Source organism: Chaetodon trifascialis, chromosome 16 (genome assembly GCF_039877785.1).
Source record: "Chaetodon trifascialis isolate fChaTrf1 chromosome 16, fChaTrf1.hap1, whole genome shotgun sequence".
Lineage (NCBI taxonomy): Eukaryota > Metazoa > Chordata > Actinopteri > Chaetodontiformes > Chaetodontidae > Chaetodon > Chaetodon trifascialis.
Window position 1 is genome coordinate 25102694 of NC_092071.1, and position 249206 is coordinate 25351899.

Consider the following 249206-nt stretch of genomic DNA (forward strand, 5'->3'; position numbering starts at 1 on the left):
CTAGTAACTCGGGGTACATGCACAGGTGACCTGGTGCCCCCCCCACCACCTGAGCTCTCCCCCCTGGACTTCCCCCCGCTCCCAGAACCAGCAGGCCATTTCCCGTGCCCCCCCCACCAACCTCCCCCTCGCCCTACCACACCCTCTCCTACCCCTCTCCCCTCCCACCCTAACCTTAACCCCCCCTTCCTTCCTCCTCCTGAACCTAACCCCTCTCCCTCCCCTCCTTCCCTTGAGCTTCCCCCCTCTCCCCTGAGCCCCAGCCCCCTTCCTCCTCCCCCTAACCTTAACCTCCCCCCTTCTCACTTCCCTAACCCCAACCATCCCCCCCCACTCCCCTAACCCCAACCCTCTCCCCCCTTCCCCTAACTATAACTCCTTCCCCCCTTTTCCTAACCCTAACCCCCTCTCTCCCTCCCCTAACCCTAACCACCCCCCATCCCCAATTTTGTCCCACATATCCCTCCCTCTTTCTCCTCCTCCTCCCCCTTCTCCCCCTCCTCCCTCCCATCCCTCAACCCTTTCAGACCTCTGTACACCACCGGGGGGACTGGGGACTGAGGAACTTGGGACGGCGGCTCAGCCCCCAATCCAACTCCCAAAACGAAACCCCAGACGCCAGGTGAGGGTTGAGATCCACCCGATCCCCCAAACCGAGCTGAGCCGCCTGCGGTCAGGCCGCTCTGTGTCCCGCCCTTGCCCCTCCCCCTCTTCCTCCAGTCCCACCACATCATCCCCTTCATTTCCAGTCCACCCACTAACAGACAGCACCCGAACACACTTCAACAATGTCGCCTTACCATGCAGTAACACTATTTCTATTTCCCCACCCGCAGATACACTATTTCACCAGGAGAGGGAGCCAGAGCTGCTGACTACGGAGCCCTGTGATCCCACACTACACACGGAGGTGGATAAAAAGGCTGTGAAGAGAGTGTTGAATATGAACAGTCATGAACTATCTTCAGCCACAACATCTGAGCCTTCCACCTCCAATTTTCACAGGGCCTCTGCAGCGGTGCCTGGCTCCAAAAACAAACCACAACAACCACACAGACACCAACGCACATTCAGGAAACTGCAAGAATGGTCGCTGGAGGTGCGGAAGGAGACCCTAATCATTGGTGACTCTAATCTCTCCCGCATTCCATCCTTCACAGAGCCAAACATTCAAATAGACAGTTATCCTGGAGCCACTTTTCACCATATTATAGAAATTCTCAAGAAACTCACCCCCCACACACAAGTTAAACAGCTCATTCTTTCAGTCGGCTTGAACAATTGTTCATCGGAACATCAGCCGACAACCACTTACAAGAACCTACAGCAATTATGGAGAACTAGCCACATCACCTTTCCCAACGCCACTATCCACATCCCAATTATTAATTTTTCTGCTAATTTGGAACTGCGCAAAAAAGAATTAATCACTAAAGTTAACAACACCATTACAGCCAAATACAACTTCATACCAGAAATCAACCCTCTGCTTTTCAAAACGGACCCCAAGGACCACATCCATTGGACCCCCCAGACGGCCCAGATGTTGTTCAGGTACTGGTGTCAACAATTAAACTGTTAGCGGGGGAGAAATGTTCATTTGCAACTCCCCATTTCTCAAACATTACTAATCTCTGCTCTCCTCTCTCCATCACCTTAACGCCCGCACAGCTGGAGATATTGGAAAAAGGTCTCACTTTCATCCCCACACCCAATCCACCCACCCGGCCGGACCTCAGGAGGGACCTACACACCTTCCACAGGAGGCTGAAACTAAGAGATCATTTTTGGGGGAGACAAGGACGAGAGCCTGTGCTCTTCACTGGACCGTCCCAGTGGCAGCCACATCCAGACACCATCTCACCGGAAATCATGACATTAATTAATAAAAACAATTCATTACTTACCAAATGGCGCCCCCGTTCACATACACATCCAAACATAACACACGAACAGAGACAAATCATAACAGCATTAGATAATAATACACACATAGTTATAAAACCAGCAGATAAAGGGGGCCAGATTGTTCTACAGGATTTAAATAATTATTTACTGGAAGCACATAGACAGCTTAACAACACAATTTACTATAAACCGCTCACACATCCTCTTCAACCAGAAACACAAACATTAATTTGGAATATCACACAAATACTATACACTAACAAATACATTACAGCAAAACAAAAACAATATTTGGATGGTCCTGATGAGCCCAGGCCTCGCCTCTTCTACCTCCTCCCAAAAATCCACAAGCCTCCTGGGACGTGGACGGTCCCTTCTGTGGTTCCGGTCGGCCGACCAATTGTAAGTGACTGCGGCTCAGAATCCTATAGAATCACAGAATACATAGACCACTTCATCAATCCACTTTCAAAACTTCACCCCAGCTATATCAAGGACACTTACCAATTTGTAAATAGAATCAATAACATGCACGTACCCAGCCACACTCTCCTTTTCACAATAGATATAGATTCACTTTACACTAACATTGAAACCCCACTTGGCCTAGCAGCCATAAAACACATTTTCAATTAACACCCAGACCCAGCCAGACCAGACAGGGAAATTTTACAGTTACTCGAAATCACCCTCACCCGCAACGATTTTCAGTTCAACAATAAACACTATCTCCAGCTGTGCGGCTGCGCAATGGGCCGTAAATACTCATCGGTGTATGCGGACATTTATCTGGCCCGTTGGGAGGAGGAAGCAATTAAAATATCACCCACAAAACCCCTTCTATATCTCCGGTACCTGGACGACATCTTTGGCCTCTGGGGGGGCACAGAGCAAGAGTTTCTTCTTTTTCTCAACACGCTTAATACACACCATCCCAAAATTAAACTTAAACAAAATTTACAGTCTGACACAGTAGAGTTTTTGGACACCAGGGTTTTCTTCTGCAGCTCCAGCGACCAGGAAAAACTACTGGCCACAAAAGTTTTTTTCAAGGACACAGACCGTCACGCTCTCCTCCATAAGTCTAGTTATCATCCCAGGCACACGTACAGAGGTCTGATTAAATCCCAGCTGATCCGCTTCCACAGGATATGCACCTTCCCGGAACACGTGGAGGAGGCCACCAGCATCCTCTTCAGTGCGCTGAGGCCTCGGGGTTACTCGAAGCGCTTCCTCCGTAGCATCAAGGCGGAGGTCGGCGGCATTTTTAGCAGTAACAAAAAAGATCAGAACACCAAAACCTTGCCCTCCAACTCCCTTGTCCCCCTAGTGGTAACCTACTCGGAGAGCACACTTAAACTGATTGGAGCTCTCTGGGGGAATTTTCAGGGAGCGGAGGGCACCTGTGACTCATTGAAGGGATGCCGCATGATCTCCGCCTACCGTAAAAACAAAAATCTAAAAGACATCCTGGTGCATACAAACCTCAATAGAAGCACCAGGCAGGGGGAGGCGCTTCGAGGCTCAGAAATTTCATTTGTCCGTCTCCCACACATTTTTAATCCGTAATCGAAGATTGGTTTTAATTTAATGCAGGCCTTGAAACCTACAACTAGAAATATCATCTACGCTATTAGATGCAAGGCCTGCCAAAAACTATATGTTGGGGAGACGGGCAATCAATTGATTTTACGAATTAAACAACACATTTTTAACATGAACAGTGGGAACGGCACAAGCACTTTATATAACCATTTTAAGCTCCATGGACCCCACAATCTCCAAAGCATGGGCCTGGAGAGCAATCGGAGGTGGTCTACGGCACAGCGACGGGCAGCAGAGAGAAGATGGATCCACCAATTACGCACAATTCAGCCGGCAGGATTGAATGAAAAATTCTGACAATGATCCGTCTTTCTCTGCTCTTTAACTAAATGATAACCTCTTTTTTGTTCCTGTCCCCTTCTCTTCCTTGTTTGTTTCAGGAAATGAAGAGACTTTATGAATGCTGTTTATTATGCATTTTATATTATTTATAAATTTTATTTATATATTTGTTACACAGCTTATAATGTTCTTAATGTTTTATGTTACACATATACTGGATTATTTGAAACTTGGAGCGCTTTTATAACTCACAATTATGTTTCTTAACATTGCACTTATTTTTTAACATTGAGCACTTGTTCTTATAGCACTTTTAACATTTCCTTTATATTTTACATTTTACAACTTAATATTTATGCATGATTTTTTACTTATTCTTAATCTATGTATATATATATGTGCGTGTGTGTTTGTCTATAATTTTTTATAAATGTGTCTTATTATTGCGCCATTTCCTCAAGCAATCCAGTATTTTATGATTTTAGTCACAATGTATTAAATTATTTATATTTATATTCTGCGAACAATCAGCAGTCATTTTAACAGCTTCTTACCTCAACTTCGGGGAATAAGACATCGGGAAGTAAGCCAGGAATCTTGAGAAAAAACATTGTTTTAACACAAGCATACGGTATCCTGACTGCCCTACCTGTGCCGTGGACCACCGATGAAAATTTACATAACAGTCCCACCTTATTTTTATCGTCTTATTTATGTTTCTTACTCTTTTAACTTTTTATTGTTTCTTAAAGGATTTTCTACGGGGAGGACTCTCTTTTAACCCTGCTTGGACTTCATTTTAAACGGCTCTTTTTAACAAGACGTTGCTTCTTCCTTTTCTCCCTTGTGCCAGTGCCCACCGTAACATCCAAATAGGATGTTACGTTTTTATCTTCACCTAACCATAACCTCACCTTAATCTGGCCCTAACCCAAACTCTTTATCATAATCTTATTTTAAACATAATCTCCCCATAATCTGGCCTTAACCATAACCCTACTGGACTTCTAATTTTAAGATTTAAGATTTAAGATGTACTTTATTAATCACAGCACACACATGCTACAGCGGGGAGACTGCACACACGCCATGCTTCGTGAAATTATTTTCTCCACATTTGACCCATCCTAGTAAGTTCTTCCTCCGCGGCAGACCAGGAGCAGTGGGCTGCCAGCCGACAGCGGCGCCCGGGAACCCAGTTCCCTTTTGTCACCATTGGTCAGGTGGTGATCTTCTTGTATGTTTTTAGTGGGGGGTTTTATGGAGGATACCCCATGTGAACACGGCGAGAACATGCAAACTCCGCAAAGAGTTTGCATGTCCTCCTCGTGTTTTAACCCCAAACATGCCTTATTCTAACCTCAACTGTAGTAATTTGACTCCAACCTCAACCCAGAGAAGAATTATCCGCAAAGTGAGATATGAATGGTCTGGACATGAATATAATGTTATTATCTTAGTGTTTTGTCTGCCTGGGGGGGATAGGACTGACCCATACCGGAATGGGCTGAGAAGGAGCGTGCACTCACCTCACCTCACCATCCCCACCATTGAGGGGGTGGAGTTAAAATTGCATGTTACGTGAAAACAGATACGTATACAGGAGAGCCTATAAATTCAGCAAAGTCCTGGAGGGAACTCATTTTCTCTCAGACGATCGGCGAGGCAACATCTCTCCAGCCATTTTAGTCAGCCAGCTCTAGTTTTTTAGTGTGCCAGACCTAAAGAAGACCCATTTAGGGTCGAAATGCCGTTTTTGGCACACTTTCCTTTGTTGTTTATTCAACATTTATTTGATTTAATTTAAAAACAAGTGGATTTTATTTGGTTTAAGGACATTTGGGAAACAATTTTAAAACCTTTTATTGCAATGAAAAAGCAACTTGCTTTATTTCTTTTCCACTTTTGGGAGAGCAATTTAGGCTGAATTACACATAATTTCCTTTTAAAAAGACCTCAGTTCATTTATTCTTTTATTTTTATAAGTTAAAAATATCACTTTTTTCCTCTTTTTGGAAAGCACCCTCAGTTTGTTCTTTTAATATTAAAAAATCAACAACAACATGGATGAGGGTTTGACTCGGCAGGAGGCGTGAGTGTACCCGCCAACCCCAATATGCTTTTTCATGGGACCGGACGTACGGGGGGATCCTATGAGTGGAAGGACAGTGCACCTTCCGTCTCCTTTCGGACAAGGGATTTTATCCCCTACCCAAACCTAACCCCCTACCCCCCCAATCTGGTTAAGCATCATTTGATTTTAAGGGTTTTAATACCCATTTGATCCACACAGCCCCCAACAGCCCGTGCCCCTCGCAGTGCTCTCCCAAGAGTACTGCGCTTTTACCTAAACCTAACCATGCCAGCACCTCGGGGGCCTTTTAACTAATTTATAGCTCCCTTTCTTTTAATTTATACTAACCTTTTATTGATTTCTGTTGCAGCGTGACACTCTGCCACCTCCCAAGCCGAGCACCCACCTCAGCCACTATTTTAACCTTTTAAAATTTTGTAGAGCTTTTTACTTTCTCCTTTTACTTTCCCTATTGTTTACATCACTGTCTCCTTTTAACCTTTCTTTCTTTCTAACAGCCTATTTTTACTTATATTACTATTTTATATTTCATATATAAACAACCCCCCCCTTTTTTTTCTTCAAAGCCATCAGCATTTCCTTCTGGGAAAGCCTCTTCCTCCTTAGGTCATGTGACCAAGCTGGCCCAATCACGAATGCCTTGTGGGTGGCCCACCCCAAACATTTCTTTGAAATGATGAACATGCAAACTTCTCTGTGCAAAGTTTGCATGTTCTTCCCATGCATGCGTGGGTTCTCTCCGGGCACTCCAGCTTCCTCCCACAGACCAAAAACATGCTCATTAGGTTAATTGGTGAATTGTCCTTAGGTGTGAGTGTGAGCGTGAATGGTTGTTTGTCTGTATATGTTACCTTGCGATCGACCGCTGACCGGCTCAGGGTGTACCCCGCCTCTCGCCTGTTGACAGCTGATAGGCTCCAGCCCCCCCCCCCGCAACCGCGAAAAAGGATAGTCGGGAATAGACAATGGATGGATGGTAATCTCCATCTTTGGATTTGTAGAGCCTTTTTAGAAAGCAGCATTTTTTTTCTACCCTCACGGGCCAACTTTTAGCAGACCCCACTCACCATTGAAATAATGCCTTGTATGTACTACTAGACTGCTCTTAACTGTTTTTACTGGCCCCACTGGGGGCCTTGGTGGAAATTTAGGGAGGGGGAGGCCTTGACAAGGCCCTCTCCCTATCCTGTCGACATACAACACACTTTTAGTGTGTTTTCCTGTGTCCCCCTTCATTTATTGTTTCTTATTATTAGGGCCGAGGGGCAATCGCACTGAGGTGCGTTAATATGACTTCGTCTTCATGTTATGGAAAAAACTGTCAATGAGTTACACGCACACACAGATGAATAGATAGATACTTTATTCATCCCAACGGGGAAATTCACAAAAACACATTATTTCCACCCAGACTCGAACCGGCGCTGCTCACATGTTAGACAAACGTCTTAACCGCTAGACCATAAGCACATGAGTGTAAACAATGCAGGTCACAGCCTAAAAATAAGAACCTTATGACATCATACTTTCACGTAGAAACATGATTGAAACATTTTCTGGGTCACAAAGACTTCAGAGTTGCCTGGTGAAATCCGTATTTTGATATCTAGTACGGGTTTTACTCCCGTCATCTCTGTTTTCGAGGGGGCTTTACAGCTCACTTACACACAGCTGTCTATGTGACTGTGGTCAAGCCAGCCGCCTCTCGCGTATCTGTGGTCAAACCAGCCGCTGCTGTATTTCAAGTGCGCATTTACTCTCAAGTTTACGGTGAAAGCAACCGCCACCAATCTTTACTTCCGGATTTCAAAATAAAGCATCTGTCTTTCTCTCTGTGTCTCTGTGTTGTGCAGGCTTCATTGTGTTGAATGTCATATTGAAATGATTTTTTAAAAGTTAAAAAAATACAAAACAAATTATACCATAAGTAGCTAAAGAGGTGTTACTGGATAATGTACTTCATATGTTACTTGCACAAATATTATCAGCTACTGTGACATTGTAGTTTTCTAATAATTTACTCTCCAAATCCCATAAGGATTGCAATAATTTGCATTTTCGTCTACATTTGAAGTGGGATAAAATCAGTTTCTTCCATAAGTAATTCATCAAACCTGGACTGCTTGACGTAGTACCTCTGATAGTACTTCCTCAAATACTATCATGTACTTCTACTGTGCTCCTCCTTGAACTGACACCTTATCATGGTGGAGGAGTTTGAGCACCCGAATGATCCTAGAGGCTATGTTGTCCGGGGCTTAATGCCCCTGGTAGGGTCTCCCAAGGCAAACAGGTTCTAGGTGACGGGTCAGACTAGAGCGGTTCAAAAGCCCCTTATGACAGAGAAAAAACAAAGGAAGCGTATGTCACCCGGATTGGCGTCACCGGGGCCCCACCCTGGAGCCAGGCCTGGGGTTGGGGCTCGCTGGCGAGCGCCTGGTGGCCGGGTCTTTGCCCACGAGACCCGGCCGGGCACAGCCCGATGGAGCGACGTGGGCCCGCCTTCCCGTAGGCCCACCACCCGCAGGAAGGATCAGAAGGGGCCGGTGCTATGTGATATGGGTGGCAGTCGTGGGTGGGGGCCCTGACGACCCAAACCCTGGACAACGACTCTGGCTATGGGGACATGGAATGTCACCTCACTGTGGGGGAAAGAGCCTGAGCTAGTGCGGGAGGTTGAGCGGTACCGGCTAGAGATAGTTGGGCTCACCTCCACGCACACGCTGGGCTCTGGAACCCAACTCCTTGAGAGAGGCTGGACTCTCTTCTACTCTGGAGTTGCCCGTGGTGAGAGGCGGCGAGCTGGTGTGGGCTTGCTTATAGCCCCCCAGCTCAGCCGCCATGTGTTGGAGTTCTCCCCGCTGAGCGAGAGGGTCGCTTCCCTGCGCCTTCGGGTCGGGGATAGGTCTCTCACTGTTGTTTCAGCCTATGGGCCGAACAGCAGTGCAGAGTACTTGGCCGTCTTGGAGTCCCTGGGAGGGGTACTGGAAAGTGCTCCAACCGGGGACTCCATTGTTCTGCTGGGGGACTTCAATGCTCACGTGGGTAGCGACAGTGATACCTGGAGGGGTGTGATTGGGAGGAACGGCCTCCCTGATCTGAACCCAAGTGGTGTTCTGTTATTGGATTTCTGTGCTAGTCACAGTTTGTCCATAACAAACGCCATGTTCAAGCATAAGGGTGTCCATCAGTGCACGTGGCACCAGGACACCCTAGGCCGGAGGTCAATGATCGACTTTGTAATCGTATCATCTGACCTTTGGCGGTATGTGTTGGACACTCGGGTAAAGAGAGGGGCTGACCTGTCAACTGATCACCACCTGGTGGTGAGTTGGATTCGCTGGCAGGGGAGGAAGAGGGACAGACTTGGCAGACCCAAACATACAGTGAGGGTCTGTTGGGAACGTCTGGCGGAACCCGCTGTCAGGGAGGTTTTCAACTCCCACCTCTGGGAGAGCTTCGACCAGATTCCGAGGGAGGTTGGAGACATTGAGTCCGAATGGACCATGTTCTCCACCTCCATTGTTGATGCAGCCGTCCGTAGCTGTGGCCGTAAAGTCAGCGGTGCCTGTCGTGGCAACCCCCGAACCCGGTGGTGGACACCAGAAGTAAGGGATGCCGTCAAGCTGAAGAAGGAGTCCTGTCGGGCCTGGCTGGCTCATAGGACTCCTGAGGCAGCTGATGGGTACCGGCAGGCTAAGCGCGCGGCAGCTCGGGCGGGTGTAGAAGCAAAAACTCGGGTCTGGGAGGAGTTCGGGGAGGCCATGGAGGAGGACTACCGGTCAGCCTCGAGGAAATTCTGGCAAACCATTCGGCGCCTCAGGAAGGGGAAGCAGCTTTCTGTCAACACTGTTTACAGTGGAGATGGGGAGCTGTTGACCTCGACTGGGGATATTGTCGGGTGGTGGAAGGAATACTTCGAGGATCTTCTCAATCCCACTGTCATGTCTTCCATAGAGGAAGCAGAGACTGGGGACTTGGAGGTCGATTCATCCATCACCGGGGCTGAAGTCACTGAGGTAGTTCGCAAGTTCCTCAGTGGCAAAGCACTGGGGGTGGATGAGATCCGTCCTGAGTACCTCAAGTCTCTGGATGTTGTAGGTTTGTCTTGGTTGACACGCCTCTGCAACATCGCATGGCAGATGGGGACAGTGCCTCTGGACTGGCAGACTGGGGTGGTGGTCCCTCTTTTTGAAAAGGGGGACCGGAGGGTGTGTTCCAACTATCGGGGGATCACACTCCTCAGCCTCCCTGGGAAAGTCTATTCCAGGGTACTGGAGAGGAGAATCCGGCCGATAGTCGAACCTCGGATTCAGGAGGAACAATGAGGTTTTCGTCCTGGCCGTGGAACACTGGACCAGCTCTATACCCTCCACAGGGTGCTTGAGGGTTCATGGGAGTTTGCCCAAACAGTCCACATGTGTTTTGTGGACTTGGAGAAGGCATTCAACCGTGTCCCTCGCGTCATTCTGTGGGAGGTGCTCCGGGAGTATGGGGTTGGAGGCCCTCTATTGAGGGCTGTACAGTCCCTGTACAACTGGAGCAGGAGCTTGGTCAGCATTGCCGGCAGTAAGTCGGACCTGTTCCCGGTGCATGTTGGACTCCGGCAGGGCTGCCCTTTGTCACCGGTTCTGTTCATCGTTTTTATGGACAGAATTTCTAGGCACAGCCAGGGGCCGGAAGGGGTTCGGTTCGGGAGCTGCCAGATTTCGTCTCTGCTTTTTGCAGATGATGTTGTCTTGTTGGCTCCCTCGAGCCAGAACCTTCAGCATGCACTGGGGCCGTTCGCAGCCGAGTGTGAAGCAGCTGGGATGAGAGTCAGCACCTCCAAGTCCGAGGCCATGGTTCTCAACCGGAAAAAGGTGGCTTGCTCCCTTCAGGTTGGGGGAGAGTTCCTGCCTCAAGTGGAGGAGTTTAAGTATCTTGGGATCCTGTTCACGAGTGAGGGAAGGATGGAGCGTGAGATTGACATACCAGTCTGTTGTGGTGAAGAAGGAGCTGAGCCGAAAGGCGAAGCTCTCGATTTACCGGTCAATCTACATTCCTACCCTCACCTATGGTCATGAACTTTGGGTCATGATCGAAAGAACAAGGTCCCAGATACAAGCGGCTGAAATGAGTTTCTTCCGCAGGGTGGCGGGGCGCACCCTTTGAGATAGGGTGAGGAGCTCTGTCACCCGGGAGGAGCTCAGAGTAGAGTCGCTGCTCCTCCACATCGAGAGGAGTCAGCTGAGGTGGCTCGGGCATCTTTATCGGATGCCCCCTGGACGCCTCCCTAGGGAGGTGTTCCTGGCATGTCCCACTGGGAGGAGGCCCCGGGGAAGACCCAGGACACGCTGGGGTGACTATGTCACTCGGCTGGCCTGGAAACGCCTCGGGATCCCCCCGGAAGAGCTGGGGGAAGTGTCTGGGGAGAGGGAAGTCTGGGCGTCCCTGCTCAGACTGCTCCCCCCGCGACCCGGCCCTGGATAAGCAGGAAAAAATGGATGGATGGACTTCTACTGTGTACTTTTCCAGTAATTCACTCTCAAAGTCACTTACGGATCGCAATAATTCGCATTTTCCTCTAATTTTGACATGGAATAAAATCACTTTCTTCCATAAGTAGTTCATCAAACCTGTACTGTTGGACTGAGTACTCCCTAGACTACTTGCACAAATAGTATCAAACACTTTTACTGTGTACTTTTCCTGTAATTCACTCTCAAAGTCACTTACTCATTGCAATAATTCGCATTTTCATCTAATTTTGACATTGGATAAAATCACTTTCTTCCATAAGTAGTTCACCAAACCTGCACTGTTGGACTTAGTATTCCCTAGACTACTTGCACAAATAGTATCAAACACTTTTACTGTGTACTTTTCCAGTAATTCACTCTCAAAGTCACTTAATCATCGCAATAATTTGCATTTTCGTCTAATTTTGACGTGGGATAAAATCACTTTCTTCCATAAGTAGTTCACTAAACCTGCACTGTTGGACTTAGTAGTCCCTAGACTACTTGCACAAATAGTATCAAACACTTTTACTGTGTACTTTTCCAGTAATTCACTCTCAAAGTCACTAACTCATCGCAATAATTCGCATTTTCATCTAATTTTGACATTGGATAAAATCACTTTCTTCCATAAGTAGTTCACCAAACCTGCACTGTTGGACTTAGTATTCCCTAGACTACTTGCACAAATAGTATCAAACACTTTTACTGTGTACTTTTCCAGTAATTCACTCTCAAAGTCACTTAATCATCGCAATAATTCGCATTTTCGTCTAATTTTGACGTGGGATAAAATCAGTTTCTTCCATAAGTAGTTCACTAAACCTGCACTGTTGGACTTAGTAGTCCCTAGACTACTTGCACAAATAGTATCAAACACTTTTACTGTGTACTTTTCCAGTAATTCACTCTCAAAGTCACTAACTCATCGCAATAATTTGCATTTTCATCTAATTTTGACTTGGGATAAAATCACTTTCTTCCATAAGTAGTTCATCAAACCTGTACTGTTGGACTTAGTACTCCCTAGACTACTTGCACAAATAGTATCAAACACTTTTACCGTGTACTTTTCCAGTAATTCACTCTCAAAGTCACTTACTCATCGCAATAATTTGCATTTTCGTCTAATTTTGATGTGGGATAAAATCACTTTCTTCCATAAGTAGTTCACCAAACCTGGCCTGTTGGGCTTAGTACTCCCTAGACTACTTGCACAAATAGTATCAAACACTTTTACTGTTTACTTTTCCAGTAATTCACTCTCAAAATCCATTAGACAGACAGTAATAAAACCCATTTTCGTCTAAATTTTAAGTGGGATAAAATCAATTTCTTAAATAAGAAGTTTATCAAACTTCTCCTCCTGGACTTAGCACTTCCCTTACTACTTGTATAAATACTATGAATTTTTCCAGTAATTCACTCTCAAATTCCTTTAAAGATGGCAGTAAGAGCAGTAAGTGAAATAAAATTAATTTATTCTATAAGTAGTCCACCAAGCCTGTAGTGTTGGACTTATTACTTCATCACCTACTTGCACAAATAATATGGAGTACTTTTACTGTGTAGTTTTCCAGTAATTCACCATCAAAGTGCCTTACAGATAGCAATAAGAGCCCTTTTCGTCTACATTTAACAGGTAATAATGAAATGTTTTTGATTTTTCAAATTTTTACTTCTAAATCATAACCTCATTAGCACATGTGCCAGCAGTATTTTTTTTTTTATCATTTACCTATGTATGCTTGGGTTTTGCAGTAACCACACATACATGCATATTTTAAATTTTAAGTATGTATTTCAAACACAGATTCATTATTTACATTTTTTTTTGACAATTATAATCTCTAATATAATAATATTACTAAAATAATAACACAATATAAATATAACATCTATATTTGTAAGTAATTAAATATGAACAAGTTGAACTATTTACATCTACCTACATATTCTAAATTGTTTGCAATGAAAACAACACTATTTACATACCTAAGACAACTCAAAATATACAATTAAACACACTGTTATTAAGCGATTGTAAATATCAACCAAAAGGGGGGTAACATGTGGACATAACAGCAAAAAATAGTATTGTTCAGTCTTTTATCGGTGTGTATGTATGCTAAAACGATATCGGACTCCGTAGTTTTCTCTGGACCCCTGCCAAATCTGACCAGTGATGATATGTTTAGCCGCATGTCATCGTTCAATTGCTGGCTGTCGAGGTGGTGTCCAGCAAACGGTGTGGGCTTCATTGATAATTGGCAGACTTTCTGGGGAAGACCTGGTCTGATTAGGAGAGACGGCATCCATCCCACTTTGGAGGGAGCAGCTCTCATCTCTAGAAATCTGACCGATTTTATTTATGAACCTAACCCCTGACAACTCAGAGTTGAGACCAGGAGGCAGAGCTGCAGTCCTACACGCTTCTCTGTGCCTCCATTAGAGCAGTTACCCACCCAACACTCCATAGAGACTGTGTCTGCCCCCCGACCACGTAAACTAAGTAAACCAAAAGTACAGAGAAGAGGAGTTAAACATAAGAATCTAATTAAAATTAGAACAACCTCTGCAATAGTACAACAAGATAGGAGAATTAAATGTGGACTCCTTAACATCAGATCTCTGTCCTCTAAAGCTGTTCTAGTAAATGAGTTAATATCAGACCATAATGTTGATTTATTTTGTCTGACTGAAACCTGGCTGTGTCCTGAAGAGTATGTGAGCCTAAATGAAGCTACTCCTCCGAGCCATATTAATACCCACATTCCTCGAGGCAGTGGCAGAGGAGGTGGAGTTGCAGCCATTTTTGACTCAAGCCTTTTGATCAACCCTAAACCTAAACTTGACTATAACTCATTTGAAAGCCTTGTTCTCACTCTTTCTCATGAGAAATGGAAAACAGTGCAGCCACTTTTATTTGTTGTAGTATACCGCTCTCCTGGTCCTTACTCCGAATTTATAGCTGAGTTCTCTGAGTTTCTATCAAGTTTAGTTCTTGAAGCAGATAAAGTAATTATTGTAGGTGACTTTAATGTACATGTCGACGTTGATAATGACAGCCTTAGCACTGCGTTTATCTCAGTATTAGACTCAGTTGGCTTCCGTCAGAATGTACATGAACCGACTCACTGTTTTAACCACACCCTCGACCTTGTTCTGACATATGGCATTGAAATCGAAGACTTAATAGTCTCCTCACAGAATCCTCTTTTATCAGACCATCATTTAATAACTTTCGAATTCATATTACCAGACTATCAGCCAGTAGGCAAAAATTCTTATACCAGACTCCTGTCTGATAGTGCTGTAGCTAAATTTAAGGATATGATCCCATCAGTATTTAATTCAATGCCATGTCTCAATACAACAGAGGAGTCTTATGCTAACGTTAGTCCCTCCCAGATTGACTTCCTGGTTGATAGTGCTACAGGATCGTTGCGTATGACACTTGACTCTGTTGCTCCCCTAAAAAAGAAGAAAATTAAACAGAGGAGGTTAGCTCCATGGTATACTCCTCAAACCCGCAAATTAAAGCAAACTTCACGGAAAATAGAAAGGAAATGGTGTTCTACCAATTTGGAAGAATTTCGGTCCGCCTGGCAAGACAGTCTTAAAATATACAGGAAAGCCCTCCGCAGTGCCAGGGCAGCCTATTACTCTGCACTAATAGAGGAAAATAAGAACAATCCCAGGTTTCTCTTCAGCACTGTAGCCAGGCTGACAGAGAGCCATAATTCTGTTGAACCATGTATTCCTTTAGCTCTGAACAGTAATGACTTCATGAGCTTCTTTAATGATAAAATTCTAACTATTAGAGACAGAATTCATCGACTCCTGCCGTTAACAGGTACTGTTTTGTCTTCAAACGCAGAAATCGTAGAAACTGTTACTCAGTCTGTCGCAGTTTTAGACTGTTTCACTCCTGTTGACCTTCACCAACTAATTTCAATAATTTCATCATCAAAATCATCTACCTGTATTTTAGATCCTATCCCGACTAAGGTGTTTAAAGAAGTATTACCTCTAATTGACTCTTCAGTTTTAGACATGATCAATCTCTCTTTATCAACAGGCTACGCACCACAGTCCTTTAAAGTAGCTGTGATAAAACCGCTACTGAAAAGCCTACTCTTGATCCAGGGGTTTTAGCCAACTATAGACCGATATCCAACCTTCCCTTTCTCTCAAAAACTCTTGAGAAAGCAGTTGCCAATCAGCTGTGCGACTTTCTAAACAATAATAGTTTATTCGAGGATTTCCAGTCAGGATTTAGAGTGCATCATAGCACAGAGACAGCACTGGTTAAAGTTACAAATGACCCTCTAATTGCATCTGATAAAGGATTTGTCTCTGTACTAGTCTTACTGGATCTTAGTGCTGCATTTGACACCATTGACCATGGCATCCTATTGCAGACACTGGAACATTTCATTGGCATTAAGGGAACTGCGCTAAGCTGGTTTAAACTTGTCAGATCGCTCTCAGTTTGTACGCGTTAATGACGACTCCTCTGTGCTCACTAAAGTCAGCTATGGAGTTCCACAGGGTTCTGTGCTTGGACCAATTCTATTCACCTTATATATGCTTCCTTTAGGTAAGATTATCAGGAAGCACTCAATAAATTTTCATTGCTATGCAGATGATACCCAGCTATATTTATCAATGAAACCGGAAGAAACCAGTCAGTTAACTAGACTACAAGCATGTCTTCATGACATAAAGACCTGGATGACCTGCAATTTTCTGATGCTAAACTCAGACGAAACTGAAGTTATAGTAGTAGGCCCTAAACATCTTAGAAAGTCACTTTCTGATGACATAGCAGTTATGGATGGCATTGCGCTGGCCTCCAGCACCACTGTAAAGAATCTGGGAGTTATCTTTGACCAAGACATGTCCTTTCACTCCCATGTAAAACAAATTTCAAGGACTGCCTTTTTTCACCTACGTAATATCGCAAAAATCAGGCATATTTTGTCTCAAAATGATGCAGAAAAACTAGTCCATGCATTCGTAACTTCCAGGCTGGATTATTGCAATTCTTTACTATCAGGCTGCCCAAATTCGTTGCTGAATATTCTCCAGTTGCTCCAGAACGCTGCAGCACGTGTTCTGACAAAAACCAGGAAGCGAGATCACATTTCTCCAATACTCGCCACTTTGCACTGGCTCCCTGTAAAGTTTAGAATAGAATTTAAAATTCTCCTCCTTACTTACAAAGCCATAAATGGCCAGGCACCTTCTTATCTTAAAGAGCTCATAGTACCTTATTGCCCTACTCGAACACTGCGTTCCCAGAATGCAGGTCTACTTATGGTTCCTAAAGTCTCAAAAAGCAGAACAGGAGTCAGAGCATTTAGCTATCAAGCTCCTCTCCTGTGGAACCATCTTCCAGTCTTTGTCCGGGAGGCAGACACTGTCTCTACATTTAAGAGTAGGCTTAAAACTTTCCTTTTTGATAAAGCTTATAGTTAGGGCTGGCTCAGGCTTGTCCTGGACCAGCCCCTAGTTATGCTGCTATAGGATTAGACTGTCGGGGGACATCCAAAGATACAGCGAGCTCCTCTGTCCTTCTGTCCCTCTCCATCCGCACGCTCTCATGTCCTACCACGGCGTGTTACTAACTTAGCTCCTTCCCCGGAGTCTCTGTGCTTTGTCGTCTCGCAGGTTCCCATGGACAGTGGCTGAATCTGGATTGTGGATTTCAGCTGCATCTCCTGCCTTGGCCCTGCCTGACATCCACTGCAACTGCTACTGCTGTTATTACATCCACTGTCACTGTTACTGTGACTGCATGTCTGTCTCTCTGTCTCTGTCTCTGTCTCTCTCTCTCTCTCTCTCTGACTGCATTTCTGTCTGTCTGTCTGTCTGTCTGTCTCACTCTCCCTCTCTTGCTCTTCCTCTCTCACCCAACCGGTCGAGGCAGATGGCCGCCCACCCAGAGTCTGGTTCTGCTCGAGGTTTCTGCCTGTTAAAAGGAAGTTTTTCCTCACCACTGTCGCCAAGTGCTTGCTCATGGGGGAATTGTTGGTTTCTTTGTAGATAAAAGAGCTTGGTCTGTACCAGCTCTATATGGAAAGTGTCCTGAGACAACTTCTGTTGTGATTTGGCGCTATACAAATAAAATTGAATTGAATTCATTCACGGACGAGGCACTTGCTGATTGTTGATGAAACAAAAGATATAATTAAAATAGTTATCGGGTAAAACTAAAGAGTATTCACATTATTAAGATATAGCACAAAAGCAGTACTAACTCAGTAATTAACAAACAAACAAAAAAACCAAACAAAATAACTAAATAAATAGAGTGATAATGATTATAGAAATTTTCATTTCACATTCAGTGAGGGGGTCAAGTTGCCCCCACTTGAGTTGGGGGGGCTCTACTCAGTGTCTTTGGTGATCCAGGGACTACAATATACTTATAGTCCAAAAAGAGGATTGAGTAGCTTGTGGTCTGGTTAAAGTGATTAAAGTGGGTGTGTGCTTGAACTCCTGAGGGTGTCAAAAGTTCAAGGTGTCAAAAGTTCAAGTGTTGATAGGAGAGGGTGGGGGGCAGAGCAGGGAGAGAGCTCAGAGAGAGAAGCCCCAGCGTGTGCGTGCTCCCCCATCTTGAATCTATATGAAAATTAAACCTATTTCTGAGCAGATTCAGTGTACAACATCAGAACTCATCATCAACCTATATTTTAGATCCTATCCCGACTAAGCTGTTTAAAGAAGTATTACCTCTAATTGACTCTTCAGTATTAGAAATGATCAATCTGTCTTTATCAACAGGCTACGTACCACAGTCCTTTAAAGTAGCTGTGATAAAACCGCTACTTAAAAAGCCTACTCTTGATCCAGGGGTTTTAGCCAACTATAGACCGATATCCAACCTTCCCTTTCTCTCAAAAACTCTTGAGAAAGCAGTTGCCAATCAGCTGCGCGACTTTCTAAACAATAATAGTTTATTCGAGGATTTCCAGTCAGGATTTAGAGTGCATCATAGCACAGAGACAGCACTGGTTAAAGTTACAAATGACCTTGTAATTGCATCTGATAAAGGATTTGTCTCTGTACTAGTCTTATTGGATCTTAGTGCTGCATTTGACACCATTGACCATGGCATCCTATTGCAGACACTGGAACATTTCATTGGCATTAAGGGAACTGTGCTAAGCTGGTTTAAATCCTACTTGTCAGATCGCTCTCAGTTTGTACGCGTTAATGATGACTCCTCTGTGCTCACTAAAGTCAGCTATGGAGTTCCGCAGGGTTCTGTGCTTGGACCAATTCTATTCACCTTATATATGCTTCCTTTAGGTAAGATTATCAGGAAGCACTCTACTATGCAGATGATACCCAGCTATATTTATCAATGAAGCCGGAAGAAACCAGTCAGTTAACTAGACTACAAGCATGTCTTCATGACATAAAGACCTGGATGACCTGCAATTTTCTGATGCTAAACTCGGACAAAACTGAAGTTATAGTAGTAGGCCCTAAACATCTTAGAAAGTCACTTTCTGATGACATAGCAGCTATGGATGGCATTGCGCTGGCCTCCAGCACCACTGAATCTGGGAGTCATCTTTGACCAAGACATGTCCTTTCACTCCCATGTAAAACAAATTTCAAGGGCTGCCTTTTTTCACCTACGTAATATCGCAAAAATCAGGCATATTTTGTCTCAAAATGATGCAGAAAAACTAGTCCATGCATTCGTAACTTCCAGGCTGGATTATTGCAATTCCTTACTATCAGGCTGCCCAAATTCGTTGCTGAATATTCTCCAGTTGCTCCAGAACGCTGCAGCACGTGTTCTGACAAAAACCAGAACTACTTATGGTCTACTTCTACTTATGGTTCCTAAAGTCTCAAAAAGCAGAACAGGAGTCAGAGCATTTAGCTATCAAGCTCCTCTCCTGTGGAACCATCTTCCAGTCTTTGTCCGCGAGGCAGACACTGTCTCTACATTTAAGAGTAGGCTTAAAACTTTCCTTTTTGATGAAGCTTATAGTTAGGGCTGGCTCAGGCTTGTCCTGGACCAGCCCCTAGTTATGCTGCTGTAGGATTAGACTGTTGGGGGACATCCAAAGATACACCAAGCTCCTCTGTCCTTCTGTCCCTCTCCATCAGCACGCTTTCATGTCCTACCACGGCGTGTTACTAACTTAGCTCCTTCCCCGGAGTCTCTGTGCTTTGTCGTCTTGCAGGTTCCCATGGACAGTGGCTGAATCTGGATTGTGGATTACAGCTGCGTCTCCTGCCTTGGCCCTGCCTGACATCCACTGCAACTGCTACTACTGTTATTACATCCACTGTCACTGTTACTGTGATTGCATGTCTGTCTCTCTGTCTCTCTCTCTCTCTCTGACTGCATTTCTGTCTGTCTGTCTGTCTGTCGGTCTGTCTGTCTCTTGCTCTTCCTCTCTCACCCAACCGGTCGAGGCAGATGGCTGCCCACCCAGAGTCTGGTTCTGCCCGAGGTTTCTGCCTGTTAAAAGGAAGTTTTTCCTCGCCGCTGTCGCCAAGTGCTTGCTCATGGGGGAATTGTTGGTTTCTTTGTAGATAAAGAGCTTGGTCTGTACCAGCTCTATATGGAAAGTGTCCTGAGACAACTTCTGTTGTGATTTGGCGCTATACAAATAAATTGAAATTGAATTGAACTCTCTATCCATATATATTTGCACTGACTGTAATTTGCCTCTTCAATTTATTACCATGTCTTATTTATTCTTCCAGTTTGACTGTACTCCTTTTGTTTATTTTCGTGTGGTTGGCTTATTTTTTTGTATTTCATGCACCAAGGTTTGAGAGAAACGCAATTGCAATTCTTTGTTTGTCCAGTACATGTTGCAGAATTGATAATAAAGCAGACTTTAACTTTGATATTAACACAGGGTGCAGTAGACTCACCTTCCACATCAGTTGCAGTGGGTCCTCCAGAACAGGTAGGGTAATTTCCGATCTTCCCATTGTGATAATGAACTGTGATTGCCACATACTGTAATCTTCTGCTCCTTTGTCAAGAAGTACTAAATCCAGCAGTACATATTTGGTGAACTACTTATGGAAGAAAGTGATTTTATTCCGGAGGCAGGGGAGAGGAGGATGACAGCCAAGCTGTCCTCCATGACAGACAATGACTCCCACCCCCTCCAACACACACTCACTGCACTGAGGAGCTCCATCAGTGACAGGATGCTACATCCAAAGTGTGTGAAGGAGAGGTATCGCAGGTCATTCCTTCCTGCAGCCGTCAGACTGTACAACAGAAACTGCCCCAAGTAATCAGTACAATAATATGTTTACAATCTGTGCAGTAACCTGTGCAATAATGCAATAATGTGCAATAATCAGTGCATAACAATCTGTAAATACTATCTACAATTTCTTAGGATGATGTTATTCTTTTATCCCACTCTTGTATATATACTTGTCTTGAATTTGCATTGCACTTGTTCTAATACTTTATACACTTTATTGATGCTGCTGTATATTGGAATTTCCCCTCGTGGGACTAATAAAGGAATATTGAATTGAATTGAAATCATTGCACTTTTTCTACTGCCAACTGCTCCAGCATACTTTCACCTAGAGACGCCATTCCAACTTTAAGGCTACGTTCGCACCAAACGCCTCAAATCGCGCCTCAAATGAAATCGCGTCGCGCCAGACGCTCCAGTTTTGACACTGGTACAAAAACCCCTTGCGGCGTCATCGCGTGCGCGACAAGCCCGCCCAACAACAACATTTCTTCCGCCATTTCATTCTCTCGTCGACCACGTCCGTACGTCAGCACGTCGATGACGATCTCAACGCTGATAGGCTGTCGCGGCGCGTCTTCACGTGAATCCGCCGCAAAAGTTCAATAATTTCAACTCGAGCGATGAAGCGATGGCGCGATGGGGCGACGCGATGGGAGCGATTTTCTTGGCCAACGCGTCCATCGCGCCGCGCAATCGCGGCCATCGCGTCGCCCGGCAAAATGACGCTTCACATCACGTCTTTGCATTGACTTTGTATGTAATCTTGCAGCGCGATCTTGTTTCATCGCGTTTGGTGGGAACGTAGCCTAAAACGTAGACACAAGTCTTGCCTATTTGTGTATTATTCCATGTTTTGATAGGTCCTATAGTTTTAGATCAATCGCTGATCAATGACCATGATCATTTTGTGAGAAATTTTGAGATTATAATGGGTGTGTATAGCACGGAATGTTGGTGCTAGAGTGGAGGAGACCAACTGCCAGAGTGGAGAGACACCCTGAAAAGTGTCTGAAATTTTTTCTTTCCACACTCCTTCAAACCACAAATTTCACTCTACACGTGTGAAATTTTCCAGAGTTGTAGTGCCGCTTGTGCTGATTTTCATAATGTGCCTGGCGAAACAATAGGACTTACGGTGTTTGACTTCTGAGCGAGGAGAGTACCTCTGACCTGGCCCATAAGGTCCAATACAAATCAAAAACAGGAGAGACAGAAGCCACCCATTTTTTAACTCGCTCTGAAATCCACATTTTTGACCACAGCAAAAAAAGAAAGTGATGAGTGTGTAGAACAAAGCCTTGTAGCTTTGATGGTGAAGAAATTTTGGCAATAGGATTTTTGTTTTTTTGCGTGAGAAGCCAAATTCAGATGTTTCTCAGACCCTCACAGAGCCAAAAGGGCTCGTCACCACGGTGACAGCTAGAGATTATAATGGGTGTGTATTGCATGGAACGTTTGTTTCAGAGTGGGTGATGTCATCGGTCAGAGTGGGAGAGAGCTGAAAAAAACTCCAGATTTTTTCCTTTTTCCACACTCGTCCCAGCCGCAATTTACACTCTACACGCGTGGTTTTTTTTTTCAAGTTTGTAGACAAATTTGTTCTGTCTCTCACAATGTGCTCAAAAAATCAGAGAGACTTACAGAATTTGAATTAGCAGCCTCTAAGTGCGGCCACGTCTGTCTCTGCTCCTCATTGACTCCAATACAAAGATTTTCTGAGAGAAGCAGAACGGACCCCTGTTTTAAACTCGCAAGTGTCTGCAAAATATTGACTGTAGAAACACCAAAATCACACCGAATCATTCAGGAAGTCCTTACCGTGATGACGGCCTGTGTTTTTTTCTGATAGGAGCTACTGTTCTCTCAGTATTAAGCTAAGTGTGAGACCAGTACAGATGCAGAAAATGGCTTTTTCTCCATCTGAATGCATGTGTGTCTGCTGCGCTGAGATTGGGCATGTGTGCATGTGCACCTGTGCCTGAGTGGGTGACATCATTGGTCAGACCACCTCAAGTTGCCGTGGCAACCTCTGAGCCTCAGTACTTCTCTCAGCACTCCTCTCCCACATACACACACATGTAGCTTCAGCTGCAGCTATGCAGCTGATTCGAATGATTAGCTCCTCATCAAGCCACAGCCTAGCCTATTACTGGTGAGTTGTAAATGTTAGTTATGTAATGAGTGATGTTGGCCTGTTAGCCACAGCATTAGCATTTGCCACAATGCTAACATGCTAATGCTAACATGAGGTTCTATGAACTTGTTGGTGCATACAGGTTTGACTTTTGATGTCGGGTTGTTGTGCTAATATGCTAATGGTTAGCATGCTAATGCTAATATGCTAACCTACGTAAATGATTGTAAATGCATTCTAATGGTGTTTGAGATCTTTTCAATGTGTTATTTGACATGCTAATGTAGCTTAGCATTAGCCACTGTTAGCATTGTGACTAATGCTAATATGAGGTCCTATGAACAGGTTTGACTTTGATATGAGGTTGTTGTGCTATTATGGTAATGGTTAATATGCTAATGCTCAAAATTTCCCCAGGGGAAATCGTCTAGTTGAGTTTACTATTCTTACCATTGATTCCAGTGTGAATTTTTGGTTATTTCATTCATTAAAAAAAACATTTGGGCTTAAAGTAACTGATTAAAAGATTATTACACTGCAGCTATTGACAGTTAATTTGCCGCGATTAAAAGACTCAAGACACCTAAAAAACTTAAAGGGTAATAGAAAAGACATTACATGATTACAACTGAATTTTGAAGTAGTTCATGTACAAAGTGAACTTTCCCAACACTGGCTCCTGGTATATAATATCATAATGTTACTAGTATTAGTATTAGTAGTATACAAACAATACAAACTAGTATTGTTTGAAATCTCTGAAGAATCTCATCATAATGTACACACTCCTGCAGTAGCCCCCGTGGCCCTTTCAAAATTTCCCCAGGGGAAATTGTCTAGTTGTAGTATTAATCTATATATTTTGCATTACTTCTTATTAGAATTTATAAAAATTGTGTTTCTCTCACAAGAGGCTTCCCACCGCAGCTGGAGCCCCCACTAATCCCTCTTCTTAATAAAATGTATTTTACAAAAACATGTGGGATGTTGTCATTATTATCATTATTATTTTTTAGCAGAGCAAGTTTTTTTTTTATCTTGGGATTGATTTTTACAAATGGAAGGTTTTAGACAGAAAACAACAGCATGGCCTAAGGAACATAAAAATGCACCACATTTTAACCCATTTTATCTTTCTTATGATTTTTACTGGCTGCACGGTGGCGCAGCAGGTAGTGCACGTGCCTCACAGCAACAAGGTTGCCGATTCGACTCCCGGGTCGGGCCTTTCTGTGTGAAGTTTGCATGTTCTTCCCGTGCATGCATGGGTTTTCTCCGGGCACTCCGGCTTCCTCCCACATTAGGATAATTGGTGACTGTAAAATTGCCCCTAGGTGTGAGTGTGAGTGTGAATGGTTGTGTGTTTGTGCCCTGCGATCGACTGCGATGACCGGTCCAGGGTGGACCTCGCCTGCTGGAGCCTGGGATAGGCTCCAGCATATGCGATATGGGATATGCGGTATAGAAAATGGATGATTTTTATTTTCAGAAATTGTGTATATTTGTTAATATATGTTGTGTTTTTTGGGTGGCCCGGTGGCTCAAGTGGTAACACTGTCGCCTCACAGCTAGAAGGTCCAGGGTCGAATCCCGCTGTGATAGCTGGTAGCGTGTCCTCCACCATGCCTTCGGTGCCTGCTGCTCGAGGAAAAGGGGGCCTTTCTGTGTGGAGTATGCATGTTCTCCCCGTGTTCACCCAGGGTTTCCTCCTTAAATAACCCCCACTAAAAACATGCAAGAAGATCACCACCTGACCAATGGTGACGAAAAAGACGGGTCCCCGGGCATCGCTCCTCATCTGCCGCGGAGGAACAACGAACCAAGATTGGTCAAAAGCAGAGAATTAATTTCACAAAAAGCATGGCGCGTGCATGTAATGTGTGTGATAAATAAAGTACAGTTTCTTCTTTCTTCTTCTTCTTCTTCTTCATTCTTCTTCTTTTACCAGCACTTATTTGAATGCACTTTTTTCTATATTTCTAGCACTTAGGTTTTACTAACCCCTCTTGTTTTATGTCTGCCCTCTTAAATCCAATCCCAGCACAACAATTTTATTTACATCTTAGCATACTGTATAAAGCTTGGTCTTTTTAAGTAATGACAGCCCCAGATGGTATAGCAGAGACCCGGGAAAGATGGGTACTTTGATAAATATACAAGTTCCCACTGCCGGCCTGATTTGAATTTGAATCAATTTTGAATCTAATTTGAAACTGCTAATCAGTGACAACATGTTTAGCAGTATGTTCAATTGCTGGCTGCTGAGGTGGTGTCCAGTAAACGATGTGGGCTTCATAAATAATTGCAGACTCTGGGGAAGAATTGGTCTGACTGGGAGAGATGGCATCCATTTCACTCTAGGATATGCTTCTGAAGTCTGAAAAAAATTAGCTGGGCTTCAAATATTGGACAGAAAACTTACACTATAAACTGGGATCACAGAATTTTAAAGGGGGGCTGTAAACAGGCAGGGAAAGTTTACTGAGACTTTTCTCAGAGCAGTGACCAAAAGGCAAGATGTCTCAAAATGTGACACAACGTTCCTGAAATACCCATTTAAGTTGTTGGCTCAAGTAATTTGCTTGGCTTGTCAGTCTCAGTAGGTTTCTGTTGACTGAACGTAATGTCTACAGAATGGTTAATGTGGGAAAGATAAAGTATATTCTAGCATTTGCCGTGGTGCAGCAACAAAAGCTCTAATGTTGAAAATTCAAAAATAATTTGTGCTACTTCTAGAAAATGCAATCCATCTGACCTGTCCTTCAAACCTTCAGTCAATAAACCTATGTACTGCATTAAATCAGTGTTTACTTCTGTTCTGTTCTGTTAAACATACCGCTAGGATCCACAAGATGGAGACATTTGTAAAGTACTTGATCTTATTTTCTAAGTATTGTAAACCAGTAGTGTAAACCATTCCTCAAATCTGGTTGCATTAGTTTCAGTAAAAACCATTGTAATGTAATTTTATAATGATTCCTCTTTGATGACCATATGTATTTCTCTTTTAAATAAAACTCACTATAGAATCAATTTAGGTTTCATTCCTAATAAGAGCGTTCCCTGCCAAGATTCTAAGTAAATAAATAAATAGTGAAAAATAATAACAGTTCACTGCACCAGCTTCTACCTGCCAGTGGGTAACAAATTTCCTGACAGACAGGAAGCAGCAGGTGAGGCTCGGGACAATCACGTTAAGCACCTGGACCATCAGGGCTGGAGCCCCTAAGTGATGTGTACATTCCCCCCTGCTCTTCTCCCTCTACACCAGTGACTGCACCTCAGGAGATCCATTTGTTAAACTCCTGAAGTTTGCAGATGACACAATGGTTGTCAGCCTCATCCGAGACGGTGATGAGTCTGTATACAGACAGCAGACAGTTGGTCCTCTGGTGCAGAATCTGGAATTGATCACAATCAAACTGTGAAGATGATAGTGGAATTTAGGAGAAGCCCCTCGACACTGCCCCTCATCACTATCCTCAACAACACTGTTTCCAGTGTGGAAACCATTGGGTTTCTGGGATCCACCATCTCCCAGGAACTAAAGGGGACTTCAAACATAGCTTCAATCATCAAGAAAGCACAACAGAGGATGTACTTCCTGTGTTAGCTCCATATGTTCAACCTGCCTCAACAGCTGCTGACCCAGTTCTACACAGGAAAAATCCAGTCTGTTCTATACACATCATCTGGTTTGGGTCTGCCACCAAACAGGGCAAGAATGGACAGCAACAGACTATAAGGACTGCTGAGAAAATCACTGGTGCCAACATGGCCTCCATTCAGGACATACACACCTCCAGACTGAGGAAACAGGACAGGAAGCATCACTGCAGACCCTTCACATCCTGGACACAACCTGTTCCAACTTCTTCCCTCTGTTAGGCGCCAAAACAATCAGACTCAAAAACAGTTTCTTCCCACAAGCTGTCACCCTGATGAACAGTCATATAGTGTCACTAATCCTCTGTCACCAAAATATCCACTGACTGGCCATTTATTATCCATTAATGCATAGTTGCACAGCCAGTGCAGAGTGGCTAATATCAGAGAAATATGATCTCTCTTCCTTGTTTTTGTCAGAACACGTGCTGCAGCATTCTGGAGCAACCTCAGAATATTCAGCATTGAATTTGGGCAGCCTGATAATAAGGAATTGTAATAATGCAGCCTGGAAGTTACGAATGCATGGACTAGTTTTCCTGCATCATTTTGAGACAAAATATGCCTGATTTTTGCAATGATTTGTAGGTGAAAAAAGGCAGTCATTGAAATTTGTTTTACATGGGAGTGAAAGGACATGCCCTGATCAAAGATAACTGCCAGATTCTTTACAGTGGTGCTGGAGGCCAGCGCAATGCCATCCATAACTGCTATGTCATCAGAAAGTGAGTTTTAAAGGTCTTTAGGGCCTAGTGCTGTAACTTCAGTTTTGTCTGAGTTTAGCATCAGAAAATTGGAGGTCATCCAGGTCTTTATTCAATTCAATTCAATTCAATTCAATTCAATTCAATTCAATTCAATTCAATTCAATTCAATTCAATTCAATATTCCTTTATTCGTCCCTCAAGGAGAAATTCCAAATTTCACAGCAGCATCAATAAGTGAATAGAATATTCAAAAAGACAACAAGTGCGTGCAATTAACACAGTATATACAAAGGGGCATAATAGAAAGAGAAAGAGAAACAACCGAAATTTTTCCAAATTTCCGTTCTATTTTCCGTGAAGTTTTCGCTTTAATTTGCAGGTTTGAGGGATATACCATGGAGCTAACCTCCTCTGTTTTATTATCTTCTTTTTTAGAGGGGCAACAGAGTCAAGTGTCATACGCAGTGAAGCTGTAGTACTATCAACCTGGTAGTAAATTGGGAGGGACTAAAGTTAGCATAGGAGTCCTCTGTTGTATTGAGACATGGCATTGAATTAAATGCTGATGGGATCATATCCTTAAATTTAGCTACAGCACTATCAGATGGGAGGTATAAGAATTTTTGCCTACTGGATGGTAGTCTGCTAATATGAATTCAAAAGTTATTAAATGATGGTCCAATAAAAGAAGATTCTGTGAGGAGACTATTAAGTCTTCAATTTTAATGCCATATGTCAGAACATGGTTGAGTGTGTGGTTTAAACAGTGAGTAGGTTCATGTACATTCTGACGGAAGCCAACTGAGTCTAATACTGAGATAAACGCAGTGCTAAGGCTGTTATTATCAGCGTCGACATGTACATTAAAGTCACCTACAATAATTGCTTTATCTGTTTTAAAGACTAAACCTGATAAAAACTCAGAGAACTCAGATAGAAATTTTGGAATAAGGACCAGGAGAGCAGTATACTATAACAAATAAAACTGGCTGCACTGTTTTCCATTTTTCACGTGAAAGAGTAAGAACAAGGCTTTCAGGTGAGTTATAGTTCAGTTTAAGAGGAGGAATCTGATTGTTAATGAGGCTCGGAGGAGTAGCTTCATTTAGGCTAACAACTTCATGACACAGCCATGTTTCAGTCAGACAAAATAAATCATGTTGTGGTGTGAACTCATTTACTAAAACAGCTTTAGAGGACAGAGATCTGATGTTAAGGAGTCCACATTTAATTCTCATTTTTATTTGATTTTTATGTTAGAGTTGCCAATAATCAGAGTTAGTTTCTTAGCGGGTGTGTTGCTGAGTGGGGAGAACCTGTTAGAAACATGAAGTGGTTGGACGTGATCCGTGGGCTTCAGCTCTGGACTATGCTTCCTTCGAGGGAGCTGTCGAGGGACGGCTAACTGGAGCTACACTTGGTCGATCTGCACTGGCTACAGGGACCTGCCTAACTACAGCTAATGGTTTGGTTTCTGTGGTGGAAATTCTTGTGAGCTGAAGGAGGGAGTTCACCAGGAGACTTCAGATGTTATGCAGAGGTATTTATTGCAGGCTTGATGCATCAAGGAGAAGTTGATGAGCAACACAATGTCCACAAGTGAACCAAGGTAGTGCCACACCAAATTCTGAAGATGTCCGTTCTAATGGGGTGTATTAATACCCCCAATGTCACATGTTTTCCCTTCTACTCCTTGAACTATTTCCCTATTATGGATATTCTGTACCCTCCTTCTACATTTCTGGTACTCTATTGGATAGTCAAAACCCAAACAATAGCTCATACCATACTTACGTATGCCCTGACATCCATCCCTCTAACTGAGGACACTTCTGACCTAATTCTCTTAAAATGTCACATCGAGCATTCCTCCTTGAATTGTTCCGGTATCAGTGTGTACAGTTTATCTGTAAGACCTTGGCTACCTCACAAGGAGAGACTTCTACTGTCTGCTAGAATGGCCTCCAAATATTATGTTAATGTGTCTCTGTCTGAGGCCACTGTGTTGTCCACCCCTGAGACTTTTGGGTGCCTAACCGTACAGAAGGCCTGTGATAGAAAATTCCCTCACAGTTTCCATGGTGTGGAGCCGTGTTTCCAATTCACTAAGCCACGCCTTCAACTCACTAAATAAACTACATTTATTACTTGTACCAGTATCACTAAAGGAGGCAGAGGAGTAGCTAAACATCTGACATACCAAGCAGGAGAGAGCTGAAGAGGGACAGAGAAAAGCCATCACTAGCTGCTAGGCTAAACTGGTGTAGCTAGCAGAGCAGACGTGTGTAGACGAGTGAAATTAGCTGTGGCTAAATAGACAGACAGACTGAGTGCTTGAGCAGAACTGTTACTTTACATAGCAAATGATAAGCAGCTGTAACAAAAGACACAGCAAATTACACTCAGATGAGCAAGAGCGACAGACGTACGCTACCACTTTTGATTCATTGGTGTGGGGGGTTTTGGGATTCTTATGTATTCCCTTTTTTGTGTTTCTGGTGTCTCATTATTTCTTTATTTTGTGCAGGTTTGGAGGTGAGGCAGGCTTGTGTGTTCAGAGGCAGGCAGCGCAGTTGATTGACATCCTGCAATTATCTCCACGAATTTTTAAGCTCCAAGTTTCTTGCTTCTGGTTGTCAGATTGTCTTGGTATCCTGAATTCAGCTCATGATCTCTGATCCCTGTGTCATTGTTCCTAGTGAGGTTTGCGCTGCCACACAGCTGCTGCTTATTGACTGTTGTATATCACTATTCCTGCCTGCCCACCTCCTTATTGTTGTGCTATTTCGTTTTTGGGACTGTCTTTGTTTGCTAGGGCTTTTTGTGTTTTGTCGTTTTTGTTCCTCCTGTGCAGAGATTTTGGTTATTCGTTCCTTTGTTACTTAATAAAAAACATTAAATAGCTACCTGTGTTTTTGTCCTCTGTGCCTTAGCATTAGAGTCATTTGGTTAAGTGGTCTTGTTACGGGCGTTAGGTGTTTGATCCCATTTAACCTGTTCATTCATGAGCATCTCCAGTTCAGCAGCGTAGGAACTGTGACGTCATCGGGGAATCCCTTTTGCGGCAGCTCCTGATTCGGAGATGCCTGCTGACCGTCCTGGACCCGTCCCCTCGATGAGTCTACTCAACCAATCCGGTGGTTCCAGCTGGTCTCTCCTTCCTCCATTCATCAGCGCCCTCTCCAATCCAGGCACTAGCGCACATTATAAAAAGTGTGTGCCGTTGCTGCCCAGCATGGCTGTGATTCTCCTTGATCAGTTCGCCTTGTGCCTCTTCAAAAGAGTGTTAAGATTCCTATTGCTCGTAAGTCCTGTGGTTTGTTTTTAGGTCTACCAGTTAGTTCGGTTAATTGCACTGAGGCACTAGGTTGGGGGAGCCGGGCTGTAGTTAGTTTATTCTGTTTTTCACACATCACTGTGTACCACACCACAGGCAACTTTTCTGTTAGCACATTAGGTTTATGGGTGGCTGTTACGGTGTATTTTTCTTGTGGTAGGAAACAGCGTAGATAGGTAAATTTCTTCTTTTGTTTTTCTTTGTATGGTAGTTAGTTTTGGGGAGGATTTGGTTATAGGCATAGCTGGTTTTTGTTTGTTTTATGATATGCCACCACCCACCATCCTCTCCCTCTGTTATTCCTTGCTTGTGGTTTTTGTTGTTGTCATTTTTTTTTTTTTTTGTGGGTTGATTCATTAAACAATAAACGGCATTTCGCTCTTTAACATCACGGCACTGTGTTGCTTCCCTTTATCCATAGTCTTATCCATCAGAGGGACGTAACAGGTCTTCAGACCGAATAATTGGTAATTAAAAAAATCATTTACTCCTAAATTGTCCCTGAAGAAACTGATGAACATATAGCGTACAAAAATTTGGCTGATTGTAGAAAACAACATCTTTATCTATACGTATCCTGCTGCAGCTGCACTGCATTTGGAAATGACACCCCATACCTCAGCCTACTAAACAGTGCCCTGCTTGGTTGTTTCTGCCAGTTTTTTCTATTTGAAGGAAGAAATTTTTAGATCAAGTCCAGGATGTCTTATTCAGTCTTTTTTTTTTTTTGGTCCTCAATGAGCTGTATGTATTTTTTTCTATGCAAGTACATTGAGTGTAATGTTTAAACCAGACTCAACTACTTTTTTCTGATTCTAAAGTAATATCACATTATGTTTATTGTTCATTTCAACAGCTGATGCTCATTTCATTATAAATAATCTGCAGTGGTTGTGTGTGTGTGTGTGTGTGTGTGTGTGTGTGTGTGTGTGTGTGTGTGTGTGTGTACTGTATACATACAGTATAGCAAAGCAGGTTGCGCTTGTAAATGTCATCTCTGCCTAGTAAATGTACTGTGTTCCCAGGTAGTACAAAGCTCATGTAATCATGGTGTGATCATATATGGTTATGGTATGCTTAGGGAAAGAAACAGAGTTGCAGACATGTAGTCACTGCTGACTTGTAAAACTGTATACTATATAGTGAATAATTGTTCAAAGTTGTTCTGTGGATTCTTGAGTCTACAAATTAAATACTATAACCCAGTGGTTAATTAATTGATGCTAACAAATTTATAAAAAGATTAATTACACTTCAGTTTAAAAAAAGTAAAAATTTATTAAAAGGCATTTCATGTAGTTACACTTAAGGTAAGCTACATTTCTTATAGCCACTTAAGAGTGAATGTCTCAAAGTAATTGCAACTGTTACTTAATTGCAACAGCAGTGTTTTTAGTTTTCAAGTTTACTGTTAATTACAAAACAGTTTACCCCTAAATTGTCCTCAAGTGGTTTCAGCGCTATCTACCAACATTGTGCAATCTGATCAGTTATTTGGGAAAATACAATGCAAGCATTACAGCATACTTGGTTGTAAAAATGATCATGGAGCCGTTTCTGTCCTCACTGCTGATTTGCAATGTTTAGTATTCTGCATTAGTGTAGTCCCTATAATTGATAGATGATTTTCTTAATGCAACTTTATCTGCTCAAATATATGAGTTTTGAGAACCACACGAAAGGGGAACATCAGCAAAATGTCTGTCTACAGTACAGACTTTAACAAACATAGCCAAAGTGGCAAATAGAGTTTCAGATATGGAAAAGTTTCATGTCAAATTTAATTAGCTCTATTCCATGTTACAAGATGAATCAGTTGAGTTTAAAGGGTCAGTTCATCCAAATCACAGGGATTCATTTTTCCAACTATGAGCCATGCACATCATTTTAGTTTTATTTGCCGAGACATTAAGCATGTGAATGTGAATGTGTGTACAAATTATTAGAACCTGAGCCTTGTTTTGTTAAATCGCACACTAAATCATCTATAGATCTTTTTATTTTTATAGAAGATATTGGTCCAGTCCAATTTATAAAGAGGAAAAGTATCAAACATTTTTTTTAAAGGACAAGAGAGTTTTTTTGTTGCTTCTTGTCTGATGCCTTTCATATTTACATATACTTTACTTTAAGTATTAAAACAAAGGACAACACAAAGGAATGACTGAAACAAGGCAGGTGGTTTGAATTTTGTCACTTTGTAAACTCAAGTGGCCTCTGTGTCTGCTTGTGGAAAAAAACAAGAAAAAAAGAATACAAATTGAAAAATAGGATTCTTCGATGACACTAAACACAGCTACATTTGAGGTGTGTGTGTGTGTGTGGGGGGGGGGGGGTCAAAATGCAGATGTGAGCTCGATGAACTGCTGACTAATACTTTAAATGTGTTTCTCCCACAGAGGCACACCCAGTGTCTTGTTAGAAAAACAGATTCTGGCTTTGTGATGTTCTCAGTTGGATTACAATGGCTTCAGTGGGTGTGGTACCATTTACAGTAGTCCTTTTGTCTAATTTTTCTCAGGCTTGAGCAAGGACACCCCTCCACCTGAACCTGAGCTGTGTCAAATGCCAACACGTGGACCTCCACATTTTCAACCTCATGGTGAGAGACAGGAGCGATCAGCATATTTAGCAGCAAATGAAAACAAAGGAAATAAATCAATTTCTGTAAAGCCTTGGATCAGGTTAAATGTTTCTCTTAATGCATAGGTGACTTCAGTGGCTGGACCACAAGCACAGAAATCCTACCCTATGATACCAGTGGCATCCCAGCAGGTGCTATGGTCTGTGAAATGCCTCAATACAGGTGCAAATGATGGCATTAGATATTTACCAAACAGCTGGTTCTAAACTGGGATTACCAGTGATCATATACTAGCACCTACAATAGTTTATGTGAAGTGGCACATGTATGGGCAGGGTACAAGTGTAAACCTGTTTATCCAACACACAAAGTTTGTAGTCATCGTGACTCTTGTCTGTTGTCTTGTCCTCAGCTGGTTCCACATGGAGCAGATTGTGGACCTGAAGGCAGAGGGGCTGTGGGAAGAGCTGCTGGATGACTTCCAGCCTGAAATAGTCATCCAAGACCGGTAAGTTAATGAGCATCCTCCTCCTCCATAGCCCTTATAACAAACCACGTGTGATTACTTATCACTGTGTGGTAGACATCATGTTCAGTACATATTTCACAGTCTGTGCATTTTTTTAAGTCTACATATGTGATGCTTTGCTTCATAAAATGTTTTGGACATGGACAGGTGTCTGACGTGTGTTTGTGTAGATATATACAGAAAACTGAACAGAAAGTTTAATTTCATTTTATTCTGATGTCAACCTACCAACCCACTCACCTCTATATTCTACCAGGTCTTGTACTAATCTTCTGTTTTATATATGGACTTATTACTTAGAAAGCCCGCAACCCCGAAAGGGATAGGCGGTATAGATAATGGATGGATGGATATTACTTAGAAAGCATGTTTGTCTTTCACTGATGATTAGATCCAGTCCTATTTTTAATTTGTTTGTGTAAATGTAGGTAAGTAATTTGTAGTCATAGTTCAAAAGCGAGATAGGACAATAGTTTTCCAAGATCTTACTGTTTTTGCCTGTTTTTGGTTTGAGTGTTATGATACCTTGTTTCATACTAGTTACTACTAGTTCATACTATTTATTTGAGTTCATCCTTCAGAAGATGTGTTTCTTTTGCTTTCCTGTCGTGAAACTTTCATCTTTACGCGCCACGTTAAGCCGCCTGATTTTTTTTTTTATCAGTAAAAATTCTATCCATCCATTTTCTATGCCGCTTATCCCTTTCGGGGTCGCGGGGGGGCTGTCAACGGGCAGGAGGCGGGGTACATCCTGGACCGGTCACCAGCCGATCGCAGGGCAACATATATACACAAACAACCATTCACACTCACACCTAGGGGCAATTTAGAGTCACCAATTAACCTAATGAGCATGTTTTTGGTCTGTGGGAGGGAGCACGAGAGTCCTCGAACAAGTCTGCAAGCAAAGTAGATGAGGAAGGTGTCGAGGTTGCTGTCTGCCGTCATGGGATTTTGCTGAAGGGACTGAATATGTTCCGTGGAGAGATATTTGTATATCCCTTATATCTCCAGAAACAGCTTGCTTCACAGAATGTGCAGTTCTTTTGCTCTGATGTGGTATGCAAATACTGGCCATATTTGCAGAGGGTTGTGGACCACTGTCCTGAGTTACAGGACCTGTTGAACGTTGATACGTCCCTTTCTCTCCATCATGCATGCTAAAGCACATTCCTGGATGTGTGAGGTAATGACTGCCAATGGCTTTTAATTTCTCATTATTACTGTTGGTCCTCTTCCAACCCCCTGTCTTCCAGATGGTAACATACAAATTTGTTGCAGTTGCAATGGGGAGGACGAAATCAAGAGGGGGCAGGAACAACGATAGGGGAGGAGGTTGAACAGGTGAACAGCTTCCTCTCTCAAGCAGCTATATGTTCCAAGTACATGTCAAAAGCTGGTAAGTATTTTTTAGATGCATCTGACTAATTTAGGTTTTGGTTTCCTTGCCTAATATGCATTGTGTATTAAGTCCACACGGACATCCTTACCATCCAGGCCAGTGGCTGAAACAAGCGGAAGGCAGAAAATCTTGACTGGACTTTGGCCAAACAATTCATCAAGGTAAAGAACAGACCGATGTTTTTCATGATGCACAGACTTATTTCTTTCAAATTTGGCTCAGCAATTTGTTACTCCAACATTGATTTTGACAGACTGTACAAAGGATTTCCGAGGCATCTGAGGACCTTAAGAAGCTGACTACAGAGTTGTCTATACAGGAAGACACAGTCCAGCAATGGGTGTCGGATGTTCAGCAGTGGACTGCAGGTACTGTGAAAGACTGTCATTTAATGAGCAATTCAAACTGTAATTTTTCTTAGTTTTTGTGAAAGTTCGTTGAAAAAGACTTGGATTGTAATCTGATATTGGTGTGAATTGATTTTATAAATCTCTCCTCACAAGGAACAACCAGTCAAACTGACCTGGAGAAAACCATTAAAGGACTGTACCTGAACATTAAGCAGAGAGAATACCAGCTGTATCGTCAGGCTGGTGAGACAAAAAAATGGCACCACTAGACAGATTTATTTATTTATTTTTTTACCCGACATGAAAAAAGGGATTCAGTACTATGTATGTATGTAAAAAAACATACAGTAAAAATAAGGTTTTTAATAGCCTAGACTTGCTTAAATGGGTGTTCATCAATCTGTAATTGATGAAAACACACCAACGTGTTTTGGGATTGCAAGCATTGTCTCTGGATGACTCCTCCACTGATGATGAGGAAAACTTGGACAGCAGCTCCTCTTCTGATGATGACCTCCCCCAAAAGCCCAAAAGTCACCCCAGCACCCAAAGATGCAGACATTCCAGTGCCCTCTAGCTGCTCTTTTCCATAGCACCAGCTGACTTTGTCCTGCAGTGAGTCAGTGAATGGATGCATGGTTAACACACAGGGACGGCCAAGACTGTAATACTGATGTATGTAAAAAGTAATGTAGAAATTGTACTTTGATTATTGTGCGATATGAAAAATAAATTCCTTGCAATTGAAATTCTGTGGATTTTTTTCTGCACTACACTATTTTAAATTGCTATATAGAATGGGTTTGGCCAATCACATGTTGATGCTGTTGATGTAAATTATGAGTCGTTATTTCAAAATATGTTGAGGTGGTCGCTTCAATTGGGCTTTTCACATAACCTCACCCAAAACATTTAATAGTGCTAGGACCTGTGTTGAAGTCACTTTTTTTTAGATTTGTGTAAAAGACCAAATTAATAATATGATGAATGAGGCAGATGTTTGTGCTGGGAGGCTGAAATTCACAGTGATTGCTGAAAATGATGCCCAGAACACACATGAAGTTTCAAGTTATTTACACAAACTTAAAAGAAAAAACATGTCCAGGGGCCTATACACTTGAATGAGAGCCCAATTAGTGAGACTTGAAACAGATATTGGTGACAGGGCTCTGCTACTAGAACACCTATACCACTTATATGTCCCTTCCATACTTGTCTCCAGAGATATGGCAGTAATGACAATGCACTTCCATTATGAAAATTTGCAGCAGTCTTTTGGGCTTGTGTTTCAGCTCTGTAACTTCTAGGCCGCTTAAAATTCAGAATCAGTCCTCCTACAGACACCGATCATTGGTGTAACTTTTGGTGGCTCTAGCTCAAATGGAAACCAGAAAACCAGGGCCTGACTTTGAGGAGCCACTCATTAGGGTTAGGGTTAGTGGGTTCTCTGGGACAGAGATGGCTGAAATTCACAACAAATATTCCTTTTGGGCCTTGAATTATGTGTGTAAAATGTGGTGTATGTAGCCCAAGTAAAAATATCAGAACCTGGATTTGATCATCAATACTGCTCACAAAGGCTCTAAGAGTGCACAAGTCACAGACCCTGATTTTCCCCAGTTTCACAAGGAGGTACAAATTTTTCCTTTAAACATAGGAAGTCGAAATTTTAATATGTTGTTCTGCCCTCCCTACGGATTACATCTGTGGTGGTTTGACCCCCCTAAGTTCTTTCTGCAGCCCATACAGGGCGTGGCAATGTCCGAACAAAACAATAAATTAAGCATCATAACTTGGTCAAATTTGCTCCAAAAAGATGAGATTTCTGGGATGTATTCATACCTCTGCCAGAAACTAAAATTTAAAATTTTACTTACTGTTTGGGAGGGGCTTATGAAATGATTCCACCAGATTATGATTTTATAATTTTCAGAGGCCTCACAGTTCAAGTTTCAGGTCTGTATCTACTGTAGAGGCCAAATGAGAGCAAAAGAGCAACGAGGTGAAAAGGGCCAACAGGCTTCATGTTGCAGCTAGGCCTCAAACGGTTAAGTGAGCTCTTTGGAGCTCCTTTAAAGGAGTGTCTGACGCCAATCTTGTTCCAAGACTAACAGCATGAACAAGAAAAATGACCCCTCGTCTTCTGGAACATTTTCACACATTTAGGACCCACTTTTGATGTGTTTTTATAGCAACGGTAAATAAACAGGGCACGGCCTCATTGGCCTGCTTTTTCAGCCCATCAAGAGCCTTAATATGTAAGTGAATGTAACTACATGTGCAAGGTTTGAAGTTTGAAGATGTTTGAAATTTACATGTGTTTTTATGTTTTATGCTTTTTTATGTGACAGGGTCTGAATTTGGGGATTGTAGGTCAAACTAAAGTGTATGAGGAAGGGCGCCAAAGATGTGTGTGTGTGTGTGCGTGCGTGCGTGCGTGCGTGCGTGCGTGCGTGCGTGCGTGCGTGCGCGTGCGTGCGTGTGCGTGCGTGTGTGTGTGCGCGCGCGCGCGCGTGTTTTTGTGTGCGCATGTTTGTGTGCGTGTGCGTTACTGGGTGGGGGAGGGGGGCAATGAGGGGGCGGGGTGATGGCCCTCTCAGACTCCCGGAGGCAGAGAGTTCAGAGTTCAGCTGAGGGAGTATCCCTGTTGCGCGATATTGCGTGTATAGGACAAACTTAAAGGTAAGAAATTAGCACACATCAGGTAATGACAAACAATATATAAACTTCCAGATCAACACGGATGTTATTATGTATATTGCCACTGTGTTTGCCATCATTCGTTCCCCTAAAACTTTTGTTTCCGTGTTTCTTACTGTAAATCCCAGGATTCTGATAGTATCTTAGTCGTAACCATAATAATTAGAGATGGCATACTTATCATCAAGAATAAATCTACTCCACCTTAGTCATTGATATAACCTGTACGTGGTTACATTCCAGCTAGCTGTGGGTTGCAAACTGGACCTGACAAGACAGGAAGCGGCGTACACCCTAGACCGGTCGCCAGTCGATCGCAGGGCACATACACACAACTATTCACACTCACACTCACACTTAGGGGCAATTTAGAGTCACCAATCAGCCTAATGAGCATGTTTTTGGTCTGTGGGAGGAAGCCGGAGTGCTCGGAGAGAACCCACGCATGCACAGGAAGAACATGCAAACTTCACACAGAAAGGACTGACCCGGGAATTGAACCTGCGACCTTCTTACTGTGAGGCACGCACACTACCTGCTGCACCACCGTGCAGCCCCAGTTCAATTCAATTCAATTCAATTCAATTCAATTCAATTCAATTCAGTATTATTTTTACAGTGCCAAATGACACAAACCGATCACCAATAATATTTAGTGTGTTTTTTATTTCCTTGTCACTGGTAAAAATTGTGTTTTTTTTTATTCCCAGTTCAAGATGCCACAAGGCTCAACAATGACCCTCTGCATCAACTGCAAAGCAGTGATTGCTGTGGCCACCAAGACCTGCAAGTCTTGCCAGACAGTGCAGCCAAGAAAACAAAGGCTGGCAAAGAAGCTGCAAAAATTTAAAGCTAAGAAAGAGGGCTGGCTGAAAAACAAAAAAAAAAAAAAAAAAAAAAAAACCACCTCGCATGTTATGGATGAGGCATCTGTGTTGGTATGTGTTTCACATCTGTAATTGTATTTCACAAAGTTATGGCTGATTGTATGACAATTTAATTTTTTTTTTTAGCTGGAAAAGTTGCATGCACTGGGATACAGAGCTGTGGTCTTTGTTGCCAAACCAGGCAAAAAGCCTACCACTTGGCATACACAGGTCGTGCATCCCAAGTGGCAGCTGACGGATGAGGCTGCAAAGTGCCTGGATCGTATGAAGGCCTTATATGAGGTGGTGGTCACTGGTAAGCCTGTCTATCTGCAATCATTTATAATTTCAACATATTGCTCTGTCTGTTCTTAATACTCATCAAGAATTCATGAAAGCTTGATGATACAACAATGCATTCATAATTTGACACTTTAACTCTAAATACAATACATTTTAATGAGAAGAAATTGTCATCTGTTTACAGCAAGCACGACCATTTAAATATCTCTAATTACAATGCTAGCATGCAGAACAAAACAACCTTACTCTGATCATTTTGTCTTTTTGTTCCATTGAGGTTGGACGAACCAGCAGCCTTCCACTTCGTCAGCCATCAAGCCCTCCACCAGCACCGCCATCCACCCCTCCACTGCCACTGCCACACACCCCTCGACCTCTGTCATCCAGCCCACCACTGCCATCCACTCCTCCACTGCCACTGCCACAGCCACTGCCATACACCCCTCGACCTCCTTCATCCAGCCCATCACTGCTGTCCCCCCCTTGACCACCTCTGTCATCCTGCCCTCAACTTCCTCAGTCATCCAGCCTCCACTGCAATCCTCCCCTCCTGCCGTCAAACCTTCCAGCAAAAAGAACCAGAGTATGTTGTAGTGACATCTTTAAATAGTGTCTGTATCCAGTTAGCAGTGTAGTTGTTTTCTGTGGGAATGCCAACTTATGACATTATAATATTGTGGTAAAAGATTCTGTTGCTGTACAGGTTGCGATGACAAAATTTTCTCACATAAGGGAATATCATGTCAAAATGACACAGTTTTGGTTTGATATCACACTGCACATACCATCAGCTTCAATGGAATGATCACCTATTAGATTATTTGACATCAGAATTTTTAATAATAATAGCAGTAGTAATATTATAATAACAGCTCTTTACAGACAGTTTTCTTTATTTTCAACAGGTTTTCCTCCAAAGAAAAAAACAGAGCAACAAGGAAGATTCACCTGGAGGTTATTTGGTCATCCTTTATTTACACTCCCCAATTTCAAATAGGACAGTATACATATTTAATGGTTCTTCTACATTGCGATATGACATCAATCAATCAATCAATCAATCAATCAATCAATCAATCAATCAATCAATCAATCAATCAATCAATCAATCAAGCTTTATTTATACATTACCTTTCATAGAGATCAAATGCAGGTCAATGTGCATAACAGTGATATAAAAACAAGAACATAAAATAGTGGCAACACACAGTGATGACAAAGATGGACTTAGAAAAAGAGACTAGCAAACCCAAATAGTTAAAAATAAATGTTAGAACAACAATAAGACTTCATCATCAAAAATAATAAATAGACAAAAACAAGGATCACTTAAGATAGTGATGAAATGAGTAGTTCAATAAAGTATAGAGTTCTTATCACACATTATAAAAAATGTATTTCAAAAAACCCTACATCAAAATGTTGATTAATTCATGTTTAGTATTCATTTAAAAGTATGGATATTTTTTTCCCACTGTTTCAGAGCATAATGGCTAAATGAAGGACCACCGCCAATTTTCTGTTCTGATCGATGAAGTTAAAAGAGAGAAGCTTAGGGGCTGTCCTGGTTTGTAAACTAAATGTATCTCTGAGAGGCAGTCCGGTGCAAGGCTGTGCAGTGCCTTAAAAACTAATATAATAATTGTAATATCAGTAAGATAAATCACAGGCAGCCAGTGTACATATTTTTAATTTGTGTAATGTGTGCCTTTCTAGTCTTCTAGTCTATGTTGGCACCAGTATTTCTGCATTTTTAATCAACTGCAGTTTATTGTATTTTTTGGAAGACCAAAAACGAGAAGATTACAATAATCCAACATGCTTACGATAAAATTTGCATTAATCTCTCTGTGTTGCACAGTGTTGAGCAAAAACTCTTGTCTTGAATGATAATTTTCTTTCTGTGCATCCCTTGCAGTTCTATAAAAAAGTTTAAAAAATGGCAGTGTACACTTTTTGCTCTTTCAGAATGCAGCCATATGGTCGGGGGAAAGGACAAGTATTACCCAGTGAAGCGAGTCGTAAAGACCAAAATGCAGAAGGTTCTCTTTTGTCAATATTTGAAGTAGAAATGTAATGTTAATATATACCTTTACTACGGATGTATTTCGATTGATTGCTTATGGTAGTAAACATTTTTTAAATATGTCTCAGGGGAACCAAATGGAGTTGGTGGAGTGGGAGCCCTGTTCCATGTGGTATGTATAATCCCCCCCCTTTTTTTTATAAAGAAATTGTCAGAGTTTTTATTCTGCATGAAGTTATAAGGTATTTTTTGCTAGTGAGTATGAGGTACAAACTGAAGCCCACTGCGGCTCATTGTCCTCTACCATCATGTTGTCATTGAATCTTATTTACATTTATTGCAGTGGAAAGACGTGGCCTCTACAGTGGGTGGCAAAGGAGAACACCAAGACTGATAACACCTAGACATCTTCACTCATACACACACACACACACACACACACACACACACATTAAAATTGTAAATTACAATTGTAAATTGTTTACAGCAGCCCACACACATAGTTTGTGTGGGCTGCTGTCCTTTTCCTTTTTTTTATTTATTCAATTTATTTATCACCCATTATCATTGTTGTTGTTGTTGGTGTTTTGTTGTTGTTGTTTTTATGTCCATATTTCATAATATTAAGTCATACAATAAAAACATTTGAAAAGGGATGATCGAGATGTTGTTGTAATACAATACATACATGCATATGGACAGATATAGATTGATTTATTGATTGAATGATTGGTTTACCCCAGAAGTTGAACAAAATTGTTGTAGCAGTATGAATACACACATCTGAATAAAAAATAAATAAATAAAATTCATGAAAAGAAAATACAAAACTACCAGTATAATATATAAAGACAAATTAAGTGGAAATTGATTTGTTGAATGAGATCATAGTTGGTGGCCTAATCAAACCTGTTTTAAAAGATGGTAATAATTTGTTTATCTTATTAAACAAAATTACATAAATCACATAGTAAAAGTAAAGTGTAAATTACAAAGATTGGAACATCCTATAATTTGTATTTTGGCTAAAATGCTTTGAGCTATTTCATTAATTTTTAAAAATCAAACAAAAGTATTTAATTCACAGAAACGTATTTGTGGTCAAATGTAGCCTAACCAGTTTTAAGAGCAACTCGGTCAGTGAACGACATCAACTTCCTTCCGGTTCGTCGTTAATAGCGTCCATAGCTAGCAGCGTAGCAGCAACAAAAAACTTATTTTTAATTTTTCAATTAATTAACCTAGTTAATGATATACTGCATGATCTACCACATGGCAGTAGCACTTATATTGGCTAATAGTACTGTATATTAAACAAATGATTATTCATTCGACTTTAAAAACTCAGCATTCTAAACAATCAATCAAACCACAATAGTCTACTAAAATAGGCTATGCCCATGCTCTGACATATTCTGGCAAACGCACAACCAGATAGGAAATTGAATCAATCATGACATGTCCATACCGTATCAGTCTCAGGAGATGATTGGGGTATGGAGAACTGTGACACTGACGCTTGGGTCTTCTGCGTTCTTACATGCCTGCAGTGTTGCTCTCCTGATGTATGTTGTCTGATGTCAGACAGCCCACCATGGGTCACTGAAAACACTCGCCAACATATTTTACAATTTGCGTTGTCGCTTTTGAGGACGTGGTGGAGTATCGGGTCTAGTAGACATTTTTAAAAGGCGCGGGTGTTATGAGTAGCGCCGGTGTGTGGTGTCTGTCTCTAGGCAACAGTGGCAGCAACACACGCAGGCGGGGGGGGGGGGGGGGGGGGGGTTCATCAGACCAGAGAATCTTGTTTCTCATGGTCTGAGGGTCCTTTAGGTGACTTTTGGCAAACTCCAAGCCGACTGTCATGTGCAATGTTGGGGCTAGTTACTCAAAAAAGTAATATATTACATATAACACATTACTCTCAAAAATAGTATTGCCTTACTTTACTTTATCACTCCCCGGAGAAAGTTACTAGTTATATTACTAGTTACATTTTTTTTCTTAATTACTCCATAATTACTCTCCCCCTACTATCGGTATTTTGCCGATTATCTTTCGAAAAGACAGCGATTCAACGGTAGAAAGAGGTAACATTTCTTCTACTACATACGAGGCAACAAGCTTATTTATCTCGGATTTCGATGTTGGTAGTACTTAATGTTCAAATGAAAGTTTTTGCTGCTTGCGGTGCTGCTTGTTCATGTTACTCCTACGAGCTGGATGTGTCCGTGCTGTCGCTCCAGGTGCTTCTTCAAGTTGGAGGTGGAGTTATATTGCAAATGTAATGCAAGTAACTAGCTTGGGAAAACTGTAATAATATTACCATTTTCAGACGAGTAATGCCTTACACTACCAGTTACTAAAAAAAGTAATGTTATTACAGTTACTTTGTGACGCGTTACACCCCACACTGGTCATATGCCTTTTACTGAGTAGAGGCTTCCATCTGACCACTCTACCATGAAGGCCTGATTGGTGGAGTGCTGCAGAGATGGTTGTTCTTCTTGTGAGTTCTCCCATCTCCACAGAGGAATGCTGGAGCTCTGTCAGAGTAACCATCGGGTTCTTGGTCACCTTCCTGACCAAGACCCTTCTCCCCCGATTGCTCAGTTTGGCCAGGCGGCCAGCTCTAGGAAGAGTCCTGGTGGTTCCAAACTTCTTTCATTTACGAATAATGGAGACCACTGTGCTCTTCGGGACCTTCAATGCTAATTTTTTTGAACCCTTCCCCCGGATCTATGCTGTGATACAATTCTGACTCAGAGGTCAACAGACAATTCCTTTGACTTCATGGCTTGTTTTTTGCTCTGACATGCACTGTCAACAGTGGGACCTTATATAAATTGATTAAGACTGTGAGATGCAATTGAAAGCTCTGGATGAAAGTGAACCTAGGGTAAAGATTTTTGTTTTTCAAAATACTATTTCAAAATCAAGATTGAACTTTAACTGTCATATGCATGAGTTAACATGTACACTTTAAGATACATAATTGAAATGTGCAGCAATTCCATTCAACAATTCTGGCAATTCCCAGCCATCTTTCATCCTGTAATAATGTGCAGCAAGCATGCGTGTAAGCAACCATTACAATGCAGAGCTGTTTGGCTGTTTGCAGCATCATAAAACCATAACATTTTTTTTTACTACACAGGACTATTGTTTCCAGTTCAGTAGAAATGGTCAAAAGAAATAATTGGAAAATCACTTACTGACACAGTACTCACGTTGAGTACTCATGTTATAGCGGCTAAGCCTAAAACTTAAAGCCACTGAGGGGCTGCATAGATGGGCTAAACGTAATTGACACGCTAGCTGTGCACCGCTTCGTTGTGTCTTGTGAAATAAAAACATCCGACGTCTTCTTCTATTTTTTATGGATTATTTATTGCTCACCGTTCTGGTCTTCAATGTGTTACATGCAAGAGTCCAACAACTAGTGTCCACCAAAATCCATAAATCCAGCAATCACAAATACACCAACAAACTTCACTCGGCGTGGTGTGCTGGCGTTGCGGTCAAAAAACTATTTGTGCTCCCACCATCTAGCAACACCCGTTACCTGATGAAAGGTTCCTACCTAAATAGGCATGTGACCCAAAACACAAAGTTACACCTAGCGGACAACTTAGTGTCTCACACACACACACACACACACACACACACACACACACACACACACACACACACACACACACACACATCATACTCATCCAAATGTAACAACAATGCCAAAAAAAGCAGCCAAAGTTTAATTTATTTCTTTTTGCACAATTCACTCAAGTGACTGTTTAAACACACATTGGACAGACAGTAAAAAAATAAAAGAAGTCTGTTTGAATGGAATAAACAATAGCTCTCTGTGTATTTCCATCCAAAGTTATATTTTTAATAAAGAGTAAAAGAAAAATAAACAGTACTGATTTCAAATATACAAGTATAAGTTCACTCCAGCAGGGGACTATAATATAGTCCCTTGCTGGAGTGAAAAAATGTATAATATACATGACCTTTTAGTTTAAACCCACATAACCAACATTGCTATCATGAGAGAAAAACAACAAGCAAATAGTTCCTTTTGGCACTGTGTTGTTTCCACACTACATTTTACTTTGCATTGAATGCATACATACCATAAACAAATCCAGACATATAGTTAAGGATCTGTAACATGCATGTAACACCATACCTTATTTCCAGTTGGAATAAATATAAAAGGAGATTTGAACCGTCTTTTTGGCTACAGAAGGAAAGACAGTAATCATAAATGTGACACAGTCTACCTCAGTGAAAATTCCTGTTTGCTTTGATATGTTTTATACCAACAGAATTGTTAAGACCAGTTGTAGGCATGATAAAAATACACTTGGTATAATCTAAAAATCTGCAGTGTAAACATATTTATGGTTGATTTTATCAAGTTTTGAGGACACTCTAACATGCATGACACTCTCCATTGTCATGCTCCACCTTATTTTCACTAAATGTGTGGTAATGTGGGAAGAGGGAAATATTCATTATTTCTGAAGATTTATGGAGAGTACAAATTATTATTTGGATAAGGGGTGAGGGAACCTTGTCTGATGCTAACCTGTGTTTATTCAGTCCGTGTAATCACATTACCAGTTTATGGACAGCTCCAGCAACAAGTTCTTGTTTATGTTTCTGAATACTGATTGGGCTGCCCCACAACAGGAGGATTTTGTTGTTGCTGGGCAGAAATCTGGTATGTCCAAAAGTGTTTTCAGGAAATTAAAAAAAAAAAAGAAATTAAATAATTTTAACAACTGACTGAGTCTATAAAGGCTAATGTTTTGTGTATTTGAGGCCTGAGACATGGGGGAGCAAGAGTACAATGTAGTCGCCCATCTAGCCAATCACCTGAGCACACACCTGAGGCTCATCACTTCCGATACTTAAGACGCTCTCCCACTACCACCTGTTGCCAGATTGTTCTTCACCTTCATGCAAGACTCTTCAGCTATAACCTTCTGACAGATTTCCCGGTATCGACTCCACCTGCCTTTGACCTCACCTGTTCTCCCACCCTTGGGTAACTACCTCAGCCTTTCATCTTGCCTTTCCTGGATCCGATACTCTGTGAGACTGTTTATTGTTTGGCGTACCAGGTAGTGCCGTTTTTGGATCCTGGTTATACCCAATAGAGTACAATCTGGCCAGTTATGGCTTCTTCTTCCAATTGTTTCAAGAGGATTGAGGAGGCTCTGGAGACCATGATGGTGAAACTGGACTAGTGTACTCTCTCCTCTTGGTTCTTGCTAATAGTGCACAATTTTGGATAAGATTAAGTCTTTTTTTCAGAGGACCAGTAAAAATGGTATGGTGGTAAGCTAGTCATCATGAATCATTCATTCAACTATGGAAAGTTTTTCTTTTTTTTTTTTTTTTTAATTTTTATAATTTCTTCTTAGTATGTTTTTAATTAGGGCTGCACGGTGGAGCAGCAGGTAGTGCGCATGAGAAGGTCGCAGGTTCGATTCCCCGGTCGGGCCTTTCTGTGTGAAGTTTACATGTTCTTCCCGTGCATGCGTGGGTTCTCTCCGGGTACTCCGGCTTCCTCCCACAGACCAAAAACATGCTCATTAGGTTGATTGGTGACTCTAAATTGCCCCTAGGTGTGACTGTGAGTGTGAATGGTTGTGTGCTTGTGCCCTGTGATCGGCTGGCCGGTCCAGGGTGTACCCTGCCTCTCGCCCGTTGACAGCCGAGATAGGCTCCGGCCCCCCCGCGACCCCGAAAGGGATAAGCGGCATAGAAAATGGATGGATGGATGGATGTTTTTAATTATTTTAAAATCACTGAAGCCTGGACACTGAATAATGTTCTTCCCTCAGTTTTATGTTTTTTTTTTCATTTCATATATGCCTATTGTTATTTATTATTTGTTGCATCACTGAAGGAGATTAAAAACAAAAGAGCACTCTTTTTATTAACTCAAAACCACATCTCTGTTTAAGCTGCAATAAGATCGAGAAGAGAGCAGACTTAGCCTGAAAATTTTAATCAACAAAAGTTCGACGTCACTCCCCCTCCCTCTCTGCTGCACTCATCCCCTGCCTCCAAGCCCCTCCTCCCTGTGGCTTCTGTGTGGCTGCTGTGACAACCAGTAACGTTAGCCTCAGCATCGGAAACAGGCTAACTCTGCCCAGCCACTACATCGCAGTTGCTAACATACGCGTTGTGGAGTGTTTCTGTAACAATCACCATATTAGCTTTATGGTCATTTATAGCTGTATATGCTGTTGTTGGCAGTGGCGGTATGGGCAGTTTCTCCTTTGTGGGTGGTTGTTGCTCCGCCATAGCTTTCACTAGCCTCCTGACGCTGCTCACAGAGCTGTTTGAGCGGTAGCCAGCAGCATGAGTGGAAGGAAGGGGCAGTTCGCAGTGTGTGTGACAGATGTCAGACACTCCCTCAGACGCTCCTCTGGCTCTGATTGGTTGTTTTGTGTCGGGTGTGGTGGATTCTTGCAAATCGTAGTAGGAGCAGTAGGTGGGACCAATGGAGCCATTTTTTTCCCCACAGATTATGTGTTTCATGTACTCCTGGGCATAGGGACAGTTTTAGCAAATACAGTATGACAAAAAATTACTTTTATACAAGTTACATACTGCAGCTTTAATTCTTTGTGAAGCTTACCTGTGTGGTCAAATTAGTAATTAATATGATGTATTCCCTGGGTAAAATTCCCAGAGTGGTGTTGTTGGGCGCCGCCGAGACAAGAGTTCGAGCTTATACAGCCATTAACTTATCTATGGCTGTATAAGCTGCAGCACGTGTTCTGAAAAAAAACAGGAAGAGAGATCATATTTCTCCAATACTCGCCACTCTGCACTGGCTCCCTGTAAAGTTTAGAATAGAATTTAAAATTCTCCTCCTTACTTACAAAGCCATAAATGGCCAGGCACCTTCTTATCTTAAAGAGCTCATAGTACCTTGGTATTACCCCACTCGAACACTGCGTTCCCAGAATGCAGGTCTACTCATGGTTCCTAAAATCTCAAAAAGCAGAACAGGAGTCAGAGCATTTAGCTATCAAGCTCCTCTCCTGTGGAACCATCTTCCAGTCTTTGTCCGGGAGGCAGACACTGTCTCTACATTTAAGAGTAGGCTTAAAACTTTCCTTTTTGATAAAGCTTATAGTTAGGGCTGGCTCAGGCTTGTCCTGGACCAGCCCCTAGTTATGCTGCTATAGGATTAGACTGTCGGGGGACATCCAAAGATACACCGAGCTCCTCTGTCCTTCTGTCCCTCTCCATCTGCACGCTTTCATGTCCTACCACAGCGTGTTACTAACTTAGCTCCTTCCCCGGAGTCTCTGTGCTTTGTCGTCTCGCAGGTTCCCATGGACAGTGGCTGAATCTGGATTGTGGATTGTAGCTGCGTCTCCTGCTTTGGCCCTGCCTGACATCCACTGCAACTGCTACTACTGTTATTACATCCACTGTCACTGTTACTGTGACTGCATGTCTGTCTGTCTGTCTGTCTGTCTGTCTGTCTGTCTGTCTGTCTGTGTCTCTGTGTGTCTGTCTCACTCCCTCTCTCTTGCTCTCCCTCTCTAACCCAACCGGTCGAGGCAGATGGCTGCCCACCCAGAGCCTGGTTCTGCCTGAGGTTTCTGCCTGTTAAAAGTACCCACTGTCGCCAAGTGCTTGCTCATGAGGGAATTGTTGGGTCTCTGTAAATAAAAGAGCTCGGTCTGTACCAGCTCTGTATGGAAAGTGTCCTGAGACAACTTTTGTTGTGATTTGGCGCTATACAAATAAAATTGAATTGAATTGAATTGAATCAGACCATCCTCCTCCCCTGTTGGCGCAGGGTTTTTCTTTGTGGATAGAAAGGACAAGACCCTGTGCCCCTGCATGGACTTTACTGGACTGAACAACATTACCATAAAAAACAAGTACCCACTACCACTCATAGACTCTGCATTCAGCCCCTTCCACAAGGCTTGCGTCTTCTCCAAGCTGGATCTACGCAACGCCTACCACCTGATCTGGATCCGTGAGGGGGATGAATGGAAAATGGCTTTCAACACACACCTTGGACATTTAGAATAGTTGCTAATGCCTTTTGGGTTAACAAATGCTCCTGCTGTATTTCAGTCCTTTGTTGATGATGTTTTAAGCAACCTGTTAAACAGGGTGGTTTATTTATATCTGGACGATATTCAGATTTTTTCCCGCACCCAGGAGGAACACATCGGCCACGTCAGAGATGTGCTACAGAGACTACTAGAAAACAAACTGTATGTCAAAGCAGAAAGTTGTGAGTTTCACGTGTCAACTGTTAATTTCCTTGGTTACGTGGTGGAAAAGGGGCAGCTCCGGGCTGATCTCTCCAAAATTGAGGCAGTTAAAGGATGGCTCGTGCCTACTAGCCGTAAGCAGCTGCAGAGGTTCCTGGACTTTGCAAATTTCTATAGAAGATTCATTCGGGATTACAGCCACACAGTAGCCCCCTCTCTCGCTTAATTTCCAGCAACATTCCTTTCACTTGGTCACCTGATGCTGAGAAAGCCTTTGTAAAACTAAAAACCATGTTTGTTAACGCTTCTGTCTGAATCCACCCAGATCCTGAGCAGCAGATTGTGTCGGAGGTGGACGCGTCTGATTCAGGAGTCGGGGCTGTTCTCTCCCAGTGTCTGCCTGTGGACCAGAAGCTCCATCTGTGTGCCTTCTTCTCCCGCTGTCTCACCCCAGCGGAACGAAACTACAATGTGGGGAACCGGAAGCTGCTGGCAGTGGTTCTGGCCCTGCAAGAATGGCGGCAGTGGCTGGAGGGAGCCGCTCAAGCCTTCAATGTGTGGACAGACCATAAAAACTTATCTTACCTCCACTCCGCATGAAGGTTGAACTCCCGGCAGGCTCGTTGGGCTCTCTTCCTGGGGCAGTTCAATTTCACCCTCACATATCGCCCGGGCTCCCGGAACCTGAAGCTGGACACCCTCTCCCATCAGTTCCCCCCCGGGGGGCGACACAGGGGTGATCCTCCCTTCCGTGTGTGTGGTGGGGCGGTTCGGTGGCGGGTGGAGCAGGAAGTCTGTGACGCTCTCAAAGACCACCCGGCGCCTGACAGCTGTCCCCCCAGGCAGCTGTTTGCGCTGCCACCCACCAGATCCTCAGTGCTGCTTTGGGGGCATGCCTCCCGGATAGCCTGCCACCTAGGGGTCCATCGGACGCTATCGCTGGTGCAGCAGAGATTCTGGTGGCCATCTATGATGGTGGACGTCCGAGCCTTCGTCTCGTCATGCACTGTGTGTGCCCGCAACAAACCCTCCCACCAAGCCCCGACAGGCTTCCTATGCCCCTTGCCAGTTCCTCTGTGCCCCGGGACCCACATCGCTGTGGACTTTGTCACCAGCCTCCCCCCTTCATAGTTGATCGGTTCTCCAAAGCGGTTCATTTTGTCCCTCTCCCCAAACTGCCCACCGAATTGGAGACTGCTAATTTATTAGTGCAGCATGTTTTCAGGCTTCACGGGATTCCCCAGGATATCGTGTTGGACCAGGGTCCCCAGTTTACGTCACAAGTCAGGAAGGCTTTCTGCCAGGCACTGGGCACCACATCCAGCCTCACCTCAGGCTACCACCCTCAGTCTAAAGGTCAGACTGAGCAGGCGAACCAAGACCTAGAAACCGCCCTACGCTGCGTTGTCTCACACCTCCCTGCCTCTTGGTCCACCCATCTTCCCTGCCTGGAATATGCCCATAATTTACTAATCAGCTCAGCCACGGATATGTCATGTGTTACGACTACAGTCGTAATTTCTGTTAGTTCTTGTGTTTCCTTGTCTGTGTTATGTCAGTCCCTTTATGCAGATTGGAGTGTATCATGGCGAAGACATGATTGGTCAGTGGTTTCCGGTCTTGGCTGGTGGATTGGCTGTTTCCAGAAGTGCCAGCTATAAAAGGATCCAAGATGGCGGCCGGCGGTGGGACAGTAGCAGGCATCCAGCATCTTCCTCTTCTCCCAACCGGCCACACGTTTTCCTAGTAGGGGTGGGCTGCCAGTTTTGTTACCTGATTGTTTTCCCCTGTGTTGTATAGTTAGGGAGGTAAGTTTCATGTCTTTTGGTTCTTTTATTTTGATAGGTAAATTATATCCTCCTCAAGTAAGAGTTGTTTTGTTTGTTGTTTTGGCGTTGGTCCATCCTGAAGCCATTATTGTTTGGAACCTTCTGTTAATCCATTTTCTGTTATAAATAAATATTATAATCACTGGTGAAACGTGCGCTGGATCTGTGGCTACTTGGGACTTGGGGAAGATGGGGGGACTCTTTTCCTGTTGTGCCTGTGCACCCCTAGGCCAGGCGTAACACACGTTTGATGGTAATATCTGGATTCCAACCTCCCTGTTCCCCAGTCAGGAGTCCGATGCTGCAGTGCCCTCTGTGCAAGTCCAGTTCCGCCAGGTCCGGCGTGTGTGGCAGGAGGCGTGGGCCGCCCTGGGGAGGACGGCAGAATGGAACTGGCACTGGCTGATCGACATCGCATTCCCGCACCGAGTCAGCGAGTTTGGCTCTCTCTCCAGACAGAGTCTCGCAAGACGGCGCCCCGGTTCATCAGCCCCCACACCATAGATAAGATAGTAAACCCCAGCGCCGGGAGCACCAGCTCCCCGCCTCTCTCAGGGTGCACCCTGTGCACCACGTCTCCCTCCTCTAGCTCGTGTTCGACAGCCCCCTCCATTCACCAGTGCCGCCACCTCCTCCTCCCCGCCTCATCAACGGACATCCAGCTTACACCGTTAATCGCATCCTGGATGTCCGCAGGCCAGGCCGAGGTTTCCAGTACCTTGTCGACTGTGAGGGATACGGCCCTGAGGACTGCTCCTGGATCTCGCATTCCCTCATACTGGACTCACAACTGCTGCGGCATTTCTACAGGCAGTTTCCAGGTAAACCTGGTGTCCCTTGGGGGGGTGTTCTGCCTATGCTTTCCCTCTCTCACTCTCCCTCTCAGCAGTCTGGAGTGTGGCAGAGGGCTGGGCTGACTTCCTCTGGCTGCACTGCTGAGACACACCTGAGTCGCATCAGCCCTCATCAGCATGCGGCTTCTTAAGCTGGCTTCTCACTCATTTCTGTGCCAGATGATTCCTTTGTCCAGGCTCCTCGTGTCTCGCCACGCTTTGTTCCCTCATCTCTTGCCACGCGTTCGAGCTTATACAGCCATTAACTTATCTAGCCTTTTGTATTCTCTAGAGTCCTTCCCTGTGAAGGTGATTTTCTGTTGCAACTTTTCTCTAGCAGTGTGATTCCCCTTTGAGGTGATTTTTTTGTTGTTACTTCGCTTAGTGCCTTTTTTTGTTTTCCTCTTGTTTTAGTTGGTCTAGTGTTTTTTCCCCTTGTAAGGTTTTACTTGTATTGTTTGTTACTTTTTTTTTTTGTCATTAAATCTCTTTCCTTGTCCCTGCATTCTGGGTCCTTGCCTTTCTTTGTCTCATGGATGTCTCAGGATGAGGTTTGTCCTCTTTTTTGAATGGGAAATGAGGCCCAAGGACAGGATTTATTCTGTCCTGAAGAGAACTAATTTGTGTTGTCGTATGTTGTATGTTTGATCATTACACTGTATATGACAAAAGGCACATGATGTGTCTGATTTAATACATTAAGATGTTAGAATTGAAACATAAAGTGTGATCACTTTAAGAACATGTTTTGAACTCAGTCTACTCTGAGCATTGGAAGGTAAAGGCCATATAAGAGCGGGACCAGCTTGAGTAAAACCATATGTGGTGATGTGTTTGTAGGGGCCCCTTAGATGGGTACCCCGGATAGAGCTGTCAATCCATCAACTTGTATAATTAAAGGCAGCTGAGTGTTCTAAAGACAACAACATATAGGTGCAATAACATCTGTGATTGGTCGAAGTGTGTATCAGATGTCATCTATATATTTAGGGATCAAGGACAGAAGGATGGAGGTCCGACCGATTCGACCCAGGCTCTCCATCAGACTACCAGCGTCTGATCTGATACTAAGCCTGCTAATAAAAGTTCTCTTTAACATAAGCTTGTATCAGCAGAGTTCTTTCCACACCATCATCACACCGTTGCTTGTTTCAATGAGGACCTGAAATAAACTTCACACACTTTACTGATTAATATGTGTTATAGTTTTGATGTAATAAGAGTGTGTTGATCGTTGCTGATTTTCTATACAATGTAAATGATTCAATGAGTGATATAAAAATAATTTAAATAAAATATTATTCATATGCTGACGATACCCAGCTCCTCCTTTCGTTCTCGCCAGATGACCCTACTGTGTCGGCATGGATATTGGTATGCCTTGCCGATATCTTGGCATGGATGGAGTGACACCTTCAGCTTAACCTGTCAATGACTGAGCTCCTTGCCATCCCGGCTGGTCTCTCCATACAACAACAGATCAGTATCCAGCTTGACTCCTGCAAAATCTGCCATATCATCATGATTGATGACCAACTAACTTTGAAAGAGCATGTGACCTCTGTTGCTTGGTGATGCCAATTTGTTCTGTACAACATCAGGAAGATCAGACCCCATCTGTCTGAGCATGCAACACAACTCCTAGTACAAGCATTAGTACAATCATGCCTCGACTACTGTAAATCCTTACTGGCAGGGCTCCCAGCATGCTCATTAAAACCCTTGCAGATGATCCGGAAAGCAGCAACTTGCTTGGTCTTTAACCAGCCCAAACCAGCGCATGTCACTCCGCTGTTCATTTCCCTCCAGTGGCTCCCAGTTGCTGCCTGCATCAAGAATATGGCCTTCAGTACTACAAGTACTGCATTTCGTTGTCTTTGCACACAATGACAAAAAGGTTAAATCAAATCAAAAAAGCTGAATCTTGATGCTTGCCTACAAAATTGCCACCAAAACTGCTCCAGCCTACCAGAACTCCCTCATTCAGGTCTGTGCTCCCTCACGCTCACTACGCTCTGCCCAGGAACGGCACCTGGTGTTGCCAGCTCAAAACGGCCCTGTCTTTAGCTAGACTCTTTTCTTCTGTGGTTCCCTGGTGGTGGAACAAGTAACCAAACTCCATTCGTTCTGCAGAGTCCCTCTCGATCTTTAGGAAAAGGCTAAAGACCAAAGTCTTTACTGAGCACCTTCCTTCTTAAAAACAACAACAACAAAAAAAACAGAGACAAAACAAAAAACTCTCTGTTCTATTACTTCATAGCACTGTCTCGTAACACCTTTGTCCAGTTGGACAAGAAAGTTGCTTTAGGGCACTTACTCTTGTTCTCTCCCGTCTAGAACCTTGCTTGTGATGTATGAAAATCTCATATGTACATCGCTTTGTACAAATCACAACAGAAGCTGTCTCAGGACACTTTCCATATAGAGCTGGTACAGACCAAGCTCTTTTATCTACAAAGAAACCAACAATTACATAGGAACATAGGAAATAGACAATACTTACACATCTCATCATCGCCACATTCCGACAGTTTTTCAGTCTAGATTGAAATGAAAAGAAGGTATAGTGCTGTTGCTTAACGGTGTAGCAATCTTCAAAAATATTAGTGCTCCATGAAACTGTGAATTAAATAACACAAAAAAATGTCACAATGTCTCTGAATTATCTTTGAACCTTTACATGTCAGGTGTGAATAATATTAACATAAAGTGTGCAGTATAAATCCACTCTTAACCCGGACCAACCTGGACTCTTTAGTTATTGTCCTTGGCGACTTTAACAAAGGTAACCTCACCCACGAACTCCCTAAATACAGACAGTTTATTAAATGCCCGACCAGAGAGGAGAATATTCTGGATCACTGTTACACCACAGTCAGGGATGCTTATCACGCCGCCCCCTGTGCTGCACTGGGCCACTCTGACCATGTCATGGTCCACCTGATTCCTGCATACAGGCAGAAACTAAATCTCTGCAAACCTGTAGTGAGGACATCAAGGAAGTGGACCAGTGAGGCTGTGGAGGATCTTCAGGCATGTTTGGACTCTACTGACTGGGATGTGTTCAGGACTGCTACCAACAGTCTGGATGAGTACACAGAGTCTGTGACGTCCTACATCAGCTTCTGTTAGCACTGTTGTGTTCCATCACGCACCAGGGTGAGTTACAACAATGACAAACCCTGGTTCACAGCCAAACTCAGACAGCTAAGGTTGGCAAAGGAAGAGGCCTTCAGGAGTGGGGACAAGGACAGATTCAAAGAGTCAAAGTACAAGTTTAGCAAGGCGGTGAAAGAGGCTAAACGACTGTACTCTGAGAAGCTCCTTTGTGTAAGTCTATGTGTAAAATCATACTTGGCAATAAAGGCTTTTCTGATTCTGATTAAACTATTGAAAGTGGAAAGTTGTGCACATCTACACGTGGGCACATCTATACTATTTTTCATTTGGCACGGAGGAAGCAGAGACAAAGTAAGTCCATGTTGCAGTGTGTGACAAAGGTATTGATGAATATGTGAAGTGCCTACATAAAATCTGACTGTACAACCAAAGCCATTCATTTTATTTATATACTGTAACAATGTAAAATTAAACTACTCTCATGAGTTCAGTCATAAGTGCAAGGTATTTGGATTTGCAGCAGGTGTGAAGTGATGTATGTAGGAAGGTCTGTTGCATTGTTGCATTGCTTAAAACGTAGACATGAGTATTCCCTTTTTTCCTATTACCTTATTAACTACTTTAACCTCTTTAGCTCTATCTGTGAGCATTCTGCTATCTTCTGTAAAAAGAATAAGGAAGCCATGGAATTTCTTCATTGTATCCAGAGTTCATCTGGCTCACTCTTTTGACTTCACCTCAGCCCATTCACTCCCTGGTTTGTGCAATCCTCTCCTTCCAACCAATAAGCATCCAACTGCTGTTTCTGTTTCAGCACTATGTATAGACAATATAACTGGGTCTTTATCAAAATCTAACACTTGGTTGCCAAGTCCTGAGGTTGCCTTGGTCATCTTGTATGTGTGATTACATCTATTCTACACAGTCTGGAAGGCCTTGGTTTGGGCAGGGATCATAACAGGAGTGGCCCCCATGCGGGTCAAATTGCCAGGACTCAGTTTAGGGGCAGGACTGGGCTTGGAGTTTGAGCTTGATACGTAGATTGGTGTTGGATGGAGTTCAGGAGTCTTGGGAACTGTCTGAATGTAGCCAGGTGGAGATTGAGGGAAGTTGGAGACTTGACAGTTTTCCTTGAGGGCTGCCACAGCTGAAACACAAGCTTGTTGGCCTCTAGACCCCATGTTGTGCACCATGGACTGGGTAGAGGAGGTGCCTGAGCGAGAGCTGCCAGAGCGGGATGAAGAGAGGGAGTTGGGCTTCATTAGTTTGGCTTTGGGAGCCTCTGCATCCTCCCTGAAATTAACACATGATTGAATGATTTCAAGAATGCTCTCAACAGATGGAAAGAGCATTTACAAACAGAATGAAATTGAATTTAGCCTGGACAAAATATTAACCCTGCAAAGATAAAGTCAAATTCATTTTGAGGAAAGTGGATGTTAGCTTTTAGTTATATCCCGTAAATGCATGCAAAATCTCAAATTATGTTTGTAACTACATAGCTGGAGACAACAAGGCATTTTTACTTTCAACCCTCTTTCTTGCTCTGTCACTGGCTTCGATTATTGATAGGAAGCAATCCCAACCAGCCTGCATAATTCACCTTGACACTTAAAAACTGCGAACAGTATAGTTGTTTTTGTGTAAAAACAAACAAATAACCAAGTGAAAAGAAAAAAATGTACTATTGTGACAAATAGTGTCAGCACTTCAAGCATTCACACAACTGTTCGAAGTGGATGGCCACCCACCCAGAGCTATATTGTTGTGATTTGGTGCTATGTTGTTGTGATTTGGTGCTATATAAATAAAACTGAATTGAATTCATTTAGGGAGTAATTTTTTAATTCTGATGCAACTTCTGGGGCATTATTTGGATCAGTGGGGAGTCCTACAGTTGAATGCTTCAAATGTACTTTGATGATATTATTGCAAAGTGATGTGGGAGTATAAGACATTAACTTCTGAAGATGGTACTGTATATTTGGTACAGACATTGCTACCTTACTTTATCATGACTTTAACAGTTCAGGTTGGTGTTATGACTGCATTTCTGGTTATGACTGGCAGAGAAAGTTTCTCTCCACTGTATACCTGATTTCATTTGGGGTCTCTTCGTCTTCATACTTTTTCATTCCCTTTTTGTGGAACACCAACCAGATGATGAGTACGATGATGAGGACTCCAAATGACACGCCAACCACTGCCCCTGCTACCACACCGATTCCTCTTAAATCTACTCATAAGAACAGACAAACATACACACACACACACACACACACACACACACACACACACACACACACACACACACACACACACAATGTTACTTAAAGCAGGGAAAAAAAGTATTGAATGTGTCAATATTTTTGTCAGTAAATATAGTTCTAACGGGGCTATTGAAATCATTTATTCACCAGGTGTCAGTAACAACCCAAGTAATCCACAAATACAAAGAAATCAAAACAAATAACTCCATAAATTAAGTTATGTGTCACACAAGAAACATCTCACAATGAGTAAACGCAAAGAGCTCTCGCAAGATCTTGCAAAGCTCCTTGTTGCAAAACATAGTGATGGCATTGGTTACAGACGAATTTCTAAACTTCTTAACATTCCAGTGAGCACTGTTGGGGCCATTATCTGGAAGAGGAAAAAACATCATTTCACCTTAAATGAGGAAAAAAAAAAAAGAGGAGTCCAAAGAATAATGTGAAGAGTTGTCCAAGAGCCAAGGACCACTCGTGGAGAGCTTCAGAATTACTTGGAGTCAGCAGGTATACTTGTCTCAAAGAACACAATAAGTAATGCACTCAACCGCCATGGCCTCTATGCACGCTCACCACACAAGACTCCACTAATGAAGAAGAAACATTGTGAAGCTTGTTTAAAGTTTACTGCACAACATTTGGACGAGCCGATGAAAACATAGTCTGGTCAGATGAGACCAAAATTGAATTTTTTGGATGTCACAGCACATACCATGTTTGGAGGAGAAATGATACTGCCCATCACCCCCAAAACACCATACCAACAGTGAAGTTTGGAGGTGGGAACATCATGGTGTGGGGTTGTTTTTCAGCACATGGTATTGGCAAACTTCATATAATTGAACATAGGATGGACATTTCAGCAAGACAATGATCCCACACAGCCAATGAAACTCATCTGGTTTCATAGAAAGAAAATAAAGCTGCTACAGTGGCCCAGTCAATCCCCCGACTTAAATCTAATTGAAAATCTATGAAAAGAACTCAAGACCAGAATTCATAGAAGAGGCCCCTTCAAGACTTGAAGAGAGTTTGCGTGGAAGAATGGACCGACATCACACCTGAGAAATGTATGTGACTAGTTTCTTCATACAGGAGGTGTCTTGAAGCTGTCATTACCAACAAAGTCTTTTCTACCAAGTATTAAATCATTTTCAGTTTGCTTGTTCAATACTCCTTGCTGTGTCATTCCACTTTATTTCACATAACTTAATTTATGGAGTTACTTGTTTTGATTTCTGGATTACTTGGGCTGTTACTGACATCTGGTGAACAATTCATTTCAATAGCCCCATTAGAAATATGTTTACTGACAAAAATGTTGATGTGTTCAATACTTATTTTCCCCGCTGTATGTGTAGATTCTATCAGTATAGACGTATTTCTATAAGAGATGTCGCTATTGGGTTTATCGCAGTGAATATGTGCTGTCGTGAAGATTTTCTTTCATTGTACAGTTGCCTCTCTGACACATTCATGTACAGTAAATGACACCGTCAGTACATGAGCTCAGCTCCCATATGGCAGTATTTTCTTTGTCTAATGCTGGTGGAGCAGGAGCCTAAGTCTTAAAGGGGTACACCTACACTCATAGAAGGAGCAATACAAATCTTCACCCCTTAAGAGCTTTTGTTATTGAGTTAATGGTAAATTTTCAATACCCACTCTGACATCAAGGTCCACAAGTAGATGCACCAGTTCAGAACGGTGTTAACGTGAAGCATAATTAAACAGGGGGGCACCAGCTGTGTCACCGATAACACCATGTCAGCCCTTGGTGAAAAAAAGTGGGCCTGGTAATAATACGTTCCCTCCACGCAGCCGCTGCAGAAGGGTGGGATGATGGTGACATACTGTAACGGTCCCAATATGGTCCACTAATCCAGTTTTCCCTTTCCCTCAGAGCACCAATCAGGTGAAATCTTCCAGTATGCAAAGCTTTGAAGACACAGGCATTTCAACCCATTCACATGCTCATACACCATATCTTGTATTTCTCACGCAGAGAAATTACCAGGATAGCGCCCATCAAGTTGCGCCACTATTTTTTATAACAGTGCAACAGGTAGAGGAATTAGTGATGTGTCGGTCGTGAACAAAACTGCTGTTCAAAGAGCCAGCTCTTTGAAATGAACGATCGGAGCTGGCTGGGAGCCGAGTGGGAGCCGCTTAGTTTTTTGTGTTTTTTTCACTCAACTTTTTTTCCCTTTCTTTTCAAGCTGTACATGATTCATCAACTACATGATGTGTGGTGGCTTCTGTGTGTCGGAGCAGGAGGGGGAGAGGTGGGGGTTACAGACACAACGCACGCACGCACGCACACACGCACACATACGCCTGCACTAAGAAATGCTGAATTGAATAAATATTTTTATTTGTACGAATTTATGTTGTCATTTATCAGATCAGACCCCCGTCCCCACCCCAACCCTCACCGCTGCCGCCAAAATCTCACTCTGACCTCAGTTCAAAACTTGAGAGCCCTGTGTTCGTCTTTCTTCAATTCGTACAACAATATCAGTTTTGTGTTTAACTAAACCAAGTTTCACACTGAGTAAATAGATTGAGTAAATTGAGACTACATTTTCATTATATTTCAATAAATACACTTTTTGTGACATTTTTGTTTGGTGGTGTGCCTTCTGATTTTTCTAATGTAAAATATGTGCCGTGGCTCCAAAAGGGTTGGGAAACACTGGACTAATCCAAGATGATGGTATTAGAGGCATGTCGTCTGGTATGTATATCAAAGAGTCAGAGCTGCAAGGCATCATCTGCCATCTAGTACTGGAGTAATGGAGCACTGAATGGGAGTTATACAGAAGGACGCAGACAAATTGTACAGACACAGAGAAGCCCAAGATGCTGCTGCACAGATGTCTGCCATTGTCATCTCTCTAAGGAAGGTCGCCCTGCAGAGGCTCCACTCCCTCTGCACTGTAGGCCTGAGTGATAGCATCACACAGCCAGTGAGACGGACAATGTTTTGACATAACCATGCCATATCAATGCCCTCTGAAATGAATGGACATCTGCTGTATCTTTCTGCACTCTGGACACAGTCTGTGAGACACCTCTTTCACCTCATTTCTTTGAGTCAGGGGAAGGACCATGTGAGGGAAATAATTGGGACATTAGGGCTAGTAGGAGTTTGGATAACATCTTTAGAGAGATTTAGGCAATTGTCTCGAAAAGGGGATTTTAGCACATCCAGTCTCACTTGGGACAGCATTGATCTTGTGGTGGAGTTCATTTTCAAACCAAGGTAAAGTAATGACTGGATGGGAAGCAAACAACTCCTTTGCCATTTTATGGTGGAAATCAATCTTTGCAGATCCTCATTGTGAGGATGGCAGCTTTCTCCTGGGAGGGGGCCATAAGGATCAGGTCAAAGTAGAACAAAACCAGCACCATTTGAGACATGTGCAGCAAAATATTTCTCTACATCATAATCTGTTATGCCATAATCTTGGATGAGAGTCATGGCAGTTGTCATAGCCTTCCCAATGTCAGTTGCAAGCTGCTGCGAAAGAGCCCTGGGCATAGTTGCCCATAGCTAAGGACTGCAGCGCTCTGCTGTTCTGAGCTTCAGCAATCTGAGCATTACACTGTGAAAGGTTGGCGAGGTGATCTTGTAAACTTGATCCAGAGAAGTCAGTTGAGAGAGGCTCTGCATGCTGAAGTAGGCTGCAATGGGAAGAAGAATAGCAGCTAGGCTTTGCTCTAGTTGTGGGACTGCCAGCAGGATATAGTTGGTTTGACAGGCAGGACACTAGCGGACAGCTTCAGAGCTCAGCTGAGTCTCTTTGTCTTCACTTCTGTTCTTCACTTGGTGACTGCTTGACACTGAAGAACACTTGGGCCAGAGCTTAGGTCCTAATGGTTTATATACTGTACCTGAGGACCTGAGAGAGGCATCAATTTATACAGCATACATTAATACAGCATACATTACATTTGGCAGGTTGGCTCTGTTCTGGGACCTCCCTGCTCTTCCATGTGCCGACATGGAATGGCCATAAGCAGGAAGGGCAGCAGCAAAGTCCCCCAAAACATCCATACTGGCAAAACGTCTGTTACTTTCACGCATTTGTGTGAAAAGCTTGAAGCAGAAAGAACACCTCTCTGCTCTTCCATAAGGCTACATTCAACAGCCACCATTGCATTTTAATTAACTGAATTTTAATACTACATCTCAAACCTTAATGTGATGATTTCACTATTGGACTACAGGTAGTGTGTGTGTGAAAATCATTTGTGAGATTTGCAATGCTGTGAGAAAAAGTGTGTAGAGTAAGCGGCTTTCTTTTCTGAATCAGAAATTGCCCAATATTATGCCCATTTTGCAAGATGTTAAGTGTTCAGCAAGAGTTTTATACTCACAGTGCATCTTGATCTCCACTGTGCAGGTTGCCTCTCCCACATCATTGCTGGCTGTGCATTTATAGACTCCGGTGCTGTCCTTGGTCAAGTTCCTCAATGTCACAATCTCTGGATGTTTCAAATCTGCACCAACAAAGACAATGAGGACAGTGTGTCCTTGTCCTATGGTTTCACATAGACAAAATTGTACTGAATTAAATGTTTTTACTGTTGAGTTAACAGAAACCACAAAGCAGTTGTGATGGGCTGTTCAATGCATATTATTTTATTAGATTATTGGGGCTATATGTGCATATATGAGTTGTGTTATTTTTTTTATTTTTGCTGTAGCATCTCGTTTGTATTGATTTTTAGATTTTAAATTAAAATGTATTGGTATCAAAGTAAAAAAAAAAAAAGGCTTGGTTTAACTGACAAGCAGACATACATTCCAGTATGTGACTGGGCGTACCTATCTGGGCCAGTGGAGGCAGCTTGCCAGCATACTTGCCCTTGTCCAGTACTCTCTCCCATTTGTAGTGTATGGGATCAGAGCCATCAGTAGACTTGCAGCTCATCTTAACATCACCACCCTCGAACAGTTTGCCCTCCATCCAGCACTGCGGCTTGGATGGCTTCACTGTGGATAGACAAATTGAAAACAAACATAATTATCAGACAGAGACATCTTTACATGTTGTTTCCTGACATGCTTAGTTTACTGACTTGATGCTCTCCACAGGCTAATCTTAGGGAATGAAGCATTAAGATTAAGATTAAGATTAAGATTAAGATTTACTTTTATTAATCACTGCACACATGTTACAGGGAGGAGAGTGCACACACAATTATTCTCTCCGCTTTTGACCCATCTTGGTCCGTCATTCCTCTGCTGCAGACCAGGAGTGGAGGACTGCCAGCCGCCAGCCAACACCAGTGCCCGCGCCGAAATCACAATGATTTCATTAGCAGTCACCTGTGTCACAGTTCAGAATAGCCTGATGGTAATTTGACTGACCCAGCATTTACTGCTGCTGTAAATGTCTGAAACACATCCAATAAATAGGAAACACATTTTATGTAAAGCACAGCAGAAGATGCTGCACTTAATTATTAATGCTTGTTATGATCTGATCATTTAAAGAACCCAAAATGCCACACTGGGGCAGACAGAACAGAAGACCAGAGAAAGTTAAGTTTTTAATCTTCCAAGAATGTGCAAACAGACAAATCTAAACAAATCACAGAACTTGGAAAAACCAGAGGAGTGTCGAATCCAATCCTCATGTGAGATGCAGACCATGCAAGGTATGAACAGAGACAGATGGGGATTAAGCACCTGAGCACAAAGACAAATGAGTCAGGAAAGCAGGGAGCAGACAAGCAAAACAAATATCAAAAACAAGTTAGAATTTCTTTTGAGTTTGTTCATAACCACCACACAGATGAACTGGCGATTTGATGAATAGTGGGTGAGGCACTGGTGCTTATTGGGAGCAGGTGAGTCTTGATTGCATGATTGTGAGCAGCTGTGCTCAGGAGAGGAGGAGGCCAAGCCCAACCTGTCAGCTACACTGTGACAGACAAGGGAGAGACAGAGGGAGAGGGGAAACACCTGACACAAAGGGAAAAAGGACGGGAACTACAGATCCCCACAGTACCCCCTTAATGGGAGCCTCGTGGCGACCCACCAGGTTTCTTTCACCACGTGATTGTCAAGAATCAGGTTGCAGGGTACCCATGACCTGTCTTCAAGACTGTAGCTCTCTGAGTCCACAAGATATTTTAGTCCTCTGTGACAGCAGCATACATCCATGAGACACTGCAGCGTGTAAGCAGGTTGGTTATCAATCAGTCGGGCAGGAGGAGGGGGTCTGGCCACAAGGCAGAACTGACTAGAGGAGACAGGTTTGAGCTGGGAAATATGAAAATCTGGCTGAATTCTCAAAGTGGGGGGAGGTTTCAGTTTTATTGCAGTGGGGTTAATGATGGAATCAACAGTGAATGGGTCAAAGAACCAGGGAGTTTCTTGGAGTCAGTTTTGAGGGGTATATTTTTGGAAGAAAGCTAAACTTTCTGACCTGATTTATATATAGGGGCCTCTGTGCCGTGGTGATCCGTTTATTTTCCTCCTCCTCTGACCGAAGCAATGCAGCATAAGCCTTCCCCCAGATCCCCCAACAATAGCGGAGGTGGAATTGGAAGGATGAGATGGATATCTCCTCCTCCTGGGACGGGAACAGAGACAGTAGGTATGCTCGAGAAGCCTTGAACGGGAAATAAGCCTGTATCAGAACTAGTGAGAGTTACGACCATATTTTACCCATGAGAGATGGGTAGACCAGGAAGTTGGTTTGGTGGTTGTGATGTACCTAAGGGCTGATTCCAGGACCTGATTAGTTTTTTCAGACTGGTAATCAGACTGTGAGTTTGGTGATGGAACCCGAGGACAGACTGACTGATGCTCCCAGTGCCTGGCAAAACTCCATCCAAACTCAGGAGATAAATTGTGGGCCTCTGTCAGAGACTTTATCTAATGGGATACAATGCAGTCTCTTGCAGTCTCAGTCGCTTTAACAGAGGGGAGTTTGGGCAGAGTGACAACGTCAGCGGTCTTGGAGAACCGATCAAGAATACTTAGTATGACTGTGTTACCTTGTGATGGAGGTAGTCCAGTGATGAAAGTGATTAAATCCAATGCGATGTGTGACCAGGGGTGGCCCAGGACAGACAATGGTCTGAGGAGACCGGCATTTGTTTTCCCCTGACTGCAAACTGAGCGACATACTCCTGGATGTCTACCCCCATCCTAGGCCACCAGGTGTGTCACTTGAGTACTCTTAAGGTTCAATTGGCACTGGGGTGGTAGGTGAACTGGGACATGTGGGCCAACTGCAGAATGGACAGAATCAGGCACAAACCCAGGTCCATTACCTGGGTCAGGTTGGAGTCGCTGGGCCTTTCTGACAACAGACTCAATCTCCCACATCACTGCTGCCACCACGCATGAAAAGGGAAGGATAGAATTGGATTTCCAACTGGTCTCATCAACACTGTGCTGTCGAAAGAGGCCATCAGGTTTAATATGTCTGGAACCAGGTCAGTAGATGAGAGCGAAGTTGAATCAGCTGAAGAAAAGGGATCACCATGCCTGGCTGAAGTCGTTTGGCTGACTAGATGTAGGAGAGGTTTTGATGATCAGTCCAGACCACACATGGTTGCTCAGAACCCTCATGCCACTCCTCCAACACCATTTTAACAGCTAGCAGTTTCCTGTCCTCTTGGCAGAGGTCAGTTTCCTGGAGAGGAAAGCACAGGGATGAAGTTTTGATCCGAGCCAGATTGTTGTGATAATACCACCCCTACCCCAGTGTCAGAGGCGTCCACTTCAACCACAATCTGGAGAGCAGCGTCAGGTTGGATGTGAATAATGTGAAAAAACCCTTGCAGCAGCCACCTCCAGAGACCAGGAAAAATGGAGTGGAAGGGGATGTTGGCCAGGTTAAGGGGGCCACCACCAAGCTGTAATCCCAAACAATTCAATTTCAATTCAGTTTTATTTATGTAGCATCAAATCACAACAGAAGTTGTTTCAGGACATTTTGCATATAGAGCTGGTACACACCAAACTCTTTTATCTACAGAGACCCAACAATTCCCTTATGAGTAAGCACTTGGCAATAGTGGCGAGGAAAAACTTCCTTTTAACAGGCAGAAACCTCAGGCAGAACCAGGCTCTGGGTGGGTGGCCATCTGCTTCGACCGATTGGGTGAGAGAGAGAGCGAGAGAGAGAGAGCGAGAGATAGACGGAGAGGTAAGACAAAAATGCAATCACAGTATCAGTGACAGTAGATGATAATAATGGAAGTATGATTAATAGTAGTAGCAGTTGAAGTGGATGTCAGGCTGGTCCAAGGCAAGCCTGAGCCAGCCCTGACTATAAGATTTATCAAAAAGGAAAGTTGTTTTTTTTTTTTTTTTTAATCTTTTATCTATTTGTTTATTTACATAAAATTTACTGAGAACATGAGGTCATCATGGGTATTACAGTTAAAAATCACAATATGTTTTTCCACATATATCACGATATCCTGTCATACTATTCAGTATGTGCATACACAAAACCATTTTTACCAGAGTTCAAAACATTTCTCCAACTCAAGTTTCAAAACAAAAGTAAGTCTCTCCATACAGTAAATATCTTTAATGATCCCATGCCTCCGATCCATTGTTGGAGAATCAACTTGCAACCATTTTCGGGTTATCTCTTTCCTACTGCTTGCTGGAAGTATCTTTAATAAGTATTTATCCTTGTGTTTCTGGAATTTTACCAAGATACAAGGTAACAAAAGAATACCATTATTTTATTTAACTCAGTAGCCACCTCCCTACAGTATAACTGGATTTTCGGACAGGCTCAAAAGACAGGGAAATGATTAGCCATAGAGGTTCTGCATTATCTCCAACAAAAAGCTTGGCTCTGTGTGCCTGTTTGCAATGCTGTTATTTTAGGACTTATAAAAAAATCTTACTACAATCTTCCAGCCGAACTCTCTCAATGATCTTGAGTTTGCAGTGGTCGCTTGTATCTCGCATATTTCCATCCAGGTCTCCTCTGATATTTGTGTTTCTGACTCCCTCTCCCATTTTTGTTTGATATACATTGTAGAGTGACTTTTAGAGGCTTGTATACTTCCATATATTCTTGAGACCAACTTTTTATTGTATGATTGTATTGTATCATAAAATATAGAAATCAAATTATATTCTTTCACCTCTTTAGTTTGTAATTTTTTTATTATAATAGTCTCTGACTTGCAAATATCTATAGAAGCCCTTCTTGTCCAAGCCAAATGTGTCTGAGTCTCGTAGCTCTGAAATTTACTGTTTCAGGTGAGGGAACAGAAAGACGTGATACATCTCTGACCCACTGTTTGAAGCCCCGATCCAATGTAGCAGGTTCAAATTCTGGATCATAGGCAACCCAGTTCAAGACCATAGCCTGTTTTTCTATTTTTAACTTCCTCAAAACCTTGAACCATATCTTAAGAGTGAATAAAATCCATTGATTCAAGCTGTTATAGTGTTTTTCAGCTTGACTTTTATTTCCTATTGTATTGGAGTTTTTATTTGTGTAATTTCCAGGGATTTCCATTTAGATTCATAATTTGGAGCACACCAGTATGCCAAGGGTTTCAATTGTGCAGCGAAGTAGTAATCCTGTAAGCATGGTAATGCTCTTTCTCCCTTCTCTTTTTTTAGGTGCATTGTCTTGATCTGGACCGTAGGTCTTCTACTGTTCCAAATGAACCTTGAAATCCATGCATTCCATTCATTTTGATCATGTCTTTTCTATTACTCATATCTAATCGGAGGAGGATCAATATAGAAATGTCAGATTTGATCTCTTTATTAATGAGGTCATAGTTGTTTTCAAAAGTTTTGACATGTCTTTAAGTTAGGTTTATTCCTGAATATTTTATTGTGAGCCAGTCACATTTAAAATTATATTTCCCTTTTGTATCTGGGTGGGGTGTATAATTAAATGTTATTGTAGAACTTTCCAGCAGTTAAAATCATTGCTGTATGTATATATAGAACGTACCTTAAGTAGTGGGTATATTTTGTGTTTACATTTCATATATGTTAATCAAACCAGGTTACTGTAATGTTGATTACTGTCTTATCTCTCATCTTATTTTGAGGTTTGTTTGATTATGATGTCCTAATCTCTGGTCTGTGTGGGTGGAGCACGCGCAGTTCATCAGAAAGCAGTTGACTAATGCCTTCGTTTCATTTCATTTAATTGATCGTCAGGACCTGCGCCTTGTCTGTAGGTGACTATAAGCTGGCATTGCTAGTGTATCAAAACATGAATAACTGTAAACTTTTGTTGGTTAATTCTGGGTTTTGTTTTTGTGTTTGCATTAAAGGTTTACAACCTAACTTTCAAGCTTGGGAGATATTCTTAGGGAGGATGCAGCAACGCCGCGATGGTCTTTTAATAGCCGTGCCTGCATTTAGCAGTTCCCATGGCTCCACTTACCTCACCATCCAGCTGTCAAAGCTGTGTCGACCTCGGTAAGAAAATCGCTGAGCTGGAGCAGAGGATTTCCACTCTCTACAAAATCCAGGAAGCTGAGAGACACCTGGGGCTTCATTTACAAAGGGTGCGTATGCACAAAAACTTGGTGTACGCTTTTTCACGGCAAAGTTCTGATGTATCAAGAGTGAAATGACCGTGGAGATTTGCGGTGCCTCACGCCAACTTAATGGCTGGCGTACGCACATTTCTACAGCTGTTAATCCTTTGGCGACATTAGAGGTGATGCTGGGATGTGCACATCAGAGACATATGAACATTTAACACTGATGAACAATTAACACACACGTGTCTGCAATTACATGAGTGAATATAAAAACATGCGCAAAGTGGTGCAAAAAATACCATTAAAAACAATGACTGCTTTAGCAGTATTAGAAGATATTGCAATATGACAGACAGAGACAGAGAGGGTTTACTGGCACATGATGACAACTGGCTCATCAGCCGGTTTAGGTGCCCAAGGGCAATCCTCCTGGAACTGTGCACAGAGCTGCGGCCGGCCTTGGAGCGCAACACAGAGAGGAGTCATGCGCTGCCTGTGCCCATACAGGTGCTGAACACAATGGGGTTCCTAGCAACCGGGGCATTCCAGAGGGAGCTGGCCAACCGATCGGGACTGTGCCAGTCAACCCTGAGCCAAGCCAGGCCAGCTGTGTGGGATGGAATTATTCGCATGTCAGGTATAGGTATATCAAATTCCCATACAATGCAGCTGAACAGGTCAACATTAAAGTGTAATTTGCAGTGAGAGCCAGTTTTCCAAATGTAATCGGAGCTATCGACTGCGCACACATTGCTATTAAAGCGCCATCACATGATGAATTTGTATACGTCAACAAGAAACATTTTCATTCATCAATGTACAGATCATATGTGATGCGCAAGTGCAATTAACCAACATTGTGGCGAGGTGGCCTGGTTCAACGCACGATTCATTCAGATACACCGAGCTCCTCTGTCTTTCTCTCCCTCTCCATCTGCACGCTTTCATGTCCTACCACGCCGTGTTACTAACTTAGCTCCTTCCCCGGAGTCTCTGTGCTTTGTCATCTTGCAGGTTCCCATGGACAGTGGCTGAATCTGGATTGTGGATTGCAGCTGCGTCTCCTGCCGTGGCCCTGCCTGACATCCATTGCAACTGCTACTACTGTTATTACATCCACTGTCACTGTTACTGTGACTGCATGTCTGTCTCTCTCTCTCTGTCTGTCCCACTCTCTCTTTCTTGCTCTCCCTCTCTAACCCAACCGGTTGAGGCAGATGGCCGCCCACCCAGAGCCTGGTTCTGCCTGAGGTTTCTGCCTGTTAAAAGGAAGTTTTTCCCCGCCACTGCCAAGTGCTTGCTCATGGGAGAATTGTTGGGTCTCTGCAGATAAAACAGCTCGGCCTGTACCAGCTCTGTATGGAAAGTGTCCTGAGACAACTTCTGTTGTGATGAATTGAATTGAGTAACAGCATGGTTGGGAACAGACTACAAGCTGGCACTGTGCGCGATGGATGGCTTCTTGATGAGTACATTTATTCGTGTAATTGTCCTAATATTAATCCCTGAGATGCGCATTCAGCATGTGCGCCCCCAAATTCTATCCCATCTTCACAGCATCATTACTAGTCAGTGGTTAAAGTTAGGGACTTGCTGTTTCTTGCTGGTTAAACTACAGCTTAAGATCTTTCTAACAAGCCCCTAATTGTCTCTGTGTGCAAATTACTCATGTTAATAACCCTGTGCGTAAAGTGTGAAATGTCTTAATCAGCCTCACCTTTTCCCCAGCGCACTTCTGCACTAATTTGCAACAATAGTGTGTGATCCATGTAAGTAGTGTATAAAATTAATGAATGGAAACTGTAAATCCAGTTTACTTTGTCTGCTTTCAATTGACCCCAGGCGACCATGGCTATCCACTTCAGAGCTGGCTGATGACCCCTCTCACCAACACTCAGACTGACCAAGAGCAGAGGTACAATGACCTCCATTCCCGCACTCGGTCAGTCGTTGAGAGGACAATAGGTCTGCTGAAGGGACGGTGGCGCTGCCTGGACAGGACTGGGGCTATGCTGCTGTACAGTTCCAAGAAGGTGTGCCGCATTGTGATGGCGTGCAGTGTCCTCCACAATGTGGCACACCGGCACGCCATACCACTGCCAGAGCAGCATATCCCCCCCCAGACGAACCAGAAGCTGGACCCATGAATTTGCATCCTACCCAGGAGGCTATTCAGGCCCGGCAACACTTGATTTCAACCATGTAAAAGAGGCAAGGACGCAGAATTCATTTATTCACCAATGCATTTATTGATTCACCAATATTTGTGTGGACGCCTATAAATTGATCTAGGTGATCATTTATGCCGCCTATTGCACTAATGATTTCTTGTTGGGACTCCAGCACAGCACGGGTGAAGACACGGCCAGTGGGGCGGACAGCAGCAGCTGCCGGTGGATGCGGCGCACTGGCACCGGAGACTGGGAATGCTGGAGGAATCCCCCGAGTCTGTGGCACGTGGCTGCGACTGCGTGCCCTCTTCTGTGTTTTAAAATAATAAACTGAGTAATCAAACATGAGTCAAAGTCTTTGATATGCTGCCATGTTTAAATTGAAATTCAAAAGTTTTCAAACCAAATAATGCCATATATACAGCATTTACGCATGAACCTCTATTTTGTAGGGCTGTGATTTTTCCTGTTGAGTGCTGAGGTAAGCGTATCATCTCACTTCCTGTTTCTGGTTGCTGCCTTGCCCTGTGTTCCCACCAAACGCGATGAAAATTATTGATTGCGCCTCAAATGAAATCGTGTCGCGCCAGACGCTCCAGTTTTGACACTGGTACAAAAACCCCTCGACCTGGCATTGCGTCGCGTGTCGAGCCCGTCCAACAGCAACATTTCTTCCGCCATTTCATTCTCTCGTTGACCGGAATGTGGTTTTAAGATTATTTTATGAGAGAAAGTAGAAGTTAAAACTTAAAATCTGTGGTTGATTCATCACGATAGCGCATAGTTTAAAATTTGCTCCAAAGTTTTCGGAGATGTGTCGTCCTACTAACAGACGAGCTGAGGTGGTGACGTCATCAAGTACGCTGCCATCCCAATTGCATGCAATGACAGTCCTGCGCTCTCCCGTCCTGGAGAGACTGTACTCCCAAATCGAACTTGCTCAGTCCGAACTGCAAAGTTCATAAGTCCGAACTTGGCATACTTGGTATTGAGAAACGGCTCATGGCTGAAATAACCACCATCGCTGCACTGTACCTGTACTGCACAAAGTAGTGCAGCTATTGTTGAATGAACCAGACAAGTATGCTAGTAAAGCAAGCTATGCTAACTGGGGCTATGCTACGCTGAACTGTCATAAAGCTCTGGGTGAGCGGTGACGGCAACGATGAGCATCTCCCCCATTGTTTCTGGCAGTTTCATTTTGCGAGGGAATACCAGGACGTCAGCACGTCAATGACGATCTCAACGCTGATAGGCTGTCGCAGCGCATCTTCACTCGAATCTGCCGCAAAAGTTCAATTATTTCAACTCGAGCGATGAAGTGATGACGCGATGGGGCGACGCGATGAGAGCGATTTTCAGGGCCAACGCGTCCATTGCGCCGGCTCTGCACCATGGAAACCAAACCATTAGCTGTAGTTAGCCAGGCCCCCGTAGCCGGTGCAGACCGACCAAGTGCAACTCTGGCTAGCTGTCCCTCGACAGCTCCCGAGCAGCTGGGAAACCAGGGAGGCTGGGTGACTGTTCGAAGGAAGCATAGTCCCAAGCTGAAGCCCACGGGTCACCACCAACCGCTTCCTGTTTCTAACAGGTTCTCCCCACTCAGGTTCTCCCAGCGACACACCCGCTGAGAAACCAACTCTGATTATTGCCAGCTCCATTTTGAGAAACGTGAAGTTAGCGACACCAGCGACCATGCCTGCTGGGGCCAGAGCAGGCAACGTCGAATCAAATTTGAAACTGCTGGCTAAGGATAAGCGTAAATACCGTAAGATTGTTATTCACGTCGGCGGTAATGACACCCGGTTACACCAATCAATGTGGAATCGGTGTGTACATATGCTAAAACAATGTCGGACTCTGTAGTTTTCTCTGGACCCCTGCCAAATCTGACCAGTGATGACATGTTTAGCCGCATGTCATCATTCAATCGCTGGCTGTCGAGGTGGTGTCCAGCAAACGGTGTGGGCTTCATTGATAATTGGCAGACTTTCTGGGGAAGACCTGGTCTGATTAGGAGAGACGGCATCCATCCCACTTTGGAGGGAGCAGCTCTCATCTCTAAAAATCTGACCGATTTTATTTATGAACCTAACCCCTGACAACTCAGAGTTGAGACCAGGAGGCAGAGCTGCAGTCCTACACACTTCTCTGTGCCTCCATTAGAGCAGTTACCCACCCAACACTCCATAGAGACTGTGTCTGCCCTCCGACCACGTAAACTAAGTAAACCAAAAGTACAGAGAAGAGGAGTTAAACATAAGAATCTAATTAAAATTAAAACAACCACTGCAATAGTACAACAAGATAGGAGAACTAAATGTGGACTCCTTAACATCAGATCTCTGTCCTCTAAAGCCGTTCTAGTAAATGAGTTAATATCAGACCATAATATTGATTTATTTTGTCTGACTGAAACCTGGCTGTGTCCTGAAGAGTATGTGAGCCTAAATGAAGCTACTCCTCCTAGCATTATTAATACTCACATTCCTCGAGGCAGCGGCAGAGGAGGTGGAGTTGCAGCCATTTTTGACTCAAGCCTTTTGATCAACCCTAAACCTAAGCTCCACTGTAACTCATTTCAGTGCAGTGCAGCCAGTTTTATTTGTTATAGTATACCGCTCTCCTGGTCCTTATTCCGAATTTATAGTTCTCGGAGTTTCTATCAGGTTTAGTCCTTAAAGCAGATAAAGTAATTATTGTAGGTGACTTTAATGTTCATGTCGACATTGATAATGACAGCCTTAGCACTGCGTTTATCTCAGCATTAGACTCAGTTGGCTTCCGTCAGAATGTACATGAACCGACTCACTGTTTTAACTACACCCTCGACCTTGTTCTGACATATGGCATTGAAATCGAAGACTTAATAGTCTCCTCACAGAATCCTCTTTTAGCGGACCATCATTTAATAACTTTTGAATTCATATTACCAGACTACCAGCCAGTAGGCAAAAATTCTTATACCAGACTCCTGTCTGATAGTGCTGTAGCTAAATTTAAGGATATGATCCCATCAGTATTTAATTCAATGCTATGTTTCAATACAACAAAGGATTCCTATGCTAACGCTAGTCCCTCCCAGATTAACTACCTGGTTGATCGTGCTACAGGTTCATTGCGTATGACACTTGACTCTGAGCTTCTTTAATGATAAAATTCTATTAGAGACAGAATTCATTGGCTCCTGCCAGGTACTGTTTTGTCTTCAAACACAGAAACCGTAGAAACTCAGTCTGTCGCAGTTTTAGACTGTTTTACTTCTGTCGACCGTCACCAACTAATTTCAATAATTTCATCATCAAAATCATCAACCTGTATTTTAGATCCTATCCCGACTAAGCTGTTTAAAGAAGTATTACCACTAATTGACTCTTCAGTATTAGACATGACCAATCTGTCTTTATCAACAGGCTACGTACCACAGTCCATTAAAGTATCTGTGATAAAACCGCTACTTGAAAAGCCTACTCTTGATCCAGGGATTTTAGCCAACTATAGACCGATATCCAACCTTCCCTTTCTCTCAAAAACTCTTGAGAAAGCAGTTGCCAATCAGCTGTGCGACTTTCTAAACAATAATAGTTTATTTGAGGATTTCCAGTCAGGATTTAGAGTACATCATAGCACAGAGACAGCACTGGTTAAAGTTACAAATGACCTTCTAATTGCATCTGATAAAGGATTTGTCTCTGTACTAGTCTTATTGGATCTTAGTGCTGCATTTGACACCATTGACCATGGCATCCTATTTGTAACCCGGGTGGAAAAACCGAGTTCATTCAACCTAGCGTCAGTCTGGGCGTCATTACGTCACGCTGTCACATGACCACGCTCGGCCTATCCGTATCCCTAAAATAGCGCTACAGGAAGTCAGTCGGGTGATGCGAGGGGGGCACGCGGAGACAGACAAACGCTGCAGGTACATTAACGGTTAAAAGTTATAATTTCGCTATGTCAACATCCAAAACTTCGCTAACTTGTTAAACTAATGTCAACTTATAGGAGCCGACTACCAGCGTTGGATGACGAAGCAGTAAAATCCGTTTAAACTGCTGGACTGGTGAGTCGTGCTAACAGTTAGCTTTGCATTGCATTCACACTATGGGGTTAGCCTAGCTTAGCTGCTTCCATTATATTAGCTGGAGCAGTTAGCATGCTCATTTATGCCCGGTTTCTCTAAATGTATACAACTTAATGAAGTGCGACTTTTGTCGTGTTGCTTTTAAGATTTTTACTGTTGGTCATTGGTGTGTTGCAATTGGAAGCATTTTAAATAAAAGGGCAAACTTAATAATTGTTTGCAGCCATTGCACATATGTATTTCCATGCACCTCAATGCACTTTAAAGGTAAAGCTAGTGCTGTTTACTTCAGGGATTACGTGTATGCACTGTCTTTTTATATTTAAACTGATAATGAATAACTTTGTATGCATTTGTTATTTATTATAATACGACTTGTTAATATTGTACAATATGGGAAATGTCATTAATTGTGATGCGATTTGCATTATTTATTGACTGATTGATTTGTGAGGAGATATGTATATATATATGGTGTACACCGAGAATTGACACTGGTCCTGCTCCTTTTTATTCAGGCCAGGTCTGATGGCGAGCTAGGGAACTGTGAACTGAATGCACGTTGGGCAGTGAGTCACCTGTTACACTACTCACTTCCAAGGAACTGATCCTCTTGCTCTGGTCGGGCTGGTAGGAGGCTCTTTATTGCAGCCAGTTTCTCCCTTATTATATGTCCCGCAACTCGTACGCTTGGGCGGCCTGTCACCCACACACACACATGCACATTCCCCCACTCTGGACACTACCCCTCTGGACATTCAAGCTGCCTCAAGTCATCAATTGATTGATCATTTGAAACCATTTGATTGTACTGAATTCATTGAATGACATTGAATTTATTGAATGGTAATTTAAATTTTTTTTTTCTGTTTTGTGAATGGCCATTCCCTTTGTTTTGGTTGTTCTATTTTTTCCAATATACCATTTTAAACGGCAAGTTCTGTCTCAGTCTCTTCCTCTCTCCACTCCTAGAGCCGAATTCAGATCTTCTGAACTAGCCTAACAATTTATACTGTATTGCTTTGTGCAACCTAGCACCCATAAGGTTGATTGTGATTAGTGTGCACATGCTACATAATTTGTGGCGAGCTAGCCAGGAGTGGAGTAGATATAGAGTAGAGTTGATTTGACGCTATTTTTGACGTTTTGTTGTGCACATTTAAACATGAAACATTTGAGAAATGTGGCATCAAAATCCCTAATTCAGTCTTGATTCAGGATGCGAACAAAACGGAAACCGATGACGAAGTTGTCAGCTTTTTGAAGCAGTACGGTTCAATTTCTAAAGCAGAATTTATAGATGAGCATGATCCTGTTTTCCATCATTGTATTGTAGTCGAGTACACTTCAGGCGCACCTTTAGTTGCACTGCGCAAGTTTTTGCCTTATACTTACATTTGTGAAAGCAATAAGGTTACCTACGAGATTTTGGACTTATCCGCCGTCTCTGCAGATGAGATAGGTAAAATGCGGACCCAGAACTACCTGGATGAACTCCAAAAAGTCGCCAAATTAACGGGGCATGATTTCGCTGTTGTTTTAAATGGGGTGATGTCTCTGCTTGGCCAGACTGTCACTGAGCTCCACCCCACTGCTGGAGATGTCGAAGTTCCCCTTGAGGACAGGAAGAGAGAGCTGCCAACTACCCCCCTTGGCATTGGGCTGCCTTCTGCACGACCCTCGGCTGTTAACGTGGGCCATCCAGCTGCTGCAGTCTCGAGCCCAAGTGGAACCCAGCTAAAGGTAGAACCAGATCCCACTGTTCAGAATGCACCAAGACTGCCAGCTATGACACATCATGATTTGAATCCACCTGAGATTCAACGCTATGTGGTTGAGTACATAGTAAAGAATGAAGACAGCACAGGTCACTATTCAGCACACCGAATCCGAGCCTTTTCTGGTAGGTCCCCGCGGCCTCCGAATGAATCAGACTACGACACATGGTGTTCCAGCGTAGAACTGTTACTAAAAGATTCTGCAGTGTCTGACCTTCAGCGCTCCTGCAAAATCTTTGAGAGCTTGCTGTCACCTGCTGCTGACATGGTTAAGCACTTGCAACCAGATACTTCACCCACCATCTATCTGCAGACACTCGACTCAGCGTATGGCACTGTTTAGGATGGGAGGAGCTCTACGCCAAATTTTTGGACACCTTTCAAGACGCTGGTGAGAAGCCCTCCACCTACCTTCAACGTCTGCAGGTTTCTTTGAACTCAGCGGTCAAGCGTGGGGGAGTAATAAACAAAGACATTGAAGACACCTGTTAACCCAATTCTGCCGAGGTTGTTGGGATAACTCCCTGATTATTGAGTTACAGCTGAAACAACGGAAACACAATCCACCAACATTTGCTGAATTCTCGCTACTGCTGCGAACTGAGGAAGACCGTGAGGCTCCAAAGGCTATCTGGATGAAGCAACATCTTGGCTCAGCCAGACCCAGAGTTTCAGCCCATGTGCAGTATGCCTACACAGACAGTGCAGAGAAGGGAGAAATTGCTGCTCTCACCACAGTCACGCAGCAGCTCGCACAGCAACTGGCAGACATCCAGAAACAGCTTGCATTACTCACTGCCAGCCAATCAAGCTCCAGTAAGCCTGTTGCGTTCAAGTCCATGTCTGGCGGTACGCTGGGGGGGAGTCAGAGGGCAGGCAAGCAAACAAAGACCCTGCCTTTTGTACCCAAGCCTGGCTACTGTTATAGGTGTGGTGAAGATGGCCATATCAAGACGCACTGTGAAAACCCTCCGAACTCTGCTCTTGAGGCCGCTAAGAAAAAACAGTTTGCCGAAAGACAAGCAAAATGGCAAAAGTCCAATCCTCAGTCAAGACAGTCTTTAAACTAGATCCAGTTCCAGTTACGAGGCGAACCAGAACTATTGTGGACCCAAAATGTCCCAACAAGAAGAAAGCTGTGCATTGTGAAGAACTGACTCAGACAATACCAGTCGTGACATCTCGACTACCCAAAGGCTTGATCAGTTCCCGCTGTACAGCTAAAGTCAAGATCGCTGATCAAGAATGCAATTGCCTCCTAGACACAGGGTCGCAAGTTACAACCATCCCGGTTTCATTCTATAACCAGCGCTTTGCGGACCAGCCTGTGAAACCCCTATGTGATATCTTACAAGTGGAAGGAGCTGCAGGACAAGCCGTCCCCTATCTTGGATATGTGGAGATGACGGTAGCGTTTCCTAGGGAGTTCCTAGGTGCAGATTCTGATGTGGCCACACTTGCACTTGTAGTTCCTGATGGAAGGTCTGATTTTCAGTCCCCAGTGTTAATCGGCATGAACACTTTGGAGCCACTGTACAGCCAACACGTGGAGAGTAAGGTTGCAGAGTTCCAGCCAGCTGCTCATGGCTTGGTCTGTACCAGCTCTATATGGAAAGTGTCCTGAGACAACTTCTGTTGTGATTTGGCGCTATACAAATAAAATTTAATTGAATTGAGCAGGCTACTGTATGAACACATTTGTTGTGAGTTACACAAATACATAGGTATTTACCTTGGGGGTAATCAGAGTCACCCACCACCCCTGAGAGAGCAGTGTCACCCACAATTGCGGCGAATCTCTGTTCAAACGGGGTGGGCCCCTCTTCTCCTGTCCCCCCTCCTGTTTTGGCCACACTTAACCGTTGAGCAGCCATCCTCCGCTTCACATCCACCTTGATGTCGGACCACTTCTTTTTTACTTCCACCTCACTCTTTCTTTTTTGATTTTCTGATCGTGCAGAGAGGGGAATCCCAGGTGGAGGGCTCATTTACATATGATTTGCATATTTAAATAGGGGCGTGGACAGGGAGGGGTTGGGTACTCATGCGTGCGCACAGATTCATACATCTGGATATTTTTGTGCGTACGACGTTTTCTGGATTTGAGCGTATGCCATGTCTCAGTAGGAAATGCAAACAAGTCTTTGTACATGAGGCCCCTGGATATTTTTGTGCGTATGACATTTTCTGGATTTGAGCGTATGCCATGTCTCAGTAGGAAATGCAAGCAAGTCTTTGTACATGAGGCCCCTGGATATTTTTGTGTGTATGACCTTTTCTGGATTTGAGCCTATGCCATGTCTCAGTAGGAAATCCACACAAGTCTTTGTACATGAGGCCCCTGAGCTGTATCCGCCGTACTTGTTCTGATTACCCATCCAGAGGGGAGTTTATTAAGCTATAGTAGATAGTTTAGTAAAAGTTTGGACAGTGAGGTTTGAGTTTTTTGAACATTTAGCTTAAATCCATAATATGAGTTATATTTTTCGAGCAGAGACATCAATTTAGGGATGCTCGACTCTTCATGCAATATACTGTCTCTGGGGTTACTTCCGTCTGGATCATCATTGGTGTTTCTATGGTGAACTTAAGTGCTGCCCCTTGAATCTCTTGACTGACTGGTCGATAGAGGTGTCGATCATCAAATTTGACCACTGGGTTGCTGAGACATTGACCGGTCTATCTGTGCTGTTAGTTTCACTGCTCCTTCTCATTTACACATGAATGGGCAGAGCGCTCTACTGGCCATTCACCTCAGGCTGAGAAACAGTAGCTAGCTAGAGCATGTACATTCAAATGGGTGCTATTATTGGTTGCAAATACTGGTATGCAAGGTTTCTTATTTCTTTAGCTTGATAAATGCATGAATCTGCAATGTTTTATTTGTATCAGTGCACATTTGGAAACTGTGCAACAATAGTCAGAACCTGAGAACATATGCTGCCAGGAGGTTCCACAGGTCACATTATCTTTACCTACACTTATGATCGCAGTGTATGATTGAAGATAATATGCCACGGCAGACACTCACCTTATGTTATGCATAATAGGTTACTAGATGGCTGCAGCAGCTGGATGAAAGGCCTCCATGCATGATAAATCATCCAAGTTTAGAAGTTGTTTGCCTAAATGTGTTCTCACTGCAGAACTCATGCAACATTTACAGGGCTCTTCTTCTTTTTACGGCTATGGGGGATAGAGCAGTGAGTTTTATCTATAATAACCTACTTAAATTCACTGTTCATAAACCCTAATAAACTAAATATAGTCAGCCAATGCCACAAATTCAGATCATATTTTTTCTTGAACGTATAGCAAAGTTTTTCCTAAGCAAATACTGTATATTACACATGAATTCACATGAAACATTTTACAGACATACAATAAAAATTTATTGGCTGCAGTCAAGAATATGAGACCAGCCACGAGAAAACCCGCAACAAGTCTCCCGGGGGCATTTTGAGTTATTTACAGATTCTGAAAGTATATTTTCTAAGCTTCCAACGATGTCTAACACATGGAAATCTGAAAACACTTGAGGAAGATGTGGCCATTTGAATACAGGCACTTCTCAAACTATTTTTTTGAGAAATCCAGCCTGAAAGATTCTCACCTACTAAGGGAGCCAGGTCACAGTGCTGCTCATTGCATCTCATTTACATAAGTCCAACCCCCTAACCATTGTTCAAACCATTGTAGTTGTTTGAACAACGGTTATCAAATGGAAATGGGAATTCTTTTGTTACAAAAAGTCCCTGAATAAAAATGAAAAACAAGAAAGGTAATATACTTAAGAATTAGAGGGAGCAAATGTAGATAGTAATTTCTAATATTAAATAAAATAAAATAAATTCTGTCACTCTGTGTTGCAGTGGGATGGATCAGTCTGCTGCTAAATGAGCTTCTCTGGCTGATCAGCACATTGATATCTTACGCTCCAGCTCCTCCGCTGCGGGGCCGAGGGATTCTCAAGTCAAATCAAGTCAACTTTATTGTCAATGCTGCTATATGTACAGGACATTAATAGAGGCTGGCACTTGATGATCATAAACTCCACGAGGGTTGAACAGTGTCAATAAATCACCACAGCGCCTCCCTCAATGAGGGCTCTGTCTGCTTGGTAGCATGTTAGCCGGTCCAGCTGGATGGCGGAGTCCGGTATGCTGTTATTGAGCCATGTTTCCATAAAAACAAAAACACAGCACTCTCTCACGGTCTGCTGGGTCGATCTCAGAAGGTGTATATTAGTCCAGTTTCTTGTCCAAGGAGCGTACATTGGCGAGTATGATTGATAGTATAGCCTGGATACCCCAGTGCTTTCCCCACTTCTGCCTCCTCTCGCACTGCCTGTGGTGCTATGGAATCAGATTTGTGTCAAAATAATCAAACAAAACTTCTGCAGTATGAAACAAAAATAAAAATTTGAGAATAAAGCTCACTGAAGCAAAAAACATGTCTCAAAAGTAAAACTTGTAACTTGCAAACAAATTATTTGTGTAAACTATTGGTCTTTTACTTTTTGTCATATCCTCTGTTTCTTTCTCACTGCTCAGATTTTTTGCTCACCGTCAGCTTTGCAGTCTCGCTGCCAGCTTTCTCGTTTGCGCTCCGTGACTTTTTGTTTGCGATTCTGACACAAACCTCTCACATGGACAGGCTTTTTCAGGGGTGCGTGTGTAGGTGATTTAACATTTAAATCACCTACAATAATTACATTATCTGTTTTAAGGACTAAACCTGATCAAAACTCTGAGCAGTCAGATATAAATTTGGAATTGGGACCAGGGGCCCGTTGCACAAAAGTAGGATTAAGACATCAGGATAAGTGTCTGAGCTGAGTTCAACCAATCCAAAACAGTGTCCAGGCTTAATCGGTTGCACAAAGACTAAGCCAGGATGAGCAGACACGGATTCATCAAGCCAATTGAAACCTATCCTGGATAAGTATGTGCATGCGGCTTCCTCAAATAGACCCCGCCTTCGATCACAGATTCATCGATTCACTATGGCAACTATAGTGGTGTACTTTTCCCCGTCAGAGGCAGAAATCCTCATGGAGGCTTACGAGGAGGTGAAGGACCAAATTAAAAAGAAAGGCAACACTGCCACAGTTATAAAACAACGAGAGAAAGTGTGGCAAAGTATTGCAGACCGCCTGAATGCAGTCACACACACTCACCTCAGGTGCCCATGAGGCGGATTTTCTGAATAGGAAATCCTTTCACAGCATTAATGTTCAGGTGAACATGACTTTTTGACATTGTCAGTTAATGAACACTGTACATTACTTGTGATGTGCGTTGTCAGGTTTAATAGTCTTCATCTTATAATTTCAGATGGTCTACAATGCTGACTGTCTGATCAGCAATGTTGTGGCAAAGTGGCCTGGCTCAGTCCATGACTCTCGAGTGTTTTGGACCTCTGGAATCTATCAGCACCTATCACAGGATGAGCCACACAACCTCTATTAATAACCACTTTTTACATCATAGCTGTGTCAGGAATGTTACTCTATTTATGAGGTTGTGATGATGAGATTTTGTATTGACAGGTGAATTCCCTGGTGTCTTGCTGGGGGACAGGGGGTACACCTGCCAGCCTTTTCTCCTGACACCGTACACAGAGCCGAAGAAGGCATAGCAGGCCTACAATCATGCCCATGCCAGGACAAGGGCCAGGATTGAAATGACCTTTGGCCACCAATATGTGTTAAATAATTTTACTTAACATGCATGCTTTAAATTTCAGTTAAATATGTCCAGCATTGGCAGAGACGCATGCTGTGAATTTCAGTTAAATATGGCCTGCATTGGCAGAGGAATTTGTTGGGTTTTTTTTTTTGTTTTTTTTTTCAATTTAGATTGATTTAGCCTCTTATGTTAGTGCTGTATAATGTGTGTATACAAGCTTGCAGGGAGGCTACTGCATCCATTCATTTGTCTGTTCATTTGTTGTGTACAAATTTGTCCTGCATTTATTTCAGTGTGCAGACATGTGGAGTTTATTATATGCAGACCTTTGAATGTGTATTTATTCTTGTGTTGTATAATATGCTTTGATACTGTGCTTTCTATCTTGTAGAGTCACTGTGTAACTTCAGTTTTGAAAGGAACTGATGGTTTCATTTATCCTTATTCAACAAAGGAACATCATGTTACTCTTTGATGTGTATTTATATTTATACTGGATGTGTATTTTATATATAGTCTATGGGAAACTGTCTATCCAATGATTGCAACATCATCTAAAATCATCATTTATCTACAATTATTGAAATTAATGATCCTTATGTTTTGTGTCATCCATCCATCCATCCATCCATCCATCCATCCATCCATCCATCCATCCATTTTCACCCACTTCATCCGGGGCCGGGTCGCGGGGGCAGCAGTCTGAGCAGGGACGCCCAAACTTCCCTCTCCCCAGACACTTCCCCCAGCTTTTCCGGGGGGACCAGGCCAGCCGCGTGACATAGTCACTCCAGCGTGTCCTGGGTCTTCCCCGGGGCCTCCTCCCAGTGGAACATGCCTGGAACACCTCCCTAGGGAGGCGTCCAGGGGGCATCCGATAAAGATGCCCGAGCCACCTCAGCTGACTCCTCTCGATGTGGAGGAGCAGCGACTCTACTCTGAGCTCCTCCCGGGTGACAGAGCTCCTCACCCTACCTCAAAGGGAGCGCCCTGCCACCCTGCGAAGGAAACTCATTTCAGCCGCTTGTATCCGGGACCTCGTTCTTTCGGTCATGACCCAAAGTTCATGACCATAGGTGAGGGTAGGAACGTAGATTGACCGGTAAATCGAGAGTTTCGCCTTTCGGCTCAGCTCCTTCTTCACCATGACAGACCGATACAGCAACCGTATTACTGTAGCCGCTGCACTGATCCGCCTGTCAATCTCACGTTCCATCCTTCCCTCACTCGTGAACAGGATCCCAAGATACTTAAACTCCTCCACTTGAGGCAGGAACTGTCCCCCAACCTGAAGGGAGCAAGCCACCTTTTTCCGGTCGAGAACCATGGCCTCGGACTTGAAGGTGCTGACTCTCATCCCAGCTGCTTCACACTCGGCTGCGAACCGCCCCAGTGCATGCTGAAGGTCCTGGCTCGAGGGAGCCAACAAGACAACATCATCCGCGAAAAGCAGAGACGAAATCTGTCGGCTCCTGAACCAAAACCCCCCGGCCACTGGCTGCGCCTAGAAATTCTGTCCATAAAAATGATGAACAGAACCGGTGACAAAGGGCAGCCCTGCCGGAATCCAACATGCACCGGGAACAGGTCTGACTTACTGCTGGCAATGCGGACTGAGCTCCCGCTCCGTTTGTACAGGGACTGTACAGCCCTCAACAGAGGGCCTCCAACCCCATACTCCTGGAGCACCTCCCACAGAATAATGCGAGGGACCCGGTCGAATGCCTTCTCCAAGTCCACAAAGCACATGTGGACTGGTTGGGCAAACTCCCATGAACCCTCAAGCACCCTGTGTAGGGTATAGAGCTGGTCCAGTGTTCCGCAGCCAGGACGAAAACCGCATTGTTCCTCCTGAATGCGAGGTTCGACTATCGGCTGGATTCTCCTCTCCAGTACCCTGGAATAGACTTTCCCAGGAAGGCTGAGGAGTGTGATCCCCTGATAGTTGGAACACAGCCTCCGGTCCCCCTTCTTGAAAAGAGGGACCACCTCTTGGCGTGTTAACCAAGACAGTCCTACAACATCCAGAGACTTGAGGTACTCAGGGAGGATCTCATCCACCCCCGGTGCTTTACCACTGAGGAGCTTGCAAACTACCTCAGTGACTTCAGTCCCGGTGATGGATGAATCGACCTCCAATTCCCCAGTCTCTGCTTCCTCTACAGAAGACATGACAGTGGGATTGAGGAGATTCTCGAAGTATTCCGCCTTTCCGCCGCCCGACAATATCCCCAGTCGAGGTCAGCAGCTCCCCATCTCCACTGTAAACAGTGTTGGCAGAAAGCTGTTTCCCCTTCCTGAGGTGCCGAATGGTTTGCCAGAATTTCCTCAAGGCTGACCGGTAGTCCTCCTTCATGGCCTCCCCGAACTCTTCCCAGACCCGAGTTTTTGCCTTTGCAACTGCCCGAGCCGCCGCACGCTTGGCCTGCCGGTACCCGTCAGCTGCCTCAGGAGTCCCATGAGCCAGCCAAGCGCAATAGGACTCCTTCTTCAGCTTGACGGCATCCCTTACTTCCGGTGTCCACCACCGAGTTCGGGGGTTGCTGCCACGACAGACACCACCGACTTTACGGCCACAGCTACGGACAGCTGCATCAACAATGGAAATGGAAAACATGGTCCATTCGGACTCAATGTCTCCAACCTCCCTCGGAATCTGGTCGAAGCTCTCCCGGAGGTGGGAGTTGAAAACCTCCCTGACAGCTGGTTCTGCCAGATGTTCCCAACAGACCCTCACGGTACGTTTGGGTCTGCCAAGTCTGTCCTGTTTCCTCCCCTGCCAGCGAATCCAACTCACCACCAGGTGGTGATCAGTTGACAGGTCAGCCCCTCTCTTTACCCGAGTGTCCAACACATACCGCTGAAGATCAGATGATACAACTACAAAGTCGATCATTGACCTCTGGCCTAGGGTGTCCTGGTGCCACATGCACTGATGGACACCCTTATGCTTGAACATGGTGTTCGTTATGGACAAACTGTGACTAGCACAGAAATCCAATAACAGAACACCACTCGGGTTCAGAAACGACCCTCTTGCTCAGCGGGGAGAACTCCAACACATGGCCGCTGAGCTGGGGGGCTCTAAGCAAGCCCACACCAGCTCGCCGCCTCTCACCGCAGGCAACTCCAGAGTAGAAAAGAGCCCAGCCTCTCTCAAGGAGTTGGGTTACAGAGCCCAGACTGTGTGTGGAGGTAAGCCCAACTACCCAACCTCCCACCCCCCCCCGTTGACTGAGATAAGGGAAATTAAATAGATCCTGGAACTTAGCCTGGTCTGGAGCAGGCCAGCTCCACAGAATAAATCTCCATGGTAACTTATACCATAACATATCCCACTTTCCACTATCCTGCTTTTGTGCAACCGGATCACGGATAAGTTGAGCCAGGATAACCAACATATCCCTGCTTAATCCCTTATCCTAGTTTTGTGCAACAGGCCCCAAGAGAGCGTTACACTATAACAAATAAAACTCTACTGCTTTCCAGGTTTGATGTGAATGAGTAAGAATAAGGCTTTCAAATGAGTTATAATTGAGTTTAGGTTTAGGGTTGATTAATAAGCTTGAGTCAAAAATGGCTGCAACTCCACCTCTTCAGCCACTGCCTCGAGGAATGTATTTATATGGCTCAGAGGAGTAGCTTCTGACTCTTCATGACAGAGCCAGGTTTAAGTCAGACAAAATCAGTATTATGGTCTGATATTAACTCATTTTCTAAAACAGCTTTAGAGGACAGAGATCTGATGTCAAGGAGTTCACATTTAATTCTCCTATCTTGTTGTACTATTGCAGTGGTTGTTTTAATTTTTATTAGATTTTTATGTTTAACTCCTCTTCTGTGTACTTTTGTTCTACTTAGTTTATGTGTTTGGGGGGCAGATACAGTCTCTATGGAGTGTTGGGTGGGTAACTCCTCTAATGGATGCGCAGAGAAGTGTGTAGGACTGCAGTCTTGTCACAGGTTTGGTTCATTAATAAAATTGGTCAGATTTCTAGACATGAGAGCTGCTCCATCCAAAGTGGGATGGATGCCTTCACTTCTAATCAGACCAGGTCTTCCCCAGAAAGTCTGCCAATTATCAATGAAAACCACATCGTTTGCTGGACACCACCTCAACAGTGATTGAATGATGGCATGTGGCTAAACATGTTATCACTGGTCAGATTTGGGAGGGGTCCAGAGAAAACTATGGAGTCGACATTGTCTTTGAATATGTACACACCAATTTCACATTAATTTTAGTGACCTCCCTGTGGTGTAAACAGGTGTCATTACCAATGACGTGAGAAACAGTCTTACTATATTTACGCCAATCCTTAGTCAGCAATTTCAAAGTTGATTCAATATCACCTGTTCTGGCCTCCGGCAGGCATTTGACTATGGTTGCTGGTGTCACTAACTAACATTTCTCAAAATGGAGCTGCCAATAATCAGAGTTGGTTTCTCAGCGGGTGTGTCGATGAGTGGGGAGAACCAGTTAGAAACATGAAGTGGTTGGTGGTGAACCGTGGGCTTCAGCTATGCTTCCTTCGAACAGTCGCCCAGCCTCGCTGGTTTCTCGGCTGCTCAGGAGTTGCCGAGGGTAGCCAGAGCTGCACTTGGTCAGTAAGCACTGGCTACAGGGGCCTGGCTAACTACAGCCAAAGTAATCGCAATTCCAATTCACTAAGCCTCACCTTCAACTCACCGAATAAACTACATTTATTACATGTACCAGTATCACTAAAGGAGGCAGAGGAGTAGCTAAACATCTGAAACACAAGGCAGGAGAAAGCCAGAGAGGGAGAGAGAGAAGTCATTGCTAGCTTCTAAGCCAAACTGGTGTAGCTAGCAGAGCAGACAAGCGTGTAGACAAGTAAAGTTAGCAGCCGCTGTAACAAAAGACAGAGCAAATTACACTCAGATAAGCAAGAGTGACAGATGTACGCTACTACTAATGCAGCAACCGACAGTTAGTGAGGCGATATGCTTACCTCAGCACGTAAGCTAATGTAACATCCAATTGTGCTGGTATTTACAAAACCAAAAAGGGCTGGAGCTGTTTGCAATTCTCAGGGGTAGGCCATTCTTCCCCTGCTTTTATTTTTGTCTCTCAGTAGAGAGACCATGATCGTGATACTCAGGACAGACAGAATGAGCTCCATGCACAGATCATATTAACCCAGTCAACGTGAGGATTATGAAGTTTAAGACAGGGAAAGCCAAGAACCAAGGCTGATCTGTTCTGGGTGATTACCAGACAGGATTAAGGTGCCGTATGTTACCTCGGCCAGGAAGCTGTCATTTAAGGCCTTAGCAGTGACAGGGGTAGGCAGGGGCTCCAATGGTAGTCAACACTGTTCCAGCATTTCCTTATCAATGAAGTTGTCCTCGGCCCTGGAGTCTACCAATGCTTGAAGCTGAAGGGAGAGAGACTGAAAGCACAGAGTGGTAGCCCACTACAGTCTAGATTTGCTAGAGGAGTTAGTTGCGGGCATGCTCACCAATACACCCACTGCTATTGGCCAACCCGATCTCTTTGCCAAACAGGACAAACACAAACATGTCTGGAGGCAGTGCTATCTCTCTTCGCAAGACAGGCGAACTCAATCTGATAGCCAAAGTAACTACTGCCTGCTGATCCAAGGGACTATCACGTGTGGCTAGTTCATCCTGGAACAGTTCATTCAACCTTTTGACAAAGGTATCATGGAGTGTCTCTTTGTTCAACGAGCACTCCGCTGCCAGGGTTCTAAAATCCAATGAATAATCAGCTACCCTCTGAACTTCCTGTTTTAAATTTTGCAACATTCCTGCCACAATTTCCACAGAGTCTGGATAATCAAACATGTTCCTTAGTTCCATAATGAATTCCTCAAAAGTCGCATAGCATGCCTCCTTCCACACCAGTGCTTGCCCTCTTAACAGCACCAACAAAAACAAATCTTGGGGTAGAAAATTATGACATTTACCAAACTCCCCTAAAAATCCGGGTCAGTGTCATTGGACTCTGATTGGAGGGGGCACTGTAGCTGTCATTGCTTTGGCTGCAGGCTGCATAGGTGGAGGAGACGCTGCAATGGGAGCAGAGAGATTAGTGGGAGAATTTATTTGGTTATGCATGGTACGTTGCAGCTTGTGAAGCATTTTCAGTAATTGTCCATGCTGTCCCAACAGACTTCCTCGATGTAGCAAGGCTTGTTGCAAACTCATTATCTCACAGCCTGATCTGGTCATTTAAAGGACCTCTCTCTCCCTTCCTCTTCACCCTACTACACCACAGACCTAAACTATTGCACAGAGACCTGCCATCTTCAGAAGTTTTCTGATGACTCTGCGATAGTTGGTTGTACCAGTAAGGGGGATGAGGATGAGTACAGGGCTGCTGTGGACAACTTTGTCACAGGGTGTGAGCAGAACCATCTGCAACTAAACGTGGCAAGGACTAAGAAACTAGTAGTGGACCGGAGGCACTGGTGACCCCTGTTTCCATATATATATCAATCCATTCTTCTTCTAATTAATCTCTTCGTATGAGGAGCACCTGTAACAAAAACAATTTCCCCTCGGGGATCAATAAAGTATTCCTGATTCTGATTCTGAAGAGGAATCCTCACAGAAGATGCACAAAAACCCAAAAGTCAGGAGGGCAGGGAGAAGACCAACAAAACAGATATCAAACAGTACTTAGGTTTTCTCCTGATTTCAGTCATTACGACACAGATGAACTGATCATTTGATGAATACTGGGTGAGGCACTAGTTCTTATATAATATGGAAGCAGGTGAGTCTTGATAGCATAATTGCGAGCAGCTGTGCTCAGGAGAGGAGGAGGCTGAGCCCAACCTGTCAGCTACATCCTGCAGGGAAACACATTCATGTGACAGACAAGGGAGAGACAGACAGGAGACAGAGGGAGAGGGGAAACACCAAACACAATGGGAAAAAGGAGGGGAAACTGCAGATCCCCACAGTGGCCTATTGTACTTTTGTAACTTCTAAAATAAAACTTTGAAAAATTCTCTCTTCTAGTAAAGAATCCATGTTGGTCAACAGGGTTGTTTTACAGAGAAAGGAGAAAGAGGAGAACAAAACCTATAATACCACTTGACATCTGGTATAAAGCTGGAAATCCTGAGAAAACTGGTGTCCAACCATTATAGATTACTGTAGTGCAGGGAATGGAATTGCAGTGCTGTAAGAACTGATTTGATATTTAATATGTGAAGGTCCCGCTGCCTCTGTGGCTGCAGCCAGTGTGGCTGCATTAGACTGGAAGAGGAAGCAATAAATAATTTAAAAAGGGGTACTATAGTCTGTTGAGGTTTGATTCTGCCATTGATGGATTGTAAAGAGGTGTTTGCTCTTCTTATGGAACTATATATAGGTATGCTGCTATCTTTTATATATTTAATACCAACAGGCTGTGCGCGACGTAGCGTGCAGCTCTGTGAAGGACGCCAGCAAGAAGTTTGTATGAAATAAGAGAAGATTGAATGAAATAAGTTAAATATAAAGCAATAACAGAACATTACCAGCGTCACTGGTATCAGACCCAAAAAACAAAACTCACCTCCCTGTGGTGGTACTGCGCTCCGGGGTGCCTGTGCCTACAGAGGCTTTAGGTATGATGGCGGTGTGCGAGTCTTGCCTCCCCACCCTCTCAAAACTGAGGGAGAGCATCTCCGGTCTGCGGGCCGACCTCAAGGAGAAAGACAAGATCCTCCTGGATTTCTCCACTGACGCCACAACCCAGGCGAAACATATCGCCTACCTGAGACGATCTGGCGCTGGTGACCGTAACAAGGCGGCCACAAACAACACCACCCTGCAGTGGACCGGCTTGATCACCACCGGAACTCCGGCACCAGCACAGGCCGAGTCCCGCTGGCACCGACAGGGAGCCAAGCCCAAGTCATCGGCACCTTCCACTTCCTGCCTTTGCTCCTAGGAGCCGCACTGCTTCACCGGGGAGGACGGGGTGAAGGGTCCGGTGAGCTAAACTCCACTCAGGCCGAGGGAACCCTGGTCGGTGGTGCAGCGGGGCGCTGGAGCTCGGCCATCTCCTCCTCCACCGCCTCCGAAACTCCCACTGGACAACAGGTTCGGCATCCTAAGCCTGCAGGACTTCCCTCCCGTCGGTGCCTGGCCCAGCTCGCCTCCAGGACCTGTCCACCCAACTGACCATGGCTCTCACCAGTCCAAGACCCAGGAACCACCAGTCCAACATGGTCCCTCCCCTCCAGCTCAGCCCGGAGCAACCATGTCGCGATGCCAACAGTCTCCACCTCGCCCCCGCCGCACCCTCATGGAGCCAGTTGTGCAGCGCACTCTCCCCTTGGTGCTGATGGTGGGGACCTCCATAGACTGCATCTATCACTAGAACTACAATGTCTGCAATGTCTGTAACAGTTTTACATCATTTGAGCACCATGCCTTTGTTCTTAGCAGCCCTACTATTCTTTGCATAACGATCTACAGACCACCCCAATATTCATCCTCTTTTATCAGCAAATTCTCTGAATTCTTATCAATCATTCACACCACCTACAACAGGATTTTAATAACTGGTGATTTTAATCTACACATTGACAACGACTCGGACCCAGTATCCATGAATTTTTAAACCTCTTAAACTGTCTGGATTTTAAACAGCATGTTACGCAGCCGACCCACAACAGGGGCACATCCTGGACTTGGTCATAACTTATGGCCTGTCTGTGGGTGTGTCCTCTGTTGTGGATCTGGCTGTGTCCAAATCACTTCTGTGTGTTTTTTTTAACATCGCCAGTTTTAATCAGCGGGAGGCACCATTGAGAACAGTGAGGAAACGCTACCTAACTCCTGAAGTGGCTGCAAATTTTATCCAGATTTTACAGAGCACTCCTTCAGAGATTTTACCAGCACCCTGTGATTTTATTGTTGACAATTTTAACAGTAATCTGAAGTCAACGCTGGACTCAGTGGCTCCTCTTTCAACAAAAACAATTAAGAAAAAAAACTACACCTCCATAGAGAAATGAAGAAATTAAGCAATTGAAAAGAAACTGCATGAGTGCTTAGAGGAAATGGAGAAAATCAAAACTAACAGTCCATGTTGAAATTTTAGGTCATCACCTCACCATTAAACATTTCTCACTTCAAAAAACTAATCTCTGACCAAATTTCTCTTCTCCACAATTGATCTTTTAATAAACAGTAATTTTAACAGATCTCATAAGATAATAACAAATACCCTGTGTGAAGACTTTGCAGACCACTTCAGGCGCAAAATTGATAACATCAAATCCAGTCTTTTATCGCAACTACCAATCCATCTGGATCACAGGTTTTACCTGAGGAAACACGGGAGAGTTTTGCCCTAGTTGATGCAAGGACAACCTTCCTTTTAGATCCAATTCCCACACCGTTTTTTAAAACACTCTATGGATTCTTTGAGGAACAGCTGTTATACATGGTGAATTGCTGTCTACAGATGGGTGTCTTCCCCGCCACCTTTAAAACAGCAGTGGTGAAACGGCTCCTCCTGAAGAGGAGCAAATTAGACCCCAATATTCTTAATAATTACTGACCTGTATCCAACTTAACTTTTTTAAGTAAAATTTTAGAAAAACTGTTTTTTAACCAAGTAAACAATTTTTTAAACAAACAGAACATTTTAGAAAGGTATCAGTCTGGTTTTAGGATGAACCACAGTACCGAGACAGCCCTATTAAAGATTTTAAATGATATCAGGTGCAACTTAGATAAACACAAGGGCACAGTCTTGGTACTACTGGCTCTAACTGCTGCCTTCGATACAGTAGACCATCACATTTTATTAAACAAACTGAGGCACCCGGTCGGCCTCTCAGGTACTGCCTTTCCCAGGGGTCAATTTTAGGTCCAACTCGTTTTAATCTTTACATGCTACCCCTCAGGGGCGTCATCGTCATCAGCTTCCATAGTTATGCTGATGATACGCAACTGTACATTGCCGCGTCTCCTGATGACACAGGGCCAATTGATGCCCTTTTTAACTGCATTTCAGACATTAAGTCATGGATGGCAGAAAATTTCCTTCAGCTCAATTAGGACAAAACAGAGGTCTTAGTCATTGGTCCTGAAGGCCAGAGAGAGAAACTTTTACCAAAACTACAAGATCTTAAACCATAACATTCTGTAAAAAATCTGGGCGTGATTTTTGACTCTGAGTTTACTTTTATTTCCACATATGAAAAACATAGCAAAGATAGGCTTTAACCATCTCAAGAATATAGCCAGAGTCTACCCGTTTCTCTCTCAGGCCAGCACGGAGGTGCATGCTTTTATCTCTTGTCGCTTAGATTATTGTAATGCCCTGCTCTCTAGTCTTCCCAAAAAGAGTATCTCAAATTTTCAATTACTGCAGAACCCAGCTGCATGAGTGCTGACGAGGACCAGAGGGCGGGAGCACATTACACCAGTTTTAAAAACGCTGCATTGGCTCCCTGTGCGTTTCAGGATAGATTTTAAGGTTCTTTTATTAGTTTTCAAATGTCTTAACGGTCTCGGCCTTCTTATTTATCTGACCTACTTTTACCCTATCAACCCTCACTCGCGGACCCTGAGGTCTTCCGGCACTGGCCTCTTAATCATACCAAAAGTAAGAACTAAAACACACGGGGAGGCGGCTTTTAATTATTATGGCCCCCGATTGTGGAACAGCCTGCCGGAGAACCTCAGGGCCACAGAGGCCGTTGATGTTTTTAAAAAGAGGCTCAAAACCCACCTTTTTAATCAGGCTTTTACTTGATTTGTTTGATTTATCTCATTCCTTTAATCAGGCTTCTTGTCATATCATAATTAATCTTTATTTGTATCTTATTTTAGTTGCGTGTTTTAACATGTTAATTTACTATTTATTTCATTTACTCATTTTATTTCATTCAATGTTTATGTCTTAGTCCCTTGGTTTTTAGCTGCGGCGTTTCCTCATGGGGGCCCCCCCATACTGGGAGCTGCTCTTGGTCTACTGATGGGGGTGCTGCCGAGGGGTCAGCTCTGGCCTGGATGGCTGGAGACTTCTGCATCTCGGTGTGGGGCCCCCTGTCTGCCTGGGTCCGGGTGGTCTCGGGTGGCGCTCCCTAGTCATGGGCCGGGGGCCCTCTCAGTGTGGATGGCCCCCTAAGGTGGCTTATTCCTTGCCTTGTCCATATGGGTGTACGGGTGTGTGTGTGCGTACGTCTGTGTCTGTGACTCTCTATATGTCTATATATGTCTCTATGTATTTATGGGGGCGGGAGGGCTGGGTTTTCTTTTCTTTTCTTTTCTTTTTTCCTTTTCTTTTTTACTGTTTTTAGCCTCTGTGAGGCACTCTGTGTTGTTTTTAAGTATGAAACGTGCCATATAAATAAAGTTTGATTTGATTTGAGCCACCTGATTGAGAAAGGTGTTTTCAACTGAATTTCAAATGTGTTGCTGCACCAACTCTGCACTGTGACTTTTCTATAGAGATTGATCGTGAGCATATCACATGCCTGAAGAGCAACGGGCTTCAAGCAGGGATACGTAAGAATACTAAATGATGTGTTCTTTACTGATGCATTTTCATCTACTTTAACACACACAAAAATCACAAACGATGAGATTTACAATTCATTTGAAATTACTCTCTCTTATTCTACCAATAAATGGATGAGAGATCCACAGGTGAAAGCACTGGTCTGAAATTTTCAACAAACAAACTCTGCAGAGTGCTGCATTACATTTAATGACGTCTATAATGCTAAGATCTTTGGGATTTCATGACACTTCCAGTTGTATCGTGTTCTCATGAATTTGCTCTCTGTCTGGTTTTGTGCTGTCCACTTACCCAGCACTATGAGGCTGATGGTGCTCCAGTGGTATTGCACACCAGTCTTGACTTTGCAGCTGTACTCTCCTGAGTCTGTCAGAGACAAGTCACTTATCAGCAGAGAGGCATCACCTTTTAAGTACTCTCCAGCGAAGGCTACACGGCCATGCTCTGCTTCACTGGGGTCAAAAACCCGTCCAGCAAAGTATGTGATCACCTGGTGGGGGGAGTAAATTCAGTGAGTGGGTTTGTGATGAGGTAAACAAGGTAAAATAAAGTATATACAGTAAGTATGTACAGAAGGCCAGAAAGGACAAGTGTGAGGTACATTTTCATTTTTTGTGATCATGAAAGTAACCACAGCATAATCATTATCACGAGAAAACACCCATCCAGTGACAAGTATATTTATCGTAATGATGTCTTATAGATATTATGATGCTTTTATAATTTATTTTTGCAGCTCATCTATAAGTCTGTTTCCAAAAAAGTTGGGACACTGTGTAAAACTTGCTATGTGGACTTACACACCCCCATACCATCACAGATACTGGTTTCTGAACTGCGTGCTGATAATAAGCCAGATGATCCCCCTCCTCTTTAGCTGTTGCATGTGGCATCCATGATATCCAAAACAAATTTCAAATTTTAACTCGTCAGACCACACAACAGTTTTCCACTTTTTTCTTAGTCCATCTCAAGTGAGCTTAGGACCAGAGAGAGGTGGTGGTGTTTCTAGATCTGGTTTATATATGGTTTCCTCATTGTGTGGTAGAGTTTCAACTTGTTGCCATGCTATTTTCTATTAAATATTGGGTTTCAGTGTTTTGCAAATCACCACATTCACCACATTTTCTGGAAACAGGGCTGTATTAACAATTCAATTCTAAATTCAAAATATATTTCCAATTGATGGACACTATATTGTATATATAATATGCAGTCTATGTCTATGATATGTTTTGCATAATTTCCTATGTGAGACCTTGTGGTCCTTTATCAGTGTTGTCATTGACATGACAACACTAAAACTTTGTCTTGTTTTGCCCTAATAGCAGAGCAGTGACTTCAGAGACAATGAATTTGAAAAAAAAAAAATGTTTTCAAATTGTCCAGTAATCAATTAATTTCAATAGATAGATATAGAAAAGTTAGATAGAAAAGTTGTCAGCCATCATTTTATGCCTATTTAAGATGATTATTTTATAACTTACATGATGTCTAAAATATATGATACAGCCTTTAGATAATCTCCAGTGTGAGCAGAAAATGCAGTACCATCACCAAATCTTTGTTGTTAATTTGTTCATTTTCATAGGAATTACCTTTACCTACAAGAACTGCCTACTGTTAACATTATTTGTACTTATATTTAAGAGGAGTTACATTTTTTTAAAAACTGAATAAGCAAAATGTAGGTTCATTTTAGTAAGGAATCAAAAATTACATTTAGGTTTAGCTTCATCAAGGCTGGCTCGATTATCTCAGCTAACAATCACTTGATATATTGTTACTGCTGGCTGTCTCTGTGGAGTGTGGTGAGACAGGGTTTTTTCTTTCTATTTTATCTGGAAATTTAATGTGCTGAATACAGGCAAATTATACAGCTCTATGCCATAATTTTAAAATGAAATAAATGTCAAAACATAAGATTCCAGTCTTATAATTGGTGTGCTTTGCAGGGAAGTGTTAATACTCTTACTCTATTTGTACACTTACCTGTTAATCTGATCTGGTGCCAAAAGATTCTAATGTAATGTATACTCGAGTATGGTACTCATGGGTATGAGTACCAGATGAGTTGTAACTGCTGCAGCTGAGTTGTGTGCTCTGTTAGACACTCACCACTCTCTGTCTGTTGGCTGGCTTGAGAAGCAGCCACTCAATGTCCAATGTGGGGTCATCACCCACCCAGAATTGATGGTGGCAGGGCAGTGTGGCATTGTCTCCAACAACCTTCTTCATCTCTGTTTGGGCACATGTCATCAGCATACCCAGCAGAACTGTAGAGAGACATACCAGTCACAGATTATTGTTCACTGCATCAGATATTAAATATTAATAGAGCACAGTTCTGCTGCAGCTGCTGCTTTCACATAACCTACTGAATATTTCTTGACCTTAGACGTCAATTTTGACTGTCTAATGCAGCGAATGTCACTATTTAAGATTCAGCTGTGGTGATTTATCAAACTATGTTAGAATGACAATTCCACTTTAGAAACATTCATTTATGCATATTATTGAAGGACAAGATAGTTTATTTTGATTCCATATGCATTTACTGTGAAAACAACAACTTGTTGTCATATTGCTCTTTATGTGCTTCTCTCGCTCTCAAAGCGTCAATTTTGACGGTCTAATGCAGCGAATGTCACTATTTAAGATTCAGTTGTGGTGATTTCCCAAACTATGTTAGAATGACAATTCCTCTTTAGAAACATTCATTTATGCATATTATTGAAGGACAAGATAGTTTATTTTGATTCCGTATGCATTTATTGTGCACAAAGCAACAAGTGTTCATATTGTCTCATTGTGTGCTTCTAGGGGAACTACCTTAATTTGATATTACATTCGTTGATAAAATGACGGGGCACCACCTTCCTCAGCTAAGAAGGACTGCAGAAATTAATTGCTATAACGCTGATAAAATACTAACGAATGAACTAACGGAAAACCAGTCTGATAATCTGAAGTGTAAACTCTGGATACAGGGATTGTATATATTCAGCTGAAAAGGACACCGTCTAACCAGGATTTAAATCAAAATCTCATTTATTAAGCAGAATTATGGATAATGAATGATATATCATGAATGGTACGACAGAAGATATGAGGTGATATGACAGAACACAAAAGAAACTTATGGCAACACAATGGTAAAACAAGTTTGGCGATAGTGAGAAGTAGTTGTAAGGGATAATAGGGACGCGAACGTAAAGTTAAGGGATTAAACGAGTAGTTGAGAGAATTTGGATAAATTAGCAGTATCTTAACCTCACGGGCCAACTCTTATTCAAACCCGCTTAGCATGCCTACTTGGTTGATGACGTCCCGGTAAATTCTGCTCTGAACTAACTCAAAGATGCCCAGGTGCTTGTCCGTGGCTCGGTCTCACCGCGGTCAAGTCAGCCGTCTTTCGCTGCTTCTTGGTCAAGCCAGCCGCTCCTGAATTTGCAGTGCGCTCGTATTGCAGCCTTTACCGTAACTTCCCCGTCTTCCCCGTCTTCAGCGAGCGCTACTATCAAGGTAGCTCCGGAGCTAAAGCCGAGGCTTTCTGCGACAACGATCAAATGGACCGACTTCCGGTTTTCAAAATAAAATATATTGTACGACAAAATGTTGACACAATTCGGGGTTTTATGAGAGGCGTGTCTCAAGCAGCGTGTCTGTTAAAATGATTCAGCATTGATTTGGAGTCATCAAGTCATATAACTTCCAAGGTATTAAGGTAAAATCTCAGTTTATAATAACTATGTTATCTAATTTTGGAGACCATTAAAAGCTTTTTTAAAGAGTCTGAGCCAGCCTGTCTGTTCAAGTGATCCAGCACTGATTTGGAGTCAACAAATCACATGAACTCGGAGTTATTGAGCCAAAATATATCATTTTTTATGAAATATATGAATATTAATTTTCAAAACCGTTCAATGCTGCTTTCAACAGCTGTGTCTCACACAGCCCAACTAGACAGGTGATTCTGCACTCATTTTGGGGTCATTAGGTCACATGACCTCAGAGCTATTGAGCAAAAATAGCGCAATTTTCATATTATATCTGATTATTATTTTTCCAAAACTTTCAATGCTGCTTTCAACAGCTGCGTCTCACACAGCCCAACTAGACAGGTGATTCTGCACTCATTTGGGGTCATTAGGTCACATGACCCCAGAGCTATTGAGCAAAAATAGCGTAATTTTCATATTATATCTGATTATTATTTTTCCAAAACTTTCAATGCTGCTTTCAACGGCTGTGTCTCACACAGCCCAACTAGACAGGTGATTCTGCACTCATTTGGGGTCATTAGGTCACATGACCTCAGAGCTATTGAGCAAAAATAGCGCATTTTTCATATTATATCTGATTATTATTTTTCAGAAACTTTCAGTGCTGCTTTCAACGGCTGTGTCTCACACAGCCCAACTAGACAGGTGATTCTGCACTCATTTGGGGTCATTAGGTCACATGACCCCAGAGCTATTGAGCAAAAATAGCGCAATTTTCATATTATATCTGATTATTATTTTTCCAAAACTTTCAATGCTGCTTTCAACAGCTGTGTCTCACACAGCGCAACTAGACAGGTGATTCTGCACTCATTTGGGGTCATTAGGTCACATGATCTCAGAGCTATTGAGCAAAAATAGCGCATTTTTCATATTAAATCTGATTATTATTTTTCAGAAACTTTCAGTGCTGCTTTCAACGGCTATGTCTCACACAGCCCAACTAGACAGGTAATTCTGCACTCATATGGGGTCATTAGGTCACATGACCTCAGAGCTATTGAGCAAAAATAGCGCATTTTTCATATTAAATCTGATTATTATTTTTCAGAAACTTTCAGTGCTGCTTTCAACGGCTGTGTCTCACACAGCCCAACTAGACAGGTGATTCTGCACTCATATGGGGTCATTAGGTCACATGAGACCTGATGACTAATGAGATTAAGAAGAAACACTGCGATTTTTGTGGAAAAAAAAAAAATAATAATAATTTATTATTTAGTTCGCCGCGGCGCCGTGAAGGCCAGCATTTGCCAAAGTGCTTAATTGGCGAGCCGACTCTGTCCGGTACAGTTGGTCCGTTATTATGGGTCGTTACAGAAAAGGCCAGAAAAAGAGAGCTATTGACCTGTGGACTTTAGCAGGTAATCGGGATGGGCTGGTAAAGTCTTTTATCACACACAATGTGTGTGGAAAAGACATTTCAGAGAAACAATGGCGAGCAATCGCACTTGACGTATTCAAGTCAAACAAAAAAGAATATTTGAAGTGGCTGAAGGTAATCTGGACGATGGATAGACGGAGCCTGCGAACAGAGGTGCTTCATCAAGGTAAAAACAATCCTGCACTCAAGTTTGAATATTTCAACAGGTTGACTTTACAACCTGTAAAGTGTTTTAACTCAGGTGTGTCCAGGCGGACATATGGGCGCGTCTGGGCAGAGTACCGTTATCTCATCCAAACATACGGAGAAACTCCTCTGTTGAAAACACTTTTTCAGCCTTTTCTCTGCTTGCTATTGCTCTTAGCTCTCTTAAGAAGACGAAATGCAAATAAAACAGTAAAATAACACTTCGGGCTGCTCAGCAGAGTCCTCTGTGGGCGCTCTGCTCCTTCATGAGACGGAGCGGTGAAACTAACTGCGTAGTTAGTTTGTCATGTCTGAGTACGGAGCCTCAGACATGACATGGGGGGAAAATAAATAAATTGTGGCCACGACATAGATATAGCATGCGCAAGAAATACTAAATAGTTCCCTCGAAAAACTAAATCGTTCCCACGATATACTAATTAATTCCCACTAATTATTCATCTTTCCTGGACAGTGCGGAGCCAAAGAGATAGAGTTGGGCGGAATCTAAATTTTTTTACCGTCAAAATTTCCCCACATTTTCCCGGGGTATACGGTATTACCGTGACTAATTTAAAATCACTTTGCAGGGCAGCATGACATGCGCGCAGTTCAGACGGTCAATGCTCACGTAAGGAAGCAGCATTACTAAATTTTAGTATACCAGAAAGACGGGGAGAAACACAGTTAAAAGCCTCTACTAAGCATTACCACCCAAACGAAACATAATTCATACCCCACGAAATTATATGTGCATGTAACGAAAACACGAAAATAGCGCACGTCAACGGCACTATCTGCTGATTTCACCACTTCACGCAAACCACAAAAGCCCGGTATCATATGAAAGCAGAGTCTGATGATCACGAAGATGTCTGCCTCCACACTGTGCGACGAAAACTCGGCGAGCTAGCAGCCAAAGAGTAGCAGAAAAAAAAACTTCGCTAAATCATAAAGTATGTCTTACCGTCGCTGTTTTGTGGTCAAAAGTTATATTCAGGCCCGAAAAAACGCTGCTAATGTCTGCTCCCATGACTCTACGTTAGTGTGAGATCAATCACGAAGGGCCTGCTTGTTTACATGAAAAGGAGGTGGTTTCTAGAGTGGAGGGAGCGCTCTTCATGCAATAACCTATCTCTGGGCTTACTTCTTTCTGGATCGTCATTGGTGTTTCTATGGTGAATGTGGGCGGGTCGCTGAGCTATTGACCGGCGTAAACACGCAGTTAGTTTCACCGCTCCGTCTCATGAACGAGCAGAGCGCCCACAGAGGACTCTGCTGAGCAGCCCGAAGTGTTATTTTACTGTTTTATTTGTATTTCGTCTTCTTATGAGAGCTAAGAGCAATAGCAAGCAGAGAAAAGGCTGAAAAAGTGTTTTCAACAGAGGAGTTTTTCCGTATGTTTGGATGAGATAAAGGTACTCTGCCCAGACGCGCCCATATGTCCGCCTGGACATACCTGTGTTAAAACACCTGTAAAACTGCTCAAGTTCTTTTTTTGTAGCATGTACTTTTGCATAGTCACCTTTTTCTCGAGTAAAAATTCAACCAGATACATTGAACGGAGTGGACTTCGTTTTTATTATGACATTTTTATTATAACATACAATTATGTTAGGCACCTATAGACCTATGTGCGCAGCATTTTTTTTTTGATGACGGTAATGAAACTACCGGATTACCGCCCAATCCTACAAAGAGAGGAGGAGTTATGCTACGTTACGGCCACTTGTGGCAGCCGCCATCAAATATGTAGCTCTAAAATTGGCCACGGCAAATATGCAAGGCTTCTATCAACCAAACGCATAAATTTCGCTCAGCGCAGCCCAGGCGGCAGCGGAAGTTAAGAGCTGCTACAATCAAACAAACAACAAATTCTATGGGGGGAACCTGGCACACATCTGTGTGGCACACACGTACACAAACATCTGCACGCACACGCACGCAGAATTAGTATTTCAAGGGAACGAAGTAGTATTTCGTGCGCACGCTTTATTTCGTGGCCACAATTTATTTATTTTTCCCCTATGTCATGTCTGGGGCTCCATACATTTTAAAACTTATTTTCTTGAACTACATTAGTATCAAAGACGAAAGTGACCACACATGACAATCAAAATGATTCAGTCCGGGACTCGGCCAGTTCTGTTTCTCCGCTTGAGAGAGTCCAAGACATTTCATCACCGAGTCATCCTACATACTCCCCACCACAAGACAGCCAACAGGTGAAGACCACTTTTTTTCAAAGATTTCCTGTGAATACGGAGAAGTTACACTCTCATAGCAGCATTCCTGTCACCCATAACGATTTGCAAATGTCCTCTCTCATAACGCTGATTTCACAGGATGTCGGAAGTCCGAGTGACGACCAAGTCGACCACCAAAAGGCCCGGGACTCGGCCAGTTCTGTTTCTCCGCTTGAGAGAGTCCAAGACATTTCATCACCGAGTCATCCTACATACTCCCCACCACAAGACAGCCAACAGGTGAAGACCACTTTTTTTCAAAGATTTCCTGTAAATACGGAGAAGTTACACTCTCATAGCAGCATTCCTGTCACCCATAACGATTTGCAAATGTCCTCTTTCGTAGCGCTGATTTCACAGGATGTCGGGAGTCCGAGTGACGGCCAAGTCGACCACCAAAAGGCCCGGGACTCGGCCAGTTCTGTTTCTCCGCTTGAGAGAGTCCAAGACATTTCATCACCGAGTCATCCTACATACTCCCCACCACAAGACAGCCAACAGGTAAATTTTAAATAATTAAATTCTGTTTCTCTCTATCTTGGGAGAGTGAAAACCATGTACCTGTTATATATATGTATATATATATATATATATATATATGTGTGTGTTTCTTTTCTTATGTTTTTAGAGTACCAGCAGTTCAACATCTTTGTCCAGCTTTTCAGAAGAAAATATTTTTTTCACACACACACTGCCCAAAGAACCATGTTTTTTTCATATATCCCAGGATGACTGGAGAAACCTTCGAAAGACACAAGAAAAAAGATAATTCAAAACACTACAGTGGACAAATGTAATTGCAAAAGGCATACAGACTGTTCATCCATTTTGCAGTTTTGGATTTAAACGTCACACAGTGAAAATCATTGGCAGCCTTGCTGACAGCCCTCTGTTCCACTGCTCAGGATATTGCCTTTTTGAAGACTGCAATGTCAAAGTGGATGTGACAGTGGAGAATGAAGAATCTTTAAAGGCTGTGGTTTCTTTTCATGGGGATATGGTGCAACATCGTAGGGAAATGCTCAGAAGAAGACCGATCAGAGCCGATGACAGACATTCCCTTGCTGAGAAACTCGAGTCAAAACTTCCAAGAAGCCTTTTTCTTGAAAGCTTGAATAAGCTGGAAACTGATGTATTGGAGTCTGGATGTAGGGATAAAGTGCCAGCCACTGGAGTCCTAAAGACAATATCATACACACAGGAAAAATAAAAGACTACACAGTAATGAAATGATCAGCATCCAGTTAATGTCAGAAAAAGAAAAGAATCCAGAGGAAAAAATGATTCAAAAAATTATCCTTCATCCAAAGGGTGTTATGCTCTGGTCAAGTAAAACCATCGATCTCTTTCATTCAAGATCAAAGACTGACATCGTCTACCTTGATGCAACAGGCAGTGTTGTGAAAAAGGGCAAAGGAGAGACTAGTCCTCACTACATCTATGAACTAGTCGTACGACATCCACTGAAAGGGTGCTCACCAGTGTCAGTTGCAACTTTTTTGACTTCAGAACATACAACTCCATCCATATCATACTTTTTAGGCTCCTTCATCACCGCATGCATGAAGTCACATGGAAGGAAAATTCGCCAAAGAGCTGCAATGTATGTATGCGATGGGTCAGCAGTACTGATGCAATCAATTGCATAGAACCTCTGTGGTCAGAGTCTAACCGAGCTTCTGACACACTATTTCAATATCGTGACGGGTCAAGGTGACAAAACAACGCTCAGCCTGCCAATTTTACATCGTTGCCTAAGTCACATCATGAAAAATGCGAAGGACCTCTGCAAGAAACAGTAATGTCTTTCAAAATTTCTTAAACTTATTTCGAATATAATTTGTGTTTGTTACATTTGAATTATATGTAATCTTGCCACCATTAATAATTTGTATTGTGTTCTTTATTTCTCACAGTGCTGGCAATCATTACCATCTCTGCATGCATGTGTTTGGACTCATGACTCAGGCCACTACACTAAAACAACTGGATGAAATTGTAGTGAGTGCAACAGTGGTCTTTTCGAGTCCATCAAGTGGTGAAAATGTGGAGAAGCATTTTCAAAACCTTAACACCCTTCTCACCTCTACTGAGAATGCCCTCATGAATGAGTCTGCCATCTCTGAGGAAGATTTTGTGGTAAGTGCTCTCCTCTTGGACAAATTTATATTTTCAAATTTTAAGGCCACAGGTGCCATGCAGTATTGATGTAATAAATTTGCCGACTGTGTTGTCAAGAGATTAAATGAAGAGTACAATTAATATGATATTTTTTGGAAAGACAAACATTTTTAAAAATTCATTATGTTTCAGGTTGATTTGGGTCCAACACCATTTGACATGCATTTCAAAGAAGTAATCCAGCAAGCACAATTGGATACACATGGATTGCCAAATGTGTACTACTGCCCAAACTTTATCCCAAAGCTCTTCAAATATTTTCTGCCCCAGGCAGCGCTTTGGTCAGGACTTTTACTGGGTAAGTCAGCTTTAGCACTTTTGTACATATTATGATTCAACTGTATACTTATTGTTTACATTCATAAATTTGCTTATATTATAGGTGACCTTGGCCGCCACGGAACTGGTGCTATTTACGAGAAGCTTTCTGAAAAATTCCAAAAAGCCACTCGCAAACCGTCACAAGTAAGCAAAACTGTTTCCATGCACTAACAAGTAACCAGATTTATACAAAGAAATTCCATAAGAGAATATTTAAGTGAATAAAATATTTTTAACAAAACTACGCCAAAGACAACCAGACCCAGGGCATAATGGAAAAGAGCCAATGGGATCTCAAAAAGATACGATTCCAGCACAAGTGCCTGACCAGGATGGATGACTTTGCGCACACCTATAAGGAGATGCATGTTGCTCTTCTGAGAGAGTATGAAGACTCCATAAAAACAAAGGAGAGGAAAAAGGTTATCATGATTTTTTAACATTTTAAACACATCTAAATTTCTAATCAAAGTAACCACTGAAATGAAATTCTTCGTGTAAGACTACAACATTCATATTTATGAGTCTTTTCCATTTCAATGTCACAAGCAGAATAACTTTGAATGTTTTTTTAGTTGTTGAATGTAATGTAATATAATTTGACAAGGAACTATGCAATTTTGTGCTTCAGTGATATTACTCTTAAATGTATTTGATATTGACAGTATTATGTTATTGTTTTACTTCAGACACATCGGGTTGATGTGGAAAGGTGGAAGAAGAACACTGTAAAGAAAAAACGAGGGGTGTATGTGATGAAAATGTCAAAGCCTTTTGCTTTCAAACAGCAGAAGAAAGGGGTAAGTGGCTATTTAGGGATCTGAATATCATTGCCAAAGTGAAAATGGAATAATCTGATGTGTTTGTTTAATGTAGAAAACTCTGGAGAGACAAACTTCCAAAACTACGATAGCTCACCCTTCGTCTCAGGTAATTTATCAGAGCAAGAATTTAGAATACCATTTCGTGAGATGATAAACTGCAATGGATTTAAATGTGTACTTTATCAATTAGAATAACAATGCTCTTTCTATCCGTAGACTATGCAAGGCCAAAAAACCCCACCATCTGCCAAAGTCAGTGTCCCTGCAGAGGATGTTGAATCACAAGTAAGAAAGAAAATCTTGAGAGTTCCATCCATCCATTTTCTCCCGCTTATCCGGGGCCGGGTTGCAGGGGGAGCAGTCTGAGCAGGGATGCCCAGACTTCCCTCTCCCCAGACACTTCCTCCAGCTCTTCCAGGGGGATCCCGAGGCGTTCCCAGGCCAGCCGAGCGACATAGTCACCCCAGCGTGTCCTGGGTCTTCCCCGGGGTCTCCTCCCGGTGGGACATGCCTGGAACACCTCCCTAGGGAGGCGTCCAGGGGGCATCCGATAAAGATGCCCGAGCCACCTCAGCTGACTCCTCTCGATGTGGAGGAGCAGTGACTCTACTCTGAGCTCCTCCAGGGTGACAGAGCTCCTCACCCTATCTCTAAGGGAGCACCCCGCCACCCTGCGGAGGAAACTCATTTCAGCCGCTTGTATCCGGGACCTCGTTCTTTTGGTCATGACCCAAAGTTCATGACCATAGGTGAGGGTAGGAATGTAGATTGACCGGTAAATCGAGAGCTTCGCCTTTCGGCTCAGCTCCTTCTTCACCATGACAGACCGGTACAGCGACCGCATTACTGCAGCTGCTGCACCGATCCGCCTGTCAATCTCACGCTCCAGCCGGGCCGGGTACTCTGCACTGCTGTTCGGCCCATAGGCCGAAACAACAGTGAGAGACCTATCTCCGACCTGAAGGCGCAGGGAAGCGACCCTCTCGTTCAAGGAGTTGGGTTCCAGAGCCCAGACTGTGCGTAGAGGTGAGCCCGACTATCTCTAGCCGGTACCGCTCAACCTCCCGCACTAGCTCAGGCTCTTTCCCCCACAGTTAGGTGACATTCCATGTCCCCATAGCCAGAGTCGGGGCCCCCGCCCACGACTGCCACCCATATCACATAGCACTAGCCCCTTCTGATCCTTCCTGCGGGTGGTGGGCCTACGGGAATGCGGGCCCACGTCGCTCCTTCGGGCTGTGACCCGGCCACCAGGCGCTCGCCGGCGAGCCCCAACCCCAGGCCTGGCTCCAGGGTGGGGCCCCGGTGACGCCAATCCGGGCGACGTACGCTTCCTTGATTTTATCTCTTTCATAAGGGGCTTTTGAACCGCTCTTAGTCTGACCCGTCACCTAGAACCTGTTTGCCTTGGGAGACCCTACCAGGGGCATTAAGCCCCAGACAACATAGCCTCTAGGATCATTCGGGTGCTCAAACTCCTCCACCACGATAAGGTGTCGGTTCAAGGAATTAATTCTTAATTTTATTTAACAATGCTATTTATATCCCTAGAGTCCACAAGGCCAAGAAAAAACACCATATCCAACACTCAGTGTCAATGCAGAGGACCTTCAGTCACAAGTAAGACATAAAATCTTGAGTTATATTTCTTGCATTTTTTAAAGCATTGAATTTACTTTGCTATAGAAAAAACACTAATAGAAAGGAACAGTAGATGGCATACCTCAGTGGGTAGAGTAGCCGTCTTGTAACCGCGCAGTTGACGGTTCGACCCCCCTGCCCGTATTGGTGTGGAGGTCTTTTTGAGCAAGACACTGAATACCGACCTGCTCCTGATGGGCAATGGTTAGCGCTTTGTGTCGCCTTTTTGCCATTATTGTGTGAATGTAATGTATACAGTAAAGAGCTGTGGGTAATGCCACCAGAAAAACGCTGTACAGACCATTCAACATTACCTGAAAATAAGTAATTTTTTTACTGATTTACAGGTCACAGCACTGTGGGGGAAAAAAGACACTGAAGTAGTTGTTTCAGTGGTGCCCTCACAAATTCCAGGCCACAGTTTTGTTATTCATCACAGCGAGTTACAAACATTAAGGCCGCAAGAGTGGCTTGTAGGAGAGGTAAGTATTTTCATAAAAATAACTGAACCCCTCATGAAAGTTAAATTAAATCCCTGGAAGCTGATAAATGCAATGATCGGCCCCTAGTCGTGTACAGTTGTTAACTTTGAATTTTATATTGTATTATTTATGTAAGACCTATCATAACTTTGTGTGTGTATAATGTCTCTTAAGGTCATTGAATCCCTCTTTCACCACACTGCCACTAAATTAAATTTGGGGAGGACCATATATGTTCTGAGTCACTACGTGGCTGGGATAATCCTCCATGGCAAGAGAGAGGATGTGAGGCGACACACTCTGTCTAAGGTAATTTATTTCCTTTAATATTAGGAAAGTATAACATTGGGATTTAATTTTTATTTTCAATGTTTTTAGCATGTGTGTATTAGGACTAATGAAATTTGAAAATACAAGTATGTTAAATACTCAGTCATGCTCTTTCATGCAACATGCCCTTCCCCTGACCTCCCTGCTCCTCAAAAATTGATTGAATTGTACTGTGTTTAATAGTATAATAGTGTGTGTGGGGCAGTATTATCTTAAACATGATGGCAAAGATAATAATGGGCTAAAATAGTAGGTCTTTGTTCAATCAATTAATTAATTAATTAATTAATTAATTAATTTTAGGATTTATTCCTTCACAGGAAAAATTATTAATTGTATTATTTTCTCATTTTTATTTTTGTTACAGGTCAACTTTGAACATTACAAAGCAATTGTGTCATTTGTAAACACTGGCCACATTCACTGGAAGTTCCTGGTAGGTTGTTACTAGATATATCATAACTGCATATAGCTCTTTACTAAAATGTCATAAATTACTTTTAAATGATATCATATGTCCATTTCTGTTAACAGTACATCAATGCTGAACAAAAGTTGGTGTATCTGATTGATCCCGCACAGAGCGCAACAGAGCAAGCTGACTCAGACGACGCAGCAAAAAAATTCTGGTAATTAAGATAGTTTACCTGTCCAGCACATTTGTAGCTATTTTAAAACTTCATGTTTTTGCAAGATGGGTTTTTTCTCAGAATTCTGATAACCCAGATATTCAGTCCTGGTTCTGCTGGATCAGAGTGCAGCTTTTGACATGGTTGATCATGGCATTCTTCTTGACAGGCTCAGAGACTTGGCAGGTGTTTCAGGAGCAGCCCTGCAGTGGTTCACCTCCTATCTCAGTGAGAGATGTTTTTCTGTCACAGTTGTTCCTTTCAGTTGTGATCCTGCTCCTCTTCTCTGTGGGGTTCCTCAGGGTTCAGTGCTGGCACAGACACTATTTACATGCTCATTCATGAGCCCCATCTTGGCTGACCTGCACTGGCTTCCTGTCTCCTTCAGAGTCCAGTCCAGGTTGTTCCTGATCACCTTTGAGGCTCTCAATGGCCCCAGCTCCATTTGTGACCTCCTCCACGACAATGACCACACCCCAAAACATTCTCTTAGATCATCTGACCAGGGCCCTCTGGTGGTTGATGACTAAGGATGAGCAGGCATCTAAGGTTGTGGCACCCCATCTGTGGAACTCTGTCCCTCAGGGTAGAGGATCCTCTTGTAGACAGCTTTAGGGGGCCCCTTAAGACACACCTGTTCAGGCAGTCTTTGTGATCCAGGCCTTTAGCATGGATGACATACGACTAATGCTGTGAGACTCCTGACTAACTATCTTATTTCTTCTCAAACTTTTTTTATGCTTTGCGAGACTCCTGATGAACTAACATATTTCTTATCAGATTTCCTGCATGCCTCATGGGACCCCTGAGTAACTCACTTATTTCTTTGCTGATTTCACTTTTGCACTTTTCTGCATTTGTGTCTTTCTGACATGTTAATTTATACTATTTAAATGACTTTGGGAAGCATTTTGTGCACTCCCACTATGAAGATTGTTTCATACATACTTTTTCAGAAAAGTTTTTTAGATGTATAATGTATAAGTAACTTATAATAATAAATAAGTAACTTAACTTATAACTTTTCTGATGCAGTGAGTACTTCAAAATGAGGAGGACCGTTCACGGAAAGAGTGACTGGGTGGATGTTAAGTGGAGAGGCGGAGTGCTAAAACATCCATTCCAAAGAGATGGGTCCAGCTGTGGAGTTATTGTCATTAAGGTTTATCAAACACTTTAACAATCTAAGGCCATCTAGTTTTTTAAAGGGATTAAATTGTTATTCTAATTGAAGTTAAATTGTTGTAAGACGTTGAGACAAACTTCTTTTATTTTTTAGATGGCAAAGGAGGTAATGGAAGCTTTTCCAAAAATGCCAGAAATGTGATTTGGGACAGCTCCAAAAAAGATGGCTGAGGAGAGAATGCAGTTGGCAATCGAAGTTCTAGAAGCCTCTGGTAAGTAGGATGATCAATGTACATTGACCCATTATTGAGTATTATAAAAACATTTTGTAAAGTAAATTTCTGTATGCTTCTATATGAATGTAGATTTATTTTTATATGCACAATTATTTGTGGTGGTTAAACATAATAGTTTATATTTCATTTTAGTTTTTAACCCAGAAACCAGTTGTGCAATGTGTGCACAAGTGAAACCACCACTCCCAGGGCCGACCATCACAAACTGGGTAAGTAACAGGTAGGTAGGTAGGTAGGTAGGTAGGTAGGTAGGTAGGTAGGTAGGTAGGTAGGTAGGTAGGTAAGAAGGTAGATACTTTATTCATCTCAGAGAGAAATTCACAGTTACAGTTAATAACAGTTACCTCAGAGCACTTTTTATGCCTTATTTTAAAACGGATGACATTGACCAAAAAAAAAAAAAAATTCCTTGAGAGACAAATCTCTTGAGATTCAGTCCACAGTAAATTTAATATTTAAATTTTTAGCGTTGCAGCTTCCATATGTAAAGAAAGGGCACAAAAAACTTTTTTGTCTGTTGTCCATCATGATTAAATATTAACTTCTATTCTTGCTGGCATGTTACAGATTCAGTGTGACACCTGTTTCCATTGGTTCCATTTGGAGTGCATTAACATGGATGCAGCAGCCTTGAGACATGCCACCACAGATCTGTGGAATTGTTGTATTTGCCAGGAATAACCCCCAAAAAATAAAGTGCCTGTGCAGTTGAGCTTCATAAAAATGGTTGTGTTTTATCTCAATAGCTCTGAGGTCATGTGACCTAATGACCCCAAATGAGTGCAGAATCACCTGTCTAGTTGGGCTGTGTGAGACACAGCCGTTGAAAGCAGCATTGAAAGTTTTGGAAAAATAATAATCAGATATAATATGAAAATTGCGCTATTTTTGCTCAATAGCTCTGAGGTCATGTGACCTAATGACCCCAAATGAGTGCAGAATCACTTGTCTAGTTGGGCTGTGTGAGACACAGCCGTTGAAAGCAGCATTGAAAGTTTTGGAAAAATAATAATCAGATATAATATGAAAATTGCGCTATTTTTGCTCAGTAGCTCTGAGGTCATGTGACCTAATGACCCCAAATGAGTGCAGAATCACTTGTCTAGTTGGGCTGTGTGAGACACAGCTGTTGAAAGCAGCATTGAAAGTTTTGGAAAAATAATAATCAGATATAATATGAAAATTACGCTATTTTTGCTCAATAGCTCTGAGGTCATGTGACCTAATGACTCCAAATGAGTGCAGAATCACTTGTCTAGTTGGGCTGTGTGAGACACAGCCGTTGAAAGCAGCATTGAAAGTTTTGGAAAAATAATAATCAGATATAATATGAAAATTACGCTGTTTTTGCTCAATAGCTCTGAGGTCGTGTGACCTAATGACCCCAAATGAGTGCAGAATCACTTGTCTAGTTGGGCTGTGTGAGACACAGCCGTTGAAAGCAGCATTGAAAGTTTTGGAAAAATAATAATCAGATATAATATGAAAATTACGCTATTTTTGCTCAATAGCTCTGAGGTCATGTGACCTAATGACCCCAAATGAGTGCAGAATCACTTGTCTAGTTGGGCTGTGTGAGACACAGCCGTTGAAAGCAGCATTGAAAGTTTTGGAAAAATAATAATCAGATATAATATGAAAATTGCGCTGTTTTTGCTCAATAGCTCTGAGGTCATGTGACCTAATGACCCCAAATGAGTGCAGAATCACTTGTCTAGTTGGGCTGTGTGAGACACAGCCGTTGAAAGCAGCATTGAAAGTTTTGGAAAAATAATAATCAGATATAATATGAAAATTACGCTATTTTTGCTCAATAGCTCTGAGGTCATGTGACCTAATGACCCCAAATGAGTGCAGAATCACTTGTCTAGTTGGGCTGTGTGAGACACAGCCGTTGAAAGCAGCATTGAAAGTTTCTGAAAAATAATAATCAGATATAATATGAAAATTGCGCTATTTTTGCTCAATAGCTCTGAGGTCATGTGACCTAATGACCCCAAATGAATGCAGAATGACTTGTCTAGTTGGGCTGTGTGAGACACAGCCGTTGAAAGCAGCATTGAATGGTTTTGAAAATTAATATTCATATATTTCATAAAAAATGATATATTTTGGCTCAATAACTCCGAGGTCATGTGATTTGTTGACTCCAAATCAGTGCTGGATCACTTGAACAGACAGGCTGGCTCAGACACAACTCTTTAAAAAAGCTTTTAATGGTCTTCAAAATTAGATAACATAGTTATTATAAACTGAGATTTTACCTCAATACCCTGGAAGTTATATGACTTGATGACTCCAAATCAATGCTGAATCATTTTAACAGACACGCTGCTTGAGACACGCCTCTCATAAAACCCTGAATTGTGTCAACATTTTGTCGTACAATATATTTTATTTTGAAAACCGGAAGTCGGTCCATTTGATCGTTGTAGCAGAAAGCCTCGGTATTAGCTCCGGAGCTACCTTGATAGTAGCGCTCGCTGAAGACGGGGAAGTTACGGTAAAGGCTGCAATACGAGCGCACTGCAAATTCAGGAGCGGCTGGCTTAACCAAGACGCAGCGAAAGACGGCTGACTTGACCGCGGTTCGATCTCCTCGGTGGTCCGGTGGAAGGCCCAGGCACACCAAGCTGATGTTGGACGTTGATGTCTCTCGAACTGGGTTCTACGGTGTCGGTTACAGATGAGGGACAGCTCCGGATGGTTGTTAACCCAGACCAAGGATTAATAGCTGGCTGCAGGGTTTTGGTTCGGTTGAGTCCGTGAAGGATTATTTTAGACTGATAGTAACGAAATTGAAATCTTCGATGGCCGGTCGAAAAGGGTCTACAAAATTATTATTATTTGACTAAAATTTACAGATACTAAAACAAAAACGTGTGACTTAGAAAAATGAAAGTTTACGGCAAAACTATGGAAACACGTCTTCTGAAAAGTAAATCACGCTACTCGGTATGGCTTTTGAGTAGCTCGACAGGAAAAACTTAAAGAGCAAAATGACTGTACAAGACTAAGATAACTAAGAAGTAACAAACAAAACTAAAACATAACGTAACATAACTTAAGACAAGACTGAGTAACGCGCACTGAATTCATGCTGCAGCTGCAGACATTTAAATCTCGCTCCAGGGCGTGTCTAATGGGCAGGCCGTCACACACGTGAGAGGGTTTGTGACGCGCAATGTAATCTCGCCTCATGGAGCTGGAATTAATTAATGATTCATACAAGGGGCTCATCTGCTTCTCACTATGGTCAATCACATATATGTTGAATGGACGATTTTCAATGACATTTCAACATTGTTCACAACATGCATTAGGCAATTCCTATGATTGTATGACAACATTAAAGATAATCACGGTAACAATTTCATCATAATATGTATGATGACTCACGGCATAACTAACACAAAATAAAGAAGTAAAAAGAGGCAGACTATATTTGCCCCGTATTGTTATGAACCTCTAAATGGCAGTATGGTTCCATGGTAGAAATTCAGACAAATTTTATAAACAGTTCAAATCGCAATTTCGTCATTCTTCAAGTTAGAGGAACTGGAAAACATCAACATTATGCGTACAATGAGTCCTGCAAGGTGAAAACATCAGAAGTTAAGTTTAACATGGAGATTTGGTTATCCTGGTGTAGTAGGAAAAGCGCACAACATACAGCACAAGTTGCTTCAGGAATGTCCAATTTACAACCCATCAGCCCCATCCAGTTTGTGGATTCCTATGAGGCATGGCATTTGTCCCTCCAGACAGTTTAATTGTCTTGAGCCCTTAGGGGCTATCGGGGAAGAATTAGCATTGACATGGGACATGTAAAGGCGTTGACCTTTCCACTCTCCCCTCTGAAAGAGTGTCGAGGAGAGTTCACTGAACCGGACATCCTGTCTCTCTCCGAAATCACATCTCCTTATAAGCAAACCAGATGGTCTATAATTCAATCGGTTAGACTGGTTTACAACTCCGTTTCTCATGAGAAGTCAGAGGGTAAGAGAAGGTCAGTTAGAGGCCAGTTCTGCTACAGCCTGCATGTGGGGAACTGCCAAGTGGGAGAGCTAGTCATCCGTCCGCTCCCAAGATGCACCTTTTGTGTGCATTTTCTATGCTTTTGTGTATCTGCATGTGCTACACTGAATGGCACTGAATGAATATATACATTGAGAGATTAGCAAAAAAATATATACTTTTGAGTATGTCATGAAAGCATGAAAGGATTAATATACATTTTGGAAAGTCTGAGCGGTGTCAATTTGAATTGGTATCAACAAATGGTAGTGCAAGATTATCAAGAAGCTTGGCCAGGAATTAACCAATTGTCAGTCTGATAAAGTGGAAATACAGCCTCAGGGTTCAAAAGTCATCATTGTGACGGAATCCATGCGTAACAGAGATGTGGGACTTCCCCTTGCAGTGCAGATATAGTAGTTTCTCCTGGCACCCGTCCTTCTCTATCTGTGCAAAACATTTGAAGCATTTCCATATGTCTGCCAAAAGCTTATCTCTGCAGCTTCTTAGGGGGCTTACAGCTTACCACCGCAGGGTGTCAGTGAGTGTGCAGTGGTGAGCAGCAGTGTTTACAACACACTCTTAACTTTAGGCCATTGGCCAAATACCCTGAAACACTCCAAAATCCATGAGAGGTGCTTAATGTGCCGACTAGTATGTCAATTCAGTGCCCCTTTCATAGCTGCAACAAATTCTTAAAGAGACCGTGAGGCCTCTTCTGTTCCACATGGCTGCTAACAGTGAGCGACTATCAGCCATAGGGAGGAGTAACTTAGATTACTCGAGCACTTTTTTTAAAAAATCATGATTTTAGCTCATGTTGTCAAACTTTTGAGGGCTTTAATAACATTTTTAGGAGGTTAAAAACTTTTCATATTTACCACATGTCCAACACCATGTTCATTTCAATTCAGAGATTTCATTTAAGTAAGTGAAATTAAGACACCACAGATGAAGACATCAATTTCACATGTGCTTCTTTTGTAAATGACAAAAAAATCACAGGTGTATGTACATATATATATATGAGTGTGTAAATGGAAAACTGTAAGGGGAAACAGATGAAACCCAGGCACAGGCAGAGATGTCTCAAAGTGCCACAACAATCTGGTGTGACCCCCATGGATGACCTAAAAATGCACTTTAAACTGCCCTTGTCTTCTCTCCCTCCACCTCCATACATTTTCTTTTGCAGCCATAATTCGCCTGTTCAGTATTCTAGTGTTCTCTCCCTCTCATATTCTCCAAGTATTGTGATCAACCTTTGTTCTCCAACTCCTTTTCCCTATTCACTTTAATTTCAGCTTATATAGGATCTGATTAGAAATACATAAGATAAATTCCTCAATCTCACAGCAGGAATATTTGCAGTGTTACAGCAACAAAGCGGATAGTGCATAGTAAGAGGTATTAATGAAAAAAAGATATTCTAATAAGTAAAACAGACACTGATTAAATTCACATTATTGTACATATGGAGTATTGATTTTGCCCACTGATATTGTTCATGAGTGACTCTGTGACTTTCAGTTTTTGTAGTCTACTGGAAGCAGTGCTGACTATAAGCCTGCTGGCAGCTAAAGCTAACTCACACCAAGATGCCTCTTTTCTCCACAGATGACCTCTACAAACTTCTGCAGTAGGTTGCAGTGTTGGAAACTAAAGTGCAGCTTCCGGAAATAAACACAGAAGTGAATGGACCTTGTGGAAATGACAGCACTTTGCCGCTGACTCAAAAAGCGGACTGGAGAATGCTAACATCCAGCTAATTAGCTGTAATACAGCTCCCACGAAACTAAAGGGCTGTGTACCGGGCAATAAATCTGCCAGTATTAGTCCTCCCTGGAATGCTCTCGGGGCAAAGCCCAAGAGTAAATTAGCTGATATGGGGAGACGTCCAACAAGTAGAACCCAGCGCCCACAGATCTGTGATGCGACAGGCTGGCCTGCGTTATCATCCTCCTCAACACCTATGCAGAGTAAAACACAGCCGTGGATAAAAGCTAAATGGAAGATGAGCAACAAAGCTCCCAAACCAACTAGTGTGCAGTTACAAAATCGGTTTACTCCATTACTGCAGGACCCTGGATCTCCAAATGAAAACCTGGATAACTTCTCGGACTCACAGAGAAGGGTAAGGCCTGACAGGAGGTCAGAAGATAGAAAGCTACAAGGAAAGCTACTGACTGGTCCTGAGACTCTGGTTGTTGGTGATTCTGCTATTAAAGATGTGCGAAGAATGTACAGCAGAAACACAAAAGTGTTGTGCTTTCCTGATGATACAGTCTCCAACATGACCGACAGAATTCTCAGTATTGTTGCAGAAATTCCAATTTGAAATACCTTGTACGGCACACAGGGGCAAATGATATTGTGAAACGACAATCTGAAGTGCTCAAACAAGATTTAGGTAAACTGCTGAATGCAGTGAGCTCTCTGAATGTTGAAGTCTTCTTCAGTGGGCCCTTACCACCAGTCAGACGAGGAGAAGAGAGATTCAGCAGATTGTTAGCAGGAAACAGATGGCTTTCAACTGCATGTGATGTCCAGTCAGTGCATTTTATTGACAATTTTAACTTTTTCTGGGACCACAGGCATTTTTTCAAAGGAGACGGACTTTCCCTAAACAAGTCAGGAGTAAAACTTTTTGCCTCCAACCTATCTTTCTTCCTGCGTCACACTGTTCCCACTCCCAAGCACAAGAGACAAGAGGAATCCAAACAAAAGCAGCAAACACCAAAACATGGAGGAGAACCAACTCTCCCCCTGCCTGTATGCTCTAACCATGAGGGATGCCAGAGCAAAAAAGGGGATGCCTCATGTCCTCCACCAGGGGCCACTGCTCGTGAGGATTCACCGACTCCAAGCATTAAAACTCCAACTAGGTCACCATCTCCAACTGCCCAAACTCCATCTAGCTCATCATCTTCACTGGGTATCCCATCACCCTCCTCCCCCCTGCTGGAGTTTACTGACCAAATGAACAAACTTGTCAGCGCTAGTATCAGGCTTACTCCTCACCCATCTGGGATCCTGTCCCCCCAAATTCCACCCTGCCCCCTACAACCACCCTGTCCCCCTCCACCACCGCAGCGCCGACAGGCACCACCATCACCCCCTCCACAGCTTGATCTGAACCTACTCCAGTCCCCTTGTAAGAGCCCAGCACAGCCACCTATTTGTGTTGGTAACTGATGTGTTCTGGGTCCAGCTTTTAAGGCAAATGTTATGTCTAACTTTTCCAAGGAAAAGCCAGGGCCCACATGGGGATGTTGGACTTTTTAGCACATTTAAGTTAGCTCTTTTAAATGTTAGGTCTTTGGCAGGCAAATCATTCTTAATCAATGACTTTATCATCAAGCACAAGCTTGATTTTATGTTTTTAACTGAAACTTGGTTAGGACAAGATAACGGCGCAGCAGGTCTCAATGAGTCAGCCCCTCCGAATTTCAGTTTCATGAGTGAAGTAAGAATGCATAAGAGATGAGGCGCAGTCGCCATTTTGTTTAATGATAGCATTCAATGCAAGAGAGTCTCTTATGGTCAGTTTGAATCTTTTGCCATTCAATCAAAGTCTCCCTTTCTGATGAATTCTACTGTCTGTTTGTATTGATTTTGACTGTGTTGTGTTAGTGGGTGACTTCAACATTCATGTTGATAATCTCAAAGATGGACGTGCTGAAGAACTTTTAAACATTCTGGATCATTTTGGCCAATCTCAACACGTAACACATTCAACACATAACAAAGGTCAAATATTAGATTTGGTTCTCCAAAGGGCTTGATATCTCTGAGGTTGTGGTGACAGATGTTGGTCTTTCTGATCATTACTGTGTGTCATTTCAAATGGCAACACCTGCTATTCTTAACAAAAGTGGAACAGAGGTAATCAAAAAGCGTTTTATTAATGACAGTTCACTCAGTCTTTTACACCATAACCAACACTGCCCTCAGTTTCAACTGATGACCTTGTAAATAGTTTCAGTTCAAAAGTTATGACTATTGTTGACTCCATCACCCCGATTAAGACCAAAGTTTTGTCAGGAAGGAAAAAGGCACCTTGGAGAAGTACCACACTGGTCAAAGTCCAGAAAAGAGTCTGCACACAGGTAGAGCGCAGGTGGCAAAAAACCAAACTCCAGGTTCACTATGAGATTTACAAAAACAGTCTCCACACCTATAACCATGAACTAAAGAAGGCAAGGCAAGCATTCTTCTCAGAGATTATCAACAGAAACTGTAATAATGCCCGCAATTTGTTTTCTGTTGTGGATAGACTGACAAACCCCACAGCATCAGTCCCTCCTGAACTGCTATCCAACAAGTCATGCAATGATTTTGCAGCCATTTTTATGGATAAAATTTCAAGGATAAGACAAACAGTGCGCAGCTTCAGCTCAAGTAAAATGATAAGTCCATCTGTGCCTTCTTGTTCTCCAGTTAATCTCGCACATTTTAACCTTCTAGATCATACAAGGCTGACAAAAATTGTATCACAGTTAAAATCCACAACATGCTGCCTTGATACTCTGCCAACAAACTTTTAAAAAAATGTTTTTCATTGCATAGCTCCAGATGTGTTGCAGATAATAAATAATTCTCTTCAGTCCAGTCAATTTCCCCAGGCCTTGAAAACTGCAGTAAACCTCTCCTAAAAAAAAAAACTTATCTGGATGCTTCAGTAATAAGTGACTACCGGCCAATATCAAATCTCCCCTTTCTAGGAAAAATCATTGAAAGGGTTGTTTTTCCACAAACACATGCTTTCATGATGCAAAACAATCTTTTTAATGCATTTCAGTCTGGATTTCGTCCACATCACAGCACTGAGACTGTACTTATCAAAGTTTTAAATGACATACATCTGAATAATGATGCTTCCAGAACCTCAGTCATAGTATTATTAGAACTCAGTGCTGCCTTTGATACAGTTGATCATGACATACTTTTTGACAGACTGGAAAAGTGGGTGGGACTTACTGGCACTGTACTACACTGGTTCAAATCCTATTTACAGGATAAAGACTACTTTGTTGCTTGAATTAGAAGAGCCAGCATGACCCAATGCAATTTGCTTATCGGGCCAGCAGAGGGGTAGATGATGCAACCATCACTCTGTTCTATTACAAGCATCTTGAGAGTACAAAAACACATGCTAGGCTTTTATTTCTAGATTTTTCTTCAACTTTTAATACAATCCAGCCACATGTTCTAGTCAAGAATATGTGGCCAGGGTTAGAAACAATAGGTTTAAATTTTCTTTTATTCCAAGTGCAAAAAATGTTCTGAATTTGCAGTCTGAGTCTTGATGGATTCAAATTGTCTACACTGTCTACAAGCACTCTATATGGTCCTCAGACTCAACTATTAGTATTGTTTTTATTCCTTTATAGTTTTATTTTTCTATGGACAGCTTGATCTTATCTATTTTATGCATGGTTGTTGTGGTTATGATTGTTGTTGGCATTGTTCTGATTGCCTTGACTGCCCCTTGTATGTTGAACTGCACTGCAAACCAAATTTCCCCTTGAGGGACAATAAAGAACTAAAGAACTGAACTGTGTCAGTTGGTGAGTATGTGTCTGAACGAAAAAAGATGATGTGTGGGGTGCCACGAGGGTCCATTCTCGGACCACTTCTTCTCAATATCTACATGTTGCCCCTAGCTCAGACTATGAAGCATCAAAATATTTCTTATCATACTTACGCAGATGATACACAACTTTATATTTCTGTGTTGTCACAGGGCTAAAGTCCCTTACTTTGACTGAGTGAGTGTATTCATCCAATCAATGAGTGGATGTGCCAGAATTTTCTTCAGCTTAATGCAGATAAGGCAGAAGTGATTGTATTTGGCCCCAAAAATGAAAGGTCAAAGATCAGTGCTCACCTTAACTTCATGTCACTGACAACAACAGATAAAGCCAGAAATCTTGGTGTACTTATTGATTCTGATCTGAATTTTAACAACCATTTAAAGCTCATTACCAAATCAGCCTACTATCACCTGAAAAATATAACCAGAATTATGGGATGTCTGTCCAAAGAAGACATGGAAAAACTTGTTCATGCATTCATTTTCAGTAGGTTGGACTATTGCAATGGAGTCTTTACTGGCTTAAAAAAACAACAACAACAAAAAAAACAATTAGGCAACTACAGCTGATTCAAAATGTTACTGCACAAGTCCTTACAAACACCAGAAAAATGGACCATATCACACCAGTCCTCAGATCACTACATTGGCTTCCTGTGAGTCAAAGAATAGACTTTAAAATCTTACTGTTGGTCTACAAAGCATTAAATGGTCTAGGACCAAAATATATTCTAGATTTATTAACCCCATATGAAGTATCTAGACCTCTCAGGTCATCAGGGACAGGTCTATTTTTTTGTTCCCAGAATCAGAACCAAATAAAGTGAAGCAGCTTTCAGTTTTTTGCTCCTCACCTGTGAAACTTTCTCCCTGCACACCTGAGGTCTGCACCACCTGTCAGCTCATTTAAATCAGGGTTGAAAACATTATTATTTGCTAAAGCTTTTACTAAGTAAATATATCTGCTCAATTATTTTAATCATTCTAAATGCTAAATTATTGTCTTTTACTGGCTTCTGTTTTAATTTTCCTTTAAATGTATTTTATTTTTGTTTTTCTATTCTCTTCTAATTTCTTTCTTTCTTTCTTTGAAATGTATGATTTTAATGTATTTTTATGCTTCTGTAAAGCACTTTGAATTGCCTGGTGTATGAATTGTGCTATACAAATAAATTTGCCTTGCCTTGCCTTGCCTTGCCTATAAAGTCTGACAGTAACAGGGAGGAAGGACCTGCCATATCTCTCCTTCACACACTGTGGGTCAAGCAGCCTGTCACTGAAGGAGCTGCCCAGTGCTGTCAGAGTGTCCTGCTTGGGGTGGGACATGTTCTTCATCAGGAATGATAGCCATCATTCTCCTTTCTCCCTCCACGTTCATTAGGTCAAGGAGGCATCTCAGGATAGAACTTGTCTTCTTAACCAGTCTGTGAAGTCTCTTCCTGCCAGCAGTCAAAATGCTGAGACCTGAGTTTGCTCAGCAGATACAGTCTGCTCTGGCCTTTCTTATATAATGCATTTGCATATTATGTCTAGTCCAGTTAGTTATTGGTTTCCCTTTATTTATCTGGAGGTGGCTCCACTGACACCAATCTACAAATCCCTGGGTCACTTCTCTGTATTACCTGTTGTCCCCATCTGTGATGAGGCCAAAAATCTTTTGCAATGTGTAAGTTAGACATCAGAAGTGCAAGCATGGATTTTCCAACAGGCTGACTGGCCTAGTGCCCGAGGGCCTCTGTAGGGGCTTCCGAATCCACAACAACTGTGGCCTCATCTGTTTATACAATGAAAAGTAATTGACATTGGTTGTTTTTGGAAACATTTGGCAATTGTATAATTGTGTCTCTATGTCCGGATTTGTTATAAGGTTGAAATCTTGTATGATAGGAAATAAATTCTTAAATAAATAAATTTAAATTTATATAAAATTTAAAAAATTCTTATTAGGTCAGTTGTACTAGAAGTCTACTACAGAGCAGTATGAATTTATCACTGTGAATGTGTGTGTAATCCATGCTTGCAGATGAGATTGCAGAAGGCTGACAACCTCGTAGTGGCCTTTGATCATGATGAATCAATACAGCATTAACCATTCCAACAGTGGCTTTTGTCTCTCTTCTTAGAATTCAGAGACTTTTAATGAGAACAGCTGTGACATGTTAGCACAACACTGACAACATCCCCATCATCACTGCAGTCATCACCACTGCTGTTTCCCCATCGGTGAAGTGGACTTAGTCACAACCTTATCACTATCTTGTCACGCAACCCAACAAGAATTCGCCCTTGGTCAGAGGTCACAAAGACACTGGGGGAACTGCTTTCATTGTCATAACAGGCTGGCATGATGAGCCTGCAATCAGGTTTGATGATAATAATGGAGAAAGAATGATCTTTTGAATGGATTATTCTTCCTAAAATATCTTAATCACTGGGTAAAGATGTCCATAGCTCCATAATGTAGGGTATAAGGTTATCTTCATACCAAAATGTTCTTTCTGAAAAATAAATAAATAAATAAATAAAAATCTTACAATAATGACAAGACTGGTTCAGGGTTTCAGCAGAACATGGTAGTTACCAAAGAAGACTAAAGCCAGACTTAAAACAGAAGCTCACATGATTGCAATGCTGCTTAGTTTGTGTTAGAAGACCAATAACAGCAGAGATGAAAGTTTTTGTAAACAGTAAACAGTTCACTGTCTTCTGCCTGCAGCATGCACATATGTATCTGTTGTGAAAGCCATCTACTCATGTCAGTTCTAGGTCTTTTACCAGCTCAAAAATTTAATATGTCTACATTGATGAATACTGTACTAATTCTAAATTAAATTTGTGCCCCACTCAAAATCATTTGAATATACAGTAGCACAAGACATAACATTAATACTGAAATACTATGCAAAAGCCTGTGTAACACTAACTGGCACTGTTCTAAAAAAAATTTTCTCTTTGAAATTTGAGCATGAAAACAACATGTAAAGATTAAAGCAGCTGTAGTCAATATTTTTTATGATTATACAAATTAGAATTATAATATATTCTAATCATTTTTATGTATCAAATGACAATGTGACTATGTGAAAGAAGTCACTTATAGTAATAAACCACTGAGAATTATCACCTAAATCTACAGCTCCCTTTAGCTTTACAGAGCTTTATAGTGAGTTTCAGGTCATTTAGTTGCTGCCCAGCCACATCTTCGCTGTTTTGGTTCACTCTCATAGCATTGTTCTCGGTGGCAGCAGGCAGCACAGTAAGAGACTAACTGCTGAACATAATGAAGCATTTTGCTGCTAAAGAGCCAGATATTTTCCTCAGGAGTTGGTTGAGACCAAAAGCAGAGCTAAAAGACAACAAATATTAGATTTACATTCATCTGGTTGACACTAAAACAACTCTGAAGTTCATCATATCATGTTCACATTATCAATTTAAAGGATGGATGATACAGTATGTCAGTGTTCCAACTTGTTTCTATGTCCCCAAGTGACCAAAAAAATTACTTATTGCAAATTTAAGGAAACACTATGGCAATGGCAACTAAAGTATGATTAAGATTAGTCTAATATAAATTATTAGACTCTGATGTGACTTAAAGTCTGATCCCTGGCATGGAAGTCGGTCATGTCATATGCTATTCCTCTACTCTTACTTTACATCTAATGCCAAAAATACATTATAGGTGAAGGCAACATTATTTGTTAAAGTGTATGTTGAACAATCATCCAACATGAATATGATTCCTAAGGATACTGGGTTGAAATATGTCAAAGAGATTAAGTGTTAAACCTCCTAAAAAATAAATCAGTTTCGAGCTTAGAGCACAACAAGACATCATTGAAATGGCTATTACATGACACTCTAAAAGGACTAAAACATGGAATCAAAGTAAACATGGCGACTGAATATGTGTCTTCTTCTATTGCACATTTCCTTTATTAGCTATTACAGGCCTCTCATCAGACTGGACTTAACAAAACCTTTAAACCAATGGGGCAAGCTGTAACACTTTAAAGAGTTTAACCTACACACACAAGATCACCTACATTACCTGTAAATTACAGCTGATGTTATGGCTGTGGTTCCTGGCTATGTTTTGTTTTCTCCTTTTTTCCTAATGTGCGTCTAGGGCCGGAGCGTGGCAGGGGCGGAGCTGATCTCCTCCGCCGTGAGCAGCGAGTCGACACACCTGTCTCTAATCTCCCTCATTAGGGTCCGCCTTCTTAAGCAGGCTTCTCCTATACTCTGGTGCCAGATGATCCTTTGTTCTAGCCATTGTGTCTCGCCAGAAACGATCTCTCGGCCTCTGCCACGTGTCCTGGCGCCCGAGCGTCCGCACGCTGTTCTGAGTTTTTTCTTGTGAGTTTCTGTTTCCGCCTGTGAGCTTTTTCCCATTAGGAGTTTTTTGTTACTTACCAGAGTCTGTTGAGTTTCTCCAGTACTTGTCGTTTTTGGTTAGCCTGAGAGCTTTTTCCCAAAGAGGAGTTTTGTGTTTCGTCCTGCGCTGACCGGCTCACTCCTGCTTCAGCCGCTCTCAGAAAGACACGTGACTCACCCGGTGACTGCTGAGTTTTCCCTCCAGCACCTGCGGATTACTATAGCCTGAGTGCTTTCCCGTTTAACGGTGTTTTGTGTTCTTTCTCCAGAAGCTGTCGAGGGATCTCCAGCTAGACTGCCACCCTTGGTTCTGATTATTGCCATCAGGCTGATTATCATTTTTTGCCTTATTGATTTTTGTTCAATAAACTGTTGTCTCTGTTCTCCGCATCTGAGTCCAGTTTTCTCAGACCCGGCCGTAACAGCTGATCCATACAGGCACATACCATGCCTAACTTCTAACTACTTCTGAGAGCAAAATGCAGTTGTTAGTATCTTAAAAGTCATATAGTTTGGTCCCCAAATTGTCACTTTGCAGCCCGGCCTGGACCAAAAACAAGCGCTGATCTGATTTTAGTTCACCTGGAGAGGAGTCATGACTTTTCACAGAATCATCTGGGATTAGGCTATTTTAATAAAAATATTGTCAATAGCACCCGAATGATCCTAGAGGCTATGTTGTCCGGGGCTTAATGCCCCTGGTAGGGTCTCCCAAGGCAAACAGGTTCTAGGTGACGGGTCAGACTAAGAGCAGTTCAAGAAGCCCCTATGAAAGAAATTAAAGCAAGGAAGCGTACGTCGCCCGGATTGGCGTCACCGGGGCCCCGCCCTGGAGCCAGGCCTGGGGTTGGGGCTCGCAGGCGAGCGCCTGGTGGCCGGGTCTTTGCCCATGGGACCCGGCCGGGCACAGCCCGAAGGAGCGACGTGGGCCCGCCTTCCCGTAGGCCCACCACCCGCAGGAAGGATCAGAAGGGGCCGGTGCTATGTGGAATGGGTAGCAGTCGTGGGCGGGGGCCCCGACGACCCAAATCCTGGACAACGACTCTGGCTATGGGGACATGGAATGTCACCTCACTGTGGGGGAAAGAGCCTGAGCTAGTGCGGGAGGTTGAGCGGTACCGGCTAGAGATAGTCGGGCTCACCTCCACGCACAGTCTGGGCTCGGGAACCCAACTCCTTGAGAGAGGCTGGACTCTCTTCTACTCTGGAGTTGCCCGCGGTGAGAGGCGGCGAGCTGGTGTGGGCTTGCTTATAGCCCCCCAGCTCAGCCGCCATGTGTTGGAGTTCTCCCCGCTGAGCAAGAGGGTCGCTTCCCTGCGCCTTCGGGTTGGGGATAGGTCTCTCACTATTGTTTCGGCCTACGGGCCGAACAGTAGCGTAGAGTACCCGGCCTTCTTGGAGTCCCTGGGAGGGGTACTGGAAAGTGCTCCAACCGGGGACTCCATTGTTCTGCTGGGAGACTTCAATGCTCACGTGGGCAGCGACAGTGACACCTGGAGGGGAGTGATTGGGAGGAACGGCCTCCCTGATCTGAACCCGAGTGGTGTTCTGTTATTGGATTTCTGTGCTAGTCACAGTTTGTCCATAACGAACACCATGTTCAAGCATAAGGGTGTCCATCAGTGCACGTGGCACCAGGACACCCTAGGCCGGAGGTCAATGATCGACTTTGTAGTCGTATCATCTGACCTTCGGCGGTATGTCTTGGACACTCGGGTAAAGAGAGGGGCTGAGCTGTCAACTGATCACCACCTGGTGGTGAGTTGGATTCGCTGGCAGGGGAAGAAGCGGGACAGACTTGGCAGACCCAAACGTACCGTGAGGGTCTGTTGGGAACGTCTGGCGGAACCCGCTGTCAGGGAAGTTTTTCAACTCCCACCTCCGGGAGAGCTTCAACCAGATCCCGAGGGAGGTTGGAGACATTGAGTCCGAATGGACCATGTTCTCCACTTCCATTGTTGATGCAGCCGTCCATAGCTGTGGCCGTAAAGTCGGCGGTGCCTGTCGTGGCGGCAACCCCCGAACCTGGTGGTGGACACCGGAAGTAAGGGATGCCGTCAAGCTGAAGAAGGAGTCCTATCGGGCCTGGTTGGCTCATAGGACTCCTGAGGCAGCTGATGGGTACCGGCAGACCAAGCGTGCGGCAGCTCGGGCGGTTGTAGAAGCAAAAACTCGGGTCTGGGAGGAGTTCGGGGAGGCCATGGAGGAGGACTACCGGTTGGCCTCGAGGAAATTCTGGCAAACCGTTCGGCGCCTCAGGAGGGGGAAGCAGCTTTCTGTCAACACTGTTTACAGTGGAGGTGTGGAGCTGTTGACCTCGACTGGGGATATTGTCGGGCGGTGGAAGGAATACTTCGAGGATCTCCTCAATCCCTCTGTCATGTCTTCCGTAGAGGAAGCAGAGACTGGGGACTTGGAGGTCGATTCATTCATCACCGGGGCTGAAGTCACTGAGGCAGTTCGCAAGCTCCTCGGTGGCAAAGCGCCGGGGGTGGATGAGATCCGCCCTGAGTACCTCAAGTCTCTGGATGTTGTAGGACTGTCTTGGTTGACACGCCTCTGCAGCATCGCGTGGCAGACGGGGACAGTGCCTCTGGACTGGCAGACTGGGGTGGTGGTCCCTCTTTTTAAAAAGGGGGACCGGAGGGTGTGTTCCAACTATCGGGGGATCACACTCCTCAGCCTCCCTGGTAAAGTCTATTCCAGGGTACTGGAGAGGAGAATCCGGCCGATAGTCGAACCCCGGATTCAAGAGGAACAATGCGGTTTTCGTCCTGGCCGTGGAACACTGGACCAGCTCTATACCCTCCGCAGGGTGCTTGAGGGTTCATGGGAGTTTGCCCAAACAGTCCACATGTGCTTCGTGGACTTGGAGAAGGCATTCGACCGTGTCCCTCGCGTCATTCTGTGGGAGGTGCTCCAGGAGTATGGGGTTGGAGGCCCTCTGTTGAGGGCTGTACAGTCCCTGTACAACCGGAGCAGGAGCTTGGTCCGCATTGCCGGCAGTAAGTCGGACCTGTTCCCAGTGCATGTTGGACTCCGGCAGGGCTGCCCTATGTCACCGGTTCTGTTCATCATTTTTATGGACAGGATTTCTAGGCGCAGCCAGGGGCCGGAGGGGGTTCGGTTCGGGGGCCGGCAGATTTCGTCTCTGCTTTTCGCGGATGATGTTGTCTTGTTGGCTTCCTCGAGCCAGGACCTTCAGCATGCGCTGGGGCGGTTCGCAGCCGAGTGTGAAGCAGCTGGGATGAGAGTTAGCACCTCCAAGTCCGAGGCCATGGTTCTCGACCGGAAAAAGGTGGCTTGCTCCCTTCAGGTTGGAGGAGAGTTCCTGCCTCAAGTGGAGGAGTTTAAGTATCTTGGGATCCTGTTCACGAGTGAGGGAAGGATGGAACGTGAGATTGACAGGCGGATCGGTGCAGCGGCTGCAGTAATGCGGTCGCTGTATCGGTCTGTCGTGGTAAAGAAGGAGCTGAGCCGAAAGGCGAAGCTCTCGATTTACCGGTCAATCTACGTTCCTACCCTCACCTATGGTCATGAACTTTGGGTCATGACCGAAAGAACGAGGTCCCGGATACAAGCGGCTGAAATGAGTTTCCTCCGCAGGGTGGCGGAGCGCTCCCTTAGAGATAGGGTGAGGAGCTCTGTCACCCGGGAGGAGCTCAGAGTAGAGTCGCTGCTCCTCCGCATCGAGAGGAGTCAGCTGAGGTGGCTCGGGCATCTCTATCGGATGCCCCCTGGACGCCTCCCTAGGGAGGTGTTCCAGGCATGTCCCACCGGGAGGAGGCCCCGGGGAAGACCCAGGACACGCTGGGGTGACTACGTCACTCGGCTGGCCTGGGAACGCCTCGGGATCCCCCTGGAAGAGTTGGAGGAAGTGTCCGGGGAGAGGGAAGTCTGGGCGTCCCTGCTCAGACTGCTCCCCCCGCAACCCGGCCCCGGATAAGCGGAAGATAATGGATGGATGGATGGATATTGTCAATAGCATTGTTATTATTTTTGGTTTTTTGAAGTGCTTCAAACAACTGGACATGCTTGTATTTTTTGTTTTTAGGGCCACGGGGCAATCGCTCCAAGGCCTACTGTTATACTGCGTGTTTTTTCTTTTTATTAGTGATACAGTGATTTGCACTGAACACAGCAGGGGCTGTAATAGTGTATCACTATTGTTCTTCTGCGTGTTTCTTCTTATTATTAGTGATACAGTGCTTTTGCCCTGAACACAGCAGGGGCTTTGCCTGCAAAGCACTGAACCACTATTGTTCTTCTGCGTGTTTCTTCTTCTTTTCCTTCTTCTTCCTCTTCCGTACAAATTTCGGTTCACTACTAGTCCTACAGTTTTGAGAGCACCCAGGCGAATTATACATCAAAACGTGCGGCTCGATCGGTAATGGTGTGCTATTATTTTTCTCGACAGAATATGCGTTTTTCGTGTCGTAAAACGCGAAAAACGCACGGAAAAATCCCATAAGAAATGAATGGGACAAGCCGAAAAATACGAAAAAATCTCCCCCTTTTTCAAAGGACTACTGGTCCGGCATACTTTCACCTAGAGACGCCGTTCTAACTTTAAAACGTAGACACAAGTCTTGTGTATTATTGTTTTAAATCTCGTTTTGATAGGTTGTATAGTTTTTGAGCAGTCACCGTTCAATAACCGTGAGTGTTTTGGGAGAAATTGTGAGTTTATAATGGGTGTGTATTGCACGGAATGTTCGCGCTAGAGTGGAGGGGATTAACTGCCAGAGTGGAGAGATGCGCTGAAAAGTGGCTGAATTTTTTTCTTTCCACGTTCCTCCAAAGCACAAATTTCACTCTACGCACGTGAAATTTTCCAGAGTTGTAGTGCCGCTTGCGCTGATTCTCACGATGTGCCTGGCTAAACAATATGACTTACGGTTTTTGAGTTGTGAGCCTCTGAGCAAGGAGAGTACCTCTGACCTTGCCCATAAGGTCCAATACAAATCAAAAACAGGAAAGACAGAAACCAGCCATTTTTTAACTCACTCTAAAATCTGCATTTTTGACCCCAGCAAACAAAGAAAGTGATCAGTGTGTACAGCAAAGCCTTGTGGCTCTGATGGTGAAGAAATTTCTGGAATAGGAGTTTCGGTCTTCGCGTGAGAAGCGTTTGTTCAAGGGGTGCGCAGAGGCCAAATTCAGACGTTTCTCAGACCCTCACAGAGCCGAAAGGACTCGTCACCACGGCGACCACTGGAGATTATAATGGGTGTGTATTGCACGGAATGTTCGGGCTAGAGTGGAGGAGAGCAACTGTCAGAGTGGGAGAGAGCCATAAAAAACTCCAGATTTTTTCTCTTTCCACACTCCTCCCAGCCACATTTATACTCTACACACATGATTTTTTTTGTTTAGTTTGTAGACAAATTTGTTCTGTCTCTCACATTGTGCTCAAAAAGTCTGAGAGACTTACAGAATTTGAATTAGCAGCCTCCATGTCTGTCTATGCTCCTCATTGACTCCAATACAAAGATTTTCTGAGAGAAGCAGAACGGACCCCTGTTATAAACTCTCGAGTGTCTGCGAAATATTGACTTCAGAAAGACCGAAATCACACCCAGTCGTTCAGGAAGTCCTTACAACGATGACGGCCTGTGTTTTTTTCTGATGGGAGCTACCGTTTGGTCAGCATAAGCCCAAATGTCAGACCAGTGCAGAGGCAGAAAATGCTTTTTCTCCATCTGAATGCATGTGTGTCTGCTGCCCTGATAGCAGGGGTGCTTTTCATTATGTTTGATTGTGCCTCCTCGTCTCCTCTCTCCTTTGTCGACCCGGAAGTTGTTTCCCCTCCGCCATGATGAAGGATCTTCCAATTGCTTAAATGCACCTGAAGGAGACGAGGAGCGAGGAGAGAGGAGGCTTCTGAAGGAGATCAGAGTGAGGATACACCGGTGTAGCCTACGCGGAAGTCTTTTATTATTTAAGGGGCGTGTTGTATGTGGCACACGTTTGAATCATGGCGGGAGCAGGTCTTCACAAATGTAATCTTGATTCTTGTTTCAACTGTGTCCTTTTAACAATTGTATCTGTCACCAAGAAATTAATGAAAATTCTTGGTATATATTTACGTTTTTTTAAAGCAAGGCTACCAGGCTGTTGGTTTAATCTGCCACACACCCGTCCTCTGTTATGCCTCTAACGGCATATAATTGAAACCTCATCAATAGCAATCAGGAGTAGAACAGTCTGACTGCAGATCTGACCATAATATCACGTTTTACAGCTTTTACAGCTGTGCAAACGTCATCAGTAATTGACGTTGCTTCGGACTGACGCTGTGGAGCGAGGATTTTTCATTTTGGAGTTTCGTTTCCTCCGTCCTCACGTCCCTTCCTCGCATCCCTCTTTCATGTCCTCGCTGGGCAGAGCTAAGACGTGAGGAGAGGAAGCGAGTGGAGGAGACGAGGAGACCAATTTATGGAATGAAAAGCACCCCAAGTAACAGCCAGCCTCACAACATCTGAAAGGGTCATGTGATGTGGTGTGATGAATCAGGGAAAGACATGTCATGACTGATAAGATCCATTCAAACAGACTCATTTTGTTGAGAACTGGTGTTGAAATTTCTGAGAGTATAGTTGCTAAGTTTCTCTCACAGCCTTGCTAAACCTGTCCCTGTCTCCTCTTCTTTTGCAGCCTTAACTGTCTGAGCTAAGTTCTGAACCAGGGTTTGTCACTGTCATAATTCACTCTGGTGTATGATGGTACACATCAGTCCCCACAGAAGCTGATTTAGGACAGTGCAGCCTCTGGGAACTCAACAAGACTGTTATAAGCAGGCCTGAAACCCTCCAAGTCAGTACAGTCCAAGCATGCCCAAAGATCATAGCTTGGACTGTTCCACTCCTTTGATGTCTGCATAGAAGGTTCACAGAGCTTTAATTTCTGCCCATATGATGGAATCAGAGGGGTTCATCTGATTCTGTCATACGTGGCCCAGTGCAGCACAAAGGACAGGCACTGTTAACTGAAGTGGAAAAAGTCCTCAAAAATATTTCCCTCGGTTGGGCATTTCATAAAATGACTGATTGTTTTTGAGATTTGTATTTGTGGCTGAGATTACTTTTGTTAAAGTCACAGAGGACAAAAGAAGAAGTCTGGGCTTGTGTTTTCCACTCAATGTATCTGGTTGGGAAGCATGCATGCATTACGCTTCCTGCATGTTGGCTTACAGTAGAATGTGAACAACAACCAGTAACAATGAAACAAACTCATGAGGGAGAGTAGAAAGCTTTCCTGTGAATGACAAATAATTAGAGATGAGAGAACAGTGCTACAGGATCACTGTCACATCACCCCCACTGTTTGTGTAAAAACAGATTCCTACACCTTTTGTTTTGCCAGAATGTTCTATGTCATGATCCATTCTGAAAAGATGGAAACCTTCTAGCTGCAGTGCAGAGTCCAGTATCAATTCATACAGCCACATGTCAGCCAGAATGTCCAATAGTTCTACGGATGACACAAGAAAAGTGGGAAATAAATCCACCAGAGTTGTTCCCGTGGTGTTCATGAGCTCTTACTTTGGTGAAAGAGTTCCGGATACCACAGCAGAAAGCTGAATTTACAAACAAAACAATGTGCATCAATACATTGAAGTAGTCATCTGAGGCATCTTGAGCACTAACTATTTTCAGATTAAAGAAAAAAGAGGGATTCAGAAGGAATTGCTATCCAGACAAAGTTGATTTGGACAAATGTCACTCCCATTAAATTGCATCTAATTGGATGAGAGGACAGAGGCAAAAGCAAGTGAGAGGGAGAAATCCCATCTCCATGTCAAAGTTAGTACAGTCAGTGCAACTGAGAGATCTTAGCATTGGTGCTGCAAAATAGAGCTGATGAGCTTTGGCTTCTATCTAGGAAAAACATAATTTTCAGTTTCAAAGGTGACCACCTTGGGAGAGGATCACGTTCTAACTATTCTGTCTGTTTTGATTTTTCAGTCAAAGAGGGACAGAAAGGAGTGTGTGGTGGGCGTGTGTCCTTAACTACGGTCGATTACCTATCATGAGCGGGTATGAAACAATGGAACTATTTATTGTGGGCTTTTAGCTTTTTAGAGTCACAGCTATAGTCCTGTATGTCTCCAAAAGACAAGACAAAAAACAAAAAAACAGCCATTGTATAGCCATTCCTACTAAAGACCAAAATCTTTGACCTTCCTCTTGTGTTAGCTTTCTGTTACCATCCCTTGTGTTAACGGGTCGGTTTTGACCCATGTCTTAAATCAGCTGTAAAATACACTAAAAACAATTATCTATCATCCATTTGTTTCTCATCTCTTGGTTACCTTGTTAGGCTTCCTTATCCATGAAAATATTGGTTTTAATATTTTTGGTGTGGGCCTCTGGGCCTTTTTTCGTCAGTATACCCCCCGATTTCAATTTTAAAAAATGGTAAAATGAACCTCAAGAGAATCATATAAATAAATAAAAGGTTGTTCTGTTACCTGCCTATTACTGAGGGGATTTAGAACACATTTCTTAATTAAATTTGTTTTATTTATTTTTTCATTTTAATATTATAAACTATAGTAACATCTATGGTGTTACGGGTCAATGGCTGAGGAGGATGCTGGAATGGATGCTCTTTGTGTTCCTGATGGCGTGGACGGAGTGCTAGGAGAGCTCTGCAGCTGTCTGACCAAGGCTGCAGCATCTGGGTTTCGGGGCACCCATTCCCTTCGCTCAGTGTGTGGCTTGACAAGGGAATTTCCCAGATCCTCAAGAAACATTCTCTGCTTGTTTTTTGTGGAGTTCCATCCTTGGTGGATGTGGGTCCACAACACAAATGTATGAGGGGCCGTACAAGCCATAATTTATTCTGGTCCTCTCACATACACATATTTTCTCTCATACTCACATACATTCTCCTCTCACACACATACATTCTCCTTTCACACACTCCTATTTTCATGCTCACGCGCACATACATTCTCCTTTCACATACATATATTGTCACTCTTGCACACATACATTCTCCATTCACCTACATATATTTTCACTCTTGCACACACATACATTCTCCTTTCACATACATATATTTTCACTCTTGCACACACATACATTCACTTTTCACATACATATATTTTCACTCTTGCACACACATACATTCTCCTTTCACATACATATATTGTCACTCTTGCACAAACATACATTCTCCTAAATAAAAAGGCATATATGTATATGTACAAATAAAATATATGCATGTGAGAGAAGAATACATGTATGTGTGAGAGAGTATAGTGGAAAAGGAAGTCAGTATAGTGGAAAAGGAAGTCCATCATTTATTGTGCGGTGATTGGCTGAGAAGCTCAAGCGGGCGGGTCACGTTTAGGTCACAGTCAGCATGGAAAGTGGAGAAGAGTCTCGAGCAGGGCAACAAGCCACTGGGGTTTTAAGAAAATATTTTATCATCCCCAGAAACGATCGCATCCATATCCTCGTCGCTTGGGCGACAGGTGACAGGTTCATCTGCACCAAACTTTACTCACAGTACGGTGGAAAGTGAGATGAGACAGCTTTTCAGACCCGCGAACTTCCAAGTCGCTTCAGCAGGACAAGCAGCTAACGCTAACGATGCACAAGGCCAAACTGGAGGATTAAGGCAGCAGTCTTTGCGATATCAGACTCGGACACACTTCGGCAACTGGAACTCCCGTCCAAGAAAAAGGTGAGTACAACGTACTGAAAATTTAACTCAAGTTGTCAGTCTATCTAATGCAGGCGGAAGGACCAGCATGCAAGCTAGGCTTGTCACTACTAAGGAGGAGATCAGCAGCAAAACCTGTTTTAGTCATATAACTAAATAACGACAAACCTAATAAATCAATCTTAATGCAGGGTGACTGCGGGTAAATGCATTACATGCCAACACATCAAGGATGTTGTAAAACACAACCACTGGCCATCTCCTGGTCATTCGCTGGCAAGTGTAGGTGCCAGTCAGCTTGTCCAGGTTGGCTCACTGAAAATCTTCATCTTATTTTTGCATGCTGCAAATTGGAGATGATGCACTCTGCAACTTACCAACTCTAAACTGAATTGACCTCACATGTCTGGATATGCCCGTCTTTGTTTGTTTTGTTTTTGTGCAGGTATACTGGAAAACAAGGCAAAAAAAAAGAATCCCCTAAAGCTCACTGCCGGCTGTCAGTGTGTTGGTTATGATTTCAGTTTTGGCTCTAATTATTGCTTTATAATCTTATTTTTTATAAAATAAAAACTGACCATAACAACACAAAGGTCATAATTTCAACTAGAGCATTTTATAAGCTAGTGAAAAACTTTTTTTTTTTTAAATTTTGTTGAAATAGAGGTGCCTGACGAAGTCAAAAAGTCAATCATTTTGTAAGAAAATGACTAAAGCTTTAAGGACTGTTTAATGGGAATAATGACAGTTAAAAGCCAGTAAAATGCATCAATTGCCTATGCTTTTTGTGGTTGGAGCACATTCTTTCAGACCACTTTCAAATGCTCAGAATGTGTGTAATGATACAGAATATTCTGTGAATAACACATAGCCGATGTCTGACCTTTTCTCATGTTATTGTTTGGACTCAGCAGGGCGCATCATGCTAGCAGCAGGCTTTGTTTTTTCACCAGCACCTGATAAATGGAATCTTTCCCCTGTTTACTGCTTCCCCTTATCTCTCTTCCTCAATCCAGTCTGACCCCATCATCCCTCCATCCACTCATCTCCCTGTGCCTGTTGCAATCCTTCCTCCCCATCCTCCTCATTCTCTCGGGCACTGTGGTGAGTTATAGTCCCATGAACTGCTTCATTTCCAAGTCTCAGCATTTCTCACTTGGCCCAATGACCTTTCTTTTGTTGTGGTTTGTATGTTTTGGGCCTTTATTTTGGTATGTTCATGGACTTTTATTTTGGTGGCACTGGTTCCTGGCTGGGTTGTTGTGGGCTAACTTGTCATCTGCTCTTCCTGAGGCACCCTTCCCCCTGCTGCGCCGAGGAGTGAACACACCTGTTCCTGCTTTACCATCAGCTTCCCTTCTTTAGGCCTGCAGAGACACTCCTCGGCGCCAGAGTATCCTGATAGCTCGCGTGGTATCTACTGGCTTGGTTTTCTCTTGTAAAAGTTGAAATTCACTCTCATGACTATTGGTGATTTTGTGTCTAACTTGTGCCTCTCCTCTTCTCTTCTAGTGCCTCCCGTCTCCCACACAGCCCAGCACTCTCCAGCCTTTTTTTTTGGATTTTTTGCACTTTTGGACTTGTCTGTGCTCTCCCTGCCCCTGTTGAAAATAAACCATTGTTCTACCTTCTCCGTTTCCGCTCCTGGGTTCTGTTTCGTGCACACACGTCACATCTTTATTACAATGAACCTTGGTCAGTAAATTTGGTCAGCCACATCCCGACCAATGCATGATTCATTTCTCATCTCCATCAAAGACCAATCTAAAGGCTTTCAATAATTCAATAAAGGGGCATTTTTTGGGGAAAAAGGCACATCAGTGTTAATAAAAAAAGAAACATTATTCAGAAATTATTTGAAAGCTGCAGATGTTTCTCTCTTTCATTAACACACATGCACATTCAACTCTCTTGCATATTTTCAAACAAGTCCAAAGCTGAAACTGAACCAACAGTCACATTTAATGGTACAATGCAGTGTTGAAGGTAGGGACATAGGTAAGGAGAGGAAGGGTGAGAAAAAAGATATGAAAGTGAGAGTAAAATAAAATTGGTGTGTGGTAGAAAGATAAAAAGATAGATTTAAAGGGCAGTCGAGGACACAAATGTTGCTGGTGCAGCTGAGGACATTCATGGACCAGTGGCATAGGTCTTCCCAACACAAAGCATAGAGCAGTTCTAAGGGATGTAAGTAACAGTGCCTCCGCTATATGTAACTGCTACCAATGATAGGAGAGACAGTGTTTTAGCTCATTTATTTATCCCCTTTTTTGGGTAGCCTAAGTCATTGAAGCTCAATTATGTTCAACCTGTGAGCATGTCCTTGGCTGCCAAATATGAAAACAAGTAGTCTGCACCTATAACCTTGACCTAACATGGTATTTAGAAGTGGCTGGTATTTAAAGACCTTGTTTGTAAAGGCTCCCTCTAAGTTAGAGTCAAAGGTCCCTCTTAAACAAACACAGAAAGAAACACCAAGAACTGGAGGACTGTTGTTATGTTTTTCTGTATTTCACAGGATTTTGGTATTGCTTGCATTTAGTGGCAGTAAGGCTTCATTGAGGTCCTGTGTCCTAGATGCATAAATATTGCACATCACTGTGTATTTTAATCAGGCTGCTGAAGATTGATGCCTGCAGCCCATCATTGTAATGATGGACATCCATCAAAAAGGCCACGGCATTTTTGCTTCTGTCAGCACCAGGTGTCTCACAGTCTCACACACATACGTACTGTTGGGGAATGGACAATCAGAGGCAAGGACACACACACACACACACACACACACACACACACACACACACACACACACACACCAGCTCTGTCGATAGGCATGGCCATGTATCAGAGCCATCCTGGGCTATCCCAGGAAAGAGAGCTCCTGAGGGATACAGAGACTAAAAAAAAAGTGGAGTAAGTCACATGAGCATATGAAATGTTTCATAAACACACAACAAAACCAGCTGCATTACCACTCAGTTTTGGCAACAGGACATACTATACCTGAGTATTAATTTATGGATTTTTTTTTACCTTAAAGTTTAAATGCATGAATAATTCAATCAATGTAGCTGGGAATTGCTTTCATTCCCTATTTAGTTTTGCTGAGGATAGAAATAAAAAATATATATTATTCTAGCAAGAGTACCCAAGAGTTCAATTCTTTTGAAATGTGATGAAAGCTACTTCTAACTATCTCACTAGTTAGCTTTCTCTTCTGTCTATTAAAGTTGGCCTTAAAAAGCCTGGCTGTTTAAACATCCATCAGAGCACACAGATGAATGTTGGCTGGATATACCAAGGGTGTAACATAATTATTAGTGGTGTCACACACTAATGATCCTAAATATCCACAAGGTGATTAATGTTGATAATACATGTAAGAGGGAGAGGATGTGGTCACAGGAGTATTTGCTGCATGACTTTCTCCTGAACCGCAAGTTCTAATCAGTTCTCATCATGTAGGGGCACCACAGTATCAGTCAGCTTACCCTACTGTCCAGTGGCTATTTCAGACTCAAGAGGGAAAAGAGACGTATGCTCAGAGTGGCCCATTCAGGCACATAAAATGAAATGTAAATTGTGTGTAAATCTTGAAAGGTAGCACCATGTATAATCTACAAATACATTAGTGTAGAACTTACTGATGCTTGTTTTGCTGTCCAAACCTTTTATAGGTTCAAGTCTGTCTTAATACAATAGTCAGGTGCCATTTGAAAACATTTTCTTGATCATTCCTCCTCTTCATACTGGAATTAACATATCCTGTTATAATGAGATTTCAGTGTAAGTAATGTCAGACAAAATCCACAGTTCTTGTTCTGTGAAAAAATATATTTCTAAATTTATCTGAAGCAAATGTGAGGCTTCAGCTGTCCAAATTAGACAAGTAATGTGGGTATCTTGTAAGTAAGTTGTAATTCTCCCTCTGCGCAACTATCCCTCCAATACAGCTGAATAATAATAATAATAATAATAATAATAAACTTTATTACAGACTCAATGGTCCAGATAAGAGCAAGACAATACATATAAAAGATATAAAAGACACAATAAGAGAACCATACACAACATAGTCACAATGCAATATGTACAGATCACTTAAGAACAAATAAAAAGTCAATGACCTCAGAGGAGACTACTATACCAATGCTTCCATATCTTGGACAGATAGCGTGAAGTGCTTAATTTGATGCTTGTCAATGCCATGATTATACAATTCTCTGAGTTGTTCAGCCGACATATAAATTTATACATAAAATTTCTCAACGTGGCTTGCAGTGTATTAACACCTGCAGCCACAAACATCTCGCTGGCGCTACACCAACGTGGTCTTCTCAGCAGAATTCTCAAAGCATCATTGTAAGCTACCTGGAGTTTACGCAGGCTTGCTTTAGTGTAATTAGACCACAAGTAGGCAGTATAGAGAGGAGCGCAGTGTGCTCTGAGCAAAGCCACCTTCACTCTATCAGTACATGCACCAAACTTGTGAAGCAAGCTATTTGCTTGAGCATATAAAGCATGGCATTGCCTGTAAATGTCTTGGTCATCCCTCAACTGGTCTGTAATAAGATGCCCAAGATACTTAACTTTGCTCATAACTCTCAAATTATTACCTGCCAATTTGAATGTAGGAAACAGACATTTGTCCTCCTTTGTTCTACAAATCATGACCACACTCTTATCTGTATCAAATTTCATGTCATGGACGATACCATATTCAGAGCAGACATTAAGAAGCTGATGGAGACCAGCACTGCAGGGACTAAAGACAACAAGGTCATCCGCATACATAATATGATTCACCAAAGTATTGCCTATCATACACCCAGTGTTACAGGTGTTCAGGCTTATAGAAAGGTCATCAACATACAGACTAAAAAGAATTGGAGAGAGGATTCCACCTTGTCTGACCCCATTCCTGACCCCAAAAGGGCCACAGACACAGTGACCCCATTTTACGTGCATTGACTGGTTGGCATACCAGTAGGACAGAATTCTCACAACACATTTAGGTACACCTCTGCTACTCATTTTGTCAAATAACTTGAAATGATTGACCCGGTCAAAAGCTTTTGAGGCATCAATAAAGCTCATTAAACCTGAGGAATTCTTATGTCTATACGTATGGACAATTTCCCCATGTCTGTGCCATACTTAGCTTTGAAGCCAAATTGGTTATCAGTAGAAGAAATAATCACCACAATTCTGCCCAACAGGATGCTTTCAAAAACTTTAGACAGTACACTGGCAAGGGCTATTGGTCTGTAGTTATCAGAGCAGCCAACTTTACTAGATTTATCCTTGATAACTGGGACTAACAAGACAGATATCATTGTATCCGGCAAGAAAACATGAATTAAAAAAAGCATTGAAGCAAATGGCAAGAAGGGGGGCTAACCTCACGCTGGCATATTTAATGTGCTCAGCAGTGATGTGATCCAAACCACTTGCTTTGTTATCTGTTATCTTATTTATCGTGCGGGATTAGTGCTGTCAATCGATTAAAATATTTAATCACGATTAATCGCAAATTAATCGCACATTTTTATCTATTCTACATGTCCCATTAATTATCATTTTAATACTCTTATCAACATGGAAAAGTGGATAGGCTTGCTTTGTGCAAATGTTTTTTTTATTGAAAACAACAACGTGTAGTGTTATATTTCACACTAACATTCTCACTTTGAGCAGTCATTCACATTTGAATGAATCAAATCTCACACAATTTAACACTGTCAATAAACAGATGACAAAAAAAAAATACTTGGTTACAAAGAAGCCCCTTCAACAACCCTTTCTAAGGGATCAAAACAGGGTGATACAGTTACACATGAAAGTACACATTGTTGTAAACTAGGACTCAGGCTATAGTGCAGTAAAACCATGGCTTATATTTTCATTTCTTAAGTTTCCTTTGAACATACAAGCAGTCAGACTATAACGCTCTTCTTTATTCACCAGAGGCTTATCAACCCAACCTCTTATTTTTCTCCAGAAAGAATGAACATTAATTGGCTATGGCTGCAGTAAGCTTGTTCTTAGTTACGGTATCCATATGCCTCTGTCGAAAGCCATCCATTGTCGCCTGGTTTTGACAAGGAGGCTGCGGAGAATTCGCAGTCGCCATGTGTTTGGCCATCAAATGGTATTTCAGACTGGATACGCTACGGTGATAATTCAGTTCACACCGACAATACACACAGAAAACTAGTCTTGTCAGTCGACCCATCTGGCAACTTTTTGAAACTAAACCTTCCATTCAGAATCTTGTTCGCATCCATTTCGCCGTTTCGTGCTTGACATCCACACAAACCACTAACCTACTCTGTCACAGCTAGCGAACAGACGAGAACAAACACGTGCGTGGGGCGTGCCTATTTTTGTTTCCGGTTTACAATTGGAGCTCATTAGGTCACAAAGAGCGTTAATCGCGCGATAAAAAAAAATGACATGGGGGCAGTATTCTACAGATGTGAAGAACCTTTACCTCCTTCCAAACCAGTCCAGAAATTCAGTATTAGGATCATAACTATCACTGGAGTGCATTGGAATATCTTCAACATTTATCAATAAGCACAGGCTTGTGATCAGAGGTTGTTGCCCCATACAGAATGTTCATACCCACTATAGATGTGTGTGCATCAGGCAGTATGCCAGGCCTCACTTATATAACTATCTGAGGGTAGTAACTCTTTACTTGACAGCATTAAATTGTTTACCTGACAAAAAATGGATCATGTGTTTAGAAAACAGTGAGCCTCTGTCAGCAATGTCTGCATTCATATCCCCAATGACATAAATACAAGAAGTAGTGCTGCTCTGAATAAAGGAATAAATAAAGGCAAGCCTATTAAGATATTCATCTTCAATCTGAATACATTCATATGGTATGTAAACATTAAGTATAATAAACTCCCTGCCGATGTGACTGAACTGTACACCAATACACCAGTCTACATCAAGCCTAAGCACATTAATAAATCAAGCCTCTTGTTCCACAGGATGGCCACACCCCCAGGTATCCTACCCCTGATTATTCCTGAGCTGAGATCAGTTGTGGATTCCCCAGCACCATGAAAATTGACATCAAGAGTGTTTAATTTTGCCAAATCTTGCTTTGCCAAAAACGTCTCTTACAAGCACAGTATGTCACAATTTTCCAAGAGGTTGTTAACAACCAAGCAGCAAGCCCTGTCTCCTGCACCCTGGCCCATACACAGGCCTCGACAGTTGTAGGACAAAGATCAGGTGAGAACTTGAAAGCAAAAACACTCACCAGCTTGGTCTTGACAGTTTTAATGTTACCAGCTGCTCCAGTGCCAACAATAGAGGTGCCGGATTTCTTCTTCTGCCCCGAGGTGGCTGTGCGCGCCCAGTGTTTGGCACCAGCATACGCAGAACCATGTTGTCGTCCCCTTTTAACAATCTGACTCCACTTGGGCGACCCAGATAAAGTGGTTGAGCCACCCGGGTTCCCCGTGGATGTAGCCCCCTCCGGGCCGAGAGCAGGATCCCCTGCCACAGCCCCCACTCCAGCGCGCAACGCTGATACACCAGCTACACAAGCTGTGGACACCTCCGGGCCATCCCCTGGACCCAGGTTAGATGCTTCCAAAGCACACACTCGACGGTTAATATCCGTTGTAACTTCCTGCAGATCCTCACACACATTCACCTGCATCTGCATTACGCGCTTCATGGAGCAGACCTCAGAGGACAGCTGCTCCATTTTCCCAAGTAAACACGAGACATCCTTGTTGGAAAAAGTTACCGGAGGTAGCTCTTCCAAGTAGTGAGAAACAAATCTGGGTGTATTCTCACCACACTCATTCATCACTTTGAGACAACTTTTTATGTTGTTTACGTCTTTCTGTGATCCTTTATGGGAGACATTGTGCTGCGTAGTAGTGCAGAGATCAAACAAAACTTTTTTGGATGACTCTATCCATTCTGAGTCAAAGGTGTTTGCAGCCAGCAAAACAATCTCATCTTGACTCATTGTCTTCATTTTAACAGCAAGAAAGTTCAACAACTCATCCTCTACAATGACTTTGCCGTCCACAGTTCTTTATATATGTGGTTTTAAACGAGGGCGGCTGAAAGCTCGAGTTGCCATCATATTGTTGAAATGTTGCTGGCATTCACGCCAGCAACATTGTAATTTACTAACTTGCAGGTCATTCAAAAGTGGTTCTAATTAAAAGATAAGGCTGATGGTGTAGAAAAGGCCCCAAAGTCGTCTGTTTCTTGTATTGACTGTTGTTGATGTGCTTTTCAGTACATATCTGTTTGTGTTCAATTCAGTTCTAATTTTATAAGCGAGCCAGCTCACGAGTTGGTTGTGAGTGACATCACACAGTAAAAAAGTGAGTGTGTGAGCTTCGCGTTGTGCAGGACCTAACATCAGTGTGAGACGAGTATGCATGAATGACAAAAAACCACACACACACAGCACTGTGATGTTATAAAGAGCAGTAAAGGAAGAAGAAATTGTCACAACCGTCTCTCAGTTTTATTCATACATACTCTGAACAGCCTTAAGTAGTGCTCTGGTCGGCCCTCCTGGTGTGAACCTGGCGATAAAACCCTGAGCCAGCCCCTACCCGACAGAATAGTGTTCTCTCCACTACAGATGGTCTTCACCAATGAAAAAGCCAAAACCAGCCAGTCATGTGGATTGGGAGCCTAGAGCCTAGAGAATATATAGATTCTTTTTTTTTTCTTCTTTTTTTTTAAAGACTATATGATTATCTGAAACAGCTGCACACTTCATATGGGTGTGATGGTGATGAAGGACCTTGCTTTCTATATAATGTCCAGAGCACAATAAATTCATGTTTAATCAAGGAAAACATAGAGAACCCTGAAGGACAACAACTCTGCATCCTATACTAAGCAGATATAGTATTTTATTTCATCTGTTCAATTGCTGTATTTGAGATAATACAGCTGTGCTTCATCAATGATTAATCCTTAGAGTTCTGGGATATGAGATATGAAAAAATGATTTAGGATCCCAGCTGTGAGCTCCAACACTGCAATGATTTCTGAATAAAGCAAATGACAGTCAACAACCACAAGACAACTGATTCATAGTGACTATGCAGGCCTATAATTGACCACACTTTGTGTCAGACATGTCAATATAATGAGCAGTTATGAAACATAAAGAGCCTGGAATAGCTTGGTTACTAAGGACTATGATGTTGAGCAGACACGTGACAAAAAAAGCTACGGTGAGAACCCTACAATTACAATTAGTCATTTGGCAAACACTTTTATCCAAGACGACGTACATATGAATTCACGCACCGATGGCACAGCATCAGGGGCAGCTTTGGGGTTCAGTATCTTGCCCAAGGATACTTTGGCATGTGGACTGCCGAAGCCAGGGTTCAAACCACCGACCTCCTAATAGGTGGACGACTGTTCTGCCTCCTGAGCCACAACCAAACCTTATAACACTCAGCTGATGCCAGTACGAATCTTTTGTGACAGACTATCTGGGCATCAGTGGCAGGACCAGAGACAGTAAGGACAGCAGGATGCTATCTCTTGTGCCAGGTGTGAGGATGACACTTACCATTGGTCCACCACTATAAAGAACAGAAGTGGACAGAAATAAATAAAGGGATCCCACTGAAATTTAGTGTCAGCTTTGGTAGGCTGAAAACATAGATATTACAATTTAGAATACTCCTTGAAGGTACTTTGTGAATGTTTTGACCAGGACTAGCATTATGGAGTAAACCTTATGAACAGGTTCTCCTTTTTGTTGTATGGTTTGCATGCAAACAACACATGACAAGACAAGTTTGAGGATGCACATGCATGCGGACACAATGACACAATCCACACTCTTACTTCTATGGACTGCTGGGACTGCTAGCTAGCAAACATGGATGCAAATAATATACGCTGTAGTTATATTTAACAGTGCAGAGACACAAAATGAGACACTGTGGAATAATTAGCAGACAGCCTGCAGTTTGGAGGTATTTACTGACTTTAACAACTAGCTCAGCCCTGGTGAAGTCCAAACAGTGATCTGCAGAGTTTACACACCCTCCACTCCACCTCAGTGGCTAGCCAAAAGCTAAGAAGACATAACATGTAAATAAGACAGCTTTTGGAGTAATCTGAAAGTGAATTTCTCCTCATTTGGTAGAGGTTAGCTGCTTCCTCTCACCTCCAGACTTGTGTCAAGCTTCCCTAGGCCATTCTGTCCAGAGAATACAGAGACCAAATTAGATGAACCCTCCATCCAGACAGTGAGCAAGACAGCCCACAAAAATGTCAACATAACTGTCATGTTCTTTGTGTGTTTTCTCTCCCTTGTGGTCATTTGGGAGCAGTTCATTTCTCTCCTCTTTAGCTTCTGCTAATCTTTCATTGGTTGTTTTAGTCATGTGACACAGCCAAGTCATAGTTCAGGGATTCTAATCAGGAAGTTGTCACATGTGGTCAGCTTGCAGCTGCAGCTTCTTTATCTTTTCCTCCCTCTGTTTGTGCCTTGGAAAAGCATCGTTTGTAAGTTGTGTTTGCATTTACAGTTGATAATAGTACACAAGTGTCATGTAATTCATCCGTTTATATTACATTTAAATGTTTGATTTACTTGCATGTGAACACAGTGTTGCAGTGTTTGGCTAGCTATGAGTGTTTCATATTGTAAGTGATTGCTTTCCGGCTGCAAGTATGCCAGTACTGTTTCTAGTGATATTTTGAGCTGGTGAACTTTCTGTACATCGTTTGCAAGATGTTTACAAGTTATGTACAACTATTTACAGGCCACTTGAATGTGATGTTTTGTGCTGTAGCTTTGTAGCTGTTTAGATAATTTACATATTTCTATGTCTGTGGCCTTATAATTGTTTAATTAATTATAACTGTTTATATAGCATCCAGTAATATAAACAGTTCCTTCTGTATCATTTCAGTTTTACAAAATCCATTCATGAGAATGACAACAACAGTAAAGAGCATTCAGCTTTACTCCAGCCTCTGACTTTCTCTAACCCTTGAAGCCTGTTAGCTATCTGTCGATTTGTGTACAGACACACACACTGAGGACAGAATAATAACAGAGCATTACTTGGATTAGTAACTGTAATGTAATTAATGAATTTCAAATTGCAATTCCTCTGAAAAACAAAATCAAATTACTGTAACATTAAGTAATGAGTTACTGCTAACACTGAGAAGGACAGGGAATGGAAGGAAATGAACGGACAACTTAATGAGCAAGACAGGTGAGAGGGACCCTTCACACCTTCACAGTGTCAGTCTGCATGAAGTTACACTCATAGGTGTGGAGGGATCTGAGTGCGTATTAAAGCCAATGGTTTAAATATGTAAAGCTCTGCAATCTCCTCTCCTTTTGTACTCCTGTGTTTTCCTCTCTCCTTTTGTCTCCTGTCTGTCTCTCCCCTGTCTGTCAAGTCTGAGTTTGTTTTTCTGCAAGGTGTGGCCAACAGGTTGGGTCCAGCCTCCTCACCTCTTGAGCACAGGTACGCTCAATCAAGCAATCAAGGCTCGCTTGCCTACACAGTATATAAGCACCAGAGTTTCAACCAGTATCCGTCATATCATCTGTATTGCTTTGTGGTAAACAACCAGAGCTCAAGAAAAGTGCTAAGTAGCTAGTCAGTATATTTTTGTCTTGTCTGCCACCTGATTTCCTGACCTGTGTTTTCCTGTCTGTGCTCAGATGTCTAATCGCCTGCTGTTGGCTCTGCCCACTTGGTCTGCTCTCACCAAAGAACTCAGATCCATCAGTCTGCTCTCACAAAGAATCTGGACCTGTCTCCACTCATCCTTTGGACTCTGCCTCATTTGAACTCAATCTTTGCATTGTGCAAGTGTTAAAACTTCCATCCGCCTCCTGTCTCATCTGTCTGAGCTTGGTACTTTGGATCCTGTGAGTTTCACAAAAAAAAAAACCATAACAAAATAAATAGGTAAACTGTGAGGAGAAACTGCCAGTCCCCTCTTAAAACAGAAAGCACCCTGGTTACTGACAGATGCCTTGGACAATCATATGTGCCATTTCCCTGTAAATGCATAACATTCCCAAACCAAAGACGACATAAAAAAGATGTTGTTGATTTGATGTCTTTGAGAAAAGGAATAAGACCAGTGAGTTTAGGGACAAATTGATATTTAAAAATTTTCAATTTGAAAATGTAAGAAAATGGACTTCCGGTTTCGACATGGCATAGGCAGCCACACGAAAACTCAGCTCCGTCAGACCCGTAACAAAAATAGCTTAAAGCATAGATGAACCCGACGAATGAACATAAGAAGTAACAGAGACAACTCCACGGCAATGAACAACAGCCAGAAAGTGAACAAAAGAGACAATAAAGCAACTAAACAAGAAGAAATGAAGACCAGCCAGAAGCAGCTAACATTAGCAGCAACATCTCCACCCAGGGCTAACATCTGCGAAGCAAGCGGTGAATCAGAGATGCTAGTGGAGCTACATAAGCTCCGAAGGCGAATGGAGATGCTTTCCGGGACACTAATGGCGCATTTCCATTACACAGTTCCAGCTCTACTCGACTCGGTTCTACTCTACTCTACTTGGTTTGGTTGAGTTTCCATTACAATTGAGTACTTCATAGTACCTCCTCAACGTAGGCGGGGTCGTCATACCACGGCTGCACGAAACTGCCATGACGTCAATTTGTACGCGACGCAAACAGAGCCGACAAACGGACAAATGGAGGACATCGAGGCGATGTTGTCGACGGACAACGGTGATATTTTACGAGCAGCCATTTCCCTCAAGTGAGAATAAAGAATAAAGTCAGCGGTTGCTGTTACCCGGCGTTACAATGGAGGGGGCGGGATTGTTTTTCCGGTGTTGGACGTCGCAGACCAGTGACGACACTCTCCGGCCAATCAGTGGCCGACAGGCTGTTGACGTCACACATATAGTATCGCTTCTACTCGCTTGGAACCTCACCAGAGCAGGTACTAAAAATAGTATCGGGTACCAGGTACTATCCCTAAGGGAAACACAAAACAACCGGGTAGAGTAGGGTGGAGTCGAGTCGAGCCGCGCTAGTGGAAATGTGGCATAAACTGTTGTTAAACAGGCTGGAGTCATCACTAGGTGAAATAAAGCAACAGATGGAAAGACTGGATGAGAGGGTATCTGCAGCAGAAAATCGAGTGAGCACCACGGAGGATAGGAGCACATAGCAGGAAAGTGCATTGGGCTATTTGCTGAGGAGAGAAGCTAGCCAAACAGCCAAATGATGACATGGAGAGCAGACTTCGGCACAACAATATCAGGCTGCATGGGATACGAGAAGGGGCAGAGAAGAATGACATGGTGACTCTTATAAAAGACTTTTTACAAACTTCACTGGACACGCAGGGGAAATTGGACATCAAGCTTGAAAGGGCGCCCAGATCTCCCCCTCCGAAACCAAACGAGGACACCAAGATCTATAATTGTACGATTTCTGGATTTTAGCCTGAAACAAACAGTCCTGCAGCAGGCTTGGAAACGATGAAACATCGAGTTTCAGGGTCGGAGGGTGTACTTTGACCATGACTACTTGCCTGACTTACACAGAAAAAGGAAAAAGGTACATGAGGTGATAAAGAAGCTAAAGGAAAAAAAACGCCCAGTCGAGGCAACTAGCTTTCTATCCTGGGGCAACCTGGTGGCTTGTTGCAATCGCACATTGTGTGTATTTCCCGGAGAGTAGTAACTCTCTGCCCACTTTAGAGCAGGGGTGTATTGTATTTGGGACTTTACTTTGCAACAAAATGACTAATATATTTTTATGTTTAATGCAATTCACCAGGCAAATGGAAGTTCAGTGTTGTTCATTACATTGTGTTAGTATCACTGCATGAAAAGTAACCTTTCCGTCAGTTATCATCACTATAAATTGCCGTGGAAGTTCTCTCTCAGCCCCTGTGACCACGAGGTGTTAAAATGCAAATGTAAATGCTGCAAGCTATACAAATACAAATTGCGACTGTGTGTGTGTGTGTGTGTGTGTGTGTGTGTGTGTGTGTGTGTGTGTGTTTTCTAGGTTACATACAGGATAAGTGTCCTGATTCTCAAAAGCCTTTCATTTTCCACTTAAATTGCTAAATCAAATAGTGAAAATTAAAGCATCTAGAGTTCTTGGACACGTCATAATTTTTTGCATTTTGCCACCACAAGACCAGATGAACAATGGTTGCGTGATTCGCTTGCAAAATTCCAGCAGGGTAAGTCCACTGCTGATTCTTTAAATAGGAATAAAAAGGGAACACACCAAAGTAACTTTTCTTTTTTTATTTTCGATGATGTCAGTTTAAAGAAGTTTACATGTTTTATAAAATATTCAGGTACAAAAATAGAAAACCAAAGTACCTAACAAAATCACAGCATGTTTTTCTTTCTACGCGACAAAAATTGTCTTGCGAGAAATTCCGAGAGCGCGACCTCGCATATGATTGGACGCCTCCTCTTGTTACGGGGAACATCTTGTTTAACACTCTAACATCTTGTTTTGTGCTCTGGCATACAAAAACATCTTGTCACTGTGATAGAAGGCCTGACTCTTAGCCCTGAGTCATAAATATCATGTCCCCAGAGACAATCAGTAGTGGCAAACAAGATGCCCATGGCACCTCTCCTCCTTATTTACAATGTCTGCAAATATTATCTTCACGCCAGACACAACACACATACACACATATGGATTACTTATCACATATCAGTCTGAGTCCAACGCTGCATTGCTTTATCTGTGACCTACAATAAATACTTTGACTGTGAACTGAAGGCACTCCTCTGCGACGAGTGGACGGCCTGGCTGCGGAGCGACCATATCCAGAAAGTCCAAACAATTTAGAGAAGAAACTGCTGAGCACCTTCAGTGGATTGTCTCGGCTGCTAATGCAGCTGATCGCACAATTGGTGGACGACTTAAAAGGAGAAATGGCCAAGATAAAAGCCTGACAACTCGCTCTGGAGGAGCAGCCCCCCAGGAGACAAAGAGATGGGTACATAAGTTGCAGTAAGTAACATTTGCATTTAATACTACATTGTGCAGTTTTTAGGGCGCCAAACCTTTATTATTCTTATTGCACTACGTCCCGAACGTTTGGTAACCGTTCACGTTACATTTAACATTACAATGTATTTTGTATTTTAAAGGAAAAGGTGTGACGTCTGCACAATAGTGACTGAAACGACAGGCGACATGAACCTGAGCAGGGGTAAGTTAATAAAATACACAGAAATACAAAGGAAATATTCTGCAGAATGTAAGTAAATATAAATGTTGCATGACGTGTTTGAAGTTTTTTTTTTTTTTAACCCCTCTCTGTTGTTTCTTTTTGTTGTTGTTGTTTTTACTGAAGCCTGTCTTAATTATTTCAAACGAATATATATTTTCTTCCAGCGGCCTGTAAGACATATTACCAGACATTGCGGAAGAGCTTCAGGTATGCCCAGCCAGCTCTTTCAGTTCAGGCAGCAGCTGTGAAGATTTCAACTTGCAGCAAACAGAGAAGGAAGCGGGTAAGAGTTACATGAATGCCGCTTTATTTTCACAACAATGTAAATATGGGCTGAATTTTATTTATTAGCTGCATTGTTTTTGACAAACATGGTCACATATGTTATCATGTGTTATTGTTTCTTAGTAGTACTAATATTAAATTAATACCTGTATTTACAGCTGCTGGAAGCAAGAAGGAGTGTCCTAGCACTCCCAACTCTGCCAGACACTGCAAGAGCAGCTGGAGAGCGACCCAAAGTATGTGGCGACACACCACAAGAGGCTTCGCATCAAGTCCCCTTCAAAGCGATAGGTGCCAACTCAGTATGACCCAGAGGCAGCAAAGAAGCATTTCCAGAGGCCTTAGACTCTTTTTTTCATGCACCATGGATGTATGTGTGTGTGTGTGTGTGTGTGTGTATGTATGCGTGTGTGTGTATGTATGCGTGTGTGTATATATGTGTGTGTGTGTGTGTGTGTGTGTGTGTGTGTGTGTGTGTGTGTGTATAGTTATACTTTTTTTTGTGTGTGTGGTGCACAGATGACCAATAACAGCAGAGTTGCCATCCAATCGCATGGTCACTCACTCATGTGATTGGATAGCAACTCCAATCACATGAGGGTTTTCTTTTAAAATGCCTGTGGAATCATCTAATGGTTGTTTCTGAAGTCAGCAGGCCAGCCTGAGTAGATCAACGTCGGTAGAATTCATGTGCTAATTAGAGCTATTCTCACTTTCGCAGAGGCATGAATAACCACGCCCCCCGCTGGCGGAGGGTCCGTTTCCAATGATATTCGAAGCGGGCGAACTTCCCCATAAACTGCCATGAATTGCCGATAATCAATGAACTTCGTGGGGTTTTACTGGTCGGAAATGTGGTTTTTCATGCAGTGAATGTTTTATGTATTTGTTCTTAATGTTCATTGTTTTTAGGAAAAAAACATTCTACATTCCACTCATGGCATAGGCACAAGGCAAGGTACATATCACAAGGTGTTGAATATCCAACTAGTTTGATTTCTAATTTTGACCGGTATGAACACATTACATTTAATAAGTTACAATATGAATGGAATTAATCATCCCATAAAGAGGACAAAAATTTTGGATCAGTTGAAGGGGTTGAAGTGTTCAGTAGCACTACTTCAGGAAACACATTTAAGTGAGAAAGAACACAAAAAGCTTAGAAGGGGTTGGGTTGGGCAGGTATTTAGTGCTTCAGTATTTAGTAGGGGTGGCAATTTTATGCCATAGAGCGTTAGGCCTAGTTCCAGATCAAGTACATGAGTATAAAAGGGGTGGCTATGTCATGGTGGTAGGTATGATTAGGAATACGGGTATAACGATTTTGAATCTGTATGATCCAAATGAAGAAGCCTGGGCTTCTTTAAAGAAATTGCAGCACTCTTAGTGGGAAATGCAAAGGGAACAATAATAATTGGAGGAGATTTTAATTGCGTTGTGAACCAAATGATGGATAGACACCCACCTGAACAAGGTCCTAAAACTCGAAAGGCTAAAGCATTGTACAATGTGATGGCGTAGCTCAGGCTTGTTGATGTCTAGCGCTTAAAACATCCTAGGGACAGGGACTTTACGTTCTTTCAGATCATGGACCAGTCATAATGTCTTTTACTTTGGATACAGGAAAATCCTATAAACCCTGCAGGTTGAACGTTTCATTACTGATCCCAATGTGGTACAAAACGTTAGAGAGGAATTAAAAAATTACTTAGACCAGAATGATAACAGTGAGGTATCATTAGCAACTTTATGGGAAGCTGCAAAGGCAGTGCTTAGAGGGAAATTAATTGCACTCTCTTCTCAATTGAAGAAACAACGAGAGAAAAAACAAATAGATTTAGAAATATTATAAAACAACTGGAACCGGAACACAAAAAGACAAATAAAGGCGCCATCCTGAAGGCCCTTGATCAGTACAGTCGGGAATTAAATGATCTTCTGACTTACAAAGCTGAGGGCACACTAATATTTGCAAATCAGAAGTACTATGAATCAGGAAACAGAGCCAGTCGGCTGCTAGCTTTTCAATTACGGAAGGCGCAAGCAAGCCGGACGGTTGCCAAAGTGGTAAGCCCCTCCTCTAATAAAACGGTCTCCCACCCAAAAGAGATAGCAGAGGTCTTTTCTAATTATTACAAGGCGCTTTATGACTCACCAGTGGTAGAAGATAAGGCAGATAAAATTAGAACATTACTTGGGAAAATTAACTTAACAAAATTAAATGAGGAAGAGTCGAGAGCAATGGTAGAGCCAATTACAGAGGAGGAAATCAGAGAGGTCATAAAAAACTTGAAAAATAATAAATCACCAGGGATAAATGGGTATCCGGGGGAATTTTATAAGTGTTTTGGTAAGGAGATTGCACTTGTTCTTGAGAGGGTGTTTAACTATGCCCTCAGGGAGAGGGACCTCCTAAAACATGGTCAGAAGCAATAATTTCTGTGATCTGCAAAGAAGGGAAGAACCCTACAAACTGTGCTTCGTACAGACCCATAAGTTTGCTTTGCAGTGACCTAAAAATCCTTAGTACAGTAATGGCTAAAAGAATCCAGACGTGCATTAGTAAAATAATCATCTGGACACTTTGACCTGAGGAGGGGGACAAGACAAGGGTGCCCTCTGTCACCACTATTGTTCGCAATTAGCATAGAGCCACTAGCTGAAATGATTAGGGAGGACTCTGGAATACATGGGATATCAGATGGAGGAGGGACCCACAAAATTTCGCTGTATGCGGATGATGTCATTTTGTACTTGAGTGACTCCTCAGCCTCTATACCTGCACTTCTTAGATGTTTGAGGGATTTTGGGATGGTGTCTGGTTACAAAGTTAATGAATCTAAATCTGAGGCAATGATGTTGGTAGGAGACTGGCTGTCAGTCTGAGAAAACTTAAGATAGAAAATGAATGAAGAAGAAGAAGAAGAAGAAGTCAACTTTATATATCACAGCACACAGAGTTACAGGGAGGGAACTGTGGAAATTCTGAATATTGATTTACCGTTAGATCCACGGTATTATATTTTGGGAGTAATTCTTGACCGATACTGTACAGCGGTTGTGATCTGGCTGTCACCCTAGCGACGAAAGGATCACAGTCTGCTTGACCATGTCCAGGGCTCTCCAGAAAGTTTCAGAAGAGTTGATGCAGATCTAATTCTCAAAACGATTTTTGTTTGCAGTGTTTTAGTTAGTTGTTTCTTTCGCCAAAATAAGAATTCTTGCAAAGCACCATCCAGCATGACTACAGCAGAGTGACCACAGCGTGATTTAACTTTTTCATGGTTATGCTTAGGTACTGACAGCACTTGGTTAATGTTTGGGAAAGATCATAGGCTAAATTTCAGACAGTAAAAGTCATTAGCAATCACAATCTTGCCTTAACCTTAACTAAAGTGCTTTTGTTACTTAAACCTTACCATAGTCTGGACATGAACCTTGAAATCTGGTGTCACAGTCCCGCACTTTCTACACTCAGCATCCATGTTTACCACATAAGTATGACTCCAGCACGGTACATAAAATATAGTGGTCCATTCACTTAAACAAATGTCCTGGCAGTGATTATGTTTGTCAGCACATAACATAATCATGAATTCAAATAGTTGTATGTACATAAAGATTTTTTTCTAGAAGAAAGGATTGGCCTGTGCTGGTAACATAGCAGTGATTGTTTTGCTTTGTCTGTATGCAAAATGCGTCCTGCACAACATTGGCTATGCTTAAAATAATCTGGTAAAACAAATGTTGCAATTAATATGTTTTTTGTTAAACTTGGATTGTCTTGGATTGAAGTAAAATTTTAACCCGTTTGTTTTCTACATCTAATGTAGTTTACATTCTGTAGTTTAGGGCTTTAGATTCTCTGCTAGTTATTAATGCAATGTGAAATAATCTCTGCGCTCAAAATCATCCATCCAGAATAGTAAGACACATATAACTGAGGAGTGCTTATTCTGTTATCGTAGTTAACATTCATCCATTTTGAGCTGGAAAATAACTTTGCCTTCTGCTTAGATGCTTGTCTACTGTATGTGAAGTGAAATGATCAACTGCTGTGCAAACGTTTTAAGTTGATCTGTCAGTGCTTTTGAGAAACTTGCTTGAGTTCAGGCTGCCTTGAGGAGGTTCTTCAGTGGGCGTTGCCGCACGTGAGTCAATAATCATATAAACCCACCTCTGTAAATTTCACGAGAATTAATGAAACTTCCATTGTGTTTTTGATAGCTTTCTAAATTACTAATTTGGTCAGCAGCACGACATGCATGTAAAAGATTTCCTCAAGAAAGACGATTTCCTCAGTGAGCAGTTTATCTATGTATCTATCTCGAGTAAACAATATCTGCTGTGTTGTGAATTTTATTACATTTTATAGGGCTGCAGCCTACTATTCTCTGGTTGAAGCACCAAGAATATTGCTTTTGTTTATTATATGTATTTTGACTTTATGAAAGCAACTGTGTATAATTTGTTGTATAATCAACTCACCCTCCTAGTTTTAGGGACCAACACTAAGATACCAATAGCTGTATAGGTACTGTATATACAAATTAAATTCTCACCCGTATCTCCATGTCATGAATTATTTTGTTTATTGGTCAATTAAGAATTCAAGTGGGCAATTCCCTTGTAATCTGCTATTGCTGATATTTTGAGAATCATACACATTTGTCAATGTGCTTTTGTCATGGTGACAAAGAACAACTGCAAATACCAAAGACAGACTGTTGCATTGCCAACAACCTGCAGTGGATGAGAACAAATAGTTAACAGCTCAGATAAGATGTACCGTATTTTCCGGACTATAAGTCGCACTTTTTTTCATAGTTTGGCTGGTCCTGCAACTTATAGTTAGATGCAACTTATATATCAAAAAATATGCACGGTGGTGCAGCAGGTAGTGCACGTGCCTCACAGCAAGAAGGTCGCCGGTTTGATTCCCGGGTCGGCCTTTCTGTGTAAAGTTTGCATGTTCTTCCCATGCATGCGTGGGTTCTCTCCGGGCACTCTGGCTTCCTCCCACAGACCAAAAACATGCTCATTAGGTTGATTGGTGACTATAAATTGCCCCTAGGTGTGAGTGTAAGTGTGAATGGTTGTGTGTATGTGCCCTGCAATCGGCTGGCGACCAGTCCAGGGTGTACCCCGCCTCCCACCCGTTGACAGCCGAGATAGGCTTCGGCCCCCCCATGACCCCGAAAGGGATAAGCGGCATAGAAAATGGATGGATGTTTTTAAATGTTAATTCATACTGACTGACATGAAACAAGGAGTAAAAATTACCGTCTACAGCCGCGAGAGGGTGCTCTAGGCTTGTGACAACTGAAAAAATTAACTGAATGCTGAATGCCGAGTCTGACAACAGCCTCGCAGAAGCGGAGATGGCGCTTCATCTTCCTCCGGAGTTGGCAGAGTAGATAGATAGATAGATAGATAGATAGATAGATAGATAGATAGATAGATAGATAGATAGATAGATAGATAGATAGATAGATAGATAGATACCTTTCAGAACATTGAGGAATGTTGACATTAATGTTTAACGCCCCCCCCCCCCCCCCCCACGAGTGGAGTTGAAGAGCCGCATGGCATGGGGGAGGAACAACCTCCTCAGTCTGTCAATGGAGCGGGACAGTGACAGCAGCCTGTCACTGAAGCTGCTCCTCTGCCTGGAGATGATGCTGTGTAGCAGATGCAGCGGTGTTATCTCCAGGCAGAGGAGCAGCTTCTAATGCAGCTAATGTGCTACATTAACATAACAGACACCTATTCAGCCTGTTGTTCTGTGTGCTATTATGTAGTTGAATAACTTGCCTTTCCAGATTAAATGTCTGTTCTTGTCTGGTCTTTGATTTTGTGAAATAAATTTCTAAATAAATGCGACTTATAGTCCAGTGCGACTTCCTCTTCATGACGCATTTTCTGAATGATGCGATTTATACACCGGAGCGATTTATAGTCCGGAAAATATGGTACATACAGGAGTTATACCAAAGACTAGATGCTGCCCAAGACAGTGTCAGGGAGTATTAACACCAATAAAAGGTCAAAGAGGAAGAATTACAGATGATAACAAGACAACTACAGGCATTTGTCTACATAAGTCAGAGTCAAGCAGCATCATTGAACACCAGCAACAAGTTTAATATTACTTCCCAAGTGCAGTGACATCTACAATTAACTAGTGGAACTAACTAGTGGCAAATATAACCCCTGACCCCACTACAATTACACAGTCATTCTGTGGGAAACACTGCAGTCTGACCTTTGGCTCTTTTAACTCTATTGGTAATAGAAAAGGTCATTAACACTCATGGGAATACCATGTTCCATCTGTCTTGAGGCAGGCTACATGACTTTAGACTATTCCTGATGGCAGATAGCCAGTCTTAGTCAAACCAGTCAGCACATTCACACTAGAGAAATCTAATAATAGAGCTCTGATGGCAATGGCAGAATATTAAATCCTTTTTTGTATGCTTATACTTTTGACATGTTCAAGAACACTTCTGGCATGCATGTCTCAATCAGCACCACTGACGGATAAGCCCATGTGTGTTTTGGGGGACAGTAATCCATTCTCAACATTTTATCAACAATTTGTTGCCCCCCTTACACTGAATCTACACATCCCTCTCCATGACTGTCACTTATTTTCTCCCAGAGTGGGATTACAGCCTCTAACAAGAAAAAAAAAATCTGTCGGGGGAAGTTTACCTGGGCCTGAATTATTAAAATAACAAAATATATGTTTACGGTGATACCCATGAGAAACACTCAACTACAATAGAAGATGTCAACTGATGAAAATATCAGAGAATTAAAGCTTTCTCTAAAAGCCATTCTGCTTTTTACAATAAAGGAAAGGTGTGGAGTGGATGTGAGGGTCAGGTGAGGGTCATGTCTTTTGACTTCTCTAGTGCTTCTAACACAATCCAGCCATCACTGCTCACATGGAAGCTGGAAGGAGCTGTCTGTGTCTGTCTCACTCTCCCTCTCTTGCTCTCCCTCTCTCACCCAACCGGTCGAGGCAGATGGCCGCCCACCCAGAGCCTGGTCCTGCCCGAGGTTTCTGCCTGTTAAAAGGAAGTTTTTCCTCGCCACTGTCGCCAAGTGCTTGCTCATGGGGGAATAGTTGGTTCTCTGTAGCTAAAAGAGCTTGGTCTGTACCAGCTCTATATAGAAAATGTCCTGAGACAACTTCTGTTGTGATTTGGCACTATACAAATAAAATTGAATTGAATTGAATTGAGTAGACTACCACTTGGCTACATGGACCAACAACTAACTCACGAACAGACCACAGTACGGTAGGCATCAAACTGTGTAACTGATGTGGTTGACTGTAGCACAGGGGCTCTGCGGGGTACTGTGCTGTCTCCTTTTCTCTTCACTATCTACACATCGGACTTCAGACACAACACCGTTGGATGTGTTGTGGGGGAGTACAGATACCTGGTATACCAGATACTTAAATAACAAACTGGACAAACAACACAGATGTCCTGCACATGAAGGGCCAAAGTCAACTCCATCTGAGGTCCTTTGGAGAATGCTATTAAAAACATTTTATGAAAGGGTGGTGGCATCTGCTATTTCCTATGCAGTAGTCTGCTGTGATTGTGGAAGCTCTGAAAGGGACAGAAAAAGACTGAACAAACTGGTCAGGAGAGCTGGCTCTGTCCTGGACTGCCCTCTGAACACTACTGAGGACGTAGGTGAGAGGAGGATGTTAGCCAAGCTGACATCAATCATTGACAACCCCTATCACCTCCTGCAGGAGATAGTGGGGGCCCTAAGCAGCACCTTCAGCAACAGACTGCTGGATCCACTCTGTAAAAAGAAATGCTACTGCAGGTCCTTCATTCCAACTGCTGTCATACTGTTTAACTCACTGCATGACTGTGTGATCAATGTTTCAACATCTTGCTATTACACCCATGCAATATTTTGTGCAATATTACATATTTTTTCAATGTTCCATATTTTTTTTTCTTTTCCTACCAAGCTTGTGCAATAAAAAACACTGTACTTAAGTATCCATACCTTCAAAAAACCCATGTGCAATTTTCAATTCCATGTGCATTTTTATTTCGGCTGTTGCTGGCAACCTCTACAAAACCAGTAGCAGATGATCGCAGTGTTTTGATGACAAATCATGAGGAAGGGAGTTAGCAATGTAGTTTGTTCCTAGACGGCCAAAGGCTTGTCAAATATAATGTCTGTTGAATATTGAACCTTGATATTAAGACAACATTAGCTTTTGACATCAGTTCAGTATTAATTTCGAAATAAAATTCAATGTGTGTCCACTGTTGCAGGTTGATGTAAAGCCAACTGTGGGTTTTGACTTTTGACAATCTTTATTTCCAATCAATATTCATCTATACAAAAAACAACGTCTTTTTGACGTTAAATTGACATCAGGTGCCAGCTGGTTAATTTAGATCCAATAATTCACAGAAGCTATTGGGAGCCACCTGTGAGCAAAATGAGCAGAAAAAAGAAAAACAAAGAGGAAATGCGGGAATGACAGAGTCAGGAAGTGTGAGTCAAAGAGATAGAAGAAAGCTTTAGCTTTTTACTTTAGAAGAATTGCTTCATAAGCATAGTAGTTGCTTAACCTCAGCTTAATGGGTGACTTGATATCCGAAGCATACAGGGATCTATTCACTCTATTTGCTTTTCATTTCCAGAGAAAATATGTACTTCATTCCTAAACCTTTTCAGCCAATGGTTGTTAATTGCACTCAAAACGCTCACAAATCATTCAGTGCTGTGTGCAGTTCATGGAGACATGACTATTATTATAAGCCTGTTACGTCTGCAACACCAACCAATTTACGTAAACGCGTCAATACAGAATTTATTTGGTTATATAAGACACTGTTTCGCTGAAATTGTTTCTTACAGTGTCTCTCACAGTTCCTTAAAGTGTAAAGGACTTTCAACACCCACTGTCTTTCTGACTTCAACTTAAATATTATGAGAAAAAACACACACAAGCCAATTAGCTGTCACAGACTCTCATTCCTCGTTCCAAGAGTTCTATCTATCAGTTAGAGTGGATTTAATACAACATATATCCATGTTACAAGTTAAAAAGTAACATCAGACATTAACTTCTGTAGAAACATATTGTATATATGCACAGTACATTCCACGATACAGCTTGTTAGAGCTATGCTTTCTTGGTGTTTCTTTAGTCCTTGTATGGACACTACTTTGAAGAGACATTTTCAGACAACAGACTTGCCCTGCAGGAATGCTGTCAGATTTATCTGATAATGTTGATTTCCAATGTCAGATTCAAAAACTCTGCATCAAGCCTGCACAGGAATAAATTACATTTGCTGCAGTATTGCTCCCTTTCATTTACAAAAGGCCAGATCGGCTTTGACATAAATCCAGCATCTCATCTAGGTAAACTGTCAAAACTGACCATAGACACACACCATCTGCAATCCTCAGATGTTACTGACCAACATGCTTTCACTTCCAACTCGTCACATACGGATGCTTGGTCAGGACTCCTTGGTGTCATTTTTAAGGCTTTTCATACCCCTTTATTTTTCAGCATGTAGTTTAGTCTGACAACTGAACTCCTTGAGCAAAGCACTGTATTACCTTCAAGAACACACCCCCACGTGCATGTCTGAGTAGCCTATAAATCTGCAAAATGGGTGGAATTAATATTGCAAGACAAATATAACTTTCTCATTGTTTTAAAGTCCTCAAACAAGAAAAACAGCACAGGGTGCATAGGGTGTTACATGGCTGCCTGAATTAGCATTATTCTGGCAACCATCCATAATACAGTTAGCCACACCTTGTTGAATATTTGAGTAACATAAATCAAATTCAGAAAAACATATCATATTCTGTGCCTATTGTTTTCACCAGGTGTAACTCTGGTGTATAATCTGTTTTAACTGGATAAACACAAAAACAAAATATCTTCATTAAAATAAGCAATTTGTGGAAACTCTCTAGGATGTATAGTCTCTATGCAATAAGTACAATGCCTGAAGTTCTTTGGCTGCAACACAGCTGATTGGAGTGTATGGATTGCATATGTAGCTGCTCACCAAAGTCTCTAGTTATGCTTTGAGAGAGAAAAAGAGATGTTTTGGTAGTCGGCATGGACTGTGTGTGGGTCGGGAGGGAGGGAGAGAGGGTGATGGGTGGGGGAAGATGTGCAGGGGATGAGGGGAGAGAGACAACGTTGTCACAGTGATTTTTGTCAGCTTGCTGAAGGGGTGCTCAGTAAGGGGAAGTTTCCCCCTGCTGCTGCACTCAGCTAATTAAAACGTACTCTTTTCACATGCCTCTGCGCGGACACACACAAACACACACTTCAACATGATCATTTCATGCATCTGCTGTTGGAGGAATCTATAGTGGGAATTCTGTTGTAGCTGCTAAAATAATACTGTAATAATATCTTTAAAAAAAAACAAAAAAAACAAAACAAACATCATTCAAATTCAGGAGCATACATGTCAACATTGGGATTTAAAAAATATTTTCCTGTGCCCCACCCTGGGTCATCCCACCACCTTTATCACTGTCCACATACCCATTACATTAAGATAAGGCTACACAGGGTGAATCCTAAAATCCCCGCTATACACAATCACTCTGGAATATCAGAGCAACAAGGATTGGGTTAACTATTTCCTCCATTAAGTGACTCCAGCTAGGTGGTCAGAATCAGATACCTGGTTGAAAGTCAAATGCTGTGAACACCCCTGCATTATATAAATGAAAGCACAAAAGGGAATATAAATTCAGCACCTAAATATATGTATTACTTGAGGAATATGTGCACATCACTTACACATTATGCTTCAATAGTGATTTTGGGTATGGCTACTGGCAAGTGAAACACTTGGTAGGTGTGGAGATCTGCAGTCTCCCCTGTGCTCAATCAAGCAATCAAGACTCACCTGCCAACACACTCTATAAGTACCAGTGTTTCAGACAGTATTCGTTAACCCTTTATCATTCTATTGTCATGTCAAACACTTTTGGCGCATTTCCAGCTCTACTCGACTCGGTTCTACTCTACTCTACTTGGTTTGGTTGAGTTTCCATTACAATTGAGTATTTCATAGTACCTCCTCAACGTAGGCAGGGTCGTTATACCACGGCTGCGCGAAACTGCCATGACGTCAATTTGTATGCGATGCAAACAGGGCCGACAAACAATGGAGGACATCGAGGCAATGTTGTATTTGCTACTCGGTTTGTGGCTCACAAAGCAAGAGAAGAAACCGAGCAGCCATTTCCCTCGAGTGAGAATAAAGAATAAAGTCAGCGGTTGCTGTTGCCCGGCGTTACAATGGAGGGGGCAGGATTGTTTTTCTGGTGTTGGGTGTTGCAGACCAGTGATGACACTCTCCAGGCTGTTGATGTCACACATATATTATCGCTTCTACTCACTTGGAACCTCGTCAGAGCAGGTACTAAAAATATTATCGGGTCCCAGGTACTATCCCTAATGGAAACACAAAACAACCGGGTAGAGTAGAGTCGAATCGAGCCGTGCGAGTGGAAATGTGGCATTTAAGTCCTGGCTCACTTAAAGTCTCTGGCATGACAAGCCCCTGCAAGAAATGCTGGCCAAAGGTGAACTTGGACTGATACAAAGCAGAGATGGCATATGCATCAGTGTGAGCGAGACAGGAGGAGTGAAATCCATGGGCTCTCCAGTCCCTCATTCTAAATAATAACAACAAATCTAAAGCTATCTACTTATTTGAGTCTCTTGACTGTCAAAGTCACCTATGAGACACATTGCACAGGCTGAATGAGGAGAGATGGAGAGAGAGCGATGATGAGGAGACAAGGGAGGGCAGCTGCCAGAGATATGAGGCCAGAGTGCTGCAAGATGTCACATCATAACCTCTGGCACTAGAGACTTCTGTCATCTCTACACTTGACAGATCCTTTGGCCTGCCGCTAGTGATCTCCTCTCTCAAAACAGGCAAACACGAGGACAATGACAACTTAACTCATTTATTTGTGTGATCAAGGCACCTGACACACAGTGTATGTCAGGTGACACGGATGGTACTGACTCCAGCTGATTTTTGAAGATATCTGTGATATTTCTTGGTAATGTCCTAGACAGGCACAAACAAATGAGAATCATAAAGGTCACAAAGTAAGCATACTAAAAATAGACTGTACAAAATGCAACAGGGTGAAGGAGATAAATCCAAGAGAAGAGCTGAGTGTATATCTTTTTCAAAGGACACAAGAGCCTCATTTCCTCATCATACCCATGGTACATAGATCCTGCAGTAGTTATTAATTCCATCTCTGACAATTTGTAAAACAATTAATTCAATCAGGCTTGTTTTGCTATGTGCAGCATGAATGATGGATACAAAAATTAAACATCTAATTGTATGATACTGGCCAAGGACACTGTATTACTTTCATTTGCAAAGTCTCAAGAGCAGTCAGTTGTTGAATGATAACATTTTTCAGCACAGCCTGCCTTGGAAATCTTCATACCTAGGGTGTCAGCCATACTTCAGTCCTGAGGTGAATTAGCACAAAATCAGCACAGAATGTGTGTGTATATTTTCAGAGAATCAGTATGCTACACTCTCAGAGAAAATGTAACTGTTTTCATAAAAAGCTAAGTTCTAATTGTGGCAGAATTATTCAGCTGCATTAAATTGTAGAAAAATCAAGGACAAATTTTCAACTGCAGAGTGAAGGAGGCAGTGCCATGAGGTAGAACATGCTGTTTTCGCCATGGCCTGTCGAACTCAGTCCCATAATGCAACTAATGAAAGCCCACATCACCCCATGGACAACTGGACTAATTGTGATGTCACGGTCCTGTACTGTTCCAGTGCCTAAACACAAGCCTGGGATGTGCTTATGTGTCTGATGCATGCTTACTAACACACACACAGTAAGTCGAAATCAAGGAGTGGCTTATTTATTTTTATAAATGTGCATTTCACAGTGGATCCTCTCATGATGTGCTTTGTCAATCTAGTGAATAAGCGTAGGGAACTTTGCAGAGTGGTGAAAAAAAATACTTACTTAAATAAAATAAATACTTTGCATATTCATACACTTCTATTTACTCGCACATGTTTTATAGTTTCATAGAAATTACCCGCACATACCTCATGCCAGTTCCACTGCCTATATGTATTTATATTTTGGATATTACGACTATTTGCACTTCTGGTTAGATGCTAAACTGCATTTCGTTGTCTCTGTGCTGCACTCGATGACAATAAAGTTGAATCTAATCTAATCTAATTTCCTTTGCACGAAGCTATAAATATGTATATGCATACTGACATGTAAGAATTGAAAATGAAACATTTTCTTATTTGAGACCATAACCAAACTGCTTTATATCCAGCACATTGTAAAATACTCATTCAAGTTCTGAGGGAAAATTGCATCTTCTCGACACCACTACATCTTGCCAAAATGGCATAGCATGTAATTCCGGATTCAAATTCACCAGATGTAAAGATTGAGTAGAGTAAATTGTAAAAGATGTCCTCAGCAGTCATAATTATTTACTTGGAAATGTGCATTTTCTGGTTCAGAGCCAACAGCTCTACTATAGTATGTTTCAGTTAGTTGTAGATGTGATGATTTGCTAGTGGTGCAGCTCCAGGTTGAGCAATAGTGTAACATGACGCACATGAATCTTGGTTCTGTCCTTTCCACATAGAGGACAGTTACTAGTGTGTATTAATTAGATGAACACTGTTGGAGCACTGGCTCTCAGGGGTGTCAAATTTGAGACAGAACACCTCAAAATTTTTTCTTGGGAAGATTAAACAAAATTCTAAAAAGCCAATTGTGGGGGAAAAATGAAGAAAAGAGTATCCTTGAACATAATGTTTCATCCGTTCAGTCAGAGGGAACAATGCTGAATTTCAACAGTAGCACCAGACAGTGGCACACTGTTAGTTGTTGTATGAGCTATGGACACCTTTGAATACCTCATACTTTTTCAACAAGTGAAGTCAACAATATCACTGAAATATTTCTGTAATAATAACAATAACAATAATAATAATAATAATAATAATAAGAAGAAGAAGAAGAAGAAGAAGAAGAAGAAGAAAAATAACATGTCAATATTGACAAGTGGTCCTCAATAGTGAGTTTACAATGACCTTATTGTAAAATATCTCTCTCTCTCTCTCTCTCTCTCACACACACACACACACACACACACACACACACACACACACACACACACACACACACACACACACACACATCTTCTAATCTGTTTCATCATAAAATCAGATGTCACAACTGCAGCCGTGGACGTGCAGTGAACTTACCCAAGAACAGCGTGATGAGAGGAGAAGCAGGCATCATGGCACACGGCAAGGACAAATCTCAACAGAGGTGAGGATATCAAGAATGTCTCTGAGACTGACTGGATCGACTTTACCGTAACTACACCATGACCTGATGGAATGAAGAATACCGCATGTCTCCAGCACACCGCGCAGCGTGAGCATTTTTCATTTAGCACAGCAACATATCCTGCCTCACACTTATCACCAGCAGAGCGACTTATCCTTGAGCTCACCAGCAGCTCGTGTGCGGGGTGTTTCCTCTCTGTACACGAGTCCACATTCAGCTTCTCTCTGATCGTCCTGTTCTGTGGTCGACGGCATGGAAATCTAAAGAGGAGGCGCAACAAAGGTATGCGTGTGGCAGCCGGTGAAAGGGGGACCTCTACAGCTGATATGGGCGTATGCCTACATGATATAGTACGATTACGTCCCGACACAGACATTCTACCGCGGGAAAAATATGACATTGTAGTGCTACTGTCTTTTTCTTATGTTCCTATAGTATAATACATATTTTACGATTATTACACAAAAACGCGACATTCATATCCAGCCCTATGAATCAAAGCACTCCTTTCAGTTTCCACTAGACTGAATGCATACCAAAAACTACATCTATTGCAGAATCAGACAAAATGTCTAATAATGGGATTAATCCGAAATTACAGTACATATAGAGGTGAAAAACAGTAAGTTAAATCACCACATTATCACTATAATCACTTTTCTCTCTGTGGGAATAGATGTGCTATAGAAATACTGATAGATTTGAAAATGAAATACCATGCAGTAAATCTCTTGTGATGACTTTCTTGCTTGTCTCTTGTAGTTTCCTAACCGAACTGCACTTCTATGTGTAGGTGGCACGGTGGACAGGTGGAAACACTGTCGCCTCACAGCTAGAAGGTCCCGGTTCGATTCTCGCTGTGGTAGTTGGGGGCGTGTCCTCCACCATCCCTCCGGTGCTTGCTGCTCAAGGAGTTTGCATGTTCTCCCCGTGTTCACCTGGGGTATCCTCCATTGAAAAAAAACAAAAAAAACAAAACAATTTCTGACCAAACAATTGGGTCCCCGGGCTCCTGGTCTGCCAGGATGGGTTAAATGAGTGCTCACTGTTCATTCTTCATTGTTCACTAAAGCATGGAAGCATATGCGTGTTGTGTGTGTGTTAATCTTAATGTACTTGAACTGCAAATAAATTAAGGGTACTACACACATATAGTGTTGAACAATGAGAAACAACAACTAAAATGTACTTTTTCAAATGCCAGGAAAAAACCTAAACTGCTCTTTCAGGATATTTTAGAAATAACAACAACAACAACAATAATAATGCTGTAAAAGAAGAAAAGTAAGTGTACATACACGTCATTACAACAACAATGTATTATACACTGTTATAACAAAAGGGACTCATACACCTTCTCTGCATTTCTCTTTAAGAAAACACAAGCTGTGTCCACAGTCTTCACAGTAGACTCAGATGAGCATGCAGATGATCACAACTGCCTGACATTTATTTTTGCTTTGACATTAGACACACATATGAATAATGATTGCTAAATTCTAAATGTACTGTATATATGATATACTGTATCTTGATGGATAACAATACTTGCACTAACTGCCGCAAGTCACAATTGAAACCTTGGAAGCCAATTGGAAATGTAGAAATAAAAAATGTTTTACACCATGCAGCCTGATTGACCAAATAATAATTTCTGAGTAGGTTCTAGACTTTAATCAAGGATCCTCTGTTATAGCAACCCAGTCTCACTCCAAATTGTGTAATACCTACGTTTGTCCACAAGGCAAAACGTAGTCATTTTACAAAAACGGCTCTGAAGTTGTGACGTGGGTACGTTTTATCTGCCTAGTCTTTTCTGCGGGCATACTTTAGGTCACGTGACTGCCGAGTTTCTCACCGGCATGAACAAAAAACATGGTATGGACATCCCTTCTATTTTCGGTGGAAATTGCTAGCATTTGGCTTTAGCTTTGTTTTGATAACTTTTCTAGTGACAAATGTACACTTTATTTTCATACTATCCATTCGGTTTATGTAAACGATCCGTAGTTTTTTTTAATTTCAACGTACATTCTTTCAGGTCCATCCATCCATCCATTCTCTATGCCGCTTATCCCTTTCGGGGTCATGGGGGGGGCTGGAGCCTATCCCAGCTGTCAACGGGCAAGAGGCAGGGTACACCCTGGACCGGTCACCAGTCGATCACAGGGCAACATATATACACACACAGACAGCCATTCATACTCACACTCGCACCTAGGCGCAATTTAGAGTCACCAATTAACCTAATGAGCATGGGAGGAAGCTGGAGTGCCCGCAGAGAACCCACGCATGCATGGGAAGAACATGCAAACTTCACACAGAAAGGCCCGACCCGGGAATCGAACCGGTGACCTTTTTGCTGTGAGGCATGCGCACTACTTGCTGCACCAGCCCTCTCAACAAAATTGTATGAAAAATACGTTTTTTGTTGTTGCTACGCTGGTAGCTACGGACGCTATTAACGATGAACCAGTCGGTCACGGACCGAGTTGCTCTTAAAACTGGTTAGCAGCAGCGGCTGGCCCATAGGGGGCGCTGGGGCTCCGCCCCACCAGCTGTGGAGGGAAAAGATATTTTTTGCGTTTTTTTTTAATCAATGTCAATAGCGTGCACCTGTAGGGTGCTGGAAATGTCGCCCAAAGTGCTACATAAAATATGTGAAAGTTTAGGATTGCTAGAGCTACGTGAGGAGCCAGCGATAGGTTTTTTCGTAGTGGGACTCCCATACTCAGCCCTACGGGGGAAAAAAATACAGCAACTAGGAAAAGAGATGATGGCGATGGCGGTAAGAGCTGGAATTCAAGAGCAGCTTCCACCAAATTTGGTGAAATCATTATTAATGTACCCTTTTGCGAGACAGACGACGGAGGAAAAACTTCTCGTTAAGGAGCTGGGACCCGACAAGCCTGAAATCAACATTTACCAGCAAACCAAGGAGAAAGATAAACTGCACAAATGGAGTTTTTGTCAGAGCTGGTTCAACCATAAGACGTGGCTGGCAGGTTGTGGTGCAGTCTATGCACTTTTCTGTTTCCCCTGTATCCTCTTCAGAAGTGACAAATGAGATTCGACTTGGACCAAGACTGGACTAACTAACTTAAAGCACCTCTCCGAACGGATCAAGAAGCATGAGAGATCCAAAATTCACATGGAAAACTGTGTAAAGCTAGCTGTGTTCGGAAAGATTAGCATAGCAATGTAGCTAGATGATGGGCATTGGGATTGCTGTAAGAAGGCACAATGATATGGAGCACCAAATGGGACACATTGAAATATATAAATACATCTTTAAATGATTAAATGTGTCATTAATTAATTATAATGGGAATTAAATAAATAAAAGTGTCATTAAATGTTTCATTAATTAATTAAAATGGGAATTAAATGAATACATATATAATTATTTCACTATTTATTTAATTATTTCACTATTTAATTATTTCATGGACCTTTGTTTAATTCAATTCAATTCAATTCAGTTCAATTCAGTATTCCTTTATTAGTCCCACGAGGGGAAATTCCAATATACAGCAGCATCAATAAAGTGTATAAAGTATTAGAACAAGTGCAATGCAAATTCAAAACAAGTATACAAGAGTGGGATAAAAGACTAACATCATCCTAAGAAATTGTAGATAGTATTTACAGATTGTTATGCACTGATTATTGCACATTATTGCATTATTGCACAGGTTATTGCACAGATTGTAAACATATTATTGTACTGAATACTTGGAGCAGTTTCTATTGTACAGTCTGACAGCTGCAGGAAGGAATGACCCACAATACCGCTCCTTCATACACTTTGGATGTAGCATCCTGTCACTGATGGAGCTCCTCAGTGCAGTGAGTGTGTGTTGGAGGGGGTGGGAGTCATTGTCTGTTGTGGAGGACAGCTTGGCTGTCATTCTCCTCTCCCCCACCTCCTCCACCTGTTCCAGAGGACCATCCCAGGACAGAGCTGGCCTTTTTGATGAGTTTGTCCAGCCTCTTCCTGTCAGCTGCTGAGATGCTGCTCCCCCAGCAGACTACTCCGTATAATAGGGCAGAGGCCACAACAGAGTCATAGAAAGTCTTCAGGAGTGTTCCCCGCACCCCAAAAGACCTCAGCCTCCTATGCAGATAGAGTCTGCTCTGTCCTTTTTTATAAAGTGCAGTGGTGTAATGAGTCCAGTCTAGTTTGTTGTTCAGATGAACACCCAGGTACTTATAAGATGTGGCCATCTCAATGTCCCTTGCCAGGATGTTCACTGGTGATGGGGGAGAGTGCGGGCAGCGGCGGCGGAAGTCCACAACCAGCTCCTTGGTTTTATTTGCATTAATCAGCAGGTGGTTCTGCTGACACCGGTCCACAAAATCCTGAATGAGTCCTCTGTATGACCTATCGTCCCCATCTGTGATGAGGCCGACAATGGCAGAGTCATCAGAGAACTTCTGCAGGTGGCAGGTGGGTGACAGGTGGGAAAAGTCAGCTGTGTAGAGGGTGAAGAGGAACGGTGCCAGCACCGTTCCCTGGGGGGCCCCCACACTGCAGAGGACAGTCCCTGACACACAGTCCCGTGTCCTCACATACTGTGGGCGGTTGGAAAGGTAGTCCACTATCCAGCATGTGAGGTGTTGGTCCACTCCTGAAAGCTCCAGCTTGTTCTTCAGGATGGCTGGCCTGATGGTGTTGAAAGCACTGCTGAGATCCAGGAAAAGGACCCGAACAGAGCTCCCCGGCAACTCCAGGTGAGACAGGGCTCGATGGAGGAGGAAGATGAGGGCATCGTCCACTCCGATGCCAGGCTGGTACGCGAACTGCAGCGGGTCCATGGACGAGCTCACCAGGGGACACAGGTGGGTAAGGACCAGCCGCTCCAGGGCCTTCATGAGGTGCGATGTTAGTGCCACCGGCCTGTAGCAGCTAGGGTCCTTGGTGTTGAGGATTATGACCTCTGATGCTGATTTTTAGCCTAATTGACCACTGCAGGGCTTCGGTCAGAAAGCACACGAGTCTTCAGTGGAATTCACGCTGTTTACTGTGCCACTGTGCAGCGATAAATGCTGATATAATGGAGTTTCTGAAAATACATTACAAAATAAAGAACTAATTACTACTATGTACTACTAAATTAAATACAGCAGGCTAAACAATCACTTCGCAACAAACTCATTTATCCCACTGTCAGTCTCTTAATATTCAAGAATGCTGCTTCAGATTTTAACCATGTAACATATACATACAAATTAAAGTGGTATGAAGGCTAACCGCCATGCACTCAACTCACTCCAACTCAGTTAGCTCAAACATGCTAATTCGCGATCATGCTAACAAGTGAAAACGGACATTTTAACGAGGGCAAGTACACCCCAGGAGCAACACAACGTAATCGGAAAAAGCAAGTCACATGTACACGTTCATTTACATCCATATGGACCCTACTTACATCGTCAGTGACTGCCATACCATCGTAAACATGTCAGAACGCTGAACTTGAGGCAGGAAGAGGAACCACATGAACTATCTTCAAAATAAGATGATTCTTAACACTTGGGATGTGGGGTCTTTGGCACAGGTACCACGCAGGACGTCTTCCAGAGTTGCGGCACCTTTCCCAGTCTCAGACTCAGGTTGAACAGATGTCCAATGATCCCGTTCAGCTGATCAGAGCAGGATCTGAGGAGTCTGGGACTGAGGCCATCCGGTCCTGCAGCCTTCCTGGTCTTTAACCTCCTCAGCTGATTTCTCAGCTTGGGGTACTTGGGCAGAGTGCTGGCAGAACAAAGGAGGGCTGCTGCAGTGCTGGTACAGCTGGGGGAGGGTCAGATGTTTCCTCAAACCTGCAGAAGTAGCTGTTCAGCTCATCTGCCCACTTTGAATCCCCAGCTGCCTGAGAGTTTGGCTTCTGGTGGCCTGAAATGTTTTTCAGGCCTCTCCAGACTCCCCTGGTGTTGTTCTCCTGCAGCTGTTCCTCCATTCTCCTCCTGTATCTATCCTTCCCCTCCCTGATTTTCCTTCTGAGCTCCCTCTGAACAGTTTTCAGCTCCTCTTTGTTTCCTGACTTGAAGGCCCTCTTCTTCTCCTTTAAAAGAGCCTTAATGTCATTAATGTTAATCCAGGGTTTGTTGTTGGAGTGACAACGTACAGTCCTGGTGGGTACAGTGGTCACCACACAAAAGTTTATGTAGTCCGTGATGCTGTCTGTCAAACTGTCGATGTCCTCCTCATGTGAGTCACTGAATATATCCCACAAGGTTGTCTCCAAGCAGTCCGTCAGAGCCTCTTCAGCCTCCTCAGACCACCTCTTCACTCTGCAGGACACAGCTGGTTGCCTGTTAACAAGGGGCTTGTAGACAGGCAGGAGATGAACCAGGTTGTGATCAGCTCTTCCCAGAGGAGGGAGGGGTGATGATTCGTATGCCTCCTTGGTGTTGGCATAGAATAAGTCCAGTGTTTTATTGTCTCTGGTGGCACATGTGACATACTGGATGAATTTCGGCAGAGTGGAGGAGAGAGAGGCATGATTAAAATCCCCAGAGATCAGTAAGAGGGCCTGTGGTTTCTTAGTCTGCAGCCTGCTGATCACAGAGTTGATGACTTCACAGACTGCTTCGGCGTTAGCGGAGGGAGGAATATACACAGCCACCACTATGGCGTGTGAGAACTCCCGCGGCAGATAATATGGCCTCAGACTAACAGCCAACAGCTCAATGTCCGGGCAGCAGTGCTGCTCTTTGATAGTGATGTGCCTGGAGTTCGGGACCCGGCCGGGCACAGCCCGAAGGAGCGACGTGGATCCGCCTTCCCGTAGGCCCACCAACTGCAGGAAGGATCAGAAGGGGCCGGTGCTATGTGATATGGGTAGCAGTCGTGGGCGGGGGCCCCCATGACCCAAACCCTGGACAACGACTCTGGCTATGGGGACATGGAATGTCACCTCACTGTGGGGGAAAGAGCCTGAGCTAGTGCGGGAGGTTGAGCGGTACCGGCTAGAGATAGTCGGGCTCACCTCCATGCACAGTCTGGGCTCGGGAACCCAACTCCTTGAGAGAGGCTGGACTCTCTTCTACTCTGGAGTTGCCTGCGGTGAGAGGCGGCGAGCTGGTGTGGGCTTGCTTATAGCCCCCCAGCTCAGCCGCCATGTGTTGGAGTTCTCCCCGCTGAGCGAGAGGGTCGCTTCCCTGCGCCTTCGGGTTGGGGATAGGTCTCTCACTGTTGTTTCAGCCTACGGGCCGAACAGTAGCGTAGAGTACCCGGCCTTCTTGGAGTCCCTGGGAGGGGTACTGGAAAGTGCTCCAACCGGGGACTCCATTGTTCTGCTGGGGGACTTCAATGCTCACGTGGGCAGCAACAGTGACACCTGGAGGGGTGTGATTGGAAGGAACGGCCTCCCCGATCTGAACCCGAGTGGTGTTCTGTTATTGGATTTCTGTGCTAGTCACAGTTTGTCCATAACGAACACCATGTTCAAGCATAAGGGTGTCCATCAGTGCACATGGCACCAGGACACCCTAGGCTGGAGGTCAATGATCGACTTTGTAGTCGTATCATCTGACCTTCGGCGGTATGTCTTGGACCCTCGGGTAAAGAGAGGGGCTGAGCTGTCAACTGATCACCACCTGGTGGCGAGTTGGATTCGCCGGCAGGGGAAGAAGCGGGACAGACTTGGCAGAGCCAAACGTACCGTGAGGGTCTGTTGGGAACGTCTGGCGGAACCCGCTGTCAGGGAAGTTTTCAACTCCCACCTCCGGGAGAGCTTCAACCAGATCCCGAGGGAGGTTGGAGACATTGCAACCCCCGAACCCGGTGGTGGACATCGGAAGTAAGGGATGCTGTCAAGCTGAAGAAGGAGTCCTATCAGGCCTGGTTGGCTCATAGGACTCCTGAGGCAGCTGATGGGTACCGGCAGGCCAAGCGCGCAGCAGCTCGGGCGGCTGTAGAAGCAAAAACTCCAGTCTGGGAGGAGTTCGGGTGCATTCCCAGCCAAGTCTCTGTGGACAGTAGCAAACTGCACCGTCGGTAATCCTGTTCATGTCGGGTCAGCACTGCCAGCTCACCCATCTTGTTGGGGAGAGTTCTTACGTTCCCCATGATGATGGACGGGAGAGTCGGTCTGTAAGCTTTCCTCTTGTTGCGACGTTTAATCCCTGCACAGCACCCCCGCATCCTCCTCCTTATCTCACGGGGGACATCAGGTCGCTCCTCCGGCCGCACAGCTGTGTTACGCAGGGCCAGCAGCTGATCCCTACTGTAAACAATGGGAGCCATTGTCTCTCACAGACCCACAGACGCGGCGAAAGTTGCACGGGTTGTAAAGGTGGTCTCAAAGTGGCGCCAGAGTTGTCGTGTTTAGCGTCTCTGATGCGCCAGATATTTAAAAACAGGTTAAACTAAAAGAAGAAAAAAAAGACACGAGAAAAACAGGAAGATAAGAAAAACTCCTAAGAGTCTAGCGAGCTGCTGTAAAAGGCTGCCGCTCGTACGGCGCCGGAAGTCATAAGAGTCATATTGTTGTCATATCATATAAGTCATATTGTTGCAGCGCTTCATGAATTTATTTTATCTGTCAAACTCACCCATCAAAGTCAGTGGGCGGGACTAACGATGATCTAGTGAATCGATTGCTTTCAACTGAAGTCTTTAAGCATGGCGGCTACAGAAGAGCTCCTTCAGCTTTCACGAGAGTTGGTTTCAGATATTTTAAACCTTGCAGAGTACGTGGAAGCAGGACCTGCTGACCCAGAGCATGTGGTCTGTAAAGCAGAGGAATTCATCGAAGTGGTTGGCGTTATTTCGGCACTTTACGACCAAGACATGTGGTCTTGCTGCTTCTATGTCACTGATGCTGTTTTCTCCAAGTAAATGTTGCATTTTTTTCTTGATTAGAGAGGGTATTAAAATCATCTGTTTATGTTTAATTTTTGAACTTGGTTCTCAATTCTTTGTTTATGTTACATTTTAATAGGAATTGTTCTGTTTCATTCTCTTTTCATATAATCAACCCACACTCACCTTAGACACCCCCCCCACTCACTCATTCACTCACTCACACTTTTGATTTGTATAGATTCAGATGAAATCATACCCTTGTTGTGAATTCATCCCTCGATTGTATTTTATAGTATTTGATAGCATTAAGTCTAATATAGCTGTAATTTGTTACTTTTTCTTCGAAACTGTGAAACTAAATTATTATTGGAGAACTGTCGTCATTTTCCTGCCTAATCCTGCTTATGCTGGATTAGGCAGCAGCCCACTGTTACGGACTCTGGAAGTAGGACTCAGATGCAGAGACGGTAATCACAGTTTATTTCGAAAAAGTAACAACAAAAGAAGTAACAACTGAGGGAGCCGATATAACGGGAACGGAGAAGTCAGTCTCTGCTGGAGGACACTCGACAGCTTCTAATGAAAAACACAAAACTCCGTTAAGGGAAAGCACACAGGCAAAAGTCCAAAAAATAAACGCTGGAGAAAACTCGATAGCCACCACAAAAAAACAAAAATCTCCACTCGGGGAAAAACTCACAGGTAGGATGAAACTCAGGTGCTGGAGAGAACTCGACAGTCACTGGTGGGAAACAAAAGCTCCGCTGAGGGAAAAAGCACACAGGCAAACAAAAGAACAAAAAGTGCTGGAGAACCACTCGACAGACACTTAGAACAAAAAACTCTGAAACGGGTTAGCACACAGGCAGGAAAACACTCACAAAATCACAGCGTGCACGAAGGCAAGATGGCTGGAGAACACAAGGCAGGAACCTGGAGATCAATGCTGAGGCGAGAAACACAAGCATGAGCAATGTGACCATCTGGCATCAGAGTGTGAGAGAAGCATGCCTAAGAAGGAGAGTCCTGATTAGGGGAGATAGGTGACAGGTGTGTCAGGAGCTGCTCAACCCCTGCAAAGACCAGCCCTGCCCCTGCCTTGTTCCAGCCCTGAAAAAACACACAAAACAGAGTCAGAGCAGATCACCAAAACCACGGCCACAACACCCGCACAATTACAGTAAACTATTTTCAATTGTAATTTACAGTTTTAGTGTGTGTGTGTGTGTGTGTGTGTGTGTGTGTGTGTGTGTGTGTGCGTGAGTGAAGATGTCTAGGTGTTATCAGTCTTGGTGTTCTCCTTTGCCACCCACTGTAGAGGCCACGTCTTTCAACTGCAATAAATGTAAAGAAGATTCAATGACAACATGACGGTAGAGGACAATGAGCCACAGTGGGCTTCAGTTTGTACCTCATACTCACTATGTTGACATGCACACAGTTATATGATTACTGTAAATTACCTTCATATGGTAATAGTTTGACTGAGGTATTTATATGTACTCTCTGTTTATGCTTGCCATTTAAAATAGGTTATTATAAATACCACAAAAGCATTTACCAAAAAATGCCTTACAACTTCCGTATGCATAATAAAAACAATTTCTTAATAAAAAAAAAAAAAGAGAAATTATACATACCACATGGAACAGGGCTCCCACTCCACCAACTCCATTTGGTTCCCCTGAGAAATATTTAAAAAATGTTTACTACCATAAGCAATAAAACAAAATACATCCGTAATAAAGGTATATATTTACATTACATTTCTACTTCAAATAATGACAAAAGATAATCTTCTGCATTTTGGTCTTTATGACTCATTTCACCAGGTAAGACTAGTCCTTTCCCCTGACCATATGGCTGCATTGTGAAAGAGCAAAAACTGTACACTTACATTTTTTAAACTTTTTTATAGAACTGCAAGGGATGCACAGAAAGAAAATTATCATTCAAGACAACAGCTTTTGCTCAACACTGCGCAACACAGAGAGATTAATGCAAATTTTATCGTAAGCATGTTGGATTATTGTAATCTTCTCGTTTTTGGTCTTCCAAAGAATACAATAAACTGCAGTTGATTAAAAATGCAGAAATACTGGTGCCAACATAGACTAGAAGACGAGAAAGGCACGCATTACAGAAATTAAAAATCTTTATCTCTTTATCTGTGACTTATCTTACTGATTTTACAATTATTATATTAGTTTTTAAGGCACTGCACAGCCTTGCACCGGACTGCCTCACAGAGACACATTTAGTTTACAAACTAGGACAGCCCCTATGCTTCTCTCTTTTAGCTTCATCGATCAGAACAGAAAATTGGTGGTGGTACTTCATTGAGCCATTATGCTCTGAAACAGTGGAAAAGTGTGCATGGGATTGAGAATATCCATACTTTTAAATGAAAACTAAACATCAATTAATCAATCAACATTTTGATGTAGGGTTTTTTAAATACATTTTTTATAATGTGCGATAATAACTCTATATTTTATTGAACTATTTCATCACTATCTTAAGTTATCTTTGTTTTTAACTATAATTTTTGATGCTTGGAATTATTTTTATTTCAAGTCTTATTGTTGTTATAACATTTATTTTTAACTATATGGGTTTGCTAGTCTCTTTTTCTAAGTCCATCTTTGTTATCACTGTGTTGCAACTATATTATGTTCTTGTTTTTATATCACTGTTATGCACATTGACCTGCATTTGATCTCTATGAAAGGTAATGTATCAATAAAGCTTGATTGATTGATTGATTGATTGATTGATTGATTGATTGATTGATTGATTGATTGATTGATTGATTGATTGATGTCATATCGCAATGTAGAAGAACCATTAAATATGTATACTGTCCTATTTGAAATGGGGGGAGTGTAAATAAAGGATGACCAAATAACCTCCAGGTGAATCTTCATTGTTGCTCTTCTTTGTTTTCTTCTTTGGAGGTAAACCTGTTGAGAATAAAGAAAACTGTCTGTGAAGAGCTGTTATTATAATATTAATACTGCTATTATTATTAAAAATTCTGATGTCAAATAATCTAATAGGTGATCATTCCATCGAAGCTCATGGTATGTGCAGTGTGATATCAAACCAAAACTGTGTCATTTTGACATGATATTCCCTTACATGTGAGAAAATTTTGTCATTGCAGCCTGTACAGCAACAGAATCTTTTACCACAATATTAATGTCATCAGTTGGCATTCCCACAGAAAACAACTACACTGCTGATTGGATACAGACACTATTTAAAGATGTTACTACAACATACCCTGGTCCTTTTTGGTGGAAGGTTTGACGGCAGGAGGGGAGGATGGCAGCGGAGGCTGGATGACAGAGGAAGTGGAGGGCAGGATGACAGAGGTGGTCAAGGTGTGGACGGCAGTGACAGGCTGGACGACAGAGGTCAAGGGGTGTATGGCAGTGGCAGTGGAGGAGTGGACGGCAGTGACGGGCTGGACGACAGAGGTCGAGGGGTGGATGGCGGTAGCACTGGCAGTGGAGGAGTGGATGGCAGTGCTAGTGGAGGGCTGGATGGCTGAAGCGGTGGAAGGCTGCTGGTTCGTCCAACCTCAATGTAACAAAAAGACAAAATGATCAGAGTAAGGTTGTTTTGTTCTGCATGCTAGCATTGTTATTTGAGATATTTAAAAGGATATGTTTGCTGTAAACAGATGACAATTTCTTCTCATTAAAATGTATTTTATCTAGAGTTAAAGTGTCAAATTATGAATGCATTGTTGTATCATCAAGCTTTCATCAATTGGCTTGCCCACCAAATTTTAACTTTTTATTATCCACCAGGGGAGGCAAGAGAGGAGGCGGGACTGCATCAATTTTTAATAATATTTTATTGTCAAAGGAAGTGTATTTTAACAGTTACTCATCTTTTGAGCATCACGCCTTTGTTTTTAGCAGTCCTCCTGTTCTCTGCATCACTGTTTATAGACCACCCCATCATTCAACTGCTTTTATCAGTGAATTTTCAGAACTTTTATCGATCATAAACATCTCTTATAACAGAATTTTAATAACTGCACTGCAAAAAAAGAAAAGTGGGGTCAACTCAAAATTTCAAGGCATCAAACTTCAATAAAATTTTAAGTTGGACAATTAAACTAAATATTTTAAGTTTTGCTTCTGAGTTCAACTCTGAATTTTGATTTTTATCAACTCAACAGTAAGTTCTGTTTTATGTTGTAATAACTTTTAATCCTTACTTCAGCTAACTTTCCCCTAAATTGGACTCACTTATAATTTTACATTGTAATAACTTTTAATCCTTACTTCAGCTAACTTTCCCCTAAGTTGGACTCACTTATAATTTTACATTGTAATAGCTTTTAATCCTTACTTCAGCTAACTTTCCCTGAAGTTGGACTCACTTATAATTTTGCATAGCAATAACTTTTAATTTTTATTTGTGCTTACTCTCCTAAATTCTAACTTAATATTTTACATTGTAATAACACTTCATCCTTACTTCTAATAACTGTCCTGTAAATTGTACTAACTTATAATTTTACATTGTAATGACCCTAATGTAAGTTCCTATACAGAATGCACTTAAATTGGGTTAAGTTAGTATATAGAAGAATAATTCAAGATGAATTTAAACTTGCACACTGCAATAGTTTAAAATGTAGCTCAAATGTGTAATTTAGAACCAATAATGTATAATCAAATGTATAAATAATTACAGATGCAACATATACATTCAGAACATTTGTTTTATTTAAACTGTACCAGCATCAAAACCCTTCCAACAGGGCCAAGTACATGCAAACTAATGAGACCCAAGTGTCCCAGTAGTAGCTGTTTACTTGTGCTACATTGTCTACTTTTAAACTTTGAGATTGAATAAAAGATCAAACACGAGTCATGTATACAAGACCATAGAGAATCAGTATGATACACAACTATGAATCCAATAAATTTGTTAACAAGGTTACCAAGTGCCATAACTTCTGGTCTCAAAATATCAAGCATAAGTCATTTGTACAAGACCATACAGAACACATATGATACACAAGTATGAATCTAAATCTACTGAGTGCAATAACTTCTGGTCTCAAAATATCAAGCATAAGTCATGTATATAAGACCATACAGAACCTGTGTGGTACACAACTATGAATCTAAAGCATAAAACACAGTGTTGGCTGGACAGAAGGGAACTTTTAGAGGTCAACAACTCCAGAACTTGTGGATTCACTGAAGGAGTTTGTTTTTGAGAGATCTGACCCTTGCAGAGAGGTCTGTACCAAGTTCCATGAAAACCTTCTGAACAGTTTCAAATGTGTACCTGAGATCCTTTGGGTACTTGAGGTTTAAAGCATAGATCAGTCCAAAGAGGTAAGCAAAAGCAGGTGGCAGGTCAGGGAGATCTTGAAGGACAATCCCTTCTTCCACAACAACAGCAACACTCACGACACTTTGAGGCACTCTGCTGTCATCATCCTCCAGCACAGTGAGGATACCCACAGTGAGGCCCTTCATCTGCTCCACTTCTGGGTCAACAACAGACAGGTGTTAACAGACAGGAAAAGACCAGCACATGGATTGCAAGACATTAGTCATCAAAATACTGTGAATCAGAATAAGCTCCAACTCTAAAATATCTCCACATTATTAAATAAACATTTTTTTTCAAAATAGAATTAATTATGAGCTTAACATATTAACTATTTCCACCCCATACCCCACAATCAAGAATTGAACCCCCATACACACATCAAATGACATTAATATATTAAGTCATAGCCAGGACAGTACAACTATAAGACACATTGTTGGGGAACAAGTAGGACAGAGAGGTAATGGCTGAAGTCAACGTTAAGTACAGCACTATATGTAAATGAAGTATAATAACTTAATTTACAATTTCTGTTCATTATAACAACTCACAAGACAGTTCCTGAAGAGCTTCTCCTGACTGTCACGGAGATACAAGGGAAGGCCCTTTAAAGCTGCAGTTTGACGATGTGCAGTGATGTCAGATGTCTGAAACAAGAGCTGCATGAAACATTACAAGAAATAGAGTAAGCATGCAGGCAGATGTCCTCTTCCATATCCAAAAATATCCTGTCAATTGCATGTCAAAGGTTTACTCCTTTTTAAATGGTAATTTGGCATTTTTTCAACTTGGGCCCTATGATTGCTCACTGTCAAAGTGTGTCCACTGACAGTGCTTTTTGTGTCACTGATGGGCAAATATCATTATCAGTGTCTGACAACATCATGAAAAGGCTCCCCACAGGGCAAAATCTTTTTTTAAAGATTAAGATACCCTTTGTTTAATGAGGAAAAAGTCACTATATCTGAGTAATTTTATGTCTTTGATCATTGATCATTGATCAAAGACATAAAATTTGATCAATTTTTATTGATCATTAAAAAGTCAAAACAATTTAAATTTTATCTTCGTGTTAAAATGGGCATTGTGATTAACACACTGTCAGAAAAGACTAAACATAAACACAACATAATATATTCTTAGTTCACTTACTCACTGCTTACCTCTGCCTCACAAAACAGAGCAGGCCAACGTTCCAGAACCTCTGAGACAATAGGCTGCAACTCCACGATCTCCCTGCACCTCAGGGAGAAACTCACCTCCATCTTTTGTCTGATGAGGGCAACATTCTTATTCTTCTTCTTGAACTCCTCAACCAGAACCAGTCTTTCATCTTCCAGTGAGTCATCATTGTAGTTTTCTGGATGGTCAGGGACATGGTTAATCTCACCTCTCTTTGCTCTCTTCAGAGAAGGACTTGTACCATCATCTTCACTGCCCCTCTTTTTCTGGTTAATGCTAACCTCAGTACAGCCTGCCTGATGCAGGTTGGACCTGTAATTGCCAAGTTTGTATTTTATGCTTGTTTTCCATCCGTCATACCCTGTTTCACTGCCTGGTTCTCGAAGGCAGGGGTGTCTACTGATGAGAGCAGAAACAACTGACTCAATCTGGTCTTGATCAGGATAGACTTTCACTTCAAAAACTGCTTGAGCAATCTTGTCCAAAATGTCTATCCTCATGTCTGTTAAGGTGATACCTTTCTTGGTTTGTTCATATGCCTCATTGCCTTTGTGCAACTTCAACTCCACATCGTAGGAGAAGGACGGGGTGGAAAAAAGTGAAGGCCACTCTGAGACACTTCGCAGATGGTTCCTGATGAAAGCTGAGGGACTCTGGAGTGACTCTCTGCTGAATAAACTGGCTGTGTCCAGGGAAGACTCAGAACCAACAGAGTCTGACTCTTGCTGAACAAGTGGAGATGTCTCATCCCAAAGAATGTGCAATATAGCACGCTCAGGTGGCAAATCATGGATGTCAATCAAATTACACAGAGCATTATTAAAGTCTGAGTCCTCATATTGTAGCCTGAAGCTACCTTGAAGTTCAAGTTTTTCCTTAAGAATGTTTTGCAACTCTTCAACTGATTCAGGTACCTCAGGTATCGCCACTTTACGGGACATTCGTGGTGAGATTTTTACTAGCAGCAGCATTTCAGCCTGTGTCACAAGAAACAAGGATAAAACACAGAAGAGTTAAGTTGCAAAGGGTATAAAACAAGATAAGTTAAATTTATAAACAATGTAGCAAGGTCTTAGACGGTGTTAGTTCTACCTGCAATCTATTATTATAAATGTATATGTCGTAAGCAGATCAAATATTAACACAAAGAGCAATGTCCATAAGCAGAGCAAGCTGGTCCAGAAAACACGCACGCACGCAGGGGGGAGGGGGGTTGCAAACAGGACACTGGTAAATGAAACAAGACACAAGTGAAGCAAATCAGGAAATCAACTCAGTAAGTAAAACAGAAAAAAATATCAAAATAATATGACAGACTGCATCTTGCTTGAATGGGAGAAAGGGTCAGAATGAGAGTGAGTTAGAGCAACATTTAATCAGGGTTCACTTGCCATTCTGTGTCACTTCAATGGAGCAGGCACACTTTTGGAGTCACCAGCACCTTCCCTCCCACTGTGTACGCAACCAATGGATGATAGTGGTTGAGAGCCTGAGGATCAAAAATTTCAATGTCTGCGTAGATGCTCTCCACAAGCTCAAAAGACCTAAAATGTTCAAGGTACCAAGATGTGAGCTTTTTGCGAACAGAGGCTACTTTTTCAGGGTTAACCACTATGGTCACGATTTTGTAGAATTCTGGCAGACCACTGCAGTGTCCAGATGACAGAATCATACCCTCCACATATTGGGTCCCATGAAAATAAATGTCTTTTGAAAGGGACACAGTTTCAAGATGTGGATACTTTCTTATAATCACTGTGCACAGGTCAGCATCCAAAGAAGATATTTTGATGTCAGTTACTTTCTCCACATGTAACATTGGCTTGAAAAGACTCTGGCTATCAAACTGGCATGCCATCATCTGTTGGTGTTTTAAGGACAGCATGAGGAATACATTTTTAAAGTTTTGAACATCATGCATGGTCTTCTTGAAGAAGCGTTTGTGTTTGGATTCAAACCTCATCATCCATAATTCCACCAATGGACCAAAACAGCGTAGAAGGTAAGGATAATGGTCAGCAAAGTGGTGCTTTGGGCGCAAAATAAAATCAGGAAAAGTGTCTGTGAGCAGGCTTCTGTGATCAGACAACTTGATCTCCAGGTAGTGCAATATTTCCTCTGAAAAAACAGGTGAGACAACAATTTCAACTATTTCTTTGAGGTCCATCAGTATTTCCCATGCAGGTTCTTGTTCTGGCACACTCTCCGATGAGAAGAGGGAGTAATCATAATAAAGTCCAATTTTCGTGGCCATTGCCACCTATGCTGCCCTTTTCAAGATTTGCTTTAGAAATTGCCTTTTGTTTATTCACCCTGTCAGAATATTTGTACGGAAATGAATTGATTAGGCTATTCAGTCTGTCCAAAGTAATATAACCTTTTGAAATAAAGTTTTTCAGGCATAAAGACAGTTCAACAGGTAAAACACCTTCAAAAAAAATCATGCAATATGTCTGGGGGGAAGCCAGTGACAGGGTGAAAATATGACAGATGCTTACTTAAAACACATTCATTTTTAACACCATTTACATGTGGAACATTTTCAAGACAAAGTTTTAGCAGACATGCATCATGCTGTTCTCTGGAGCGTAGCTGAAAATCAGAAATTGCAGTAGTTGCTATTTCACCCCCATTTGTTAAACAAAATCTACAAAAATTCTTTACATTGAAATTCTCCTGAAAGCCGGCAAGTGCATGAGCTCCTAAATTGTCTGCACAGATACAAAATACTGAACCTTTTATGTAGTTGTTAAGAGTTTGCACAAAGACCTCTGTTTGTTCCAGTGACTTTAAATCCTTAATTAAAGGACTGAAAAACTTTTCAAAACCAAACTGCTTAACATCACAAGTCTTTCCAAGAAGTAGTAGATGAATTGAGTGTAAAGTGGAACGAAACTTTGAGGGTAAATTAAGAATAAACCAGTAAACAGCTGTTATTTTACGAATTTTCTTTGACGTGCCTAACGGGTTACACAACTCAAAATCGTCTGTGTATAGACATAATGCAATATGCAGCTCCTGTTCTCCAAAATTTTGCTTAAAGAATAGAATAGACTAGGAATAGACTCTTCACTGAAAACAATTTTCTCAAGAAACTCTGCTCTGTTCAATAAAAGTTCCTGATTCACAGAAACATAAACAAAGGCTTTTCTTGAAGTCCGGTCGTACAATAACTCAGTTGGTTCAATGATGGAGAAATGCTCCCTGAAATATATGTTTCTCCAATAATCTGTTGATAATGTACCTTTTTCTGATGTGGTAACAAGTACTGGATTTTTTTCGAACACAATGTTACTTATCTCTTGAATAACTTCTTCCTCAACTTCAATATTATGTTTCGCAAATACCTCCTTGAGAATTTCAGTTGTATGAAACTTGGAAAGGGACAAAACATCATTAAATTCATCTATAATTGCCTGCATTGCATGTTTCGACAAATGTAGCAGACATTGCATGCGAAGAAAAAGGGGAGCTAATCTGTGCTCATGTATTTCAGAGTCAACATTGTGAACACAATCAGGTTGAAGTTTTTCTGTGGAATCTAATCTAGGACTACTTTTCAATGAAACTCCAGCTTCAGGATCAACATTACATGGCTGGTCTGTGTCATTAGACTGAAAATCGCTAACAACCCTGACTGGTGTCAAAAAATCTCTGAGATTATGGTTTTTATGAGTCCGTGATGTATGTCCAGTAAAACTATTAAGGCGGTTGGTTTTAAAGCTGCACCCTACAAATGGGCAACACACTATCTCTCTGCGTCTAAGGTGATTATGCAAATGAATTAATACTTTCTTTTTACAGCAAATGTCCTTGTATTCACACAACCAGCACTGAAATGTTAAGTTCTCCTGCCTTTGGACAGTCCTGTGCAATCTTGAAAGATGTGATTTCAAAGCACTAATGGTCTAACAGTGTTTAATTTTTAATACATTTTGCTGTTGTGAAGATGAATTTCAATTAACTTAGTAATTAGGGAGACTACTCAACCAACCAGGACAGTCACATAAGTCAGCAATCAGTATAAAATTGAGCCAAATACATGCATTTCAATGTTTTCAAACACCGTGATTCAGTATAACCAGGATGAGGAATGGAAGTTCAAAATTAAAAATTTAACTTAAACTTTTTTGAATCCACAGATACACAGTAACTTATGAGTCTAGGTATAGTATGACCAACACAATAATTGACAGGCTACAGGTGAATTGGTCTTTCCTGCCACTACGCTATTATGATGATATTAAATCTGATATGAATTACCCTACATCTTATTATTTTAATACTTAAATCACAGTAGCATGGTGATTTATTTAACTCAGTCTGACGTAACGTTAAACATTAATAAGTAGGTATGTGCATTTCAAGCAAAAGTACTATTCGATTATCACTGCGCAAAGGGGCGTCCATACAACGTCTTTTTAAAGTTATTTTTGGACGTCTAATTCGGGTCATCTGAAGGTGCAGAACGTTACTCCAGACGACGTCTTTTTTAGACGTCGATTTGTGACGTCCGTAGTACATCCATATGGGAGCTATTCCTAGTCTTAATGTGGTCTTTGGGGGACGTCTTTTTTACGTCCAAATGTGGTCCTTGTGGACGTCTTTTCTACGTCAAATTATTACTCATTTTAGACATTGATTTTATACTGTGCTGCTTCTAGTTTCTATGCATAACTGTAGTCCCATTGTAGAAGGTGGCATACTGTTCTAGGTTATTTTCCTTTTGCTTAATTTGAATCTATCACCAGCAGATGGTAACTGGAAATGCATAAAGGCATCCAGTTAAAACCTGCTGACAAGCCAAATCAAGGTACAGTAAAATTAACAGGTACAGGAAACTGTTTCCTACCTTGTGGACTTAAGACTACAGTCAGGTTAACAATAAATCACAATCCAATCCTGACCTTTTTTTTTTTTTTTTTTTTTTTTTTTTACAATTTTTATAGTAAAAATATGCAAACATTTTCACAGCATACTTTAAGTAGTATTGCAAAGATATAAACACAGAACATGAATCAGCCTTGGGTGACCGGGATATCCGCCCCTCCAATCCTTTAACATTTGCACAACACACTTTAAATGCTATTGCAAAGATACAAACATAGCAGAACATGAAAGCCGGGAAGCCCGCCTCTCCAATCCTTTAACATTTCCACAACACGCTTTAAATGCTATTGCAAAAATACAAACATAGAACATGAATCAGCCCTGGGTGACCGGGAGGCCCCCCTTTCAATTCTTTGGGGTGCATGCTTCAAATGGTCAGCAGCATGTTGCCTTATGAGTTCCTGAGTTGCATCACTATCAAACTTCATTACTCCATCTGCACAAGTAGAAAAAGACAAATGATAAGAAATATGCACAGACAAACTGCATTCATACACCAAATCTGCACATCTGTAAGCAAAAGTGTGTTGCTTCTGCTATGCATCCACTACCAATTCTGTATTAATACACAACCATCAGCCATTGTAGAGAGATGGCATTGTATTTTAAATGTTAACAGGGAAGTTAATTTTTGTCCAATCAAGTCCACTTAGAAACAAGCAAAGGCTTACCTTGTATGGCTGTGTAAATATTTGTTTTTTCCAAGGCTTTTTTGCCCCTCTTCCACTTGCCCTTCATATTAAATTGTGCCACCAGTGAATTGGTGAAGAGTCTAAAGAGAAAATAATCACTTATATAAATCATAGGGCTGTCAAACGATTAAAAAAAATTAACTCAATTAATCGCAATACTATTCTGTGATTAATTGCGATTAATCGCAGTTAAAATACTACATATTATATATACTAATATTACTTGTATTTTCTTCTATTCTGTCTTATATAGTGTTGAAGGATGCAATACAGTTAATCCATTATAATTTAAGGATGCAATTTTACAGATTGGTGAAAAATAACACATCACAGATGTTTATTTTTTCACAGTAGCTCTACATTTTGATTAGTGTATTAAATAAATACCTATGTATCCGTCTGCACACCTCAGCTTTCATAAACAAGTCACATCCATACAGTCTATGGTCACTTCGTTGTGAATGGAGAATATTGTCCCCCTGAAGCTGCCGTACATCTGACAGGCCACCGTCTGTCATGGTAAACACTTGCGGAGTTACAACTAGTCTGATTGTCACTGACACTGACAAACTAAGAGTTTAACAGTGTTTTCCACTCTCGTGTGATCAAACCACTGACTGCAGCGAGTTTTACCCGATCACAGAGTCGAACGGCTCTTCACCGGGCAGGGAGTGGGATGAAGCTGCATTCAAGATGGAAATACAAGACAAACCCCGTGCTGCACTGATTCAAAACGGGACGCGCTATTTAATCCTCAAATTTAAGCGGACGGGTGACAACTCCAGTGGCGACAGATCACAGACTGTATACAAAGACAGACTCTACCTGAGTCACATGACGCGATTGATCGTATTTTTTAACGCGTTATTGTTTCCAGATTAATTTACTTGCAATTTAAACACTGATTGCCTGTTGGACACGTCGACGATGCACAGCCAGCGAAGTTTTTTTTGTTCTTCTTCTTCTTCTTCTTCTTCTTCTTCTTCTTCTTCTTCTTATTCTTATTCTTCTTTTGTTTCTTGGCAGTTTCGACGCTCCAAGGCGTATTACTGCCCTCCACAGGTTAGTCCGTGAATCACAGTCTTATTTCATATTCTCCCGTACAATCTTGTATCACGCAGGAACTGTAAAATTGTTGTCTCAATCTGCTGATGATTGTTATGGAAGCCAAATAACGTTCTAACAGAAAATGAAACTAATCCCAAATCTGTTAAGGATTTAAATAAATCTCTCCTCTCAGCACAATAGAGACTACATTCAAGCAAAATATGTTTCACAGTCTCAGGGTGTCCACACTCACATAGCCCAGTACTATGTTTCCCAATTATGTACAAGTCGCTGTTTAATCCACAGTGCCCCAATCTTAATCTACACATTTTAACAGAGTCTTTCCGATTTCCTTGACAATAAATTACTTTTTTAATTTTGGGGTGAAAAGAGAAATAGTGTCTTCCCTTGCTTTCTCCTTCCCATTCTCTTTGCCATTCATTCTCCACACACTCTTTAATTTTCGCTCTCATTTCAACTCTTCCCATAGAATTCTTCACATCAATCTCTCCTTTCTTGAGGGTTGCTTTTGCTAATAGGTCTGCTATCTCATTTCCTTGTATCCCTGCATGCCCAGGAACCCAGCAAAACTTGACCTCACACCCAGCCTTCCCAGCTCTGAATAGAACAGAAGAATTTCAATTACTATCTCAGGGCGAGTGATTGATTTGCCACCCCTCAACGCCATGAGAGCGGCTACCGAATCAGAGCATATCAGTACTCTGGACATGTTTAAATCCTCTAACCACCACAATGCCCACAGGATTGCTAATAATTCTGCAGTGAACACAGAGCTCTTATTAGTGATTCTTTTGTTAAATCCATATCCACAAATACTCCAAATCCTGCCATACCGCTCTCAGGATCCACAGATCCATCAGTAAAAATTTTAAGATAATTTCTTTCCTCTATGTTCAGTAGATGGTCTACTTTAAGGCCTATGCCTTCATTTGATTTTTGATTTAGGAATGTCAAGTTGATATCCACCTCTTGAAATAGCCAAGGTGGCACAGGTGACCAGCTCAAACATATTGCTATACCGTCTTGTCCTAATCCCTGTGTTTTGGCATACTTACTAATATCATCAAGGAAAGTCCTATGCCGGTCTCTGCAACCAAAATCAAAGAACTCTTGCAACAAACATCTAGCAGGGAAGGATTGAGGGAAGTCATTTACTTTTGCCCAATACTGCAGCCCCAGTTTTGTGCGCCTTAACCGCAAGGGCATTTCCCCCATTTCCAAAAGCAGCGCAGGGACAGGAGAAGGTTTAAAGGCTCCACAACACAGCCTTAATGCCTTGGCCTGCAGGACATCTAACTTGCTAAGCACAGACTTAGCAGCTGATCCATAAACAAAACAGCCGTAGTCAAGGACAGATCTTATCATTGCTTGATAAATCAACTGCATGGACCCTCTCTCTGCCCCCCAGTCACACCCTGCTAAGCTTCTCATGACATTTATCACTTTTTCACATTTTGTTAACATTCTTGTGATATGAACTGTCCAAGTCATGCGTTCATCAAACCAAAGGCCTAAGAACTTGAAGTTTTTAACCCTCTCTAATGGGGACCCATGCATGGATAACCAATGCTTGGAGGCTTCCGTTTAAAACCAAAAATCATATATTTGGATTTTGTGGGTGAGACTAAAGCCCCATTTGTCTGCCCAGTCCTCCACTAAATCTAAGGCTCTTTGGACTTGTTTTACAGTGAACTCCACATTCCTTCCTCTCTTCCAAATGGCACCGTCATCTGCAAATAGAGACTGTCCAAATCCTCTCCCAATATTCATAAATATATCATTTATCATTATATTAAATAAAACAGGACTGATTACACTTCCTTGTGGTGTACCATTATCTATTCCAACAGTCTTTGAAATTTTTCCCCCCACTCGCACTTGAATAGTTCTTTTCATTAAAAAATCCTTAATCCAATTGAACATTCGTCCTCTCACTCCCAGGTCATAGATTTTAATCAAAAGCCCTTCCTTCCATAAGGAATCATACGCTTTCTCAATATCCAAAAATACACTCACAACTACCTCTTTATTATTAAATGCTTTTTTAATGTCGTGATCTAAAACTGCCACAGACTCCATAGTTGATCTCCCATTTCTAAACCCATTCTGATATGTGACAAAAATCCCTTTGCTTTCTAGAAAGTACACTAACCTATTAGTTACCATTCGTTCCATAATTTTACAGAGCACTGATGTTAAAGCTATTGGCCAATAAGAACCAGGATCTGACGCATCCTTGCCTGGCTTGAGAATAGGAATTATAACTGCATGTTTCCATTCAGCTGGTAGATATCCCTCTGCCCATACAAAATTGAATAAAGACAATATTTCATCAAGAACCCAATAATCCAGATGTTTAAACATTTCATATGATAGCCCATCTCTCCCAGGAGTGGTATTAGCTCATGATCTTATGGCTTCCCTGAATTCCTTCACATTAAAAAACAAATTAATTGGGTTGTCATTCTCTAAATTGTTTTCCAACTTCCACTGATTGATTGACATCAATTCTGCCCTTTTACAACCTTTTTCAGTTCCTTTATTCTTTGAGCTGTGGACTGCTTGAAAAACATCCACAAACATGTCAGCTTTTTCTTGATTGGAGACTGCCTCCACCTCTCCCTTCTGTAAGACTGGGATTGAGCTTTTTTTATAAAGTCCAGACATTTTGCGTACTGCTGTCCACAGATGTCTAACAGGAGTCTCTGGTCCCAAGGTTTCACAAAACCTCCGCCAACTGTGCTTTTTTGCATTCTTAATTACTCTCCTTGCCACCGCTCTTAACCTCTTATACTCAACTGCGTAGCACAACATTGGATATTTTCTTAATTTTCTATAAGCTTTGTTTCTATTCCTGACAGCAATATTACATTCTTGATTCCACCATGGCACCAGCTTGTGAGGTTTGAGATTCTGCCTCACAGGAATTGAGAAGAGAGCAGCCTTGTGAATCATCAAACCGAGGGATTCATTCCAGTCATCAATGGAGCCCTCTGAGTCAACTTCTTCTAGTAAATTTGTGGCTTCTCCCTGAAATTCATCCCATTTAGCAAGAGAGAATTTATATCTGGCCACACTCTCCTCCATTTCTATTTTCAATTTTTGCCCAAATTTACATAGAATTGGAAAGTGATCACTACCCAGTGTGTATATGTCAATCACATCCCATTCTCCAATTCTGGCTAAGTTTGAAGACGCCAGAGACAGATCAATATGACTACATTTATTTCTAACAATATCAAATCTAGTTGGCCTACCAGCATTAATGACTGTCAAATTGTACTTTTCCACAAATTCTTCCATGACTATTCCATTTCTATCTTTGTTATCACTTCCCCATAGCGGGTTGTGGGAGTTGAAGTCCCCTATCCAGATAACAGGACCATTAACACATTCCATTAATTGTCAAATTCAGACAAAACCAAATGTTTACAGGGATTATAAACATTTACAACTGTTATAGGCATATTACTTGTCCACACTTCACAACTATACGCTCTAAATCAATGTTCAAGCTAATTCTCTTGTACTGAATTCCCGATCTAATAAGGGTTGCGCAGCCCCCACCTGATCTATCAGACCTGTCTCTTCTCAGACACACGTACCCTGGAATGACAAAATCTAGGCACGGTTTTAACCATGTCTCCTGGACACATATTAACTCTGGTTTAACCTTAAATTCATCTACAAATCTTTTTAATTCCTGACCATTAGCAATTAAACTCCGGGCGTTCCACTGAAGAATGTAAAACATGAAAATGCTAGTCCACAGCATCATTGCTTTCGTCCTGCACCTCCATACTTTCAGACCTCGACGTCTGTGAGCTATCTAACTGCTGTTTCTCTGACATATAACCATGGAGTTTTTCAGGAGAAATCTGCTTTATGCCCAGGAAGCGATCAGCTGCCCCAACTACGACTTTTATCACATCTGATCTCCTTGTTGCTGACTTAACTCCAACCAGCACATCTGCAATAAACGCCAGAAAAGCATCTCTGCTCAAAACAAGCGCATCAGGGGGCAACACTGGGAGGGCTGGGAACGCCTGCTGGCTCCTCAGCACTGGGTTGCTCATCTTTATATTGTGAGCTCCAAGCTCTCCACCAGCATGTTTAACTGCCTCCACATATGACACTTTATTTTGATCTCTATTGAGCTGCATCTGCTTGGCTTGGATAAAATGTTCACTGCCCCGAAATGCTGTCATATGTTCCCCCCCACAATTACAGCACCTGGGGGTCACTGTCTTGCATACTTTTATTTCATGGTCCTGCCCACACTTTGCACATCTGCGTTTGCCCCGACAGGCACTGGCTGTGTATCCAAACCGTTGACAATTGAAACAGCGCAATGGTGGCCAAACGTATTCTCTTACACGGTAAGCCATACTTCCCAGGTACACAACCTCTGGCAGCACACTGCCTGCAAACGTCAGCAGCACCGGGGAGTCGACTCCCTCCTTACTTTTAAAACGCACAACTTCAACCACACTTCCTCCTTTAATATTGTCCAAGATTTCCTGTTCAGACAGTCCACCGTACACTCCATAAATCACGCCTTTGGGTCCCCTTTTGTCATTGGGAACCATTCTCTCAACTTTCATCACTAGTTTTCTCACATCTTTAGTGCTGTCATACTGTTTTTGGTTTGCACAGCAAACTCTCAGTATCCCGTTTGACAGAATCTTGGCCTTAAATCCTTTCCCTATTTGGCTCTCTAGAGCAGTAGTGACTTTAAGGGGGTTTAAAACTCTAAATCTTCCCTCTCCTGGTTTCTGGCCTTTAACTCTGAATAACACGACCAGTTCTTCAGAATTCTTGTTTCCAGTTTTGTGTCGTATGTGGCACATGTTTGAATCATGGCGGGAGCAGGTCTTCACAAATGTAATCTTGATTCTTGTTTCAACTGTGTCCTTTTAACAATTGTATCTGTCACCAAGAAATTAATGAAAATTCTTGGTATATTATGGTTTTTTAAAGCAAGGCTACAAGGCTGTTGGTTTAATCTACCACACACCCGTCCTCTGTTATGCCTCTAACGGCATATAATTGAAACCTCATCAATAGCAATCAGGAGTAGAACAGTCTGATTGCAGATCTGACCATAATATCACGTTTTACAGCTTTTACAGCTGTGCAAACGTCATCAGTAATTGACGTCGCTTCGGACTGACGCTGTGGAGCGAGGATTTTTCATTTCGGAGTTTCGTTTCCTCCGTCCTCATGTCCCTTCCTCGCATCCCTCTTTCATGTCCTCGCTGGGCGGAGCTAAGACGCGAGGAGAGGAAGCGAGTGGAGGAGACGAGGAGACCAATTTATGTAATGAAAAGCACCCTTGGTGTCGTGAGCATAGACATAATATACGTAGACGCCTCATTACGTGCTGGAGCGTAATCCAGCGTCGCCGCCAGATTGGGTGAGTCTCCGCTAGCACCAGAGCCAACCGAAGTCAACGTAAAGAGCGCAACAATGCCCCTATTTTATTTATTTATTTTATTTTATTTAGCTTCCCAGCCCCAGTTACAAGCTTAACAGGGTAGTGTAAGACACTGGAATGACCTGGACTTTTAAAGCTAACTTTTCTAGGCCTTAGAAGGAAAAAGATGTACTGAGCAGGTATATATGGGAGCTTTGTATGTATGCATATGATGTATATGTGGTAAAATCAGTGTATTTCACAAACATCAGCAGTTTCAGTCCAGACTATTATGGAATCTTTGTCATCCTAAAGCTGTGAACAGTTTAAATTTAGACACGTCTGGCCAGACGGTGTGTGTGTGTGTGTGTGTGTGTGTGTGTGTGTGTGTGTGTGTGTGTGTGTGTTTGAAAGCAGCAGTGGACCGTGGGCCGACACACATAAGTTGGCCACATAAGTTGGTGAAATTTTATTCCCACACAAATGAGTATAAAAACGTACTCAAAGTTTAATACGCATCTCAACAGGTTATGCGAGATGTCTGTTTTTTGTGCGTGTGTTGTGTGCGCGCGCACGCGTGCATGTGCCTGTGCTTAACTTTACATTAAATAAACTCAGCGCACAAAAACAGAAATGAAGAAATTCTTGTGTTATTGGTGTGTACAGAAGGGCCATGATTTTGTGTGTGTGTGTGTGTGTGTGTGTGTGTGTGTGTGTGTGTGTGTGCGTGTGTGTGTGTGTGTGAGAGAGAGAGAGAGAGAGAGAGAGAGAGAGAGAGAGAGAAATCAAATGAACAATCAAACTGTTTCTTTATTAAAATCTAAAATTAATTCATTTATACATTTATTAATATGCCATACCATATGTCTGTATTATGCTCTTTAACAAAGACAAAGTATTTCAGCATGAAAGCATTTGTTTTTAATGTGTGACAGCGTTCTGTATCATGACTACATCTCTGACGTTTGTAACAAACCAAACCGTGTGAAAATCGGGTAAAAATTAGAGGAGTTATGATGATTATAGTAGCTGGGCATACACCTTCCTCCGTAGAAATAAATGCACTGGGGATGCATGGGAGACCCATCCAAAATGGCAGCCGCTCTGAACGTCAGCTCCAATAGGAAGCGTCAGTCAATGAGGCGTCTACGTATATTATGTCTATGGTTGTGAGTCCGGTTGTAGCTTAGGACCCGGTTTTGGACTGTGTTTTCTGTGTTTTTTTGTGGTGGCCTGTTTGTGCCAGAAAAGAAAAAAAAGAGAAAAAAAAGAAAAAAGTTTATTTGTGGATTGTGATTTGATATATTGATGTGTGAATCTGCAGAGGTATTTTTTTCTCTCCATCTGGTATAACTGTTGAAAAAAAGGGGGGATGTCAGTATATTGAAGGTGTATAGGATAACAGACTCTTAGCTGTAGATTTTGACATTTTCAGTTTTTTTTTTCTTTCCTATGACCATGGATGAACATAATGTGTCAAGTGTTGGTAGGGGTTCTAAACTGTGGTTCAATCAGTTTCCTACCTCCTTGGACTTAAAGTCAGGCCCTCAGCCTGTGTTTGACATACTCAAGCAGCACTTCAGTGGCTCTGTGACATCTTTTATGCCTCTTGCTGACTTTTATGACATAAAGCCTCGACCCGCTGAGACTGCTGTTGACTACTGGATTCGGCTTAACAAAGCCATTGACACGGCTGTAGATGGACTAAAGAGACAGGGAAAGACCCTCGACAATCCTTCCCGTGAAGTGACAGTCATGTTTATCACCCACTGTCCGGATAATGAGCTGTCTGTAGTCTTCAGCTGCAAGCCGCTGGAGGAGTGGACTGCCACTGATGTTCAGGTGAGATTGGATGAACACCATTGGAAGAGGCGCATCCAGCAGCGTCAATTTTCCCACCCAGCTGGAAGCATGGAAACCAGTGAGGCTGTGAATGTTTTGCAGTGCCATGCCCAGTCTACAGGGGGGGGCCCTGCCCCTCAACCAGTTACAGCCAGCAGAACATCACAGGCTGAAGGGCAGTCACTGGACCATGTTATCACTCTCCTTGCATGGTTACTGCAGCGAGAGGCCTCTCGGTATTCCAGGTCACCGAGGACGGCCGTGGCAGGTCTCGGGGTCCGTGTTCCGTTTGTGGGGGTGGCGACTATGACACTGTGTCACACTGCAGGAGAGAGCGGCTTTGTTTTCGCTGTTACGCTACTGGACATCAGGCTGTGAACTGTCGTAGTGCTCTTCCTTCTGACTTACCTGCTGCTCAGTCTGGTGGTTCCAACCAGCAGGGAAACTAGTTGGCCCACATGAGCAGGGGAGTAGTGTAGGGCCAGATGACATGTCCCCAAGAGATGCTGTTGATGTTGATCTTCAGTCTGTATACTCACAGTTCTGCTCCTTAGCAGGTGACAACTCCACTGTGATTATTCAAAATACTCAAAGACTGTCTGCATCTGATGACCTTTTTCACACTGATGTGCTTATCAAAGACACTGTAAACATTCGAGCTATGCTTGACAGCGGCTCCATGGCCTGTTCTTTGAGCTCTCATGTGCTCCCTCTCCTGGAGCAGAATAATGTTGTTTCTCCTGACTCTATTTCCCCCGCTTCAGTTGTCCTTGTTGGATGTGGTGGTTCAAGAACAAATCCTCTTGGTGTGTGTGAGTTGCAGATGAGGGTGTTTGGCTGTTCCTTCTTGGTTCCAACGCTCATGGTGGAGGGCCAAAGTGATGATCTCATTCTTGGCAGCAATGTCATCAAACACCTCATTCGGGTGCTGAAGCACTCTGGAGACTTCTGGGAGAAAGTGTCCCTTTCTGATCAGGTTCCTGTGGAGGAGGGGCGTCTGCTGCAGCTGTTGACCACTGTGGAGACATGGAGGGGTGGTGAGTGTCCTGATAAGGTGGGTACTGTTAAACTCAAGCATGCAGTAACTCTGGAGCCCTTGACAGAACACTTGGTGTGGGGTCGCCTACCTGCCCATCTATGTCTCTTGGCCGGCAGCACGGTGGTTGTGGAGCCGAGTGAGTCAAGGACAGTGCCACGTTCAGTGATGGTGGGCTGTGTTGTAACACTGCTGTGGGGCGACGGAGGGGTTCCAGTGAGAGTCATTAACCCCTCCCCGAGACCAGTGACTTTGAGGCGCAATTGCAAGATTGCGGACGTGTCGCCGTGTGTGGCACTGGAAGACTTTGACACTGACTACTTTTATGTCACTGACTCCCCTGCTGAAGTGAACTGTAATGTGACAAAGACAGCTGACAAATCTGACACAGCCAGTGAGAAGAGCCTGACTGTTGACTCAGACTGTACTGCTCGACCGACCCTTAGTCCCACTCTCTCTGACCTGGGACTGCAGGACTGCAACATCGTCCCTTGACTGTGGCCTTCAACAGTGCAGCGGCAGTATCCCAGCATCCATCTCCTCACAGGCGGTGTCTGCTGTTCTGGAGCGTTCCCTTGACGAAGACCTCTTGCCCCCTCATGCATTGTGCTTGCCGCAGCTAACTCAGTCACTTCTGCCATCCGAACTGTCTGATTTCCGCCCTTTGTCCAAAGACAAACTCATATCAATGCAGCATGATCCGTGCTTGGGCCGGGTGCTTTATTTTGTGGAACGCCAGAGACCGCCGTCGCGGCGAGAACGGCTGCATGAGCCAGCTGAAGCCTTGCGGCTTCTCCGGCATTAGGAACAACTTACCATCAAAACAGGTGTTCTTTATCGCACGTCAAAGGATGTTGTGACAAGGAGAAAGACTTACCGGTATGTTGTGCCCGCTAGCCTGAAAGACAAGGTTCTGAAGGGTATCCATGATGAGGCAGGTCACCAAGGGCAGAAGAGGACGCTCTACTTGGCTAGACAGCGGTTCTACTGGATTGGGATAGAGAAGGATGTCAAGAATTACGTGCAGTGCTGTCGTCGTTGTCTGGTCAGTAAGTCTCCTGAACCTGAGGCCAGGGCGCCACTTGAGAGTGTTAAGACCTCTAGACCTCTTGAGTTGGTCTGCATTGATTTCTGGTCAGCTGAAGACTCATCCAACAAGTCTCTAGATGTCCTTGTTGTGACTGACCATTTTACTAAGCTGGCTCAGGCCTACCTCTGTCCAAACCAGTCGGCTAGAGCTGTTGTGCATCAACTCTGGAACAACTTCTTCTGTATTTACGGCTTCCCAGAGCGAGTGCACTCAGACCAGGGTGCAAACTTCGAAAGCAGCCTGATTGCTGAGATGCTTCAAGTCATTGGTGTTGGAAAATCTCATACAACACCTTACCATCCCATGGGCAATGGAGCAGTCGAAAGGTTCACTCGCACCCTTGGGAACATGATCAGAGCTCTTCCGCCCAGAGCCAAGCAGAAGTGGCCCCAGCTCCTGCGTTCACTCACCTTCTCCTACAATGCGACAGTCCATGAAACCACTGGTTTTGCACCCTTTCTACTCATGTTCGGCAGGATTCCCAGGTTGTCTGTGGACCTGATGTTTCAGTCTGTGCTCATGGATGAGGAAGTGGTGGATTTTGATGTTTATGTGCAGAGTCTCGTGACTTGGCAGAGGCTATCAGGATTGCTCAGATTTCAACCACAAAACAACAGGAGAGGCAGACTGAGCTTTACAATCACAAGGTGAGGGGTGCACCTGTGGAGGTTGGAGACAGAGTCTTGTTGGCTAACAAAGGAGAACGGGGTCGGAGGAAGCTGGCTGATCGCTGGGAAGGTCATCTGTACACTGTTTTGGAGAAACAGGATAACACACACACCTTTAGACTCAGGAACTGTGCGACAAACCAGGAGAAAGTGGTTCACAGAAACCTCATCATGCCTGTGAACTTCTTACCTGTTCCTGCTGATACGGATGATGGTGGCTCCTTTGTCAGTGACCTGACTGATGAGGCTGCGGATGAGTCTGTGGTGGGTGCTGAACATTACGGTTCGAGTGTTCTTCCTGGATGTGGACCCGAGGACAGGGCTGTCTATTGGATCTCTCAGCTTCCAGCCTCTACTGGAGGACAGTCAACCTCTATGGCCGATGCGGATGGACATGACCAGACTGGATTTGACACTCCTGACGAGACTGACCCTGATGGTCGCAGTGAGAGTAGACTTGACAATCCAGACGAGACAGAATCTGCTGCACTGAACCAGTCTGGCTCTTGTGGTCGTTCTGTCAATGCTGGCTGTTCTGTTGCCTTACCTGACTCTCATCTGGCTCTCTCTGCTGTTTCTGCTGACTTGCTGCCTTCTGATGTTGGTTCATCAGAGGCAGGACAAGACGTTTCCTGTGACAGTCAGCAGGGAATACAGACACGGTATGGGAGAGCTGTTAGACCAGTCGTCAGACTTATTCAGAACATGCGCCAGAAAGTTCTTGCTGGTCGTTAGTGCTATTTCATGTATTGACCTTACATACAGTATGTGTATGTGGTTCTTGGCTCATGTATAGCCAGGAGTTCCTTCATTTTTGAGGAGGGTCTGGTTCTTATTTAGTTTTATTTTATTTTACTTTTCTCTCTATGATGGTTTGACACCTGTGTGTGACTACTGGTATGGGTGTGTCCAGGTGGTAAATTTGTGTGCTGCTTCAATGACATGATTTCTGGGTGATTCAACATGTATATGGGCATGTTTTTCCTATGGGTGTTGGAAGGCTTTGCAACCCTTTCTCATCCTAATTCTTCGGGAATAGTCTTTTGACTGGAATATTTGGTATCTGTGATATTAGCAGCACTGAGAATTGAATTGAATTTCTTTGTTTTTTTACCCAGTTCCTTCTCTTGATGTGATGTTATTGGTGCCTGGTATGTTGTGGTTCATGCAATGTACAGTACAGCCTCATTTGTTCTTGTTCTTTCTTTTGGGTTTTATGGGCAAGTGGGGATCAGTAGGGGGGAGTGTAACAGAATTACTATGTGGTGAGATTCCACTTGCCACATATAAACTCATCACACAACACAGGAACTTAGTTGTCCCAGGGCAATTAAATGCAGCACCCCTGTGGATTAGGGTCACGCATCCCGGGGGGCAGCAGCAGCCGGACCTTGCTGTCTTCCTGGTAGGTGCACGAGTTATAAGCTTTGGCATGTGCCATATTAATTACTTAATTTTAAGGGGTGATTTACGTTGTCTTATATAAATATATAGCTCCCGTAAGGTTAAGCATATCTCTTTTGTTTTCTTATAAAAAGCTGACAGTGTTTTTCTTTTTTTCTCAAAATTGGCTAGTGCTACACGTGTAACTAACCTGCATTTACTTTTCATTACATTTTCTAGACGTATATGTGTGTGTGAGAAAGCGGACCGAGGCTGACTGTAAATCATTTTTTTCTGCCAGGTACATTATACTTTGTTGTTGATTATTTCATGTTAATTGTAATACTGGATGAGCAGTCGGACCTTGCTGTCTTCCTGACGTATATGTGTGTGTGAGAAAGCGGACCGAGGCTAACTGTAAATCATTTTTTTCTGCCAGATACAGAATAAAGGGCGAGTTGCCAACAGTGAGGGTCTTCGTTAGATAAATTACACAACCCAACGAGAGAAAGAGAGTACAACACCGCTACATTTGCATAGTTCTGTTCAATATATCTTTGCACAATAACTCCTGTACCACTTTGCCCTGATTTTTTCTTTAGTTGGCACTGAACACCAAAGTCCACCATTGGCTCCTGAAATACCCAAGGAGGAATGTCTGGCAAAGAACTACTCGACACATACTGCATATGACATAAACCAACACTCTCAGCTTTTATATTTCCAACCCAGCCCAAGCTCCAAAAATTTGCCTTGCTGTACTCTGAACACTCCTCTAATATTGCTTTTGCTGGATGAGACCTTTTGTGCCCCTGCAGATACACCCAGTATGCCAGCATGAACTTCACCCTTCTTATCCTCAGAGGCTCTTCCCCCACCTCAACTTGTAGAGCAGCCACTGGAGAGGTCTTAAACGCCCCACCACATATCCTCAGCCCTTTGGCCTGTTCCACATCCAGCTTCTTAAGGTGACTCTCTGCTGCTGACATATAAGCCACACTGTCATAATCTATTCTAGATCTCATCATAGCTTGATATATGTTTAACAGAGACTTCCTGGTTGCACCCCAGTCTCGTCCTGCCAAACACCTCATAAGGTTATTAACATTCTTACACTTATCTCTCACTTTTTCAATATGCTGCTTCCAGGTAAGTTTTTCATCAAACAAAACACCCCAAAACCGAATAACTTTGACTTGTTCTAGTGTTTTACCATATAGCTTTATTGACACCTCTTTATGTCGCTTAGCATATTACTTGGGTTTTTGCCACTGACAGTTTAAACCCCCACCTATTCGCCCACTGCTCCACTTTTTCAACCGCTGCCTGCAGCTTTTTCTGCAATACTCTTGATTTCTCCCCCTCACCCATAAGGCCCCGTCATCAGCAAATAATGACTTACTTATTCCTCCTCCCACCTCCTCAAATATGTCATTGATCATACAATTAAAGAACACTGGACTACACACACTCCCTTGCGGAGTTCCGTTTTCAACCTTATATATTGGAGAGAATTCCTGCCCTACTCTCACCTCTATCGTTCTCCCAAACAGGAAGCTCAATACCCAGTTATATAATTTCCCTCCTACTCCCAACTTATCTATTTTAATCAGCAGCCCTTCTTTCCATAGCATATCATATGCCTTCTCTATGTCAAAGAACACTGCCATCACTATTTCTTTATTTGTCTGTGCTTTCCTAATATCCGATTCTAACCTGAGCACTGAATCCATCGTATTTCATCCTTTACTTCTAATTAGCGACGCACAACACAGTCATTGGCAGCGTAGCGGCAAATTCCAGGCAAAGCAATGGATGACTTTTGCACTGAGGACTGAGGGAGAGCCTGCCACTGTGTCTGTGTATTGACTGTGCCCCGTGCTGCTCTTTATAGAATAAATGTGCAGATCCTGATCCCTGGTGTGAGAGCTGTCCTTCCATTCATGTGCAACCATTCTGCAGCTGCTACATAAGCATTGATCACTAAAATAATCATACGGCTACAAGTAACAACTTCTTCTTCTTCTTATTATTATTATTATTATTATTATTATCATCATCATCATTATTAGGCCTATTATTATAAGGTTATACTACACTTGTCTTAGACGTCCTGAAAAGTGACCCATCCCGACGTCCAAATTTTCAACTGCATATGGACGTAAAAATTTAGTCATAATTAGACATCCAAATGTTCAACTGTATGTAGACGTCGAAATTGGGTCATAATTTAGACGTCCAGATCTTCAACTTCATATAGACGTCGAAATTGGATCATAATAAGACGTCCAAATGCCTAACCTATTTTGGACGTCGAGAATAGGTCCATAATTGGTCTTGGACGGACGGACGCAATATGGACATGATCTGGACGTCCATACGACGTCCAATGTTTCCCCACCTTTCTGCCGTCTCCCTCCCCTTATTATGACCCGATTTCGACGCCTATATGAAGTTGAAGATCTGGACGTCTAAATTATGACCCAATTTCGACGTCTACATACAGTTGAACATTTGGATGTCTAATTATGACTAAATTTTTACGTCCATATGGAGTTGAACATTTGGACGTCAGGATGGGTCACTTTTCAGGACGTCTAAGACAAGTGTAGTATAGGCCTAATAATGATGATAATAATAATAAGAAGAAGAAGAAGAAGAAGTTGTTGTTACTTGTAGCCGTATTATTATTTTAGTGATCAATGCTTAGGCCTAAAATGGTAAAACAAATATAAGTAATATTTTGATTGTTTCCATTTTCCTGTTTTTCTAGTGTTATTCTGTAAGGTGTAGGGAAAAAAAATTAACCGCGCCATTTTGATTGGCTGAGGCATGCGTCATTCCAATTAACGTGCAACTCAGGAGCCGCTCCCATCGGCCCAGGTATTGTACCGCTATAAAACCTGAAGAAGAAGAAGAAGAAGAAGAAGAAGAAGAAGAAGAGTATTGTGAAAGCAAAACGCGCGCTGGCTGTGGATTGTGGACGTCTCCAACAGGCATAAATTGCAGGTAAGTTGTCAGCCATCGAGCTTCTAGTTAATATGTTCATTTATGCATATAAAGCGTTTGCCGTTTTAATCTACTTCAAACCGATTGTCATCACAAAGATGATTTGGTGTATGAATGCAGTTTGTCTGTGCATATTTCTTATCATTTGTCTTTTTCTACTTGTGCAGATGGAGTAATGAAGTTTGATAATGATGCAACTCAGGAACATGCTGCTGACCATTTGAAGCATGGGGGGGGGCTGATTCATGTTCTATGCGGGCTTCCCGGCTTTCATGTTCTGCTATGTTTGTATCTTTGCAATAGCATTTAAAGCATGTTGTGCAAATGTTAAAGGATTGGAGGGGCGGGCTTTCTGTGTTTATATCTTTGCAATACCATTTAAAGCAGGCATGTCAAACTCATTCCACAAAGGGCCGAGTGGCTGAAGGTTTTCTTTCCAACCAAGCAGCAGCACACCAGACTTGACTCATTTCATTAGCTGATCTCAGTCTTCAGACAGCTGATTGGTCAGACTGTGTGCTCTTGATTGGTTGGAGGAAAAACCTGCAGCCACACGGCCCTTTGTGGAATGAGTTTGACATGCCTGATTTAAAGTATGCTGTGGAAATGTTTGCATATTTTTACAATAAAAAATGTAAAAAAAAAAAAAGGATTGGATTGTGATTTATTGTTAATCTGACTGTAGTATTAAGTCCACAAGGTAGGAAACAGTTTCCTGTACCTGTTAATTTTACTGTACCTTCATTTGGCTTGTCAGCAGGTTTTAACTGGATGCCTTTATGCATTTCCAGTTACCATCTGCTGGTGATAGATTCAAATTAAGCAAAAGGAAAATAACCTGGAACAGTATGCCACCTTCTACAATGGCACTACAGTTATGCATAGAAACTAGAAGCAGCACAGTATCAAATCAATGTCTAAAATGAGTAATAATTTGACGTAGAAAAGACGTCAACAAGGACCACATTTGGACGTAAAAAAGACGTCCCCCAAAGACCACATTAGGACTAGGAATAGCTCCCATATGGACGTACTATGGATGTCACAAATCGACGTTCAAGAGACGTCTAAAAAAGACGTCGTCTGGAGTAACGTTCTGCACCTTCAGATGACCCGAATTAGACGTCCAAAAATAACTTTAAAAAGACGTCGTATGGACGCCCCTTTGCGCAGTGGGATGCTGTGACGACGGCACCTGGGTTCTTCGCTCTCATACGAATGTGCATGGCTGTTGTAGACTTGTGATATGTAGGCGACGTTACCTCAAAGAGTTTTGAAATAGTTTTACACCGGCCTCGGAGGCTCCTCCGTCAGCCGCATCAACTATTGGTAAATTGGACGGTCTAGCCTTTCGGAGCATTCCCTGATTGCGTCACAACATCATAACTTCTTCCCTCCTAACCACAGGAAAAACACATGTATGGAGACAAAAATCTAACAGTCGACAGACGACGGAAACATAACAGACAAACGACAGACCGGACACAATCAAACAGTTCAAACAGTTTATTAATGTTAAACAAAAACACCGCAGGCTAAGGCAGCACAAGGCAAAACACAAAACACTCCAGGTCTCAAAAACCAAGGCGGAGGAGAAAAGAGTCATGTATCCTCGGTGTGACAGCGGAGAAACCAGACAGGAGGTTGCGACCCACAAGAGACGGCGACCACGAGGTGAACGTAGGAGAAGTGACTGGTAATAATCTGGTGACAAGGTGGAGGAATGACCAGAGTCTTATGGAGAGCTGATCAGTGAGGATGAGACACAGGTGCACCTCATTAGGAGACCAGCAAGGGCAGAGATTGGCCAGCCCCGTCACCTGTCGCACCTGCAATGAGAAAACACAAGAGGGAGAGGGAAGGTGGAGAGAAGAGCACCAGCACAAAAACCAAAACCAAAGCAACAACAAAAAACACAGGCCCTGACACCTGACTTAATTCAATAGCCTATTAAAATGTGTTATTAAACATCAGAACCATATTGAGAAGCCAAAGTGTAATACATGGAGAAATGAAGCATTATTGGTCTAAGCTTTAACATTCACTAGAGTTGTCGTATCAACTAAAATTCAGTTGCTCTTGTTTAATCCTCCTGTTCTTACCCTCCTTTCTCCATCCAGACAAGGGCGATGTACTGCTGCATAAAAATCAGTGTTCCTGTTCTGCTATTATTTTTCAACGATCATGACACCAGACAAGATTTTAGGCTGAGCAGAGAGTCCCTGGTGGTGCTGCTAGAGCTCCTCCACCAAGAAAGGCGACATGGATGGGGTGCCACAATAGAGACCTTGGTCTGTCTCTTCTGGCTGGCGAGTGGGACATTCTCCAGTTGTGGTGCCAAGGGTGTTTGGGATGCCTCGCTCTACTGTTCATCGCATCGTCCATCGAGTTACTGAGGAGGTGGTGGCCATTCGCCACAGGGTCATCTACCTCCCCAAGACCACAGAAGATCTGGCGGCAGTAACTCAGGGGTTTGCAGGGCTGGCAAGACACAGAGCTTTTCGAAAAGCTGCTGGAGCAATCGACGGCTGCCATGTGAGGATCAAGCCTCCAAGCGGTCCTGATGGTCACTGTTATCGGAACAGGAAACTGTTTGCTTCAATAATCTTGCAGCACCACCAGGGACTCCTGTTCAGCCTCAACTGTATGTTCTCTGTAAATCTGCAAATGTCTGTAAATAGTAATTTCTGCTGATCTTTTGTAAATAGTTGTATATTTTAAGAATGCCCACTTGTAAATAGAAATATTCATATTGTATCTTAATCTTGTAAATATCTGTAAATATCACAGAAAAAATAAACTAATTGTGTTGTCACTGAAAAGTAGTTCAAAAGTCTACTTATATTGTAAATAAGAAATGGAATAGATAATGTAACGAGGTTATAAGATTTTAATGTAGAACACAATATTTTTAATTAACAATTTAACAATTAACACAGAACGTAATCAAAGAGAAAAAAAACATAAAAAAAATCAGCACCTGTCAATCATTTTTTGTCAATCCCATTTTTTGCAGGATTGTTCTAAACATGAGTGAAACATAACCAAAGGTAAACACACAAGATCACATTATCACAGATATGTACAGATTCACAAAAAGTGACATCAGGACAGACATACCACCCAAAAACATTATTCATTTGATGTGATCCAAAGATTATATTTGTTCCTTTATGTAACTTTCACATACAAATACAGTATGTATAGAGAACAAATGGGCTATTCATTTATGCCTTAACAGTTACCTCCATGCGTGTGGCTGTGTTTTTGGCCCCTGTAAACAGCGGTCGTTTTTGACCACGGAATTCAATAAACTCCTCCGTCTGCTCCTTGCTCACAAAATGACATGTAAAGCATATTTTCTGTTATGTCAACAGACAAAATTATTGTTCGATATGATAACGATAATAACAATAATAATGGTGCTGCTGGTGCTGTTGGTCGCTATTGTTAAAAAAAAATATTGGCGCGATACAGGATATATATACATATATATAAATACAGGCCGCGAAGGATAGTAGCGATGCATCCTCCGAAAACAGGGAAAAGGAGGACGCATTTGTCGGCTGCATTTGGAGGACCCTTCGAATTTGGACGAATTAGGACAGCCTTCGCGCAGCGCTATGACGTAATCGGCCTTCAAATGCATCCTCCGAAGGATGCAGCCCTGGAATTGGGACACAGCCTCTGTCTCTCCCCTCTCTGTGTATGTGCATGTGTTTCTGCAGGGCATGGCTGGCAAGATTGGTCTGGCCTCCTCCTCTCCTGAGCGCACCTGTACTAAATCAGACAAGACTCACCTGCACACACAGTATTGTGTGGGAACCAGTCGGACCGCAGTGGAGAGCCAGTGTTAGACAGAGATGCTTCAGGGGCTGGAAGGCCTTTGGTGTCAGTAACAGACGAGGAGCGGCTCGCTCGATTTGTCCCAGACAAATGGGTTTAGGCTGGCTACAGGACTTTAGTACAAAGAGGTTGACCACCACATGGCAAAACTTCTCGGTTGATAATAATGGCACGGTGGCTCAGTGGTAACACTGTCGCCTCACAGCTAGTCCCCAGTTCGAATCCCGCTGTGGGAGCTGGGCATGTCCTCCACCATGCCTTTGGTGCCTGCTGCTCGAGGAAAAATAAGGGGCCTTTCTGTGTGGAGTTTGCATGTTCTCCCCATGTTCACCTGGGGTATCCTTACAAATACCCCCACTAAAAACATGCAAGAAGATCACCACCATGACGACAATGGAACTGGTCCCCGGGTGCTGGTCGACTGGCGGCCCACCGCTCCTGGTCTGCCGTGGAGGAAGGACTGACCATGGATGGGTCAAAAAGCGGGAAAGAATTTCACAGATGCATGGCGTGTGCAGTTTCCCCCTCAACTCTGCATTTTGTGTGTAAATTGTGGCAAATACTTAAGTTCTGTCACCCAAATTGTGCAACTGTTTAGACCTTCTACATACACACCGTGTCCAATAAAAGCATGTGAAAAAAGTAAGCAAAACAATTAATCTCAATCTCAGCAATTTCAGACAAATAAGATGAGCAAAAATATTCATGCACTCTATGATATTCTCACATATTGAGTATTGTCTCACAAGTTGGTCTTTTATGGGAAAAACCATACTTAAACCAATTGAATCTCTCTATAAAAAAAAACCCTGAACATTTTTGACAAAAAATCGCTCTTTTATCATCACTGTGACATCCTTACGCACCATAATCTACTGAGCTTTGACAGTCTTATCACGCTTAAACTTGCATGTTGTGTGTATAAGATTGTGAACGGATTGGCACCTCCACCCCTGAGTCAGTTTTTTGAACACAAATCCACCAACTGTACCAACACTAGAGCTACTACAAGAGGAGTAGGTGCACCTCCTTCTCACAGTCTGCTCTGTCAGTCAGAGGCAGCAAAATCTGGAATGGCCTGCCAACTTCCATAAGAGACTGCTGTTCTTTTCTTATATTTAAAAGGCATTTAAAAGACTGGCTCAAGTCCAACCAGACCTGTAATCATTGTTAACTGTATGTACCTAGCTTAAACCATAAGAAGCACCGCAACACTTTACAAGGTACTACCTCTTCTCAAGTCCCTTTAGCACTGCAGCACTTTAGATATGTACTTCTTCATAACTCATCTTGCATAACTCCCAACAATAACCTGTGTTCTGGTCTTTGCATTGTTGCACCTCTATTCTATTTACTCACATCTGACAGCTAATCCTGACTCCAACAATTTCTACAAGCAGAGCACTGCAGCACTTTCCATGAGCACTGTAGCACTTTATGTCTATGGTTTCGTTGTGTCTCTCAACCCATCTTAGCACAACTCCAACAAGAAACCCTGCTCTGGTCTTTGCGTTGCTGCACCTTCATCTCAATTACTCATCCCTGACAGTTCATCTTGTTTTTAATGGCACCGCACATAATGGTTTTTGTTATGTATAACTGTCTGTTGTATCTGTCCCGGTAGTTTTGTATTGATTGTCTCTCTCTTAGTACCTTGATATGTTGTATTTTGACCTCAAATTCTATCTCTCCTATGTACTTGTTTTCTGTTTTGTTTTGTTTTGTTTTTATTATGTATTATGATCCTTGTATGCCTCAATGGCTCTTAACACCATGCCGGAGGACTACAGTTGGAAACTAGCCTTTGGCTAACACTGGCACATTTACAGTAATGTATGATTGATGTGTGCTGTCCTCTTTAAATAGACTTAAGAAAAGAAAAAAAAAGAGTACTTTGATGGCCGGTCAAAAATATCAACAAAAATATTCTTACATGATTCAGCTTTAAAAAAAAAAAAGTTATGTGGTTTAACATGGCAAGCAAAAGTAGACAAAAGATTTTAATAACGCGGCAATAGGCGGGAAAAAGATAATCAACAAAAAGTGCCAAAGAAGTGGAGTAAAGAACAAAAAGAGAGTGAGTATAGTAAAAAAAAAAACAGGAAGTAACAAAGAAGTGAGCACTTGCCGTGGGCTACGGGGGGATATACCCTCTGGCGTTCCAGGGCATGTCTGTGACAAACAGGCCTTCACTCGCTTTAGAATGATTTACAGGAGAATGTAGTTATTGTATACTATAGAGAGAAAACATTCATTAACAATTGCATGCTATGGACTCATCTGCTTCTCATTATAGTCGATCACAGAGTTTAAATAATCAATTTTCAATCACACATTGACATTGTTTACAATGTGTTAGTTGACACCAGTACACATGCATCAAACACGTTTCGTTGATTAATGACAACCTTATTCAATACTAACAGGAACTTATATGATGACTAATAGTATAACTGCTAATGGAACGAAGGAACAGAGAAAGGCAGATTATATTTGGTGAATTAAGCACGACTAATTATTACTGTTTCATGTCACGCTTCTAGTCTCTAGATGGCAGTATGGTTCCATGGTAGAAACCCAGACAAAAATGCTTATGAGAGTTAAGACCATAGTTTTGACATTTTCCAAACTAGAAACACGGGAGAAGCACGATACCATACAAATTGTGAGATTAGTGCTGTGGGAATAGCCAAAGTTGAATCATATTGTTTACATTATCCTAATGTGGTAGAAAAGAAAGCACGCAGACACACCAAACAGTTTGCTACAGGAATTTCTGATTTACAACTTGTCAGTATTATCTGGGTCTGGGGGCCTCTAGAGAACTGCTAATTGTCCATCCTGACGGTTTTAACGCCTTCATCTGGTGTGGAGCTGGAAGAAGTAGCATCTCCATGAAAAGTTTAATTGATAGGTAACCCTTTGTCGTTGAAATGTCTGTTAATCCAAGCTCTCCTGGAGGAATGTGAGGGAAAAAGGTCAGTTGCAGGACTCGTTCTCCTACACATCATCTATCAACAATTGTGTTGATGATGTAGTAATCACAAAGACAACAAAATAACCCTCCAATTGCAAAGCCTGGATAAATGGAGAGGTGAGGGACCTATCCAGAGTAAAAAATGCTGCTTTTTGGTGAGGTGGCAAGGAAGCATAGATCACCACCAGAGCGAGACTGAAAGCTGGTAGCAAAGCAGAGACATGAGGAGAGACTGGGGACAGACCCCAACAGTAACAACACCAAAGATATGGGGAGATGTTAAGGTCATCCACAATATCACTGTCCACAGAAGCAAGAGCTCCAATCATGTGTGAAGCCACATTGACAAATGATCTTAACACATTATATGCTTTCTTTGATGCTTTCGGTGGCGCAGCAGGTAGTGCGCGTGCCTCACAGCAAGAAGGTCACCGGCTCGATTCCCGGGTCGGCCTTTCTGTGTGAAGTTTGCATGTTCTTCCCGTGCATGCGTGGGTTCTCCCCGGGTACTCCGGCTTCCTCCCACAGACCAAAAACATGCTCATTAGGTTGATTGGTGACTCTAAATTACCCCTAGGTGTGAGTGTGAGTGTGAGTGTGAATGGTTGTGTGTTTGTGCCCTGCGATCGGCTGGCGACCGGTCCAGGGTGTACCCCGCCTCCCGCCCGTTGACAGCCAAGATAGGCTCCGGCCCCCCCGCGACCCCGAAAGGGATAGGCGGCATAGAAAATGGATGGATGCTTTCTTTGATCTCCTTACAGAGGGTCATTTGTCAAGTCTACTATGCCTCCAGAGGACCAACCACTATCAGCACCCACCCCGGATAGCAAAATTCAGTTGAATCAACATTTAAATATGGTTTGGCAGAAATATTGAAACTACGTTGAAACCTGACGTTGAAATGATATTGAAAGTGTCCCCTCTGTTTTGTGTTGAATCAACATTGGATTTTGAATCCATATTGACATTGAATCAATGGTGATTCAACCATCATCCAAATGGGAATCTATGTTGTGGACACGAGGAAGGCAAGGACCCAGAATGCAGAGAGTTTAAACACAGTTTATTGATTGAAATTATTATAAAGCATGAAGCATAAAGCAAATTTATAAAGCATGAATCACCATTTTGTTGTAGTTTACACAAACCTTATTTTAGTGGCTTTTTTTTCTCCTTTTTTTTTTTTTTTTTACTTGGGGCAGTTTCATTTATGTATGTCCATACTTAAACCGAAATCATATATTTCAAAGCATATTTAAAATCAGATTTTTCTTACCCTTAAACATACTGCATGTCTAAAGGTTACATGAAATTATTAGAATGTGTATGATGGATTCATTATATCCAAAAACATGTATTGTTCATACATACATGTTTATCCAGAAAACTTTTACTACTAAAAAGAGGTAAGACTAAAATGCCAAAACTCACACAGGCCAATCTCTGACAATGTTATTGAAGTTATTTTACTAATACTAATTTGCTGTGTATACATCGTAGGTGTACTTATACATATATAGGTATATACAATACATACTGTCTATACAAGTAACAGAGGTTGTAACATAATTGCTATTATGAAACGTAAACCTGGATTAATCCTGTCTCCTACACATTTATTATTAAGGATGATCTTTTGTTATTCATAAAGGTGTTTGGTGTCTTTGAGCAAGTGAAGTGGCTAAGCTTTTAAATGTGGATGAATTAAACTTGTGGTAAATTTTATTAATTTAAATTTAAATTTAAATTTAAATAAAAGAAAAGAATTAGAACATGGGTGGTATGGTGGTGCAGCAGGTAGTGCACGTGCCTCACAGAAAGAAGGTTGCCGGTTCGATCCCCGGGTGGGGCCTTCCCGTGCACACGTGGGTTCTCTCCAGGTACTCTGGCTTCCTCCCACAGACCAAAAACATGCTCATTAGGTGAATTGGTGACTATGAAATTGCCCCTAGGTGTGAGTGTAAGCGTGAATGGTTGTTTGTCTTGTCTGTTGCCCTGCGATCGACTGGCGACCCGTCCAGGGTGTACCCCGCCTCCCGCCCGTTGACAGCTGGGATAGGCTCCAGGTAGTTTTGCAGGTAATCCATAGTGTTTTGCTATTTGTACGAATTATTTTGAGAAATGCACTTACTGTTTTGCAAATGTCGAGGATGATCCGAGAAATGTACCAAAGCGACTGAGGAAAAACTGCAACTACCACTTGGCAAGATGTCTAGCTGACTGGCACAATGTATTCTCAACAGGGTGAAACTATCTTAAATCCATCTTAAGCAAATAGCACTACATGCTTCCACCGCCCAGATATCAGTTGAGCTACGCATACAGAAAACATGTTATACTTTATACAACTTAAGTCGGACTTATGCACAACTTAAATACTATTTAAGTGTAATAAGTACAACATTAGTTGTTCCAATCTGTCACACTTTAAGTACACTATTCAATAATATTGTAATTAAAAATGTTTCATTTACATTTATTTAACTGAGGAAAGCACATATTACAGAGCTAAATGGTAATTGTTGTATTTGTTACAGTTTTCACACTGACCTTGTACAATGAGGGAAAGAGCCACAGTAAAGAGCAACTAAAGCTTACTATGACTCACGTCTTCATTTATAAGGAAGAGTTTAACTAGTTGTATGGCTGCAGTTGCTACACTGCAGTGAGGACATCATAAGGTGTTTGTGTACATTTGTTCCAATTGTACAGGAACAATCTGCACATTTTAACCAGAACACCAAAATGCAGGATCACTGTGAGTGTAATCTATAACGACAACGGTCAATACATTAACTGTTTGTGTCCTCTTCACTCTTTGTGCACTGGCAACCTAACCTAACCTAACCTAACCTAACCTAACCTAACCTAACCTAACCTAACCTAACCTAACCTAACCTAACCAAAACGTCAGCATTCAATATTATCACCTGTTATGTGACAGTATCAACATTTAAGTAAATTATGTAAACTCTACCTTTGCCATCATTTAAAACAACTAACAATAACAATTATTAAGCACAAAGAAGCACCTTTCATACAAGAAGTGCAACTCAGAGTGCTTTATAACAACAAAATCAAATGCTTTACAACAAAGAAATCACATGCACATAAAAACAGGGATGGAAAATTAATGTAAAATAAGATGTAGAATAAAACTGCCTTGAAAATAACAGTAAAAATAAGAATGAAAATACAATAACGAGAATGCATAACATGAGATGGAAAGTAAAACCCAATGAATAACAGTAGCAATAAAAAAAAGTTCAATATAGAGTACAGCTAGGCTAAAGGCTAAAGTGAAGGGATCTGTTTTCAGCTTGTTTCATAAATATTTAGCTGGCTTCCCTGACATCTATACATAGTGTGTTCCAGAGCATTAATTTTGTTTTAAAGTGTTGGAGTCTCTGCAACAGGATACCATGGTCAATGGTGTCGAATGCAGCACTAAGATCTAATAAGACTAGTAGCCTGTTGATAAAGACAGCGTGATCATATCTAATAAAAACAAGCCAATTATGGGTAAAACTTCTTTAAGCAGCTTATTTGGATGGGGTCTAGAATACAGGTTAATGATATTGATGACGAAATGACTCAAATTAGTTGAAGGCAGACAGGTGAAAAGCAGTTTAATACAGGTTTAATAACCATTTCTATGATTTCTCTGTTTAAAAATAAACCAGTGCCTATTGAGGGCAGAAGGTGATGCATTCTGTCTCTAACAGTAATAATTTTATCATTAAAGAAACTCATGAAGTCATTACTGTTCAGAGTTAAAGGAATACATGGTTAAACAGAATTATGGCTCTCTGAAGAGAAACCTGGGATTGTTCTTATTTTCCCTTATTAGTGCAGAGTGATAGGCTGCCCTAGCACTGCGGAGGGCTTTTCTGTATGTTTTAAGACTGTCTTGCCAGGCGTTTATTTTAAGTTTGTTTAGTTTGCGGGTCTGGGGGGTATACCATGGAACTAAGCTACTATTTTTTTTCAATCTTCCTTTTTAGAGGGGCAAAAGTGTCATTCACAGTGAACCAGTAACACTACCAAGCAGGTAGTCAGTTTAGGAGGGACAAAAGTTAGCGTCGGAGTCCTCCGATGTATTGAGACATGGCATTGAATTAAATGCTGATGGGACCATATCCTTAAATTTAGCTACAGCACTATCAGATAGGAATCTGGTGTATGAAGTTTTTCCTACTGGTGGCTAGTCTGGTAATATGAATTCAAAAGTTGTTAGATGATGATCCGATAAAAGAGGATTCTGTGAGGAGACTATTTAGCATTTAATTTCAATGCCATAAGTCAGAACAAGGTTGAGAGTATGGTTAAAACAATGAATAGGTTTGTGAAAGAACTAATCTTCTTTTTAATAGCTTTTTTTCTTTTTTTTAATTTTGAATAACTCAAAATACATTTCTTCAGGTTGCATTTTTATACATGAAAGATAACCAGTGCAAATGTAGCACTAATCTCATATAAACAGATAATAAAAATAAATAATACAAAAAAGATGGATAATTGATAATCATTTTCAGCATCTTATTGATATATGACTTTAGTAAAAATGACCTGACATAAATTTAACATGACTAACAGGACAGTCACTTAACTTTATGTTGGCTTCAAATAAGTGTAACTTGCGGCACCCTGATAGCTCTCCTGGTTGAGCGCATGCCCAATGTACCATGGCTGCATCCTTTCCTCAGTAGCACAGGCTCCAATCCAATCTGGAATCCCTTGCTGCAAGTAATTCCTACCTTCCTCCCCCTTTCCTCTCTCTCTCCAGCTGCACTATCAAATAATGGCAAAAAATAACAAAATTAAAAAACAAGAAATGTTTTGTAATCTAGTTTTTAGTTACACACCTCCCATGTTTATTATCGTACAACACTAATAACAGAACAAAAACACTTTACAGATATATACTGTGTATGATCAACATGGATTTAATATTAAAATACTGCAGATATAAAGTTACTGAGATTTCTACTGCTCATTTGAAGAATAATATATGGATGTTTATATAACAAGAGATGCTATGTCTGAAAAGCCTGTTTAAGTGATGAAATGCACTACCTGTGGTGTTCTTCAGAGATGGTAACAAATGTTTAACGTTTAAAACAACACCAGAACTTATAGCACCAGTGCTATGAGCAAAAAAAGTTCATGTACAGTCTTAGAGAACAGATAAAACACATCTGCAGACAGTGCAGACAGCAATCACTCTTTGAAACACTGTAAAGAATTTGGAGACTGTAAGTGCTGTTACATGTGTGCTCGTGATATACTGATGAATAATTCATAAGAGTGAGGAATCTTCATGCAATAAATAAGTTCATAAATAAATAAATAATTTGATGTAAGGTTAAAATTGTGGTGTTAAAATCTGTTGCATAAGAGGTAAAATAATATAATTTACTAAAAATGTTGTAAGCACAAATGCTTCGTTGTTTAAATTTTATGTTTCTTGTCCAGAACCAAGGTTCATTGTTTGTGGCGAACCTACGGTCAACTTTATTGTGGGACTGCATACAACACAAGGCGAACTTCTCATGAGGCCTTGCCTGTTTCTTTTGTTCAAGTCAATGTCTGAAGCCTAAGCAGACAGTAAAGGGACGATAAGTTACTTATAAGACTGTGAAGCATTTTCATGGACTTCAAACTTCTCTTTACAACAAGCGGCCAACAAGGTATTTATTTATTTTGTAAATGTTCTTTATTTCATGTCGGCGCTGAGCATCATTTTATGTTTACTTTTATTTTCATGTCATGGTGCCTTGTAACTCATTTAGATAGTTTGTACTGTTTATTCACGAATATAGTTCTCACGGCGTAAGTGGCATAAGTGGCGTAAGTGTGATGGCATCAAGGAGAGGATGCAGCAGAGATGTGCCCAAGCAATAAACACCCGTTTCAAAGAAACAACCTGTGTCTGTGTTGTTGTGGAGAGAACTACAGAGACTTAATAACAAAAGCACAATTTTTTTTCAAACATTTTGTTTATTTGCCACCAGGTTCCTGTTCTACAGTCCAAAATGTTAAAATTTTCAGCAAACACTCTTGTCCATCTACACATAAGAAAGTTTAATACACATACAAAATATCTCAGCTGACTTTTGTATAATTTTTCCTGTGTACCTCTTAGTACATACACAAAACTCCTTAGTATGTGTGGTATTTGGTTAATAAAAGTGACACAGGTTGACTGGACTGTTTCCTCAGGGGCCATCATTTTTTCGATTTAATTTAAAAAAAAAAAAAAGAAAAATAAGAATCAATACCAGACAAAAATGTCTAAACACAAAACTGCAAACTACCATAGATCATGTTCATGCGTGCCTACAACCTTGCTCGTGATGAAACCTCTACATTTAACTTTTGAACAATACTAAAATAAAGGATCATTGGGCAGCTAAATATGAACAGAAATTAAAACCAATTGAGATATTTACATTGAATAATGAAATTGGTTGATTCAGAAAATGTGGTTACAACACTGAAAGCTCCATGGTCTCACTTATTTGCTAACTTTTGTTGCTGCCTCCATTCTCTACAATCGTGCACTTCAGTGTTGAGGCTTTGAAGACATTGACTCTATAGTACTGAAGCTCTTTAATGCTCTCCGAGATGTCATCCAAGGCTCTGACAGAGAAAACAGAGTTTTAATTACATTCCCTGTATTATGCATATACCTCTTAACATAAGCACAGACCAAACTTGAAGGATTATTCTGAATTTTTATATATTTTCTGCAGGTTTTGGAATCAGTTGTTTTGTTTACTGTATGTTAACAGTTATTTTTCACAATATCACAGGTGAGAAACATGGCCAGACAGCTTTTACACAAAGTCCTGAGTTATTTTATGGTTTAGGTTATTCTGAAGAGAAAAAAAGCTGAACGGTAAAACTATTACCCAAATTATCCATTGTAAACTGATCAGTTTTCAGACCCACTTCCTGCTTGAAATTTGACCTCCTGTACTTAATCTAGTTGAGCAAACCTTTCCTGTACAATAAGGGATTATCAGCGATATTTTGGCTGCACTCACTTTCAGTTTGACTTCCAAATAAAGTGGTATAGATAGTCTGGACAAGACGATGATTTGTTTCCAACATTTGTGATTTTCTCACAGCTCATGTTTTGCCTCCTCTGAATCAGTTGTCATGTCATCATATTCAAATATCTCAGTTACTTTGGGGACAGTGTAACCATAACTGACAGCAACAAAGGCAACAAAACTGCATAAGTAAGACATCAGTTGAAGTAAACCAGAGTCCCTCTTTAAGCAATTATTAGGTTACATGATTATGCTGATGTTTTTTTTTTTCTCACTGTTTACCTGTGGGTCGCTTTCTTGTGAGGCACCATCTTGTATTCTTCTGGAAACCACCGTCTGCAAGTGTGAAAAGTGAGAATTCCATAGTATCTATGATTTCTTCTGACATAATGCAAAGTAGAAATACTTAAATCATGGAGTTACAAAAACTACTCAGTAATAATACAAAAACTGGGCCTTTGACATTCAAAATGTTGAATGGCAGAAAAGCTCATTGGTGAAGCTTTCATTAAGAACAAGGTCTTAATGAGGTAAGCAAGGAAAGTTTCCATTAGGCAATCTAAAAATCTTGTGTTTAGGAGTGTTTCAAAATCATTGCTCCATCTCTGGTGAACACGGAACAGTTGAGACAAATGTGAAAAATTTTCAGATGCTTAATTTCACATACTGATAAAATCTCACCTGAAAAAAAAAAAAAAAACAAGAAAAACAGAGCACTGACAGAACAAGGCTCATTACAATGAATGTCAAATTCTCAGACATTGCAGTCACACAAACACTTGCCTGCAAAGCTCCTTGATGGTGCTAACATCAATTATTCTGTAGTGGAGGTGGTACATAAACTGTGGCATGTACTTGTCCAGGAACCTCTTGTCTGCATGCACAGAGTTACCTGCAGGAAGAGGAGTCAAAGGACATTACTGTAGGATCCAAATAAGTTGAGTAATATCAAGGTTCTGCTACTGGTGCTAAAAACTAACTTACCAGCAAGGGGACACTGGCCAGGTGGGGTGTGCTGTCTGATGAAGGACAGGAACTCATACTCTGCTTGTTCCACTGTGATTTTACTGTCCCGTACAGCCTGGGTCAGTCCTGACTGAGACACAGTTAAACTTTCAATTCACACCTGCTCCTCCACCTCCCAAAAGAAAAGGCTGGAGAAAAGAATAATAATTGGTTGCGTACATCCTGATTGCTTTTGCCTTGAGTGTCATTAAATACACAAAAATACAATACCGTGGCAGTGCCGAAGAATCCTTGATAATGAACCCTAAAATTGGGGTGTGTGTGTTGACGTGTTCGCCCCAACAAACAGAGCATGACAGTCAGATATTAAACAAAGTGCTGATGTCTCCATTCGTCTGCTGTGCCATCGGTGGTTACCATGGCAATTTGTGTGAATGAGTAATGATCGTGGTGGCTTAGTAATTAGCCATCGTAAGTACGAATGGGTGAATGCAGACTTTGAGTGGTTGTCAGATACAGGCCATTTACCGTTTAAATGAATACACTATGTATGATAAACACGAATTAAATATATATATTAAGTTAGATATTAGAGATTTTTAAAGACTTTATTAATCACAATCCACATGCAGAGTTACTGGGGGGAAATTGCACACGTCATGCTGCTCATTTGATATAGTAGTGTTTATATAGTAAGAGATGCTATGTCTGAAAGAAAGCAATGAAATGCGCTACTTATATAGTGCATTTGATATATATTGTTATCATATCTGATATATGATAGAAATAGCTATGTTGTCAACACGGTCCAATTATGAACCTCAAGATTATGAATTAAGATCACTTTGGCTTCAAAGGGGATAAAGGATAATTCCCTGACAAGTGGAACACACTCAACTCAAAATGTCACATAAAACTTTTCTACATGAGACACAGTGCATTTCTTTATTTCAGACTCGGTCAGTCTAACAGAAGCTTTAAGCAAACCTCTGCATATGTCTGAGGCAGAGGTATATATCTACATATACACCGATCAAGCATAACATTATGACCACTGACAGGTTAAGTGAATAACACTGATTATCTCATCATCATGGCACCGGTCAGTGGGTGGGATATATTAGGCAGCAAGTGAACATTTTGTCCTCAAAGTTGATGTGTTAAAAGCAGGAAAATGGGCAAGGATATGGATTTGAGCGAGTTTGACAAGGGCCAAATTGTGATGGCTAGACAACTGGGTCAGAGATCCAAACTGCAGCTCTTGTGTGGTGTTCCCGGTCTGCAGTGGTCGGTATCTATCAAAAGTGGTCCAAGGAAGAAACCACGGTGAACGAGTGACAGGGTCATTGGCAGCCAAGGCTCATTGATGCACGCTGGGAGCAAAGGCTGGCCCGTGTGGTCCGATCCAACAAGCCAATGAGCTACTGTTGCTCAAATTGCCAAAAGTTAATACTGGTTCTGATAGAAAGGAGTCAGAATACACAGTGCATTGCATTTTAGTGTGTATGGGGCTGCATTGCCGCAGACCAGTCAGGGTGCCCATGCTGACCCTTCCACCGCCTAAAACGTGAACAATGGGCACGTGTATGGTGTAAAATCGCTGTCAGAAAGACGTGTCCATAATTTAAGTTTCGTATTTGTAAAGTTAACAATTTGTGTGTCATAAAAGTTGTTTTACACAAAATTCCGCTGTCATATACGTGAGTCTGTGAAATTGGGTTCGGGTTACAAGTGTTTTTATATGAGGATGAGTCTAAAAGCTGTGAGTGCAAAGTCTTGAGAATACAACTCATTTTTCTATGACTATGAAGTCTTCACTGTGGATACGAATTCAAGTTTACGGGTACGACTCAAAAAGTGCTGAAATGACGTCACTGAGGTCACAGTCAAGTCGCAGGGGAAAGTAATCGATTGGTGATTCCTCCAACTGTGCATGCGCATGCCCCAGACGCAAACGTGCAGGGCAACGCCACCATCTCCGAAGAGACTTCACAGGTAATGTCAATAATAACCTGCATAGCTATTATTGATTTCATAAAATCGAACCATTTTATACAATATACATTTCTTGGACTCACATACTTATTGCTTTAGCTTGCAAGCTAAAGATATTTACATGCCGATGAAGCTAGCTTAGTGCTATCGTTACTGGGTGCTATCATTCATAACTTTCGACCAGAGCATTAACAATCAAGCCAGATTTGGGATGAATTAACGTGAACCAGTAACTTTGTGTGAAGTTAACAGGGAAAGAGGGAGAAGGTTGATATGGAGAAATAAACCCGGACATGATGAATCATCCTGCTTATTGCACGGTTTATGAGATTATAAATTTGAGACAATAAGTTACTGGTTCACGTTAACTCATCCCAAATCTGGCTTGATTGTTAATGCTCTGGTTGAAAATTATGAGGACAGTGCATTTTTTGAGGGGTAACATTATATGTTTCATAGCTGTTAAGTGCTAACTAATTAGCACTGGCCCACTTCTAATCCCAGTAACGATAGCACTAAACTAGCTTCATCAGCATGTAAATATCTTTATCTTGCAAGCTAAGGCAAGAAGTATGTGAGTTCAAGAAATGTATATTATATAAAATGGCTTGATTTTATGAAATAAATAATGGCCATGCACGTTATTATTTACGTTACCTGTGCAGGGCTCTCAAGTTTTGAACTGAGTTCAGAGTGAGATTTGGCTGCGGCAGTGAGGGTTGGGGTGGGGACGGGGGTCTGATCTGATAAATGACACATAAATTGGTACAAATAAAAATATTTATTCAATTCAGCAATTTTTAGTGCAAGTGTGTGTGTAACCCCCGCCCCTCCCCATCCTGCACAGTGCATAAAAAAAACACAAAGCGGCTGCCGCTCCATCTCCCAGGCAGGAGACTGCTCTGATCATTCACTTCAAAGAGCGGCTCTATGAGCCGTTTCGTCCGCGACCGACACATCACCACTTCCTCTACCCGTTCTACTGTTTTATAAAATAGTGGCGCAACTTGGTGGGCGTTATCCTGGTAATTTCTCTGTGTGAAAAATACAAGATATGGCATGTGAGCATGTGAATGGGTTGAAGTGCGTGTGTCTCACGCACTTTAGAGCTTTGCCAGTGAAGTCTCTCTAGGGATGGTGGCGTTGCCCTGCACGTTTGCGTCTGGGGCATGCGCATGCACAGTTGGAGGAATCGCCGATCGATTACTTTCCCCTGTGACTTGACTGTGACCTCAGTGACGTCATTTCAGCACTTCGTACCCGTAAACTTGAATTCGTATCCACAGTGAAGACTTCGTAGTTGTAGAAAAATGAGTTGTATTCATAAGAATTTGCACTCACAGCTTTTAGACTCATACTCATATAAAAACACTCGTAACCAGAACCCAATTTCACAGACTCAAGTATATGACAGCGGAATTTTGTGTAAAACAACTTTTATGACACAGAAATTGTTAACTTTACAAATGCGAAACTTAAATTATGGACACGTCTTTTTGACAGCGATCTTACAACATACACGTGAGCATCAGAACTGGACCACGGAGCAATGGAAAAAGGTGGCCTGGTCTGATGAATCACGTTTTCTTTTACATTATGTGGATGGCCGGGTGCGTGTGCATCGCTTACCTGGGGAACACACGGCACCAGGATGACTATGGGAAGAAGGCAAGCCAGCGGAGGCATGTGATGCTTTGGGCAATGTTCTGCTGGGAAACCTTTGGTCCTGCCATCCATGTGGATGTTACTTTCACACGTACCACCTCCCTCATGGCTGTGGCCTCTTTCAGCAGGATAATGCGCCGTGCCACAAAGCAAAAATGGTTCAGGAATGGTTTGACAAGCACAACAACGAGTTTGATGTATTGACTTGGCCCTCCAAATTCCCCTGATCTCAATCCAACCGAACATCTGTGGGATGTGATGGACAAACAATTCCAATCCATGAAGGCCCCACCTCACAACTTACAGGACTTAAAGGATCTGCTGCTAACATCTTGGAGCCAAATACCACAGGACACTTTCAGGGGTCTAGTGGGACCAACACAATATAAGGCAGGTGGTCATAACGTTTTGCTTGATCGCTTATATGCTTCAGACATATGACAGAGGTTTCCCTAAGGCTTCTGTGTATGTGTGTGCGTGCGCGTGCGAGCACACACACACACACACACACACACACACACACACACACACACAAACACACAAACACACACACGCACGCACACAAACACACACACACACGTGTGAAAAAGTGTATGTCCCCTTCCTGATTTCTTATTTTTTGCATGTTTGTCACACTTACATGTTTCAGATCAGCAAACAGATAAAAATATTTGACAAGGATAACACAAGTAAACACAAAATGCAGTTTTTAAACAATGGTGACAATGTTTATTATTAAGGGGGAAAAATATCCAAATCTACACAGCCCTATGTGAAAAGTGACCCCCCCCCCAATTAAAACATAAATAAACTGTGGTTCATCACATCTTTGGAAAGCTGAGTTCAATTTGTCTAGCCACACGCAGGCCTAATAACAGCCACACTTGTTCTCAATCAAGAAATAATTAAATAGGACCTGCCTGACAAAATAATGTAGACCAAAAGATCCTCAAAAGCTAGACTTCATGCTGTGATGCTCTAAATAAATTCAGGAACAAGTGAGAAACAAAGTAATTAAGATCTATCAGTCTGGAAAAAGTTATAAAGGCATTTCTAAAGCTTTGGGACTCCAGCGAACCACAGTGAAAGCCATTATCCACAAATGATGAAAACATAGAACAGTGGTGAACCTTCCCAGGAGTGGCTGACCAGCAAGTCCACCTCTGAATGGCTTAAGAAAAACAAAATGAAGACTTTGGAGTGGCCCATTCAAATTTCTGACCTGAATCCGTTTGAAATGCTGTGGCATGATCTTGAAAAGGCAGTTCATGCTTGCAAACCCTCCAATGTGGTCAAACAGGACCATGTAGGTTTGGATATTTTTTTCACTTAATAATAAACACCTTCATTTCAAGGGCCATTTCAATGCTGCCAGCTGCTGCACTCCTGTTCAGTACTAGACTAGTTTCATAAATTCAGAAATTGTTGTCTCCCATTAGTCGCTTGGAAAAATATGGGAAATAGCATTCATAATCACAGATAATATTTGACTGAAATTTCTCCCATTTGTCCAGGTCATTGAAATCATCCAGAACATATGGACTGGTACCATTTTTTTCCTGACAGAAACTCTGTATGGAATCCGTCTCACTTCAATAGAATGACTTTGAAAACTGTAACAAATTTCATTTGTTTAGGCCTCTACAATGAAGAATTGGCAAATATCACTTTCATGATTCCATGATCCATGTTCTCAGCAATGACCTTGTCATTTCATATTCCTCTATAGCAAAGCTATAGCTGCATATTCAAGCTGCATGCAAAGTTGATATTAGTTGATATTATGCTCTTTGTAGTATTCATTGACATGAATGGCATGCTTTTGCCTTAATAATTATTAATACCAATAAGTAATATATGAAAGTGATCAGGTTGTGATTTGACAGTAGCTGAAGTTATACCTTAAAAAGAAGTGCAGTAGAAGATAATATGCTACTGATACCAGGATAGAAAATGTCTGATTTTTGGGAAAAATGTTAATCCCTCATTTTCAGGTTTGCATCCATATTATTTTATACAGCTAAGTGTCAGACATGTTATTTCCTTCTTTGATTAGATGGTAACACAGCTTCTCATCCATCCAGGTCATGGTACTTTTCAGTGCTTTAAAATGCAACTGGACTTGCTTGACATTGTAGATGACATTTTGCCTCTCATTTGTCTTCTCAGTCCTCTTACAGGATTTTTCACACCTCGAGGAGTTGTTGAGGTCAGATTTGTGTCGCTGATCCACCCAGTTGTGGCAGCCCAACATGACAAAACATTACCAGTGGAAACACTGCTCGTGGTGTTTCACATGATATAGGTCTATGATGACTTTGACTATGAAGACAAAAAAAGGGGGGCATATTTTCAAATCGCACTGGTGCACCAAGATATAAAATGTAATCTCACTGTCACCAAAAATGGTTGCAAAATGTGACCAGTGGTCGCAGTCTAGAGACCCGGTGTACATCCTTAAGGTCTAACAAATGTGTTAAATGTATTTCTGTCCTCAAAAAACATTTGAAAACAGACTTCTTTTGACTATTTTCAATCCAGAATTATTTATATCCATGTTTATTTGCTTATGTGCATTTGCTTCCACATTACAGCCACTTGTAAATAAGTGGAATAGTGTAAAAATATTGGTGGGAATGTGTATTGCAACACTAAATCACTCTACATACATCTATATCTCTGTGTGTGTGTGTGTGTGTGTGTGTGTGTGTGTGTGTGTGTGTGTGTGTGTGTGTGTGTGTGTGTGTGTGTGTGTGTGTGCTGAGAAATTAGCATGCATTAGGGATGCATGGGGGGGGGATCCCTCACTGCTTGTCTGATGCCTGCTCTCTCTCTCACTCCTCTCCCAGTTTGGTGTATTTCAACCAATCCGGAGTTACTGAGAAACTTTGAGACAGTGATGAGTCAAGAAAGTTTTGGTTAGATGTATTGAATGAAGTGTGTTTTACAATGATAAAATTACTGTTTCTGTGAGTGGACTGTTTCTGTGAGTGGATGTAATGGCTTGTTTTTTGGTTCAACAGAAAAGGATACTTTTTAACAAAAAGGTATCTCTTCAAGGATCCTTTCAGACATGCAGTGCTAATTTAAAGGAGAGGGGGAAAAAGTAACATTTATCATCACAAAAAATAAACAATCCCTTGTCATTCAGTTGTTTCAGCTTCCCTAGTTGGGACTGTGGATTCACCCTGTAATAGAACATGATTGTGTCACTGCTCTCTGCTGTCATAGCTGGTGTTTCCCTTCAGTTGACAATGTCAGAGTACTTGTTTGACATCACTGACTAGGGTGTGACCAAAAGTGCAGGATGGTTGAAATGCAACTCATAGAGACCTGTGCAAATAATCATATGTCCTATGCAATTATCCCTCTATTCTTCTGAGCCCCTAACCACAAAGACAGCTTACCTTTCCATGATGTTCTTTACACCACTCTGACATCCCTTCCAGCAAACTGTCTGGCTGATTAATTATCAAGTTGGGCCCCTGCAGACCAAGAAAAGACTAGTTTAATTCACAAGACACATATAAGACAAGAGGTAGTCCAATTGTGATTACATATTACCTCAGCCAAAATGTTCAGGTCAGAGTCTGTGATAATGCATGCCATTTCAATAATCCGGTCCTTCTCAATGTCCAGACCTGTCATCTAAAGAACACACACAGCACCTTAGTTCCCAAGGTTAGATATCTAACATGTATCTGGCCATCAAAAGCAGCAACCCTTATTCCTTACTTCTTCAACAGCAAGGATGGGTTCACAAAAGCATCAACAAGCAGAGTCTATCACAATAACTGCTGAAAAGTAACAAAAACTTCTTGCATCAAACATGTTTGTATGCAGGCAGACATGCAAACTGCCATTATGGCATTTTTAGGCACAGGAATGAAAAAACAACAAAAATTGTATGTGAATGCAACTCCTACAAACCATTTTGAGCCTACAGTCAGACATAACACTTTGAGCCCACTGTCACATATTACAGTTCACATAATATGATATTCTCACTGATGACTGTAGGCATAGGACTGAAATGAATACAAGCTGATGGACCGTGTGTGTTTTGGCTGCGAGTGCAAAGTTAAAGGTAACTAGACGTGCTGTCTTTGCCTTAAAGATGTTTCATTCATCAGTGAAACGATATGTTTTGCTGGATTGTTTACATATTTTTTCAGTGATAACAGTAATATCATATGAACTGGAATTGGCATGTACAAATGTGGGTTTTTACAAGCACACTTTTAAAAGGCCCGGTATCGCGATGATAATTCTGGGTGTTCACAATATAATGTACATGGCCGGCAACACTACTTTGATTCAAACTACAGTGAACAAAAACAACAAGCTACCGTTGGTGAGAATGCAAAACATGATGCAGCTGTTCTGAAGTCAGGCACCAAGCTCAGCCTGCGCCATGATCAATTTTTGCACACCTGGGTAACACCTACTAGATTGCGCCCATGTTTTTTAATCGTGAACTGCCAGCTTTAACATTGTGTAAGGAAGAATGGGAACGTGAAATCAATAACATTAGACTTGAACTGCACGCCTCTTGTAACAGCTAAAGATGGCTTGAAACGTTACACTTCCGGCTATTTCCTACTTTTTAGCCAAAGCTTACCATTAGTTACAGTCACCAGGCACTTACATGTGATGTATACAAGTCGCAGTTATTTAACTTTATTCCGGGAATCGCAAATTTGACAACTGAAGATCCACATACTTTCATTTGTCAGCTACCATTAGCTTGGTACAGCAATAGCCAACGTTAGCAAACAAGATTTACATGCATAGCGTTACATATGAACATAGAGTAACGTTATAATTAAGTTAACAGTAACCGGCTTTTGCCTTATGACTTACCTCCAGATCCACCCAGACCATCCTCTGGCACATAGCGGTAGACGACATGCTGATTTTTCTGGAGATCTGAACGTCAAAACTGGAACGGAATTTTGAGGTAATGTCGGGAGGCGTTGCCGGTGCAGTAAATGGATTGATTGCAGAGTTATGTGACAGATTTTTCTGAAAAACACGAATGCTGTGTGGACAATGAGCAACCTCGCTGGACCAGAGGACAAGCCGTCTCTCGCAAAGAAACCGAAACGTATCGAGAGCCCATGCCGAAGTGCGCGAACACACAGGCATCCTGGGGCGACTTCCGATCTGAACTGTCGTAAAAACAATTCAGTAAGCGTTAACGCAGAATGTACATTGATTACGACGATGTGATGTTTTTTTTTTTTTTTTTTTTTGGGTGGTGGGTGGCTGAGAGATGGTATTTATCAGTTTATCTGTGTTAATTTTGACGAAAAAGGGGGGCCATAATAATAAATGTAAATGTAATGATGTAATATTATAAGATGATTCCTAGAATGAAATTCACAGGTTACCCAGCAGTATAGTGAAAGAATAGCTCCACATTTACCATTTAATTAACGTATGTATTAATATATCAATAATTATGGCTTAATATAATACACTTTTTGAAATGGACCACTCTGTGAGTAGTTTTTGATTACTTTTACTTTATGTGCAAGTATATTTTGATGCTTATATTTGCAGGATATTTACTTGCAACTGAATATTTCAACACTTGTATTGTTACTTTTGCTGAAGTAAATAAGCCAAGAACTTCACCACTGATTTATGCTATGTATGTATTAATATTTTTCTGGTTTCTTCGTGGTCATAATTACTCACATCCTATTGTTAAGACTTTCATGTAAAAATACAAGTGAATATCAATGAATGCCAGCAACTGCTCCATTTAAGCCAAGAAAGAAGTTTGATCAATAGTGCAAAATAAACTGCATTCAATAAAACATGATATTTTATAGTATGTATCCAGGGAGAGGGTAGACAGGTTTTTCTTGGAATGGGCAGCATTTAAAGAAGCTCATTTGAACTACGACAGGGAGAGGAAGATGGCAGTAAGCAGGCCAGGAAAGGCACACAGGTGTTCAAGATAGCCATTACATTCTTCCACCACAACAGGAAGGAAGAAAAGGAGATCAGGACACCTGGCTGTGTGAACTCAGCGAACTTCACTAGATGGTCACTACTCAAAATGCCTCCAGACACACACTCAAGAATCATCAGCATCCATGTTAATTCACACTACAACACATACACTCACAAGAATCACAGAGTCAAATGCTTATCCATACAGTGACAGCAGAAACATTCAAACTCCACACCACAAGTAATGTGATACAGGTACTTGTTTTTTTTGGGCGAGAAGCAGATGTCAGAGTCCCCAAAGGAGACAAGGTCTTGTATCCATTTGAGCATATTGCTGCTGGAGAACTGGGAGTGGTAAAGAAAGATTGAACAATGTTAAGGTTAATACTTATTTATATTGGACATGGCAGCATTTCTGTTATTTTGGCTCTATACACCAGTACATAATAATCTGAAATTAAATAATGACTATGGACTTCAAGTGTAAACTTGCATCAGAAATTTGTGGGTATTTTCAGAAGCATCAAATGAACCAGATTAATTAGAATATCCATCCATCCATTATCTATACCGCCTATCCCTTTCGGGGTTGCGGGGGACTGGAGCCTATCCCAGCTACAATGGGCGAGAGGCGGGGTACACCCTGAACCGGTCGCCAGCCGATTGCAGGGCCACATACAAGGACAAACAAACATTCACACTCGCACTCACACCTACGGACAATTTAGAGTCACCAATTAACCTAATGAGCATGTTTTTGGTCTGTGGGAGGAAGCCGGAGTACCCGGAGAGAACCCATGCATGCACGGGAAGAACATGCAAACTTCACACAGAAAGGCCCCGTCTGACCCGGGGATCGAACCGGCAACCTTCTTGCTGTGAGGCACGCGCACTACCTGCTGCGCCACCGTGCAGCCTAATTAGAATATTATACATAATATTATTATACACTGAACAAAAATATAAACACAACACTTTTGTTTTTGCTCCCATTTTACATGAGCTGACTGGCAGTACATCCAACCGGGCTCACAACCACAGACTACGTGTAACCAAAACATCAATAAATATATCTAGGCTTGGGTGATAGAACCATAGCAATATGTAATGGCAATAGACATGTCATAGATCAGTGTCAATGGAGCCATCGTTAATGTTATTTACACCCGAGCTGTTCTTGCTTTGACAAGTCAAAATGTCTGCTGTGAAAAGGGTCTATTGTATTAATATTCTCTTCTGGTTTTTCAGTGATTAGGGGGTGTAAACTCATGTATTCTGGTTTAATTCAAACTGAAATGATGTCTTTTCTCTTACAGACTCCCTAATGTCTCATCTAGCCAAACTCTGGATCATACTTCAGGACCACGACATTCGTAAACTGGACTTACCTGATGGGATCCCTGGGACAGAGGGTGAACTTGAGTCTATTGTGAGGGAGACATTTGGGCTTGATGGGAACTTCACTTTACACTACAAGGATGCTGATTTTGGAGAGGAATATTTTTCTCTTGCCTCAACAAATGACATTAAGGACAAGGACTCAAAGTGGTTCACATTGTTGAACCTCCTACTTTCACTCTGCCTTTTAAATGGCTTAAAGCATCTTTCAGTATGTTGCTTACCCGACAAGCGTGTGTGTTGCTGAGGCACTTACTCTAAAGCATCCTTGCCTCAAAGAACCAGTATCATATAATGGATGCTATGGATGGCAACAAAGACTAAAATATAAAATGGGCAATTATAGATGAAAACTTAGAGGGCTTGGATGCCCTGAGCTTGATGTGACCCTTTCAAAAAAAAAAAAAAAAAAAAAAAAGCGCAGACAAGAAGGTACCAGCAAAGAATATCAAGAAGCCAAGAAAAGCAGAGGTAAACTATTTACCCCCTCATCCACAAGGAGAATCAGAATCAGAATCAGAATTCCTTTATTGATCCCCGCAGGGAAATTGTATTTGTTGCAGGTGGTCCTTACAAGAATAGAATTAGAATAGAATTTAAAAAAAAAGAAAAGAAAAGACAAAAGAAAAAAAAATAAAACAAAATATAAAAAATATATATATTTATACTGAAAATATATATATATATATATATATAAAACAAATATACAACAAAATATGAAACAAAATATATATACTGAGAAAAAATAAACAGAGTATATACAAAGAGAAGTCCAAGGGCCATTCAGAGGGAGGAGTTGTACAGTTTGATGGCCACAGGCAGGAGTGATTTTCCTGTGGTGTTCAGTTGTGGATTTTGGTGGGATGAGTCTCTCACTGAAAGTACTCTTGTGCCTGGCCAGCACATCATGAAGTGGGTGTGAGACATTGTCCAAGATAGTCCATAGCTTAGTCAGCATCCTCCTCTCTGACACCACTGTCAGAGAGTCACACTCCATCCCCACAACGTCACTGGCCTTGCGGATCAGTTTGTTGAGTCTGTTGGGGTCTGCCATCCTCAGCCTGCTGCCCCAGCACGCAACAGCGTAGAGAATAGTACTAGCCACCACAGATTCATAGAAAATACTGAGCATAGTCCGGCAGATGTTGAAAGACCTCAGTCACCTCAGAAAATAGAGACGACTCTGGCCCTTCCTGTAGAGAGCGTCAGTGTTCTTTGCCCAGTCCAGTTTATTGTCAACATGTACCCCCAGGTACTTGTAATCCTCCACAATGTCCACACTGACCCACTGGATGGAAACAGGGGTCACTGGTGACTTGGTTTTCCTCAGGTCCACTACCAGTTCCTTAGTCTTTGCCACATTTAGTTGTAGATGGTTCTGCTCACACCATGTGACAAAGTTGTCCACAGCAGCCCTGTACTCATCCTCATCACCCTTACTGATACATCCAACTATCGCAGAGTCTTATGACTCTGCAATAGTTGATAGACATCAAACTTCTGAAGGTGGCAGGTCTCTGTGCAATAGTTGAAGTCCGTGGTGTAGAGGGTGAAGAGGAAGGGAGAGAGGACAGTCCCCTGCGGGGCCCCAGTGTTACTGACCACTCTGTCTGACACACAGTGCTGCAGATGCACGTACTGTGGGCTGCCAGTCAGGTAGTCAGTTTGTCATCTAGTAGAGCTGGACGAATGGTGTTAAATGCACTGGAGAAGTCAAAAAACATAACCCTCACAGTGCTCGCCAGGTTGTCCAGGTGAGCGTAGACACGGTTGAGCAGGTAGATGATGGCGTCCTCAACTCCAAGTCGGGGCTGATAGGCGAACTGAAGGGAGTTCAAGAGTGGCTTGACCATGGGCCGGAGCTGCTCCAGGACGAGTCTCTCCAGGGTCTTCATAATGTAGGGGGTCAGTGCCACAGGTCTCTATTCTGTATTCGCAGACTGGAAGTTTTCAATCTAGTACCACTAGTCAGTGACTTCAAAGATAGATGGCCTGCTCTTGTTGTCAGTCAATTTTTGCACTCTAATATATTGTGCCTTTATCTATGCCTTTATTTGTGCAGATAAATCAGAAAAGCTTTATTGCCAAATACGATTTTACATGAAATGATTGAATTTTAAATTAAATGAAGTAATCCACTGGCATCCACTGGCCCAGTACTCCCCGAAAAATAATTGGTCTCTCCAACAGGAGGGGCTTCAACAATGAAGATCCTGCACATAAGTGGCATGCTGCTCGAGGTATGAATCCCCATTTCCCCATTTTTTTCCCCAGTAGGTGGTGTTAGATTAGGTGGTCATTTAATACATTGTTTTAGGCTATGGTTGCTGTGCTAGTTCAGTGTCACTGGAGAGAGAATATTGGACTTAAATTTGCCAGGTTGCCAGAAATTTTTCAAGTCAATTCAATTCAATTTTATTTGTATAGCGCCAAATCACAACAGAAGTTGTCTCAGGACACTTTCCATATAGAGCTGGTACAGACCAAGCTCTTTTATCTACAAAGAAACCAACAATTCCCCCATGAGCAAGCACTTGGCGACAGTGGCGAGGAAAAACTTCCTTTTAACAGGCAGAAACCTTGAGCAGAACCAGACTCTGGGTGGGCGGCCATCTGCCTCGACCGGTTGGGTGAGAGAGGAAGAGCAAGAGAGGGAGAGTGAGACAGACAGACAGACAGACAGAAATGCAGTCAGAGAGAGAGAGAGACAGAGACAGAGACAGAGACAGAGAGACAGACATGCAGTCACAGTAACAGTGACAGTGGATGTAATAACAGCAGTAGCAGTTGCAGTGGATGTCAGGCAGGGCCAAGGCAGGAGATGCAGCTGAAATCCACAATCCAGATTCAGCCACTGTCCATGGGAACCTGCAAGACGACAAAGCACAGAGACTCCGGGGAAGGAGCTAAGTTAGTAACACGCCGTGGTAGGACATGAGAGCGTGCGGATGGAGAGGGACAGAAGGACAGAGGAGCTCGCTGTATCTTTGGATGTCCCCCGACAGTCTAATCCTATAGCAGCATAACTAGGGGCTGGTCCAGGACAAGCCTGAGCCAGCCCTAACTATAAGCTTTATCAAAAAGGAAAGTTTTAAGCTTACTCTTAAATGTAGAGACAGTGTCTGCCTCCCGGACAAAGACTGGAAGATGGTTCCACAGGAGAGGAGCTTGATAGCTAAATGCTCTGACTCCTGTTCTGCTTTTTGAGACTTTAGGAACCATAAGTAGACCTGCATTCTGGGAACGCAGTGTTCGAGTAGGGCAATAAGGTACTATGAGCTCTTTAAGATAAGAAGGTGCCTGGCCATTTATGGCTTTGTAAGTAAGGAGGAGAATTTTAAACTCTATTCTAAACTTTAGAGGGAGCCAGTGCAAAGTGGCGAGTATTGGAGAAATATGATCTCGCTTCCTGGTTTTTGTCAGAACACGTGCTGCAGCGTTCTGGAGCAACTGGAGAATATTCAGCAACGAATTTGGGCAGCCTGATAGTAAAGAATTGCAATAATCCAGCCTGGAAGTTCCGAATGCATGGACTAATTTTTCTGCATCATTTTGAGACAAAATATGCCTGATTTTTGCGATATTACGTAGGTGAAAAAAGGCAGTCCTTGAAATTTGTTTTACATGGGAGTGAAAGGACATGTCTTGGTCAAAGATAACTCCCAGATTCTTTACAGTGGTGCTGGAGGCCAGCGCAATGCCATCCATAACTGCTATGTCATCAGAAAGTGACTTTCTAAGATGTTTAGGGCCTACTACTATAACTTCAGTTTTGTCCGAGTTTAGCATCAGAAAATTGCAGGTCATCCAGGTCTTTATGTCATGAAGACATGCTTGTAGTCTAGTTAACTGACTGGTTTCTTCCGGTTTCATTGATAAATATAGCTGGGTATCATCTGCATAGCAATGAAAATTTATTGAGTGCTTCCTGATAATCTTACCTAAAGGAAGCATATATAAGGTGAATAGAATTGTTCCAAGCACAGAACCCTGCGGAACTCCATAGCTGACTTTAGTGAGCACAGAGGAGTCGTCATTAACGCGTACAAACTGAGAGCGATCTGACAAGTAGGATTTAAACCAGCTTAGCGCAGTTCCCTTAATGCCAATGAAATGTTCCAATGTCTGCAATAGGATGCCATGGTCAATGGTGTCAAATGCAGCACTAAGATCCAGTAAGACTAGTACAGAGACAAATCCTTTATCAGATGCAATTAGAAGGTCATTTGTAACTTTAACCAGTGCTGTCTCTGTGCTATGATGCACTCTAAATCCTGACTGGAAATCCTCGAATAAACTATTATTGTTTAGAAAGTCGCACAGCTGATTGGCAACTGCTTTCTCAAGAGTTTTTGAGAGAAAGGGAAGGTTGGATATCGGTCTATAGTTGGCTAAAACCCCTGAATCAAGAGTAGGCTTTTTCAGTAGCGGTTTTATCACAGCTACTTTAAAGGACTGTGGTACGTAGCCTGTTGATAAAGAGAGATTGATCATGTCTAAAACTGAAGAGTCAATTAGAGGTAATACTTTTTTAAGCAGCTTAGTCGGGATAGGATCTAAAATACAGGTAGATGATTTTGATGATGAAATTATTGAAATTAGTTGATGAAGGTCAACAGGAGTAAAACAGTCTAAAACTGCGACAGACTGAGTAACAGTTTCTACGATTTCTGCATTTGAAGACAAAACAGTACCTGTTAACGGCAGGAGTCGATGAATTCTGTCTCTAATAGTTAGAATTTTATCATTAAAGAAGCTCATGAAGTCATTACTGTTCAGAGCTAAAGGAATACATGGTTCAACAGAATTATGGCTCTCTGTCAGCCTGGCTACAGTGCTGAAGAGAAACCTTGGATTGTTCTTATTTTCCTCTATTAGTGCAGAGTAATAGGCTGCCCTGGCACTGCGGAGGGCTTTCCTGTATATTTTAAAACTGTCTTGCCAGGTGGACCGAAATTCTTCCAAATTGGTAGAACGCCATTTCCTTTCTATTTTCCGTGAAGTTTGCTTTAATTTGCGGGTTTGAGGAGTATACCATGGAGCTAACCTCCTCTGTTTAATTTTCTTCTTTTTTAGGGGAGCAACAGAGTCAAGTGTCATACGCAATGATCCTGTAGCACTATCAACCAGGAAGTCAATCTGGGAGGGACTAACGTTAGCATAAGACTCCTCTGTTGTATTGAGACATGGCATTGAATTAAATACTGATGGGATCATATCCTTAAATTTAGCTACAGCACTATCAGACAGGAGTCTGGTATAAGAATTTTTGCCTACTGGCTGGTAGTCTGGTAATATGAATTCGAAAGTTATTAAATGATGGTCTGATAAAAGAGGATTCTGTGAGGAGACTATTAAGTCTTCGATTTCAATGCCATATGTCAGAACAAGGTCGAGGGTGTGGTTAAAACAGTGAGTCGGTTCATGTACATTCTGGCGGAAGCCAACTGAGTCTAATACTGAGATAAACGCAGTGCTAAGGCTGTCATTATCAACGTCGACATGTACATTAAAGTCACCTACAATAATTACTTTATCTGCTTCAAGAACTAAACTTGATAGAAACTCCGAGAACTCAGCTATAAATTCGGAGTAAGGACCAGGAGAGCGGTATACTACAACAAATAAAAGTGGCTGCACTGTTTTCCATTTCTCATGAGAAAGAGTGAGAACAAGGCTTTCAAATGAGTTATAGTCGAGTTTAGGTTTAGGGTTGATCAAAAGGCTTGAGTCAAAAATGGCTGCAACTCCACCTCCTCTGCCGCTGCCTCGAGGAATGTGGGTATTAATATGGCTCGGAGGAGTAGCTTCATTTAGGCTCACATACTCTTCAGGACACAGCCAGGTTTCAGTCAGACAAAATAAATCAACATTATGGTCTGATATTAACTCATTTACTAGAACAGCTTTAGAGGACAGAGATCTGATGTTAAGGAGTCCACATTTAATTCTCCTATCTTGTTGTACTATTGCAGAGGTTGTTCTAATTTTAATTAGATTCTTATGTTTAACTCCTCTTCTCTGTACTTTTGGTTTACTTAGTTTAGGTGGTCGGGGGGCAGACACAGTCTCTATGGAGTGTTGGGTGGGTAACTGCTCTAATGGAGGCGCAGAGAAGCGTGTAGGACTGCAGCTCTGCCTCCTGGTCTCAACTCTGAGTTGTCAGGGGTTAGGTTCATAAATAAAATCGGTCAGATTTCTAGAGATGAGAGCTGCTCCCTCCAAAGTGGGATGGATGCCGTCTCTCCTAATCAGACCAGGTCTTCCCCAGAAAGTCTGCCAATTATCAATGAAGCCCACACCGTTTGCTGGACACCACCTCGACAGCCAGCGATTGAACGATGATATGCGGCTAAACATATCATCACTGGTCAGATTTGGCAGGGGTCCAGAGAAAACTACGGAGTCCGACATCGTTTTAGCATATGTACACACCGATTCCACATTAATTTTAGTGACCTCCGATTGGCGTAACCGGGTGTCATTACCGCCGACGTGAATAACAATCTTACGGTATTTACGCTTATCCTTAGCTCAGCCATGATCAGTTTCAAATTTGATTCGACGTTGCCCGCTCTGGCCCCCGGCAGGCATTTGACTATGGTCGCTGGTGTCGCTAACTTCACATTTCTCAAAATGGATCTGCCAATAATCAGAGTTGGTTTCTCAGCGGGTGTGTCGCCGAATGGGGAGAACCTGTTAGAAACATGAAGCGGTTGGTGGTGACCCGTGGGCTTCAGCTTGGGACTATGCTTCCTTCGAACAGTCACCCAGCCTCCCTGGTTTCCCGGCTGCTCGGGAGCTGTCGAGGGACGGCTAGCCGGAGCTGCACTTGGTCGGTCCGCACCGACTACGGGGGCCTGGCTAACTATAGCTAATGGTTTTGTTTCCATGGTGCGGAGCCGAGCTTCCAATTCACTAAGCCTCGCCTCCAACTCACCAAATAAACTACATTTATTACATTTACCAGTATCACTAAAGGAGGCAGAGGAGTAGCTAAACATGTGACACACCAAGCAGGAGAGAGCTGGAGAGGGACAGAGAGAAGCCATCGCTAGCTGCTAGGCTAAGTTGGTATAGCTAGCAGAGCAGACAAGCGCGTAGACAAATAAAATTGACGGTCGCTAAATAAACAGACTTATGGGTGCTTGAGCAGAACTAATGTTACTCTAGAGCGTGGATAAAAGGCCGCTGTAACAAAACACAGAGCAAATTACACTCAGAGGAACAAGAGCGACAAACGCACACTACTCGTAAGGCAGCAACCAGAAACAGGAAGTGAGACGATACGCTTACCTCAGCACGTCAGCACGTCAGAGCTGAGCAGAGTTCTCATGGGAGAACTGATGAATCCCACCACCTGGTGGTATACAGTTTTAAAATGAATCCTAATGTTTCTCAGTGTCTCCTTAGTGCGTTAAATGGCAAAGGTTTTTTAACATATCCACATGAATCAAAACAGGTTTAAGCAACAAAACAACACTGAAAAATAGTTGAGTTAACAAGGAAGCTATGGTAACAGGACAATCAGAATCAGAATGCCTTTACTAGTCCCTCGGAGGGGAAATTTCATTTCAGTTACATCCCGTCCAAGAAACATAAAAAAAGACAATGACACATAACATGGGGAGTACAGGAACGGGAGAACTGTGGGTCGCACAATCTCTCTCGAGCAGCATCCCGTTTACTAGATGAGAAAAAAAGAAGAACAAGAGGAAGGAAGAGTGAAAAAAAGCAGTCCCAAACTAGACTCTGGGGGTGGGGGGGCGCAGTGTGGGATTAGGAAAAAAAACACCTTAGCACACAAGCAACATAATAAGACATAACAACAAAACTCGAACACTTGCACATGTGGGAGCGGGTGAGGGTTATGGGGAGGGTAGGTGTCTCAGCATAGACACTGGGGGGCCATGCACGCAGCCACATTACGGCACCTCGCAGCAACCACGGGAGCCACGAAGGCATTGAGTTAGAGGGGGCGTGCTTGTTATATGTGTCTTTGTGTGTGCATATGTGTAAGCCCGTGAACTTCATCTCCACTCAGTCCCAACCCATTGTCTCTTCCATCTGATGACTGATGACGAAGACACAGCCGTAGCCATGGAGACGACCTTGGAGAGTTCTGATCCAGTTCTGTATCCGGCTGCAAACGTTCCGTCAGGGCAGGAGGGCTCACCTTGACTCAGTCTCTGTGTCAAGAAAATTTGGTCGATTGCGTTGAGAGACCAGCTGATCAAATCCATGATTTTAGGTTTCGGAAAGAGTGCAGAGAGAGGCTCCAATAGATCAGACAGAGACAGCGCAAGACAAAGAGCAGCAGCAGGGCAGATGAGGGCAGGGAGGGAGCAAGAGAAAAAGCATCTGCCTTCGTTGAGAGCCAGAAGTAGTAGACAAATGGCTGGAAAGTCTCAGTCTCTGTGACTGAACATGGAGTGCTGGAGTCAGAGGGAGTACCGGGAGTGCAGTCTGTTGTGTTTTATAGAGACATGGCGGCACCAGGACATACCCGACGACAACGAGTTTTCACATGTCATTATCATAGCTGCTTACACCCCCCCCTCTGCCAACCTGACGTTGGCTGACTTGATGTAAGCCAAGTTTTTGTGGTCCATCCAGACCACAAACGGCTGCTCAGCTCCCTCCAGCCAGTGTCTCCACTCCTCTAGGGCCAGTTTGACAGCCAGCAGGTCACGGTTGCCCACATTGTAATTCTGTTTGGCAGGAGAGAGACGGCAAGAGAAAAAGCGTCTACCTCCACAATGAAAGGTTTAGACGGGTCAGGTTGCATTAGAATGGGGGTGGAGATAAACAGGGTTTTGAGTCACTGAGGCAGTGTTAGCCTCTGTTGACCAGCTAAACTTCAACTTTGAGGAAGTTAACTTGGTCAGGGGAACAGCTATTTTGCTGTAGTCCTGGACAAAACTGCGGTAGAAGTTAACGAATCCCAAGAAACGCTGTAGCTCCTTGCGGGTCTCCGGGACCTGCCACTCTGCCACTGCCCTTATCATCTCTGGGTCGGCCTTCAGGTTACCCCCCTGAATGATGAATCCTAGGAAAGACACAGAGTTCATGTGAAATTCACATTTTTCAGCCTTCACGAACAGGCGGTTCTCCAACAGGCGGGAGAGCACCTGTTGGACGTGAGCTTGGTGTTTCTCCAATGAATGGGAAAAAATCAGGATGTCATCCAGCTAAACAAACACAAACCAGTTCAGGAAGTCCTTGAGCACATCATTGATTAGAGCCTGAAACACAGCGGGAGCATTAGTTAGACCAAAAGGCATGACCAGGTATTCAAAAGGGCTGAGTGGAGTGTTAAAGGCAGTCTTCCACTCGTCTCCCTCTCTGATGCGGACCAGGTAGTAAGCATTTCACAGGTCAAGCTTGGTGAAGGTGGAGGCTTGCTGCAGAGAGTCGAAAGCAGAGTTAATCAGAGGCAGAGGGTACTTATTACGAATGGTGATCTTGTTTAAGCCCCAGAAATCTATGCACGGTCTGAGAGTCTTATCTTTCTTCTCCACGAAAAAGAAGCCAGCACCAAGAGGAGAGGAAGAGAGCCTTAAGATAACTGCAGCCAGTGAATCCATAAAGTACTGCTCCATTGCTTCTCGTTCAGGGCGGGACACGCTGTAGAGCCGTCTAGAGGGAAGCAATGCGCCCGGGAGGAGGTCCATGGCGCAATCACAAGGGCGGTGAGGAGGAAGTGACAGTGCCTGCTCTTTACTGAAAACCGCCCTGAGATGGTGGTAAACTGAGGGCACAAGGGAGAGATCCAGCTGTTCAGGGAGTGAACACCCACTCTCAGCAGCTCCCCCTGTAGGAGGAAGGGCTGAACGAAGACACAGAGAACTCCAACCCACAATTTTTTCTTGGCTCCAGTCAATGTGTGGAGCATAATGTGGTTATGCAATTGTAGCCAGGGTTGCCCCCAAACCAATGGTGAGTGTGGTTATTGAACAATGAGGAGTGATATCTCCTCGTGGTGGTTGCCGGACACAATCATCCAGATGGGTGTGGTGCGGTGAGTTACCTTGATCCTGATTTTACCATCGAGGGCGTACGCCTTGATGGGTTCTTCCAGCTCCTTCAGCTGACAGCCACTGTCCACTGCCATGCGCTCATCAAGCAGATTCTCCTCTGCGGCAGAGTCTATAAGAGCCAGAACAGATTGCACCTCCTCCCCTACAAAGAGAAAAGCAGGGGATTGAAACTTGTGAGGTTTAGGGGAGTTCAATTCAGGTGAGACCGGCCTCGTCAGTAGACTGACGAGCCAATTGTTTTGGTCAAATGGGGCAGACAGGCAGATCATGACCAGTTTGTCCACAGTACAGACACTCACCTGCTCTGATCCTGTGGCGGTGCTCGGCGGAGGATAAACGAGCTCTTCACAGTTGCATGGACTCCTCCTCCTCCATCGGCCGGTAGGAAGAAGAGAGAGGACGATTGGTTTCGGTCTTGGGGGAGATGGGCAGTGCTCCGTGAAAACGTGGCGGAGATCTCGTGGAGGCTTGTGTCATTCTCAGATGAAACTGCTCCCTCCGCCGGTTGTCAATCTGCAATCTCCATGCAACTGTGAAGAGCTTGCTGTACTGTGGACGAACTGGTTATGATCTGCTCTGCAGTCTCCTTGGCTGAGGGAAGTTTGGGAAGTGGAATAAAATGAGCCATCTTACTGAATCTGTCCACAAGGGTCAGGATAACAGTGTTTCCTTGGGACAGAGGAAGGCCAGTGTCAAAGTCAAGGGAGATATGGGACCAGGGATGATGTGGGATGGTTAAGGGCTGAAGGAGACTGGCCGGGGCCTGATGAGATGGCATGCACCAACCTCTTCCAAGGTGGACCACCAAAACCGTTGTCGGAGGACATCCCAAGCCTGTGGATTCCGGGTTGGCAGGTGAGTTTGGAGTGAATCCACTGGAGGACGTCTGAGCGTAGGTTCCGAGGAACAAATGAAGTTTAATAGCTAAGTTGAGGAACAAGAGCACGCCTCAAACACACCCTAATTACGCACCAGGGTATTTAAGCGCTCCTGATTCATTCGTCTCTCCTTCAACTTGTCTCGTTCTCTACAATCTTATGCTGCCAGCAAACCCGGCCGCGCTCAGAAATCCACTTCACTCAGACAATCACAGCTCACAACCCTTACAATTCCCACGTCGTTGGCCATTGCCCGCCACAAGCTCCAAGGGAAGAGCTTGTCTCCGTCATCTGAGAAACACCGTCCCTGAGGTCCAAGCAAGCGACAGGTGAAGCCTCCGCCACACGCACAAAGGTAGACATCACCCCAACTGCTTCCCAATGTCAAACACATCCGAGTGGACAGTAGCTCGTCTGAAACACGCTCTCAAGCAGCAAAACATCCACTTCCACAACTCTGACAGGAAAGCAAACTCTTCAAACTGCTCAACGACTCACAAACTACCTCTCCTTATTCCCAAGCGTCCCGAGCACTTCCAGGTTCCCAGCATTGGGCCGAAGCCAACACTTATGACATCAGTGAAGGTGAATGTGAGTAGAGTGGTGAGGACAGGGGAGAAAATCATTGGGACTTCTCTCCCCTCCATTCAGGACATTGAGCCTCAATGCTGCATGTCCCGTACTAGAAACGTCATCAGGGACTCCTCACACCCCCAACATGGTCTGTTCTCTGCCAGCCTCTGGAAAGAGGTTCTGCAGCATTTGGTGCAGGACAACCAGGTTCTGTAACAGCTTTTTCCCCCAGGCCATCAGACTGCTGAACTCTAAATATTTCTTAGTTTAAGAAAATGTGCAAACAGAGGCTGAGTGCATTATATGGGAATGTGGAATAGCGAAGAAGTTAATAAAATGTGAAGTATTTATTTTCTATTTTGCATTATATATGTTGGAAAAAGGAAGTCTTTTTTTCTCTATTTTGGAAAAAAGGCTGGATATGTATTTTGAATCATGACAATTTATTTGTAATTGTTTGAGAAAGAGGCAGGTATAATAAGTATTCTTCTCCCTGTTCCTTTCCAATCTATGTTGATTGATTGGAATAAAATAAATAAATAAATAAATAAATAAATAAATAAATAAATATTTTTGCACCACACCTCAGGGCATTCTTCACAATTGCACTTTAAATTAACCTTAGTCTATATTTATGCTGTTTATTTTTAACTTACTGTATATTCCTGCTAGTTATTCTACACACTATTTCTTGTATTTGCACATTTGTGAACATTCACAAAAAAAAAACAGACTGTGCATATATATTTATATTGTTATATTTTTTACTTTTTAATTTTATTTTTAGAAAATTGTCATGCACCCACATCATCAAAACAAATTCCTTGTATGTGTAAAATCATACTTGGCAATACATATATAGCATATACTCTTATTTTAACATACTTGAACATACTTACGTACATATTACTACATACTTATATTCATACTTTTATACACACACACACACACACACACACACACACACACACACACACACACACACAGAGTTAGGCCCAGAAATATTTGGACAGTTATACAATCTTCATGATTTGGGCTCTGCATGCCACCACATTGGATTTGAAATGAAACAACTACAACAGAATTGAAGTGCAGACTTTAAGGTTTAATTCAAAAGGTTGAACAAAAATATGTGATTTGTAGCTATTTTTATACAAACGCTCCTCATTTCAGGGGCTCAAAAGTAATTGGACAAATAAACATAACCCTAAGTAAAATGTTACTTTTCAATATTTTGTTGAGAATCCTTTGCAGGCAATGACTGCCTGAAGTCTCGAACCCATGGAAATCCCCAAACGCTGGGTTTCCTCCTTTGTGATGCTTTGCCAGGCTGCAGGTGTCTTCAGTTGTTGCTTGTTTGTGGGTCTTTCTGCCTTAATTTTTGTCTTGAGCAAGTGAAATGCATGCTCGATTGGGTTGAGATCTAGTGATTGACTCGGCCATTGCAGAATATTCCACTTCTTTGCTTTAACTCCTGGGTTGCTTTTGCAGTATGTTTTGGATCATTGTCTGTACTGTACTGTGTACAGACAATGATCTGTACTGTGAAGCGCCGTCCAATCAACTTTGCTGCATTTGGCTGAATCTGAGCAGAAAGTATATCCCTATACACTTCAAAATTCATCCGGCTGCTTCTGTCTTTTGTCACATCATCAATAAACACAAGTGACCCAATGCCATTGGAAGCCATGCATGCCCATGCCATCACACTGCCTCCACCATGTTTTACAGAAGATGTGGTGTGCTTTGGATCATGAGCTGTTCCAATTCTTCTCCAAACTTTCTTCTTCCCATCATTCTGGTACAGGTTGATCTTAGTCTCATCTGTCCAAAGAATGCTGTTCCAGAACTGGGCTGGCTTCTTCAGGTGTTTTTTGGCAAAGTCAATTCTGGCCTTTCTATTTTTGAGGCTGATTAATGGTTTGCACCTTATGGTGAATCCTTGGCATTTACTCTCATGAAGTCTTCTCTTTATGGTAGACTTAGATACTGATACACCTACTTCCTGGAGAGTGTTCTTCACTTGAGTGGATGTTGTGAAGGGGTTTTTCTTCACCATGGAGAGGATTCTGCAATCATCCACCACTATTGTTTTAGATTCCTGGTTTTTATTTTGCCTTTTTTTGGATTCTCATAAAGACAGTGATTTTTGTTTGAACCTCACTCCATCTCCAGAGTTTTCTTTTCCTCTGCACCTGAGTCCCAGTTTCTCCAGAGTTGTTACATGTTATTTTTTTGCAGCCTTCTGAGCCAAGTCTCCAATTATTTTTGGTCCCTTGAAAAAGAGGCGGTGTTAGGACCTGGCAGTGTGTCTCTCCCTTTTGTGTCATTTTCCCCTGTTTTCCCCAGTGTGTTTTGTCTGTTTGTCTCCCCCTGTCTGTCCAGGACCGTGCAGTAAGGCTGCACCTGCCAGTCAAGCTCCACCTGCCTGCCTCCTCTCACACCTGCAGATCATCAGCTCATCAGCAGCTGCATTTAACCCAGGCTTTTCCCTCCAGTACTCGTCAGATCGTCTGCTTACCTCCGTGGTAGTCTGTCGTTCCTCTGTCCGTAGACTTTGTTCTTCTGTGTGCGTCCGGTCCATTCTGACCTGTGTTTTTGTCTGCCCTCTTCCAGGAGCCTTTTGCCCTGTGGATAAGCCCTCAGCCCAGCCTAGCCTCGGTCGTGAGAGGAGTTGGAGCTTCCAGCAGAGTGTTTGTTTGCTCTCGCCTTTAGTTTTTCCCGTTTTTGTGGACACCTTTAGTTGCTCTGTGCAGAGTGTTTGTTTGCTCTCGCCTTTAGTTTTTCCCGTTTTGGAGGACACCTTTAGTTGGACGTTGCAGAGTGTTTTTGTGCTCTCGCTTTTCGTTACCCGTTTTTGTGGACACCTTTTGTTAATAAACCTTCTGTTGAATTTACCTGCCTTAGTTTGTACTCTCTCAAGCCATCCCTTAGAGTTCACCTTCCTCTGGTCCTGGTGTGTTTACTCACATAACAGGCGGCTACGTATTAAAGAGCTGTAATTCCTAAACCCTTGCTCCAATTTGGATGTGAATACTCTCAAATTACAGCTGAGAGTCTGCACTTTAAGCCCATATTGGTTATATAATTGTATCCTGAATATGTTTTCATAAACAGCTAAAATAACAAAACTTGTGTCACTGTCCAAATATTTCTGGGCCTAACTGTATAGTCAGCCCTTACCCACATGACCTCCAAACACTGTTCCACCATGAGTGGTGATCATTTGGAAGTCTGCTTGTGGCTGGTTACCAGCAGCTACTGTCCAGACAATGCAACTCTGTCCAGAGCAAGTCATCAGAGTAAGGTAATGACAAAAAATCAAAGCTATCATTTGATAGCTTGATAGCAGGGGCTCAAAAGTAATTGGACAAATAAACATAACCCTAAGTAAAATGTTACTTTTCAATATTTTGTTGAGAATCCTTTGCAGGCAATGACTGCCTGAAGGCAGGCAATGACTGCCTGAAGTCTCGAACCCATGGAAATCCCCAAACGCTGGGTTTCCTCCTTTGTGATGCTTTGCCAGGCTGCAGGTGTCTTCAGTTGTTGCTTGTTTGTGGGTCTTTCTGCCTTAATTTTTGTCTTGAGCAAGTGAAATGCATGCTCGATTGGGTTGAGATCTAGTGATTGACTCGGCCATTGCAGAATATTCCACTTCTTTGCTTTAACTCCTGGGTTGCTTTTGCAGTATGTTTTGGATCATTGTCTGTACTGTACTGTGTACAGACAATGATCTGTACTGTGAAGCGCCGTCCAATCAACTTTGCTGCATTTGGCTGAATCTGAGCAGAAAGTATATCCCTATACACTTCAAAATTCATCCGGCTGCTTCTGTCTTTTGTCACATCATCAATAAACACAAGTGACCCAATGCCATTGGAAGCCATGCATGCCCATGCCATCACACTGCCTCCACCATGTTTTACAGAAGATGTGGTGTGCTTTGGATCATGAGCTGTTCCAATTCTTCTCCAAACTTTCTTCTTCCCATCATTCTGGTACAGGTTGATCTTAGTCTCATCTGTCCAAAGAATGCTGTTCCAGAACTGGGCTGGCTTCTTCAGGTGTTTTTTGGCAAAGTCAATTCTGGCCTTTCTATTTTTGAGGCTGATTAATGGTTTGCACCTTATGGTGAATCCTTGGCATTTACTCTCATGAAGTCTTCTCTTTATGGTAGACTTAGATACTGATACACCTACTTCCTGGAGAGTGTTCTTCACTTGAGTGGATGTTGTGAAGGGGTTTTTCTTCACCATGGAGAGGATTCTGCAATCATCCACCACTATTGTTTTAGATTCCTGGTTTTTATTTTGCCTTTTTTTGGATTCTCATAAAGACAGTGATTTTTGTTTGAACCTCACTCCATCTCCAGAGTTTTCTTTTCCTCTGCACCTGAGTCCCAGTTTCTCCAGAGTTGTTACATGTTATTTTTTTGCAGCCTTCTGAGCCAAGTCTCCAATTATTTTTGGTCCCTTGAAAAAGAGGCGGTGTTAGGACCTGGCAGTGTGTCTCTCCCTTTTGTGTCATTTTCCCCTGTTTTCCCCAGTGTGTTTTGTCTGTTTGTCTCCCCCTGTCTGTCCAGGACCGTGCAGTAAGGCTGCACCTGCCAGTCAAGCTCCACCTGCCTGCCTCCTCTCACACCTGCAGATCATCAGCTCATCAGCAGCTGCATTTAACCCAGGCTTTTCCCTCCAGTACTCGTCAGATCGTCTGCTTACCTCCGTGGTAGTCTGTCGTTCCTCTGTCCGTAGACTTTGTTCTTCTGTGTGCGTCCGGTCCATTCTGACCTGTGTTTTTGTCTGCCCTCTTCCAGGAGCCTTTTGCCCTGTGGATAAGCCCTCAGCCCAGCCTAGCCTCGGTCGTGAGAGGAGTTGGAGCTTCCAGCAGAGTGTTTGTTTGCTCTCGCCTTTAGTTTTTCCCGTTTTTGTGGACACCTTTAGTTGCTCTGTGCAGAGTGTTTGTTTGCTCTCGCCTTTAGTTTTTCCCGTTTTGGAGGACACCTTTAGTTGGACGTTGCAGAGTGTTTTTGTGCTCTCGCTTTTCGTTACCCGTTTTTGTGGACACCTTTTGTTAATAAACCTTCTGTTGAATTTACCTGCCTTAGTTTGTACTCTCTCAAGCCATCCCTTAGAGTTCACCTTCCTCTGGTCCTGGTGTGTGTACTCACATAACAGGCGGCTACGTATTAAAGAGCTGTAATTCCTAAACCCTTGCTCCAATTTGGATGTGAATACTCTCAAATTACAGCTGAGAGTCTGCACTTTAAGCCCATATTGGTTATATAATTGTATCCTGAATATGTTTTCATAAACAGCTAAAATAACAAAACTTGTGTCACTGTCCAAATATTTCTGGGCCTAACTGTATAGTCAGCCCTTACCCACATGACCTCCAAACACTGTTCCACCATGAGTGGTGATCATTTGGAAGTCTGCTTGTGGCTGGTTACCAGCAGCTACTGTCCAGACAATGCAACTCTGTCCAGAGCAAGTCATCAGAGTAAGGTAATGACAAAAAATCAAAGCTATCGCTACCCAGTATCTTCCTCAGCAATGTTCAGCCTTTGGCGAACAAAATGGACGAACTAGTACTTCAGTCACCTCACAGAGAATGTTTATGGACTGCAACGTCATGATTTTGACTGAAACGTAGCTCAACAACAGCATCCCAGACAACGTGATAGAGCGGCAGGGGTCACCTCTCATGTTCCTACTCCCCAAGTACACTCCACTGATCAGACGTGTGAAGCAGTGAGGACTGCTAAAATATGGTCAGAGGCAGCGGACGCCACACTCCAGCACCAGTTCCAAAGCACAGACTTGAATATTGTCATGTATGATGTTGTAGTACTGGAGTCACCACTAGGTGGTGCTATACAGTTACAAGGTCTGTACTGTATATGCTGAAGCTGCATCAGTAAACATGGTTCAGTCTGATTCAAGATGGCTCCTCCTTGACTCCTATATGTTACATGGTGTCAGAAACGAGATTAAAAAAAAAACACAAAAGGACCCAAGAATGAGAGATGGAACTGCAAAGACCTCCAGGAACGCTGAGCCTAAAGAGTAATCTGTCTGAAAACTGGGGAGTTTGGATACAAAAGTTTGACATTTATCTCATCGCTAGCAGAATAGCAGAGAAGTCAGAGAAAATAAAATCCGCCACCTTTCTCCATGTTGCCGGAGACGACCCCATCAAGGTATACAACACGTTTGAGTTTGATGATGATGTTGATGATCTGGACTACTTGAAAGAACTGTTTAAAAACTACTGTGAGCCTCGAAAAAAATCTGACGTACCAGAGACATTTGTTTTTCACGAGAGCGCAAGGGAATACAGAGTCTATTGATGCATACGTCACAGATTTGAAAAACAAGGCAAAAGGCGAGTTTGGAGACTTGACCGAGTCATTAATAAGAGACAGAGTTGTGTGTGGAATCACAAATGACCAGATCCATGGCAGACTGTTGAGAGAGCCGGAGCTAACGCTACAGAGAGCAGTGGACATTTGCCGTGCTAGCGAAGTGAGCCAAACTTAGCTAAAAAAGCCACATGAAGAAACGGAAGTACTGGTTCAGAAACTACACAAGCAGAAAACTTATGGAAAAAAGGAGAGACCACAAGCCCAACCAAAGACAGAAAAAACACAAACAGACTGTGGGAGATGCGGATATAAACACGAGCCAAGAAAGTGCCCTGCGTTTGGACAAATCTGCAACTCCTGTCACCGAAAGAATCACTATGCAAAGATGTGCCGTGGACGGACAGAGATCCGACGGAAAGTACAAGGTATTGAACGTGACCCAGAAGGTGAGGATGACATGTTTATAGGGACAATTGAACTGAAACAAGAAGAAAAAAAGCCATGTTAACACGCTAGACAAAGTGGAAGAACAAACAAACAATGATGACTGGACTGCAAAGCTAAACATAAACAACCAGACACTCACTGTACTGATAGATACAGGTGCAAACTGTAATGTCATATCCAAAAGAGAGTTGGATGCACTGAAAATGAGTGAAAAGAACCTGCACAAATCTTGCTATAAGTTAGTGGGGTTTTTTGGGAAAAAAGTGAAGCCACTAGGGCAGAAGACCATTAGCTACAAATACAAAGACAAAAAGCTAAAAGTGGACTTTCAAGTTGTTAAACATGATGCAAAAGCAGTTTTGGGGAAAGAGTCTAGTGTTGCATTTGGCATGGTGAAGAGGGTTTATGCAGTGGAAGAAAGAACACAGACAGACATATTGAGTGAATATGAAGATTTATTCAAGGGACTAGGCTGTGTTCCGGGAGTTCACCATATTCAGGTAAACCCAGCTGTTGCACCAGTGGTTCATCTTCCTAGAAAAGTCCCAGTAACCCTGAGAAAAGATGTGGAAAAGGAATTAAAAAGGATGGAAAACCTCGGTGTGGTTGAAAAACAAACTGAGCCTACAGAATGGGTCAGCAGCATGGTGACAGTTGTGAAATCAGAATATGCCTCGACCCACAGAACTTAAACAAAGCAATACTATGAGAACACTATCCTCTGAAAACAGTGGAGGAGGTTGTGGCTGAGATGCCAAGTTGTTGATGCAAACCAAGGCTATTGGCAAATCCAACTGGATGATGAGAGCTCAAAACTATGTACCTTTAACTCACCCTCAGGAAGGTACAGGTTTAAGAGGCTTCCCTGGGATTCCCCAGAATATCTTCTGCCCTAGAAGTATTCCAGAGATGCTTGTCGCAGGATCTAGAAGGACTGGAAGGAGTTGTCAATGTCATGGATGACATTCTTGTGTGGGGTGAAGACAAAGAGTCACATGACAACAGACTGAGGAAGCTGCTAGATCGATTCAAGAGTATAAACTTGAAACTAAATCGAAAGAAATGCAAAATTGGACTGAGTGAAATCAGCTACATAGGACATGTGCTGAGCAAACATGGACTGAAACCTGACATGGACAAAGTGCGAGCCATACAAGAAATCCCTCAGCCAAAAGACAAAACAGCTTCAGAGATTCATGGGCATGGTGCAATACTTAGGAAAATTCATTCTAAACCTCTCAGAAGTATCAGCACCACTCAGGAAGCTGCTGGAGGGAGAAACTATCTGGCACTGGGAGAGTGAACAACAAAAAAGCTTCACACGACTGCAGGAACTGGTGAGTAACTCTCCTGTGTTACGATATTATGATGTTGAGAAGCCTGTCACACTGTCAGTTGATGCTAGTTCAGGTGGACTGGGAGCAGTGATCCTACAAGAACAACATCCTGAAGCATACGGCTCAAGGACGCTAACAGAGTGCGAGCAAAGATATGCTCAAATAGAAAAAGAGCTGTTGGCAATCATGTATGGGTGTGAAAAGTTTCATCAGTACTTGTTTGGCAGATGTGTTCAAGTTGAGTCGGATCACAAAAAATTGGAGACTATATTTAAAAAGCCACTCCACAAAGATTCTGCAAGGCTGCAGAAAATGTTAATGAGACTACAGAAATACAACCTGCACGTGACATACAAGCCTGGTAAAGAAATGCACATTGCAGATGCGTTAAGCAGAGCCAGTTTGAGACACACTACACAGGATGGACAAGAAGACGAGCTGGATGTGAGCTACGTAGTCCAACAGTTGCCTGTGTCAGAAGAAAAAAGTCAGTAGTTCAAAAATGCAAAAAAAGAGCATGAGGAACTTTGTCTAGTCAGACAAGCAGTGCAAAATGGATGGCCTGACTCACGGAGCCAAGTTCCAAAGACAATCCAAAAGTACTGGACTTTCAGAGAGGAGCTGACGTTTTCGGATGGTCTACTGTTCAAAAACTCCAAACTGGTTGTTTCTACAAAGATGAGAGAGGAGATGCTCGAGAAAATTCATGAGGCACATATGGGAATTGTGAAGTGTAAAGAAAGAGCAAGAGACATCCTGTTTTGGCCAGGAATGACAAAACAAATTGAAGAAGTTGTGCAGAAATGTGCAGTGTGCAACAAACATAAAAACAACAATCCCAGAGAGCCCTTGGTACCACATCAAGTTCCTTCAAGAGCGTGGTCTAAAGTTGGAATCGATCTCTTCCATTTCAACAACGCAGAGTACATCATGTGTGTTGATTACTACTCAAAGTACCCAGAGATTTCAAAATTAAGTGGTACTACTAGTAAACACATCATTACATTACTCAAGTCTATTTTTGCCAGACACGGTGTGCCTGATGAACTGTTTTCTGACAATGGGACTCAGCTGATAAGTGCAGAAATACGAGACTTTGCAACCACCTGGGAGTTCAAACACACAACATCAAGTCCAGAGTTTCCACAGTCAAACGGACAGGCAGAACGAGCCATTCAAACAGTGAAAAATCTGCTGAAAAAAGCTCAGGAGAGCTGCAGGGACCCATACATTGCTCTTTTAGAGTACAGAAACACGCCATTGGATGGAATTGGGTATTCCCCTGCACAGCTCCTTATGGGAAGGCGGAACTTGTTAAAGCCTGGTGTGTACAGACATGTCCGGAGTAGATTAATGAACAGACAAGAGAAGCAGAGATGCTATTTTGACTGTGGAACAAGAAGAAGAAGAAGAAGAAATGTACTTTTATTTATCACACATAGTTGCACACACTTACATGCACACGCCATGCTTCCGTGAAATTATTATCGATCCTCCGCGGCAGACCAGGAGCAGTGGGCTGCCAGCTGCCAGCCGATGCCGGTGCCCGCGCCTGGGGACCCATCCCTTCTCGTCACCATTGGTCAGGTGGTGATCTTCTTGCATGTTTTTAGTGGGGGTTATTACGGAGGAAACCCCGGGTCAACACGGGGAGAACATGCAAACTCCACACAGAAAGGCCCCTTTTTCCTCGAGCAGCAGGCACTGAAGACATGGTGGAGGACACGCCACCAGCGCCCACAGTGGGATTTGAACCGGGGACCTTCTAGCTGTGAGGCGACAGTGTTACCACTTGTGCCACCATGCTACCCAAAGGAAGCTCCCCCTGGTGGGCGTAGGAGAAAGAGTGAGAATCAGACAGCAAAAACATTGGCAACCTGCTGTCATACTGAAAAGACATGATCAACTAAGGTCGTACATTGTACAGACTGACAACGAGCAAATCTACAGAAGAAACAGGAGACACATTCTGAAAACCAAAGAAATGTCAAGTTCTCCACAACAAACACAACATGAGACTGTGGAAAGTGTTCACGACTCGTGGCCACTGATGGAGAGCGGACAGCAGTTGGCAGGGACTGAACCAGGAAAAATGGACTACCAAGAAAGTCACGTGCCTGTAAGGTCTCCACCGCAAACACCAAAGTCATCAGTGCTAACAGAGACTGTGAGCACTGCTCGTAAAAAAAAAACTTCTCATTTTGGTAGACCTATAAGAGTTCCTTTGAGGTACAAGGAATAATAACAGGAACTGTGTTGAGTTCTAACTTGTTTTTAAAAAGAAAAAAAAAAAAAAAAAAACTGTAAAGAAAGAAATGTGCTCTATTAAGAAAGAAAGCAGAAATGTATGCTGTTAAGTTCTAACCTGTTTATTAACTGAAAGCTGAAAAAAAAAAAAAAGCTAAAGAAAGGGAGATGTCATGTATTATGTAGTACTGGAGTCACCACTAGGTGATGCTATACGGTTACAAGTTCTGTACTGTATATGCTGAAGCTGCACCAGTAAACATGGTTCAGTCTGATTCCCCACCAACCAGCAATGCCACCCTCCCTGATGAGCTCAACAACTTCTACGCTTGCTTCAACCGAGACGGCACACAACCAGCCATCAAAACTGCTCCCCATCCAGATGAACAGCCCGTCACCCTCTCTACTCATAACTCAGCAGGGTGAGCATCTGTAAGGCTGCTGACCCTGACGGCAAAACATGACTCTACCACTTCCTTGCTGGCATCGCAGCCTTGTAGGGACATGGTGGCCATCTACTAACCATCCACTACTCCATCCATCTGGACCATCCAGGGTTGCACAGCGCTTATCAGTAAACAAGACTGTTTGAAAATTAGTCTTCATGTATTTCTGAGCCCACCGCAACTGTTTCTGCTTGTGAGCATTGTTTAAGGTTGGCTGAATAGTAGGTTTATGCACAACTGCATATCACTGGAGGATCCTACACCATGAGGTTCGCAGGACTCCAGAGGCACCAGTGGTTTCAAATACGTGTTGCTTTGTAATGGCATTTTAACAGCTGCTCTCCTAATCTGATGATTTTGTCTGGCAGAAATCTTCCTTATTATGCCTTTATCTGCACGAATCCGTCTGTGCTCTGAATCAGCCACAAATCTCTTTGCAGTACGATGATCACGCTTAAGTCTTTGTGAAATATCTAATGTTTTCATACCTTGTCCAAAGTATTGCACTATTTGATGCTTTTCGGCAGCAGAGAGATCCTTTTTTCCCCATATTGCTTGAAACCTGTGACTTGATTGGGCTCACCTGGCAAACTAATTATCACAGGTGTCTGAGATTGATTTCAATGATCCAAAGAGCCCTGAGACACAATACCATCCATTAATTTAACTGAAAAACCAAAAATTAAATGATTATGACACTTAAATCCAATTTGCACAATTATTTGGAACGCGGTGTAGTTCTTGCAACTTCAATTTTTGCTCGGCGGTTGTCTTTTGCCCGCCTATTTGTGCAGTTTTGTAATCTTTTGTCTGCTTTTGCTCACCACATTAAACTGCATAAGTTTTTGAGAGTTGAACATGAACTCTTCTTTCCTCAAACGATTAAAGCCAAATCACCGAATAATATTTTTGTAGATATTGTCGACCGGCCATCGAAAGTATTCTCAACTTCATTATTAACCGAGAAGTTTTGCCATATGGTCGTCAACCTCTTTGGACCGAAGTCCTGAAACCAGCCTCAACCCATTTGTGTGGGTCACATGGCCATAGAGAGAGCCGCTCCTCATCTGTTACCGACACCAAAGGCCTTCCAGCCCCTGAAGCATCTGTGTCCAATATTAGCTCTCAACACCACGGTTTGACTGGTTCCCGCCGTTGGACCACAGCGCAGATCGTGCCAAGAGCGACAGCCTGGGGCCCCCCTTCGTGTCCGTTCAGGACAAGTTATCATCGGAGCCCTGCTGGCACAGACATAGGCATTTTCCATGCTGCATTGAAATAAGAGATGATGTGGCAGGCTGAATTCTCATTAGACTGGCTTAGTTATTAATTAAAGAAATTAACACTACATTCGCGTCCTCATTTTTCTTTAAAAATACTTCTCACTATTGCCAAACTGATTCCTTTTATTTTTTTTGCTATAGCTACTTCATCCAGTTGTTTGTGTTACATCATATAATCCATATTATTTGTCTTGTCATTCATTATTCATATTCATTCTTATTATTGTGTCAAATAAATAATACTTTTCATTTAAGTTGTTGTTAGTGTCCTTCTGAACTGGAAATAGAAATGAATAAATAAAATTCTTCTGAGCTGAGGAAGATTGGTGCTCCTTTTTATATTAATGAGTGCAAACATTAAACCCAAGGGTCATGGCCTACCTCTCCCCTAGGTCTCTTCTATCACTGTGTAATAAGGTATCCAACTAATACTTTAAAAATGCATGTTGCAGCAGTAAGGAAATACAATGGATTTAATAAAAGGATGTTGTGAATCTTTCATGTTTTTTACCTGAATCATGTTTTATATTTGTGTGTGTGTGTGTGTGTGTGTGTGTGTGTGTGTGTGTGTGTGTGTGAGAGAGAGAGAGAGAGAGAGAGAGAGAGAGAGAGAGAGAGAGAGAGAGAGAGAGAGAGAGAGAGAGAGTCTAGTGTGGTCTGAGACTTTTTTTTCAGACTAGCTCAGTTCGCAGTCTTCTGCTACCCTGTTCTATCTAGTGTTTTGCGTCAGTGTTGTATTTGTTGTTTTATTTTCTGTGCCCTAGTGTCTCGTTGTTCAGAGAGTCTGGACGTCTGGATATCTGTATGAGAGGGAAACTGTCAGCATTGCGAAA

At 42.5% G+C, this 249206-nt stretch overlaps 3 protein-coding genes across 3 annotated transcripts; all 3 read right to left on the minus strand.

Moving 5' to 3' along the window:
* Positions 1-55716: 55716 nt before the first annotated feature.
* Positions 55717-162687, minus strand: LOC139344714 (CXADR-like membrane protein). Its single transcript, XM_070983064.1, has 7 exons — positions 162338-162687; positions 95464-95621; positions 93637-93835; positions 62421-62588; positions 61970-62092; positions 57411-57552; positions 55717-56609 (listed from the first exon to the last, which is right to left on the minus strand). The coding sequence occupies exons 1-7, from the start codon at positions 162372-162374 to the stop codon at positions 56234-56236; spliced, it is 1203 nt and encodes a 400-aa protein (XP_070839165.1). The 5' UTR covers positions 162375-162687; the 3' UTR covers positions 55717-56233.
* Positions 162688-175967: 13280 nt separating this feature from the next.
* LOC139345303 (sterile alpha motif domain-containing protein 3-like) lies at positions 175968-179394 on the minus strand. Its single transcript, XM_070983905.1, has 4 exons — positions 179184-179394; positions 177774-178769; positions 177162-177269; positions 175968-176764 (listed from the first exon to the last, which is right to left on the minus strand). The coding sequence occupies exons 1-4, from the start codon at positions 179184-179186 to the stop codon at positions 176750-176752; spliced, it is 1122 nt and encodes a 373-aa protein (XP_070840006.1). The 5' UTR covers positions 179187-179394; the 3' UTR covers positions 175968-176749.
* Positions 179395-210349: 30955 nt separating this feature from the next.
* Positions 210350-222550, minus strand: smfn (small fragment nuclease). Its single transcript, XM_070983767.1, has 8 exons — positions 222257-222550; positions 220958-221041; positions 220801-220878; positions 213752-213863; positions 213551-213659; positions 213050-213103; positions 211680-212351; positions 210350-210971 (listed from the first exon to the last, which is right to left on the minus strand). The coding sequence occupies exons 1-7, from the start codon at positions 222539-222541 to the stop codon at positions 212234-212236; spliced, it is 840 nt and encodes a 279-aa protein (XP_070839868.1). The 5' UTR covers positions 222542-222550; the 3' UTR covers positions 210350-210971; positions 211680-212233.
* Between the last annotated feature and the right edge of the window lie 26656 nt (positions 222551-249206).

What these genes read in the sequence shown, in the direction of transcription:
- LOC139344714 (XM_070983064.1), bottom strand. Translation starts at nt 162,374, where the DNA reads ATGATGCCTGCTTCTCCTCTCATCACGCTGTTCTTGG. An exon ending in CATCAGCCTCATAGTGCTGG is followed by an intron (nt 62,589 to 93,636) that starts GTAAGTGGACAG and finishes GTCTATCCACAG; the next exon opens with TGAAGCCATCCAAGCCGCAG. An exon ending in GCCTCCACTGGCCCAGATAG is followed by an intron (nt 62,093 to 62,420) that starts GTACGCCCAGTC and finishes TTGTTGGTGCAG; the next exon opens with ATTTGAAACATCCAGAGATT.
- LOC139345303 (XM_070983905.1), bottom strand. An exon ending in CTCTGTTTTGTGAGGCAGAG is followed by an intron (nt 177,270 to 177,773) that starts GTAAGCAGTGAG and finishes TGTTTCATGCAG; the next exon opens with CTCTTGTTTCAGACATCTGA.
- smfn (XM_070983767.1), bottom strand. Translation starts at nt 222,541, where the DNA reads ATGCCTGTGTGTTCGCGCACTTCGGCATGGGCTCTCGATACGTTTCGG. An exon ending in ACCTGAACATTTTGGCTGAG is followed by an intron (nt 220,879 to 220,957) that starts GTAATATGTAAT and finishes CTTGGTCTGCAG; the next exon opens with GGGCCCAACTTGATAATTAA. An exon ending in GTAAAGAACATCATGGAAAG is followed by an intron (nt 213,864 to 220,800) that starts GTAAGCTGTCTT and finishes ACTGTGTCTCAG; the next exon opens with TCAGGACTGACCCAGGCTGT.